Raw genomic sequence first — 288,358 nt, forward strand, 5'->3', positions numbered from 1 at the left:
GCACAAACAGATTGGAACCTATACAGCAAAGAGGTGGGTGGGGAAAAGGTGATGGTGTGGTGTGGAATCTGGGGGAAGTGCATTATTGGACCGTACTTCATCCACAGCACCCTGAGTGGTGAGAAATATCGTGAATTGCTCGAGGATGATGTGTTCCTTGCTCTCTTGAATGAGGACGGTGAATTTCCATCCTTTTTCCAGCAAGACGGGGCTCGACCTCACTATGCGTTATATTCACGCCAATGGCTTGATAAACAATTTCTGGGACATTGAATAGGGCGACGGAGACTGATAGAGTGGCCACCACGATTCCCAGGTCTTACGCCGCTAGACGACTTCCTCTGGGGCCATCTGAAGAACTTGGTTTGTCAAGAACCCATCCTTGATATCTACCATCTGATGCAGCGGGTTCTGCAATGTTGTGAAACAGTGAACTCGGACATGCTATTGCGAGTCCATGCGCATTGGCAGAGGCGCCTTGGAATGTGTCTTACTCAAGGACAGCACATAGAGCACATGCTGTAATGCCAAATTTTCACCCTTTATGACACATAACGGTGGGTAAAAATGGACTGCCCTAATGTTTTCCTGAGATCGAGTCCGTGTCAGATGATACGCCACATGCCCCCCTTCCCACGTAAAAATTCAAAGTTGGATCTAAGAGAGTCGCCATCGCAACCATGTCGTGCAATATGGTCCGTTATCCATCCGAACAAACATATACCATGAACGAAGTGTGAACGCCAAGCCATTCGTGTGCCACAGGGGTGTTAACCGACTTATGCCTCACCCTGTATATTGTTGTGAACGTAACATTGCATTAAGCAACAAAATAGGAGTTGAGTATTTTAAACAACGAATTGTGAGCTGCGTTCGGAAGTCTCGTTATTTTTTTCCTATTCTTCGAATAAGTTATTGTCAAACTTTCTTTTTTTAAGGGACTTGGAGAAATTCCCGTGCGCAATTATATTTTGAGGAGTGTACATTGGAACGTTTACTTTAAAAACTTCAGTTTGTTCTTACCAACAATTTCCAATTTCAATCCTATTTTAGATATACCACTTGACATTTCTCGCTAAATGTGGAATAAGTAATTCCACTTTGAATGGAAATTATTATTATTATTAATTCTTGACTATAGTTTGGGTCTCAATTCAACAATGAGACAGAACAAATACATCAAATTGATTCCTGTATATACAGTAACTCTGCAAGAAATGTAAAATTTCCCTTATTTTTTAAATAGACTTTCGGTTCGAATAGACCAATTTAAATAGTATTCTTTCACGTATTTCCCTGTAAGTTACAGAAAGTTGCACTGAAACTGGCTTATTTATTCCCAAATTGTTGATGAAAGAACAGATATTGATAAAGGTTGTGAATACCAAAGGGTCTTTCCTAATAAAATAGTGAAATCGGCCCTTGATCCAAATTGGGTCGCTATTGACCCAAAATGTTACCCTTGACCGAAAACTACATCAAAGGAAATTTTGACCCCCTACCCTTACCGAATTATTTTATCATACATGCTGAAAATTGAATATTTTTTTATTTTGGTGGGGGTAGTCGAAAAATTTTGAAACTTTCACAGATTGTAGATACTATTTAGACGTAAATGTGCATTTTTTTTCAAAACTATCGATGCGTATTTTCTTTTATTCTTTTGCGTGTTGAAAATTTCAAAAAATTGTAGAAAAAAATATTTGGAGGGGACACGTCGCTGATTTTTGGTTAAAAAAAAGTTATACCCTTAGGTACATATATTTTTTCGAGGCCTGAAAGTAAAATGAAATGAAATCTTTCAGTTTTACGTCCCACGGTTATGCCGGTTAGGCTAAAGGAGACGGTGATGGTGAGAGATGAGTGAAATGGTGGAATGAAGAAAGTGGGAGGAAACGGGAGAACCCCGAGAAAACCCACGAGCACGGTGTTTGTTCACCACAAAGTTCACTTGGCGGAGGCTGGGATCGAACCCGCGACCTCAAGCACCAGAGGTGAACGCTCTACCACTGAGCCACCGCGCCCCCGAGGCCTGAAAGTGATGGCAACATTGTCAAAGAGAAATAAAGCTGAAAACAACCGTATTTTTCGCAGTTTTTTCCACCACTTTAGGGCCATCAAGGTGAGGAGCCCTTCAAACAATCCTTTGCCACAGTTCACAAATGTCATATCTCTTGCGTCCCTTCCGCTTCTGTCGTTCTTCGGCTGCTTCGATTGTGTCCATTTCGGAATAGAAACACCAAATATATCTCCGTAACAGTGCTTCCACTTCAACCGTCTCTTGCACAACGAAGTTACACACACATCGCGACGGCTCCTTGTATCTATCAGTGCTTGCTTCACTGGCCGCACACAGTGGCGCTCTCTACTGCGAGCTGTGTAATTTTGTTGTGCAAGAGTTGGTTGAAGTGGAAGCACTGTGCGGTGAAGTGGAAGCACTACATGACGATGCAGTGAAAATTATTTTATAAATTCGGTTTTATTCTAGTATACTCTTGCACGTTCTTATTAATCTTCTATTGAGTAAATGACGGAGATTAAAATTAGCATAAAAAAAATCTACCCAAAATTATTTCGATACCAGATCATAAATTATTGAAGCAAAATGGACGTTACTGTTGTTTTCTTTTTTAAATTATGATCAATGATAATAAACCAGGGTTGGCAAAAACCATGTTTTTTATTGAAAAAACAAAAAGTTTTTTTTTTTTTTTTTGGGTTTAAACCAGGTTTTATTGGTTTAAATAATTTACTCTATGTATTTATATTAGATATGGACAGAAATTAGTTTGTTTCGCCTTGGTGTTATTATGCAACAACAAGGTTATGCTGGAAGGGGTCACATAAGTTTAAAGCGTAATCCAAATCGCTTCTCGGCTTCATCCAAGAAAAAATGTCAATCACGACACGAAACCGGGACTAATTAAAAACAAATGCGATTGCCGACTCACTCACGAAGGACTCCTGATAAAAATACATTGTACTGATCTTTACATAGGCGTATTGTTAATATAATTGTCAAAGAGTCATTTCAAAAGGACAAAAAGATACAGTTACACAAGTAGAATTATATATAAATCGGGAAACTCCCGCCTTAGCCATTGGGAAAATCCTGTTATTACTTTAAATGTATTTGTATGTAAAATTTTAAGGTCAACGTATCATAATCACTACGCTAAAACTGAGGTATTAAATTACAAACTTGGTATGTAGATATCATTCAATAAAATTAAAACAAAGTCAAATTCAAGCTGCTGATGGAAGCTGCGTAGGCAGTTGATAAATTTGGCCAATTTCTATCAATATATTTAAACAACGTTGGCTTCTTTATAAAACAACAGGCATTCAGGCAAGTAGAAATATATAATTTGGTTTCGTTTCGTATGTTTAGGCTTAACATCCTTATGAAATACCAAGGTTATCACGGAGAAGACTTTCGCTTAAAGGGACACCTCGAATCGCTACTTGGTTTACACTTGAAAGATGGGTTGTGGTTCGACCGAGAATTGAACATGGGACACCTTGATTAAAAGGTGAAAAGGAAATAAGACTAATGCAGATGATTTGATATGTGGAAACGTCACCATGTAGTTCACACGATTTAAAGCATTTTTCGTTCTTTTTTTGTTTGGTTTAAACAAGTTGGTTAAAAAAAAAAAAAAAAAAAAAAAAAAAAAACTCGTTTAAACCAGCCAACCCTGCAATAAACCAAGATTATTTAAGTACCCTGATTTATATTAAGGAATGGGTTTATAGTTTTTATGTAAAACGATTCGAAGATTTTAACTCAACGTAAAATTTACCGTACTAATTTTAGTTTGTTAAAATGTTTTGGTATGTACGGAACTGTTCTCTCTCGGAACTCTCTGCATTATTAAGACATTCCTTGATCTTTACATTAAGATTACGTTTCGTCATGCCTATGTACTTTCTAGATTGGACCTCATACACTTCATTGACATGTTATCATTGTCCATAAAATAGCACCACTTACGAGGTAAGTTGCACTGTTTCCCAACACACTGTGTCCTATTATAAATTTTAGGTGAAGATACTAAAAATACTTTTTTTTTTTTACACAAATTTTATTCTCTATCTATCATCATTTAAATTTTATACATCTACATTACTGATTGTTTTTCTTTAAAAAAATTAAATTAAATTACTCAGAGTATAAAATGAAGAAACCGTGAGGATCGTGATCTCGTTATGATGGAATGTAAAACTGTACAGCACAAAACTTATTTATCTTACCTCATTGACGTTTCATCTGGACAAGATTCTCCAGATAAAACTTTACATTTCATTCCTTACACAAAATAATCTCATCCAAATTGTTTTCTTTAAGTTTACTTCTCACTTAACGTACTACGTGAAACGTCTAGCACGGAAAATACTTATTCAGATCATACGTTCGCTTTCAAACCAATGTTTCAATTTATGAGATGACGTTAATGGAACGGTGGTACACTAGATCAACGATTTTTCTTTTAATAAACAGCAACACGACCAAAAAAAAAGAGAAAAGCACGAAACACCAAACAGCCACTTAGCACAAGTTTAGAAACGCTACGATCTGAAAACATTCTATTTTATTTTACGGAGACAATCAACGAAATCGGAAACGTGCAGCTTGTTTGTTTCTGTCTGTAAATTTGTAAAATTTTGTTTGATTTTCAGACAAGTCAGAACAGTATTTATTAATTAATTTGTTCACTTATCATTCACTTTCTTTTTCTTGCGTCCTTTGCCATCCGACAAAGCACCGCCTTCGCTTTTCCTCTTCTGTCCGCCTTTGCCAGGTGTTCCTCCAAGGCTTGTGCGTGGGCCTCGCTTTTTCTTTTCTTGCCGTTCTTTCTCCTCCAATTCTTGATTTTCTCTTTCAATCAATGTGATCAGAGTGTTACAACGTCGCTGAAGTTCCATTGCCGTCCTAGATTTGATAAACCAATCAAATCGAAATTGGGGCGCTGACCTAGAGAGAGAGAGAGAGAGAAAACGTAAAATTATCAGTTTTGCATATCAACTTTCTAGTCCTTAGTATTTTATTTACTTGTTTGATTATTGAACGTTTAGTGTTCCTTTTCAGCACCGAAGCTACACGAGACATGGACCTACGGTTTAAGGTGGAATTCCGACCACAGTACTATGAGTTCAAATTTCAATGCTCTAGCACTGGGAATTGAACCTGGACTTCCGTGCACATAATTTGATTTTTATATCCCACAATTTTGCAGTTTAAGCTGAAGGAGACGACGGGAAATGAAGATGGCGATGAATGCTAAATAACAATGCACTCGTATTATGAACGGGATTCGGACCTGCGTTAGATAAGTCTTGCAATCGCTAGCCTAATTTCGGTGGGGGAACTGCTCACAAGCACTTGGAAGGAGAGATGAGTACCTCTAGTTTAAGTTAGCATAAACATGCGAAAGTATTTCAAATCAGAATAACATATGAAACATTATTAATCCCTTGGATCAGAGTGTTTCATTCAATATAACACGTGATAATGAACCAGCAGAAAAACTTGGTTACTTCTCTAGTTCGAAAACCCAATGACTGCGGCGAAAAACAATATACAGAACATGATGAAGACCACTTTACGATTTTTTTCCTCATAGTAAAGGTATTAAGATATCATCATTAAAACAGATACTGCCTAGCATGAAACTTCTTTACTTCAATAGTATGGTGCAAAGAAATTTGTTATTTTATGATAATTTGAACAATTTAATTCTGTCTCTTTTTCTGTTATTTCATTTTCTGCAAATTCCTAAATAAGGAAATCCAATCTTTGATACGTAGTTTGGAGAGGAGTGTCATCATGAATGGCACGCTTTTCAATGTCCAGAATAGTTCTTATGCTTCCCCTCTAAAAAGTTGGACTCTGATTACAAAATATTTTTAACTCATCTCGAAACTTATTTTATAAAACTTTGAACATTTCGTATTGCCATTGAAAAAGAACACCGAAACTTGGCACAAAGAATGATTCAAGTAACAGAGAGAATGAAAGTTCATGTGAACTCACGTACCATAAATATCGTTCAGAAACTGCTGCTTAATTTATAATGCCAAAATAATTTAAAAATGAAAATAAACAATATTGTTTTAACGTATAAGACGCATCATCACTAACAAATTACAAATGTGCACCTATTTATGAAAAATGCTTAAACACAATCTACAAATATGTAACAATAAATATTACATTTTAAGCACAAAGTAGAAAGTACACTTTGGTATATGTAAAAGTATATACGGTTCAGGATATACGGTCCCTGGCCCAATGCATACATTGATGTGCAACTTTATCAGCAATTTTCACTAACTCGAGCAATTCAGAAATAAATCTCATTTCGAATGAAAATACATTACAATGAAAAATAAAAACAAACACTAGTTACTATATTTCAAAATCCCCTTATTTGTGATAAGCTACTTCACTTAATACAGGACGAGAAACTCCAATAAAAATAGAAACTAGTGGAAATGAAAGAAGACTGGAAATATGCATGCGTTGAAAATGAACCTACCACATTGTATCGTTAATCAAACTGCATTTTGTCCGAGATTCACTAATATGATATACCACTCACTGCTCAAGCGAAAACAGAAGATATTGCACACAGCTGCAGAACGTAAGATATCGATACATACCTTACGATACCTTACGTTCGTATGTTACATATCGATAGTGGATTTTTTTTTTTTTTTTTTTTTTAAGTTTGAAGTTGTTAAAAAAAAAAAAAATCAAATATTCAAACACATCTGAAAGAGTCTTAAAATTTTCATTTTAAAATGTCTAAAGTAAAATTCTTAGCAAATCGAAACTCCTTGTCATATTCCATCCAGTTTTCCGGGTTTGTCGCTACCCTTAAATAGGAAGTGATCAAGATTTGTTCTTTTTAACGGATTCCATTGCACGAAAAATTGAAGCATATTCTCTTACCTTACAGCTGCTCGTAATTCTTCGTATACGTTTTCTTTATCGAAGCCTAGCTTATGTAGCATGCACACGAGAAACCGGTCCTCCTCTTCTGTATAATTCTTCCCTTTATTTGTACCGTACGCTATTCTGAGCTGATGGAACGGAGCTCGGTAGCGTGCCATCTGAAACAGATTAAACTATTATTAGTACAAACTATAGTAACAATAAGTTTACGTGCTTCCCTGTAGTTTCTTTTCATCCCTACAAAATAATATAATTAACGAGAACAGTATTTTCAAACAAAATCCTCTCCCAACGATATTTCGTTCCTTTAACCCTTTTAGGATTTCCACTTTTTGTGGTAAATTTTAGACTTTCACTCAAACAGTTACTGCTTCCTTACTATTTATCGTAGGATCATGGTTCATACCTCGTTTTCTTCACGATAGGGCATTTCCAACAGTACCACTCGCTTGTCCGTATTATATACCAGAAACGGGAAAATCGTGAAAAACCGGGAGATTTTTGGAAAAGAAAACTTTTTGAAATTTTTGCGCCACTAAGGTCAGGAGAACTTTTGAAAGGCTGAAGGTGACTCATTTTTTCATATTTTATATATTTTCATATATGTACTTCAAAAATGTACTTCATCATTACTATGTGACCTCGGGTCATGGTTCAAACGCCATTTTCTCAGTATAACGAGCCCTTTCCAAATACACATGTCCGTATCATACATCTGAACTGAAAAATTCGAGAAAAACCCGGAATTTTTAAAATTTCCGCCAAAACACTTTTTCCCTCTGGCCCGGCCCTGGGTAGACGTAAAGACCTGATTTAAAAAAAAAAATAAAATAAAAAAAATAAAAACACGTTATTTTTTACATAATACGTGTGCAAAATTTCAATCTTGTACCTTGAAAAAAAGGGCGCAGAAAATTGTTGAAAGCGAATTTAGGCTATATATATAATAAAAAATTACTGCGTCATTACTATTTGGCCTAGAGTCATGGTTCAAACGTCATTTTCTTCAGTATAACGAACCCTTTCCACCTGTACCATTCACATGTCCGTATCATATACTTGAACCGGAAAAATCGGGGAAAAACAAATTCTGAAAAATCATCCCCTTGGATCACTTACGCCACTCGGCCTCGGCCCCGGTTTCACGTAAGGATCTCAAAAAAATAAATAAAATAAAATAAATAAATACCTAAAGGTACACACAATCAATTTGCAAACTTTCAATCTATTATCTTGAAAACTAAAGGAGTCAAAAATTTTTGAAATTTGCCTTAAGAAAGAAAGAAAGAAAGAAAAAAAAAAAAGTCATGCCCCTTCGTCACCACTTGGCGCCGCCAAGTTAACCATCCGGTTCCAAAACGCATCTGGGGTGTTCTTTGGTCCATCCTTGACTTGACACACACAAAAACTTATCAATACCTGTTATAGAACCTAAATACGCGGTCAAAGACGATACCACGGCATAGTATATACCACAAATTCTAGAAAGGTTAATAGAAAAAATTGAAGACTGGCATTGCAGCTCGTTAACTTGGGCGGGTAAATGACAAATGCTTCCTGGGAAAGGATCTATACATTTACCTACGATATTTTTACACAGAGGGCCATTTTTTTAGCTCTGTCACTTTTCTCTTAAAGCTACGATTTGTTATCTCTCAAAATTTACTGACTGGAAAATTACATAAGTTTGCCATAAAATAAGTAAGTATAATTTGACTTCCTGTAACCAGTTTACAGCATTTTCTCTGACCACTGACATCCTAATATAAAAAATTTCTTACGAGAAAGTAGTAAAAAATATAACAATACAAAAGCAAGTAGCCTTCTAGTAAGATAATTACTTATGGACAAATAAGAATATCTCAACTGTCCTCCACCTTCATAATCGCCCAATCACTACTTAAATTACTCAGTTCATGCAGTAAGTATGTGCAATATATAGTATATACGTTAGTTATAAATGTAAATATATCCTTATATCAAAATACTGTACTCTTTGTTCCAAGTAGACAGATGAGGGGGAATTTCTCCTTTATAAAGAAACAGAAGTACTGCTGGGAGATGCGATTTGATTTGATTTCCCGTTTAGCATCCCTTTCAGCAGTATGGTTATATGATACGTGACTTTACAGCTGAATGTGCATTCGAAACCAGGGTTGGCAAAAACCATGGTTTTTATTAAAAAAACCAAATAAACCGGTTTTTTTGGTTTAAACCAGGTTTTTTTGGTTTAAACCAGGTTTATTTGGTTTAAATAATTTGCTCTATATATTCATATCATATATGGACAGAAAAAAGTTTGTTTCGCCTTGATGTTATTATGCAACAACCGGGTTATCCTGGAAAGGGTCACATAAACTTAAAGCAGAATAAAAACCGCTTCTCGAGTTACATCCGAGAGAAATTGTCCTCCATTTGAACTCGGAACCAGGACTAATTAGCCACAAATGCTATACGTCTGCCGACTCACTCAAGAAGGAAACCTGATAAAAAATACGTTGTACTGATCTTTACATGCTTCTTAATATAACTGTCAAGAGTCATTTCAAAAGGACAAAAAGATAAACAGTTGCACAAGTGAAACCATTACACAGAATTACATATGAACAATTTCAAAGTACTACGGAGTACAGAAGAACTAATTTAGTTCAAGTTAGTTAACAACGACTTTTATTGGTCCAAATTAAAGAAATACACCGACTTAATCTGCATATCAATAAGAAAAGTGAATAAAGATACGAATTATTTGGGTCCACTTTGGCTCAGACTCATTTATACATAAATAGATACCAAAGATACTTATTTCACTAAATGCCTCTCGTGGGGTCTGTATGACCCCCCCCCACACACACACAAAAAGTACGGCATTTTCGATGTATTTTATCAATAGTAAACATTGAAACGAAACAATATTTAGAATTTTTCTTCGATTGCAATTACATAACGACAATAACAACTACAAAAAATCACAAAATAAACATTTATAAACTTATAACAAAAAAGTTGCTTTTGTATGTATAATCATTTTGAGTAATGAATGGGGAATTTAGGTCTGAATATAATATGAATAATATACGGGAGTGAAACGTGATAACCCACAAATGTGTGTTCATCAAGATTTTAGCAACACACACTTTTACGAACATTTTTTTGTTTTTTGGTTTAAACCAGTTGGTTTTTTTGAAAAAACCAGCTGGTTTAAACCTTGGTTTAAACCATGGTTTAAACCACCTTGGTTTAAACCAGCCAACCCTGTTCGAAACACACGAGTTTCCTCTGGGAATCGAACACAGGTCTTCCACACAAAGGTGCGTACGCTAGCCGCTCAGTTATCAGAGTGCTGGGATATATAAATATTCATATGGGTGTGTGCTGCAAAATACACTACATGTGAGGTAATTTTCTTCTAAGTATATATCATTGCCATGTAAAAATCCCTAAATCCGCATACTGGCTATACTGAACGCAAAAGTAACTTATTGAAAATGTCTAGAATTTCACAAGAAAGCAATTTATTGTAGTCAGAGAAAGGAATTTCAAGTATTGCTTTGAACTGTTCAGAATAACAAGGACATTTTGCAGGTAAGGGATTTTCGTCTATTGCAGCGTTATCGTTTTTTTTTTTTTTTTTTTTTTTTTTAAATAGTAGAAAATATTTTCTGTGCTAAACATGTTTGAACTGAGAATAATAGTGTCCGATATGAAAAAATTATTAAAATATTGAAGAGAAAAGACTGTGTTCGTAAAAGGGAGGGCAATGTCTCTTAATAATACATATAGTTTCGCCGCGACAAAAAATTCAGTCAGTATTACGGAGGTTTCACTGTATTCCTAACAGGGAATAAAGATCTTACTAATGATTTTTCACCAATAGCTTCGCAAAAAATCGAGCCATTTGGGCAGTTCTTAGAGGAAATCACATTGATTAGCCAATTCTCTTCAAAGTTACTGACCCAAGCCCTTCTAAATTTTTGACAACATTCTACACAAAACTGTAAGAATTACATAAGAACTTACTTTGGCATCAAGAGCTTTCTTAATACTGGCTCTTCGTTGGATTTTGGCTTCTCCTCTTTCGATCTGAGCCATAATACGATCTATGTCTTGAAGTTCGTGACATCGGTCCCAGAATACTCGGCTATACTGCATTACTTCTTCTGGTGTCTTTCCTAAAATGAAATGAAAGCACATATTGCTCAGCATTAGATTATCCTTTAGTTGCTTACTTTTTACTAGGATTATTCGTCTTTACTTTATTAACATACGGGGGATCTGTACATCTAGCTCACTTTTATTAAGAGAACGAGGTACAGTTACCTTCAATAGATTATGTCTGATAAAATATATATGCATACATAGAAAATAACATTCTAAAATTCACTAATGACAATAAAGTTTCTTGCCTTAATACGCAAAAGTTCAGCTTACAGGATTGCGCATACAATAAGAACGAAAAAGAACTTACATAAAGGTTTACAAAAATTATACACGAGTATAAACTGTGTATTGCGAAAACGCATACTTTTAAATATAGAATTATGTTAATTGAAACAGTTAACAATGATTCTGGAATAAATTTCCATAAAGATTCACTTATTAAATTACACTTTGAACAAGTTTTACCCTATTATTAACCAATAGGTTAACTTTTAGATAAAGATTATGCTATGACACTGCGTTAGTACAACAGAAAGTAAGCACTATTACATTAAAATAATTAGCATAATTTACCCTTACGGTAAAGTTGACTGCTTTCCGCAGTAAATTTCTAAGGTGTCGGTAGTTCTTGTTCAAGTTGGCACAACTGAGTTTTGACTGATAAAACTAGTGGTCAAGCATAGAAATAGCAACTGGACACACAAATTCCGAAGTGAGTACGTTGCCACAAATGAAACCCCAAACCGAAACATAATTACTAAATTCTTCTACATAAACATAATTCTCTGATGAGATAAGAAATACATAAGTAATTTGGATTGGTACTTGTAAGCCTTTCTTTCCCAATATTACAAAATATAACATTTATAAAGAATATTGGTACAAGGAATGTTTCGTCTATTCAAACGTCAATTGCACCTAGTATCCGACTTCTTACTAACAGTGTTGGTTATACAATATGAAGACTGGTATTTCCAAAATCAGATTATTCCTTTAAATAAATTGAATCAAAGATGAGCTTACCTTCAACCTCTTTCGCAATATAATCGATGTCATCTCGACCATACTTTTCGTTTGCCTTTATGAACTGGTTGAAGTCTCGTTTCGTCCAATTTGTGAATCCCTTAAGTGAAAAAATAAGAAAATCATTACAGAAACTATCAACATTTAGTCACGATAAAAGTGTGTATCCCCCCCTTCCCCTGTAACTCTTGATATACATATAATCTTCGTTTGTTAACTCTGAATTGATAGGACCGACCTAAAGTAAAACTTTCGCTCTTGGCGTCTCTGTTGTATTTTTTTTAAACATATATATTTCAAAATTTATTACTGTAACTGGAGGACAAATTGGTAACATTTTTTTACTGGATGAGTTATATGGCAGATACATTCAGCGATATATTAAATCTGTATATTTAAGAAATGCTTGTTTGACGACTGACTCAATTACCTTGGTAATATTTTGGTAACAAACTTCTATTTGGGAAGAGCGATTTAAAGTTTTTTTTGGTAAACATGACCTCGATCTGGAAAGGATAAACAGAGTACACGTATGTATTCCTCCACCTATCGATTAAAAAAAAAAAAAAAAAAAAAAAAAATCCTTTACAAAAGATGCGAATTTCAAGTATGTGTACGTTCTCTACACGAAGCATATTGTTTTGTACTATTTGTTAATTTGCGAAATATATCAGGTTAACAATTGATTCTATGATAATTCTGAGTGAGAATGTTTTCTTTGTACAATTAGAGTTACACCTCTTTTCCCCCGCTGTTTTCTATCGAACTTCCAAAAATTCTTCCCTAGTGGGATCTATGCCCTGTCCAAATTTCAAGTCTCTAGCTTCACAGTTTGGCCTGGGTGTAGATCAATCAACCAATCAGTCAGTCACAATTACTACTTTTATATAGAGAGATTACTTAAGAAACTTGAAACCTCTGTGGTTTGCCAATTAAGAAAAGGAACACCATTTAAATTTTATTCATTTTTTTTAAATCGAGTACAAGTGATTTAAATAAAAATAAAAAATTATTTTTTCACCCTTGGTTACAATTGCTTACCCTCAGGAGCAAAAACAGGCTTAAAATCAAATATGCAGTAAGTTTGTCACATGTTTTGTTGTAGCAACGTCAATGGAAATAATGAAATTATATAAACTTAATATATCAATACGAAGTGATAATTATGAGCTAACCATTACAGTGAGGGCATCGTACTCTTGTAAGACAGCCCTCAATTACATATCTATGTACAGAAGTGCGCTTACTAGTAACTGATACCCTACTTTTATTATTGTTATTATTATTTTCTTAATATTGCAGCTATTACAATGTCTTGTAACGTGGTCCATTTCCATAAACCACGTCATCTTAAAAAGCAATATGAAGTTCAATGTTGACATATCGTATTATCTGTATTCGTGTATTTAGTGATTTTTCGTACATATTCAAAATTTGTTCTAAAATGAAGCAATGTAAATTCGAAGTAATAATGTAATTATGCTTATAATAGTAACTAGCATATTTAGTAATGTTATCTCGTTTCAGTGTTATTCATATTGGTGTATTTACTATTTTTTCTGTGTACACAGTCGTAGCGGTCCTTTATTCCAATGGGCTAAATTAAAACAAAGCGTTGAAGTAAATATTTTTTTTTTGTTACTTGTTTTCCAGTAACAATCAAAAATTACTCAAAATAGCTACCCTTGGTTTTCGCACACTTCTTGAAACGTTCAGGCCACATGTCAATGGCACCACGGACCACATGTTGGGGAATAGAAGATACTGCTTTCACTAAATGGGCCTTGCGCGACTGATATTGTGATAAGCTTTGCTATGGGTCTTCTTTAAAATGTTTTACAGGTTATAATCCAGCGAATCAATCCTATGCGGCGTTGAAGTTAGGCAAACTACGACTGAAGATAGGTGGTGACTTCTTTGCACCTTGGGGAATATTTTCGGCAGCCTCTCGACAGCTGTAAGAATAAAAAACTGTCGTTTTGCATGTTGAATTTTTCTTCTACAGTGAATATTTTTCCATCAATGAAGAAGATCCGCTTGCGTTCCCCGTTCATGTGCCACTGAAGTAACGCCTTCGATTTTGTGGCTTGTATCTTCCTCAAAGCTAGTGTTACCTTCCACCCTGTGGTTCTTTTATAAGCCCAAAGCTTTAGATCCTCTTTTAGGATGGAGGACATGATTCTTGTAGGTATTTTCACCTTTCGTGTCACGATTTTCTGTTTGCGTAGAAAATTTCGGCAATTCATACCTGCTGCTGCCGTCCTCGAAGTGGCTATCTAGTTCTATTGTCGATAAAGGATATCTGATCAAACTATATAATGCACCAATAAACAAACTTCTAAGAAATTTTCAATGGCTTTAGCAGACTGAAAATCTCCAGTTATGATTTGTTGCACTTGTGTAGCGGTACAATTCTCCTTTATGTCCCACTTCATGTTAACTGCACGATTGAACGACCCAAACTGAAGAGTTTTGTGCAGTATAGCGCCAACACAATGTAATGTAAACAAAACCGTTTCCAGTAGTACTCTAGTTTGTCTCACGGATTCATTGATATAGGGACAGAATTTATGGCACGACTCGGTACACACAAAATCTGTACTAAACTTAAGTAATATTTGGTCTAGGAATTAATTCGTGCGGTTGGTACGCACACATTGAAGCTGTAGTACAAACACAAAATACATAAATACCTTAAGAAAAATATTGTCCATCGCTAGCCACCACTTTCGCCCATCTGTCAGGCAATGTACGGATTCCGTGGCGAAAGAAGTCCTCATCCTTGGAAGCGATCCAGTCAGAGACCCATGTTTCGATATCTTCTGAAGAAGTAAACCGCTGTCCAATCAAATCGTTGTTCATGCAATCGAACAAGTAGTAGTCCGAAGGAGCAACGTCTGGTGAATACGGCGGGTGGGGTAAAACTTCCCATCCGACATTTTCTAAATAGGTTTTGACCGGTTTTGCGACATGTGGGCGAGCGTTATCATGTTGAACAATAAGTTTATCATGTCTGTTCTCCCATTCTGGTCGTGTTCTGGCCAGAGCTTGCTTCAAACGCATTAATTGTCGTCGATAACGTTCTCCATTCATAGTTTCACCCGGTTGCAGCAGCTCATAGTACACCACACCTTTCATATCCCACCATATGCACAGCATAACCTTTGCACAGTGAATATCTCGTTTTGGTTGTGATGGACCTGGTTCACCTGGTTTCACCCAGGCCTTTTTTCGTTTAGGGCTCTCGTAATGGATCCACTTCTCATCACCCGTAATAATTCGATGCAGAAACCCCTTTCTGCTCTGTCGTTGAAGCAGCAATTCGCAAATGGTTTTTCGTCTTTCAACGTCTCTGTCTTTCAATTCATGTGGAACCCAATGTGACATCTTTTGAATCATTCCCATGGCTTTCAAGCGTTTGGAGACTGTTGTTTGATCAACGCCTAATGCTGCTGCAAGTTGTTCCTGCGTTTGACACGAATCCTGCTCGAGCAATGCTGTCAATTCTTCGTCTTGAAATTTTTTTGGCTGTCCAGCTCGCTCTTGGTCTGCCAAGCCGAAATCACCACTTCTAAACCGTGCAAACCACTTCTGACACGTTCGCTCAGCTAGAGCATGGTCACCATACACTTCCACCAAAATACGATGACTTTCAGTCGCACTTTTCTGCATGTTAAAGTAATGCAGCAGGACACCCCGCAAAAACACTTTATCAGGCACAAATTGCGCCATGTTCACTTAACTACAAACTGGTGTTGTTGACGCTTTAATCCACTGCCCTATACTACGAACGATACGCGATGACAGGGGTTTGCAACACATGTGTGGATACACGGAACTGTGGGACGCTCCGTTCGTTGCGCCATCTCTTGTCCACCCGCACGAATTAATTCCTAGACCAAATATAAATTCTGAGCAATCAAGTTACTGTGCTTATAATAGTAATTTAAAAGTTCAGAAATGGAGAAAAGAAAGAAATTGGACAACCAAATAGATTAAACAAATAAAGGGCTTCCTTTTCGTTATTCCCATTTTTCTTGTTTTGTGAATAATCGTTTAAAAAGTAATTTAAAAGTTAGCTTAAACCACCTAGGAATTAGGAAACAGCTCTATCCAACATAAAGAGTTATTTAATGAATATAATATATACATTCTTTAAGTGGCATTCATCAAATAACTTGATCACGTCAAGATTCGTATATACATAGGTATGAAGAAAGAAAAAAAATATTATCACTAGTTTGAAGGAGCACTTAAGGGAGTTTCGGGATGACAAGGAAGTCATTTCTGGTTTATCTAAGCATCTACAAATAATAACAAAACAGAGATATTACTGTTTTGGGCCGTGCTTCAGCTTTAACGAAAAGAAATGTTTTTGAGGAGTATTATATTGACAAAAAAGATCTAAAAATCAAGACTGAAGAAAATTTAGACAGAATGGGATAACATTATTTGTAATTTCACCAACAACAACTAAGCAAATTACTATTACAAGCATATTTTTGTTACTCCGAATTTACATTAATTCATTTGAGTACAAATTTTGTGTATATACGGAAAAATCACTTAAAGCACCAATACGGATAATAGTCATAGCAGCCCTCGCACATAATTCAATATTTCTCCTGGTGATGCTGCAACAAAGCATGTGATATTATTGCATAGTCTGATTTAGGCCTGTTTTTGCTTCACAGGATGGATACTCCATAAATGTATCTGAAATATCGACCTTTGAAACAATATTGGTCTACATAGGAATATTAAAAAAGTCAGTAATATTTTGGTAAATGGAGTTTCCGCTTGTGGTACGAGAACCAGGGTTGGAAAAAATACATTTTTTTTTTTAAAAAAAAAGAACAAAACATGTGTTTAAAACATGAAAAAGATGTTCAAAATGTTTTAAACATGTTTTTAAACACGAACGAAAAAAAAATGTTTTAAACATTTTGAACAGTTTAAAACATATTTCAAAATCGTGTAATAACTTATTTGTTAAGACTTTTTACTCTTTACTTGCAACCAGTATTACAGAATCATCCTGTATATACTGATTAGTGCAACATTGATAACAGAAATAAAATCGTTTGACTAAAAATGCCTTTTATATATTTTTTAATGGCTTTAATATATTTTTTTGAATTTTTATTGGCCACTTGTTCAAGATGATTTTCGAAAAAAAAAAAGATTAAATATTTTCGTAGTGGTAATGCACCTTAATATATCAAATTTTGTTTTTGTAGCACCAGCGGTTTTGGAAATGACTTTTGACTATCACTAATAACGCACTTTTTTTTTCTTTTTTACCTAATTTAATTTGAGTAACACCAGTGCTTTGGAAAATGACTTCGAATGATCATCGGATTTAATATGACATTTTTTTATGGTATTTGGTTCAAATAATTGTATTGTTATTGGAATTGTACACACATGTACATAATTTTTACTCAATTGATCACCTGGAGGTGGGTGAAATTTTAGTTGAAAAAAATTGATTGCTATTTCGGAATACTGATGCCAATAAAATTATTTTAAAATAATAAATTTTCCAAAAGTGATGTTTCAAGCACATTTCATGTTGTGTTAATTTTAGAATATTTTCTGCAAGCCTGTGTATTGGTTGTTGTTTAACTCAATAATTGTATTGAAGAAAAAACAATATTTGGAACATTCAGAACACAATGGATCCAAGTACATTTTCAATAATGTTCCGTTTTGCTCAGCAAATGAATGCTATTTCAAAACGTAATATTTTCGCAGTCAAGAGTACGAAATAAATGAAAATAAAACCACGTGAAAGGGCGTGGGCTAGTTTCATATGACAGCCACTAGACAGGGGTGTCAGTGGGGGCAGGAGGGCAGCCGCGCCCACTCCTACTCTGAATTTTAGATTTTGGGAGCAGTAAGGCAGATTTAGAAACTTTTTGATAAGCAAAGTCCAACAGAACACGTTTGAAGTCCTTACACCGAATAAATACGGAGGAAATATAGATGATCAAAACTGGAAAGTTGCTTAGGCACAATTTCCAGAATTTTAAGCAGGCCCGAAACTCGAAAGTAGAGCCACCTTTGGAATCCTTGGGTCAAAAAGAAAAGAAATATAGAAGAGCAATATAAGCCTATAGCTCCCTGTGGCCAATGGAAATGGATTTTAACTGATCAAACTCCGTATTTACTCGGTGTAAGGACTTCACTTTTTTTCTGTTGGACTTTGCTCAGCAAAAGGTTTCTAAATCTGCATTACTGTCCCAAAATTTGAAATTCAGGATAGGCGGTAGGAAGGCGGATGACCTTTAAACGAACGCCTCTCTAACGGTAATCATATAAAACTTGTCACGTAGTTTTCTTTCTTTCTTTTCGGATTCGTGGTTGCGAATATATGACGTTTTCCGTCGGTGTATTCTTTTTGACACACCCTGCATTTATTTAATGTAATTATGCATCATTGACAATGACATTTGGAGCTTGACTTGTTAATCTTTCTCACATTGCAGCGTACACAATATCTTAAATTTATGAGCAGGGAGGGGAAAATTAGCCCCCCTGTTTTCCTGTTCCAGAAACGCCCTTGTCTAGCGGTTGTCATATGAAACTCTACCCCACACTACACGTGGTTTTTGGTTCATTTATTTCGGACTCTTCGCTACGAAGATGCTACGTTTGCTGAGTAAAAATGAACCTTTTTGAAAATGGACTTGGATCCTTGTGCTCTGAACGACCCATTATCTAAAAAATATTTTTAAAAAACTCTAAGTTGGAGCCAAATTTATCCTACAACCCAAGTTTGTTCGAAACGTATAAAATTAGTTTCTTCGGTTTACTCGAAATGGTGTCCTTTTTCTTCCCGTAAAACTCATGTTAAACGATTTCAAGTTGTACGAAGACTGAGAACCAACATGTACTGCATGTATTAACGAATGCCTGCGATATTTTCGCAAAGAGCTGAATTCATTATTTTATCTCAGTGTAATACATGGCTCTATAACAACGAAACTAAAAGAAGTAAAGTTCTAGAACACTCCGCCCCCTTTTTCCAAGAGTCCAAATCAAGAAATTGCTCTTTTAAAAAATTACTTTTTTAAAAACATCCAAATAGGAAGACTCCGAACAATTGAGGAAATAGATGAAACTTTTCTCGCACGTAGGAAGTATAACAGAGGCCACAAATTAAATGGGGAAACAGTTATCATCTTCGACATGTATTGTACGGAAATCAAACGCGCCTCTATTTCAAAGTGACCAATAGACCAAAACGGTATTATAGCCATACCGAAAAAATATATAAAACGAGGAGTAGGAAAAGTCTTACTGACACTTTTGAAAATGTGTCAAGTATCTGTTAAATGGTGCTGAAAATGCCAGCGTGGTACCAACGGACCAATGAATGACAAAAAGGGCTGAATTTGATAATTGTACCAAGTGTTGCAACACTGTACGGGAAGAAAATAGCCTTCTGAACGAGATCACCGTTTGGTAATTTTCTTTCTCTGGCAGATTATTTTTTAACAAAAATTAAATAAAATAAACATATGTTTAAAACAAGCCTTAAAAAATACACGTGTTTAAAACGTATATAAAATTTGTTTTAAACAAAATCAATTGTTTAAAACAAGTTTTAATCATTTGTTTTAAACAATACAACCCTGACGAGAACTCGGTTTTGATTTCTGAGGGAAGGGCATACGGCTCGGGTACGTAAGTTTCACATAACTCCTGACTGAAAAAAGTAATAAAGCTATTTTGCAAAACAATCAAACGAGTAACAAAATTTAGCAATTACTTAAGTCACTCTAGAAGATTATCACAAGTTGAAAACTGTATTCTTGTACCTACAGACTAGAGTAAAGATGGGCTTTGACCATTATTTCTGAACATGACTAGAAATTAAGGAATGCTTAAAAATCCATTCCACCACACCATTGTTTTGATGGTTACAGATAATTTTGCGTTGACTGCGTTATTTCATGATTAATTTCGAAAAAGATACCCATGAAAGATACAACATGCAGTTTGTCTAGATGAAAACTTCTCTATAATAATATTCTATCCATGCCTACAGTCCAAGAAAGGATTTAAGCTTAAAGTTACTGTTATTATACCATTATAGAACAATTCATTACCTGAGTCAGCAATTTTTCTTTCTCCGCTTGCTCTTCTTCTGTTAGAGGTTGAGCTTCATCGATTTTTCGCTGCTCTTCTTTCTGAATTCTAGATGCATCTGCTCCCAACTCAGGATTCTTAGGGACCTGTAATGCAAATTTAGGTAACAGAAATATCTAAGCTGCTTTATTGGGAGTCCGCATGAAAGCATTAACTTCTATTCTGAAGGATTTTCAAATAAACAAATCAGAGAATTCCAAAGACTATTCCAGGTAAACGAAAAAATTACTTAAATAGGGAGCTACATATAGTAACAGAAAAAATACTTCCCACATTAGAAGTAATTACAAACGTCCTTTTTATTTAGATCTTCATTTGCCCTTGTTACGAGTAGTCCATTGTTTTAACCACATATGAATGTACAATAGTTTGTCTTCGATGTTCTACTTTGATATCATATTTACATAATTTTTGATCTGTTTGATTTATCACATTTCAGAAAGTGTAAAGAATACAATCCATTATTTAATTGAAACTGAGATTCTCCAATGGAGAATTTATTGGTAAGTAACCAATTTTTTGTTAATTTAAATTATCCTCTCACACGCCTACATAATAATTTTCATTATTTAATTGGTTGGAATTACTGGTAATATACTACAGTAACTTAGTGGTGTAGCTGTATTTACATTCCAATGGAAATTATCCATGTTCAAACTCTGTAGTTAGGTTTTTACTGTGTTAATTTTTGAGGAAAATAGTTACAACAAATGTTTGAATATTGCTACCAGAATTATGCTCCTATTGAATTATAGGAAGAACAGTTACATATTCGGACTTCTGGAAATTCTAGGAGGTTTACATTAAAGTATGAATTTATTGAATATTAATGTCAATTTCTACTTTGGACTCCATCCAGTAAGTCTACTAGTCTTTGAGACTGTCCCTTGCATAACAACTATTGTTTTCAATTACAACTTACGAACATATCTCGTGTTACATAAAACTTTCTAGACACAATAAAACACACAATTATTATCTTACAACAGATTAGTACAAACTAATGTAATTACCAGCACAGGATGTGTGCAGATACTGAAATTCGATTATTATTATTATTATTATTCCGTTTAAGCAGTTTCCTACGAAATAATATCAATAGTAACACTTACTTTATAGCCCACAGTTTTTCTGTAGTAATAAATCTCTTGATCCAATAACTCGAACAACCGGGGTGGGAAAAACTGGAAATCTTGTACAATTGGTTGCTTTGGTGGTCGAGGAGCCTACAAAAGAAATAAACAAACATGTTCAAAATTTAAGTTCTGAATTTTTCATGCTACGCTACGTATTTATCTCAAAGTCATTTATAACGTACGCAGTTAACTTGCAAATTCCATCCAGAACCAACACTTATGAGCTTTCTTGAGTTGAATTTTGAAAATAACTTTTATCGAAGTTATATATTTACTGTAGCCCTTATTCTAGAAATCTACTCAGTTGGTTACTTGAAAAGATGGACATTCGTTGTAGGACTCGTAGATAATATCAATATGTTTTACTGAGGAATTAAGACGATCATACGATACTCTATTGATAATGATATAGAATTTTCTGGATCTATGAATGCTAAAAATCCTTATAAATTCCTTGATTCGGAAAATGAAACACCACAATTCGAGCTTTAATGTCCTTCGCTCCAGAACTTGTTTCAGTTTACAAATTAAATAAATATCGTAAAGACTTATTATTTGTAATATCATTAAATAGTGTTAATACGGCTGTTTACTTTCTTCCTTTTTTTTCTCCTGAGGTAGGTACCTAATACTAAAAAAGAAATAATAAAGTGTGCTAGTAAATATTACGTGAAGTACTCACCTAAAAATTAATTACTAACAAATTGGCTTTCACTGAATTAAATGTTTTATTAACTCTGTACGTTACTTTGAAGTGTAAGACTCTTATTCTTGTTTACAAAGACACTATACATTTCTGCTTCAGGAGAAACTAGAATCATGTTTATACATACCTTCGGAGCTTTTGGTTCTGAAACACGCAGTGCTTCTCTAAAGTAGGCATCTACGGCATAATTTGCTTTTCTTTCTCTTTTAGGGGGCTCTATCCAGTTCCCGATGCCAAGTATCTTTTGCTTTTCTCTGAAATAAAGTGGAAACAAAATGCTCTTAACTTTCACAGTTGACAAAATTTACACATTTCGAGCTGAAACTCATTTGCTAATATTTTAGTAAATCATGAGCAGACAGACAGAGAAAAACTATATAGTTTCCAACAATGGTATCTGTTAGGTATGATTATCTCAGGTTAATTGAATTTTAGTTTAGCGGCACTTTTTTCATCGAGGTTATCTGAGACGTGGATCTACAAAAGTTATCTCTGAACTACATGAACTCTGACTACTTGTATAGTGCAGTCTGTTTCAACTGATAACCAATTACTCATTAAATGACTCCGTGATTTATCCAACGAAACACAGCATTTAAAACTAAGGTTACTCTAAAAGCTTGGCATTTAAATAGAGTGATCGAATACCAAAAGGCTACAATTGTTTCTCGGGCAAAGTGGGAGAGAAAAGTGACATATTACAAAATCGCATGTGAATATATCAAATAAAATTAAAATATCTAGTCTATGAACGTTCTCTTGTACTGTTAAGATAATGACAAGTGTGATTTAAAAACTTGAACCAGTTTGAATTCTAATGTTTTCTCGATTTTTAGGATTTAGATTTCTGAGCTTTCGGCATCTAAGGCCATTTAGCCCTTCACGATTTGAGGGATGACGTCTCTCGGTGAGCACACAATCCGGGGAAAGGGAAGGAAGAAAGCGGCCTGGGACCTATAAGTTAGGTACCACCCCGGCATTTGTCTGGTGCGAATGAGGAAACCCCCAAAAAAACTCATTCAGGATGGCTGGCCTGAAAAAGCGTGTTACACTTTTTCAACCGAGTGACCCCACCGGGATTTCTCGATGCTTGAACAAATACATAATAAAATATGAATTTTATATTTCCTAGTTCTGTTTGTAAAGAAATAAATACAATAAAAAATCTTACCTGTAATCCTCTCCTTCAAACTGATAAACGGATTCTGTTGGAGCATCCATCGTGAAATTTCGTAGTGACGATTCTCCCATTGCTGCAAGACGCTGAGCCATTTGTTCTGTCTAGAATCATTAGAAAATGGTGCTACAGTTAATACTCTTCGACAAGACATGACAAAGTATATACAACTTAGGGTATTATTGAATTATCGAAATATTATGCAAACCAAAAATAATATTACATAAAAAAATAAAAAAAATGGAGCCACGAAATCAAAAACTGCGTAAGCAAGAAACACATTACAGAAAACAAGATGCCGTAACACAAATTATAAATAGGTAGTGGTAATATCTTACCTTAGCTTCACCCTTTTCTAGGATGGTATCTATATCATCGTCTGTGATTTCTGATTCCTTAGACGCAAAGACATGATTTGCACCGTGTCGAATCATATTCAACATTTCATCCTTATTCAATGCGTTTGATTTAGCGTCCACAAGACGACCTGGAAATTTGAATATATTCATATTATACCAGACTAAACATTTAAACATATCTACAGCATTTGCCATATATTAAATATTTGGTTAACAAAACTAAGTTTTGTTACTTTGTGTTTACGTGATTATAGAGTTGTTCAATATTTCAACCACTTCGGCATTTTTCTGATACACTTTAAAATCAAAAGACTACAAGCCCGAAGAGTATTAATCAATAACTATTCTTTGTTTTAATGTGACACTATAGACAAGATCAAAACTGAATAACCACACAAACACAAAATAAAGTTTATTTATAATGTATAGTTTACGTAAAACGAAATCTGTTACAATTTATTTAGTTAACAGTTCATACTATACAAATTTAGAGCTCACTTTATAACTCTAGCTATGATGGTTCAATCATAATAGCATACAGACGATTGATTGGAAAAGTGTAAAATCATCCAAGTTTAACCTTTAATCCGAAAATTCAAGAAACTCTTCAACAGCTTCACGATGGAGGCTCATCTATGTCCCTAACCAGGAAATCAAATCTGGTATCATGATCTACAGACATGCACGCTAGCAGTAATAGTGAATTAGTACTAGACGGAAGATTACTACGTTGAGTTGAGTTGAGTTGAGTAACGTCCCGTTCAGCAGCGAGGCTATATGAGACGTAGACCTACTGATTAACGTGGAATCCGAACCACATGAGCTCCCGCTGGGAATCGAACCCGGGTCTCCCACGCCGGAAGATTACTACGCAAGCAAATTTTAAGCTTCAAAATTATTCTAATTTTGTTACTTTAAAATAATAGTCTCCTTAATCATTTCATACTCTTGCGGAAGATGAAGACTAAATTCTTAAAATTTTGTGATGCAGAACAATCATATCAAGTGCCTTTTTTTAAAAAAAATTAATCTTCTTAAAATAAATACTTTATACTTCCTGTTAGTTTTAAACACACACACACATTTAATAACATACTAAATCCCTAAATCATAGCATGTCCTACGGAAATATTTTGGCATTATTGATAAAATAATTCTTGACACAAGCCGCATACGTGCCAATATTATTTACATCATAGTTCTGAGATCCTTTTTCCTAACTGAGAAAACAGTTATGTTAAAATGCAGATTACAAAAACAAATCTTACTCATTCCTTAATAGTTTCAGAATTTAGAGATTCTTTAATTTTTCGTGTTTGTAAATCGCTGCTTCATACAATATAAAGTAAAATAATGGGCAATTGGTTAAAGGATCATAAAGCCATAAAATATACTTCTACATGGGTTGTATTCTGGTAAGAAACGGACATGAACGTGTCATCCGGACATCCGAATCAAACCTAACCTATTCGATAAACATAACAAAGGTATGTTCATGCACAAAAAATTAGGTGCTAGGTACAACGGATTAAGTCCCTGGGGCCATTAACCCTGCTAGTATAAAGAAAATCGTAGACTCGAAGTGAAATAGCTATGGCATCAACACTGTTCATTGGAAAGTCATGATTTATAGTTCATTCTCTTCGGCATGAAACAAACTTTCCAGAGGTGCTATATAGAATAAATATGAGGGAAAAAACTTGTATACCAATACACTCTTTCCCTTCATATCTGTTCCGTCTATCAATACAAAACTTTGTATACACACTTCTTATTCCCTATAGTATTTTTCGAGATAAATTTGGGTTGTGTGCTTTTACCCAGGGCTACTCCTGAGGGGTCCAAAGTTAATGGGAGGGACTTCCGGAGGGAATTTTCCCGACATTCTCCCAATTTTTCCCTGTTCAATACGTTATGGGCGCCAATACATAGCACCTCTGGAAAGCTTGTTTCATGCTGAACAGAATGAACTATAAACCATTACTTTCCAATGAACAGTGTTGATGCAATAGCTATTTCACTTCGAGTCTACAATTTTCTTTATACTAGCAGGGTTAATGGCGCTAGGGACTTACTCCGTTGTACCTGACACTTAATTTTTTGTGCATGAACATACCTTTGTTATGTTTATCGAATGGGCTAGGTTTGATTCGAATGTTCCGATGACAGTTTCATGTCCGTTCCTTGTGAGAAGTGATACTTTGACAGTTGATGAACTAACTGATACAGATACGTTTACTCAGTTTTTAAATTACTTTCGGTACATATGAGCCGTAAAATAGTTTGTTAATAGGCCAACTACTGTTTGTATCATGAATTGTTTTATATATTATTAGTTACGGACTAGATAAACTATACGGTTTCGTTGTTCTTTATACATTGGGTGATCCGAGGATAAGAAAAGTAGCGGCTTTCGAAACCATATCATTGGGATAAATGCATTAGCACTGAGAAGTTAGTTTTGCATTTCAAGTGCTTTTTCAGGTTATATCAAGATTGTGCCAATATAACTTTCGAAATATTAGAAATTTATAACACAATGTTTTAAATGATAAAACTTCTTTTACGCCGTTAATCCATTTACTACACTTTGAAAGAATAAAATACTAAATTTTACATTATTAACAGGTCAACCTCTAAAATAAAATATTTAAAGTCGAACATAATATCAATACTTCGGGTCAGTCATATACAAAATTCTGTTAACGGTAAAAGAGAATTACCTTGTTGAATAACAAGTTTATCCAACCGAAGTTTCACTTCAGCTCGTTCAACTATCTTTTCTTCGACTGTGTTTTCTGTAATAAACCTAAATACTTTTACTTGCTTTAGTTGACCTATCCTATGTGCTCGATCCTGTAATTAAAGAAAACATTATTTATTGTGGTTTCACTTTATTGTATCAAATATTGTTAATGGAAGGAAATTGTCATAGCTTCGTCAAAACATGATTTTTTTAAAAGAACCAAGTAGACTTGGTAAGGACCACTAAATTTATAACACAGACAGCGTTCTAATACTGTATTTACTGTCACATAAGACGGAAAATAAGTGAACTATGCGCACGATGACTCAGTAGTAGAGGGCGCATCCCTCGTGTAAGGGATCCCTAGTTTGATCCTGAACCAGATTAATAAGTAGTGGACATCGTCCTGTCCATGGATTCTCCCGCACCACCTACATTCTCATTCCATCAATTCTTTCTTAAAATATAATTCCCTTTATTAATTCGTTTCCTTCAGCTCAAGAGAGCTGGCTAATTCCGTGAAGTAAAAAAGGCGAATGAAAATGAGCATATATGTTTCAAGTAGCTACCAAGAAGCAATAGTAAGTTTGTGGCAAATACTAATTTCAAGTACTCTAAATATTGTAATGGATTTATGTAAAATTGCGGTTGCTTAGGTCTAAGAATGGCACCTGAATGATTCTGAAATGTAAATTTTTCGATAGAGCGAGTTGCAAGTTTAAGACGAAAACAATCCTCAACTCTATGGTTACTAATTTTGGAAGATTTACTTCCAAAAGTCTTTTTTCCATATCCTTGGAATCCTTTAGCTCTTTAAAGAAAACAATATTAGCCTTACATTCACTACATTTTTTGTTGCGTTTTATAACGAGCTATCGTGGATCCAATTTATTATCACTGTCACAGATACTCATATAATATGTAATCTTGATTCACGATCTTTAAACACGAATTTTTGTGAATAGGCCAAGGGATACAATCAGTCATATTCTAAAATCCAGCATTCTTAGCTCTTTGACCTAAATCTGAAGTTTAACCACTAATCAAACACTACTCTTCTGTGCATCATTATTTTACTAAATATGGACAAGATTACGTAATACTAAGATAAACTTAGTTATATCAAACTACTATGCTTATGAATGTTCGAATCACACTAATTACGTTACAATATAGAAGTGTGAAACTACATGAGGTGTTCCGAGTAGTAAGAGCGAAGTCTACAAAGGAATATTTCCTGAAAATGCATTCTGAACGGTCAAAATAATTCTCTTTTTTAATCTGTATTTTCTAAGGAAAAGAGGAACGCCTGTTAGAAACTATTCATATAGAAACGAGAACTAGCTGCCACAGAGCAGTTTGCTATTACTACTCGATTTTTTTTATTTTTTTATTTTTATTTTTTTTTAAGTTCGCTATTACTACACGGAACGCCTTAGATATTCCATTTGTAATAAAAGTAAAATATTACATTTTTTTTTATTTTTCCTAATTTATGGCCATTTTCGTAAAATTCTTATAATACCGTTTTGAAGTTTTACTTACCATAGCCTGTAAATCCATCTGTGGATTCCAATCTGAATCAAAAAGAATAACAACGTCTGCAGTGGCTAAGTTAATGCCTAAACCACCTGCTCGTGTTGACAACATGAAGAGGAATTTGTCACTATCAGGTGCGTTGTATTCATTAATCTGTCTTTGACGATCTTCATGTGGCGTCTGTCCATCAAGTCTACAATACTGCAAAGAATAGGTAACAGTGAATAAATCAATTTCAAATCAAACAATGATGGTTGCTGACAAAATATTATTATTATTATTATTACACCAAATAGTATATTTAGACTGTTGAAAAACTTTCATTCAGGTTTTAGATGTTCAGTTTTTTTCTTAAGCGACCATTTTGTATAGGCGCTTCAGCTATTCTCAACTTCAGAAACGTTTGCAGTAAATGCTGCAACTGTTGTTTTTCAAGATACTGACTTCAAACAAAAAGCACTTGAAAGAGAATTAAATGTAAAAACATTTATGTCTAGTGAACATTTAAGCCTATTATAAATACCCTTAAAAAATTGTTGAATGTTGCAGGCAGGATGTTGTTGAATGTTCTAAAAAATTGAAGTTTAGAAAACGCATGTTGTTATTTTTGAAATTAAAAATGTTAAAAAAAGGACACATCTTTTTTTTTTTTGTGTGTGTGTGTGTGTGTGTAGGCTTCGCGGTATACCACCTCTAAAAAGGTTTGATACCTAAGTGCCTCATCCTCTTTTTGTTGGGTCTTCAAACATTTCGATACTTCAAAAATACTCGTATTTAACCTGAAATATCTCAAAAGGGATAAACTCGAAAAAATCTCGAATCTTCATAAAACTATTGTTATTTGCTTAGTAACAAGTAGTTAAAATTTGATCATTGAGACCTGATTAGTTTTTAGGATATGGTTGATGTGGCGAAATTCGGTTTATTAGCAACTAAAGAACAACTGCACTGATGGTTCACACTGTGCCGCCCTCTACTTCAGCTGCATTCTATATATTCACGTCACGTCAGTGATGCACTCAAGATCGACTAAAACCTAATAGGAGATTGCAGTAAGTTGAAGACATGAGTGCCCTACAAAAGAAAGGTGATATGTTCAATTGTAAGTCTCTTGGCGGTTTGGACGCTCATAATAAACACACATTCTTTAATATGAAGCCTGATTGTACTATTTTGTTACTTAATTGTAGTCTTCTAATATTACAAGAACGACAATCACATAAGTTAAGATGTAAGGACAATACAGAAATAGGCAACACAACATCTATCGTATACGTAATCCAATTCACTCACAGAGCAATCGATTCAACAACATAGAAATGTATCTGACACCTTTTATCAGTCATTTCATCGAACTTAACAGCAATATTCATATAATTCATGCAATCAAATTAGGATTACATCAATCTGTTACTTTCATAGCTAGTTGGCAGAACACCTAACGTCAAGGTACACAGCTTAACATCCCACATTTACATAGTCAACTACTATGGAATCCGTTCTGTGAAACATGCCTACGCAAGAGCTTCTGATTTCAGATAAATAATTTTTAGACCAGTAGTTTTCAACCTAATTCCTATCACAACCCCCTTATAATTTCTGGTTAGTAATAAGCTTGCGTGGGATTTTAATGTATCTATTGCGGAGATCTCACAATAACCATCTATTTCTAAAATAGTAGAATCCATTTCTTGTATATAGTGGATGCAGTAACTTTCCTAAAGGTGAATGAATTAAAACGAAATTTGTCAGTTCATTCACATTACAAATATCGAATCCGATCCGTCATATTGTTTCAAAATGGAGGCCGTTTGAAAATTTCAAAACTTCATAACTCCCTTAATTTTCAGTCATATGATTAAAAAAAAAAAAAAAAAGTGATTTCTAACTTTCAGTTGAAAATGACTTGATAATGTGTGTCACGAAAATTGAACCGGACATTGCCGCACTAGTGAAATCACACCATGCTCAGGTATATCATAGATATATCATTAGTGTTCAATTTTAATTGTATTTCAATATGCAGATTTTGTTACATTTGTATTTTTCCGGTATATCAATATGCAGTTCTCATTAGTTTCATATGATACCCCTTTTATTTAAAGTGATTTTTAAACAATTCTGCACCTATTGAAAATGTTTAGATCTATTTTCTGTTGTTCTTAACAGTATGTATAAAAATAAAAAATATTCCTAGCAGAACAAAATTCAAAATAATATTTAAAATATTTTCCGGTATGAGATTCTATATTTTATTTATCTCTTCCGCTTATCTTTGCAACCCCCAGCTTGAGAAACCCTGTTTTAGACCAACTGTTTGATTCTCACGGAGTTTAGATCCTTAAAAGAGTTGGAAACTCATATTTATTTCTACAATTTCCAACTGACAATCAGACTAACACAGCATTTCTACAAAGATAAATAATTCCACTATTATATATAAAAACTGCATTATTATGGATTTGAAACTGTTCTTCAATTCTAGCAGAAAAATTACAAACGAAAACTCTTTCCGATAGTATTTTACATTTCAAAACACGAGAACATTGGAGTAAAGTATTATTTTAAACAAATAAGACTGTGTATATTATGATTAAAGACATTACATCCAAACTATTATTTTAGGAACTATTCAAAATTCCCTAAATTCGAAAGAATTGCTAACTCAATAAATAAATAATTACAATTTAAACAAGTAATGTTAAAACAAGAACCATGTACACACAAAACAGCACCAAAATAACAAGAAAATTTATATACCCGTAACGGATACGTAACGGTCTATTACAATTCTACAACTAAACTATGTGTGTTACGTATTAAAACGAATTGTTCGGTTTAATTTTGGATGTTTTATTACAACAATGTTTTACTAGGGAACACTAATTGTTAATCGTGTTTTGAAGGAAGTAATTATTAAAACATGAAGGTTGTTTTGTCTTACGTAGTTCCTTGAGCTTATCCAATTCATACAGCAGTGAATACCACTTTATAAAGTACTATTTATACTAACGAAAAGGAGAAAGCAACCTACTTTTAACACACTTAATATCACTCTTTGTATAATCAAGTCCTATTTACTTACTATTTAAGTAACCGCATCTCCCTCCTCCAGGCCCTAACCTGTGTTTTGGTGGTGTGTTGTTGCCATCACTTACGGCCTTTCAAAAATCTGGATATCTTATAAATTACCTATATATATATATATATCGTGTTTTCTAAAAATGGCACCCATGGACCACAGGGTACTATTCAACAATATATATATATATATCTGAATGTGTATGTATTCCAATTTCTTTCTCTGGCAGAACTAGGTAAGGGCCTCTAGACTCGTAAAGCAGAAATGAGGTGGGCAGATCTTTCTCTCAGAATTTAAGAGTATATCCATAATACATTTTTTGCTTAAATAGTAAGCTAAATAGGACCACCTATTAATTAAGTGCTACTTATGTCCTATTTAAACTGTTTAAGTCTTATTTATGCTCCTTTATGAATTGCATGAGCTTAGGAACTACACAAAACAACTTTTATATTTGAAACAATTGTTTCCTTCAAAAACGTGATTAACAGTTTGTTCGGACAAAATATTATTACACTAATACAACGTGCACAACTGAACTGAGCTACATATTTTCATACCTAATATATATACTTTAGTTGTAGAATGACCCAATAGTTTAGTCGTATATAAGATGTTAATAAGCCGAATTTTGCCACAAAATAAACAGCAACTTAAAAGCTAGTCAAGTTTAAGTGATCATATTTTACCTATTTGTTACTCCGCAAATAATAATAATTTTGTAAAGATTCGAGATTTTTCAAATGTGTCCTTTTAGAGATATTTCCAACTAAACACAGCCGATTAAAAAAAAAAAAAAAAAAAATCAATGTTTGAAGGAAAACAGAAAAAATACGAGACGTTCAGGTATAATTTTTTTAGTAGTAGTATACCACGAAGCTTACAGTGTATCTAGAAACAAAACTTTCAGTGAGTCTTACTTCTTTAATATTTTTAATTTCCGAAATGACAAATTAGCATTTTTCAAGCTTTAACTTTCAACTTTTTTAAAGGCATTTGTAGTAGTAGGCTTAAATGCGCACCAAACATAGAATGTTATATATTGAAATTATCTTTCAAATGTATTTTGCATGAAATGAAAATCTTCAAAAAATAACGGAGCCAGTGTTTACCGCAAACCTTTGTAAAGTGCAAAGGTTAAAGGACGGTATGAGAATCAATGGTGATAAGAATACATAACACCAATTTCCTGAGTGATTCAAACCACCAACAGGCAAGTCTTACGACCGCTAGCCCAATGCTGTGGGCAGAGTTGCATTTGAATAATTCTGTACAACATGAAAAACTGATGTATAAAGCTGCTCCCCAACTCTCCTCGTGCCTTTGTGCTATTTAATTTGAATCACGGTCATACAAGCACACACATCGAAATGCGGTTTTGGATGTCGGTTCCGGTGTGTGTGCACATGCCTAGAAGCTATACAGTTCAATGTTAAGCCATAGCTCAGACTAAATGTTAAGCATAAGTTTTTATTAAGATTCTCCGGGGAATTCCCCCCCCCCCCCCCCAATAAGGGTACTTTACTGATGGGTGAAAATATTATATGTAACTCCAACGATTTTAAGTTTCATAAGTTTCATAGATCAATTTTTCACTAACCAACCCAAAAATTTAATACAGTATAACATTTTCCTTGGAAGAAGCCAGGAGTGGTTTACATGTGGGATAACATTTTATTTTCAAGGGACAATTAGTAGTCTTGTAATAAAGAAAGACAAAGAAACTCAAATTTCCGAAGGGTTCACACGTTTCATGATCTCTACACGCCTTAAAAAGTGGTTTCTGGACTCTCCGTAGGTTTGTTCGTTCTTGTAGGTCTACAGAATATGTCGTTCAACATATCGAGACCAAAATGCTATTTTAAATGCTATTCTGACGAGTTTTCAAGAGGGTGTTTCGAAATTTCTAATTACATTAAAATATAGTAGTTTATTAGAAAAAAAAATAAAATTTCCCTCATATTTTAATAAGAACCCTATAACATAACAGAATTCGTTTTTCTACTTTAGAAATTACAGTTAAATGATGTGGTGCGATTTGTTGCCAAGATTATTTCCAATAGGACTCTGATTGGAATTTTGTGAATACGGATTTCATTATTAAATCTAGAATATAGGATAATATATTTTTTAGTATAGGATGTTCTAGAGTGAATTTTCTTCTTCAGATAAAGTATTCCGAAATCTCTTACTATAATTCTGTTTACATTTCGTAAGTATTTCAGTAGTAAGTCAGGATTACAAGATTTAAGGAATGGAAGCACATAAGTTTCGTGTGGTGACCCGTATTTTTTTTTTTCTTATTGCATATAGATTAATTTCTTTCAATTGACGTTCAGTTTTTCCATTCTTTGAAAACAATTTACATTATTTGGATGGATTCCAATTCCAGTTTAAACTAGCACATGGATTCCAACTCCTATTCCTCTTGACCATATAGATAAAAATATATTTACCTTTACTATCCTTAGAAGATTGCTCGAGAACAAACTAGCATCGTAAACCAGAAAGATGAAATTATATTTAAGAACAATGTTTACGATTATTAAGACCACCAGTTTCTATTTCCTATTTCTCTTTCTCTCTCCTTCCTGTAACTTGTTTTATTTATTTATTTATTATTATAGTTTTATGTCCCATGATTATGCACCAAGATTTACTTATTGTTAGCATATTATTTTTAGAAATGTGCCTTAGCATGGTACTGATTAGGAAGCTTTATGTCAACATTATGCTCCCTATGAAAGCTTTAGGCTGCGGTAAGAAATTCAGATTTTTTTTATTTTATAAATTTACTAGTAAAAATTGAAGCGTGTCAATGTTCTTACGCTTCTAGATATTATTATGCATATCTACACAAAATTTATTAGATTCGTTCTGAACGTCGAAGTGTTTAAATAAGTGTTTTAATTTCCCTTGCTATTCCTTTGTGGCTTTATCAGAACGTTTCACTACTGACTTGTCTTTACTGGAATTCTTATTTATCCTAACTTTACAAAAGATTATAAGAAAGAAAGAAACACACGAGTGGTTACTCACATTATAACACCTCCATAAACAGTAATCTTCCAAAATATCCAACATTCTTGTCATTTGGCTAAAAATTAAGACACGGGACCCTTGCTCTTTTAGCTTCGGTAACAACTTATCCAATATCACCATCTTACCACAGTTATAGACCTGAAAGAAAAAAATGACCAATAGTTAACGTGTTATACTGTAAGTGCATATTGAATTTGATCAAGACAGAATCATCACTGAATTGAATTTTGAACATGCAATTTTCCCCTTAAGTGATTATTGTAAAACTGTTTATTTCGAATATATTTCATAATATAAGACAGATGCCTTATTGGAATTCTATCCCCAAGCACATGAGAAAGAAAAGCTTAACATAATGTTATATTCAGTGAAATTATCTTAAAGAATTACGCATCATCTCAAAAAAACACCGAAGACAAGAAAAATTGTACATAGAATATACATACCAAATGCTCATCTGTAGTATATGGTGGACCTGGTTCAGCACCATCGAACAAGTAGGGATGATTACAACACTTCCTAAGTTGCATCAATATATTCTGAAGTCTCATTTTTTCGATCTTTCCCGCACCATTTACGATGTCGATATCCTTCATCAAAATCCTCGTATACCTGCATAAACAGAAAGTATTGTCATGTTACCTACTGTTCTAACTATGTATTTTATGTATCTGCATGCATGCCAGATAAAAGGACCGCCCACCGCACTGAAGTTTTTATCTCAAATTTCCCACTCTAAATCATATGTTGCAGTTATTACTGACACATTTATTTGTGGAATACAAACAAAATTATAGTTTCCAGAAAAATCTGTCCAAAAGTCGTGTTTGAGAAAAATGAAAATTGTGTATATTCATGAAAAGTAATTTACGCTATATGACACAGTTGTTAATGACATGTATATGAAATATGAATATAACTGCCTAAATTGTTTTTGATAATCATTTGAAAACAGAAACTTGAACCTTAAAAGTAAACTATCTTGTTAAAGTTTTTCAGAACAAATGAGTTGTACCATATTTATGAAGTATGAACAAAAACGACTGAACTGTGTTTGAAAAACCAGTCCAGAAAGAACTCGACCCTAAGAGTAAACTATCCTTTCTGGATTGTTCTAGAGAAATGACTTACACCACAGAATAAGGTTATTAATGAAATATAAACAAAATCGTTGTAATAGTATTCGAGAAAATTGCATTTTTTATTTTTATTTTTTTCAGGTAAGAAGAAAATTCGAGGATTTGTCCACCACAAAGTTTACTTGGTGCGAGCTGGGATCGAACCAGGGATCCCATGCTCCAGAGGTTAACGCTTTACCACTGAGCCACCGCGGCCCCGTTTGGCTACTAGTGTTCGAAGGAGCTCGGATGGTGGGTCGTTTACTAGCATTGGGCAGAGTGATCGAGAGAACTTGGACTTAATGTTACCACATTAGGGCGGCTGCAGAATGAGGAAGTTCATACGCGTTGATTTACGAATAAATACCAAAGCAACAAGAAATAAATCGCCCGTAATATTTTTCTGTATTTCAAGTCTTCACCTAGTGTCTTCTCCAAGCTGTTATCGAGTATCAACTTCCACCATGTATAGATCAAAGCTATACAAGTTATGTAACTTATTTATTAGGATTCAACTAGTCAATCAAAAGAGATTTAAAAAAAAAAAGACAAGAATAGTGTTTATAATGAACCGGTAAAGCACAATATTGTGTATCACCCTCTTCATTATATGCAGTTGCATCACTGAAATGCTGCTTTTTAATGTGTCAATTTACATGAATGCTCCTTCATTACACGTATGCTTTGAAATGTCATAAGCTGTAAATATTCATGAAGGCTAAGGGGCTTTCAGTCTTATACGCAACTTAAGATAATTTTATTATAAAGATCTGTAAATTAAATAAAAATGAAGGTACCCCCTCCAAATTTATATGTTGTGTTCGTAATTCGTTGTATTCCTACCGTATCTTTAAAAGATCCGCGTGAATCGGGGTGGTTAATGGTGGACCAACATCAAATTTTATGCTCGTACACAATATTCTGCGCCGTTCGTAAACTTATCCCACAGACAGAAGATGTGGCAACGCAGTGAACTCTATGCTGAACATCGACATTTTTTTGCTCGGCCTTGTTTCTAAAATAACCAACAATTTAAAGATAATCCTGCAAACCTGCCTGTAGCTCTTGGAACTTACTGCCATCTCTTTCATTATGAACTAAAAGAATCCTAACACTGCACGTCTTATTACAGGGATAAGGTGAAATAGTTACAATGATTGAACTTCGCACACTATAGTCACCTAATGAAGAATGACTGATAGGTTCTAGTGAGAAACAAGAAGGTGCGATTTCCTACTGTGCATTCAAATATCATTCCCCTTCCGAGCTGCTCTCGAGTCTAGTATTAGGTTGGTGTGAATAAAATGTCCCCTTTGACATATGGTGGGTAAGTCCTCACCTCAGCAACACAACACACAGATAGACTAAGATCACGAGTCTAACATTACAAACTTCCAGAACGGTTTGCGAACAGGCTGAAAATAATCAGTCAGAATGTAGTGCGTTGGGTAACAGGGTCGGATGAAAAGTACAGAAAGGAAACAATTGCGGGTGACTTTTCTTAACGAATTCAAATTGGAATTTTCTGTACAGCAAGCTAAAATTTCAAAATGAAATTTCGTGACCTTTCCTTTATCAAACCATAAAATTTCGGAACATTCTCAAGAGCGAAGTTGGATGCGAATTAGGCCGAATTTTCATGCATGCGATTTGGTAGCGTGTAAAGCCAACCATAGACATCTTTGGTGGTGAATTTTGATGTTTTGTAGAACAAAATTTCCCAGTCTGTACGTATATTTGTACAGATAAAAAAATTGTGACCCAAAAGCTAAATTTCTTGACTTTCACGACAGTTTTCTTATTTCGTAACATTCGTGACCGATAGACACCCTGTATTTGGACCAGAAATGACGAATGAACCGTTGATCTGTCTAATTTCGTTCTGATAACACTGCATTTCAAAATCAGTTTAGCTGGTATCAATCACCATCATATTTGGATGAGCTCTTCAGGAACACCGTCGCAGCAGACCCCCGGCAAAAGGTTTGTGCCACTGCAGAGGAGTCAGGCACACACTATACTACTGTCATTCGATTGCTCTGTAGAATTGGTAAAGTGAAAAAGTTGAATTCATGGATGTCAGATATGCTGACACCGGCCAACAAGAATCGCCATCTGGAGGTGTACAGTTCTCTGAGTGCAGGAATTAACGAGTTTTACATATTAGATTGTCACTTTTGATTAAAAATAAATCTGCTACAACAATCGTAAACGGTCGGTCGTAAACACCAGGGTGGTTTCCAAAACTCCTAGATGATGTTTCTGGTACGTTAATCTATGGTGAAGTTGATGAAATATCTCTCTAAAGTTCGAGTTCTGCGACTTTCCGGACAACCTGTACAGCAAAAACAGAACAATGGTAACTAGATGCCACACTAATGTTGCTATATACAAAACTAGTTCACACTCACATGGCATCGGATCGAATAAGGAATTACTTCGAATGAAAGGTCAGTTCTCTACAATTCAGCCTCACCCTATCCGCATTCCGATATTATCCCTTCAGATCTGATCATAACATAAAACTGTAAAATGGTATCTTTAAAAGGTAAGTGTAAATATACATACCATTCCCTTTGCATTTTGCTAAGACCGACGTATACTTTGACCTCTTTTTTAGGAGGCAGCTTCTTTTCGACATCTGATTTCAATCGACGGAGCAGAAACGGACGCAACACCTGAAAAATAAATCAAAAACTTATTCAAAGAAGTGTTGTGATGAAATAAAGTAGGATAACTGATTTTTTAAACTAATAAATCACAAACTTAATATCATTTACGAGGATATAGGAAACTTTTAATTATATCCCAAAAGTTATTGAGTGATTTTGATGTAACTTGACCTGAGCAGACAAAATTACATATATAATTTAGTGAAAATTATTCATGTATGTCATTTACTTTGGTCGTGCCCTCGAGTTATACAGTCGTGGAATCATCCTTACAGACTACCTTCAGAAGGGTGGTACTATCACTGGCACATACGAGACGCTACTGAAAAATTCGTAGAAGGAAAGCAGGAATAATGATGAAGTTGTAATTCTAAAGAACATAACTTTGTACAAATACTAAATTTTCAAGTTAATAACGAAATTCTTATTGTATTTATCAGGCCTCTGAAGTGATCATGTGTGTCCAACCAGCGAATTTCACGAACATCGAGTTCAGAGTTGTCATCAAATTTTTATTTCACCGAGAAAAGTTGAGTTGATTTTGAGTTTAACGTCCCTTTCAGCAGCGAGGCTATATGAGAGGGGACATATTGATTAACGTGGAATCCGAGCCACATGAGCTCCCACCGGGAATAGAATCCGGGTCTCTCATGCCAAAGACGCGAACGTGTTCCACGAAGGGAAGTCACCGAAGCAAATTCATGAGGAAATCAGTGAAACACTACGGGACTCTCTGTCTTATGCAGTTGTGAAGTAGTAGGTGGCACAGTTTAAATGTTGCGATTTCTCAACAAAAGTTGTTCCACGTGCAGGAAGACCAAAAACAGCGACTGGTTCCCAAATCGTGTGGTAGAGATTGTGGGGATTTCCCGGGGCAGGGTGTCTACTAAAATTCCAAAATGAAATTTCGTAACTTTTTCGTGACCTTCTCTTCACCAAATCATAAAATTTCCTAACATTTTCAAGAGCAAATTTGGGTGCGAATTAGGCCGAATTTTCATCCATGCGATAGAAACGTACTTTGCTTGCGATTTGGTAGCGTATAAAGCCGACCACAGACATTTTTGGTGGTGAATTTTGACGTTTTATAGAACGAAATTTTCCAATCTGTACTTACATTTGTACAGTTAAAAAAATCGTGACCCAAAAGCTAAATTTCGTGACTTTCATGACCGTTTTCTGATTTCGTTACTTTTTCGTGACATTCGTGACTTTCGTGACCGATAGACACCCTACGGGGACAAGTCGGCAGCATAATTCATAATGACCTGGGCACTCGCAAGCTCTTGGTAAAATTGGTTCCCAAAAATCTACCAGGAAATCAAAAGCGGGAAAGAGTGAGGGCATAAAGAGAAGTCATCTCCCATTTTGACCCTAATGCCGATCAATTTGTTACGAATAGTAACATGATTGTACAACTACAACCCTGAAACGAAACAACAGTCAATAGAGTGGCGGAACTCAGGTTCCCCTCACTTCAAGAAGTTCAAGAGTCGGATGGAAAAAAGTTCGAAACATTCTACTGGGATAGAGTCACACACACAGATTACCTACCCACGGGGCAGACATTTAATGCAGAGCTGAAAGACAAATTGAAAGTGCAACGCTGCGGGAAAATTAAAAAAAAAAAAAAAAAAAAAATGTTTCTTTAGAACAATCGAGCACTGCAAACACAACTGACACTGCATGATCTAGTCTTTCAATGTCTAGATCCCACTCCTCATTCCACAGATATAACGCCGTCACACTATTATTTATTCCCCAAATTTAAACAACACTTGAAAGGACGCCACTTTGGATCTTAAGATGCTCTGCAAAAATTGAAGCACGATGCAAAGAAACGTATTTTTTAATTTCGGGAGAATTATATAGGGTAACCGTTGAATTTCATCATTACATGTGCACTCCTGGGTTGGGCTACGTACTTTTCATTAGCCTCTCGTACTACTTACTACTCACTTCTGAGGAAGTTACACGATGCTGTTAAGCAAAAGTATCGCGGTATGCTCAAAGAAATCCATATCTTGCGGACAATGCACCCGCTCACGCATTCCAAGCAACGTCAGTGGAAGCTGCTAAATGTAGCTTTGGAAAATTTCCACATCTACCCTATTCTCCTGGTGAAAGAAATATGTAACTCTACACGGAGACTATGTAGATAAGTCTTTAAAAATGACAAAAACTCGACATTCTGTCTCTATTAGTTCATAGCAAATAGTGATAATTAAATCTTTCCGATACCTCTTGTACACATACATATACGGAAGATAATGAAGCAAAAACTTCCCTTTGTGTGAAATTTAACTATATACTTATGTTAACTATATAAACGTTAATCTAGTTTTATCTGTCTCTACCAAGCACAAGAGAAGCTTAAAACTACAATACAAAGAGTACTCAATAAGTGCTGCACAGAAGGCTATAACACTGTTATTGGTTGCTATATGATTAAATTTAGGTGAACATACTTTGATCATTTGGCTACAACACCATGCTGCTCGATGTAGCCTCTATCTGCTGTGATGCATCTCGTCCAACGTTCGTTCCATGCCTGGAAGGCACTTTGGTAAAATTCAGGTGGCTGATTTTTATACCATTGTTTCACACAAGAAATGAGAGCCTTGTCACTGCTGAATGTCTTTCCTCGAAGGTGGGCCTTCAGATGACCAAACAGGAAGAAATCTGAACGAGCCAAGTCGGGAGTATAAGGAAGCTGAGGGACGACCTCTCATCCCATTTTCATGATCTTTTGTTATATGAGGCTTGGCATTGTTATGATGGAGTCTGATGACCTTACCTTGCAGCTCCGGTCTCTTGGTCTGGACAGCACGTCGTGCCTTACACAGTGGCAATAATGCTTCTTGTTAATTGTGGAGCCATGTTCCAAGAAGTATATGAAAATAACACTGCGCTGATTCCAGAAAGAGGAGGCCATAATTTTCTGGCCTGGTCTGGAAAATCTACATTCTTTTAAAACCGCTGCAACCAACGTTGGATACTGGCGTGATCCCCATAAACAGGAAGCAATCTCCTACGAATTGATGTAGCTGATTCATCATCGGTTTTGAACAGGAATTCCATTACCGACCATTGTCGGGTCCTGATGTTTACTTCAGTGTCCGTTGAACAATTATTAAAATTTTGAATCAAATTTATTTTCACCTAAAATTTCATTTTTATATTGTAAGTAATAAAGATGTTACACTCATCTGTGCAAAACTTATTGAACGCTCTTTGCACATAAGTTATTATAACCGCTTCCCTGTCCTTTCTTTCTTTCTCTCTCACTATATATATATATATATAGCAATGATTTTGGTAGAGTCAATAATGGACCGAGATTTATCCCCTTCACCAATTATAAAATTTGATAAATACAAAAACGTCTTTGTTTACAAAGAGTACAATACTGTTTTCTCGTTAATGTCCAAGTGGAGGAGAATAGGTATTTTGCACGGTGCCCCTTCTCTCAAGGCAGTCTCTAAGGCAATTGCCGGTTCGGTGAGTCTGAAAGGATAGCCCCCTCAGCTCAAGGCAGCTTCGCGAGGCTTGGTTGTAGAAAGGATCCTTAGTCCAGTGCGACCTCGGGAAGGATAGGTGTACCCCTAGTCCAGTGCGAACTCAGGGCGGTGTAGGTGATTCGATCAGTTGGACGACTGATGCTGGGTCCTTTTATTTGTCCTCTTCGGGTCCGTCTTCTTTCGGTGTTCCTCGGTGTCTTTCGTGTCGGCTTGTCTGCTAGGTTGTTTATAATCATTAGCACGTGTTGAGCTGACACGTGCGTCTGTTGTGATGTGGGGATCCTTGCAATATATATATATATATATATATATTCTTTTTTTTTCCCGACTATTCAAGGCAACTTAAGGAAAGATCCATCTTAATATATTTTTGTGCTGTAAAGAAAAGAACTCTGATGAAAATCCAATTCTTTTTAGTCGTTGTAGTCAACAGAACAAAGCATCTTTTCATTGCAATTCTATTTTAGTCGCATCAGGTGTAGCCAAGATAGACAGATACCAGTTGACAATACTGCTAATCGGAATTTATTTGAACTAAAACATCCCATGTACGGTTTTTATGAATATTCAATGGGTTTTGGGGCACTTTTATGTAGAGAGTTAGTAACATTTTACATGCTTGAGAAACTATAATCAGCAGTCGTCTCACAACACGCAGTTTTGCGATAAGAAAATCAATGTTACTGAAACTGAATATTTTACTTAGTGCATCGTTTAATCCATATGTTTTATATACGCAATTGCATTTTCTCACCTTGAGTATTTAAACAAACCATTGTCAACTCTTTGGGAATTTCCCGGTTGGAAGAACAACTCATCGGCCACCCTGAGAAACTACTCTCTTAACTTTCAGTGTATGTACATATTCCAAATGAGTAACCAACTGGATTGTTCTCTTCTGTTGAATGTTGTGCTCGTCGAAAACTTTACCCTAGGTTTGGATTATAATACAATGGTTATTTAACTGTGATATACTATGAATTCGAAAGTCAATAGCATCTTAAGACATATGTGTTGCGACACATCTTCCCCAGGAGATAATCCCTTGGAGCTCTTGCCACCTTCCCCTTGGAGTATAGTATGAAAACGTGAAATGTTGTAAGTGAATCACCATAAAGAGGACATTTCGTAGGAAATCGTTAAATATGTTTATTATTATTATCGTGATGTGACCTATAAAACCTATAAGGTACATGAAAATTCTTGCGTTTTCTTTCTTTTGGAATTACCAATATATCTGCGTTGTCCAGGTATGGTATTTTTTCTTTGTATGATTGGGGGCGTTCCGTAGTCGTATTGTGTTGCATGTATACATTTCGGCATTCCGAACCACGGGTAAGAAACAAGTAGAAATTTAGCCACAATGTCATCCTTCGCGGGTTAAAACCCAGGACCAGTTCGAAACTAATCTGTCAGAATTAATGTCATTCAATACAGGGACTAGAAGCAAGTTTATAAGTAAGTGGTTAGTTTATACTCGAAGGTTTTTGAATGTAAAGAGCAAAATCAAAATACTCTTTTCTTATTATGACTACAGGAATACTACCGTATTTAAATAATGAGTGAATGATAATATGTAAATAAGAATTTCAGTACTTACAGCATGAAGTCGCTCCACCAAAGATATATCACCAAGAAAGCTATTAGTATTGAACCAAGCGTCGAAGTCCTGGAGGAAAAAAATATACAAAATCGGAATTAATAACCCTGCGATTTAAGTACAGAATTTACACCAGTTACACAAGAGAGGCAGGCATAAGATGGAGAAATAAAATTTCACTTGATAATAACGAAATATCTACTTAGCTGTTCATGAATGATACAAAATTAAATCTATAGTTTAGAAAAACTATGACATGTTGTGATGTATCTAAGTAGAAGGAAGTTAGTTATTTTTTTCTCTCTCTGAATATAACCGTGTTAAAATGCTTGCTATTACTTTTCTATGCAAAACTTAAGAACTAAACAGCGATTTTTCGTAAACCAATACAGAGTAATCGTGGGAATTCTTTTTTAAATGAAAACATTATTAATTATTTTGCAGAATATTTTGATGAAAGGTTAGCAAACCAACAAAAAATTTGTTAATATCATACTATATAAAAATATAAGAACATCTAATTAAATCTGTGTCTATAAATCTAATTACGGCTTAATATTATTTATCTTGGACATACAATGTAACAATTTGTATTACTGAACTTACATCGGAAGAGTTGAAGACATCTGGCAAAAGGAAGTTTAGTAGAGACCATAACTCGTGGAGGTTATTTTGTAGAGGAGTTCCTGTCAAGAGCAAACGATTGGTTGTTTTGAATTCTCGAACAATTTCTGACAGCTTCGACTTCTCGTTCTTAATTCTATGAGCTTCATCAATCACCATATACCTCCAGTTAAATTTCTTGAACACTCCCTTCTCCTTGATCACCATTTCGTATGACGTCACACATACATCCCATTCTCCTGGCATCAAAGTCTCTCGAATGAAATTGTTCTGAAAGAAAAATTAATATACAACTATTACATTCCTAAACTACACTGTGTGTGCCGGAAGTCTCACAAAAGACTGTCTGTCCGTCCGTAATCTGTCGACAGGTATCAGAGCAAAAACGATAGGAGATATCGGGATTTTATTTTATTTTATTTATTTATTTATTTTTATTTTTTATTTTTTTTTTTTTTTTTGCAATCGATTCAGCGTCCCAGGGATAGGTTCCATCTCCGTTAACTCTATTCAAATCGGAAAAGGTTCAAATTAGCCGTTTCCGATTTCCATGTTTATGACCATAGAACAAAAATAGTAAGATAGCAAGTCTTTTTTTGCAAACGATTCAATATTTCAACATATGACTATCTACAATATTACCGAAATCGGAAGTAGTTCAAATTTACTATTACTTTCGGTTTCAATGCTATCGCCATAAAGCAAAAATGGAAACAGACAATAAGAAAAGGATTTTTCCAAACAGTAAATGCTAAGAAGAAGCTATTTTTGGCAATCAATTCAGAGTCCATAGAATAGGTTCAATCTTCTTCGTTAATACTCTACTCAAATCAGACGTGATTCAAATTAGCAACTTCCGGTTTTAACGTTTATCGCCATAGAACAGAAACGGTAATAGATAGCGGTATGCAGCTTTTTAGCAAGCGATTCAGCGTATCAAGACAACAAAATACGACTATCGAAAACACACTACTACTAAAACAAAAAGTTGTTTAAATTTACTATTCTGCCGGTTTCAATACTGATTTCTGTAGAGCAAAAACGGTAAGAGATATCGAGATGTGGTTCTTTTCAATCGATTCAGCTTGTCAAGAATAAGTTCCATTTTTTCCGTTAACTGTTTGAAAAAAAAGTGGTTCAAATTGACCATTTCCAGTTTCAATATTTATCACCATAGAATAGAAATGGTTACATAGTGATAAACATATTTCTGTAATTGTTTCAAGAGAACATATAACCACAACCAGAACTGACTGAAATTTACTGTTACGTCTGCTTTCAATATTATTTATATAGAGCAAAAACAGAGAGAGATAACGAAATGCAATTTTTTGTAGTCGAATCAGCTTCCCAAACTATTTCCTGTTTCAAAATTTATTATTATAGAACAGAAATGGCAGTAGATAGTGATAAATAGTTTCTGTAATCGATATATTATCACAACCTGCAACATGATTTCGGAACCGAAAGTAGTTGAATTTACTAGTACTTCTGGTTTCACGATTTACAAAGACCAAAACTGTACGCGTCATCAAGAAGTGTTTTTGGCAAATCAATTCACCGTCCCATGAATAGGTTCCATCTGCTTCCTTAACTCTCTATTCGAACCGGAAATGGTTGAAATAAACGCTTTTTTTTTTTTTCCATAGAACAATAATAGTGGGACAGCGAGTAATGGCTTTTTGATATGGATTCAGCGTTCGAGGGTCAGGTTCTATCTTTGATCTTATTACTCTATTGCAATAAGTAATGTAGTACTTCACGTTTGCGTACAGAATTTACATAGTTTGGAAGTTTTAGTTTCACACTGTGAAACGATACTCACTTGTATAATTAAAAATTTCACTGCTTATATTTTCAAACACTTTTATCTAGGTACATATTTGTAATGCTACGGAAGAAACAAATTACATTCAACTTTTGCGTTCATCAAAGTTAATTTAATAACAACAAAAACCTGTAACTTAATCCACCTGCCTATCTTTGATTATTTTTATAAATTAAACTCCACGTAAGATATGCATTATTACTTACTATACTAGTCACAATATCCCCCTTGGAATTTCATTGCACTTGAGAAACTTACTGATGTTAAACTCATTTCTATATCTTGGCAGTTTGAAATGACGCTGTTGTAAATACATATGTGCCCACCAACATTGTCAGTGTACAAGATTAACATTTTCTTATCATTTCTTCGATAGATAACGAACTGCGCGCTCTAAAAACATCTTTCTTCAACGGTTCAATTGGGAAAAAAAAAAAAAAAGCTGCACCACCCAGCTTGATTTCTATCATTTTTTACTTAGGACACTAAGCTATAGAAACAAATCCTTAGAAACTACTCTAGGAGTAAGAATATATATATTTAAAAAAGGTTTATCACTCAATATTCCTCACTAGCTAAAATATATTAAGAGCGACGAATCACCAGGTAAATAATATGCTGAAAAGTTAATTCTGTAACATCAACAGGAAACATTAGGCTTTTTAGACTGAAAACATGAAAAGATCTTGATCTGGTACAGAAATTTATTTCAAACAATTTATGGGGTAAATCCACCAATAAATGGTAAGAAACGTTTTCTTTAATCTATGCAATATATTTAATACAAAACAATGTATTATTTCTTCTAAAAATTAAAGCTAAATAATAAATATGTACCATGTAGGCCATCATGCAGAATTTATTGTTGAGAGCTAAGTCTATCCACAAAACATGCACATACGAACATTCAATATATTTTTAGATCTTATGCGTTACTTATCACTCAAACCACCCATCCAACTTAGCAAATTATTAATCATTCTCTCAAATCATGCATCTGGGACATTCCATGTGAAATCAACCAATAAAATGGCAAAATCTGACTTGACGATCTCAGATGTTTGTAAAAATTGGTGGACAGTTTCATTACAGTGGGAGATGAAAAAAATCCCAAATATTATCCCTCCCCTCGTGTCCCCATACAGGGTGTTTAAAAATTTCAAGAAATGGCGTTTTTTCAGTTACAGTGATTATTAAAAATTGTCATAAAATGGTTATATGTGCACTCGAGACATGGAACAAACACCATTGGAAAGCTTAAAGATTGTTCTACAAGTTGCAGTATATTGAAAAAACCTATACAAAAAACTTCAAAATTCAAATTTGAATTTGAATTTCGCACAGAAATGTCCCTCTAAATTTGTTCAAAATTGTCCAGATTGTAGTTTTATGTGTGTATTAAACACCACCACAAAGTTGCATTTTGAGCACTCAATGGGATCCGATTCAAAATTCAACATAAACCAAACATTTCAAGATATTGACCATAGGAATATCTGGGTTCAGATCGATAACCACTTGCCTGTAGCTATTTATCTGCAGCATCAAAGGAATTTATATTCCTTGATGTATTTCTTGTTTCTTGATGTATTCATTTGAATTTACACAATTATCCACCTTTCGAGTTATTTAGATAGGTATTACGTTTCCGAACATTACTCAATAGAGGTCATTATTCTTGTTAGTCAGTATGGATGTTTCTAAATTTATATTGGCTACATCGATACATGTTATTTTCATTCCGTTGTTTCAGGATTGCTGTTACAGAACTTAATATGAAAGGGAGGGATATATTTTCTTCCCTTTGACAATATTTGTATCGAGTGTGTTATGAAACACAGGGACACTGTTCACAATCACTTCACACACTTTCAGCACAAACAATTAGTCAATAAATTCTTTTTCCTATTTCAATTATCCCCTTCATCATATCTGTGACAGCAATCCTGACATAACGGAATGAAAACCGCATGTATCAATGTAGCCAATATAAATTTAGAAACATCCATACTGACTAACAAGAATAATGACCTCTATTGAGTACTGTTCAGAAACGTAATACCTCTCTAAATAACTCGAAAGGTGGATAATTGTGTAAATTCAAATGAATACGTCAAGAAACAAATGAAGTTGAATATAAATTCCTCTGATGCTGTAGGTAAATAGCTACAGGCAAGCTACATCGATTTGAACCCAGATAATCACATGGTCAACATCTTGCAATGTTTGGTTTATGTTGAATTTTGAATCAGATCCCATTTAGTGCCCAAAATGCAACTTTGTGGTGCTTTAGTACACATATGAAACTACAATCTGGACAATTTTGAACGAATTCAGAGGGACATTTCTGTACGAAATTCAAAATTCAAATCTGAATTTGAATTTTTGAAGTGTTATTTTTTATTGTACAGTTTTTTTTCTATATACTACAACTTGTAGAGCAATCTTTTAAGCTTTCCGATGGTCTTTGTCTCATGTCTCTAGTCCACATATTAACCATTTTATGACAATTTTTAATAATCAATGTAACAAAAACTTGCTCTTTTCAGAAAGTTTTGAACACCCTGTATGGGGACACTTTCACAAGGGAGGGACAATATTTGGGAGCTTTTCATCTCCTACTGTAATACAGCTGTGCACCAATTTTTACAAAAATCTGAAATGGTCAAGTCTGATGACTTGTTAATTTGATATGGAAATGTCCCATGTACAACTGTCGGAAACGATAACCCAACACCAAAACATTACACATTTTGGTTTCGTGTAATACTCTCACGATATTTTAGAACCTTTCCTTTGATTCGATCAAAATACGTCAGCATGGCCAACTATTACGGCTGATATTAGGAAAATGTATTTTTAAGTGCCAACATTTTACACTGATAACTTACCCTAGTTTCCTGATCACCTATAAGGCACACAGCTCTTAACGATGGACACCATTTTTTGAATTCATTCATCCAGTTTGCCAACGTAGACTTCGGGACAATTACAATATGAGGCCCTGGGATGCTTCGATAGTGTTTCATGTACCTACACAAAAAACGAACACAGCAAGGGTTGGTAAATCTCTTTACAATATAAAATTTAACTACAACTTTCATGCTCACTTCTTATTATGGTTGTTAAAACTACGTAGTAAGTAAGAAATAAATATGTTAGGAGTGAAAATTACTATTAAAAAAAAAAAAAAAAAAAAAACCTTATTTAGTCAAAATAAACAAACACAGAACAGCATATAAATAACACACCTGATAATTATTGTAATGCAAGTTTCGGTAAATATTAAAATTTGTTTCTTCTTCTGCAGACATCCACGGTAGTAAGTCAGTTTAGGTTAAAAATCACAGGAAGTTGAATGACATGGAAATTCGTAAAGAACAAAAGAGTAAAGAAAAGTAAATACAAAACTTGTGTAAGAGTCTCACTTAACAATCAGGAATTGAAGAGTTTTCATTAATTTTCCTTGCAACATTGTCAAGACACGAAAAGAGACAGGAGGAATGGCAACTTATTACACATGTAAAAATAATGTACAGTGATGTTTTATTACATCTTATAAACATACTTTGAGGCTTTCAGTATTGTTTTCTCCCGCTAAGCCTTAAACTTTTATTTAGTTTTCTTCTGTAACTGGTAACGACGGTAAAAGTGTTCAATTCTGTCCATATTAGCAATGTCAAAGTTATAATTTTGATTTCTTCGTTCGAACGTACAAGGTCTCTTGTACTTCTATGGATGACAAGGGCGTCTTGATAATTTGTATTTTATGAATGTTGTGTTTTGCATCCTTCACGTCTTTTGAGACATCTGGTGCTGGCGTTTTGTTGTATTTGGCGTTATAGATAATATTCTTCGGCGTGGGAGACCCGGTTCGATTCCAGTGGAAGATTTTGTGGTTTGTATTTCATGTAAAGCTTAAGTTCATCAACTTCGTACAGTCTCGGTGCTGAAAGGGGACATCAAAACGCAACTAATTAAAAAACACTTTTTGTCGTATCTATGAAGTCTTGTAACAAGCATAAAACTTGATTGAAACGTACCACATTATTACATGGCTTCCACGCGTTTAATTTCTATTTATCTTATCCCTACTAACGATTACCCCTTTTTCTTACCTGTGCCTTGACAATGCTGCCAATGAAGGCAGCGGAAATTCGACGACATATTTTTTTTCAAGCCTCTAACACAGAAGGGAAAAGAACTCTGAGTATATTTTGAATATATACAGCACACTTTCAAGCGGCTTATATAACAGATATTGAGTTCTTTGTTAATTACATTATACATGTTTACATGAATTTCAAAAACTTTAAGTATACAGTACACTAAGATTTATCTATTTACTTTTCTTTAGCGCTCTTGTGTATCATTTATCAATTTCTGTTGCTTTCTTTCCAGTCATTTTTAACCTATACTCGTATTACTATAAACTGAAGGGAAAATGAACATATTACTATTGTCACGACTTTCATTTCGAGAATTATCAGACATGTTTTACATATTACACTGACTGTGAGGCTTTGCGTTATCTCACAAGAAACAAAAGAAATTTGTACAGTGTAAGGGAAAAACGCTCTTTTAGGCCTGTATATTAAAGACAGACACCTAAAGTAACGTCAAATTACGCAGCCAAATAAACATGATGTAAGGTAGAGATTTTTTAATAAGCAGAAAATGTAAATAATTGCTAAGTAATTATTTATACGGAAAAATTTATTTCATTAAGAAATTAAACAAAAATGTTTTTACCCTGAATGATAGTTCATCTAACACGCTAGATTTAAGGGAAATCCAAAACAATTTATTGTATTTCCGCTTAGCACTCATGTACAAATCTAAATATACGACGAACTGTGTTGTCAATGGTTTATCTAGAATCAAACTAAACATTATTACAGGGTAACCCAAGAGTAACAGAGATTATCCCAAGCTTGAGAATGATGTAGTATCCTCTGTGTCTGTAAATATTGTTTTAGTTATAGATATCAACATGCCCAGTTTAATTCATTTATACGTTTCCAGCGAATTATTATTATTTTTAAAAAACGCAGTAATTATACCTTGATATATTAACTTACCCTAAAAGCGAAATAGTTTGAAGGGTTTTTCCCAGACCCATCTCGTCGGCTAAAATACCATTAATTCCATTTTCGTATAATGAGATCATCCAATTGAGTCCTCTTACTTGGTAGTCTCGAAGTTCACCACCTTTGATATATGGTGGAGATACATCAAATCTCGTAATGGTGCGAGTATGGGCATTGGTCTCCGCTAACAATTCTTCATCTTCTTCTTGTTCTGTCTTCCTATGCCGGTGACTGTAATAAAATAGTAGAACTGGTAAGAGCGACCTTATATTTGCATTACACAGTACACAATTTATGTTACGGACTTTTGATTCTTTCTCACTCACGTAATTATGGCATGTGATTATGTCAAAACCGCTGCTACACGGTGGATACGAGAACTTGACGCGGATTTCTATACAAATGGTGCAGACAACTTTATCTGCGATTGTAATAAGCGGTTGAACAAAAGTTTTGGTTACATCGAGAACTAGTGTTCAGTGTCCTCTATCATCAAGTGTGTTGATCTTCCAGTTCTCTCTTATACATAAGCCATAATAGACTTTGTAACCTCTTTATATATATATATATCATCCCTCGTAGTAAGGAACGGACTAGACACATTTTCTGAGAGCCAATGTTAAAAGATGTGACCTACACTCTCAATTTTATATAGTATGTTAATATTTTGTTTCCTGAATGTACTTCAATATAAACATATATATATATATTTTTATTTAAATGCTTCTAGCAGTATGAAATTCTAATCTTACTGTTGTACTACTATATTTGCAACATTACATATATACTTATTCTATGTAAGTAATATATTTGAGCTATAAAAATATGTAAATTATTGTTCGGTTTATGACATTATTTATGTATAGTTGAAGTTAAACTGAAGTTACTGCTCCCACTAAAGTTTATTCAACGAACCTTCTGATCCTGATGTAAACATTGCAGAATGGTATTACTCCGCCAGTCATCGAATGATTGGCTATCGGTCAGCGCTTCTTTCAAGAAGCACGTGCTTGTAGCTAGCCAATGTTTTATATATATTCCCCGCACGCGGCCATATTGTAAACTGTGATTCGCGCGTAAGATGGGTTAAAGCCACTTTCTGCGCATGTGTATTCTCTTTTATTGCATTAATGCAATTTACTTCTTAGATACAGTGTTGTTTCTGTTATTTAACTGTAAGGAAATTGTATTTCTGGTAATGACCCTTATAAACAACAGAAACATTGACAAGCACCTTACTTACCAATGGACTATTTCCTTCTGCTGCATGGATGTTCCAAGGCTCTTTAACCAATAAAATGAAACAATCACCACGTGTATTTGTTTACGAGGTACTGTACGTTCCTTGAATAAACTATAGTTCTTGGCATTTAATTTATAGAGCAATTAACGTGAACATGTTGAAGAAATACTACTGTGCCCATTTCTTCCTAACTAACTAACTCTATGGCCTATGGAACCCGGAGGTTCAGTACCGCGTTCACAAAAGCTCTCCACTGACTTCTATCCTTAACTAATTGGATCCAGTTTCTACTTTGTATTCCTATCTCTGCGAGATCCATTTTAATATTATCCTCCCATCTGCGCCTAGGTCTTCCTAATGGTCGTTTCCCTATGGGTCTACCAGTCAAGTCTTTGAAAGCGTTTCTACTTTCTTCCATTCTAGCTACATGACCTGCCCATCTAAGCCTCCTAGACTTAACGACCCTAACAATGTTGGGTAAACCGTATAAACTATGTAGTTCCTCGTTATGAAGCTTCCGCCATTCCCCATTCTCGTTCCTCTTGGGTCCGAATATTCTTCTCAGGATCCTGTTCTCAAATACTTTCAGTCTATGTTCTTCCCTCAGAGTAAGCGACCATGTTTCGCAACCATACAGAACAACAGGCATGATTATCGTTTTATATATTTTAAGCTTCAAATTCCTCGACAGAATTCGCGACGACAAGAGATTTTGAACCGAATAGTAACACGAATTCCTTGCTTTTAGTCGACATTTAATTTCTTCGTGAATATGATTTTCGTCTGTTAATATTGATCCTAAATATTTGAAAGTATCCACTTTATCAAAAGTATTATTTAATATTTTAACGCCTCCACAATTTGCCGTATTACGGTCCCGACGCACTTCCATGTATTTAGTTTTCTCTGCATTTACTTCTAAACCCATGTTCCTAGTGTTCCAATTTTGAAACACTGCGATTCTGGCAAGCCACTTATGGAATTTGATTGAATACGACTTTTATCGTATAAATACGTGCTTCTCATTCCGAAAAACTCAAGCTTTCAAAAATTTTCGAAACTGAACAAATTCGGGCAAGAATGAATTAAGAATATCAGCTAACAAGCCTAAAACAATGATGCTAACTACCATGAAAAAAATCGTTAAATCAGGAGGAAAGTGAATACCAAATGAATAAATTAATCTTCCCACAATTTTTCAGCTAGATCTAGAATTACCAACTATATCTATACATATACACATTATATAAATGAAATCGACGTTGCCATTGTCACCAAGAGAAAACTGCAGAACAGTTTGATTTTTTTTTTCTCTTTCTTTCTTTCTTGCCAATACCTACTTTGAACTGATCCATATGAAAATGTTTCACTACTGGTTCTGTAACACCTGTATAATGTATGTTTGTGATTTTCGTGAAGTCTGTTTTTTATATGTTGCATGTAGTGTACCTGTTTACTGAAAAAAGCAAGTAAATCACAACCTCGAAATGCTTGTGTGTGTACCTGTATTAAACTGGACGTACAGTTGCTGTACATGCTATGTTTTTCACTGTTAAATGTCAAGAACGTACATGCAGTGTACAGGTTGCTAAAACAAGTACGGTACAGTGCATGTCAGAAAGTAATGAACATGTACGTAATCTGTTTAATGCACAGTTTATGTTACAAGAAAGAAAACATAACGGTACATGTGGCATGAGTGCAGGTATCGGTGATGGCTACAGTCATTGGCGTAAAGCTATCTTCAACTTTGGAAGGGGGTAATTTGCGGCTTATATTCTGGGGGGAAAATGCAATGAAATCTTTAAGTTTTACGTTCCACGGTTTTGCCGGTTAGGCTAAAGGAGACGGTGATGATGAGAGATGAGTGAAATGGTGGAATGAAAAAGTGGGAGGAAACGGGAGAGCCCCGAGAAAACCCACAAGCACAGTGTCTGTTCACCACAAAGTCCACACGGCGCGAACTGGGATCGAAACAGGGACCCCCAAGCACCGAAGGTGAACGCTCTACCACGCTCTACCACTGAGCCACCGCGCCCCCATATTCTGGAGGGGAGATGAGACTCATGCAGAAATAATCACACTTTTTCCCAGTGTTGAACCCATGGGTGCCCCGCTGGTATTTCCCCCCGGGATAAAAACTTCTTCCCCCAAAGATACGTAAGAAAATTACAAGTTATTAATATGGTACGACTTTCACCGACATACCCCCAACATATAATTATCCCCCCGCCCGGAGAAAGCTCCTGAATTCGACATTGCTTCTCGCCATATGATACTTTTGAAACGGGTAGTTTCCCTCAGTTCTAACTTTGGAGGAACATCCACCCCTCATCCCCCAGAGATTTGCGCCTGCGGCTACAGTACAGTATGTAGTTTATACACATGCAGAATATCTGTGGCATGTAAGCACACATCTGATTTTGGGCACCTGGTTTTGAAAACCATAAATGAAACTCTTTTAAAAAATATGTTACACTCTTCAAGAAATTAAAGAAAGGTGAAATAACTTTAATAAGTCTACTTAATAAAACTAAAGTAACATTTATAGCGTAAAAATGCATATCGAAAGCACACGACAAGATTTTCGAACATGCACTATACAGTTCATATACATCGATTATCATGTGATGTACAGAGTGTTTCCATTACAAGATCGATTTCTTTCTTCCTCTCTCTCTCTCTCTCTCTGTTTTACACCTGTTAAACACATGTTTGCAACTCTATATATACAATGTGTATGTGGAAAACAGTGTTCCAATTCCAAAGCATTAGAGGCGTCTGTAACACATAGCATGTACAGGTGCCTGTTTTTTCACCTGAGGAGTTTTGATCATGCCACTTTGAATAAAACACGTATCCTGAGGAAAAACAGACTTCAATTTATGCACACACACACACACACACAAAAAAAAAAAAAAAATCTCAGGAGCCCTTAAGTTAGGTAGATTAAAAAGAGTAAATTTCTCATTTGAAATAAGCGGACACGCGCACCAGAGTTTTCAATAAATTCTGTTTCTATGGATGGAGGGTGCCATTTCTATATTTTAACGTTGTTTCTCTCATTAGGAAAAATACGGCTTTTATTATGTCGCTTTTAACGTTGTTTCTCTCATTAGGAAAAATACGGCTTTTATTATGTCGCTTTAATTAAAATGCGTATCAAGGAGAGGAGTTCAAAATCTATGCTAAAACTAGTATCTAATGACTCCTTAAATTAGATAGAAGTAACTTGGTACCTAAATTTCTCATAATATAAGCTCACATGTATCCCAACGTTTTCAAAGATTTGCTTCTAAAGGGGTTTGAGGGACAATTTCTAACATACCTTAATTTTTCATTTAGTATTCATAAAATAAGGAATGTGAGGAAATGTCCGAATCTTTTAAAATTAAATTCTGAACATGGTTAGCACTTGAACTGACTTTGGTTTTTATGATTTCACTTTGACTGAAATGTGGATTCTAAGAGGAAGACGCGGATGCTTTGCAGACTAACGGATGGACTGTCTGAAATGCTCTTTACAACACAACTCTTGAGTTACGCAGAGTTTTTTAAGGAGGGTTCAAATATATCTTTTAAATATTTCCCGTACAACAGTTCTCGTGCGAAGAAAGGTATTTCAGCTATTCAGTAATAAAGAACGTAAATCCAATGTTTACAATAACAATAACTTAAGGTATGTCACATCCATCCATCTGAATTTCAATAACACCACACATACAGTATATTGTTCACATAACATTCTTCAGAAAACTAATCATGCTACCAAAATGTTCTACAAACTTCTATTAAATTAATGGATAATCTTTGCGAAAAAATCTAGGGGATGTTTTCACTTAATTCTCTTCTTAATAATGAATTAAAACAATTTATTGGATACATTAAAATATGAACTGAGCCGACTCCTCTACGGGGAAAGTACAGAGGTGGAGCCCCAACAGAATTTTTGCACTGGCTTTCAGTTTAGTCGAACTTCAGTGATAGACAAATTTGTTGGGATTATTTCATTGTGGGAGGTCAATTAAAAAAAAAAATGGTTTAGAGCGTTTATGGTTTACATTACTGTGCGAAAAAGGAAGTTAAAAAGGGAGGCGCGAGGACGTGCCAGCGAGAGAGAGACAGAAGGCCTCAAATATTTCTAATCTCTGAATACAATTAACTGACTTCGAGGAGGAACAAAGATTTGCAACTCTTTCACTATATTATAAAAAACTGATTTTTCAATAAAACTATATATTTACTGTTTGGTATTTTCGAAGTTTTTCGTCAATTTCTTTTCACGGCAGAAGAGAAAATATTCCGTTCTTGATAACAAGTGTCGGTACGCCGTACTGTTGAGTACCGCCACAAACAAAACACTATATATATATATATATATATATATATATATATATATATATATATGCGAAAACACTACACTACAATGCGAAAACACAGTTACATAATGTGCGTTACGAAAAGGATACAGAACCTTACATTTTTACAGCGCCGAAGGTAAATATACAAATTAACAGTAGTTCAACAATAGTTAATAATGGAATTAGTTCACGCTTCACTCACTAGATGGCTCTCAAAATTGAATTTAGAAATTTTAATACTACTTCTTACTTCGATTGTAAGGTACCAATTGTAAATTTTAGTTGTATCTGAAATTTCTTGCGAAAATATGAATTTACGAACTCGGGGATTGTCTATATTTAAATTACTTGCAGATAATAAATAAATAAATGTCAATCTGCAGAAAGTTCTTTTTTGGGAAGGTTATATGTTTCTCGGCTAAGCTATACTGTTCTAACAAATTGGGTATACGAGAATGGAAATACGGAAACTTCCAGAATAATCGATCTGGGTAACACTATGACTTCCATACACCAAAGGCTTAAGTTGTTTTTGATTTGGGTCGTACAACTTGAATCGAATCCACTTGAAAAGAACATGAATACAAGCAGTATTTAGACGATGTTTTAAATACAAACATTACAATATCGCTTATAATAATACTTACTCGCCAGATTCAGAGACTCTTGGTTGTTCCACGTTTATCTTCTTCGGCCTACCTGGTCTAATTTTTAATGGGCTAGATGGTGGTTTATCCCGCTGATTACCGGACATAAAATGAGTAAATATCTCTGTTTGTTGCAAAAGGTAATCAAACCTTTTGCTACGATCAGTTTCCTGTAAAAAGAAATATCAAATAATAATAATAATAATAATATGCACAAGAGAATATTAAAAAGATTAAAATGAATATTCATATGCATACATATATGTGTGTGTGAAATTAAAGAAAAACAGATTATTATGTTTATTATCCAAAATGAACAACGCATGGAAGGAGGGGTAATTTTAACACTTCTATTCTACACCGATGTTATATGATTTATGGACCTACAGTTTAATGTGAAATTCGAACTACATTAGCTCCCAACGAGTATTGACTCCCGCTCATAACGCTACCCATTTAGCCACAAAAGTGCTCAACTCTTGGAAGAGTTTAACTAAGAACGGATACACGAACGTCAATACAGAATAACCCGAGACACAATGATGCAATGTGCCCGAAGTTCAAGTCTACATGGTGATCAGGCCACCAGTTAATATGGATATATCTTTCAAGTGTCCGCGCCAAAGGACACGAAGCCAAAAGATGATTACTATCCACCTCTAATATCCACCGCCATCACAAATTATTCGTACGTCAGCTGGCTTCAGCGTTCGCTGCGGCTACAAGGCAGACTGTTTCAAGATCTAATGAGTCTACAGGGCTTCAGAAAGATCTCTCTTTGCAGGATCTGCAACCTATCATTGACCACAGCGCAGTGCAAAGATGACGCTACCTGAAGTAAAAATGAAATCTTTGAGTATTATGTCCCACGTTTATGCCGTGTGAGCTAAAGGAGGCTGTGGTGATGAGAAATGAATGAAATGGTGGAATGAAGAAAGAGGGAGAAAACGGGAGAACCCCGATAAAACCCATGCACACGGCGTCTGTCCACCCCACAGCCCACTGGCGCGAGCTGGGATCAAACCAGGGATCCCTTGACCAGAGGTGAACGCTCTACCGCTGAGCCACCGCAACCCCTCTACCCAAAGTAGTTTCGTTAACATTGTGACTGGATATAGGTTCAATGGTTGTACATTCTGTTTAGATATGAGGCTGAAACCTACAGGTCAATTCCCAAGGCACTTATTTGGCACGAGCTGCACTATAGGAACTGAAATTAAAAAAAAAACTAAGCATAATTCCGTAAGCGTACAACTAAGTGTAAGCGAAAGAACTTTTGCTGATAGTGATGTTATTTAATTATTAATTCTGATTTGTCAGGAAGGGGCAAATGGCTAACTATGAATATACTGTTAATTTTCCGGGTTTTTAGTCTAGAAATACGGGAGCCCTTACCACATTTGTAATGTATTTTTCATTGTATAGTAGAAGCCATGAGATGTGATTAAAATAGTTGTGCATATAATGTAAATAAGCAACAAACGATGCGGGATGCTATTGAAAATTTCAGCATTAATAAATATTTAGATATTTTTCAGTAAATAAATCGAATTTAATAATTATTTCTTCTTAAGAATAGGAATTATTCCTTTACAGTGGAAAATCTTTTCCAATTGTTAATCTTCGTTTCAAGACAACCAACTATTCTTTTAATATGGCCAATCATTGATTTACTATTTCTGGCCTTAATTTATTCAATATTGTACTTTTTCCTGTCACATTTCATAGTTCAAAAGAGACAGCGAAATTATATTTGACCGAAAGAAATTATTATCTGTATGTTAACTACCAGAACTGATGTCGCACTCTGTAACTGCTAATGGCAGAAAATAGTTTGTAATGTGAGATTTGGAAAAAGCATCTGATACCCTGGTTCCTATTGTCATGGATTATTATTATTAGAGCAACCCACATTACGCTTTATTTATTGTTTGTTTATATTTTATTGTTAATTTCAATGATTGTTTTACATTAACCGTATATAATACATTAAATATTGTAAATATCTTGCTTGATCTATTTATTAATGTTTTATGCAACCAGTTTCTTTCATATTAATGAACTTTCTACTAAATGCACTGTTGAGATATGCTTTACTCAAGTCAGTTTTTTTTATCACTTGTGTGCGCCTTAGAGGTGCATATATATATAAAAAGGGAAAGTAAAAGATGGCACCAAAAAGTGCAGAAAGTGCTGAAGTTCAAGAGGGACACATAACAATATAGTATGAAGTTCTTGTGTACTATTCATTGTTGGCGAAAAGTTTTTTCTTCTTTTCTTTTTTCTTTTCTCCACATCAAAGGATTACAACGAAATAAAAATAAGCTTTTCATTGTTGCATTGTTACATTCTCAATGATTTTGCGTTGTAAATATTGGTTTTAAAAAAAATATTAATACAGTATGATAAACTTGCAGTTAAACAGAATTTTTCAAGAATTGTGATATATATTTTAAATGATGCTTTATGCTTTATTTCCTAAAATTATGCTTTTAAAATTAGTTTATTCTGGACCCTTAGACAACCACAACCATGCTCAAGGTACCAACCATATGTGTGAATTGCTGTTTTGCTTTTGGGTTGCCCTAATTATTATATAGAACAAAGAGCGAACGTTAAGTTTTACTGTAAGTTAGAGAAATCGGCAACAAAACAAAGACTTATGAAATAACCATAAATGTTCACCATGAAATTGCTCTATCCAGTGATCATGTGTCTGGATGGTACGCTGAATTCCGTAATTACACTAAGAGTTTCTGAGATCCCAGAAGTGGACGACTATCAACCAGTCGTTCAGAGGAAAATGTAGAAGTGTTCGCGACCTGCTACAATCAGACCATCGTATGATCATCTACATGATGGAGGATATGCTGGAGAGCACAAACTTTAGACTACAGAGTGCTATACAGAGTTAATTACACAAGTCCAAGGAGTACGATCCATCACTGTTCGATCAGATCGTCACACGCAACGAAGGCTCATGTTATTAATATGAAGTTCATGATAATAAGAATCTATGAGGAGCGATGTTGAAAGGGCCCCATATGCCTCCTTTACCAAAACGTTTTCTTTTTTTTCTATCAGTAGCAATTACAGAGTACAAGCTTCAGAATAAACTTTACTGTCAAACCTTGTTTAAGCATACATTCAACGAGCGCAGAGTGTATTCTCGTGGATTATAGTCGATGAACCGAACATTACAAGAAAGAAAAACCAACACTGAGGTTTGAAAGAAAGGAATTTTTTTCCATCTCATTTTGCATAGTAAACTTCGAATATATTCAAGGACCAATCTCTAGCACACTGAAGGCACATGAAACAGGAAAATGACATAAGTATTTTTCCAAAAGCATCAGTATAAATAGTCAATATAGTCAAGACAATGGAAGGTAAGTAGTATACATTTCTTAGTATAATCAGATAGATGAACAGCTACTGCTCATTTAAGTTCTTATTTCTGCATAAACTTAAATGTTGAGTTTTAAAATTTTATTATTTTACACAAAATGTTCATTACAGTTGAGGCATTTGCACGTAATATCTTAATAAGCAGGATCTTGCAAATACGAAATATAAGATTCCAGTTAAATAATGTAGATTGATACAGATACGGCAAAAATATAATGTTAAAAAAACAATAAAAAACTAAGGTGGAGTTTAAATACAATGGAAATTTTATGTATGATTTATCAGCTTTACATGCTCTAGATTTTAGTCTTTCTTTTTAATTGTTAAGTATCTTAAAACTATTTTTTTTAACCACTTATAAACCTATTAGTAACTGCTTCACTCTCAGAAAAGAACTTCATTCCACATATTATTATGAATTTTGAAGTATTACTTACCAATTTTGCTTCAAAATCTTCAACTTTAGCTCTAACTCCTTCAGCGGGTGGTTCAGGTGGTGGTGTACTCTGTGAACGAAGGAACAAAACATTTAGATTGCCTTTCATGATAGCAATGTTGGAAATCTAAAGATCGTTACAGCTGCGAGATTACATTCACTGATTCTAGAAACTTACAATTCATTTTTAATTTGAAAACTATCAAAATATTTTTAAGAGCTATTATCTACGAAAAAAGATTTTTTTTTTTTAACATATATATAGGAGAATGGGGTTGGCTGATATTGAGCAGTTTGGTGTATTGTTTATATCCAATGTTGAGTTAGTCTTTATTACCTGAATGCCTGAAATATTCGATACTTTCAAGTATACATAATGAGGAAAGTTTGCAGGACACGAAGACTGTTGAGTTCGTCTTTGTTACTTGGAACGCGTTATACGATCTGTAAAATTCAACATTTTCAGCCACTTTTTTAAATGTGCCTCAGCAATTCGTATTTAATTAGGATTTATCTGTGCTCTCTAAGAGCAAGTAATATCGAAGAATTTAGTTGCTTCAATAGCACAATCAGGAAAACGATACTTTTGGGCTATTTACAAATTGCATAAATAACTATTTAACTGACTACCCCACAACATGGTATAAGAAACTTCTCATCAAAATTCCGCAACAAATAGCTTACTCAAAAGCTGATCGGAAGATTTTATTCATACTTAGAACATAAATGTCTCATTAACAATTCTACAATACAGCATGCCATTTTCCTTGGATTTACAGGTGTTTATTCTTACTTTCGAGGCATAATAGCAGTGAGGGTTTGTGGTCGTGAAATAAATAATATTTATACGTTTAATTACTTGTATCTACCTCATAAGTAGTTTTGGCACTCAGTTCGTTCCTATATGTATAAAAGTCACACTGTTTAACGTATCGAGACCAAATTTTAATAAGATATTGTTACAATAAGGTTCTCCACGGAAAGGTTCACTTTAAGCCTCGGTTTCATGGAAATTTACGTACAGTTTCAAGATAGGCTGCCTTCAGCCTCAAACTAACTTACATTGCTATAAGGATACATGAATCATCAGCTTTCTTTCCGAAATAATAGATCATGTAATCCTTACAGAAGCTTAAGTTACTTTCGGGCACACTAAGGACGAGTGCAGAGTGTCTGAAACTACAAATTTTCTGTGAAACTGAGACTTCAAGGGAGTTTGTCTTTAGTTATTAAATATGCTTCCTATTGTATTACTAAGCAATTTCACCGAGGAAGTTACTTCGAATCTTCCACCCACACCGAATATAAGGATAGTTTACTAGAGAATAAAAATCAGAAACAAGTGATTTTCTCGAAAATGATTCTAATGATTTTCTTGATATGGCAAAAAAAAAAAAAAAAATCGTTATTAAACATAGAATATGGATAATCAATTTCTTTCTGAACAACTCAGGAGAGTCATGAATTGCTTGACACGAACTTTCCTGAAAACTATTATAATTTTGCCCATATATTAGTAACAAGGTCTTGATTTAATTTTAAAAAATGAGATCGGGAAAGTTTAGTACAGTGAGCCACACTTATCACTACAATAATTTTTATGTTTAGGAAAATTAGGTATTTTATTAGAAATTGAGTACTCGTAGTTGTAAACTCAACGCACAACTTCCCGTTTTCATAGACAAGGATAGATCAGATAGTTTATATAATTACTGAAAGATCACAAACACATTCAATAATTTGAAACTTATCTACCATTCCTTTGAAGTACTTTTAAGCATTCTACTGATTATGTGTTTCTTGGATCTTTGACCAACAATAATAATCTATAAAATTTGCATTAACACAAAAGCTTCAGCAAAGGAATGTTTGTTTATATAATAAAACTATCATACCGCTTTGCTTTCCGACTCGTCATCCATGCCAGTCTTCCCTTTCGATGAATCCGTGTCTGAGGTAGAAGAATTCTGTAAAAAGCAAATAGCTCATGAAGTATTTGATGCTCAAACGCGGCAGAAATATCACTACTCATGTACACCTAGATAGATTTCTATACCTACAGAACTAATATGGTAATAAATTTTTGTAGCATCGTTATGTATTTTATTTTGAGGTAGTCCTGGAACTTGTACTGTGTATAGATTCCTTCCTTTCACGTATGGACTAAAACTTTTTATTTGTTTTATCTCCCTTCAGTAAACCTTTCAAACTCTGCAACCATCTACAATGTGACTGTATTTCGATATGCAACCTATACAATATATGGACCTTCTTTTTGATTACTTGACTACATGTATTATTATGATCAAAAGTGTGAGAATAAAATTTAAATATACAGTTCATAGCGTACATCACGGAGATCCTTGATGTAACTAAGGAGTAAAATTGCTTGGGTTAAATTGTTGCCATGTCCTGACGAAAATAATTCTGATGTGTTCCTGATTTAGATTAGAGACGATTATATCTTTTCGATACGTTAAGTTTTAATAATAGTTTATTAACACAATATCTAATAAGCCTACATTATTTTAGCTTACCTCCCCTTAAAAAAAAATGCTAACCATGATAAAACCATTACGGTATTGCTCAAATCGGAATGACTGTTAGGTACGTAGCCCACAGAACTCGAGTGAAAAACCTTTCAGTCCCACGTTCCACGAATACGTCGTATACGCTAAAAGGGGACGGTGATAAAAATGGGCGAAATGGTGGAACCAAGGGAGTGGGAGGAAACAGAAGACTCTCGAGAAAACACACGCGCACACAGCTTGTTTCGCCACTACAAAGCTCATCTGGAGCGAACTGGGAACGAATCAGAAGTGAACGCTCTACCACAGAGAAGGCCCCGACAACACCACCTTCAGTTCCCTGAAACTTTTAATTCTTTGCTGGTATGTGGGAGATATAAACTCAAGTTAGCCCATCCTGTTTTAGTGTTCTGGCTACAGGCTTCCAGTCAACACTCGAGATTAATTTCTTACGTCCTTGCGCAACAACAAGGTTTTTAAGGACAGGAACTACTATTTCTATGGGATCCGAACCACGACGAAGCTCGAATCCCGTTTTTAGCAGGTACGCACACCATCATGAAAGATTAACTCTCACTTGTATAGACCGTTCCCTTCCAAGAGAGCTGGACTACAGGACCACGTCAGCAATCACGGCCATACAGAAAGCGCGCACGCACGCATGCACACACAGACACACATAAAGAGTAAGATATTATTGGGTGCATCAACGGCGCGCTCTTTTTGCACTCATGCAAAAATAGAGCTTAATCATAAAAACATATCAAAGACAAAATCAATAATGAAACTAGGAATAAGTTAATTAAAATACAAGAAAAAAACATCCACACACGAGCTAAAATTAGATTGCATGCAAAATCTGAAGCTCTTCTAAAAATAGCGGTAATCTAGCGAGAAAACGAGTGTCGTCACCAAGAAGCAAGTGCAGATCTTCTGGATCTCGTTGTCGATGCCGAGCCAGGGCGGGGCAATCGACAAGATGATGAATTGATAAAAGGTTCCCACAAAAAACACATTCTGGAACTGCACCTCTATGTAAAAGATATGCATGCGTCAAATGATTGTGTCCAATACGCAGTCGACTTAAAGACAAGACTGTCGGCAACTAGAGGTCCAGACTCCTAAGTGTGGTTTAATGGCATGCAATTTGTTGGCATGTGCGCGATCCCATTCCGACTGCCATTGTTGGAGAAGACGAGATGTGAACACCGAGTAAAAATCAGTGCAAGGGAGGGGCGTCACGAGTTCGACACCATGAAGAGCTGCATCTTTTGCCACAGAATCCGCTTGCTCATTACCAGGAATGCCAACATGGCTAGGAATCCAACAAAAGTGGACAACTGAGCCGGCACCAAGTAGGGAATGTCATTTTAACTAAATACGTTGAACTAGATGAAACCTAGTGTAAACACTACTAAAGCTGGTATGAGCACTCTTGGAAGTCAGACAGGATCAGAATACGGACAAATTTATGGGACACAGCATAATCTAAGGTTTCAAGAATAGTAAGCAGCTCAGAACTGAAGATGGATGCAAACGAAGGGAGTCGGTAACCATAGCGGGTAGGGCCAAAGACAAACGCACGGCAAACATAGTCTTCTTGTTTCGAGCCATCTGTATAAAATTGTGAGAAGTTAGCATAGTTATGGGCAAGTCTTTACTTTGACTCCAACTGTGACTTTAATCGGTTCTTATAGGTTCAGTCACTTCCTGCAAGTGCTTGTGCGTGAGTCACTTGTTGGAACTGTTCGTGCCTTTGGTGTGACGTCTTAGTTCATATTTTTCCCACTAGGTGTTTGTGTAGTCATATGGTAGTTTGTTAGTGTGATGTCACGTTCTGTGTGCATGTATGTGTGTACTGCTGTTTGTGGCATGCGGGAAGCGCGTAATTGAATTGGTTGAATTGAGTTAGAGAAAACCTATCATGGTTGTGGTCTAAAGCTGAAGATATTTTCGACGTATGGTAAAAGTGGACGTTTATTGGTTTTTCTTGTTTGTAATAATAGCAAGTGTGCTCGGTTTAATAAAACGACGTGTGTGCGGAAAGGAACATTTTTCAGTAATGTTGAGTATTGTGCATGTGTTCTTGGTATCTTATTTTTTCGTGTGTGGAATCAGCAGTTATGAGTTCATTATTCATGAGTGTTGTTGTATGGCGAAATGGTGAGTGTTTTCTTTTTTTAATTCATATTATTTTTATTCTTGATTTGTTTTTGCATTTGAGTATTAGGCAAAGTATTTGGTTTGCTGCTGCTTGTCCTATTGTCTTGTTGAGATGTATTTTTTTTTCTTTGTCATGCACTGATTTATGATTAGAGACAAGTGTTTTTTTTTTAATTTTTTCCTTCTTATCTTAGCTTTATAGTAGTGGTGTGACTATTTATTATTATTTTGGATGTTTTTATGGTACTTGAGCGGGGTTTGGGGGGCGGTAGCCCCCCATTTAGATCTCAAAATTCATAGTCACCGCTTCACCTGAATTGATGTTTAGTAACATTGTGGCCCTTGTACTTATAGTATAATTCTTAACTTCGTATAGTAACATTGTGGCCCTTGTACTTATAGTATAATTCTTAACATCGTATAGTAACATTGTGGCCCTTGTACTTATAGTATAATTCTTAACATCGTACATTACTTTCACTGTGTTAGTAATTGTAATCGATTCATGTGATCCGGTTGAAGTCACAGTTGGAGTCAAAGTAAAAATTTGCCTAGTTATGTAACAGAGAGCGAAACTCTTGCTGATATTGGTAATCAGTCGTGGTAGACTTACTAAAATACACCAAGTGAAATTATATACGAGGACAATGAAGAGCCAGGGCGGAACGGGAAGAAAACCTAACAAATAAATATCCAGCAAAGCATGAGCTAATTCATCTAGAAGTTCTAATGTACGAATCTCAAAAGGTCGGCTGACACGAGGTCGTGCCGCATAGCGACGATAGCGATCTTCGCTTCAAGAACGAAAGAAGAGTAAGGAGTAAGTGCTTTAAGACGTGCAAAATAAGGGAGGATCCAACAACTCCTGCGATCATGGAGAGAAGGTTTATGTGAGTCAACATACAGGTAGGAATAGGACTAGTACGGAAAGCTGCAATATACATGTGAATAGCAAGATGATGGACTGTATCCAGCTGACGAAGAACAGATGGTCGAGCGGAGGAATAAACCATGCAACCATAATCCATTTTAGAACGGATCAGGGTAGTGTTTAAGTAATTCATCTTAGGGTAATAACTATATACAACACAGTGAAAGAGTTAAAGGAAAAAGGTAGAAATAATCACAGAAGTCAGCAGAGGAAAAAATAAAAAAGCACAAACTTACTAGTTACTAAGCGCACAGCGTTTCACAGTGTTATATACAGAAGATTATAGATATCAACTACGTATGAACATGTTTTTCGTGAGGCTGCAGTGCCTGTGATTGAGCGTTCATCTCGACTGTAGGGGTCAAAGTGTACACTCCTAATCATATATTCCATAAGGAAGCCATGATGAACTGAATTCGTATGTTAATGCAGTCTGAAATCCATGATCCCTAACGATAAAGCTATCTCATAAAGGAAATCAGTGTTAAATATTACTTTTAAGGCTTCAAACTAAGAGAAGAAGAGTTACCTAATGATAATAGCTGTTTGTAAGAATCAGTATATGAGTGAAACTACGGACGCAGCTGTTTGGAACCCGTAGTTTCTCTTTGCCCTGAGTCAATTGGATACAATTCGTTCATTTCAATGGCCAAATAGAACAGGTCTTTGTTATATTATTGTTTTCTCAGTATAGGTATGTCCGGACGCTGTCCATGAAGCTAAAGCACTATAAAAGTAAATCCGCACCCAGGAAAGCAACTCCTCCCGTAAGAAATAATTCATACGATACTAGGAGTGCATTTCTCCATAAATCATGAATTAATGTGCAGTTGTGAAAACTGAGACTGCACGCGTAGGTTTCCTCGGAATTCTCCCCCACTTTCATCATTCCAGAATTATTATCAATCTCATCATCACAAATTAGAAAAAAAAATGAAAAATAGTTGACTGTAGGAAATGTAATTCTCATTTTGCAAAGTATGTTAGAACTCCTTGTTCATTTCGTTGTCCCTTTTCAACATCAAGACTGTTTAAAATCTATAGCTAAACATGAAATACATCACACGGATACTCTCAAAATCCTTATTTGGCCCTGGGGCCGGTACTGTGATTTATAATAAGTCGTTGTAAAAGATCTCGTTTATGTATACCCATCATCGCTGACGTGTCTGCTTCTTACGGATACACCTCTTCGCTACCGTTCTCCCCCCTGCTGCGCTTTTGCCCTGACGCGGTTAGCAAAGTTGACGCGTTTCATGCACTGTAGTTTTGTGCTATACGTTCACACTCTACTTATACTAACTACAAACAACAAATCGTAATCACTACTTGAGCCGGAGTGACTACTAAGTGATTTGGGGAAGAAACTAACTACCCAAGCACACAATAACTCTCCCTATTAGTTTAGTGACTAGCGCGCGCTCCTTTGGGGTACGGGATCTCGGGCTTTCTGTTTAGCGTACCTTTCACCAGTGTGGCTATATGAGACGTGAAACTACAGCTTAACAAGGTATCCGAAACACATGAGCTCTCGCAAGGAACAGAACTCGTCTCCCACGCTAAAGGCGCGTATGCTAACCGCATAGGAACTCGAGTCGGATATAGTATACATGAAGCTGCATCAGTTCCCAAAGGAGCAGGACGCTCATACTTTTAGGGATTATTCATTGAGTATGTACGAACTTACAAAGGGGGTAACAAAGCGACTTTTATTTACTTATCAACTGATACGAAAATAAAAAAGAACGTACCTGTACTTTGTATCTGTATGAGTAGTGCCCTTGTAATTTATCTATGACTTTGTATGTGGCGGGGGGGGGGAATTTAACGCATATCGCATGTCTCGTGCACATGGATACTTCTTACTATTGCACTACGTAGGAAATTTATGGTATTTCATGTAAAGTGGTAATAGAACACAGAAGAAACGCAGATCAGGGGGTTCTCATGTATACTATTACCCTCGAGTCTCGGGTTCGATTCCTAGTAGTATTGAAATTGAACCCATACGGAAGTTCGAACACTTCTTTATACTGTAGGTTCACGTCTCATACAGCCTCGCTGCTGACAATGAACACTCAATTTTAAGAAACCAAACATCATAAAAATGTTTTTGAAAAATCAAACCTAGGTTTCTCTCCCATCAGACAGAAACGTTAACTACTTAATCATGATGGGGACTTACAATGGATTATTTAAAAATGGCAACAACCACTGTACGCTTGTTATTGGGTTATCTAAGTTTAGTAGGCACAAACATGACATATTCTGAACTGTCATTGTTAGCATATGACCACGATAGCTCCTGCAAAACTGTAATAAAAGTACAATAAAATTCATACTGATACATTATCTTAGTTTTATTAGAACAATCCTCTACTACTGGCACGAAGAAAAGCTCAATTTGCACTTACAAGCTAATAAACAACCTATATGAAGCAAATTGATTTTAAAAAATCCACGAAAGGAAACCGGTATGCATGTCTCTACGATACAATTTACACAATATTTTCTTGAAATTACTTCAGAATAATATACTTACGGAATTTTCTCCTGTATCTCCATCAGGAGCATCCATTGTAACAGGTTCATCAACTTCAGACATAATCAAAAGTTTTCAGTTTCCTCTTTCTCACAAAGAATTTAATTCACCTCCTTTTTGCTAGCTACTCTAGTCAATGTGACCAGAATGGCGGGTAGTCAGTTCCTTTTTCCATAGACTAAGAACTTGTTAGAGGGAGTTCAGAAGCAGAGCGTCGTATGGTAAGCGTTTTAATATGGACGCCAGATCAGAAATAACAATTTTTTCCTTCAAAGTCCCATTTAAATGGTAATATACGTGCGTACTTATAATATCCGTAGCATATCATAAGAAAATATATTTCAAAATTAATAATTTAAACAATTAAATGTTTATGAAAATATAGATCATGGCCGATTATAAACTAAGCAAGTGTTGCTGACTTACAATGCAACTTTACTGAATATACCACGATAGCGACAGCAGCTGTTGATAAAACAAAAGCCGGTGTTGTTTTGTTTTGTTTATCATCGGGAAGACTGACAGGAGAAAGGGGAGCATCTTACAGGTGTTTAAGAGTAATAACTTTTACTAATAATATAAAATAATTCACTTAAAATATTAAGTGAGTATCTTATATGTATTAAAGACATTTATAAACAATATCCATTTTTCTAATTTGACAAAAAGCACCATTAAGTCAAGTTTTCTGCTAGTCAATTTTAGTTGCGCATGGTTTTGCAGAACTTAATAGAAGAATGATTATTTCTCAATAAAGTAGACGTACCGAAGAAGGTACCTCAGAAAACGTCAAAATGAAATAATATGAAGACGTGTCTTTGGCAAATCTTTAGTTTAGGCAAGGCAGTGACAGGAACTGATTGCATTAAGTACAAGGGCAATATTGTAGTAAATTAAAGAACCCTTATTACTGCCTTTTTAAGGTCGTACATAGTCTATGAATAATCCCTAGCAACAGAAAGGAACCAATGAGACCTGTGATTAATACTAACAGTGACGGGATATCACTGCCTTGCCCAAAGTAAAGAGTTACCCGTGTCTTTAAATCAATTCTAACTAATGGTAGGTTCGTGCTCAGTGCCCTTGCTTCCCAATCGGCAGGCTTCAGGTTCTAGCCCCATGGCAGACGTCCTGATTGATTTGTCCTGTACCATTGGTTGATTGCTAGGATAGTACTTTTAAAGGGTAACTGCCGCAGACAAGTCCTGACCTATTTCGTTTAGTACTGTTCGTCGTTCAGTACTAAAGGAAATGTTCAGTGCATAATATTACGTATAAATATTTCAGATTGGAGTGTCTAAACTAAACTTGTACTGTTAGTACTCATAGGTATTGTCATTTTTGATGGTTCAAGGCCAATATAATGTATCAGAAAGATTGCTAAACAAGCAATTTTTCACTTTCATCTATAAAACATTAAAGTGTGCAGATTGAAAAAATCCTAGCTACAATATTATGGCTGATTATAGTTTTTAAAAAATCTCGGTGCTGTCCCAATTTAGGTAAATATAGATGTGTAAAATTTACAGAAGATATGTGCTATTTTATTTAAGAAGACCAATGTATAGGTAGTTAAAATATATCGGGAACTTATCTCACACGTGTATTATAAGGTAGAAATGCGAAATGTACTCTTCAGCACGTAATATTCCTTAACCAAGACATGATAAAGTGTTGTGTAAAGGCAGAGTACAAAGTGATCATGCGTAATCAGAGAAGTGTCACAATGCTGTGTTATGTAAGGCATGTGCTTTTATGCCATATGAAGTATTTTTCAACTATCCTCGTTTATGTGCATACCCATTGATGCTGAACGCCTGCATGACGGATGCACTACCACGCACTACCGTATGGGCTCTTCTATTGCGCTGCTGCCCTTACTCGATTACATAGCATTCATACTTTTTAGTTGATGTCTAGCACAGGTTTGTTCGCGTTTTTAGGTTAGTTCATGGGCATTTATTCCGAAGTTGGTCGTCCGCTTAGTTTTGGCTAAAAGCGTAATAATTGGTTCCTTTCTGTACCATTATTTAATTCACATAGTATTGCCGAGTAAGAGTTAGCGAGTGAAGATGGGTTAGAGCCCCGCAAAGGGCACGTTGTTTTGTGTCTTTATAACAGCTAAATGGGAAGGGGGAAATGTGTTCTAGAACCTTGCTTCCATGTTGGTTATTTCATTTACCGTTACATTGAAATGTAAATCTTTCTCCACGTTTCTTTATAGTTATTTGATTACCACATTTTCTACAATTTACTTTTTAGATTTATTAAGCCATGACTTTTACTTTTAATCGACTTTCCTGAATATCAATTTATTGTTACACAAACTGTAAGAACTTTACCTCATATCCAGAGCTGCGTGTCTATACCTGCAGTCATGATTACAAGACAAATGCTCATTACATTCCTACACTTCTGCCATGCTGTAACCTTGCGCCAAGTAGTTCCCTCCGCTTGCCAAATAGTTTCATGTTTAGAACCACTTATATAAGAAAATAAATACAACTTTCGCCCTCCTTATACATTATCAAGAACTCAAAAAAGCAGGTAATTCATTTCTTCCCGGTAACTTTTCAAAATTTTGCTAGAAACGGACGATCAATTTTGAAATTTTACCCCAGTTCATGTTTTATGGCATATATATTTATACACATGACGGTTAAGCGCTTCGAAAATGCAGGTCAAATGTTGCGCAGAAAGAAACTTTTTATTAACTTTCAATTTCGATACAATACATTTCCCTAGTTCATCCTGAAACATTTTCACTGGAATACATGACGTTTCACACACTACATCATACAAGTTAAATTAAGGATAGCCATCACTAGTTAAAGATTTGCTTTCATTACAGGACAACTTTCTGTGCTATCAAATTACCGTTATTCGAAAAATGATCCAAGTTTGGTAAATAAAATGATTTTTTTTTCGTTTAACGCCCCATGGTTATGCCCTTTAGACTAAAGGTGATGGATGATTAATGAAAATGAAAGATTGTGAAATTATTTTTTATGACTTTCCACCGGGAATCGAACTCGAGATCATGTGCGCCAAAGGCACTCGCGCTAGCTACTAGACTAATGGATAGGGCCATTCGAAGTTTCGTATCATGATTCTCTACTCGATACCGTACTAAGACATTTTCACACATGTTGGCTAAATTAGATCCATTTTGGTTGGTTTAACGTTGCGTAGCTTCTGTCTTACTTTGTACTTGTGACATATTTTTCCCCCTAAATTGAGTTCTACTACTAACGATATTCGAGAACTTGAGTTGTATTTTGCTTTTACAACAGATATACTGTAACTTTTTCAAGGTATCTCCGACACTTCCCTTCTTTAATAAGTGATAAATCTATATTGTATGTGTATAATTACGTTTCTCTTCATAATATAAGTTCAGGCCTGGCATAAATGAATTTGGTAATATATTAATTTAATTTATGTTATTTATGCACATAATTTAGTATTAAGGTTTTTATTTTATATGTTTAATGTAATATATTGTATATCCATTAGATATTCTCAGTATTAACTATATATTTTCCCTTTAAGCTCACTTTTAGAATCAGCTTATAACATTCTTTTTTAAGAATTTAGACCTGTTTACAAGCTAGGAAAATTAGTTTTCTTTTCTTTGTTTAGCGTTCCCTTGTCCATTTTTTTGGTTTTTAGCTTTGCTGAAGCTCTTTGTAATTTTTCGAGCGTTACTGTGCAAAAAAATTTTTGTAACTATTTCTTTTAAAGCAAATTCGAGAGTATAAAAAGAGAGCCTTCGGAAGTTTCGTTGTCTGTTGGAGGAGACTGAGGCAATAAGTTGGTCGCCTCTAAGGGTGGGGAACAGGCCAGTTTCTTGTAACCAATGACTTAAGAGAAGTCTGATTCAAGAATTCTCCCATAGAATTCTCATGGAATGCCTTTGGATATACAGGTCCGAAGCATGTTCAGTGTCCAGTAGAGATGAGTAAGCTCTAGCAGTAAGCCAGGCATTATCCCTGGATAGAATGGTAGGAAATAAAGAAATAATTTAGCATTACAGATCATACGTCTATGCAAAAGGCTAATATATCCTTTTTTAAGTTTAGAAAGGCAATTAGTTGTCTGCTTCTAGGGTCAACCAGGAACTGAGAGAACTCGGATTGTATCTAGTTCCTAGTGAAGAAATATCTTTGAATCCAGTTGCGATTGGGTTCCATTCCTATATATACGCCGTCAGCATGAGTAGATGCTTATTTAGAGTTTCCGCGCTGCAACTTCCATCTAGGCGAGTTCGAGAGTGCTGACTTTACGTATATCCACAGGATTCCCAAAAACTATAGGATCAAGTGGGGTAATTGTAAAACAGGGACAAAGTGTGGCTATTGTAAAACTCCCCCGTTTCTTCAAAACTCTGTGAATTTGAAGTCTGAAAAAAATATGGTTAGACAGTAAATTTATTTCCATACGTATCTGTTGCATATATTTAAAAAATCTAAAGTTTTACAATTTTTGAGAGAAAAAATATAATCTGAAAGCATTCATTTTTCAACGAAAGAAGTTTTATTTTTTCTTACAAAATTTTGTTATATCTCGTATATCAAATGCCTAACTAACTAACTAAATATATATTCTTGTAGATAATATTTTAGGCTTTACAGACATATAATTTATGTGTGAAATGAAGCATGGTGAAGGGGCAGCATGGGTTAAAATTTAAGAGGCTATTATGAAACACTGTGTGGGGTTATTATGAAACGTGATAACATTTAAATATATGAAGAACTGCATGCTAACTATGATGTTTCAGTGCCACTATAATGTTTTCTAGTAGAAACAAGTTTGATATCCCCAAATATGGACGGTACCTTCTTGAACGAGCCAAAAACACCGGTACAAATAGTCAGTCAGGAACAACGGATCATTCTACTGAGATTCCATTTCAAGTGCTGACACACCTTCAACATCTACGGCTGACAGTGTACTATCCTCTCTGGAGGCCGCCACTTCCACGACATCTTCAGAAATATCATTTGAACCACTTTTGCTGAACATAAAAAATCTGTGACTTCAAAGCGTACCAGGCGTAGGTTAGATGTAGCAGCGAAGGTAGTTACTTCAGAAGAATGAATTGATGCCAAAAAATCAGACAAGCAGAGAAAAAGTCCAGTGCGAAAAAAGCATCCTAGAATAAGCAATCGAAGGATCGTAGCTTTTCAAGCAGCGACGAAGAACGTCTTGCTGAAATTCTGACGATGGTAGTTTGGGTGACCCACAACCTGAGGATTTTTTCGAAATGGTGGACCCTAAAAAGAGTGTGTTAGACTAGGAAATTTTGTTCTCGCAAATTTTGAAGGAGGTTGCCGAAATAATATTATGTAGTGACAGTATTAAGAGTCTTACCTCATGATGTACTTGAAGTTACGTTCCTTAAATCAGATGTAAACAAGGAAACATTTAAACTTATCGAAACTGACATTTCATTCATTAAAGAAACGGATATCATTGGGATTTTTCCTACTCCAGCAGTGGTAACATCCGATAATAGATATAACTACCAACCAAATCAAACCACTTGGCGTAGCGGCCCGTTTGTGAGCCTAAGCCTGCTCCAGCACAAACACACACACACATACATTATATACCTTAGGTCGAATTGAGAACCACTTCCTTTTCTGAAGACGGCTGAAGAAAAGGGTATGACATCGGGCTGTAGAACTTCCTTGATGTAGTCATCATTGATGAGATTGTCCTTAATGCTTAGTAGCCGCGATATCGTCTTGTATCCAGTGGTGCTCTGATTGTTTAATAACGCATGGTAGAAGATTGCGCTCATTATAGCGTGAAACATGTATGGTTCATCACTGTAGGATATGTTGAAACTATCATCTACCTATCATCTACGGCGCTTACACGATCATTCTAACATGGAACGTTTGTGCTTCCGGGTCAGTAAAAGCCAACTAAAAGATACATTGGAAGTCTAGCATTCAGTAGATGCCACCGAGCCGTTTACCCAGACAAGTCTATACATATTATCATACTGCAGCGTCAAGTTAACACTGTAGATGTCGCTGTGCGGTACGTTAGGTCATGCAGATAAGTTATCTGTCATCTCATGGTTGGTCGCATTGCGGGGTCCAATGCTCCATCATTGCTGCTGCATACGATTCACTTCCGTCCATTGCTTCCACATGCGTGTCACTGTCGTAGGACCACATTTTCTGCGCGGACCTATTTCGCCGTTCTAGAAGCTATCTTCCAGAAGATCGACCGTACTGCACCGTTCGAACGCAGTCCTCTATTTATATTTCGCTTTTAGTCGTTGGCAAGCCTTAGTGACGCTTGCCTTCATGTTTCCTGTTTGTCTATAGACCCCCACTACCCACTGTGTAAACTAGCTACTCGTGGTACTAGTTCGTACACCAAACCGAGGTGGCTGTTAGTCCCAGACATGCACCATTGTCCTGAAGCTGTAAACGCTTGTACGTCATGTCCTGTCGTACAAAATATCTCTGAACTTCATTCAGTTCCGACATTCCTGGGATGTTGCATTTACATAAGCAGCAGTGAATATTAAGTATTTCTACACAATTACAAATAAATAATGATTTCCATGACAAAAGGTGTATTCTGTAACCAGAAACCATTGTATTTTGTAACATAGTTGAGCCTACAATTTATTCTGACAGTTCAGTTTATTGTGTTTAGTCTATTATTGCTTGGCTGTTTATTTAACAAGTATCTGTTTAATCAATTTCAGGAGTTTTGGAAGTCCGGTGTAAAATTAAAAGACATTAAAATGGTAAGCATACTTTTGTAACTAATAATATATTTTTAAGTTACTGTGTGTTCTGTTTTCGACATTGATTAGTGTTATCCTAAGTTACATTTGCAAACACCCAAATGAAAAGTCAGGAGCTTCGAGTTTGGTGAGACTGATATGGTAGCATAATGTGATTGTTTACGTATGAAGTGCATGATAACAATTTTGGCAACGAATGGGACACGTAAACTTTATGATGAACGAATACAGTATTATTCCTACTTTATTAATTTCTAAGTAATTTAATTTATTACAAGATGTTGACAAGATAATCTTTTACATCGCTCCACTGCAGAGAAAAAAAAAGCATATGAAAGATAGGGGTGAAAGCAAAATGGAGAGAGGGGTTTACCCGGCTCATTCAATTGGTACCACGCTCATGATCACCTGTATCTTCCCCGGGTTCCCGCCACAGAGGCTGGGTAAACTGCTGAGCCGTATTGGAACGGAGGTAGAAGAAATTATTTCGGCCCTCTTTGGAAGATAGACTTCTTAGCAATTACGTCATCACGGCTTTTTTTTTAAAGCATATATAATGAGTTATGTATTTTATAGCTTTTTAAAATTTCTCTTTAATGTTGTTTCTACTCGATTGATTATATAGGAGGCGCAGTGGCTCAGTGGTAGAGCGGTCACCTCCGGTGCTTGGGATCCCTGGTTCAATCCCAGCTCGTGCCGTGTGGACTTTGTGGTAGACAAACACCGTGCTCGTGAGTTTTCTAGGTGTTCTCCCGTTTCCTCCCACTTCCTTCATTCCACCATTTCTTTCATTTCTCATCATCATCGTCTCCTTTAGCCTAACCGGCAAAACTGTGGGACGTAAAACTAAAGATTTCATTTCATTCCATTTCGATTGATTATATATGCAGTTATAACTATTCACTTAGTATACAAACACTGTGGCACATATGTACAAAATTTCGAATCTTCTACCAGTTTGTACATTTTGTTCTAAATGTGTAGTATAAGATTTTAGTAAAGTTCGCGTGATGGTTTTAGGACATGCATTTATTTAAAAATTCAGCTTTCATGCATTTCTGGAAAATGATGAATTATATCATAAGAATATAATTATTTCCCTCGTTTTCAGTGTTTTAAATTTTTTCCTCAGGATTATTTTTAAAATAAAAACAAACTTTGTATTTCCGTTATTTTTTCGATGCGATAACTATCCTAATGAATGGATATCATTATCTATATTAGCTAAGACGTTAACAATGAAAGAACAAAATGTTCACCAAAAATCATGTCCGGCATTTTTGAGAATGAATAGTGGGAAAGAATTCTATAAACTAGACATGCAAGGAGAGCAAGTCTTTCGTCTATTTCAAGGTTAAAAAGAATGTACGTGAAAATGTGAGTATTGTTAGTTGATGTTGAGTTGAGATCATAGTTAGCGATATATTTGATATTTTCTACTTTAGTGTAGAGCTCCTTCGTGGCTAAGCGGTTAGCTTACTCACCTTTGGCGTGGGAGACCGGGTTCAATTCCCGGCGGGAGCTCATGTGGTTCGGGTTCCACGTTAATCAGTAGGTCCATCTCATATAGCCTCACTGCTGAAAGGGACGTTAAACTCAAAATGATCTCTATTTTAATGCGTTTTTGTACTTAAAATTAGCGTCGACTCCCAGCGTTAACTTAAATTTTATCAATACAATAGGTAAATTATAAAGGCGAACACATTATACTTCTTACTATAATTGCAGTGTTTGTACTCATGTTAATATTTATAGGCAATAAAACCTGTATATGAGGTTCCTATGCCATTAGACATCGGTAAGGTAAAAGCCGAAGAGGAAAATGTTATTTTTGTGTATAGAACTATGGAACAAATAGAGCCATTCCTTACGTTTGTTTTCTTTATCATGTTACGTTGTTTCAGTAAATTCGAGTTCAGGTAAGCATTTAAGTTATGGGCATATGATTAAGGTAAGTGGAATCCCCATCCATGAATTATTTGTTCGAAAGACTTAAGGACAAGAGGCCACGCGTTGTGTGACCTTAAAGTTCATTAATCCTTCAAATGGTTATTGGAGTAAACATTTACAGTTATATTTTTTTCTGTTAACGAAGTATAATAGTATTTTTTTCTTTCTTTTTCTTTTTTCTTTTCTTTTCTTTCTTTTTCTTTTTTCTTTTTTTTTTTTTTGAAAACAAAATTTACAATTACGTGAACCTACAAGTCGACCGAAATATTTCTTAACAACCTCATGTCGATGATGGGACAAGGAGTCATCGAAACGTGTGCGATTAAATTAAGAAAATAGGTATTTAGTACTTCGTTATAATAGTTAAAAAAAAAGCAAGATTAGATATGGTTCTATAGTATATTATGTGGTTCGTTTATTTCAACAAGGTTACATGAATATGGTATATATAAAAAAGGAAAAGCAAGAGAACAAAGAAATTGTAAAAATAAATAAATAAACAAAAATAATAAAGCTCATGGAAAAGATAATCGTAGAATCATGGAATTGTGATTATTTAACTGATAGATAAAACTACAATACTTTGATCTGATATACTTATTTGAGATTGTAAAATCATTTAATGTAATCGTATTATTATTATCAGTATTAACATTAAACCGTTATTTTGTACTGTGTGATTTTTTTTTTTATTTATTTATTCTTATTTTTTAGACTAGCTCTTTCAGAAAGAGCAATATTACAGGGGCGAGGAAAAAGTCTGGTGGCCCAAAATTTGAACTCACGGAAGAACAGAAAAACGACATTAAAGAAGCCTTTGAACTATTTGACACTGAAGGCACCGGCAAGATTGAAACCAAAGAACTAAAGGTAATTGTGAGTTTATTAATTAATTTTCAGTAAGTAAATTTAATACTAACTAGCGTTGATTACCCGCTTCGCTGGGTTGAAATAAAGCTGCATCGGAAGTGTCAATATTCGTCTCAGCGATCCCGAAAATTATAGATTCGAAAGTAATATCGGTAATTTTCGATCATTTATATATATAGTGAAACCTCCCTTAACAGACACCTCCATAATACGGACAGATTTTTTTGTCGCGGCAAAAATATATGTTCTCCTACGGAACGAAACCTTCCCTTTTACGGACACTCTTAGATACGGATGCTGACAGTCCTTTCCTCCCCCCCCCCCCCCCCCCCAAGAAAAAAAAAGTTTCAATAACCTCTTCATAACAGACAGGAATCATTCTCGGTTCTGGTATATATTACAGTAGACAGAAAAGTCTTTTCCCCACAAATGTATCTATCATGAGTCTAGACCTGGTGAACCATCAAACAGAACAGCTTCAAGCTAAACTTGAAATTATTCTTTTTTTCTACCCGCAATAACACTCATGCAGGGTCAGCCGTATGGCGAATAATTCTATGCGAAAGATCTTCCCTTCCCTTGTAAATTTAGTGATTTTTCCTCTGGGCCTTGCATCTTTCCTGACAATATCATAGATAACAAAACAAACATTGTTTGTTTTATAGTAACATTTTCAACGAGCAATGTTTCCTGTCTTACTCTTTTGTAAAAGCTTTATTTTTCTGTCACTTATGATACTGGAACAAGTCTGGGTTGGAGTTTCCTTGGCTTCTAGTTGCACTTTCTCTAAGAGGATACGTATTCTTTGTGATTGGGGCTGGATCAATAAATATATGCACTCCCAATAACTTTCCTTTTCATCCAGTCCACCAACGAAGATACCGCGCCAGTACACAAACACACTCACACGCATATATATATATATATATATATTTCTTCCGCAACCGAACTGAGGATTCTCAGAAGACTTTGCTAATGAGTTTTATTACCCTTGTAGAAGAAAAAGCATGCATTTTTCGCTAAACAAGAATTTAGCCGGTTGCAGTATACGAATATATTAACACATCTCCCCAGCAATAATATTATTTAACAGAAATGAATTTCTCCTTCATCCCTGTCAATAATTCAAATACGTACTAAACAGAGTATTTTCATATTGAATTATACGTATTTACGCTCATACATTATGTATTTACTGTGTACTACTGCATACAATTACCACTGTGAGAAATTAAATTACAGTAGAGCGTCGATTATCCGAACGTCGGTCAACCGAACGACCGCTTAACCGAACTGTGTACTCGCTCGCACCTGTTACTCTCCCACCCTACCGTCCATCATCCCCCTCACTCCCAAACCAACTTTCCCACAGTAGTCGCCGCACTGAGCCACCCCTGGCGGAGCATTGCTTCTAATGGGGTCTTCATAAGGCGCTGCTGACCGGCCAAGCCGCCAGTCGCTGTGTTTCAACAATCAGCACACTTCTTTTTATGAATAAATTTACTGTACAGTACTTCTTTTTGGCAAATAAACATGTACAGTTCGATTACCCGAACAAACCAGTTTTCCGAACACCCATGTCCCCCAATTACTTCGGATAATCGACGCTCTACTGTACTGTAACCTCTCTGTAATGGATACTTCTCACTAACGGACAATAATTCATGTCTTATTAGTGTCCGTTATTAAGAGGTTTCACTGTATATATCCACTCCCTCCTCTTCCCCAACTTTCGGGACTGAAATTGGATTTAAATGGCATTGGAAGTGTCACTATTCATTCCAGCGACCCCGAAAACTATGCATTCGACATTAATATCGGTCATTTCCGATCATTTCTAAGTCTCTCTCCGTCTCCCTTAAGTCGCACCGTCAAAGTAAAATGATAAAAACCAATCCAGACCCAAACCTCGTCAATGTTGAAAATTTGATCGAGATCGGTCGGGTGGTTCAAGAGTTATGAAGTCACAAACATAGTCACTTTCATTTTTATACATGTGAATTATGATTTTCTGTTGCAATATTTAAAAATGCTTTTAGATATGGAGTACGTAATTTATGCATTCTTTTTCAGTATATGCGTAAAATTATGACCTGAAGTTTTCTTTTTGTCTCTCTCTCTCTATTTTTTTCTTTTTTTTTCTTTCTTTCGTTTGTAAATAAGGGTAATGAATAAATATTCAATTTCATAATTGCCGTTTATATTTCGTAATTGCCCTTTATATTTTCGGCTACTTGCACAATAACATTCTACAAAACATTAATGAGTGTGGATTAGGGAATTTAGGAACTATAAATGGTCTTATGCAAAGTAAGGGAATCTTCTACCTTTGTGTAAAAATATCGTCTAAAATTAATTTAATTTCATTATGAATAATATATGTTCTTTCTCACGATTATTAGCGTAGCTATATTTAGAAAGTATTACTGCGCCATATCATTTATCGTACCTATTTTGCATCTCTTTTACTTTGATTGTAACTGTCTATTCTTTTTAGAGCGCGTTTGAACTTTCGTTTAATTTTTCAAAGATTCATAGTTGCCGGCCTAAATAGTGACATGAATTTAACTAAATAGAGAGAACGTAGTAGCTCAGTAATAAAGTCCTCACCTCTGATGGATACGATCGCTGAATTGCCCAAAGCTATGAACATTTATGAAACAGACGTTCTAAATCACATTTTTTTCATCTTTGACAAAAGAGTTGTTTCAGCTAATTACTTGATGTATTTTTACTCCCCTGTCGTTTTTAGTTATCGATTTTTCCCACGTGATGAAAAGAGGATCTTAAACAGCATTTTCAGATCTAGATTATGGTTTGCTTTTCTCAAAATTCGAAATTTAAATTTAGTACGTTCTTCTGTTCTAAGGACTCTGAATACAGAAGGTTATTCACTTTATATTCGACCATTTTTAACGGGTACTCACCTGAAGAGATACCAGGCCACCACCACTGATTCTAGGGCCTCCAGCATTGTGGATTATCACACGGCATCGCTGTTTCCCTTGCAGCAAGCTCCAGCGCAGGACAGGCATGGGACAGGTCCCACTCCTCCCTGCAAACTTTCCGGAGACCATCCAGGTTCTGCGGGCGGCGATGTTGAAGACATCGTTTCAACAGTCCAAATGCACAAAAATCCATTGAACTGGTATCTGGGCTTTTCATAGGAATGTCTTCAAACGGAATGGCGCGAATTCCTAATTTTTCTGCCATTTTCTGATAAAAACGTAGTGATGTTCTGGCGTGAGCCTTGTTCATACGGATCGTCACCTGGTTCGCGTCCATTCCATATAATTATTGGAATGTCTCTCCGGCAAGTAAGTGTCAGAATGGATTCTTGGAAGTATCTTGTATTCACCTTCACGTTTCTGTCCACCTTGTGCATCAGCACCATTGTATCCGAATCCCGTAACAATTATAAAGCCACGAGGGAAACTTTCCCTTCACTGACGGAAAAGTTGCTGCGTCCCTTGCCGTCAATGTTACGGTATATGATAGCCTGAATGTGACATACAGTTCCCTGTAGTTCATCTTATGTTCTTCAATGTGAGGTGCTTGCAAATTGTTTTGTTCACAGTTGACGGTGCGAGGTGGAACTGGTGGCCCATATCACATCGAGGAATTTTCTTGGCACGCCAATCGACGGATCCCCCTTGGCACTGGGAGTGGCAATTTGCTTGCAGCCCTTCTTCTGGTGCTTTTCGTGGGTGAATGTTTCAAAGGGGAGCCTATTGTGTGTAACGGGCTACAATAGTTTTCGCGGTCGTCACCCGAAGTGGTAATCCATTCTCCCGACACTGTTTCACAATGCGTACTTACGAAAACTTAGCATGAAAAAGGGTCATTACGTAACCCTCCTAATACCGGTTGATTTTCGACGACATTTGAAAAACACTCATTTCCAACTCTCACGCACCTACAAGTTCAGACAAAACACTGCTCCCGCCAGCAAACCCATACTTTCAGCACTATACGCCAGGTGGCAACGGTCGGATATACAGCGAACAACCTTTAGCATACAGAACATAACTATGGGACGTGAAAGGTTTTACTTCATTTTACAGCTGAATAAGTGTAGTAAGTATAGTACATAGCTGAATTTCTTAAATGTATGACAAAATGAAAACGATACAAGAAAAATTTCTAATTATACTGTAAAGCAAAGGAAGTTCCCTTCCATTAAATTAGGTTAATTGTTGATTGATTGAGTTGTATTTATGTCTTTTGTCAGCAGTGTTGTTATGTAGGATGTGTCCTACAGTTTAAAGTAGGCTTTGAAATGCTGTAGTGCGTTCGATCTTTTCTTCTCGGGAATCATATCTGGGACACCATGCACCTTTAGCCACTTGTCTGGAGGGCTGGGCTACGTTTAATTACTCTGCGACTAAAAAACTATTTGGTAGATACTAGAGTGAGTAAAGAAATCGAGATGTGTCGCAAACCAATAACACTGCGAAAATAGATAACAGTGAATACAAGAATCAAACTCTCGCATAACAGTCTCAGTGTTTACTACCAATACGGGCTTCCATGAATAGTTATAAATTTGCAACATTCTGTGAAGCTTTCTAGGTGGGTGGATGAACTTTTGTGTTTTCATATGTAGTGTGTTCGCTTCCGGTGTGCAACTTGCAGGTACAAACTCTGCTGGAAACAATACCTTGCATAAAAAGATGAGTAGTACGGCTGCTACTTTAACAGCACGTTCTTCATTACAGTGGTTTTGCATAAAGATATACGAGAATTCCAAGATTTTGGTAGGTGGGCTTTGTACCGAAAGTAAATGGATAGAAACAAACTTATCTTGTGATTTCAATAGTAACTTGTTGACCTTCGAGTATTTCGACTTCTTAGAATGCTAACATACACTTTGATGTTATCTGTTTGAATTGTAGTAAGGTAATCGAATTGAGTAAAGACTTGTCCATAGATTTGATATGTATTGCAATACTCTTTCTGTATCACGAGATTATTTCAGCGATTACATTCAACGACTCATTCTCTCTTGGGGTCTTGTTCGAATTTTCTCCTTGTTTTGTCGCCCTCTTCTGCTTCTTTCATGTGTAAGTCACCTCCCATTTTTACATAAGTTATTTTTAAAAATCTCACATTTAGTAAGTTTGTATCTCGTTCGTGGAATAAAGTCACTATAACACTATAAAATGTGTCTATTTTTGATTGGTTTAAATGCAACTTGAAAATAAGTCCATCAAACAAAGAAATGTTTTGAATATATATATACACTGGGTTTCCCAGATACGATAGAGATTATGATACAACCCATGTGGTCCGATTGGCTTAGCACCGACCTCAAGAGTGATATAATTTATGGCTATTCAAGGATCAGGCTGGCTAGCATAGTGGTTAACGCACCGGCACAGTAAGGCATCAACCAAGTTGCTATTCTTGATCCAGTCGTGAAATTTTTTCACACTTTGTACATTATTCAATTTATATATCTATAGAAGAATAGGTGTGGGACAAAATCAGCAATCTTCTCCATTTGCCTACTCAACGTTAGAAGTGTTTGGAATGTAGACAGTGATTTGCCCATTCACTACAAAAATTGTGGTACAGTCCATGTAGCCAGAGAGGCTGAGCACCGACCTCAAGTATGAAGGAGTGTATGGCTGCTAACAGAGCAGACTAGAGAGCATAGTATTTAACGCATTGGCACTGTAAGCCAAAGATCTGGGTTTAATTCTTGATCGAAATCAAAGTGGAATTTCAGTTTTGCGTCTCACGGTTATGCCGTGTAGGCTAAAGCAGGCGGTATCGAACCAGAGAACCTACGTTTTACCACTGAGCTACCGCGGCCCCGATTCCTGGTTCAGTCATTCATTTTTTGTTCAACTCTTATTTATCTAAATCTTCATGTTTATAGTTACGTGGTATCAAGTAAAAGTTATTTTTTATTTCTGTTTTTTAGGTTGCCATGAGAGCATTAGGATTTGAACCAAAGAAAGAAGAGATTAAGAAAATGATAGCCGAAGTGGACAAAGAAGGAACAGGTATTATAACATTATAGGATAATTTTAATGCCAAAATAATTTATTAAGATTTTAGTGAAGTCGTCCAAGGTAATCCTAGGTAAATAAGTGCAGAATAAAATATAAATTAGGCTTGGACCAATATCAGGAAAAAAGTCAATAACAGTTAAATTTTTGTTTCACAATTTTTATCTAGACAAGAGATGTTAAACCTTTATCTAAAAGTAAGTAACAAGAGCGATGAAAATATCTTAAAACATATTATACCTATCTTTAAAGTGTTAAAGTTTTAAGTTCAAGCAAGCAATTGAATAATGAACAAAAATACTGTTTCTGTATTTTAATGATTTCGAAAAAAAAAAAAAAAAAAAAATAGTTTATTGTTCGTATACATGTTAGCGTATTAGACGCATTTTTGTTTATTGAAAATAAGTCAAAAAAATGAGAGGCATCTTATACACCGATACAGAGATTTTGGTCATTTTAATTTCAATAAGATTTCTCGATTCTGAGTTGTTTGATGTTACCTTTACTTCCTTAGGGTGTACAATAGCATTTTGAGTTATGCACAGGTCAGTAACTCAGTAAATACAATTCAGATACTATCGTTCTATTTATATATATATATATATATATATATATACATTTTCCTGAAGGAGCATACGCTGTAAACATTCCCACCCGCACACGCTACGTTTAGATAAACATTGGAAATCTGTATATATTCCTCACTAAAAACTACTATTTTAAAAATAAAGGTATGGGCCATCACACTAAACTTTCTCACTCCAATTTCTTCAACTAAATCATGTTGTGCTGCAGTTATTAATGAAACATTTTCTTGTGAAATATGAACAAAATTCTAAGGCGTTTTCGGTAAACTTCACCAAAAGAAAACTCATCCCCAAAAGTAGACTATCCTTTTCCGATTTTTCCAGAAGAAATCTTATGCCAGATGTTATTTATGAAATATTTGTTTATAAAATAACAATAAAATGACATAAGGGCCGGCCCTAAGCCGATTGGACCGATTGCTCCCAATCGGGCCCCGCGCTAGTGAGGTCTACTGTACTGTCCAGTCTAATCTACTGTTCAGTGTCGTTTTAACAGCATATTAGGCCCAAGGGTAAACAAGTGTGTTGTAGTCCCTATGACTAAATTTTGCTCCTAATACATGCCATTCTGTACGTGGGTCCCCCAATGCTTGCGGGGCTCCTGACCAAGTGGTTATGGTACCATAAAGATGGCTCTGCTACTTTCTGTTGTCAGGTAGGGGCCGCGGTGGCTCAGTGGTAGAGCGTTCATCTCTGGTGCTTGGGGTCCCGGGTTCAATCCCGCCCCCCGCCAAGTGAACTTTGTGGTGGACAAACACCGTGTGCGTGGGTTTTCTCGGGCTTCTCCCGTTTCCTCTCATTTTCTTCAATCCACCATTTTATTCATTACTCATCATCACCGTCTCGTTTAGCCTGACCGGCATAACCGTGGAATGTAGAACTTTAAAGATTTCATTTCATTTTTTGTGTTGTCAAGTACACAGACAACATATTTCAATATAGGTACATCCATGGACTCCAAAAGGGAGGGTATGGCCTCTGCCTAACAAGTAAATGAATAGTATGTAGTAAGTTCCGGGCATGAGCAAATATTTTCTGAATTAAATGCTGCAGCAGTTTCTGTATGGTTGCGAAACATGGTCGCTTACTCTGAGGGAAGAACATAGACTGAAAGTATTTGAGAACAGGATCCTGAGAAGAATATTCGGACCCAAGAGGAACGAGAATGGGGAATGGCGGAAGCTTCATAACGAGGAACTACATAGTTTATACGGTTTACCCAACATTGTTAGGGTCGTCAAGTCTAGGAGGCTTAGGTGGGCAGGGCATGTAGCTAGAATGGAAGAAAGTAGAAACGCTTTCAAAGTCTTGACTGGTAGACCCATAGGAAAACGACCATTAGGAAGACCTAGGCGCAGATGGGAGGATAATATTAAGATGGATCTCGCAGAGATAGGAATACAAAGTAGAAACTGGATGCAATTAGCTAAGGATAGAAGTCAGTGGAGAGCTTTTGTGAACGCGGCACTGAACCTCCGGGTTCCATAGGCCATAGAGTTAGTTAGTTAGTTAGTTAGCAGTTTCTTTATTTTTTTACAACTTCTGTTGAGAAAATATATATGTCCAGGGAGTATTCTGCATACCCCAACACCTCTAACACTTGCCAAAATTTCCTTACATACATCCCTGGGCATAAAAGTATTGTTTTCTTTGAGTTTTGTAAAAATGTATATCATTATTCTGGTGCACACCCTCTTTTATTTTGAACACCCCACTAAGTAAAAGTTCCTGGCGTTCTTATTGATTATGTCATGTGATACTACCGTGAATACCGAGATGATATCAAATAAATTAGCCTTAGTGCGACTTCTTTGCATATCTTTTCTCTTGTTATAACTATTAAAAACACAAAACCAAAGGACAAACTTTGCCCTCTCCTGCGAAAAATCCCGTGGATGTATTTTTTAAAAAATCAAGTCAGGAAAACCGAATGTGGCTTTACCTTTGCGTACTGAATGGTGACTGCTTATGAAAGTTTGTCTTCTAACTCGAATAATCCAATGGAAAATATGTCATCCATGTTCCATCAGTTCCTTAAGGTTTGTGATCGTCTCATCACCATTTCATTTTGTCTGCAGTCGATAATGATTTCAAGCTGATTATACCTTTCATAAGTAGCTACCTACGATGTTCTCACTAGCATATATTAGGTTTTCCTGACTTGAATTCTTTTCAAAAAGATACAACTGTTAAGAAATCTTTGACACAACGAATTAAATGTGCATTTCATTATGTCTTACAAATATAAACTTATGGAAACATAGACTTCATCATTGTATTTCTCGTAAAATTCTAGCCCATTTGATTTATTATATGACCCCCTTCCTATTTAGAAAAGTCGAGCGAGATACAAGATGGCCGACTTCAAGATGGCGGCAATGATAAGCATACCCTCAAATAGATATCTACTTCCTCAAGGTGTCGGTTAATATGTTTTGTTTTTCATCCCTTTACCCGTTTGAAACACATTGTTATGGTTTATTCTGATCGATAGGATTTTTGGGCACTGCGGCCGTCTTTATAGACGGAAGCACTTGAAATTTTGTTTACGCTCGTTTTTGAAAAAATCGTCCGAAAGAAGACTCACTTCCAACAATAAACTACCCCTTCTCAAATTTCCCAGAGAAATAACGTATACCACAGTATGGAGTTGTTTTTAGAAAAATGATTTACGAAATATAAGCAAAATCATTGAAGCCGTTTTTGAGAAAATCACAACTTTTGATTTTTATACCCTTAAGTAAAGTACCCTTATGTTTTACAGGTAGGAAGAAAATTCGAAAAAAAAAAAAAAAATGGAAGAGGATCACATAACGTTAAGTTTAATATTTGGTTGCAATACATTAATCGGTATGGTCTCTAGGTGAGTGTACACCAAGACGAACAGACGGAGAGATTTCGAAAAATCACTCTTTCGGTATCTATGGTCCATGAAATGTGTAAATCCTGTGAAATCTCCAATTCGGTTTTTTTCACGATTTCTAAACTTTTTTCTGACCTTTCGTCGCCCGAAACTGAAAGTTAAAATAATAATAAGAAGAAAACCTTTATAATATGCAGTGAAATATATATCCGTTTTTTCGAGATACTTCCTTTTCGTTCCATTATCTTCATTTTACCAACTTTTTTGTCATCATTCGTTTTCATTTGTCGTTCGTCTTCTTTATTGTACAGGTCATACACGGAACAGTCAACTAAAGATTTCATATTTTTTGTTTCAAATGTATTGTATTTGTATAAAGAGATGCATTAATTTTGAAGATTAGTTACGTCTTCATTGTAGTGTATTGGTATGAAGTCTTTTGCGTAAGCTCTGATAGTTATCTTCCATATGCTAAAGAAGACGAATTATAATAGGAAGCAGACGCTAATAGAAAAGAAATTGTGAATGAAGAAAATGGGAAGAAACAACCCGTTAATCTTCACAGCACAGACCCACAGACACGTTATTCTTCACAACAAAGTCACATCGTCTGGAATCGAAGCAGGAGGGGCTCTTCGTACCCGAGTATCTATATATTTATATACACCAGGGTCATTTCGTAAATTATGGTGGCCCTGCTGTAACCGCCAAAAGGCTACAGAAATGGAAATCCACTATGTGCGTTTGAAGGTCATAGGAAATTGCTTCTCAATGCCGCCAATATGAATCGCCTGTGTACAGAAAGCAATGGAAAGATACGAACGTATGAAATCATTGTTCGCTTAGTCTCTAAGCACAAACGAACATAAAAGTACAAAGAAAAGTACGCATGTATCAAACAGTAAACACCCTTCAAATATTCCCTCACGTCTGCTACACTTTCCGTGCAGAATAGAGGGTGTGGAATACCATCGGTAGTGTTGCCAGCACCCAACGAGCAAGAAATTACTAAAATGGAAATGGTCAGAAATGGCTTAAAAAAAAAAAAAAAGTTTAAAGTTTTCTGCGCTGAGCCAAAGCTGAATAACTAATTGATGTCTATAATAACATACAATTAAAGCAAAACACGCCTAACGAAATAATGTCATCATCATCGTCTTCTGGTTGAACCTAGTTTAAAATGGTCTTTATGTAAGAAAGATATATATTATTTACCATGCGACTATACATATTGTGTAGCATTCTGTGGTATAGCAGTGATCATTATGTGGTGCTGGATTAAAATGAAATGTTAATTCTTGATTCTATGCCACAATTCTGTTTACTGTTTGGCCCAATGAATATCCACATAGTGTTACACAGTTGTGGTATTTGCAAGGTTTCCCCTTGGCCATAATTGACAATAGTATTGTAATGTCCTTGTAAGCTAGACGAGGCAACATAAAATGTGAAAACCATTTGTATATTTCATTTTAGTACAATCTAGCTAAGAGTGACTAAACTCTTAAACTTTTAGCCAAATATATAGCTAACTAATAACTAATAAAATGGTTGAAAGCAGAAAACTTATAACTAGAAAAGCCACCGGCAACTTTTTCGAAAATTTATGCTAGCGAGGTTCTTAAAATGGCCAGATCTATCCACGAAGTGGCTAAATTGGCAACCCCAATCATTGAGTATGTATGATCTGTCAATGTGTAATACCTGTCAACGCCTTTTCCATCGTTTGTGAAGATACGTGGACACCATGGGGAACTATTTAAAGGATGTTAACTGTTTGCTACGTACGTACTATACTTTCCTTTCTATCTTCGTACATTTGTGTTAAATCTTAATCTATCAATGAATTCATTCCTCCATATCTTTCGATTATCTCCAGTCGTTAGTTCCTGTACACAGATGCCATCTGTTGGTTGCAGTGAAAAGTACCTACCTATGGCCTTCAAACGCTTCCGTTGCTGCAACTTCTATTTTCGTCTATAGCACAGTTGCTAATCAGTTCTTGTTCTTCGTTATATTTATTATTTTTTATTTCATTTTTTAAAAGAAATATTAAAGAGCTGATTTTATGAGTGGCAAAAGAAGCTTTTATTTAATAAAGTGTTAATATAATTCATACAAGGGGGAAAACATTTTGCTAATTAATTGAGGGAGCTGAGATTTCATCCAGTTCACATTGCTAGTCGTCTTTCTTATTGGATGTGTACGGTGCATTTTTATTTCAATATCGAAAATTTGTCAATATTTTAAGCAATAGGATAACATTCTGTACTATAACAAGTGTTCTTAAAATTATTCTTTCATGCTATTTTAGGTGAACTGACATACGATGACTTCTTAACGTTAATGACAGTGAAAATGGCGGAAAAAGACACTAAAGAAGAAATTCTTAAAGCATTCAGATTATTTGATGATGATGAAACGGGAAAGATCTCGTTCAAAAATTTGAAACGGGTAGCCAAAGAGTTGGGCGAGAACCTAACAGATGAAGAGCTTGAGGTATGTGCAATAAAGTATTACGTTGGTGATGATATTATATTAAAGTATTAATCTTGAGATTCTAGTCCATTTTTTTACAAATATAACTAATATTTACAGTGCTAGGAATTGGTCTGTATCTGAAAAAAAAAAAAAAGATAGTTTCTATAAAAGTCACTACGTGCACAATCGGTCATGAAAGGCCAAAAAAAGATGAAGAAACCATGATATTCGTCACGGAAAAACCTTACTGAATCAGCGTGTCTACTGATACTGGAAATACTAGAAATACTTGAATTATACTGGAAATATTGGACTGGACAAATCATGAAACTGGTAATTTGTCAACAATACTTTTTGTAATTGTTTTAATAGTCTTAGAAACAATTTTGTATCCACTGAGATTGTAAATTTTTCCAAAGCAAGAGTTGTATACATTTTGTAATTAGACATTTAAAGCAGTGGGTGGAGTGGAGGCTGTGAGGGGAGTTGGGAGGCCCTTTAAAAATGTTTTAAAAAATCATTGTATTTGAGAAAAGCAAGGTTAACTAAATTTATTAAAAATAAAATATTCCTTTGATGGTAAAACAATTACAAACCTGAAATCAAGAGTGTGATTATTTCTAAAGAACTTTTAAAAAATCATTGTATTGGGTACAGGAATTTTGGTGATAGTTATACTGAATATACTGGAAATATACTGGAATTTTGAAAATGAAACTCAGTAGACACCCTGTAAATGCTTACGAACTTACTTCCAATGTTTTGGAAACCACTAGATCTTCAGCAGAAACGATGCCATACCTGTTCTTTCTTATATAAGAAATAGATTAAGAGTAACCAAGTGACAATGCATTTTTAATTAAAGAAATAATGTATGTAATTCTTTTTCAGTAATTTTACATTTCACTGATAGAGAATTTAAAGATAAAGATGAGTTTTTAATATTAGTTGCATATTCATTTTAGAAACAACTAAAATAGCTCTTCATATGCCTCTTATCTCACAGATGTGTTCCATGTTTTAAGTTTATTTTAGTTATTTGTAGCTAAAAAGTACCTTGTAGCACTGGCGTTATATAGAAAGTGGAGCTACAGCTTAACGTGGGATTTGAGTTTAACGTCCCGTTCAACAGCGAGGCTATATGAGACATGGACCTACCTATTAACGTGAAATCTGAACCATATAAACTTCCACCGGGAATCGAACCCACGCCACGCCAGATGCGTGTACGTCTCGAAGGAGCTCAACGTGGGATTTGAATACCAGGAATCAAATTCAGGTGTCTGTATTATCGGCCACAACTCTAACCACGTAACGACGTGGCAGCTTATCCACATTTTGAGGGTGGATATACAAGAAATATAAGCTTTTGCTAGTACTCATCCTCACTCCCATAAAATTTCAATACTTACGTCAAAGGAAGTCACGAGCATTTCTGAACTCTGAAAATATCCTGATTAACCCCTGTGTGGGCTATGGATTATTCTTTACAGAAATGATTCATATAGAATTTAGTCTTCCCAGTGGAACAGCAAATCACCTGTTTTCATTGTTGTTGTACTTTTGGAGCTAAAATTAAAAGTTCGAAAGAAGTAGATAATGTATTTAACACTGCATTAATTTGTTTATAACAATAAGAGTATAAAACACGTTGATCTTATTTACAAGGAGTATCAGTTTTTTTAATGTTCGTATTGAACTCAATTTTCGTGTTAAAGGGAATTTGATATTTTTATTTTTTAAAAAAATATTAACGTATGAATTATCGTGTTAAAAGTAATTATATTATACAATACCTTTTAAAATTACACCTTTACACTATCTGATACTTTTTAATAAGATTAACTAACACTCATCTGTGATATCATCTGAAATCCTACAATGATTGTTGTTTCTAATATGATTTTGATAACCAGTCCTGTTTCCTTAGACGGCTAGACAGTATGAAGAGCTTTGGCTTCACAAATATACAATATTTTGTACATTTTCTTCAACTTAGACCTATTTCCACACAAAACACTAATATCAGCAATAAGTTATTAAAATTGTAATGATTATTATAAACTTTATCTCACAGCTTAGCGGAACCAATATAAAAACAATCTACGATGTGACTCTTAAATGTTACGAGAGTTAAGAGTAACATCGTAGATTGTTTCTATATTGCAACTGGTAAGCTTTTAAATTAGTGTGTGTAGTAATCATTAAAATTTTTATAACTTATTGCAGATTTTAGTATTTTATGTGGTAAAAGAACTAAGTATAATAAAATATCAAAAATGTAAGATAACAAAGAAAAACGAGAACTTTGACCCCCTCCCCCCTAAAAAAGAAAAAATGAAAATAACATGAGAAATCATATAGAAGAACATATATTGACAAAAATTAAACCATTACACCTTTCCATTTCTGTTTCCCAATAATGTCAAGTTTTGGAAATTACGTCTTTTGGGTGGTATCTTTTCCTTTAGCTTTGTACTTGTAATCTGCCGTTGAGGTCCTTCCTAGCTCACTATAAAGTTTCACGTTTGATGTCTATAATGAATTCTTTGCTTCAGTTCATATCTTTTCTTTAAACGAGTCTTGTACGCTCGACTTCTTGTAGCCCCACAAGAAGAAATCACATACGAACGTCGTACATTAAGAACATATCTTAAGTCCGTTTGCGCAATTTGCAAACTATCATTGTTTTTATAAAACATTTTTATGGTGAAAGCCACTATGTTGACCGTTCCACTGATCCATGATTACTAAACGGCTGGATTGTCTGTTGCTTCGTTTACTGTTATACTGTTTTATGACTTTAAAATTAGAGCTGTTGGTTGCTCAAATGAATTCATTAATATATGAGCTCATGGCATAAATGATAAATGATGAAAAGTTCCGTTTCATACATCTTGTAGGCCATATTCATATCTGTATTTAGTTAACTTTTTTTTTTTTTTTTTTGTTTTTGTTTTTAATAGCAGAAATAAATGGAATCTAACTTGCATACTTTGTTGTTTTGTTTTTATTCGACGAAAGCTTGAAAAATTAATTGCAGGTGTGATATCCATAATAGAAGAGCCCTTTCAAATGAAACTTCCCCCTCACGTTCACACCCGACTGAAGCAAACAATCACTCGTGAATGTTCGGCGAATTGAAACAAAACAACAGAGAAACATTAAAAACTTAAAAAAAAATCAGGTCTTTGCATGTAAAATATCTGATGTTGAGATGACGTATGGTAAATATTCCGAAATGCCAACAGATAGTCGGAAATTGATGACTAGGCCTAAATATGCTTACACGTGAGCAAGAAATCAGTTGAGTGCCAACATGCCAATGTTTCTTTACGAGTTTAAACTTGCTACAGCGAGCAGAGGTAGCCAGAAACATGCGCACAGCATTTGGACCAAACATACTTAATAAATGACTTATTCAGCAGTAGTCCGAAAACATCCAATTCGTTGATTTGACTCTTGAAAGTGTCTTGCATCAGCAACAATGGGCAGTGATAAACTGCAAGCACTAATGGAGTTTGACCTATCCAAACTGTAAAGGGTAGAGCAAAGACAAGACTATGCCAGTCTTCCGGAGGAACTTGGAAAAGGCTGGAGCTCACTGAACAGCACATGGCGAGTCAGTCGCCTGCAAGTGCGTCTTCCTCTGCTCTTCGGGAATCAAAACACTTCATTTTTGTACAGAGTACTGACATGTAACGAAAAATAAATATTATTGTCATCACTCTACGCAATGGCTAGATGCTGATGAGGTTCCAAACACATACCAAAACTGACTCTTTATGTAGGATAGTAGTGACTGGTGGTGTGCTGCATATATTATTCACTGTTCGTTCTTAAAAATCGGTGAAAAACTAAATGCCGAGATGAATTGCTCCATCCATCCAAATGCAGTGGAAATAAATAAATAATAATAATGAGTGCAGCGACAGAACTTCATTTCTGTTTACCAATCAAGGTAAACAGAAATGAAATTTTGTCACTGCAAGAATAATAATATAAAATCGAAATCACGAGTACTTGCACTATGAGAATACGTTAAAAAAATAAAGAGTTGCCCAATGAAGCAGTTGTTAGAAACGCCTTTGAGCAGTTTCTTCATAATGTCAAACTGCGACGAAAGTGACATTAATACACATATATCTCGTCGCAAGAAGTATTGATCTAGTATCTAGCATGTAATGGTGCCTATTTTGAATAGTAAAAATTCGTTTCTATCAAGTTGCTATTGTTTGACGTTTCAAGTGATATGCCAAATACAAATCCGATATTTTATGTGCAAATCCTGACAAAAATAGATTACTTAGAATTTTTTGTGTAGGAAATGCTTTGATATATTTTCTCTATATAAACAGGAAATGATAAGGGAAGCTGATAGAGATGGCGATGGTGAAATTAATCAAGAGGAATTTCTTCGAATTATGAAGAAAACAAGTTTGTATTAATTATGTATTATTGTGAGTAATTGAGTCCCTTTAAGATGTAAAACAATAGGTGTTGAGATGTCTGAGTTCCAGTCATGTCTTTTAAAAGTGAAATACTTTGCACTATATTTTTGTACAATTATGCACATGGTATTATAAAGAATTGCATGTAAAATTTTGTATGTACGATCATGGTCGAAAAAGTTATTCTGCGCACTCTGCAGCAGCTACATTATCTGACTTTTATATGGGCGAAATATATGTACAGTTCATGATAACTGTATCTGAATCAAATGTTGAAATGTCCATTTCAAATTTGTATTAATAGTTAGAACAAAGGAACAAGTATTTTATTCAATGAACAAAGATTAGTCATAACCCATGTCCTGCAGACCATGGCATTTTTTCTTTTCTTATCATTTGTTAAGTTATTTTGTATATCATTTCGAAAAATGATATATATTGTATCAAATACCTCATTTGAAGAGAACTTGTAGTTTCGTTTTTCGTATGGAAATGATAATAGACTGGACGCGAAAAAGTATTATAGTTATTTCTTGTGACGAATGAGGAAGCAGTGCATGATTTTGTTGAAGTTGTTATCACTTACATTCCATTATATTATTCTAAATTGTTTGCCTAATATATTTTACAAACGACGTTGATACATTGAGATGCTTTAGGGTGTTTTCTTGCAAAATTTGATAATTAAAATGGAGAAAAAATTAGGAACGCTAGTGATTAAGGATATATTTAATTATATTGAGCTGTAAAAGACATGATATTTTTCTTAAGTATGAATTCAACTCAGATAAATAAATAGAAAAAATAAATTGATGGTTTCCTTTGTATATTTCGATTATCTGTTATATATATATATATATGTATATGTAGATGTAAGTAATAGTTGTAAGTTGTAGTTGTAAGAACAATGAGTTTATTTATTTGTTACTAGTATCGACATTTAATGTATTTTTCATCCTATTCTTTACTTTGTTTTGTTTCCCTCAATGTACTAAAACGTAACTATGTTTATATCATGTGTTGTATCGAAACTTGTTTATCTCCATGCTCTGAATAGATCTATTCTCGTACCTACCTAACTACATTTGATTTTATTTTGCATTATATTGACATACATTTTTTTTCCACTTTAGCTGCAGGACAGCATATGTATAATTAGTTTTGATTTTCACATGTGTTGATATGATATAATACAAAAACTGAAAATTTTGGAAAATTTTCTCATTTATGTTACAAATTGTTCATAAGAAGACTTTAAAAAATGCATATATAAATTAAAAAATAGTAATAATAATAATTTCAGTTAGATTTGATTTTTTTTGGTACAATTGTACCAAGTGTGGCAACACTGTTTCGTACTATAGTATCACACACGTTTCATATACCTCTGCAATAAAATTATCCTAACTCTTATTGATTATATCACAATTCTATTTTCGTTCAAAATAATGTGTTAGTTTAGAAGTCAATAATTTACAAAACTGTAAACTTCTTTTGTTTCGGAACAATCATATTGTTACACCATCTGTGAAATGGATTCGTCACTTTTGATTTTTTAAATTCTACAACTATGTATTCCATTTAGTTAACACGCGTAACTTTTTCGTCAGGCCACTTTGCTTTATATATTTTTAATTTGATGTAAAGAATATAAAGTAAGAATGTTTATTTGAAATTAACATCGCTTTATTGAGGATATATGAGGTGTGGACATATTCTGCAACGCGAGAGCCGAACGATTAAACCCCCGGTGGGAGTTCATGTGGTTAGGATCCCATGTTAACGTATTTGTCCACGATACCGAAAGTTTCGCTAAACTTAAATCAAGCAAGCAAGCAAAAGCCCCACTGGGAATCGAACTTGAATCTGCGACTACTGTAAAAATTTCCATGTTTTGTGAAAATACATTTCGGATTTGAGTTCGACGTAAACGCTCAGGAGATTATTCACAAAAGCAAGTAATAATAAGTGTATATGAAGAAAAAATTCAGTCCAGTTATTGGTTATTGAGCGTAGGGAACACATTAAACAAATAACATCTAACCTGAGTAATGTTTCTTTCTATGTATTTTTATCCAATGTTTCCAGAACTTCCCTCGAATACAAGGCTTTAACCTTACATAGTGTTGGAAAACATATGCAACAAAAGAAGATTGCAGGACTAGATACTAAAAAATATAGAATAGGTTTGGTTTTGGGTTAGTTCAGTAAGTAATATAATATATTGGAAAAAGTTTGTATATACAGTGGAGTCTCTTTAATTCGAAGTTCAATGGGACAAGAAAAAAATTAATTATCCAAAATTCGAATTAACCAAAAACTCATTTCAAAGTAAAATCAAGGGAACAAAATAACTGTACTGTATATGAAAAACTAATTAACATGCAATGCACCTTACCTATAAAGCACCACATTTTCGTAAGGAATTAGAATAGTCGCCGCGATTCGACATAGTGCATAATGCACGCCAATAGATCAGAAACGAATCTGCTTACCTTTCTGTCATTGTTTTAGTTCAGTTAAAAAGAATTGCACAAATATCTCGTTCTTGCAAGTCATTTGCTAGTGGAGGACAGGGTTCAAGATCATTGACATTTCAACAGAAGGGATGGACACTTCCAGGTTATTGAGGAGGTGGAGAGATGCGTACCAGCCATCTTCTGCCGGATTCTCTATAACGGGAGGGAGTCCAGCTGAGGTGATATCAACAAAATTTCTCTTTCCCATGGGCACTTCTGGATAAGGTAACATAAATAAAAACCAGTTGAAATGACATTGTTCTATTTGCAATTTGTCGAACACTGCAAATTTTTCCACTGCAAATACTTCGAATTATCCAAACAGGAGGTTAAAATGTTAGATTTACCCACGATTTTTTACCATTGCTTTTAATACAGTTTTCAAGGAGAATAAGCTTTTGTTCGAATTATCCAAGTTCGAATTAAAAAGAGTCCGCTGTATATTTATTTTGCACCACTGTTTGTTACAACGAAATTATGTGAAGACCAGCAGGAGGGTAATCTTAAGGCTTATAACCCGGACGAAGAATACCCAAGGAAAGCACTGGAAATATTGTCTAAAAATACATAAAAGGGAACATTATTCAGGTTTGTTGTTATATTAAATTAAGTTCTTAAGTTCAGACATCGTGGAAAAGGGAAAATTTCAGGTTACAGTTCGTTTGGATTGGTTTGCGAAGTTATATGAGACGGATCTTACTGTTAAAAGTGTGATCCTAACCCCTATTCTGATTTGTATCTGGGGCAATTACTCTAACCAGGAATCGACCCGAGGACCACGCAACAGTAAGCATGCGCGTTAGCCACTCGAAGGCACTGAAATTATGTAGAATATTTAGAGAAAACTAATATTATATTAAGGAACTCAAAACAGTTAACTCATAACATAGAGATGCTGTTTAAAGAAATATTTTGTTTTGGGGATAACTTTTCTGGACAGAATATTCAAGATTTCCTTCTGCCTTACAAATTTTAACTTCCTCTAAAATTTCTCGTTTTTCTAAAATCATTAATGTTTGTCTTCCAACTTATTTTCCAGAAACAGCCGATTTCTATTTTGCTTCAAATGTATTTTTCCTTTTATTATTTCATGGACAGCATGGTCTCCGAACATTATGATAAGGATTTTGGAATACACGCAAGAAATTCTGATTATATATATGCAGAAATTAACAATACATTCTGTATTAGCTTGTTCCTGTGTTCGCAGAGGGAAATGAAATTAAACTTGACCTGAATAGTATGTTTAGAAATTAGATTATCAAACTTATATCAAATAAAACAAAAAAATGTTCTAATAAACATGGGTTGAAAAAAAGAAAGAAAAAGAAAAACATTCGAAGTTAGAAACAGCCGAAAATGCGAAATATCACGTTTCAAAATGTCGTGGCATGGAAATTATGAGACCTATCGCAAGCAGTTCAAGGAATTACTCAAAAATTAATATGCACTCTATCTAAATATCCATATTTTACAATTGTTAAATACCGGTTAAAAAAGTTGTTTGAACGAACTTGGGATACAAGGGTTCACTTTTAAGTAATAATTGAGTATCCGTCTTGCAAGTACCGGAGGATTTAAAATTTGAATGTTTAGATAGAGTGCATACTAGCTACTTTGTGGCTCCTTGATCTGCTTGTGATAGGACCCATAGTTTTGAAGCTAGCGCGTTTTAAAACTTGATGTTTTGCATTTTCGGCAGTTTATGATTGGAAGGAAACTTTTTCGACTGATGTTTATTAGACTTTTTTTCTTTAATATCAGAAATACACGTACACACATATATATTTATATATATTGCTATAAACTTACCTTCCTCAATAATTCATTCATGTTATAACACTAAAGAAATACAGAAAGTTTTGTTTGTTTAATTTAAGTAAGCTGCATCACATTCGAATGAAAATAAGAGTACTATAATGTAAGTTACTTGAATAGCAGTTTTATAAATAAACTCAAAGGATGCATATCTTACTCTTGTGTATCCTGTTATAGAATAGTTAGTAGTTATTTTCTGCTAAAATACATTGACACACACTCATGTGAATTTATAGTGGTTATACGTGTAAATACAAATATAGCGAAACAAGAAATGATTTTTACGAAGTAGAAATAAATGGAGGGGAACATTAAATAGTTGGCCTAATATATTTTAGAAACGGCATTGATATATTGATATGCCTAGACAATCTAAATAAAATAATAATAATAATATACTTTCTTAATGGAGAATCTATCCCTGCTTGATAGAACTAAATAGAAGAAAGCTATAACTTATATCAGGGATGCAAATAGCCACTCGCCCGGGGCGAGTGGTTCATCGGTGCGGGCGAGTATTTAATATCATACCGAAGGTAAGTAAATAATTTCTATTGTGAGATGTGGGCTAGTAGCTTATTCCTTGGGCGAGTAAAATTTCGTTGCTTATTTGCATCCCTGACTTATATTGTTCTTGACTTCTTTATCGCAAATTTCAAGTAGCAAAACACTTTACGTACAAGTCTGAAAATATGAGCTTTAAAGGAACTGCAGTTTAGTTATTATTGTAAAACTTGAGTATAACATTAAGATTTATCTATTAGTAGTTTTTGACTAGAGATGGGAGACCCACCGACAATTTTATACACAGCAATATGCGAATTCGTTTAGACAACAGGGCAGTCTATGAATCTGGTAATAGTATGTTACGTTTACTTTATTGCCATAGCATGATCGTTTTGTTCCCTCTCTTTTAATATGAATTGACACTATTTGACACTCTGTTAATGAGGAGTCTCTAGCTATGAATCAGTAGTACATTTCTTAAAGATGGTGATAGGATAAAAAAAAAATAGGCTACCGTATGAGATATGTTTTTAAGATTTCCATTTCTAAATACTGTCCCTATTCTCTCTATATTCCATGTAAATAATACGTTAATTCTCGGTGTCTGTTTATAGACATACAGAATTGAACTACATAATTCATAAGATGTCAATTATGAGGTATATGTGGCGAGTGAATGAATTTGTACGTGGTAAAATTTTATGCTTTTCTTTTTAATTATAGAATACGATATAAGTGTATATACAGTAAAAGCTGAATATTAGAGATGTAGCTAATAATCCTAATTCGATTGAATCGTAATCCACGAGCGAGCTTCTGCTCCTGTGGCATTGAACTTCCGAGTTTCTTCAGGTATGAATTTGTATAATCAAATGTTCCAAGCATCAAAACTTTTTGTTAATATACCTGGCAAGGCTTTTCAAGGTACACTAAAAGCTTAAACTTTTCAGCAGTACAGCCCGAAAAGGGTTATCCGGCTGAACTGTTTATTTAGTTGAATACCGTGAAAATATTTGTAAAACGTAAACATCCTTATTTAAAACTACATATAATTTTTCGTTTCATTCTCTCTCTCTCTCGCTATTTATGATAATAGATAACATGTTTTATAATTATTATTATCGCCCTTTCGATAAATAGATCTATTGCATATGCTATTGTTGACAGCAGTCCTGTTCTAAATGCTTTAAGAAGTAAGAATTAAACTAAATATTTGAAGACACTTATTTCTTATATATATTCTATTTATAAAAGTAAACAAAGAAAAAACTAAATATTAACTTATCTGGCTCTTGCAAATTGAAAATAATTCAGTCTAACTAATTACAGTTATACTTTTTGTCACATTCTAGTCAAACTTAATGAGGCCTAGTATTCTTTTATATATATTGTGTATATTTTCGTTGTTTGTTGTAGAGTTCAAATTTGTCTCACGTGACTTGTTTATCAAAATATAATATGTAAAATAATGATATTTTGTGTGATATACTATAAAGTTGTTATTCTGTAGTAATAATGTACTCTGGTTACTTCTGTTTACTGAGACATGTGAGTATTACGAAATTGAATCTATGAAAGTGCTTTAAAAAGAAAATCCGCTGCTGCCATAATTAGAAAAGAAAGTTTTTTTTTTTTTTCGTGCAATTTCAATGGAGTAATTGGTATATGCATGTATACATCTTGAACGTGTCGTGTGAAAGTTTGTAGCTAAATCGCTTGCTAACTAGATAGTTATAAGGGAAGTGTTTATAAGAGAATTATTTTTTTTGTGATAATATCTCTGCTCTTGAAGAGATTTTTAAAAATCCGGAATGTACAAAAATATTATAATCTATTGCACAATTTTAATATTTCCAAGAGTGCTAATACAAAGTACAATTTATTTAAGTATATCTCAAACTTTCATCATAGGTTTACAGTATATCAGTCGGGTAGTGTTATAGAATCCCAGTAAAACAAGACTACAAGGCTCGTTTTCAAAGTAAGATTCGAACATTCATTATGAAGCAAACTTTGGTGATAAATACATATAATAATTATTTGAATGAGATGGATTAGGATTAATTAGTATCTTGTTGGTTTATTATCAGAATGTCTCAGGTTTAATGACTGACAATGATAGAAATTGTAACGCAGATAACCACTATGCTTTTCCGCTCCCAAAGCAGAACCATTGTTTAGCTGTCCGACGGGTATTTTTTATCCTCGGGGAATATTATACCACGATTTTAATACACAACAAATATTTTTGCATGTATGCATTGGGTCACTTCTTTAGTGTTCATCAGCTATATGATTTCATATACCCAGTTCTTTTAGTCGAAATTCCATAGATCATCATTGTAATAGAAGGAAAAAAGATTTATTATCTATTATTGGCTGTTATCTGTTATCTGTTATCTAGGGGTTAATTTGTTATCGAACTTTTTCTATTAATGAAAAAGCAGATGAATTACCTAAAACTGCGGCGATAAAGGGAATGCTTGAAGTTATAAAATTACTACTTTATAACTTCAAGCATTTCATCAAAGATAATTTTAAAATATCAAATCTTTCAATTTAATAGAAAAATTAGATCTGGTCTAGGCAACTAGGAAGAAACTTGGAGAAATCTATTACTCACATACATGGAAAGTCACCAAAAAATGGCCGAGATCCAAAATAGTCCTATACTACCGAATGATGCTCAGTACTGCCTTAACGCCTGTTAAACCTTATTTTGAAAAGAGAAAACAAACCTATGCTGGTGTACGGAAGAAGTTGGCTTAATGAACTTTCATAGTTTCCAATGCAATCTACAATCTCTTTAACTATAAAAGAATTAAACTTTTACAAAATATTATAAAAATATGAACGCAATACGGTTTCTGTGCACATGATACTAACTTCACAAAATCAAGAGCTACTAAGAAGGATACTTCAATAACTAACTAACTAAACTAACTCTATGGCCTATGGAACCCGGAGGTTCAGTGCCGCGTTCACAAAAGCTCTCCACTGACTTCTATCCTTAGCTAACTGCATCCAGTTTCTACTTTGTATTCCTATCTCTGCGAGATCCATCTTAATATTATCCTCCCATCTGCGCCTAGGTCTTCCTAATGGTCGTTTTCCTATGGGTCTACCAGTCAAGACTTTGAAAGCGTTTCTACTTTCTTCCATTCTAGCTACATGACCTGCCCACCTAAGCCTCCTAGACTTGATGACCCTAACAATGTTGGGTAAACCGTATAAACTATGTAGTTCGTCGTTATGAAGCTTCCGCCATTCCCCATTCTCGTTCCTCTTGGGTCCGAATATTCTTCTCAGGATCCTGTTCTCAAATACTTTCAGTCTATGTTCTTCCCTCAGAGTAAGCGACCATGTTTCGCAACCATACAGAACAACAGGCATGATTATCGTTTTATATATTTTAAGCTTCAAATTCCTCGACAGAATTCGCGACGACAAGAGATTTTGAACCGAATAGTAACACGAATTCCCTGCTTTTAGTCGACATTTAATTTCTTCGTGAATATGATTTTCGTCTGTTAATATTGATCCTAAATATTTGAAAGTATCCACTTTATGAAAAGTATTATTTAATATTTTAACGCCTCCACAATTTGCCGTATTACGGTCCCGACGCACTTCCATGTATTTAGTTTTCTCTGCATTTACTTCTAAACCCATGTCCCTGCAAGCGTTTAATAAGATCTCTGCATTTATTTCTACTGTTCTCCTATCATCCCCTATTAAATTTACATCGTCAGCATATGCCATAACCTGGTGAATGCCGTTCAACTCTAGGCCCTGGTTGCTATCTTTGATTTTCCTTATGGCGTATTCCAGCACAAAGTTAAATAATAATGGCGACAACGCATCTCCTTGTTTCAGGCCATTTTCGACGTGGAAGCTCGTGGACAAAAATTTTCCTACCCGGACTTTACTTTGGGATTCACTTAAACATATCTTAATTAATCTAATTAGCTTTCTCGGTATTCCAAGCTCTGTAAGAACGTTGTATAATGTTTCTCTCCTAACCGAGTCGTAAGCCTTTCTAAAATCAATAAATAGTTGATGTACCGGGGTATTGTATTCCCACTTCTTTTCGAGTATTTGGCGAATGGTAAATATTTGGTCGATAGTTGATCGATTTCGTCTAAATCCGCACTGATAATCTCCAATAATTTCATCTCCGTATGGGGTCAATCTTGCTAACAGAATATTTGAAAGGATTTTATAGGATGTTGACAGAAGAGAAATGCCTCGATAATTATTACAGTCAGTTTTGTCGCCTTTCTTGTGAATTGGAACAATGATTGACTCTTTCCACTCTTGTGGCAATTCTTCCTTGTTCCAGATAAGGAGAATGAGTTTGTGTATCTTGTTCCACAATTTTTCGCCTCCAGCTAAAATTAACTCAGCCGGAATTTCATCTACACCCGGAGATTTGTGTTTCTTTAATTTCTTTATAGCGGCTTCCACTTCTATTCGATTGGGTTCTGGAATATACGGTTCTGCGGTGTGTATCTCCTTTTCTCCACGCACATTAGTTTTTGGCTGCGTGTTCAGCAAATCGTCAAAGAAATCTTTCCATCTATTTAAGAGGCTATCCGTATCAGTGAGAACTGTTCCGTCAGATTTCTTTAATATATAAGCACGAGGTTGATAGCCTTTCTTAAATTCGCTGATCCCCTTATACATGTCCCGAATATTTTTATTTTTACTATTATCTTCAAGTTCCTTAATTTTAGCTTTCAAAAAATCCCGTTTCTTTGTTCTAAACGTTTTGGAAGTTTCCCGCCTGATATCTGCGAAATTTTGTGTAGTTATTTCATTCGGATTTTGTAGCCACCGTAATTTTGCCTGTTTTCTCTTCTCTACTAGTTTGATGCATTCTTGGTCGAACCATGGTTTGTTCCTACGTATTTCTGCGTGTCCCAATTTTTCTATTGCTGCACTTTTAATGCTATCTCTAATTTCAATCCAAGTATCCTCAACACTAGTGCACTCCGAGTCTTCTAAAACCGAGAATCTATTCGAAACTTCAATCTGGTATTCCTCTCTTACCTGGCTCTCTTCTAATTTCTTTAAATTAAATCTCTCCGTTTTCGGACATTGAGTATTACATTTATTCAACGATAATCTCTCCCGTATTATCGCTGCTACCAGGTAGTGATCAGTGTCACAATCAGCCCCTCTAAACGACCGGACGTCAATTATGCTAGATTGTCTTCTTCTATCTACTAAAACGTGATCAATTTGATTATGTGTTTTTCCGTCTGGTGATGTCCAAGTGTATTTATGAACGTCGCGATGTGGGAATTTTGTACTCTTCACGATTAGGTTTTTGGATGTTGCAAAGTTCACGAGTCTAACACCGTTGTCATTACTTTCCTTATGCAAACTTTCGTTCCCTATAATCGGTTTGAAAATATCCTCTCGTCCTACCTTCGCATTGAAATCCCCTAATAGAATCTTCATATGGTATCGCAAGAGTTGGTCAAATATCCGTTCCACTTCTTCGTAAAAACTATCTTTTATATCGTCACCCTTATCTTCAGTTGGAGCATGTACATTTAAAACAATAATATCACACCACCGTCCCTTAAGAGTAATAAACGAAAGTCTGTCAGTAACAAATTCAACCCGTTTAATTGCTGGTAATATTCTTTTGTGAACGAAAAACCCTGTTCCTAACTGGTGATTTTTATTTCCTTCCCCGTAAAAGAACGTAAAATTTCCGGAATTCTCAGATGCCTTTTTCCGAATTTCCGGAATCCTTATGCAAACTTTCTCAGGATACTTCAATACGTGAAAGAAAACAGTTTGAATTTATGAGGAAAAAAGAAAGATAACATACTAAAAAATGACCGATCAAACTTACCTATTTACTTTTTTTTCGGATTCTTTAGATGGAACACTGGAAAATATAGAAATAAAGGGAAATGGATTCTAACCTAATAAATAGCAGATGAAAAAAATATCAACTTTACTGTGAAAAAAGTAAAATAAAAAAAAGTCCAGTATTCATAAATACTATTACAAAAACAACAATCATTTTCTAACTTAAAAGTTTAATCACAATTTCAGGATAAAGACGACCGGGATGCATTGTCTGTGCCTATGAAGAAGATGCCTCATAAGAGGTCAAATAAAACGAAAGTGGATATTGATAATTACGATTAAGCGTGTTGATCTCTTAAATGCTTTTTATTATTGGAAAGTGTGATAAAAACGAGAGATTTCTGATAACAATATTATTACAGAAAATATCTAATTACTGGACTAGCGTCCAAAACTAAGAAAATACGAAGATCGACGAGGTATAAAGGGTTTTCTTTTCACTTCTTTTATCTGTATCTTGGGATCCTGTGTTCTTGTATTCCTTTGTGTAAGCATTTGTTATTATCTTGTGGGGTTGTGTACCCTAGTGGTTGGAAGGCGCATCGGCGCCGGGAATATGTTCTTCGACAGTTTTATGTCCAGCAATTTAGTAAGTTGCTCAGTTGCATTTTGTTTGTCTGTATGTATTAAAGCTAGTTGTTTCTGACCTTGTTGCAACAATAATATTTTTGTCTTTTACTGGATAGGATTCATGTCCATATAGGAAACCTTTGGTGCATGGATAGGATGTCCGTTGTTCCTTGACTCTTCAACTTTGAAGTGCAATATTCCTATGATTATGCCCTTTGCTAATTTGAGTAGGTTGATTTGAGAAGAGGCGCAGGAGAACTAACCTTTGTTGGGTGTAAATTCTAATAATGTTAGTAAAATTGACTTTTTTTTTTTTTTTTTTTTTTTTTTTTTTTGAGGTCTTCAGGTCTTCGCGTCTAAAGCAGAAAACTAGGAGACGATTGTTGATAGAAAGGCTGTACGGCCCTAACTACCTCAAACTATCTCGCTTCGTATTTAATAGAAAAGTTTCGAAGCAAATTACATACTAATCTTGATAGTCATTTCATTACGTATAAATATACATGAATTAAATAGAAGCGCCCTTTTTATGCTTAAGTAGTTTTTCTGGACAAAGAAAAAAAAATGGACCTTATATAAAACCATTGTATACTCTGTACATTAATTTCATTTCTATGTGAATCACCATTGAAAATTCGAAGCAAATATTGAAGTAATATAAGTGTTTTCTTTTGAGATTTCGCGGTCACCTTTTCCGCTGCAACCTTTAATTTCTACACTTGGTTGAACACAACGATCCAAGTTTAAGTCCATTCTTCTTAAATCAGATACATCATTGCTTGAATTTTACTGCTATTCATATTATATTGGGCCGTAGTATTTTTGTTTCTTCCCATCAAAAGTCGTACTCAGGACGGATCTCTTAACAGTGAGTTTCCCAGCGTCAAAGAGCTCTTTCGCCGAGAGTTTACTTGAAAGTCAATATGCGGTAGGATAGTTAAGACCTACAATGTGCGCAGAAACTTATTTTTAAAATGAGCCTTGTCTTCTTGGTTATCCATTTGAGAGACCACTTTATATATAAGCACAAAAGAAAGTTGTAGTGCTGATGGCAGTGGATACTAAAACTTTTCTTTTATAGCATAATCAGTGATGAGAAGTTTCAGTGTTTTAAGTAGTACAATGAGTGAAATCTTAAATAGTTGATTCCAAGTTGGCTATTGAATTCCATGCTTTTCTAAGAGAGGAATTTCTTGGAACATGAATGTAACGAAACTGTATACTAAGTAAGTACGTATTAATGGCTTTGTGAATATTTTTTCGTAATTGTTTGTATGTTGGTTCATCTAGGTGTACTATTTAAAGGAATGTATTGCCTTGTAACCGTTTCAAATCGTCAGTCAATAAATAAAGCCTGAAGATTTATGATTTTGTGTTTGTTTACTGATATACATATCTTGCGCATCATGCAGTTACCGGCAAAAGTCTATATCCGGTTACACATTATATTTCTCCAAAACTGCGAAGTTGGTAGTTCTGTTTGGATACAATGCGGTGTAACTAATGGCAAATTTACATTTAGATGTAAATTATGTTCCTATTACCGTATAAAAATATTCGTTCATATATTTCTACAAATTTCTAAGGAAAGAAAATAAGCTGTTTAGCGCTTATAAGTTGCTGGTAACTGTATATTAACATCTGTATTCATCATGTCCACTAGTTATACGAAGGATATGCCTGCCGCCGTTGTTGTTTTGGCTTATCTGGTAGCTAAGACAATCTAGAGATCTTCTCCGTTTAATGTTGTGTTGTTTTCACGTCATTTCGACAGTATATTTTCAGTACATTTGTTTGCATAGGAATGTTTCCTTCTGTGTTGTAATTTTTCTGCAATGATATTAAGATGCGAAAGTATCTCTCTTTCTCAGATATACATAAAATACGATTAGAACTCGATATTAAAATTAGTAACAATTATAGGCTAGACATTAACACTGAGGAAAGTTGTGCAAATTTTGGAGATACCAAGGACAACTCACACAACAGCCAGTAGCCAAAGAGTTTGGTGACGAAACTACCAGGCTGTCCCAAAAGTTCTGCACCACACAAGGAGAAAAATGAAACAAAAATATCAGAAACAAAGACAAACCTTTATTCAGTAAAGTGCAGGCCATCATGTTCGATTACCTTCACCCATCTTTGGGACAACAGTTCAGTTTGATGGCGATACCAGGTGGCAGGTTTAGAATTGAAATACTCGCGACAGGCAACATGCATCTCATCATATGAATTGAATTGCCAACCACACAAGAAATGTGAGAGAAAGCGAAACAAACAATAATCTGAAGGTGCAACGTCTGGACTATAGGCAGGATGAAGTAACAACTCAAACCCATCAATTGGAGACTGATTGCTCGGAGCATTGTCAATTTCCAGCAATAACCTCTTCCTCCGCGTTAATGTCGGATATTTCTCGTTCAAAATGCCATACACTCGGCGTAATTGTTCAGAGTACAGTTCACCGCTCGCTGGAACAAATTCAGAATGAATTATCCCGTCAATATTTCAACAAACACACAGCATGAGCTTTTTCCCAAATCTGTCCTGTTTCACATTGGCTAGGGCTTCCTGCCCCCCCCCCCCCCCCACACACACACTGTTTATATGTGTCAGGGTTTTTCAAAAGCACTAATTTCTCATCTGTGACATTTCTCCTCCAGAAAGAAGATCACGCGGGTTTTTTCTTCTTAGCAAAGCCTCGCAAATTGTCACTGCGTTGGGCCTGCTCTTCTGTCAGCTCATGGGGACTTTGTCGGGGCTGTTGATTGACGTAATCCATCTCATGCAATCGACGGTTTACTGTCGATTTGGATGCCCAATGACTCTTGCCAACACACTTGTACAGGTGATATCGATTGTGGTTCACCACCCTTGCAGAGGGTCATTAATGTCCATAGAAGGTCTACCCTTGCGGGGCTTGTCTGCGAGGCTTAAATCACTCGAAGTAAATTTTTTGAAGCAATGGGAAGCTGTCGATTGATCCAGTACTGCTTTGTTCTTTACACGACAGATTCCCTCCGCTGTAGCTTTTACAGTTTGTCCTTTTTTTTTTCATAAAAATCGTATCACAGCTCGAATTGCAACTTGGACCTCACTCATGTTGCCCTTTTTGACTTTACGGGAACACTTGCTACACGCACAGTACTTGCCTTTACTTGATTTCATGAACCTGTCCTCTATGTCTGCCAACAGTTTTCACTGGTGGCGCGCCACCTATGCTTCCAAAGTTTTACCTTATGCAGGTCAGTGTACTGATGGTGCAGGACTTCTTGGACAGCCTGGCATTTATTCAAAGGATTACCATACAATTTGTGCGGAGTTTAACGTTCCGTAACAGTACCGAGCCTATATGAGATGTAGATGTTCAGTTTAAACCTTTCGTTGAAATTAATAGCGCAATTTCAGATTTTTCAAAGTGCTGACAAAACCTATTGATGAAACCTATAAGTAAGTGTCAAGTTTTCTACTTTTAACAGGTTTATCATTTTAAGGTTTTAATGGCTTGGAAGTATTAAATTTAATTTTGCCGAATGCACTTCGTTTGTATAAAAGGCTTCTACGTTACAGCAATATATCGTTTGATAATTGTTACAGACAATTTTGTTATACATGAATTCCTCTACATACTTTGTTTTGTCACTTGAGTCATGCTTTTATGCATACCTTTGAGAAAAGTCAAGATTCGAATGTGGCAATTTTTACTTATTTTTCTTACCCTGGTAATTAGTAACAATGTAAAACTTTATTAAAACTATCAAGTTAAATTTTTTTTCCGATAGTGATTCATTTTAGAAAACCAGAGTGATTATAATAGAATGAATGTAGAAAGGAAGGTGTGATTCAGCTGTTCTGCACGATGTGGTGAAGATAATTATTAATGTGATAGATTAAATATGTTTATCAAGTGATTAATTAATCTACAAAGGACTATCAGAAATCTAAGACACTAATAAGTGCATTGATAATTTATTGCTGTCTTCAACTCTGAAGTTATTCACAGAATTCACCAAAAGAATTATTATCACCCACAGTGAGTAGTGCAATTCTAGAACATACGGGTGAGATCACTTTAATCACTTCCCTTTTCTATCTTTAAATATTTTTTGCATTTATTCATTTATTAATTTGTTTCATTTTGTGGTGTTATATAGTTCTTGTGTTATGTTAATTTGGTATTTAAAGTTTGCATAAGAATATGATGGAAGTAAAAGACAATACTTCCTCGATAGATACGCAAAAGTCAGAATGCATCACTATGGAAACAGAACAAACAGAGGTAGTTTTGACAACCTCAAATAGTCCAGAAAACAAAATCTCTAAAACAATTACGGAAAAGGAATCAAAGTTCAATGGAAATATGGATAATAAGTTTACAAACCTGGAAACTAATGCAACTTATATAGTTAAGAATAAGTATCAAGCACACCACCTAGCACCTTACTCAATCTTTCTTAAATCACGATCCGAAGACATAGGTAAAAAACACATAATGTCTATCAGTCGCAAGATATTTTACGCTGACATACCAGGTATTGAGCATATTGAAAAAATAGGTCGTAACTTGATAAAAATTAAATTTCGTTCGGGTGATGAAGTCAACAAATTCATGACACATCCCATCTTAACTAACAATCAATGGGAAGCCTTTATCCCTAACCATCTATTATACTCAACTGGCGTCATTTATGGTATAGATCCAGAGATAACCATGGACGAACTTTTATCAGACATACAGTGTGACGTTCAAGTCACCTCAGCGCGCAGAATCTTCCGTAGAAATGAAAACAGAGCTTCAACCAACGTCAACAGTTATCTTAACATTCGATGCACAGACACTTCCTACAGATATAAAATTATATTACATGAAACGAGATGTACATTTATATATACCAAGTATCAAACAATGCCTATCAGGTTGTTACAAATTTGGTCACACAAAAAATAGCTGTCGCGTAAAAAAACCACTTGTGTTAAGTGCGGCCAATGCCATCAATTAGACTCTTGCAATAACCCAGCTCATTGCTTAAATGCGGAGGCAATCATAGAGCGGACTACAATCAATGCGTAGAACGCATAAGACAATCCAAAATCATGGAACTAATGGTCAAAGAGAAAATATCTTTTAATGAAAGCAGCACAATTATAAAACGACCTTCAGCTCTAGATAACTCATCATTTCATTTTGAAATACACAGAGATACAACAGCACAAACTTCTCTGTCACCATTCTCTTCTAGAGTAAAACAGTTCACATACTCGGAAGCTATTTCAAACAAATCCACTCCATCAATCGAATCCCAGCGCGGAGAAGCACTCGGAAGTCCATCAGGGAAAAAAAAAGAAAAATATAGTGGAACATAAACTATGTTCCACTATCACTAGAACTATCACTAGAACTAAAATCCTCAAAAACTATGAGCGACAGTAACTTAAAAAAAAAAAAAACGGTTCAATTCAACATTGACCCTGAACCAAACTTTAAATATCAACAACCTGCTACATCTAAAACTTTCCTTCAAAATTCCTATAGCGTGAAGAAAGACAGTAGCAGAATTTATTCGGGTTCAAGAGAAGAAGTACCTGCTTTTAAAAGGAAAATACCTCTTCAACCACACACACAACACACCCTTTTGAACAACGCTCTTCTTCAAGGAAAAGACTTTCCTAATAGAAACAATTCAGAGAAAATACCATGTTCAATCTTAATGCCCACATGTGTGCACAAATTACGTAGATATTTTAGCATTTTTTAAGAGTTATCAGCTCATACCTTGTGCTCATCTTAATGTAATATATACAATTTTGTTCAGGCAATACTCTCCTACTGGATGCTGTTTTTGTTAATAGAAAGTAGACTTAGAAAATATTAGGTACGTGCTATAAACTGTGTTTCTGTTTCTTTTCCTTAAATATATAAATTAAATTAACTGCTAGAACTATGCCACAGATTTAACATCTCGCATTTAATAAAATATTCCGAATGCATTACCGAACATCCTGATCCTTTCTTTATGATGATATTTCATCATCTGGTATTACTTCAGTCGTGGGCTGCGGAGAAAAAAAATAATTCCCATGTACTTACAGAACGTTGCTTTGGATTTAGTTCTTCAGTTAAAGATTCAAAATCAAATGGATAACTTTACATATGAACAGTTAAAGAATAACTTGATCCTACGGCAGTTGTCCTAAGTTGCCGACCTACATGGCGGAATTCGAAATTTACCAAATACAACAGGCCGAAAATGAACCAATCATTTAAAAAAAAAAAAAACGAAAATTACGAGTAATAGGAAAAGTGAAGCCGCAAGCTACGGAGGATCAAAAAGTCTGTTATCTATCCTTAGGACTAAAGAAGATTTTTTTTGCTGGAAAATCTCATTAGAATCCTCCCAGATGAGGTAGTCATACAGGATTATTTTCACTCAATGGAAGTCACACGAGATCTTACGAAAAATATACCATATGGAATTGTCACAAGCAATTTATTCCTTTTATGGTCAACCTTCTAACACCATACTTATGCCTATTAGTGAATCAAATCCTATCAGTGATCTCTAATTTCTCTTTATCCATGTGTGGTCAACAATTAAATCCTACCGTCTATAATAATCCTCCAAATTGGTAAAATTCCCACAACCTACAAAATTACCAACACACGCAGCCTACGCAGATACTCCCTTCCTCACCTCCGTTACATAGTTTTCCCCAAAATCAAATACAACCTGCCACCAGCAAGTACAATCGTCACAATCTCCTTCCACCCCTAGCAATTCTAGACAATCTCCGGCAAATAATTCATATGACATTAGCAGAATTGCCAACTCTCTCTGTTAGTTCCACAGAATACCATAAGAGGCTGTCAATTTAGAAGAAGCAGAGCTGGACGGACTAATAGTTTATATTTTCACGTAACATTTAGCTTCGTTCCTCAAGCAGGGCATTAAATTCCCTCATATCTAAATGCTCCAACAACCACCATTAATTTTGCCGCCATCATTCTTTTTTAACAATTTACTTTGGCAATTTAGATTTGAATTCTCTTGACTACCTTTACTACATAACACTTTCTATTTTATTATGACCGAACTAAGGTTTTACAACATTGGAATTGTAAAAGTGTGCAATTTGGTGGTCACTTCACGTCAAGTTTTTCATTCCTTAATAAAGAGCGATGTGTTAGAGTAATGGGATAAGCATTGGTTTCGCATCCCAGTGGTCCTAGGTTCGATTCCCGCTGCGTAATTAAAGGTAATTTTTTTTATCATTTGTAACATTGGTACTTCAAATGTAAGATATCATGGAAAATGTTCAATTTCTCTCGGTCTTAGTTTTGAGGCGAGGGCCGCGGTGGCTGTGGTAGAGCGTTCACCTTTGGTGTTTGGGGTTCCTGTTTCGATCCCAGCCCTCGCGAAGTGAACTTTATGGTGGACAAACACCGTGTGCGTGTTTTTCTCAGGGTTCTCCCGTTTCCTCCCACTTTCTTCATTCTACCATTTCATTCATTACCCATCATCACCGTCTCCTTTAGCCTAACCGGCATAACCGTGGGACGTAAAACTCAAAGATTTCATTTTCATTTCAAGTCCTTTCGACTTATTCCAAACACGACAGGAACACGAACACAGAAGAATCGAGGACAGTTAAAATTCCGACCTTGCTTTTCAGAGTGATTCGAACCCCCAATGTGCTTCACCTCATAATTGTCAGTAATATGACACAAATTCCTCATACAAAGATAAGAAATTAAACTAGTAGTTACGAAAGATAGCAACAAAACTTTCTATATCTACACGTGTTGATAGAATTCCAAGAATGAGAAAATAATGTCTAACGTCTTTTCTTCTTTGAAAATTACAACTTAGAATGAGGAAGAATAGTACCGGTAATGTAAATCGGGACCATCGTTAAAAACGATGAGGTAGCCTCAACTTGAAGAAACGTTTTCGAATATTTTCTTCATTGACGAAGGTCTATATAACTTGATTTTGATTTAAAGAGGAAATCTCGAGTAAGTCATTGTGACAGTCATATAAGGAACGTATTCTTATAGGATCATTACCATCTTGTTTATAGTCTTACATGCAACGATTTTAACAAGCTAATAGTTTGGGTGAAAACTGAGGTAACGCAATAGGTAAGTGGTTAACGCATTGAACTTCTATTCGGCAGAACCGGGTTCAAATCCCCACCAGGTTCTAACTTCTTCAAATGTTTCAATTTCAATACACACTTAGTGTGACAAGCAAGATCTTTTCCTCTCCAGAAAGAAAAAGATCTTGAAATGAGGAGAATTGAAGAAGGTGTCGATGGAAATCAATGGAAACAATGATTTACAAATTTATTTCCAGCAGTTAATCTAGATTTGATATTTTCACTTTGAAGAATTTTCTGATTCATGCGTGGTCAGTGATTTTATTTCTTTCAACATACAGTATATAATGAAATAATACATTACACACAGAGCAATAATATATGTTGTTCTTTAGAAAACACACTCCGAACTAAAGAGATTCATCTTAGAATGGAGAACTGTTTCGTTAGTCATGTACTTGCAATTTTACTTGCAGAAAGATCTGTCTCAGTGCTACCAACTGCTGTCAATGCGGAGAAAAGTTACGTGTAAGTTGGGTTGCATCTGCCCAGGCGTTTTAGAAACTCCAAATTATCTGGACCCTAAGTAACGGAATTATAATACTTAGGGGGAGAGATACTTTTGCTGGTAGCTGTACAAGTATTTCAATGTGTGAAACAAATAAGGATGAAAGGAACATTGTAGTATGCAGTTCTTGTCACTGTTTCTTTATGACCACGTAAATGTTGTTTTGATTGAATATTTTGCTCAATATTTCTGCTGGTTTTGGGATCATCGACAAATATCTTCCATAACTAAAGTAATGAATAATGGCTGCAACATAGAAGCAAGAGTCATCTGTTCGCAATGACATTTTGTATGTGTTGCTTTACGTAGATCTTGAATACACTGTCGTTTTCAATATCTCGTCGTTATCTTTAACATACTGCATATTAATGTCACCTCTTTCATCTAACATTTCAGCCAAATAACATATTGCCTGTTTATATTGTAAGGATGCACAAAACAATCCTTTTAAATATTTTTGGTAATTGGAGAAATATCCTCAAGATCCTGTGAAGAAATAGATGTAAACGGAAGTTCTCTTGTTCGCAATTTCTTCTGTTCAATAAAGGCTGCAGAGCTGTTTTCGTTTCTTGAAGTTCTCGTAGATTTCATGATTGCTGTGATTACGGAGTGGTTATCATCTGGTGTCACACGTATGGAGAATTCTATAATATGGGCCGACACAAACTACATCCCATTGTCAAATTTTTCATTCAACGGACGATACTTTTCTTTCAGCATTCCATGCGTAGTTTCAGCTGCCCAACAAATTCTTGTAATAAACCTGGTACCATTTGCTTCTGCAGTGGATAATTGTGATATTTTTGTCTTCATATCCTTTGTCCGCAATATAAGTTTTACAGGGTCTATGTCAGATGACGCTTTCATCTGAAATAAGAAATAATATTAAATTACTAAGTTCTATTTTGTGAGCCATCTAGTGAGTGAGACAGGAACTACTGCTAATTTGTTGATTTTTTAAATACTTGTTAACGAAAATGGTTATGGTAAAAAAAAAAAAAACGTAAATTTCGAAGTGCGCAAAGCCCTTGAACGATCTATTTACATTAAGTGAGGGCTGGCTGTATATCAAAACATTTGTCCGTTATTCACCACTAAAACTTTTAATCAAAGTCTACTGACATCTTGTTAACATTGTAAACAAAGATTGAAATATATTCTTTAAAGTGTTACATTCCACGCGTATGCCCGCTAGGCTAAAGGAGACAGTGATGACTAGAAATGAATGAAATGGCAGAATGAAGAAAATTGAAGGAAACGGGAGAACCTCGAGAAACCCACCCACACGATTTTTATCCACCACAAAGTCCACTTGGCGTGAGCTGAGATCGAATCAATGATAACATGCACCAGAAGTGAACTCTGTACCACTGAGCCACCGCGGCCCCTAAAAAAGTTGAAAACCGTAGGTTGGGAACAATTGTTATACAATGGATTGATAAATTATTTGCCCCTTGTTTCTATAATTTCAAAAGCATTATGAATAATAAGTCAGGTTAACGCAACGTATGGTTTTTTTAATACTTTTTAAAATCCAAAATAAAAATGACAAATTTATCGCAGATTATTCCATCTAATATGGTTGCAGTTACGGAAAACAATTATTAATTTATTGCTTTCGTTTTTCGTTTGAATGTTTATCTGAACATACGAAAGAAAATAATATATGGTACTTTAATAAATATTTTAAATTATTTCTTAGTATGCTTTTCCATCTTCATTCTTGTCAACCCTGTAATGATCCTCGTATTTTCAACCAGTTCTCGTCGTATTCGCTCTCTTTCAGATACTTCTTCGAAATTCCGCTTTCTTTTCCAAAATTAATAACTTCCTTCATTGCAAGGGCATCCACATGGTTTACATCTCATCTGAACCATCTGTTTATGGATTTACAAAGTCTCCCTTAAATACATCGAACAATGATAGAAGTCGTAATACTTCTTTACACAACAATATTACATAGAAAAGCTGCTACACAATTAAAACTTAACAAAATGCATATGTTCCACATGTGGTAGCCTCATTCGTAAAGAAAGTTGTATTTCATTCAGCATCGGATATTCTGTTGATTCAATAATTTCAAAGAGAACTGTTGAATCCTGTCTCATCAAGTTAACTTCCTAGTCAAGTTCTTGTGCATACTGAGCTGTTATTAGTATTGTACAAGGAGCCGAAAAGTTTTGCAAATATTTTCCATTTCACCTAAAGTCCTTTGTATGAGCCAAGGCACGGCAGCTATATTCATAATTTTCTTCTTTTTTCATCTCCTAAAATTATTAACAGTGCAATCTGATCTTTGATGTAGGGGTTTCTATTATTATCGTTGTCAGCGTAGTTAAAATTTGCCAAAAGTCTCCCCTATTGGAGGCGTCTCTAGTTCTCCTGGACTGCTCCCATCGTATAGCAAACGTTTCCTTAACGACAACCACCACTACAGTAACACCACAGTCTTTTCCACCATGGTCTTCTTTTCCGGGGTGAACTTAAACTCTCTGTACTGGAATTGAAGATTATTCCATCAAATTCAGATTCTGGAATGTCGCTCAACAATTCGTCTTCTGATAGTTCGTTAATATGGTCATCTGAACCAATAGTAGTAAGGGAATTGTGTGTATGAATCCCTGCAAACACGAGCTTACAAAACTCAAAAATGTCAAATCTCTGTTCTTCTCCTTCATTATTTTCTATCTTCAAATTCCAACAGGAGCCACTCAGTGTGTCGCTCAAGGAGGTGGAAGACATATCAGATTCTATCCTCTGCATTGAAGGGTCCTTATGTAGCTCACGAAATGTACGAAGATCGGTTCTCACACTAACGTACGGAAGGATTCCCTTAAACTTCATGTCTTCAAGCGAGAACCAGAAAACAGCAAAACCAGTTACTGTATATATGAAGGATGGTCTTACAACTTCCTCATCGAAACGATATGTATATATTAAGTTGCCGTTGCTGTCATAGCTTTGGTATTCTCTACATCTTCGCTCGCAGCTGATTGTCAAGGGTGCGTCGTCAATATAAGGAAATAATTGCTCAAATTTTGCAAGGAAAGAAGTTTTCTTCCAGTCTTTCATATTTTCTTTTTAGAGCTGTGTCTGTATACGTGTTATTCAAAGATCATTGGGCGCTGCACTGAATTTTCAGGCTCTTAGTAACGCTAACAATGAGCACAAGAATAGAAACTCTAATTCTATCAACAATGATTTACAATATTCTATATTAGACATAACATAAAGAATAAACTAACAATATTTACATATTGAAGACAGATCAATAGAACATTGTGAATGTATATGTTTGTGTATGAGTCAGTAGCGTAGCCAGGATGTATGTTTGGGGGGCCCAAGTGCTGTTATAGGTACATAGGCCTATAGAAAAATTACAAAAAAAATATATATAAACATAAAAATATATAAAAAAATTACAAACATCAAAGTACCAAAGTACATTGTCGGACCCCTTTGGGGGGGCGGCCCCTCTGGCCCCCCTTCCCTACGCCACTGGTATGAGTGTTCTGCTCGAGGGAAAATTTTATAACATTTGCCGAGCGAGGTCTGGCTAGCCATTAAAGAATGGTTAGGGCCTCGGTGGCTTTGTGGTAGAACGTTCACCTGTAGGGGCGTGGGGTCGCAGGTTCGATTGCACCTCGCGCTAAGTGGGCTTTGTGGTGGACAAACACTACGTAGTTGGGTTTTCTCGTGTTCTCCCGTTTCCTCCCACTTTTATCATTCCATCATTTCATTCATCTCTCATCATCACCGTCTCCTCTAGCCCATATGGCATAATTGTGGGACGTAAAACCCAAAGATTTCATTTTTTTTAGAATGGCTAAATATAGCCTGTTTGTTTCTCAGTAATTTCATTCTGTGAGAAAGTAGAAGTTAGTAGTCAAGGGATAGCTTAGAAATTAGAATCAGGGATTCCACGTATTTAGAAACAGAAACAATGAGTATTTTTCTTTTAAATTCTTACTTGTGGAGGGAGGGAGGCATGTTGGCACAGTGGTAGAGGGTTCACCTCTAATGCAAGGACTGGAATGATTATTCAACTCCGTTCGAGTTTCTGTGTAAGCATCGTTATGCAACACCGGGATTATGAAGGACAGGATCCACTATTACCATGAACTCAGAACTACGACTTGGGATTGAATCCAGTCCATCACCTAAGATCAACGCTTACCGTAGTGCTCTCAAACGGGTCGGGTCAGCTCGAGTCGGGTTACGGGTCGGGTCAACTCGGGTTGGGTTGTCGGGTCAGTGCGGGTCAGGTTTCGGATCAGGCTACTCGGATCGGGTCAATCGGGTCAGCTCGAGTCGGGTTGTCGGGTTGTCGGGTCGGGTCACTCGGGTCAGTTCACTTTGGTCAACTGAGTTTAGGTTGAGTTTAAACTCGGCTGGAGTCGAAAGCTGCTGTTTTTCACCAGCTGCCTAATTAAAAATAGCAATTTTCAATTGATTTTATAGAAACCATAAATCTATTTTGAACACTTGCAGGTAGTGTTTTTATGGTAAATGCTTGTTTTTGTACTTGTGTGTGCTTTAATTTTTAAATGTGGAAGATTGATTTTACCAATCGACTGTAATATTAATATCTACGCCAATGTGGAGTCTGGATTTAGAACAAAACTAGAAGTTGTTTAAGCAAGGCCAAAAGAAAGATTGGATATGGACGACCAAGCCCAAGCGGGGCCGCGGTGGATAAGTGGTAGAGAATTCATCTCTGGTGCATGGTGTCCATGGTTCGATCCCAGCTTATGCTAAGTAGGCTTTGTGGTGGAGAAACGCCATGTAGTGGGTTTTCCCGGGGTTCTCCTGTTTCCTCCTACTTTCTTCATTCCGTCATTTAATTCATTTCTCATGGTCACCATCTCCCGTAGCCTCGGTACAGAATCGAGGGACCTTAAACTGAATATTTCATTTCATTTCACCAAGCCCAAGAACATCGATACAAGAACAAGATTGGATATGCAAGACGAAGTGCATAGTAATCTTGCTCTTGGCCTTGTTTTGGTGATCACCAAGTAGCGATGAGCATATTTTCTTTCTTTCCGTATTGTATGAAAGACCATAATCAAAATCACACTTGGTCTTCATTTGTACCGATGAGGCTAGCATTCTTGGCTCTTGTATAGCATGAAAGACCAACAGGACTATGAAATGCAGGACCAAGACTTGACTGTGCAAGACAAAGAATAAGACGCAGTATTGATGACCAAGACCCAGGATGCGAATTGTTTGAATTTCATTTGTTGGGCTAAAAGTGATGAAATAAAATTATTACTTAATAATTAATTATCATACTGTATTTTTAAATTTTAAATTACAAAATTCATATTATGTATCTTCTTACTTGCAACTATATATACTGTAAAATACGTTTTAATTACCGAGAAAGAAAAATGAAAGTGGCGCGGGTCCGGGAATCATAAGAACCTATTTTGGAATGAAAGTTGAAGGGTTAAAAAAAAAAACCAGGTGTGCTCCCGTTTCCTCAACCCTTATCATTGTAGCTAAACGATTTCCTTTTGTCTCCGTCAAGAGACTCTTGCTACTGCCTTCCGATCGATTTCTTCCTATTTTACCTATTCATGTTTCGCCTACTAGCCTCCCAGCAATATTTATCAACATTTCTAAGTTATCAAGATTGTAGTCGAAACAGGAATACCTGTTTTGCCTATTCCTGTTCCGCCTACTGTAAAGACAAAGGAAAATTTTTGAGTTGGGGATATCAGCTTTATATGAATCTGGGATATTGATTTAATGCTAGTCATCAAAAGGAAGGAAAAACGTTTTAGCACGAAATAAAAGTAAGTGATGAAGTTGAAAAGAAAAGAAAAAATAGAGAAGAGCTATTTTATTGTACATGTTCATTTATTTGTACTTCTTTTGTCTGTCGTACACTCATTCTCAGTTTTCCAAACATATGCAATAGGATACAGTATCAATGTAATCCATTAAATCTATACCTTTAGATTTTAATCTCTCCTTCAAAGTATTAATTCGCTGATCTAAGCGTTTGTGCTTCAATTTCTGCACTTTTGACCGGTTCTCTACCTCCAGTAACAACATTATATTTTCATTCTCATCCTGTTCTTGCTTCAATAACTCCAACAATGTATATAAATATATTGGGATGCTCATGAGACAATTTTCTCTTCAGTTTTGACTGCCATTCCTGAACACTGTTAGTTATTCTTGTCCATTTGTTACATTTTTAATATACCATACAATCCAATAAAAATAAATGAGGACTATGGTGACTATTAAATTTTCTTCACTCTTCCACTTGGCTATTCTATTGTTCATTGGTGAAATCTGACAAACCAACTCTGTGCTCATTATACTACGAAAGTCTGTGACTTGCACTATGATAGCAATAATACCCCCCGAAATAATAATAATAATAATAATAATAATAATAATAATAATAATAATAATAATAATAACTAATAGTTACTGTGCTGAGCCTTAGAACAAAGAAATGAACGTACTTGTAAATCTTTGGAAGTGGTCGAATTGAATCCTCGATTACCCTCCCTGTTCGTTATTTCATCCACAAAAGTTCTGACTTTCCTTGCGGCTCTTGCGAATCTATAGGCCTAGCTGACGATTTTATGGGCTCATCCCCAAGAAGAACAACAGTGGTTTTGCATCCGAGCGTACATATCATGTAAGTTTTCTCACTATTACGCTTGTTAATCCGATATAAATAATCTTTATATTCAAATTGTTTGCTTCCACACTTAGTGTTAACAAAGTTCGACGTATTTGTGAGGTTAAAGACACTTGTTTTAAAAATATTATCACAAAACACTCAGAAGACAATTCTATCTATAATTTTAAAAGCTGTGCGGCACGGGCCCAGGAAAAAGCTCAGGAAATTTCTGAGCTTTTATGCATTCATTGGTTACATATCTAAATGTATGCTGTCCAAAAAAGGTTAAGAGAATTACCATTAGGAAGTAAATATACTGAAACAGTTTTTAATAGGTATACGGGACATCTTAAATCACAACGGGATAGACTAATCATGTTTCATACTACAAACACTACAGGATTACCTACTGATCCGTAAACGAATTTAATGAATATTTTGGGAATAGTATGACACAATTAAATGATAAATCAAAAGATGAAAACTGTTTCTCCTAAAATCAAAATTTTGACTTTAGAAGTTTATTAGCACAGCAAAATGTAAGTAACATTGAGTCAATTTTTCATGGACTGCAATTAATACCAGAACAGATTTATCAGTCGTTAGTAAACTGAAACCTTCAAACTGAGGATTCCTATGGATTTTCTAACAATTTGTTAAAAAAAATGTAATTGATGTTATAATTGAATCTCTAGTTTACCTATTTAACTGAGTGCTTCTCGAGAGAATCTTCCCTGACTGCCTTAAATTGACACTCACTGTAGCCATACATAAGAAAAACGACAAAAGTAAACCTAATGACAATCATCCGATATCCTTAGTGCTAATTACACCCAAAGTTTTTGAGTAATGTATTAAATATCTCACACGTTAGACTAAATACAACCCAAAGAATCTATAAATATACAAGCATGAAACTATACAATGTATTACCACTATACTGTATATTTGAAGGACGTGTAATGTCGATTTCGAAAATCAATGTCAAACATTTCTTGTAATGTTATTTGTAGTATTAATGAACTTGAAGAAAAATGTAAATTACAGTAATCTGAATTTTGTATATTATTGACGCTGTCTATTGCAATATTCATTGTTTAGTGAAAATAAAAAAATATATCTATACTATTCTACTCTATTATATGACACACAAAGTTCAACACAAGACTAGCAAACAGTTATATTCCCGGTGCCTCATTAAAAGTTTCGATTCAAAGCTAGACGTATTCTGAGATTCTGATTTGTTCTGTCCCCAATGAAACGCCAATCAGAGCCCAATATTTTTTCGACTAGCTAAGATAATTTTTGGTAAAAGTGAAAGTACATCTACTTCCTCCATTTGTTGTTCATATTATAGTTGTTTTCAAAATCGCGACTATTGATAAAGTTTCGTTTATATTAAATTATGTTACGGAATAACTGAATTCACATACATTAGAAATAAAGTTCCCAAGGAAAATCCCAGACTCAAAAGTATCCCCTCATCTTAACAGTAGGCAAAACAGGAATTCCAGTTTCGCCTACAATCTTGATAATGAAGAAATCTTGATAAATATTGCTTTGAGGCTAGTAAACAGAACAGGAATAGGCGAAACAGGAAGACACCTTCCGAGCAGGTGAGAACACTGACCTTGAAGAAAAATTTCGTCGCATAGGACTAAAGCAAGAAAAAATAAATAAATTTCTGCCACATCGGACATTGGTATCAGTTATAGAAAGAAATAACCAAACCTCAAAAGTGCCAAACATTCCCTAAGATGCATATACAAGTCCCCCGCTTGATCTAGCTAGTGGTTAACGTGTAAGACTTCGGTACACGTGGTCCGGGTTTAATTCCCAATGGGAGTGCATTTTGGCGTTTACCCAGTGTCGTGACCGTAGTGCTCTCAAACGGATCGGGTTGACCCGTGACCCGACTCGCGTCGGATCAGCTCGGGTCGGATTACAGGTCGGGTCGGGTCAATTTGGGTCGGGTTGTCGGGTCAGGTTACTTGGGTCGTGTCGGGTCAGGCAATTCGGGTCACGGGTCGGATCGGGTCGGGTTGGTCTTCAACCCGATCCGTTGAGAGCACTAGTTATCAAAGCTCTTATGGACGTCAATCAAGTTTGGAGACTCCGTATTAAATAACTAAAATTTTTGTTCGGCCGTTCCTCATTCCTATACAGAAATAAATGTCCATAATTATTGTTTCTATTCATTGGTGTGGCACGTGGCTTCGTGATTACATTACAGAGCAGCCCCTGGATCTTAAGGTCTGTCTTCAAAACTTCCAACAGACAGTTCGATTTGATTTAGTTTTAATAAGCTCGAAGTTACTAAAGGCAAAATCTAAAACTTAATGTGAATCCTGAACCACGAGATCATGAGGTGTTGAAAACCTCACATGGTCCGAGTAAGAATTTAACCTGACGTTCGAAGTGAGCGCGCTACCAGCAGCAGCACTACTTTACCGCAACACGAAGTCCGAGAGCTATATGTTTTCGAACACACATTTCATACGTTTTTAAACATACCTGAATATTCACAATATAATAGTTTGTTGGTTTGTACATGTTTTCCCTTTTATAAACTTTACGTCTCTAATTTCTGCTTCCGTAGTCACCAAAGAAAAAGAAAATGTGCCGTTTGCTAGTTTTTTGAAAATGAAATTGAAGAAAGGATTTTTTTTTTAACTTTCGAAATGGTTAAATGAATTGTACAATTCATTTCTGCAGCGTTCTCCCACTCAACTGAGGGTCATTTGAAATGTTTGGTAGGGAGCAGCGCTATTCAAGCCATACCCTTAACGTGCCATTAATTCGCTTCACCCTACTTTGGATAGAACCTTGAAATTTTATAGAAACGTTTCCCTTGTATTCTAGGTTGTAGATTGCCCCGGATTTTTGCGAAATACATATCCTAAGGAGAGATAGCGGAGCTTAAATGATTTTTGCCGTTCGCCGGGGACCGAACCAGAAATCCCACGCACCAGAGGTTTGTTTACGATTTTTTGCTTCATTTTTATTTCTGTTTATATCTCAGATATCATTCAAAATCGGCCCATATTTATAAACTTTTTGCTTAGAAGCAACCATATTACAATTTGACAATCTCTCTCTCTCTCTCTCTCTCTCTCTCTCTCTCTCTCTATATATATATATATATATATATATATATATATATATAGATAGATATAGATATAGATATAGATAGATAGATAGATAGATAGATAGATAGATAGATAGATAGATAGATAGAGAGAGAGAGAGAGAGAGAGAGAGACTTAGACCCCTATCAATTTAATAGAAACAACTAGGATATCTGGTGGTTAGGTGGTGACCACAAGCACCGAGTTGTAGGTGACGTGTTAGGACAAACTCCGTACTGCGTGAGAAGAAGTAGAATGGCAGTGTGCATTGAATTGAGTAGACGGGTAATGTAAAAAAGATTGGTGTTCGGTTATGTGGTAAGTGTGTTGAGTATGTCGCCAGGGATAGTGTCTACGGTGATGGCGTCGGAAACAGTTATCGGAAGAAAACCCTCAGTAACAGGTACCGATGAGTATTAAAGTGGATTGTCACTCAGAAACGTTGTGCGACCGCGGGTGCAAGTGACGAAGGAATTCAAGCAGCTTCTGCCACATCCTATGCCAACTATCACATTAAGCTGTAAGTTACATTATATGAAGATACTAGGTTAGGTTGCAAAAGTGAATCCATTCATAAGTGACCACAACGCTCTCGCACGACACCAATTGTACCGCGAACATGTAATATTGACCGCTGATTACTGGACAGTGTGATATGGTCAGATGAATCATCATTTACCTTATTTAAATCCAAACAAACGTATGATTCGCAGTATTTTCGCCGAACCGCGCAACATGGTAGCAGCTATGTGATGTGGGTTGCAATATGCTGGTTTTCTGTGTATCCTGTGCTAACGCTTACCACTCACGTCACTGTCCGTGACTATGTTACCAATTTAGGAGAGCATGTGGTTCCTGTGGCCTGACGTTGTTCCCGAGCAATGACACATATTCCAGAATGATAAGTATGCCCATTCATATAGCTGGAGATGTTGCGGCTGACTTGAAGAACAATGGGAGTAAGTTAACATCTCCCCTGGCCCGTGAAATCTCCGGATCTGAACATAGTTGAAAATCTGTAACCCGATTCGGAGACACGAATCCGGTACAGATTTCTGCCTCCACCCTCTCTCTCACGGAACTGAGTGATGCAGTACGCGTTGAAGGTGTGATATTCCACATAATATCATTCACAGCCTCTAAGCCTGCTTTCACATCGCATTAGAACTGTTCTGAACGCGAAAGCTGCTCCTATTCTAAAATAATCTGGTAAGTTGCAGATTTTCCAGGTGATTCTATTAAATTGGTAAGTATATTTATATATCGCCCACACCATACGGAACACAGGCAAATCCACGCTCTACGAAACTTTGTGGTGGCTCGCTTGGTATTGACAGCCAATTCTTAAGAAAAGATACGACTGGTCATTTTGAATTAAGTTCCATAATATCTGTTTTTTCTTAATCTACAGTATTAATGATGAGGCAAAGCACACTCATCTACAATGGAAAGAACTAATACTTATTATAGGATTCAATAACTAGTTGATATGCATGAGACAAGCTTCTTTTAATACGATGCTAAAAGAAAACTTGTTTCCACCTTTAACTATAAGAAACTTGTTTATCATAAACACAAGACACCTAGCTTTCATATCAAAACCATGATAGAGCAGTGTTCGTTACTACACTCCGAGAACTGAGTTCTTTACATCATGATTTATAAACATAATATGCAAATAGAGGGGCATATTACTAAATTTAAGTAATATCATCATGAATCTGGTTCCAACAATCAATAATTATTTTAAATAGCATTTTTCGTGTATTGCAATTTTGAATATACTTTGTGCCCGTTATGGTTGTCGTGTGCAAATGCACGTGTTGCATATACGGTAGTCACACTGTATATTAATAAAAATGGAACACCTGCGGAAAAGTTTCAGTACTTCATAAAAGCCTATATGTTGCTATTAACAAAGGAAATCGAATCTGCACATGAAATCTGTGCACACCTATCTTTCCGGAAATGTGACTGACGTTCAACGATGATTCAACCGGTAAACGGAATACAACTTCCCTTTCTTTTCTTCACTACAGGAAGCCATGTGTTTGGTCAAACTTACTTGATTTTGAAGTTATAAAGCACTGTTACAATATCCTGTTTTCTTGCTTACGAAGTGTCAAGAGGCTTTGTGTTATGTTAGATGAAGGTAAAAAAGAGTAAAAGAAAGAAAACAAAAACTTACGTACTCGGCACATTAGCAACCTACGTACAGAGTGACTAAAACTACTTGTGTGTATATCCATATACTAATGAATAATTTTGGATCAAAATGGTGAGCTTAGTGTATATTATTTTAACTGTGGTGTTGGTTGTAAATTCGGGTGATAGTGGAGAATTACGGAAGTGTGAGGACCTTTTGGGAATCTATCAGGACTTACGATCTAGTCGAAGTTTCTGTACTGCTAATCAGGACAAAACAAAAGCAGTATGTTCGGTACATGGCTATACAACAAAACTCAAAGATCAAAGGGACGAGAGAGCAATTTATGTAGATTTTTATTATCACTTGAAATTGGAGAATATGGCCGTTAGCCATAATAGTGTACAGAATCAAACAGCAAAGAAGACACGGATGTGTATGAAATTGGTTCATCTAGGTTTTAGAGGAACAATCAATGATAGAAATATTAAAACCAGGAGAAAATTAACAATTCCCAACCATTTGTATTACACTTTGGGGAATTCAGATGAAATTGGATTTGATGAAAAGATGCCTGAGCAAAATGCCATTGGTATTTACGAATTAAGTGATGACTGTATGGCAACTCAGAGGTGAGTAGAAACTAAGTTTATTATTATTATTTTATTAGTATATATATCGTTTATTCTATTAGCAATAAGCAATGCCCATTTCCAAATCAAACAGAGATAACAGAAATTCCCGGGAAAGTTTTTTTATGCATATACTTCAGAGTGTTATATCGAGACCCTGACCACTTGACGCATCCAGCTTCGTTACACACCCTAAAACAATGATGTTAAAATACAGTAACTAAAGAAAGTCACTGATTGCGGAATGAATACCACTTTAACGTGTTATTTGAACACCAAGAGTCTGATGATGTGGTTAACACAGGCCTGGTATTACCGATTTGACATAAATACGGGTTAAGCGTTGTGAAAATAAAACCATGGCGATGCTACAGAATGAACGGAGGAACGTGCAAATAGAAACAACGCCACGGTGATCTTTATGTACATATTATGCGTTGTTATTAATACCCCAACTAGTATGGTGGACGCACGTTATTGACACACTTACACTAATAACTAGGTTAATCATCAGCGAAACCTTTTTTTGCTAACAACAATGACCATGCAAAGTTATCACAGTCTTTAATATCCTGTGTATCAAATAGATGTACCTACACTGTACTTTTAAGCGTGCACATTGTCTTCCAAAGATATCATAAATATATAGTAATTGACGTTGAGAATTTATATTACTTTGTTTTTTACTTTTTTGCTATAAACAAAGCTTTATGCGGTTTATTTCACATTTATACCAAGTAACAAACAAATTATTATATTCACTGTAATCTTTTACGAAAATATATTTCGTGAGTGCATTTGAAATTCTAATTTTCTAACATTTACATGAGTTAAAATGCTGCCATCTGTTGTTCCTGATATTTATTGTATTCCTTTTTGTTAAATTAACGCAGCCATTTTTTTACTGTATATGAATGCATTTCTCCCATCTGTTTTCCAGTATTAAATACACTCTGAAAGAATACGATACTTTGAGTAAAAACAAATGTTCACTGTTGATTTGAATCAGGAGCTGAATTGAATTGTTTGCCCCAAAGATGTCTCTTAAGATTTCCAAACAACACAAATCATATGGGACTAAGTCAGACAGTATGATAAGTGAGATATGACAGTTCACCCTAACGTAGCAGTTTTGGATCTGTGAGATGAGCAAACTGAGGCTTGGCATTAACGGTGTTTATTTAAACATTTTATCATTTATTTCGTATTTCACCACTTTATCAGTCTGTCCAATATCTTATAATACCCTTCCGTGTTTACTGTTGAACCTTCCATCTTGTAACCTATAAGAACCTCGCTATTTTAGTCCCAAAACACGTTCAGCATAAGTTTTGCTCTTAATCTGGAACACCAGGAGTTTTTGTTGTTAGGAATAATTTCTGACGTCATTCCGAACTTGTACAACGCAGGTGGAGTTAGAAGAACCTATTAGAAAACGTACGGTTATTTCCTCAATTGTCCAAAATAGTGTCATTTCCTACGGTAGTTATCTTTCTTCTTGATCTGTTACCAAAAGAAGAAGGACAGCTGCTGCTGGTTCTTAAGAGTACCAGAAAGTAAAGGCATTATTTCACTGCAAGGATTTGAGCTAAAACAGTGTTATATTGTATCAAATGAAATCCTACTTTATTGAAAATATTTGTAAATAATATTGCATGTTTGATAATAAAACTGAAAATGGAGCATAAACTAAAGCTATACAATAAGAAAAACCTGGTTTACAATCAATCCACTGGCCTGTTCTTTAAAAACAAATCTCAAGGAGTAGTTACTACACTGATTCATATATCCTTAAAATCTAAAAGTGTACGTGTCTTCTTAGTAGGAGACCTGGGCTCATTCCCGGTGGGAGATCGTGTGATTTCGAACCCAAGTTAAGCGGAAAGGACACATCACATACAGCCTCGATCGGCAGACGTGTCATATAGCCTTGATGCGGAAAGGGCCACTCAATTTCAAATCAAGCGACTTCAAATCACTTGTTCCTAAAAAAAAAAAAAAAAAAAAAAAAAAAAAAAAAAAAAAAAGTCGAATAAGTCAGTTTGTATTGTTATTATTAATTTGAAAGAAGAATTCCGTTTTAATTCAGCGGTTAACTCGTTCAAAATCTTTGTCGTCAGTTATTCAGTTCAAAATATTTTATTTTCGTCGAGATTCTATCGAAGAATTTGAAGTTTAAAATATATGAAACGACAATCATGTCTCTTGTGCTGTGTGGTTACGAAACATGGTCGCTTACTCTGAAGGAAGAACACAAACTGAGGGTGTTCGAGAATACAATTCTGAGATGAACATTCGGTGTCAACAGGAACGGGAGTTGGCAATAGCGGAAACTTCATAACGAGGAACTGCATACAGTGGATGTAAAAAGTATTCATACACCTTGGAAAATGGTAACATGTAACATATCACGGTGAACAAACACCAGTTTAATTGAAAATTTATATTTAATTTTTTCAAGTGTAGGAAATATAACACAAAAATATACTGATATGAAACAAATTGGGACTGTAGGAAACAAAGAAGCTACTATTCGTGCAGAAATTTTAAAAAGGTTGTGAAAAGAAAGAAATATCAATCAACAAAAAGTATTCATACACTTCACTTAGTGCCTTTGTTTTCGTCATATTGGGCTATTTTAGTAGTTTATAGGATATCCTTTTGCTGCTATAATAGCTTTAATACGCTTTGGCTTTGACGCTACCAAATCTTTGGTCTTTGATGAGGGATTTTTCTGCCATTCCTTTTGCAGAGCATTTTGCAAGTCTTGCTTATTGGAAATCGGTCGTTTTCTAATATGTTTTGTCAACTTGGTCCAATAGATACTCAATTGGATAAATGTTGAGGGATTGGGGAGGTGTTGGCATCTACTTTGGCGCATTGCACAAGATCCGAAGGCGTGTTTAAAGTGGAATGCTTTGGATCATTGTTCTGCATTAATATGAAGTTATGTCTAAAGCCCATTTGTTCAGCAGATAAATGGGGTTCGATTTTAAAATGTCAATGTAGTGATGATGGTTCATCGTACCATCTACAAAATACAAGGACCCTACACCTGAGGCACTCATACACCCCCCCAAACCATAATAGAACCACCACAACGTTTCACTGTGAGTTTCAGGTTTTGTTTTTAAAACTCTGGATTCTTTCGCCTCCACGCAATGGTTCGTCCATCCGATGCAAATATGTTGAATTTGCTTTCATCCGTAAATATCACACAGTTCCAGAATTCTTATGGTATATTTCAGTGCGCTTTGGCTAATGTTAACGTTTTTCTCCTATTGACTTCATTCACAAAAATTTTCTTTGAGCTACCCGACATGAAAGAAGCGCTTTCTCACGTAATTGCGAATGATAGAATGTGAGACATGCACTTTAAGTTCATTATAAAGCTCACTTGTAAGCTCTGGCACACTCAAACGTGGATGCTTTTTTTTTTTTTTTTTTTTTTTTCGAACCATCAATGACTGCCAATGCGTATTTAATTTCACTGACGACCTGTTCTAGGTGCGTTTTTCAACGTTTTTCTCTGTCCCGTTCTATTAGTAACACTTTGAATAGTTCCTCTAGGACTACCAACAATGCTTGCAATTTATGAAAGTAATTTACACTAATTATGCAGACGAATTATAATTCATCGTTCCTCTTCTGCAATTTTAGGACCTTTATGCCCCATACTGCCGCACTCTCAAACTCCGCGGTAACGTTGTAACCTGAATGCATTGCACGGGAATGTAGAGCAAACTAGAGTGCCTTCACATGCCCGTCATTCGTTTCTGTACACGGAGAGTGAAGTATTCATGTGAGAGTTCTGGTACTGTATGAATACTTTCTGAGCATGGATTATCATACCTTTTTCATTTTTGTCTCTGTAAACCAAGATCGGAATAGTATTTGTTGTTTATACTCCCCCCAAGTTTTCCTTTCGGAACACCTTTTCTTAATCACCCAGTGAGTTGGACCTACATATCATAGAAGCGGAATAAAACCTCATTCTTTAAAAAATATTGCCTGTATGAATACTTTTTACACTCACTGTAAATTTACAGCGTTTACCAAGCATTGTTAGGGTCATCAAGTCTAGGAGGCTCAGGTGGGTAGATCATGTAGTCCGAATGGAAGAAAGTAGGAACGTTTTCAAAGTTTTAACTGGAAATCTAATAGGAAAACGCGCATTAGGAAGATCTAGGCGCATATGGAGGGACAATATTAAGATGGATATGGCAGAAATGGGAATACAAAGTAGAAACTGGATCCAATTGGCTAAGTTAAGAAGTGAATGGAGAGTGTTTGTCGGCACAGCATTGAACCTCCTGGCTCCATAGGAATAGAGTTAGTTAGTTGGTTCGCTGGCCAAACTTTCTGTTATTAGCCTTACGTAGTTGACATAATTGTTACCAGTAGTTTTATCAAATATTATTTTCATTCATAATTAAAAAGAACTAGGTTTAAAGATTGCGAGATAAATAGATTGCGCTGCTTCTTCCAGTTGTGAGATCCTTGAGCTCAAATTGCGAGTCCGTACATCCTGATTAGGTCAATGCATGTTTTTCAGTCGTACAGGTTAATGAAAGATGGTACTTTTAATATATACTTTCAAGGTAGTACTTTCCTGGTCATATTTCTTCCAAATTTTACTTTACTTGTTAATCTTTCGTACTAAAAATACTTTTCCCCTGTATTTGAAACAAAGTAAAAAAATAGTTTGCTTGATTACTTACAACATAGTTTCTCTAATCACTACACAGTAAAAAATGGTTGTGTTAATTCAACTCAATTTTCACACAAGGCAGTGGTTCCAGCGTGACTACCACTATGCGGTGTTAGTTCAACACATACCCCGCGGTGTTGGCGTTTAACACAGGGGGTGTGTTACGTCTTTAACACACAACCGGTGTAAGCGTTAATGAACCACAAAATTACTTCCTCAAAATCTGTTAAATCACCTATATGAGTAATGTGTTTACATTATGCTGAGTAAAAAAAAAAACACACTTTAAACAAGTAAGAGAACACTCCAGTGGCGAGGGAGGGCACGAACCACCAACCTTTCGATTACTAGCCGCGTGATCTTCCGACTTGGCTATGGAGGCAATGAAGAAAACGTCGCTTGTAGAGGGATAAATTGTTGAGGTCTTTTGAATTTGGCTAATCAGAGTGCTCCTTTACGCCGCGTATATTCGACGATAACCGTTCGGGATAAGATAACATCTGTTCGCCATGTAATTTTATAACAAAATGACGACTGTCTATTTACTGTATTTTATAGTTCTTCCATATTCACTTTCAAATGATCGGCGACAGTTGCCATCTAATAAAGTTGATGCGTTTGTTGCTTCTAGTACACATTCGCTTAGATAAAGAAGCAATAAATACATCAAATGTGGGGGATGAAATTTTGCGTATACCTGGATTTGTTTAAGTATTTCTTTCTACTGTGTTTGTCTATAGCTTCAATTGATAAGCCTTTATAATTAGATGCCCAACATATTTGGCAATCACGCAGAAAACAACACCGAAGATTCTACACTTATGTTAATTTAACACACAGATTGTGTGTCATTTCAACTACCGGCATTTGACACAACTCCAAATGGAGAGTGAGTTGTTATAACCACTTGTTTGTGTTATATTTGAACACAATCGTGTTAACACATAGGCATGTCGTTGAAATAACACAACGATTTTTTACAGTGTAGTTTGAAGCATACTTGAAGCTGTAAATGTGGGGAACATACAGTTGTCTTTTACCTTAAAATAAATCCCATAATACCTGTAATTATTTACTTAAATTTACTTTCATTCTTTGACATCGTGGCAAATTCGAATGATACAAACAATTTCAATTTATAGCTATTAGGCACTCTAAATAACAGTAAGTGTGGTCAATGCTCCATATTAACAGTATAGATTGAAAGTTTACAATAGCTAATACCGGTTTTTTAAAAATAACTGTTAGGCTATTTTTTATGACAGTATAATGCTCCACGACGAGTAGACACTTTTTGTAACTGTGGCTGTTCCCCAAACTGGTTAGGTGCCATTCAGTTATAACTAAGTACCTGGTTCGATCTTTGGGCACCTAACTTGACGGAACACACAGCCTGGACGCTGACGTCCCTATGATTTCGCCAATCAATCAATCAATCAACTTTGGACACCTAACTTGTCTCATGTACTTTATCCTTGGAACCGAGCGTCTTTTTTTCTGTATGGTTTCAGGTTCAATTCGTTGATTTTTAATCAGAGAAAGAAAACTTGAAATGCGAATGTTTCACTTTACCTCCAACAAGGTAACACCAAGCTCAAATGACTTGGGCTCCAGTTCCAAATATGGTGTTCTGTGATTACAGTAAAACCAAGTATTATACATAAGTCGATCTAGGCTCAAACGATAGATCATAATAGTGTACAGTCGTTTAAATCAACATAATCAATCATCATGACAGTGAAGAGATGGCTTTGACCACTTACGAATAGGCAATATAATAACAAAACACTGTTATTATAATTTAACTTATACTAAACATGCATAGCTATAATTTATAGGACTTTACTAAAAGTACCACTTTAAATTATTTTCAAGGGTGCAACGCTGACTAACTGATAGAGCCCTTACCTCTAGTGTGTAGGGTCCTTGGCTCGATTCTCGGCCAAGTAAGTTTGTGTCCTTGGGTTTTCTCGGGTGCTCCCGTTTCATCCCACAATCTCATTCCCCCAATTCTTCCATCATCATTCACTTCTTTTAATCATCGTCTCCCTTAGTCATAATAATCATCATCATCATCATCATCATCATAGTTATTCTGCCATTATTGGCAGAAACTCCAAAGTTATTTTTTTTCAGGATGTATTTTCTCATAGTGTGTTGTTGAGAAGGTTTTAAAATACGGAAACCACCATTTTCTTACAACACTGACAGTTATAACAAGATAACATATTTAAATAACTGTGTTCAACTTACAAGTAAGTGCTGTCAGTGTCTAAGGTGGGAACAGTAAAAGGAAAGCTTATAAACTCAACCAGACTTTCTTCCAGATAATTAGGTCCGGGTTGATAAAATCAAAGTGTGAGCTAGCTGCAAATGGATACTATTCGCTCAAGGGCGTGTTCTACACAAGAGTGGTATGTAATCTCAATCTAATGGATCTTAGCTCTGAGACCAAAACCATATCCACGAAGGGTTCGATCCCAGCCCCCGCCAAGTGAATTTTGTGGTGGACGAACACGGTGTGCGTGGGTTTCCTCGGGGTTCTCCCGTTTCTTCCCACCTTCTTCATTCTACCATTTGATTCATTACTCATTATCACCGTCTCCTTTAGCCTAACCGGCATAACCGTGGGACGTAAAACTCAAAGATTTCATTTCATTTTCATATCCACGAAGTAATAAACTCTGGACTAAAAATGGGGAATTCGTGTTATTATTTGGTCAAAGCTCTTTTTTCTCTTCGCGAATTTTGTTGAAGAATTTGAAGTTTAAAACATAAAAAACCATAATTATGTCTATTGTGCTCTATGATTATAAAACATGAACACTTGTTTCGAAAAGGAACGCAACTGAAACCATTTGAAAATAAAATCCTGGCGCGAAAGTAAAGAATACCGTACTCTGAGCATCAAAATTATAATGGACTTACTACGCCAGGCCGTATTAGGTTTCAACTCGAGACATTACAAAAGACACTTTATCCTGTAACAATAGTTGTTACTCAACATGGTTGGTGTACTTGCTTGTCAGTGATCCTAGTGGAGTGGTTTGAGATGGTGGCTGCAGATGAGGCTACGCTTTCAGCTGTTGGTTCGAGTCCCACTAAAAGACAAGTTTTATAACTTCTCTCGAAGTTTCTGTTGTATCCCTGTCAGATTCGATTAAGTAGAATTTGAAATAGAGATGAATTAAGGGGCAAAAAGAAAGAGAGACCCGTTTGGCCACCTTTTTTAAATTGAAAACAAATATAATTACATTTGATTTGTTAAACTAAGAACAAGTCGTAGTCGAATTGATGCAGCATTTATTTACATGGCTGAAATGCTCATTTATGTGCGAATTTAATCCACTGACGAGATTTTAATTACAGAAATCAATGTATACATCACTAAATAGTAAAACTATTACCAAATCCTAACTTACATATACTTGATATTACTTTTTTAAAGGGCCCTATCATGGCAAAATTAAAATACCACTAATTTTACAGTAATCATGTGATATCTTCAAATAATAAAAGATAATCGAAAAGTGGAACAAGAGCGCACTAGAAAGTATTATTTTGCATGAGATACCTTTATCATGACTCACTTACCTGCTTTCGATTTTCAGCCATTTAGAAAATCGTCATTTATTTTCGCGTTTATAAATGGCTGCAAACGGAAAGCTATAGGTGACTCGTGATAACGGTACCTCATGCAAAATAATATTGTCTTGCGCACTCTTGTTTCACATTTCGATTATCTTTTATCTATTTGAAGATATCACATAATTATTGTGAAATTACTGTTATTTTAATTTCGCAGTGATTAGGCCTCTTAACGGCGTACTGCCTCATATTTGTAACGATGTTAGGTTCATCGATCGACTAACTCATTGGAATTTGTATCTTTCCAGCATCAGCTTTATGTAAGGGGGAACTTATTTTAAAGTGCAATCTCAGACAGTACTCGAGTTTTAATCTGAGGTAAGCACCTCACCGAAAATAAGTATATATAGTAATATTTACATTATATCTATTATATTTTTTATTCAGTTACGCAAAAATAATGATTTTACGATTTTTAAATTATCACAAGACATGAATGAAAATTTGCCAAGAAAAAATATTTATTTGCCAAAGAAAAATTACTAAATGATTTTATGTTACAAATCAAAGATAATAAACTGAACATTCTTGATGTTTCATTTGCAGCTATGACATTTTACATTCCTAATTTCTATAATATTCTCTCCTAATAAAATTTGGAAGAAGGAAGTCACAAAAGTAGTATTCATGCTTAGTTGCACCAGTCAAGGATTAAGATAAGATAAGGTTATCCGTTGATTATTTTTATCTTTCGATAAGAATCTTATATCGATAAGAACCAACAGTTTATGAGAAAGGATTAACTTAGTCATCGGAAGTTACATAAAAGTACAACATTTAGGACATGACGTCATTTAATATCGTGCGTTTGATTGTCTACAGAATGTGTGTGTATTAATTCACTAGCATGTGGTAACGCTTGTTACTTGTAATGGAAAGGAAGCCAGCGAAGAACTTTATTCCTCGGGAAGGCGAATATGTCCTAATCCTGGTGAACAAATACAAAGATATCATCGTTGAAAAGAAAGAAAATAGGTGCACTATTAAATATTGATAAAAGTAACTGTATTTATGATTATTATAAAAGTATATTATTATAAAACGATCACAAACACTAGTAAGTAATAAATTGACATAATTTTCATAGCTTTTATATTTTCCAGTAAAAGTTGTGAAGGCAAATTTCTATTTGTGAAGAACACCAGTGAAGCTAATAGCTTGGAAGACTTTGATGGAATCCGCTTAAAATATATAGCCTACAAACATTTATTTACAAAATCACGTTATCCTGATTATACCAACTCAGGTGCAAGAATTATGAGGAGTTTCGATGGAGAAAATATCACGAAGTTTTACTTGAGAAATAATCCATGTTTGACTCGTCTTAGCATGGAAAGCCTTCCTGCCAATATGAATAATGTAAAGCATCTAGAAATTTCTGGAACAAGGTTAACGAAATTTGATAAAGGTAAGAATTTTACATTAAAATGATACACCGGTGTATATGGTATAGTATGGTCATATGGTAACTTGGGTATTAATATGTATTAAGCGAAATATATGTTTAGTACTGAGTTCTCGGAAGTAAAAAAAATATGTTTAATGCAAGAAATATAAATGATGAGGAAAATTCTACAAATTTCTTCATAAAAACACTCGGAAAACAAGCATCCAACTTAAGAATTTGTTTGAGAACCTCTGACAAATATTGACAAAAGCACATGGGTTGAAGTAATGATTCTTTCATTTATCTTTTAGGCTAATTATACTCACAAATTCTTCCAAACACAAAATATTCAGTCGAAAAGAAAATAAACTGTTGTTCGCATTACAGCGATAACAACGTAATATGTTGGCTTAGTATTTTTTCAGAATTTACCAGCACGCTGTTATCATTTTACGTACATGAACTACGCTCATTTGCCCCCTATGAGAATTCATTTGTTCTCGTTTCGTTGTTAGGATAAGGTTGTAATCGTCAATTGCATGGGCGTCTCTGGAAAGGGGGACGTGTCCCTCCAATATTTTGTTGAGGAAATGAAATTGACCAATGCTGATTTATATAGAAGAAGTGCGGAGAGGCAGAACAAATAAATTTAAATGTGTTGTTAAATATTACGTTGCTGTGATTGAAATGTCCATTTGACGTGTGCCATTTTCAAGGAATACAGCTACATTTTCTGATTAGTCAAAGAAGTCTCGCCTTCAGTCACACAATTTGTCATTGCTTAGCCAGCAACGGTTGGGTTTCATGACGAACGAAGACCAGAGAAAGGAAAAATGTAAAGAAAGTTGATCTGCTATTTTAAAAAATGAAATTGCAAAGACAGAGGAATACACAATAGAAGTAAAGGTGACAAGAGGAATTAAAAATGATAGAAAAATTTTAATAATGTATATGTAGATAAATTTCATGAAAACAGAAGGTAGCAACGGAAAAGCACTATGACAATATAACAACGAAAGATAGAAATGAACTTTTAATGAGAGAATTGCAGCTTGTGAAAGATGGAAAGAATACATTGAGGAATCGGATGATAACAAAAATAAAATTTATATCTTATGTATTAAAACTGAAAACGATGTAAATAAGGATGAGAAAGGAATTGGGAAGTTAAGGGACAAGTTCAGAACCATATAATGAAATTTAGGACGGAAAGGTAGATAACCACTTCATTAAGAATACAGATTAACATTTTACCACTACTACACTACACCTAAGTACAAGGATCTAAAACTCACATTTTCGATTCCAAACAATGTGTCTGGTACGTACAGAAAGCATAGGCTGGTAGATGTTCCACTTTGTTTTCATGCAAATAAGTTTCCCTCCCTTACTTATCTTTGATCTATTTGAACTTCAAAGTTCACTCTTTCAGAAAATTAATTCTCTTTTTCATTATAATATTTATAGGTCAATGTAAAATATAATCATTATAAGTTCCATATGCAGCTCACGACGTTGGAACCCATAGGAAACAAATGAACAACAAATACTTGGCGGAAATACGTCATGCTTAACTATCGGTTGTATTGGAAAAGGTAGTATGAGGATCTAGTTAGCGTTTTATTATTCAAGTAAATTACCATTTACTCGTAATTTTGACTTAAATTCAGTTGGGGTATAGTAACATTCTAGTCGTCCCCGTCCCCCCAATTTTAACTTGCCAGAAACGCCCATTTTCAATTGTGTAATTATCACGAAATTACCCAAGTCATGAAATTGCCCGAATGCACGCCGAATGTCCGAATGCCGAGTCCCCCCCCCCCCAAGTGTGTCATTTCCAAAAGAAAGAAAAACTACAATTCGTGTTTAATCAAAATGGCGCTGTTTACAACCATATTATTGCCTTAGCTCAATCGAGAATTGAGTTCCGCAGGAAAAGGAGTCTGGAGTTTGAGATGTGAAGATGTCCTCAACCGCACCTTCACCACCCGATCATCAGGGATGTTCTCCTCTCCTAGGAAGTGCTTGAAATGCCGAAATGCCGAGTTGGTGGGCGAGATGTCAAGATAATACGGAAGGGTTTCATGCTGCAACTCATGGAGAGAGCAATGTCCTTTGAGGAACATTTACGTGTGCATTATCTTATGACATGAAATGTTTTCAACATGTTTCTATGCTTACAGGGAAAGTTGGGGTGCGTTTCATGGGGCTCACTGCTATAATGATCCCTAATGATAGTTTTGCCTCGACGAGGAAAGACATGACGGATCAACCCAACTATAGATCATCACACAAGCAACAACATCTAGGGATTTTGTAAGCCATCCTGTACTTTGATCAAGATCCAAAGAGATAAGCCGATGCAGAAAACTTTCCCAATTATCATTTACACTCAGAGCACTGTACAACTTCAAAGGGCGATTCGTGTTTGCTGGTGTCATTTTATGTGACGCCCATGAATTCAAGTTTTGCACTTACTGATCGCATGGAGTCACCGAACGACAGTGGTATGTTGTATTCCTAACTCGTATATAATGGCACGAACCTCTTCCGAGGGTCCACTTCCATACTGTTCCTGAAGAGTATATTCGAAATCATGATGGTCAGTGCCTACGGGTTTAATTTTGCATTGTTTTATAATGGGAACGAAATTTGACAAACCAATGACGAATGGTGAGTTAATTTTCCACTTTTAACGTGATTTGTTTTCGATTTGCTATGAAGAAAGACCCAGTTTGATTTTATACAGAAAAACTACTCGCAATTGTGTGTTCTCTATGATACATTTTCATGTGAAACTGTTTAACGACACAGTGTCTCCTGTCGGGGTATCCCAGCTACCCCAACCTGTTTGCTGGATGCGTACAGTGTTTCTGATGTTAGTTACGTGAACTTAGTCTAACCTTATGTTGAGTTGCTGAGTTGAGTTTACTACCAAATGTCAAATTGGACATTTCAAACCAACCTATTAAATGCCATATCAGTTTTCAGTTCCTACTATTAACATGGACTCCGAACCACACCTGAGGCTTGAATCCGGTACAGTTAGCAGATGCACAGACTATCATGGAAAATCAACCGTCACAATATACGGTAGGCTGTTCTCCACTACCTCACTCGACTCGAAGAGAGCATGATGATTACAAAATCATATCATCGGCTACTACAGGCTCCCGTAGGACATCCCAAATATGTTGTAAATGCGTTCAAAATTATTCAGCCACCTCAATAGCATACAACCAGCTCAGCGGTCACAAGCAGCTGTTCGTGCTGGTAGCTGTCGTACAGATACTGATTGTCTGTCCGCAAAGTGGTATTTTCAGACTTGGTAGATCTTGGAGTAACTGGGCGATACTCATTGGAAAAGTCCGGTTGGTTTTCAAGTCCGTTCCGTATAGCGTTGCCACCTGTCCAAAATTAGGCGGAATATCCTAAATTTTAAGAAAATTTCAGCGTCCCAAATTATACCTAAGAGAGACACATTAATATGGTGGAACGCTAAATACTTACAAAATATCCACAGAAATTCTAGATGATATTTGTAAATTTCAACACACAATGTATACCTACCTACCTATTGAGATATCGATATGGTTCTATCTCTAAACTTTTTCATGTTAATAGTAATTAAGTTACTGCCAATGATGTTATTCTTTGTATTTATTTAATGGTTCGTAACTTCTGTTGAACTTATCATCAACAAGCTGATGCTAGGAGTGTTCTATTTCGTGTGTTCTTGATTTAAGGTTTCATTACAATTTTATTTCATGAATATATATATATATATATATATATATATATATATATCGGGTGTTGCAAAATAAGTGTTACAACTCTTGGGAGGTGAATCCTGCCACTGAGACAAGAAAAAAAGTTCTCTTGAACTTTCGGCTATCGGACATAGTTTCAGATCTACAAGGTGCCGAAAGCGTGGGAAAATGATTTTCGGACGCCAATAGTTCGGAAACTATCCAACGTAAAGAGGGCGGGTAAAAAACTCACTGAAGAAGTCGTACCTGCTGTATTGAATTTTGCATGTTTCACAATCCTACCATGCACGCGCAAGGGATTCCCCAAAGGAACGTAGGGAGTCCCGGATAATCTGCTAAATGAAAGTTGCTCTAAATGGATATGAATTGATGGGGTTTCTACCAGGTAACAATAATTCGTTTGTATTAAGTCGATATCTAGAACAAATACAAAATGGCGGACACTTTCATGGCCGTTGTGTGTGGTTGCATAATCGCCAGGTACGGATGCTGGCCAACGGTGAAGTTCTGAGAATTAAGTGTAGCGTATTTGTACTCAGATGCTGTAAAAAGATATCTGGAGTGTCGGTAGAGCACAACAGATGGAGCAGGGTGATTCACAACGAAAAATGCCCAGAAATGAACTCATACTCAATAAACGTGAGTTCAAAGCGTCGGAAATGAAATGAAATGAAATTTTGAGTTTTACGTCCCACGGTTATGCCGGTTAGGCTAAAGGAGACGGTGATAATGAGTAATGAATGAAATGGTGGAATGAAGAAAGTGGGAGGAAACGGGAGAACCCCGAGAAAACCCACGCACACGGTGTTTGTCCACCACAAAGCTCACTTGACGGGAGCAGGGTTTGAACCCGAGACCCCTATCACCAGAGGTGAACGCTCTACCACTGAGCCACCGCGGCCCTCAAAGCGTCGGAAATGTAAGGATTAGTGTCAAGAATATGAAAGTCAATTCACCAATAATATTCCCTCAAACCGACGCAATATGATGTGCACGGTTGCATACCAATAAGGATGCAACATATGAGGCCAAGTTGAAATTGTGCAAGGGGACTCACTAAGAAACTGGGTAAAACTAAATGAATGTCTCTAGTGGGATCGCATGATCGATATTGAAATTTGGCCAATGCGTATGTTGATATCGACATGTAGCTAATGGACAAATGTCAACATGTCCCACTACTGCTGGGACACCGTCTCACATGCGAAAACTAGGAAAATAACGTTGTACATTCTGCTATTACATCTGGTGCACTTTTTGGTAGAACGTAACTAGAACCAGATTGTAGAGCGTGAAAATAACAAACGTGTACCATGTCTCACGTCTTCTCGGATTTATGACGTACTCGATATCAAAATACCTCCAGAAATATGTATCTTACACACAGTATACATGCCAAGACAAAGACGAAAATGAACCAATTTGGCACATGTAACACTACAGCTGGAACACCATACATATGGAAAATAAAACGACATGAGAAATAGGAAGAAACGTCTTAAAGCTCTGATTGTTTACAACTGTGCAGCAGGAGGAACAAAATGTAACACACAAGCATGTCGGTAGGCTGTACAAGAGCGCTTGGCAAACAAAGTGGGCTCGCTTTCGCTCGCGCGGTCGCAGTTTCCAATCTTACTGGGAGCCCACGGCATCAGATTCAGAACCCGAGTAGTTATTTTCCTATTTTTCCCACGTGGGACGGTGTCCCAGCAGTAGTGGCACCTGTTCACATTTGTCCATTAGCTACATGTCGATATCAACACACACATTGGCCGCATTTCAATATCGATCATGTGATCCCACTAGAGACATTCATTTAGTTTCCCTAGTTTCTTAGTGAGTCCCCTTGCACAATTTCAACTTGGCCTCAGTTGCTGCATCCTTATTGGTATGCAACCGTGCACATCATAATGCGTCGGTTTGAGGGAATTTTATTGGTGAATTGACTTTCATATTCTTGACGCTAATCCTTACATTTCCGACGCTTTGAACTCACGTTTACTGAGTATGAGTTCATTTCTGGGCATTTTTCGTTGTGAATCACCCTGCTCCATCTGTTGTGCTCTACCGACACTCCAGATATCTTTCTACAGCATCTGAGTACAAATACGTTACACTTAATACTCAGAACTTCACCGTTGGCCAGCATCCGTACCTGGCGATTATGCAACCACACACAACGGCCATGAAAGTGTCCGCCATTTTGTATTTGTTCTAGATATCGACTTAATACAAACGAATTATTGTTACCTGGTAGAAACCCCATCAATTCATATCCATTTAGAGCAACTTTCATTTAGCAGATTATCCGGGACTCCCTACGTTCCTTTGGGGAATCCCTTGCGCGTGCATGGTAGGATTGTGAAACATGCAAAATTCAATACAGCAGGTACGACTTCTTCAGTGAGTTTTTCACCCGCCCTCTTTACGTTGGATAGTTTCCGAACTATTGGCGTCCGAAAGTCATTTTCCCACGCTTTCGGCACCTTGTAGATCTGAAACTATGTCCGATAGCCGAAAGTTCAAGAGAACTTTTTTTCTTGTCTCAGTGGCAGGATTCACCTCCCAAGAGTTGTAACACTTATTTTGCAACACCCGATATATATATATATATATATATATATATATATATATATATATATATATATATATATATATATATATATAATTCTTAATAAGTTGTTCAAAATCTGTATGTGGGGAATCTGCGAACTGCATATGTTCGATAAGAGTGCCCATCTTTAGGCTTAACAAATGGTGACAACTCTAGCTTTACCCTGTCATACACATGGTCGATAGAGCTTAGATCCATAGATTTAGCAGGCCATAGAGGAAGGCGTATGACGAGTAGAACGCGCTAGCGTTACTTCACGGTATTGCAACTTACACACTGAGAAAAAATATATGTGGCGTAGGTAAAATCGTATGTTACATTTGTGAATCCTGTAGTTCTTGGACTTTACGTACAGGAAACGTACGTACAACTGAAAACGCATGTTTTATAATACTTTCTGTAAAAGTGTTCCGTTGTACGTACTTTCCATATGAAACGATATAGGCGGTCAGGGTCTCACATACAAATGGACGTATATAACATATAGCTGACGAAAGTAACATACATATATGTATGTAATATAAGGAAGACTGTTAGATATCAGACATCTTGCAACGGCATGATGTATCATCTAAGGGCAGTGCCTATGTAGCATACGGATAACGTATGCTCCGTACTGATTTCTGTAGTAAGCAAGAGGATTCCGTATATTCGTACAATATATCGCTATCCGGAGAACGGATTTTTCTCAGTGCGGTCTTTTGGACGCACCAATCCGTGCTTTGTTGCTTCGCATACTATTCATTACTCACCTATAACAGAGCTATTGCTCCTTTCGCAATAGGCAATACAATATATGAGGGTGAAATTAAAAGCCATAATACATAAAAAACATACATACATATAATTGTTATTATTTCAAACTAAAAAGTATAGTAAAGAAGTATGGAAAATGAAAAAGAAAGAAAAAAGAATAAAAAAGAGAAAAGTAAAATACGATAAAAACGTAGAAAGGTAGCACTATACACTGTACAGTATATATACACATGGTTGATACCTATATTAGTAATTAAGAAAACAAATTACAAAATTGTGAGACGTTCGTTTTCGTGCTGATTATGTATCATCCAATATGTTTTTATTTGAGATATGAATTCAGTACATGACAGAGAAATCAATGTTTGTATTATTTCCATTTACGAGGTTGTCTTGTAATTCTCATAAGTGGTGAGTTGATATAATATTATATTAAATTTTCTTAACAATAAAATGTTTATCTCATTCATAAATTATTATTCTTACCTTAGTATTAAAGTATAATTGCTGTAAAAGCTCTGCAATTTCAAATATGCCATTAACTAATTTATATACAAATATATGGCTTGCAATATGTCTTCTGACAATTTGTACTAAACTTAAATTCTTGTAATAGTCTTATGCATTAAATATTTTCTTTTTATGAGAATTTCTTATATTTCTTACAGTATAGATATCGTAATAATATTATGTTTTTCTCTCAATTGTCTTAATGTAACATTCGTAATAAGGATTCAACACTATCAAGACATAGTCTAGGTTAGCTCCTAATAAAATTATTAAATAATGTTATTAAAGTTGAGTTATTTACAAGTTCTATAGAATTTCGCAATGATAAAAACAAGAGCTCTGTATGCTTCATTAACACATTTTTCGATATGTTGATGATAAATAAGTCTACTGTCTAAAATTATACCTAGATCTTACATACTAGTAGTTCTCTTAATTAAGCTGTCATTCAATTTATATTCAAAGTTCAGAGAAGCATATTGCCTAGAATATGTAATTGCAAAATACTTGCTTAGATTAAACTTGTTATACAGCGACCATTCAAAATATTCATTTAAATCATTCTGTAACTAAACGTTCTGTAAAATTATTATTTTCTTATATATTTAAATTTCATCAGCAAATAAAAGACATTTTGGAAGTTCTATGCCTCCTGGAGGATAGTTTATATTATCACTCAACATTATGCTAACAAAAGGAAGTTGCAGTACACCAATATTTAGTTTTAGTAACTCATAAATATTACGTGTTTTAGTACACAAACGTTTCAATTATTTTGATATATACACAAAGAAAAATATTTTTCTCAAGCAACAAAGAAACTACATCGTGAAGATGTCAATCTCATATTACTTTTTATGAGTCCCCTGTAAAGTCTGCTGATATATTCTCCCAAGAAAGTATTACTTTCAGCTTACTTAATGAGTTTGAGTTCCAAATATTTTCTTCCTGAAGTAAGACTTTAGTCAAAATGTGTTTTTCTAAAATAAATTACATATATTTTGCACATATCGGTTGCTTTTAACTGACACACCCTTTAAATATGTCAACATATTTCAGCTTTATTTTTTATCCATTCTCCTAATTATTTATTATGAACCCTTATAAACATTAAGACCGATCAAGACTTCAGATAAGAGAGTCATTTTTAAGCTTTGAGGTGATTTTTTTAGGTATAATAAAACAAAAAAAAAATTGTTTTTATAATGCTAGAATAGAAACACATATTCAAGATGTCTGTCACATGATAACATAATTAATTTATAGAGAGAAATACTTTACTGATAACAATAAAACAAATAACCTTCTTTTTACAATGCTATAATAGAGGCACACGTATTAAACACGATTGTCATAAGTGTACACTAACGTGTAATGTGTAAATATTTAGCATTTAATTCATATTTGGAAAACTTTTATTTTCTAAGGGCTTGTAAATATGAGATTTTTGACGGAATTTCTTTTACTAGATTCAAAGAAAACAGTTTCCAATATGCTGAAAATATATCTACTGTAAAACTTTGTATATTACTGTTTCTACTTTGACATTATGTACAAAATATCCATTATTTTCTAGTTTCAAAATGAAACAAAGTAATTGATCTGCATGTTAAAAATTAAAGTTACCAATCAATATATTTCTCTCAATTCTTATCAAAGTATGGCTGGGCTTGAAATGTAAGAGACAATGCATCCTAACCATGCCATAATATAAGAAGCTATTCTCTTAACCACACTCCAACATAACCTATGCATGTTTCTGCACCTGATAACACTCTCACTTCTCCACCCATGATCACTCTCCACTTTATAAATATCAACTTCCAACTTTTTTCCAACATATAACACATCAACCACTATTTTTCGGCCTGGACGAAATAGCACATGCTAGGCGTCCTTCTCTGTATTCTCTGTCACATAAGTTTATGTATGTTTTCCGCCGGATAGTACCTTCTGCCCCTTACTATGAGAATGAAATCGGTACACATTCCTTGCTACCACCTAGTGATTTAATTAAATGTTTTAAAGGTTTTATAAAGCTCAATCCCTAACCAAATCGATAACCGCATGATCTCTCTCTTTGCAGTTCATACGAGACACTATAGAAATATCGTAAAACTTAACAAAAAGAAAAGAAAAACGTTCTTTCACAGCGTGAAGATTACGGTTATCGCTATATATTTATAGAGCAGAAGTCTAGTGTGTCTTGTCCCGTAGCTCATTGGATCCGTGCAGAATTTCTATTCCCGCGACCCGCGTTCGAATCTTCCTTCTACTTTTTATTATTATTTTTTCATTGATCAGGTAGAACTCCAGTAAAAAGAAATATATGGTTACAGTTTAAGGTGTGATTTGATATTCTCTAATACAATTATTTATGTATTTTTTTGTCAAGCGAACAAGATGAAGTAGAATTTTACAAGCGTAAAACAGTTCTAGATTTGACTTTAAAAAAGACTATGAATACGTTTATAGCTCCAAAATAAATGAATTCTCTTCAATTGTAGTCCATAATTAGCTATGGTCAAGCAGATGGATTTCAGTTGTTTTATGTGTGGTCAGAACATTGGCATCCATAATCTTTATTTCTGGAACTAAATATAACTAATTTTATTTTTCGTTTAGATATAAAATACTCATCTTTAGTTCTTAACGAAACAGATAGCATATGCATTTCGTTATATAAAGAAATGATAAATGATACATTTATACGTGAAAATGTCAAAGATAATATGACAAATATTATGAACAATTCTATAATAGAATTAAACAATGGTTTATAATAAAATAAACTGCAGTGAAATGCAGGGTATTTGAAGTTAGCAAAAATATTTGCCCTTATGTGCTGAAATACAAGTTTATTGGATAGATAGGGAAACTTCACCTTGGAATTATAACAAAATACTTTGGTTTGTGTAATATTTACCTGTACCTTGGGCAGAAAGTACTCATACATATGCACTATACTTAGTAGAATGTTCATTTCTTATTAACAAAAGAAGAATGTTTTTAATATATGTAAGTGATTATTATGGGATAGTTGTTGATATGGACATGTTTTATGGTTACCTAGTCAGTGAATTTGTGTACTTAACAGTTTTAAGAAAAGGATACTATAAATTATATCAAATAATAAACCAGTTTAACATCGTTTATAGACGTTGTCAGTTTTATTAAAAAGGTGAGATTAATGGTATTTAAAGATCGAAGTTAATATTTTTAATGTCAAAGAATTACTACCACTTCGGATTTTTATCTCAGCAAACGAACCAGGTTTACGACTATCTTTTTGATAAGTCGTTATAGAATATACACCACGAATTTGACTCTCGATAAAAACTGAAATATGTTGAGAACTATAAAGCTTGAAGAACGCAACACAAGTTGGAGGTCCCATGGTTATAATATTGTCGTTACAAACTGACTAAAATCTAGCGATAAATACAGGGAGCAGTTCACTAAATCAGCTCCTGTTTTCTGATTTTTATATAAATTAACGTATTTAACACCGGATTTTTGGTCAAAAGATATTATTTTCCTTTGCATACATTTCAGGGAGAACATGTAACGTCAACATTTCATTAGCAAATGTAGCAACTGATCAAATTGAGTAATGCCAAAAATAGCCTACTTTACTTAGTAGAACCTATTTTTGATGGAAGTTCCTACATTATTTTTTAAGTGTGAATACTTCGGAATGCTTGTTAATATATATATATATATATATATATATATATATATATATATATATATATATATATATATATATATATATATATATATATATATATATATATATGTTTGTTCTGTTTGGTACGAAAAAAAATATTATCAAGAAAATGGTCTGCAGAGCTCTTTCTAGAATGTCTGTTATTAGTTGTAGTAGTTGATTTGATTTTAGCGTCCCATTCAGCAGCAAGACTTTATGAGACATGGACTTACAGCTTAACGTGGGATCCGAAATACATGAGCTCCCGCCGAGAATCGAACTCTGCTTTTAGAAAAAAGTATCTTACCACAGTCAGTTCTTACACGTTGGGGTTGGAACAGACCCTATTATTCTACTAGTATTGGGAAGCAGTGATAAAACTGGTTAAGAATTTCGAGACCTGGAAGCAGTCACACTCGTGTCCCGGTATGACCGAAACAGACCTGGAGACGACAAAACGTCATCATACACACGGAAAATAGATATAACACTACCCCTGTTTTCTGCTGGTCTAGTGGCTAGAGCGTGCGCTTTTGGAACTTGTAGTCTCGTGTTCGATTCCCTTTAAGAGTCAATTAAAATTTTAATTTAACTAGAATTTATTTTCATTGATCATCCGTCTCTTTTAGCCTAAACGACTTAAACGTTGAGAAAAGTATATGGAAAAATGTTAAAGACTATACATGCAAAAGTCAGGTGCCAGTGTTTAGTAAGCTATTGACAAAATAATAGAAAGACAGGAAAGAAAATCTCTTGAGAACTGAAACTGAACAATGTTTTAGTATTCATGCTTAGTTTGCTACTAGCGTGACACATTAAATTCAATATAATTTAAATATTAGACACAAAATTCGCTACTTGGCAGTTGATAACATGAAAAATGATAGATATTGTTAAACATTAAACATAACACCTCAATTTAATATTAATTAATAACTTAAATAAATAAATAACAAGACAGTAACAATACTATTAATCTACATCTACATAGTATATAAATGAAAAATACGTTGTCTATCATAAGAATATCTAACATTTATGAAATAAAACTTGATATATAAAAACCTTCTTTAAAACGAGTGTGCACGTGTTCGACCGTGTTTAGAACTTTCGGTATTAAGTGGAGAACATTGGTAATTTGAATCATTTTTGATCAATATTTAAGAATGATGACATCGACGTTGTGTCTTGTCATCATAGCAAAGCGGATGAAGCACTTGAAATTATCTTTTTAATATATTGTATTTAGCATTTGGTCCAGTCAGGTTTCTGTAATTCATTAACGCGTATATCATAAAAGGAAGAGATGATCATAAATACCTTATTTTCAAATATGTGAGCTCATTCGTTGTCCTTAAAATTCCGCTTTTGAGGGGAAAAGGGGACAGCTTTAAATACACGGTCAATATGTAAATGTGACATCGTGATTGTCTGTCCGATCATCACGGCAAATCGAATGAACCGTTTGAAATGAAAATTTGAATACATTTAGTACTTGGAAGACAATGATTAGCTGACGTCTACTGGAAACTTGGCAAAACTTCACAAAAATATGATGAATTAATATTTTACTCGTAGTTAAAATGGCTACTTTATTGGTTAAAGGAAAAACAAAAAAACTTAAGCAGGAATCGAACCCAGGAACTTATTTGAGAGACAACACATATGTAGATAAAATTTTTGTTGTTATTTAGCCAGTTAGTTAAACAGTAGCAGTGTTCAATAAAGAGAAAAGACAAGTTTTACAAATAATGTATTGGAACTTTTTTCGTTCTTAAGTTGAATTATTTACCCGTCACACTTGACTGATTTAACCCTTTTAGGATTTTTGGTAACTTCTGTTACCATGGCGTAGTATCGTTTTTCACCGCTTGTTTAGATTCTATAATAGGTATTTAAGCCGGACCTTTTTATTAGTCAAGTCAAAGATGGACAAAATAACACCTCAGATGCGTTTTGGGACCGGATGCTCAACCGGTGGAGGGGCGTAACTTTTTTTATTTTTTTAAAGGCAAATTTCAAAAAAATTTCACGCCTTTAGTTTTCACGATATCAGTTTGGAACTTTGCATAGGGATTGTATGTCCTTTTGGGTATTTCTCAATTTTTTCTTAGATCCCTACGTGAAACCGGGGTTAGGCCCGATGAGCGCAAGTTTCCCGAGGGGATGATTTTTTAGACAAATTCCGGTTTTTCCCCGATTTTTCCTTTTCAGGTATATGATACGGACATATGAATAGTACCGTTGGAAAGGGATCGTTATAATAATGAAAACGGCGTTAGAACCATGAGTGTATTCCAAATAGTAATGACGCAGTAAATTTATATATATATACACACAGAGAGAGAGAAAAAAAACTAAATTCAGACTTTCAACAATTTTTCCGCCTTTTGTTTTCAAGATACAAGATTGAAATTTTGCACACATATTAGGTGCATAGCAACGTATTTATAAAAAACAAAAATCAGATCCCTACATCAACCCAGGCTTGGGCCACAGGGGCAAAGTGTTTCCGTGGGATTTGAAAAACAAATTCCGGGGTTTTCTCTAATTTTCCGGTTTAGGTGTATGATACAGACATATGAATGGTACCGTTGGAAAGGGCACATTATACTGAAGAAAATGGTGTTTGAACCATGACTTTAGATCAAATAGAAATGACGCAGTACATTTGTAAAATATTTTTATAGATGTATATACATATATGAAGAAATGGATCACCTTCAGACTTTCAAAAATTTCTCCCGACCTCAATTTTCAAGATACAAGAACGAAATTTTGCACATATATTATGTACATAACAACGTATGCTTTTAAAAGTTCAGATCGCTACGTGAACCCAGGACCTAGCCAGATGGTACAAAAATTTCGATTTTTTTTTTAAAAAATCTCCCGATTTTTTCGATTTTCCCATTTCTAGTATATAATATGGACAAGCGAGTAGTACTGTTGGACAATACGATCTATCTTGAAAGAAACGAGGTATGTACCATGATCCTACGATAAATAGTAAGGAAGCAGTAGCTGTTTGAGTGAAAGTTTAGATTTAGTTCAAAAAGTGGAAATCCTAAAAGGGTTAAACCCGAAAGAAGGGAAATAACCATTAAGCTTGGAGGAAAATGTAGGCTGTTTATAATAAAAATTAGAGAATTGGTCTCATCTTAAATTACAAAACTTTGTCTTGTTTCCTGTAAGTTTTGGTATGTCAAATTGGCTTCGTTTCGACTTGTAAAGGGGTTTCTCGATCTGTGTGCCATTTCTAATTCAAAATACAGCTTCTAATCAAAGAAATAACCAATTCAATATAGCAGTCTTTGAAGATGCTTATAAAAATTAAGAAGTTCGAGGGAAGACGAAGGTAAGCGCCAATTCCGGTAAAATTGAGTTTTAAGTGGGATTGGTTGCGATCGGACCACAGAAGAGTATGTAGGTAGTTTAATTTCGGAAATCTACCTGGAGATGGCAAGGAAAGATTGTTTGGTGTGTGTCAGTGAATTGCATTGCATGGAAATGTTGAAATTTCTTTTCCAGTTTATTCGAAAGTAAGAAAATGTGACTTACCATTGTCTTCCCCCGAGCTGCTCTAGGGTCTAGGATCTCTGGAAGACTACATTAGCGCGAGTCAATTCATTAAAAATAATCTTTGACGACTTTCAAGCAGATAGCTTAAATATTAAGTAACAAAACTTTAAAACAGATTTTCTGATAAAGCACCTGACAAAATTTTTTTTAAAAATGATACAATTTTTGTTATCTTAAACATGACGGAAAATTGCAAAGTGAAGAAGCTAATTTTTTTTAAAGGATATGGTCAGAAAATACACGCCAAAGGCATTTTCCAGTTAATGTCGTTATGTTTTTAATTATGTTCAGGATGTTATTTTGAAACACTCTATTGGCACAGGTCAAAATAGCAGCATTAGAAATTAATATAATTAATCCTTGATTAGAGCTCTTTATACATTTTCCCCCTGGTTGTGAAGGTAATTGATCAAACACAATTCAACACTCAATATTTTGTGAATTTTTTTTTTTTTACAATAAGTATGTAAATGTGATTTTGCAAATGTCAATAATTACACATTTATTCTTTTTTCATAGGGTTTGGAAACATATTTAAGGATTTAGAAGTATTGAAACTGACTCAAAATAAACTTAAGAAAATTCCAGATTTTGCTACTACGCAAAGGAAAGTACGAATTTTCGATTTCAGTGGTAACGACGATCCACCTATTGAAGAAATAAAAGAAGACACGAAGGAGATGACACAATTGGAAGAATTATTTTTATCGAAGGCCAACATTGGGTCTTTCCAAAGACACACTTTAAATCCACTCCTAAAACTTAAGCTATTAAATATCTCAGACACTAGCATCATTACCATCGATTCTGGTTGCTTCGAAGGATTTCCAAATCTGGAAATTCTTGACATTTCCCAAAACAGACTGAAAACTATACCATCAGATGTGTTCACATCACTTAAATCTTTAACAGTTATTGACTTAAGTAGTAATCTTATAGTAGACGGCCAGAAGCTAATCATCAATACGCATTTACGTTCGTTGGATCTAACTCGAAATGTACTTCGATCGGCGAAAAATATAATCGATACTAACTACAGTCAAGGGTCAATCGAATATCTAAGTCTAACTTGTAATGGTTTGTCATCACTTGAAGGTATCATTGTATATAAATCAGAAAATCAAAGGTGGATTAAAATCTTGAACTTATCCTACAATAGAATTCCCGCTTTCACGTATGGTGTAGCCAAAGAATTGCTTTACCTAGATAAGGTAGACTTAACTGATAACCCTTTCGACTGCAATCATTGTGATATTTTGGGACTGCAATACTTTTTAAATATAACTAAGAAAATGATTAATCAAACTTGTATTACACCTGCTTCTAAGGTGAATGAATCGATTGTACATGTTGCACCGCCTGAATCGTGTAAGCGCCCTGAATATTTATCTGTTATAAGTTTGTCAGTATTATCAACAACTATAACTGTAATTTGCCTTGGTTTAGTTGCATATATGTGTAGAAGACTTTATCAACGACACAGATTTTTCATTTCCTATGCAATATATCTTGCTAAGATCAAGCAGGAAGTACAAAACACTGGAAAACCATATGAACAGTGCATCTACGACTGCTTCATATCTTACAGGTAATTTCAAATTTCTACATTTTATAATGTTTTCATTTTACATTGAGGCTATGCTATAAAACTAAGATAAGCTAATGATAGGTGAACACATTGAGATAATATAAAGAACCAGAGATACCCTTCCCTATGTCGCAGTGTTGATTCGAGTGTGCTCTCGATTGTAGCGTTCGATTCGAGATATCCTCCCCCAAGATGGCGTATTCCACAAGTTTCAGTCAGCGTGTGAGGACCATGCGTATAAATAATAGTGGGGATCCCCCAGTTGGAAGCTCTCTAATTTGTAATACGAAACTATAGGCAACGCTGTATGTGAGAAGTGCGTAACAGGTTAAGTGCCACCTATATCGCATTTATCATTTTAGGTAATTTTGTAGTATTGGTACTATGTAATATTGATACTTTCTTGTGATGATACGTTAGTCTCACGCAGCCCAAATAGACCGACGCCTGGAATAGGCTTATTGGCCAAATGAGATCATGTCGTCATATAAATTTTTAGCCGATTGTGTCAGAATTTTCCCGGGAAAATGAGAAAGAATGATTAATTACGAGTCTAATATAGCGGCAACTTCTGCCTTTGTTGACTTTCCTCCACATGATTGTTGTGTTGCCTCAGTTTTGAGTGATTTGAATAATACATTAATCTTTGAGTAATGTAGAAAGCACGATCTATTTTTGCCACTTTGGCAAGAGCCATGTGAGACCACGTTGGACTCATAATTCCACATGCCAAGGCTCTTTCGCATACTGCCAGACCTATTACTATAAACTGCAATAGCTTTTAATGAGAAAAGTGAGATTAGTGAGTCAGCACAGGCCATAAGATAACTAGAGGTTGTGTGAGATCAACCTGGCACCACGTGGCCGTAAGGAAATATTTTATGTGAAACCAATGTGGTCTCACGCGGCACTTAACGTGTTAAACTTTACAATAACCCTGCGAAACTTGCTAGTTAGTAACCTTTTGGTCCTTGTACCTTTTAGAAAATACTACATTTACTAATGGTTCACATATAGTGGGCTAGTTTCTACACCTCTGCCATATATTGTATTATTTGTCATGTTTTTCAGCGCTCTGTTTTTGTGGTATTTAGCTAAGCTTAATCTCTCTAATGGTGCAGATGTAAGCGAAATGGAAGTTAAGAAAATTTGTTTAAGACAAACTTGGAACAAGTGCCTAAAATTACCGTAGATTTTGAACAATACCAAATGGTACAACCCTTTACGTTATCCGCTCTACGCTTTACGACATTAAATCGGAAATTATTATCTTTAAAGATAAATCGTAGCGTCTGTGATTTTTAACTAAAAATTCCACCAAAACAAAAATAATTATATACTATATACGAAATATAAATTTTCAATTTTGTAGAACCGTCGGCTAAAGTGAACGTGAATCAATTTACAAATATATTTTTGTTTGTACAGAGTGTCGATAAATAACACGCAACTTGCATAAGAGACAGGCTTATTGTTCCTTTTAACAGTGAATGAGGATTATTTTATGCAATAACTACCATTAGGCCTACTATCTCCACAACCAAACAGTTGCCTCGCCAAGGTATCACAGAACACTTGTACGTTACATAATTTTGGCAAAATTTCCAACAACTCATAAACATATACTTCAATAAATAAGCAAACTTAATAATATTTTGACAATTCTCTAGGTAGTAGTCTTTACGAATCTTTTAACAGTGTAAATACAATGCATATGCCTATTCGCCCAATGTTATTACAAGTACACAACCACATTATATTATTGACAGTTACAAGGTAAAAGAAGAAAGAAAATGACTTACCTTTTACATATTACGAAATTCCAAAGAACGTGTATTTTTTCCGTCGTACAATTTTTCCTAGGGGCACAGACAATCAACAATAAAGCAAACATAAATTACTATCGGGCTTGGAGTCGCGGTGGCTCAAGACCGTTCATCTCTGGTGCATGGGGTCCTGGGTTCAAACCCTGCTCTCGCCAAGTGAACTTTGTGGTGGACAAACACCGTGTGCGTGGGATTTCTCGGGGTTCTCCCGTTTCCTTCCACTTTCTTCATTCCACCATTTCATTCATTACTTATCATCACCGTCTCCTTTAGCCTAGCCGGCATAATCGTGAGACGTAAAACTCAAAAATTTCATTTCATTTTTTTTTTTTTTTTACTATCGGACTTTACGTGAAAACACCTCTCTATCCTCTTTCAATATGGCAGATCGATTCGATATAATCGAGTTCAATACCATCAAATATCTTGCAACAGAATATATCTAGTTCTTTATATTATCTCAATAAGTAGAAGTATTGAAGTTTCTGAATTAAAAAAAAAAAAAATGAACTATAGAATGAACACTGGTTACCAACATCATAAATAATTAGATGTATTTTTGAAAATACTTCTCTAAAAGTGTTTCCTACCAAAAGTAACTAACATGATTGTTTGCACAAGGTATTCCAAAATACGCTGTTTAATAATAACGTTTCTACAAATATACACAAGGGACTCTAAAATGAAATCTTCACATTAAACTTTAAAGGTTACTAGTAATGCTGACAGTGACATTTGCAATTAAAACTAATATTCTTTAGAAGAAATCATTGTCGATTTAAAGAATTGTAAACAGTGTTTGTCTGCCACTGGAATTTGACTGCCTGAGATAATACTAGCGACTTGTTTACCAAGAGTTAGTAATATACAAATGATGTAACAAACTTCTGTAATCAAATTTTCATTCACTTTCAACACCGCATCATAACTTACAAAAGGTACAATGACCGGTTTTGCGTTTTGTTTGCCCCACTGATTGACGCAGTAAACTGCGAAAATGAGAAGAGTTATTGGCAAAGGAATTTGATAGCCCGATCGTTTTAGATGTACTGGTCTATTTTCCATCTCTGTGTGACTATTGCCCTGCAACTTTAGAATATGAATAGCTATTGAAAAACGGCCTTTAGGCTCAGGAGAAGCTACATAAATTCTCAGGTCATTTTCAACATGATCTGGAGCTCTCCCTAATGGCAAAGAGATTAGCGTACGCGGTTTGGCATGGGAGATCCGGGTTCGTTTTCTAGCAGGAGCTCATGTGGTTTGGATCCCATGTTAAGCTGTAGGTCTACGTCTCGATATAGGCTCGCTGCTGAAACAGACGTTAAAATCAAAATCAAATCAAATCACATCAAATCACATCAATGTCATCTTTTTGTTTCTGTATGTGCGACTACTCTTTTGTGAATAAGTAATAACTTCTATCTCACAATGAGAGCTATCTACAAAGTGAGTTGATATTCAAAATCAGCATCCTCAATTTATCTGGTCGTTTTTTAATGTCCTGAAGATGATCTATTGATTGTACCTCTGTGTTCTTTTTGCCTATTAGATTATATATGTAGCTATGTATCTAATGTCCTGTGTTTGGAGAATAGTAAGAATTATCAACAAAAAGGCTCCAGATTCTGCAGAAATCAGCTTCAATTTATTTTCGTTCTTAAAAATAATATGTTACTTGGGGTATACACAATTTTTTTTTTTCTAAAGATAGGTATATGGGAGCATTTATAAGTGTTTTGAAATTGTGATATCAGGAATTTATTACAGGTTTACGAGAAATTACATTTTCCACACAAATTAAAATTTACGGATACATGGAAAAACTTTGTATTTCGAAAAAAAAATCTGAATGGCTAGGTCAGAATGACCAGATTGAATCATAAGTAGTTTATCAATGACCTAGCCACGGTGCACTCATAAAAAAATGTGACATACATAAAAATGTAGATTACATGTATAAATCCTGTAGTTTTTGGACTTCACGTACAGCAAACGTATAACTGAAAAAGTATATTTTATACGTACTTTCCGTGCAAGGTGTTCCGAATAAACGTACTTTCCGTAATAACGAAGGAACTGTATACAGGCGGTCAGGATTTCACATACAGATAAACGTATATAACATACAGTTGACATATGCATCATATATATATGTATGTAATATACGGAAGACTGATATGTCATACATCCTGCAATGGCATGATGTAACATCTAATCAGGAGAAGTGTGTATGTAGCATATGGATAACATATGCTTTGTACTGACTTCCGTAGTAAACATAAGACTTAAGTATATTTGTACAACATACCACTGTCCGGATAACGGATTTTTCTCCGTGTGAAACCAAGTGTACATAATGAACAAACTAACAAAAACGCTTTAGATATTCTTTGTTCTTTCGCATGCTGGCTTCCAACCTATTGATCCGTAACATAACACAGAAAAAAAAGCACTATATTCACACTGAGTAATATATTGATTTTTATCATAAATTATCAATAGTACTAAATTATCTATAGTACATAATCTCTTTTATTAGATGCCGCTCTCAAATTCTAGTCACCAGGCCAACGATAATTGAAATGTTCGCAGCCCAATGATTCAGTCACACTTAAGCATTGTTCAAAACTACAAGCTTAAATCTTCTTATCAAATACTTATCAGCGCTAATTTGTACTATGAGAACGTCCGTCCATGATAATATTGCTATACTTAGATTTTGGGCATACCTTCAACAGTTATTAATATCTTACACATTGTACTTTCATCAAGGTGACCAGACGTCCCGTTTTAGCCGGGACAGTCCCTTATTTTCAACCGTTGTCCCGTTTTTTCTGATTCTCAAACGGGACACTTCAATGTCCCGTTTTTAAGCAAACATGACCCAGGTGTCCCGTAATTATTATTCAAAATATGAATGGTCTATGTTAGTTCTACACTCTTCCGTACTAACACTCATTGGGAAGGTTCAACCGTGCCTAGAACTTCTGAATATTCAAATGAGAATTGAGTATTCTGTGGTTCAAGAGGGAATCGAGTGGTAATTCTGAGTATTGAAGTAGTTAAAAGTATTTTTGAGTAGTACGTAAGTTAGAAACGCTGTGTTATCATTCTTACCTGTGTATTTTGTAAATTGAAAACACTGCTGAGTCCCAAAATGCAATGTGGAAGTCAGCTTCCCCCCCCCCCTCCGTCGCCGATTCGTATGCGTCCCGTTTTTAAAAGTAAAAGTTCTGGTCACTTTGACTTTCATTATGTTTTATAAGCCAACTAACTGAAATACCTGTCCTTTGTACGGGAAGTATATGTATTTATGTAAAATAGTTGAAGCCTCCTTAGGGAACATACAGTGAAAGTCATAAGTATTCGTACACCCGCTGCAAGCTATGAATAAATGCCTGTAGCTAGGACCTTGTTGAAGATAGAGCATTGGAACAAACGGTACTGCATTCTCCATTAAGTTCTTCATTATTTACAAAACTAACTTTCCATGAGTGCAAAAACATCGACAAATAATGGCAAAAGAAACGAAAATAAACATGGTTTTGATCTGTCAAAAGTATTCGTACACTGAAATAAACGACAAAAACGTCCAGCTGTTCGAGCTGTTGTTGACATAGAACGCCCTCTGGAGGTTTGCAAAGTTAAATACAACTACAGGCAAGTGAATATAATTGAAGTTCAAAGAGTTATTCAAGACGGAAGACGTAATGGGTCAAAAAGGGACGGAGACAACAGATGCAGAAAGTAAAATAGTTATAAGGCTTCATAACGATCTACCATTGGCTGCAAATTCGTACGGGAGATATAAGATGTTATCGGACGACCACATTCGACCATGCAGTCAATCATAGATAGCTTCTGCGAAACAAACATAGTCAAAAACATGCCGCGAAGTGGACGTCCACGGAGGATCTTTGGACAATGTGAGCGCATACTGCTGAATGAAATTAAGAAGAACCCAAGAATCAGTGCTCCACAGATGCTGGCGGAAGCAACCAAATCAGGTATGTTAGTTTCGGAAAGTACTGTGCGTCGTGCGTGAAACAAACAAGGCTATAATGGGCGCGTTGCTTGAAAGAATTTTTTTGCTTTCGAGATGAATAGGAAGAAACGGCTCCGGTTTGCAAAAGCTTACGTGAACAAAGATGTAGCTTTCTGGGAAAAAGTGATATTCTCAGATGATAGTAAATTTAATATGTTTGGTTCCGACGGTAGAAAAATAATGTGGCGGGAGCCAAATACAGAGATGAACCCGAAATATCTGCAGCAAACCGTCAAGCATTGAGGTGGAGAAGTGCTAGTTTGGGAGCGCATGCGTGCTTCGGAAATGCGAAAGTTGACAATAATCGACGGTATTATATACCAGCATATATATACTGATATCTTGAAGAAAAATCTACGTCCTAGTGCTGATCAAATGGGCATGTACGACCACTTTATACTTCAACAGGATAATGATTTCAAACATACGGCACACAATACAAGGCTCTGGTTACTATACAATGTGGCAAAGCAACTGGCCACTCCTCATCAATCGCCTGACCTCAATCCGATTGAGTATTATGGTACTGATTCGAAAAGGAACTCCGCAACCGCAGCATTACGAGTAAACGTTCTTTGCAAGCTGCACTTAACGAGGAATGAGTTTCTATAACAGTCGAAGATTCTCGACATTTGGCGCACTCGAATGCGAAGCTCCTTCTAGCTGTAATTAGGGAAAAAGGGTACCCATCCAAGTTTGGAATCGTGCACAATCATTTTCTTTCTGGACGTTTCGTACGTGTACGAATACTTTTGACACATGAAAACCATGTCCACTTTTGTTTCTTTTGCTATTATTTATCTATGTTTCCACATTCACGGAACGTTTGTTTTGTAAATACTAAAGAACTTAATGCAGAATACAATGCCGTTTGTTTCAATGCTCTATCTCCAAGGAAATCAGAGTTACAGGCATGTATTCATAGTTTGCAGTCGGTGTACGAATACTTATGACTTCCACTGTATTTGAATCAAAATGAAATAAAATTCCAGTGCAAACTATTTTCAAAAATTCATTTCAAATAGTTAAGGCGTTTTCCGGTAATGATGAAACAGACAATGTCAATGATATTTTTATATCTGTGCAACATTAAGAAAAATGTAGCAATTGACATCAGAGTTAGAGGATAAGTTGAAAGACGTAATAGCAATTAGTGATTAAATTTGCAAAGAGTTGGAAGATACGTATGTCCAGTAGCGTCCGTTCTTATATTAGCGTCGTGCCCACGCTTGTTGTTTTGTTACGCCGCTTTCAGTCATGAAGGAGCCATCAAAATAAGTAGAAACATAAAGGAAATGCTAGTAACCCTTACCGACGTCGAAAGGCGCAATACGAGCAAGTGAGTACGTTCAAACAGGGCAGAACTGTTGGTCTCCGAGAAACGGGTAGGTTATACTGTAATATTTCGGCTTGAACAGTTCATGCTGCTGCAACAATGATGCGTGTGTGGAAACAGTGGATAGAAGAGCGTTTTATGCATTGGAGAGTCGCTCCTGGGCCATGTAATGTAACTACAGCATGGATGACCGCTATCTTATCTGTATGCTCATAACGGACCGTGCAGCTTCGTTCGTAGTGTTAACACGAAACTGATGTACTATTTTTGGGTGTGACTTGTCTGTGTCAACGGTTCGATGCCCTCCGCTGGGAACTGAGCTGGCGGCATGCATGCCAGTGCGTCGGCTAGCGTTAATTAACAACCACAAATGCCTCAGATTGCAATAGGCACGTGAACACCGTTGCTGGAGTATTGAGTGGCAAAATGTAGTGTTTCTGAACGAGTTCCGCTTCAACCACTATATTTTTCCACTCAGCACGTCAACGACGTAGTTCACGTGCCCATTACATTGTGCGGCGTTTGTGGTTGCTTATTAATGACAACTGACGTAATAACATGCGTGCCACGAGTCCAGCCTTTAACAGACGGCGTGTAACCATTGACGCTCACAAGTCCTCTCCCGTTCCAGTGATCTAGCGTTGACCCAAAACTGTGGAATAAGCTGAAAGATTTGTTACGGCTTTGCACACAAAATGGCTACTATCCTGTACTGTGGTCGCATTGGGTGGCCCAGTACACGCTTGTCACTGCATACGACGTGTTCTATGCATTGTTTGCACATATGCATCAGGGTTGTAGCAGCATGTTCTGTACGAGCCGAAATTTCACGGTATGACATATTTGTTTTCCAGAGACTGATTATTCTACCACGTCCGAACGCACTCACGTGATGATATTGTGCCTTTTGACGTCGATGAGTTTTATTGACATTTTCTCTCATGTTTCCATTTCGTTTGACGGTTCTTCAATGACTCAGCGTGGTATAACATTTCCAGAAACGAGGATGCAACGTTAACACAACAGCAGGTGCTGGTGGGCTTATATGTCCGCCATCTCTTTGCAATCTTATTGACTTGTTGCTGATATATTGCCGCCAGTACATTGTTCCACACACTCTCTAAGATTGGTACCATTTGGGCCATTCTTTCTGAGTTTTGCAATTTTTATAAACTGTAGTGTGTTAAGAAAAATGTTGAAATGTCCCTTTATCCCTTACAAGCAGAATTTCCAAAAATGCTGATGCACTTGTTCACTTGTTTTTAATGAGTTTAAATACCAAGTTTAATCTCCGTAGCATAATGAGCTAGTGAGATAATCTGACTTTGACGACATTGTAAACCTTCTCCTTCCCCTTGAAATCAAATGATAAAAACCTAGCTCGAGCTATGTTCAAAACTTCATTTCAAATGGTTTAGCCGTTTTCCCATGATGATGAAAAAGAAAACTGATTTCATTTTCATCACACACACACACACACACACACACACATATATATATATATATATATATATATATATATATATATATATATATATATATATATATATATATATATTAAATCGTAGTTGAAATTCCTCTTCTTCCTACGGGGGAAATAGATTTATGCAAAATGTTTGAACCTCTTCTCCCCCGTAGAACACACATTTCAACAAAACCTTAATAGAAAACAACATAAGATACTGTGTTGTTGGCATAAAAATATCTTCTTCCTTCGTAGGATACGTCCTTTAATCAAATTGGGATGATAAAAATCAAGATAAGGATATAGAAACTATGTTTCAAAATTGGTTTAAAATGGGCAGCCGTTTTTTCGTGATATGATCACAAAAAACAGAAATCAATTTCAATGTGATGGAGAAGTATAAAAATGCCCCCTCCAACCTTAAAACTGGAATTTGAGAAAAACACTAAGACATGCTTATTTTTAATGAAGAGTTTATACACCAGGTTTCATCACCCTAATTCGAGGGACTCATTAGCTGATACTCTATATTTAGTGTTAATTTTGAAACCCCTACTTCTTTAGGATAAACCCTTTTAGTGGCTCGTCCTTGACAAGCTTTTGCGTACGCCATTACAAACTTTAATGAAATTATATATGGTGAAAATTAACTAGATATAGGTACTAATTATGTTCTAAAATTAATTTCAAACAGGTCAACCATTTTCCCGCTTGAGATCACTAATAAGATTACTTTCATTTTTGCATATACTCACACAAAGTAAATTTGATCTAAAATTACGTTTTATTTACTGGTCATAAAGTTGATCCACGGTGTTTATGAGTGATATGTGCGATTAATAAATTTATGTTTCACTATATTTCAGCGCAAGAGATAGAGATTGGGTATTGACAAATCTCCAACCAATGTTGGAGGAATCTGAAGAAAGATATAGACTATGCCTGCATGAAAGAGATTTTCGTTTAGGATCTATAATTACTCATAATATTGTTCAAGCTATTGATAAAAGTCGTTGCACTGTGCTAATCCTCAGCAGAAATTTTGTAAAGAGCCAGGTAAATGATTATACTTTTTTTTATATAAAAATAACTGGGGAAAATGATGCTGACTTTATATAACAAAAAGAGCTAGTTTTGACACAATCATACAAAATTTGAAAAAATTAGGCATTCTAATATTGTGGCCAACTTTAGTGTGTAAAATAAAGTCGTAAATTTCCACTCCTAGGGGTGCTTAATTTGCTTAAATTGTTAGAAAATTGTACTTAAAATTATTTACTGGTCCTACATGTAGGATTTACATAAGTTATTCAATTAATCTAATTATTTAGGAGTAAGAGAGTAACATTTTACAACAGAACTACGCAGTAATGAAATAACACTAATAGTACTAATAGCATCAGCGCAATGGAAAATATATAATGTATTAAAAATATACACATTGATTTTCAAGACATGAATGCCTGGAAATGCATAGAAGCAGTCTCGGACTGGGGGGTATAGGGCCCCGGCAGGATATTCTTTTCCCATGTAGCATGTAAGAGCCTCACGATGCGATGGGGGGAGGGGGGGATTGGATTTTCTTCAGAAAGCTATCAGTTTCATTTAGGCGTGATAGTGGGACTCCTGCTTCTTTATAATGTCGCAATAACTTGTCAAATGACTAACAGAGGGCCCAGCAGGACTTTCTCATTTCGGCATTCATGGGGACTCAATACACATTTAGGGAATATGATGCTGTTCTTCGTATTGTTGAAATACATTCTTACTAGGCCACGAACAAAGAGCCTCAAACAGAACTTTATAATACTGTTAGTTTCATGGGACCCCCAAGGCTACATTCAATGCTGGGGGCCACCAAACTCAGAACGGAACAAACTACAACGAGTAACTGTGCTCCAACTTATCTTACTTTTATCTTACTTTCCATGTTATTCAATATTTATTGTGCATATATTCAAAGAGGGAGATCCCTGCCCTCCTGCCCTGGCCAGTCCGGGCCTGCATAGAAGGTAGTAGAAATCATAATCAAGATGGTAGAAATTTCTGGTACATAAAGAAAGTGCTTATTGATAATGGAAATACAGTAAACTTCATTTCCTGAAGAAGGTGAATTATTGAAGGTTTATGGATAAAAACAACACATGTATCTAGTATAATATTAATTCAATTTAAAACTACGTTTTCGATTAATATATTTTATCTCTACAAATATCTAATATGTAGCACATTATGAATTTCATATGTCATCTGTAACTCTCTAGAGAACAATGAAACATCATATATATTTAAGGACCCAAATTGAACTTTATTGTGCCTGATTCAAATTTCTAAAATTTCATGTTACGTGTGTAAAAGAATTAGTGTTGTCTAAATGTTATAGTATATGTATCTGAAATTAAATATGAGTAGAGAATCTCAATAATATATTTGTTAAGAAAAATTTCTTACAAAATATATACAGCATATTTGCAGCTCTAACGCATTCATTGCTGTTTTCAGTTTTACAACTTTTAAGTTGTAATTTTATATCTTCTTATTTGATTAAGACATAGAAAATTACATGGAAACCAATATTTGGAGGTTGATTAAAAAAAAAAATGTAAAACATGCTACTGTTTTGATTTTCAAAGAATTAATTTCTAAGAAACACAAGTTGAATAACGCTAAAAGTATTATTATCGATAATAATAATAATAATAATAATAATAATAATAATAATAATAATAATAATAATAATAATAATATAATATCAATTTCATTTCTCAAGTTTTGAAACTATATATTTCATTCCAGAGTACGTGAGAAAGAACATGATATCTGTAGCTACGTTCGAATTCTCTACTGCTTATTAATTAGTAGAGTACTTTCCGGAGCTGCTCAGATTATTTCTCACAATATCTTATATATTTCTAAATAAGTATCTGATATAATTCTTCTGATTAACTTGTTTCCCTTTTACTTTTTTAACGATAACTAGCTGAACCTGTGCTGTCTACTCAGCGTACCGTTCTGTTATGACAATAAATCTCCTTCCCACTGTGCATGTCGCGTGTCGCCTTACTCACAGAAGAAAAGGATAGGAGACTCACAAAGGAAGGGAATTGCTATGTATAGATGCTGAAGTGAGTTTGCAGCAAATTTGTAGAAGTAACACGATATCAAGTGGAAATATTTTTTCTAATAAATCCATATCCGTCCGAGTACTCCTCGTTGCGTCTCTTGCCTTTGAAGTTGCTAGCATGCAATAGGTTTTGTCACTCAGATTTGAAGCGTCTGCTATGTCCGTCAACCCGCCATAGTAACTTCTCTACTGGTTGCCTAACACTGTAGTTTCGGCCTGCAACATTGTTAATCTTATGGGCTCAGAACGACCCCTAAAATGTTGAATAGAACAATAACAACACGTTTTTGAAACTTTGAATGAGTACTGGACAATCTACACAAAATTTGGAATCGCCCAGTGAAAACGGCACGTTTTTAGCACTTGTGGTTTCCGAGATCTCATTGTTGAATGGATTGCGGACAAACATATAAACCTAGCATTTTAATATATAGATATAGGGCCTTATGCAGAGTCGTTTTGAAACGTGATTAGTGATATAGTAAAGAGTTCAACTAACATAAGTCTCCTGCAGTAGTCGGTTGTTTAGTATGACGCTAATCATACGTCGAAACGACTCTGCATAAGGCGGATAATGTCTTAACTTGTTTGTTCACATGAAACAATACTTCCATGTGTATCGTAGCTATTCAAATTTAAAAAGTGAATGCACAGGATGTATTTCCGTTATTAATAGCGTCAGATGTTAAGAGATTAAAACAATATTTGTATGTTATTCATACTATGAATTAACAGGATGTGGTCTCGGTGACAAAAATAAAACTTCAATAAAAGACTAAATAAATCCCTCTTTTTAGTTACGACTAACATTGTTCTGTTCACTATATCTAATACACGAAGTTTAAAATATTTGATTTATCAAACAAGAAATTAGGGAGCGTACTTCAATAATTAAATATGGCCAAAGTTCTATTACATTTATTTTGGTAACCATAATGATTTAAGTATCGTAAGGATTTAAATAACTGATATGTCCGAAAAGAATTACCTTATAGCATTATCGGTTATGTTATACATACATCCTGGCTTATACTTACCTTTAATTTTCATTACCCGTACATCCTTTAGTATTCAACTGGGGCGCTTTCATGTCAGCGAAATGGACTAATGCCATCTAAGTCACTTCTTTACATAGGCACATTTTAAAAAAGAAATTGTAAATAGTAAATTATTAATGCATAAACCACATAATTATCAATACCAATATAACAGAATTATGAATATTCCGTGAAGTGCTAAACTTGAAATTTCTCTCCTGAAAAACTTCAATTTTGAACTAAGGCCACTTGGCATCCAATCAACCAATTGACACAACTACTTGGATAAATTGAATCCTTCTTTCCTTCTTGAAACAATCTTGGTTCGTATCTAAGATTTGAATATTCTAACTACCGTAAATGTAAAACAACTATACTGAGTGAGCACTTCCCGCCGGAGATTGTTGATTTATTCAAGATCACATTAACTTCCACATATTTCCTCTTCGATAGACAGTACTATGAACAAACGGACTGCGTTGCCATGGGATCACCTCTTTGACCAGCAGTGGCAAACTTTTTCATGGAAAGCTTCGAGCAGAAAGCACTAGAATCAGCACTATTTAAGACATTGTATTTCTATAGATATGTTGATGATACTTTGTCATCTGGTCTCATGGAAGAAATGCACTGCAATCGTTCCTTGAATTTCTCAACAATAAACACAGCAACATCAAGTTTACCATGGAAATAGAAACAGAAAGCTGCATACCATTTCTAGACATCCTCATTCGTTGCAAACCTGATGGAAGTCTGGGCCACAGTGTTTACAGAAAACGTACCCACACTGACCTTTATCTTAATGGATACAATTTTCACCAAAAATCACAGCACAATAGTCATCAGCACGCTTGCGCTTAGAGTAAGAGCCATTTCGGACCAAGAAAGCTTCTCCAGTGAACTTGTACATCTCAAGAAGACCGTACTGGAGAATGGATACAAGGAATATGACCTTTTCAAGTAAAAACACCATCACAGAATCTGAAGATCCAGTCAACATCGCAGTCCTGACCTACACTAGGAAACTATGTAGAAAAATTGCAAGAATCATGAAAAGACAAAAAATCAAAACCATACACAGACCGCCATTAAATATCAGAAACCTACTCCGTCCAGTTAAAGACAATTTGGGTCTCAAAACACCAGGAGTATACTGCATTCCTTGGGAATGCGGAAAAACTTTCATAGGACAAACAGAACGAACATTAGAACATCGGTGCAAGGAGCATGAGAGATACATCAAGCTGTTTTATCCGGAGAAATCAGCCCTGGTGGAACATATTATAACAGAAGGACATAGAATTTAATTTCCAGACACTAAAATTATTTCAAAGAGCTCAAACCACTGGGATAGGATAATTGAAGAATCTCTTGCTATGCTACAAGAACCCAACAATATAAACAGGGATACAGGATTTCAACTCAGTCAGGCATGAATACCAGTCATAAAGAAAGCATATATGAATACGACCAATCAGCGTCAAGCTATAGACCATCCAATCAAAGACACGGATTCTAAACTCCCCTTACCTCTTCTATATGTAGTATAGAACTGGACTCAGCATAATCGCGCTGAAGACGAGAACGATGTCAGTTCTTGAAACGTCGTCTCTATCGTCGGACTTCACTTGGATGATATCCCGAGAACATCTCTATAACTAATTAACATTCTACCACTTGACGTAACGGCCCATTTTGTGGGCCTACGCCTGCTCCTGCGCCATCCGCTAGCGACCAGCGGTGAACACGTGGTCAGTGCGCTGCGACGCCCTGTCCCTAACAGGCGCATCAGAAGTTTTCTATACCTGATGGCCGTCACGTCTTGTTTTCACATAGCCTAACAGTTTGCCTCATGACGCCGGGTGGACGCCGAAAATTGGGAAGCATCGGCTGAGAATCGAACTCGGGAGCGGACGTGAGTCAACGCTCTAACCACTAGACTAGGGTGTCCCCTAATTCTATCACAAATCATTAAACACCAACATGACTGTAACATTGATATAAATGTGCTATATAGAGAGTTTTATTATGGAGAAAATCCAAATCAATAAGACTTATTTTCTACAATGTTATAACGACTTTCTAAGCATAACTTTTCTACTAATGTTATTTTTCTTTTGCAGTGGTGTAGATGGGAAATGGAAATGGCTAACCATCGCATATTCTATGACAGAAACAATTTTCTGATTTTAATAGAGTTAGAGCGTTTGAATCGTAAAGATCTTCCCAGACACTTGAAGTATCTGATGGACACGAGAACTTATCTGGAATGGCCTGGAGAAAACGAAGATCAAAGTCACTTTTGGAGACGATTGAGTGAAGCTTTAGGAGAAAGCATTTACACTAGGAGTAAGCAGGAGAAGATTGTGGATATCACACCTTCCACTGATTCATCTTTAAAAATGCGATCTAATTTGTGTTTGATTTAATCTTGTTTCTTTCCTTCTTGCTTAATTTTTAGTAAGATTTTGACGTACTATTACAGGTACGGTTAGTTCTATGGAACTGGTTAGGTGTTCCATCATTATTTAGAAAATAGGAACCTTTAGTTTTATTAAGGATGTATTATGCAGAAGGCTTCAAGTTGACACAATTATCAAGAACTATTGAATGATTTTTCGTTGACCATAAACATACACTTACCTTGTGGAAGTACCATAGAAAATCACCAAACTTTATCATAAATAAATTAGCAACAACTTAGGAAATAAAGGCAATGTTAGGCACGGAATATATAAATGAATAACTTGGTTTAGATTATCTTACATTACGATAAGAATTGTGAGATGACACCAATATGGAAAATATGAAGTGAAATTATTCGGTTTAACGTCTAACGATTATGTTCTTTAGTCTAAGGGCGACGGATGATTAAGGCAAGTGAATGACGATCGTAGAATTGATGGAATGAGATTGTGGCAGGAAATGTGAATATCCCGAGAAAACCCATGGACGCGATGTTGTCCAAGGCAAATTTTCTTGGCCGGGGGATCGAATCAGGGACCACACGCACCAAGGGTAAGCGCTCTACTACTGACACAACCAATATGGAATTACAGCAATTATTAGAAACTTTAATCTTTAATAAACTTTATTTTACCTAAAGAACTTTGGGTGTTCTGTACAAACTCATTTACCCTCGCCTACTTAACATACCTTAGAGTGCTCTAACGTAGTCTCTTAAGGCCAAATTATTGCAATTAATTGTTCTGTATTGCCCTTATCTGTGAATTTTCTGTTTTGCTAATATCATTCATAAAACTAGAGGTATTGATAGTAAATTTTTTGGACATTACTAAATATATCTTAGTATGTTATAACATGTTGTAATTACTGGAGTATAGAATACGATTGCAACACAGTATGCTTCTCATCTGTATATTAATAATTCCTGAATTAGAAAATTGTACGAAAAGAATTACATTAATCATACAGGAAATAATACTAGAATTTCATGTATTAGGAGGTATTGATGGTTGGTTAAAACTTAGTTTTGTTGGTATTCTTTTCCACTATAGACTTAACTGATAGCGTCATTGTAACCTTACTATATTATATCCTACTACTAGCTACACCTAGAAACTATTATGTGACAAATATGTAATCAAATAAAAACTTATAGTGATAATGTTTTAATAAGAATGTGTTGACTATAAATTAAATGTGTTTATTTTCATTACACCTGAACAAACTGTTTTATAGTTGAGTTATTAAATAGTTGCTTCTATTGAAACTTAAGATCATTTTGCGCACAAAAACCATGGTGCTTCAGCTCATAATTGACTAAAAGAAGGTGACGCATATTTTTCTGACAAAGTATTTATCCAATTGTGGACTAGAGTGCGATACTGGTCTAACCAATATCCTCATCTCCAGGTCCACAGCATGAAAAAAGTCCTAACTGCAATATAAAACAGAAATTCTAATACAAATATACAGTGCAGCATAGAAGTTGAGAGTTTCGTCACGTTAGTTGCCAAAGCTCTGTAAAATAATTTTCAGAAGAAAATGGAGAACTTTAAGCCTCTATTTCTCAGATTAAAATTATTGTTGGTTAGACCACTATTGCACCCAGGTCCACAATTACCGAAAATTGTATTTTAGGATCAATAGTTTGTATCACCAAAGGTTATCACGTGTTCAAACATTTTAAAATTTGTAGTTCAGCTGGTGATATATAAAATATATTAATTCTTCCAACTGTTATGAGATCATTAATTAATGTTTTGTCGTATTGAAATGTTCAACCATGGTTATAAATATTGTCTGTAAACATAATGGATTCTATATAAATCCAAGCAAATTATACATTTCAATCTATGAAAAATACAGATATGAAAGAATTTACTTCTAATTTATAAATCAAAGTAAGGATTGTGTAGTCTACTTATTCTTATTTTTTTTAGCATAAATAGAAATCAAGAGAAAACATTCAAGTAATCAAAAAGAGAATCAAGTTATCAAATGGGATCCTAAAATTAAGTGAGGATAGTGTACATAAAACAGAAAGGCAAAAGTGATAGAATATTTAATTAGTAACTCTATTACGGTAGTATAGTTTTAGATACTGTATGATACATGTATAAAGAGAAAATTAGTTATGGAATGAAACAATTAGGAATACTACTAGTGGCTTCTATACATTTGCTATAATTTCATGAAAAAACAACTACTTGCACTGATTTTGAGAACTTTGTTTCGTAAATTCACGCGTTTTCTTCATTAGTTTCTTGACAGTACGCAAACATTATATAAATAAGCAATTTTATTACCTTTACTAAATTTGGAATAAAGAGGAACACATAAACGAGAATGATGCTACAATAATGGCATTACTATACCTTAATATTATGCAATAATTTGAAAAGAAAATAGATCAAGAAAAATGTCAAATTTTAATATGGCATTTAAATATTTTTAGGAACAACAGTAAAATATATTTTAAAAACTTTTACAGAACATAACATTAGCAACATATACTTGGTATGTGTCAGTTGGTATCTTTTATTTTTTTTTATTTGTAAGCATCTGTGTTCTAAGGGCTACTCATTTGCATAATATTACAACCTAAGTCAAACTCAAAACCTTATTTTTAATACCAAATAATTTCAGCTAAAAATAATAACATCCGAAGATAATTGACTTGATAAGATATTCTACTCAGTTAAGGGATAAAAGTGTTTTGCAAGCAAATCTCATTGCTGCAATGGATAACTTTAATGACTGAGAAAATTTTTATTCGGCTATAATGCTTGATTTGATTTTAGTCGCAAACAACGAAAATCAGTTAGTAGGCCCTCATACATTATTGGACTCTTTTATTCGCCTTTTCGAGTGTTGTCAACTCAAGTCAAGAAAATTACGTACAACTGTAGTTGCATCATAAGTATATTCGACCTATGAAATATCTACATTCATACCGTGATTTTACAACAACTATCTCTCACAGAAATTATTATCGATGAAACCTCTCCTGCAACATAAAGTCACTTGTATTAAGGGGTAGAATTTCACCAAATAATTCGGTTTTGGTGACACATAAAAGAATAGAGCTTGGCTGAACGGGAGAAAGGATCATCAATGCGCATGGAAGTGGTTTCTGGTTTCCAGGTGCCTTTCCTTGAAGGGGGAAGATGCTCAAGATCACTACATTTGATTTTCAAATGCTAATAGGGGGAGTCCTATTTTCAGGAAGATTCCACAGAAATTGTTTGTTTATCCTTGTTTTGTGCTTCAGGTTCACAGAACGTTCACCATTCGACGGACAATTAACGAATTATTTGAAAAAACAATTTATTTCTTACCAAAGACAACGGTCACAGGACAGCCTGAATTAGAAGTGGTCCTTTGGAACAGTATTTGAAATGCTTCTCACTACTCGAAGTTTTTACATACTAAAGACTAAAAAATTTAATTGATCATTTAATTGATCTTTTTCAATACTTTGAAAATATTTTGAAAATACTTTTCTCCTAAATTAGTTGACTGGGACTCCAATTTGAATCCAATGGAAAATCAATGGAGAGCTGTTAGTGAAACTCTACAGGAAAATTCGCTTAACAATCCACCAAGGAGAGCTGACGAGCTATTGGAGCTAGTTGTTAATGCGTCGGAGGAAGTGGCACAGCGACACTTATATGTCGCCAGCTTAGTTAACTCCATACCAAGGCGAATAAGAGCCGTACTAGAAGACTAATAGGGACTACACAAGATACTAATCTTCAATAAGTCAAAGCCAACACAATCTTTACTGTGCAGTCTAATTGCATCCATTTCTCTGTAACTTGATTTCAATTGAGAATTACAATTTCCCAGCTTACTTCTACAAAATATAACGATTATTACTAGTAATTCACTTAATGTTTCTCGTGGGCAAGTGGTTAGTGTTCTTGCTTTCAAAGCAATAGATCTAGGTTCGATCTACGGTGGAATACTTTATTGCTTCACTAACGAGTAACATATTCACTTATTGTGTGGAATATATCAAATGACAAAATAACAACGAATAAAGAGAGAAATCATCGGTCACTGTCGCTTAGAGAAAAGACATTGATATCCATAACATCAATAAAAATAAATATAATATTAACGAAAAGAAAAAGAAACGCAAATCGATAAACAATAATAAAAGTGAGGGGAACTAAATACCAATACACAAAATAATGATGCTAATAAGCACAAAGTTGTGAAGAAAAACGTCTACTTCATATAACGAGAACAAAGAACCTCCATTCGTTCATTGCTATAATGAGAACAAAGAAGACGCCATATTTTTTTTTTTTCAGTGACATATTTGTCAGTCACTTGAAAAGCTGTTTCGTCTAGGAAATTCTTCCAAGTGCAATCGAAAAGGTATTATAAATTATATAATAAATCATTGATATGAAATATCACCAGCATAGATACGTATTTCTTAATAGTAAGACTATTCATGGCTTTGGATTGATTGTTTTAACAAAAGAGACACTGACCAAAATTACAACTCTTTATAATGTATACATTTGACTAGAAACCAATATATATAGAAAAACTAGCTGAAATCTCTGTTCTTTGCGCGAGAAAAATTGATTTATGCAAAATATTTGAAAGGTATAATTGAACACCTTTTCTCCCCCTTAGAATAAGAATTTCAATTGAAATAAAATTTTAGAATCTCAGCTCGGTCCAAGTCTAACTACTTTCCAAAATTCATTTAAAACAGTTCAAATCCTTTCCCGTGATAATGAAGAGAGACAACGTGGATATCGTTTATATATATTGAGAAAAAATATAGAAATGTCTCCTTCCCTTATGACAGTTCGTGAGATACTCTATTTTGGATACGCAGAGTACCACAAACTTTTCAGCTTGGTCCTCATCGGCTCTGCTCGTCTCCAACCAACCGCCTTACACGTAACTCCTAGAACTTTTCTTCGTATCTTATAAGTATTTAAAGTCCCATCGCTTTAAAATTGAAATAGACCAACAACTGCTTTTTGGTTATTTGAATCAGTGGAATGAATTTTACGGGGAATTGTTGTAAATGATCTAGAATAATAATAATAATAATAATAATAAAACCAAAGCCATTGCCTTATAGTGAGACTTCGGTTAGAGTAGACCATATCCTTCAAATAACTCATAGGAAAAATTATCGCATAATGATAAATCAGGAGAGAGATTCAACGCCATTCAACGTCTCCGAAACGAGAGATTCTTCATAAAAAACAATAAAATACATGCTTCAGTGTTTTCGAAACTTCGCTTCTAAGGAGGGAAGCGGTATTGTTTAACTAATATTCAAATTTATCTTTCTTTATTCAGAAAATCCTGAACATAATGATTCGCTTAAGTTGGAGGTGTGTAACTTGACATATAGGCTTTTAATTAAAAATAATGAAATATGTTTCAGCGTTTCAAAAACTTCCGCTTCTAAGGGGGATATTTCTATATTCAAATTTCCCTTTTTTTTTTTTTTTTGAAAATGAATGTAAGGATTCGTTTAATACGGAGTTCTGGAATTTAATTTAAAAAATAATTAAAAATAAGGAAATATGTGTTTCAGTGTTTCTAAAAATTCCGCTTCTAAAGAGGGAAAGTAACGAACGCCTTTCTATAATATCCAAATTCCATTTTCTTTATTCAGAAAATTACTATTTAAGCATGCTCAACTTGGAGTGGTAAAATTCGATATATAATCTCTCAATTAAAGGTAAGGTAATGCTTTCTTGTAACCCCTCTGTAAGGAAGAAATGGGGGAAATTTATAAAATATTATAATTTCTCTTTCTTTATTCCGAAAGTGCTGAATATTGAGATTTGCTTAGGTTGGAGGTGTGCTTTGCGATACACAATCCATCCATTAAAATGATTCAGCATTAAAAATGATCTATATTTGAAGGGGAAAAGGAAGACAATTTCTACAATATTCGAATTTCCGATTTAATATTTATTACATCTACCTATACGCAGAAAGGACACTTTTGTTAGAATTGATAAAATTTAGCGACAATTTATTTTCTTACACAATGATTCCTCTTGCTCGCAATAGTCATTTCAGATTTTGCTTGGGGACTGCAAGACTCCTATATACATAGTTTCACATTTTTCATTACTATATTGTTATAGTATTGATTATAATGCACATACACCTCAAAATAGAGATGCAAAGGCTCGGAAAAAACCCGGCTTTTTTGAAAAAAAAAAAAAAACTCGGTTTTTTCTGCTTCGCTTTTTTGCTTGGGAAATTTTGGGCTTTTTTGAAAATTTTGCATTAAACTGATAAAGCAGACTTTGTTTCGCTTCTCTACAACAAAAAACTCATTTAAGTAGCGGTTGATGCAGATAATAATATGAAACTTCGAAAATAAACCATGAATTTCAAAAAGATTTTTTTTTAATTCTTAACATATTTACATTATGAACTCCAAAGGATTAACCAATATATGTAATAATATTTTAACCTCTTATATAATAAGTACTTTAAAAATGATACACAAATAACTGGCAAAATTGTATGTAGTATTTTTACTTCAAAATACCACATACTCTCTTTTTGAAGCAAAATAAGGAAAAACATAAGAGAGATTTGTACATCAAGAGCTTCGTTTAGGGTGGTTCTGTAGATTCTTGAAATTTTTCAGTTAAGTTTTAACTTTCATATACATTGTATGATTATTTCGAACAATTTTTTTACTGATTGGTCACATACGTAATAATCTGTTACCACCTATCAGGTGCTTCGGATCTGCAAAATCGGTAAAGCTCCAAACTGTAATGCACTGACTGTTCCTTAAGCTTGTTCAGAATCGGGAAAGTATCGAATTTTCTGTTCATGGTTCATATACGTAATAGACGGTTCATCTGAGCGTATGGTTTCCTAGGCTGTAGGTAGAATATATAACCACCATCACGGTTTACCCAGTCCTGAAGGTTTCTAAATTTTTAACTAGAAAATTCAACATATCGTTACGAAACTTTTTTTTTTACAAAAAAATAAAGAATACATTTAAAAAGAGTGGAAGAATCAATCATTGTTTCAATTCACAAGAAAGACAAAATTGATTGTATTAATTATAGAGGCATTTCTCTTAACAGTCTATTAATAAGATTGAGCCCATACGCAGATCAAACTATTGGAGATTATCAGTGTGGATTTAGTCGAAATCGACCAGATATTTACCATTCGACAAATACTCGAAAAGAAATCGGAATATATTACCCAGTATATCAACTGTTTATTGATTTTAGAAATGCTTACAACTCCGTTAGGAGGGAAACATTGTACAACATTCTTACAGAATTTGAAATACCGAAAAAGCTATATTTATTAAGTGTTTAAAAGAATCTCAGAGTAAAGTCCGAGTGGAAAAATGCGAGCTTCCACGTTGAGAGTGGCCTGAAACAAGCATATGCGTTATCGCCGTTATTATTCAGCTTTGTTCCGGAGTACGCTATAAGAAAAATCAAAGATAGGAACCAGGGCCTAGAGTTGAATGGTATTCACCAGGTTATGGTGTATGCTGATGATGTAAATCTGATAGGAGAACAATCGAAAGAAATGCAGAGGCCTTATTAAACGCTTGCAGAGACATAAGTAAATGCAGCGAAATCTAAATACAAGGAATTTCACAAGGATCGTAATACAGCAAATTATGAATGCGTTAAAATATCAATTAATACTTTCGACACAGTGGATACTTTCAAATATCTTGGATCAGTATTATCAGACCAAAATCATACCCACAAAGAAATTAAATGTCGACTGAAATCAGGAAATTCTTGTTATTATTCAGTTAAAAAATATTTTGTCGTCGCGAATTCTGTCAAAGAATTTAAAGCTTAAAATATATAAAATAATAATCATGCCTATTATGCTTTATCGTTGTGAAACATGGTCGCTTACTCTGAGGGAAGAACGCAGACTGAAATCATTTGAGAATAAAATTCTGAGACGAATACTTGGACCCAAGAGGAACGGCAATGGGGAATGGCGGAAACTTCATAAGGAAGAACTACATAATTTATACGGTTTACCAAACATCGTTAGAATCAAGTCTAGGAGGCTCAGGTGGGCAAGTCATGTAGCCAGAATGGAAGAAAGTAGGAACGTTTTCAAAGTTTTAACTGGAAATCCAATTGGGAAACGTCCATTAGGAAAACCTAGGCCCAGATGGGAGGACAATATTAAGATGGATCTAGCAGAAATAGGAATACAGAATAGAAACTGGATTGAATTGGATAAGGACAGAAGTCAATGCAGAGCTTTTATGGCCATAGAGGAAGAGAGAGAGAGAATAGATTTAAGTTAAGCACAACTGCACAACAAAGATGAGTGAGTGGTTAGCTTTCGCGCTTCCATTGTGAAGTCCAGGATTCAACCCCGCATTCGACCATTTTGACAAAAGTTTTTCTTAATTCCATCTGTGAATGTAGAGATAGTGCGTATACTGTGAGTCCTGGTCGACTTCCTTTCTAATCGCTTTTAAATCTTTGTTATTACTAATTACCAGCAGTGATGGATTTGCGAAAGGGGTTATGGTGGTGATGTCTTTCGGATTGAAGCCTCTAGCCCGAAATTACGGAATTTCTAAAACAAACTAAATATTAGGTTTGCCTGTACTCATAAACTTCAAGCTGTCCTCAAATAAAAAGTTAGGAATTTTTAGAAAAACTAAGCATTAATAAGAAAAGCCCCTCCCAAAATACTTTTCTAAATCCGCCACTGATTATCAGTATAAAATGGTCTTCAAGGTTGTATCTGGAAGATTATAGCTGAATATACAAACGAAACGAAATATTTGTTAAGCCTGTACTCATAAACTTAAGCTCCCCTTAAATAAAAGTTAGGAATTTTCAGAAAAAACAAACATTATTCAGAAAAACCCCTTCCAAATATGTTTCTAAATCCAATACTGATTATTTCTATCAAATGGTATTCAAGGTTGTGCCCGGAAGATTATTATTAAATCATTGTACAGCTACAGTATAACGGAAATGTGGAAGTACGCTCTGACAGATATATTGAAAAACGAACGCTTTGATGGATATATTGAAAAGCATAAGTTTATGTGCTAGAAGCTAGAGTACTAAGCTCTAAGAAGTGAAACACGGAAGACTAAAAAGAAATGACCTAGAGAAGAAAAAATGTCGATAATTCAGAAGTTAAAATAAAGTTAAATAGCTTCTAAAATTGCCCTCAAATACTACGTACTTTATGTTTACTTTAATTCATAAACCATGTGCTCCATCCATTATGATGGTGAATTCCAGAGCGAAATATGGCATGTAGGTCATGGAATCTTACTTAACTTTAGAGTATACTATAAGAAAGCTATTTAAACAGAAAAATCATGAAAATGAAAAAGCCAAAATTTCCAAAATTCTCGTTATTTTCCCAAAAAAACCCGGCTTTTTATGTGCAAAAAACCATCGATTCAAAAAAGCCGGGTTTTTTTTTGCATCTCTACCTCAAAATCAGGAGATAATTGCAACCCAGAAATGGCGTCTCTACTTGCACAAATCACTAAAGGATTAGTTCTTGAGATTAACATCTTTCCATATTGCTTTCTGTTAAAGAAAAAAACAGTCGACTGATTCTGTATTGGAGTTTAGCATTCTTTTCAACACTGAGGTTAAATAAGACTTGGACATGTTGTTTGACGTGGAACCCGAACAACATGAGCTGCTGCTCGGAATCGAATGCAGAGACAAGGGGAAAAGGAGTTCTTTTTAAAGTGTTCTTTTTAAAATTTTGAACCAAGTGGGGTCTCAGGAGGGTGTTTACCAGGACATGTAAAAGTAGTAGAAAATGACCAATATTAGTGTCGAATTCGTAGTTTTCCCGGTCACTGAGATCAATAGTAAAACTCCGATCGCATTAACTTCCTAATTCAATACATTCGACTGCAGACCGGGGGTCACTGGGGGGAGGATACCGAGACATGTAAAAATAAAAAAAAAAAATACCGATATTAGTGTCAAATCCATAGTTTTCGAGGTCGCTGAAATCAATGAGGAGACATCCATTAGCGATGACTCATGAGCTACGAGCGAGCCGGGGTCACCTGTGAGGGAAGAGGTTACCGATAGGTAAAAATAATCCAAAATGACCGATATTAGTGTCAAAGTCATAATTTTAGCGGTCGCTGAGATGAATGGTGATACTTCCACAGGAGTTGACTTCCAAATACAGCTCCCATGCGAAGAATGGGTATTTCAGCTAGTTCATTCAAGAATGGGTATATAATGTACTATATTACATAACTGTCATATATACAATTATAAACATGAATGCTTTTTGTCAGTAAAGCGGAGATTCTTTGTTAACAAGAAAAAAGCTTGCCTCACCGGGATTCGAACCCATGTTGAAAATAAACATTAGCACACGAATCCATTACGTTATCTACTAGATACAAAGGCGCATAATCTAGGATATTAAGCTTTTCCATTTGTTTCCATTACTGTTCTGTTGACGATGTAGCTTCACAGACTTTAATTTCGTATCATCTAGTATACCAGTTTTTACTATTATCTTCACCTTTTTGTCATATTTTATGATTCTTTTGTATATACAATCAAACGTGGGCGTATCGAGCTAAATAATGGTTAATTTGTGGAGTGGAAAGTATGTCTGGGAAGCAGAGTTGTACATGGGTGGCCCGGAAAGGTAAATTTGGGAAGAATATTGGCAAATTTGGGAGGAGAATGATAAATTTGGAAGATGTTGTTTTAGTTTTTGTTAAATTGGCACCCCCTGTCTGAGATTCTGAAATTATAGGAAGTTACAAAGTAACACATCGCTCTTTTGCCATGTATTTGCAATAGCTAATTGATAATAAACTGTTTCTAGCTATTACTTTCCTCATTTGGCTTTGTGACAGATTGTTGCGTTACATTTAGTTATAATTCTACTACAATCCGTTATCCGGACAGCGGTATATTGTACACATATACGGAATCCTCTTGCTTACTACAGAAATCAGTACGGAGCATACGTTATCCATATGCTACATACTCTACTTTTAAAACATATTTATGGCTTCTCCCCACTTCCTAAAAATTACAATGAGCAAAGATAGGTAGAGGGACGGCGTGAAGTCATGCTTCCTCTACGTTTTCAGATCCACTTTTACCCTGGGAATGGGTAACCATTAGTTCATCCATTAATTACACTAGCTGTTTTTCCTAAGTCTTTGATTCGTCTCCAAAATTGCCTGCACCCTAGCAACATATCTTGGCATTAGGAAGGAGTCAGAGCAGCTAAGGACAATTATTAATCTGATTATGAACTAGTAGGAGCGTGACTGAGCCATCTTGGTTTAATAATAAGAATATTTAACACGAATTACTAAACTAAAGAAATAATACTTCATACACCAGAAGCCTTGATATAGGTATAGTGTTAGAAGCTGATTTATTAAAAAGATCGTATCAATGTTTCAGAAAAGGTGTTTTGTGCAGGGGCACTCAACTTTACCCATCATATGATGAGGTTTTAAGAGCCAAACACAATTGTTATCCTGATAATGAAGCCGTCTATGTGAGTGGCACAGAGGTAGAAGTAAAGCGTCAGGCACTTCTTAAATATAATGTAGGTAAGAATAGTTGAACTAGAACGGGAAAGAATACTAAGGTTGTTGGGAGATAACTCAGGCAAAGTAAGTTAAATATCAAAATGGGGCTGCGATAGTAGCGGTGGTCCAGCGAAAGTGAGATATACTTATCAACTTTAAATTTGTTTATGACTAGTTTGGTTCAACTGCAACTGTACGCAGAAAACGATAATGGTCGCATTGTTATATGACAAAATCCCTGTCCATTCTCTACAAGATATTGTAAGTAAATTATATTTGAGTTTGCTGAAAACCAAACCACCAGAAACCATTATGAAGCTAAAACGCAATATAGATGATCAAGTCTCAAACCTTCAATGCACATTTATAGATAATGTTTTTCTTACCCTTTTGCATGTAGAACACAAACTGTCTCATGACGATTGAAGGGAAAACCTGCAACATTTTAACAAATACTGGTTCCTTTCAAGCGTGGAATATATGCGGGGCAACTCCCAAAGAAATGAACAATTTAGAGGAGGTTGTAAACAAAGGTCGTGAACGAGAATGTGAATGAGTTCGGATCATCCAATCTTCATGTATACATAAGATTTTTTGAGTGTCTGTGTCATGCGTCAATTAGAATTTATGTCAAAATTTCGCGTGTTAAGAATTAAGAAGAAACGAAAACAGAATTTCGTTCGAAGACTGGCTTATTAGTCGCTGTTGTTCTGCAAGGAAAGGCTATCACCCTTGATGATATCGCAGCGTGTTTCTTGAAAACCCCAAGGTCACTTCAGAAATTACCTGTAACAAGAAAGAACTTACAGTATTTCACGCTGTAACATTATGTCAAAGATTTTTTTACTGGTTTTGAAGTCAATGCAGAGGTTCCAAACATATGCTCGGAAACTGCACTTTTATATATTAAAGAATATGGGTGCTACCCAAGTCTGCTGCTGTTCATAAAATCTTTGTTCACGGAGGACTTGCAATATGCGGAGCTCCTCTCCCTATAAGGTTTATGAGTCTCGAAACAAAAAAAGAAAATAAAGATAGAAACCTGGACTCGCGACTTTTTTATCATCGTCTGACCCAATAATTTTCTCGTTTAGATCCAGTATGCCACAAAAGCAAATCCATTATGCCCCCACTTAAAAGTTGTAACGAAATGTTTGCAACTTTAAATAGCCATCGCCAATCTCATATTTGAGTACCAAAGAATATTGAAATTAATTAATTTCACAATCAAATTTTGTTTTTGTGACTTTTATTATGCCCTACTTGATTGGACAATCCTCACGTTTTTATTTCCAAATATGCGTATTGCGAGATAGGTTTTGTTCTTGTAAACACTTCTTACGTGGACTAACATTAGGTTAACTTCATCGTGTTTATATGTAATTTTTCGTTGCTTGCAAAAGCATGTTGATTTTGTTTATAATGACATCTTTACTCCGTATCTTAATACGAATACTATTACCACAAATTTTGAGTTAGTAGTATTTTCTCATAACTACCCACGATGGTGTTTTGTAAACCAAATTTTGAAAGCTTATCGACTAAAATGTTGACATTTTTCGCCGCCTACATAGGTAACCCGCACCACTATCCATAAACAATAGATTATTATTGACATTACGGCGGCAGAATAATCTACAATAGCCTAGTGTGTCTTTTAAACCTTTCGTGGGTCACTTTTCTCTAGAAGCGATAAGACGATACTTCTTCCATGTTACGGAATACACTCTTAAAACAACAACAAATTCTTTTTCGAGTGCAATTCCCTTTTCCCTAGTGAAAAAGTCCCGTGGCTGTAATGGGAACAACGTTTTCCAGTGGAACAAATAAGAGCATGTTTAGGCTCCTTTGGCGGGAAGTGTAGTTCCAATTGACCACGAAAGGGTTAAACAATGCCATGTCGACAAAAAACATGCTTTCAATACGCCCGCAAATAGTTTTCGCCTCGTTTTCTCATCATTCCGACCACGGTCCGGCGCTCTTAATGTTGGATATTTTTCGACAGCGCACAAGTTAGAGGATAGGTATACGAAGTATAAAATTATATAGAATAATATAAATTTTCAGCACTTAATACTACAAATAATAAACGTGATTTGTTTTGCTTTTGTTGGTACGGTAGCTTTTATATCTGATATAATATAATAATTCTAATGTGATGCTAAATAGCTGAACTTAGAAAAAAGCTTTATTGGGCGATCTCTCTGTGGGTCCAACAGTGTATTTGGTGGAGACATTTACCAAAAAACCAAACTCCATTTAGCAGAAAATGAGCTTTGCGATTATTTTTATAAGATCTGGTATTTTCGATCTTCATAACAACATACATCCGGCTGGCCTTGACAAGTTACCATGTGATTCGTATTAGTTCCAGGAAAAAGATGCTTTGGCCAGAAGCAATGAATGAAGTGAGACTGTAAAATAAAGTAAATAACCACATCCATGTATTTATAACGCGGCGTTCTTTTCCATCTCGTAAACCGCTTTAGATATTAATTCAACATGATAATTTTAGTTTATATTCTAACTTTAGTGTTGTTTGTAGATTTGGGCTATAGTGGTGAACCACTAACGTGTGAGGATGCATTGGAAAAATATAATGAGTTACGATATAGTCGAAGCATTTGTAATGCTAATCAGGAAAGGACCAAAGCGGTGTGTGAGGTACATGGCTACACAAAAAACCCAAAAAGTTACGGTGGTGGTATTCAGTCTACGGACGAAAGAATAGTTTTCATTGACTTTTATTATCACTTGAAACTGGAGCCTGTTAGCAACAATAGTACAGTAAATAAGACGAACGTGATGTGCATGAAGTTGGTGCAAGTAGATTTCAGAAGCACTATCGATGACGGGAATATTACAAACAGGAGAAAATTAGATATTCCTAGTAGTCTGTACTTCATTGTGGGGAATTCCCATGAAATGGGGTTTGACGCTGTGATACCTCAGCAGAAAGTGATTGGTGTTTATGAACCAATAAGTGAATGTAACTTATCATCCAAGTAAGTTTAATTTAATATTTCGTTTATTAGTGTAACATAGGTGTATCCTTTCTCGCTTGGAGGTTATTAGCGACTATGGTACATTAAATAAAACGAACAACACTGTAATATGTATTAAGTAGGTGCAAGTAGATTTCAGAAGCACTATCGATGACGGAAATATTAAAAATAGGAGAAAATTAGATATTCCTAGTAGTCTGTACTTCATTGTGGGGAATTCCCATGAAATGGGGTTTGACGCCGTGATACCTGAGCAGGTTTTTATGAACCACGTGATAATTGCATGATATCTCACAAGTAAGTTATTGACAATACGTATACATATTAGTGGTATTACATACATTATTACATATGTACTACCATTATTACATAGTGGTAATACATATGTATTACATACATATTACTGTAACATACATATATTCTCTTACCGCATTATACTTAATACAGAAGTGATGAGATATCCTCCCGTGGACATGTAACATTATATTTCTCTGTTGAGAAGAAAGAATTATTGGGAAAATACTTTAGAATCTTTAATTTGTGTTATTATATCGCACAAGTATACACATGCATATAACTCATACAAAGTGTTTTGTTAAGAAGTAGACCTAGTCTGTCTTACAATTCTTAGTACAAGAAAGTGCATTACTTCACTTCAAGAAACATAAGGCACGTTCTCTGCACAAGGGGGTCAAGTCTACTTTTTTACATTTTGGATATATTTCACTTTTAAAAATCTCTATCTTAAGTTCCTTTCATACACAAAATATATATAAAACAATGTAATCTTTTCCACATACCTAAACAGTTCCATCTCTTTTTCTCACAACTTTGGTAGTGTTACTTGATTCCCTTGTGCTCTTAGGGCCGCAGTGGCTCAGTGGTAGAGCGTTCACCTCTGGTGCTTGGGGTCCCGGGTTCGATCCCATCCCCCGCCAAGTGAACTTTGTGGTGGACAAACACCGTGTGCGTGGGTTTCCTCGGGGTTCTCCCGTTTCCTCTCACTTTCTTCATTTCATTCATTACTCATTATCACCGTCTCCTTTAGCCTAACCGGCATAACCGTGGGACGTAAAACTCAAAGATTTCATTTTCCCTTGTGCTCTTAGTCTCATATATAAGCTTATACGAAATAAGTTTTTCTGGGTTATTGAATTACACCTAATATCAAATATGAATACTCACGATAATATGTAGTTAATAAATATAATTAAAAATATATTTATTTATATTAGATTCTTTTAAAATATACTAAATTAATATTAGAAAAGAAGTTGACACTACTAATAAAACTTGGAATATCACTCAAACTTCTTCATTCTCATTAAATTAGAAACACACTTCTGAAAACTTGTAAATATAATAAGGACATGTATGTTTTACATGAGTGGTTCCCAACCTGAGGGGCTTAAACAGTGAACAGAAGGGCATGTTGCATGACAAGTAAACTGTGAAGTTATGAACAAAGCACTTCTTCTAAAATGATCATTTAAAATTTAGCTCTTGTAAACTTCCACAGACGCTACGTGTTTGGAATTTTGCCTTTTCTATTCTTATTCAAGATTTCTACCTGATTGAGAACTGAGCAAATGAGTTTCGTTTCATAGTGTTAAACTATGGTAACTTCCAAACTATACGAATTCAAAACTCAATAGATTAATAAGATCAAAGATAGAACATGTTCCTCAGACGCTGAATTCATATCGGAAAGCCATTACTCCTTATTTTTTTTACTGTTTTTATTCCTTGGTGATAAAGGTAGTTGAAACCGGATATCGTTAATTTGAACCACTTCCAGGTTGAATAGAGAGTTAAGGGAGGAACATTAAGCGTGTTGTATTGTTATTCTTAAATAAATAAATAAATAGAATCTCTTCCTGGGAAGCTGGATTGATTTAAGAAGAAACACATCTTAACATTTCTTACAATTTCTGCTCTACGAAATCACTGTTGAAACGGGAAGTAATAGTAAATTTAATCACTTTCGGTTTTGGTAGAGTTGTAAGTCATGATGGTATGTTCTATTGAGATCCTGCATCGACTGTAGGAAACCGTTTTTAGCTATTTGTTACCATTTTTGTTCTACGGCGATAAAGATTGAAATCGAAAATGTTTATTTTGATCACATATGGTTTGGATGAAGCATTAACGGAGAAGATTTATTCTACTCTTGAGACAGTTAATCTATAGCAAAAAGCGTATCTTAATATCACTTACCGTTTTGGCTATGTGGAACTTGATATTGAAACCGGAAGTAATAGTAAATTTGAATTATGTCTTGTTTTGGTATAGTGTTGCGGATAGTTATGGTACGTTATATTGAGACCCTGAATCGCTTGCAAGAAACAGCTTCTCCCATTTTGTTCAATTTTCGTTCTATGGTGATACACATTGAAACGGGAAACGGTTAATTTGAACCACTTCCGTTTTGAATAGAATATTAACGGGGAAGATGGAACCTATTCTTAGGACCCTGAATCGATTGCAAAAATCCGCTTCTTGAAATATCTTACTGTTTTTCCTCTGATACCTGTCGACAGAGGGATGGATGGAATCGGATGTTCTATATAAGTCTTAAGACATACTATAGTTTGGAAGAAGTCTAATAATTAATCAAATTAAAACTCTGTACAAAATTATCAGAAATGAGTACAAAATGCTACTTCAGTGTACATCACGGACTACAACAACTTATCAAGTGAGAACGGCTATGTCCGTCCGTCCGTCTATCCACAGTTCAACGTTACAAGAAAATGTCCATTTTCTCCGTTAACCTTTTATTAAAACCGAAAGTTGATCAAATTAGCCACGTCCAGTTTTAACATTGATCACTATAGAACAAAATCGGTAATACATAGCATCAACTTTTTCCTGCAATTGATTCAGGGTCTCAAGGGAACATAGTATCACAATCTGCAACACTCTACCAAAATTGAAGGTGTTTGAAATTTCCAAAAAACGTCAGGTTTTAATATTGATTTTCACACAGCAAAAGCGGTAAGATACAATATACCGAGATAGTGTTTTGTAATCGATTCAGCGTCAAATGAATAGCTTTCATACTCTCCGTTAACGCTGTATCCAAGCCAGAAGTCATTGAAATTAATGACTTCCTGATTCAAGATTTCTCGCCATAGAACAGAAATGATAATAGACAGTGATAAGCGATTTTCTGCTATCGATTGAGGGTTTTGAAGAAAACATGTTATCCAACCTGCAACCCTGTACTAAGACCGGAAGTGGCTCACATTTAATACTACTTCAGGTTTCAATATTGCTTTCCATAGAGCAAAAATGGTAATAGTTACTGTGATTTTTTTTTTTTTTTTTTTTTTTGCAATCCATTCAGCTACCCAAGTATAGGTTCCATCTCCTCCATTAACCCTCTATTCAAACCAGAAATGGTTCAAATTTAAAAATTCCGTCTTAAGCGTTTATCGCCATAGAACAAAAGCGGAAACAGATACCGAAAAGTTTTATTTATTTTTGCAAACAATTCAGATTCTCAAGGCAACAGTAACATCACTATTCGCAACACTCTACGAAAACGTGACGTGGTTCAAATTTATTATTGCTTTAGGTTTCAATCTGATTTTCAAGAGCGAAAACGGTAACATGCACTGAGATGTGGTTTTTTGAAATCAATACATTGTCTCAAGAATTGATTTCATCTTCTCCATTAATTATCTATTCAATCCGAAAGTTGTTCCAATTAACCATTTCCGGTTTCAACTTTCATCACCAGAATAAAATTTGTAATAGATACCGAGAATCGGTTTTCAGCAACCGATACAGTGTCTCATGAGTATGTAGCCCATTTCATCACAACTCGCAACAATATCAAAACCGAAAGGGGTTGGATTTACTAGTACTTACAGTTTCAATACTAATATACATAGAAAAAAAAAACACTTTAAGAGATATCGAGAGCAGATTTTTTTGCAATGGATTCAGAGTCCCAGGGATGGATTCTGTTTCCTCCCTCGACCTTCTACGCAAACCGGAAGTGGTTCAAATTAACGATGTCAAGTTTCAACCATTATCACCATACAACGAAGGAAGTAAGGAAGTAAGTCCAAAATACATGTCTCCTATTTTGGTCTCCCGTAACACATATCCGGACCTCAGTCAAATCGGTTGTTTACACTTAAGACCGTTTCCTCGTAAGCTTTTTTCCGGCAGTACGTATCAAGCACGTTAAAATAGTAAATAAAAGGGTGAAGAAAAGAAAAGAATAAAAATTCTCTTCTTTCTTCTATCTGTAAAGGAGATTCAATCAATCAATCAATACCATAGAACAATTATTTATTTATTTATTTATTTATTTATTTATTTATTTATTTATTGTTCCTCAGATTCAGAGCGTAAGATCAATTTACACTACAGTCATAAGCAATTAATAATAATAATAACAGTGGCGAACAAAATTGGCAAAACCCTATACTTAACAATACCATTAAGACATTTGGTTCGAGGAACTGAGGAAAAACCGTGTCAGGATGGCCAGCCAGGAATCCGGTACCTCTTGATTGTGAACGGAGAAGTCTATGCTACGCTCGTTCACAAATTTATAAACGAAAAGTCATGCACTATTACACATTGAATATCGGATGATCTAATTTTCTTAAATAATGAAAACATATACAACACATATCCTTGAACTTCAGGTGTAAATTCCAAACAATATATTACAGGTATTTATCTAATAAATTTAAATGTATGTCTATTTTACAGTGATAATTGCGGTGGAAGTTTTCTTTTCGTGAAGGCCACTAATAAGGAGGACAGCTTGCAAGATCTGGATGGAATTAGTTTTACATTTACAGCCTTCAATTATTCATTTCCGAAGCTGCTTGATCCTGATTACATCAACGTAGGAGAACGAATTTTGAGAAGTTTCGATGGAGCAAATATTACAAATTTTCAGTTGAGAAGTTATCAGTCACGGATGACTCCTATTAGCATGGATAATATTCCTGCTAACCTGACGAACATATCACATCTGGAAATTTCAGGATTCCCGAACAAAAAGTTTCCTGAAGGTAAGAAATTAATTTAATCTCAGGAAAAAAACAATAGAGCGATGATGTAAAAATGCATTTAGCGTTGCTATTAAATCTGCTATCAGGGATATACTTAGGATTTTCTTTTGGGGAAATAATTTGCATTATTATTATTATTATTATTATTATTATTATTATTATTATTATTATTATTATTATTATTATTATTATTATTATTATTATTATTATTGGCTCATCAGGAAGAATTTGCTGAAATTTTCTGGGAAACATATACCGTAATATCTTATGTGTTACGTCTATTGACTGTGTCCGCGATACCAATATTGGGAATTCATTTACATTTCGTACACATGTCTTCCTTTTCAAAAATAAGTAAAATGAAATATTTCAGTTTAACGTCCCACGGTTATGCCCTTTAGGCTAAGGGAGATGATGATTATGGCAAATGACTGATGATGATGGAAGAATTGGTAGAATGAGAAAATGGGCCGAAACAGGAGTACTCCGAGAAAACCCACGGACACGGTGTTGTCTACCACAATCTTACTTGACCGGTTATCGAACCAGGGAACTCACGGACCAGAAGTAAGCGCTCTACTACTGAGCCACCGTACCCTTCTCTTCCTTTTTAATGTGCAAAATCTTATCATTGTACTTACCGCTTAGGGCCAGTGTGTGAATTAAGTTATTGATATTCGGAGGCTAATTTGAGGCACAAACGAACAAAGCGGTCTGAAGGTGCAATAATCCAAAATGAAATAATGACGCTACATCCCTAACACTCCCTAACACGCACGCGATTAATGTCTAACAACAGTAGTAAAGAAGAAATATACTAAGTCAATAAACTTACTGACAAAAACTAAAAAATAAGCTGTATGTTGCCTGAGATCCAATAGAGTATCCAGCAAGTTTTTCAGGGGGCAGACTTTTCATACTACAAACAAACCGAAAGTTCTGTTTCAGAATGAAAATAATTAATAACAAATTAATAACTTATCATGCATAGCCTGCATATCGTCCCTCTCGAGACAAAGGGGCGTATCTCATTTGTTTTTCATTTTTTCTAGGAGACAAGTTTAAAGATTTTTTCACCATTTATTCTATTGTGTTCTGCAAAAATTTAACTTGATCTCGTAAGTTATATACCTGAACCGAATGATGTTATACTACATTTTAAAAGAAGACGATAGAAAAGATAATGACAAAAGGTTTAAAAATGTCTCCTGGAAAAATTAAGAAAATGAAATACGCCCTTTTGTCTGGAGAGGGGCGACATATAGTACATAACAGTTGAAAGGGACTTTGGTACTAACTAAAATTAGAATCACAGGATATATATAAAAAAAAATGTGTAAATAAAGTACTCATAGGAAAAGAACAATTATTTTAGATAAGGGCACATTGATTTTTGATGTCAAAAGTGAAAGTTTGATTCTTTTAGATGTAATAAGAGTATATTAAAATACTTGATTTATCCTATCACGATAACCCTTTAATCAGGCATCTTATTTAATTATTATTAATAATGGTATATGAGGATTTAAAAAGATCAAGATTATAGTAAGTTAATTAAATTTAGGAATATCATATATAATCCATTTGTTTGACTTCACCTTTATGTGTATAAATAAAAGGTACGGACCACCACACTCAATTTTCTCGCTCTAATCTCTTAAAGTAAATCATGTTATGCTGTAGTTTCTACTGAAAGATTTATTTATAAAATACAAACAAATTTTTTTTTCGGAAAACGTCGTTCGAAGAAAATTCAACCTCACAAGTAAACTACCGTTTGTGGACTTTTTAGTGACAAATTATTATCATGCATTAAGGTTATTTATGAAACATTTGTTTAAGAAGTAGTAGCATCAATTACCCGCTTCGGTAGGTTAAATATAAAAAAATAGTAATGTGTTCCATTAGTTAATCAGCTTTTACTATTACTAAAGTGCTCTCTGATATCGGTCATTTTCCATTATTTTTATATTTCTCTCTCTCCTCATCCCTATGTTACGTGACTGAATTTGGAATTAAACCGCATCAGAAGTATCACTGTTCATCTCAGTTATCCTGAAAACTATGTACTCGGTACTAATATCGGTTATTTTTTATGATTTTAAGTATCCCCCTCCCCCATGTTGCGAGACACGGCATCGTAAGTGTCACTATTCATCTCAGTGACCCCGAAAACTATGGATTCGACAATGATGTTGATCATTTTCGATCATTTCTATGTATATTTTCCCTCTCCCTCCCCCAAGTTGCAGGGCTGAATTCGGATGTAAACGGAATCGGAAGTGTCACTGTTCATCTCAGCGAGCCCGAAAACTATAGACCCGACATTAATATCGGTCAATTTAAACCGTTTTTAAATAACTTCTCTCCTCTTCCTCCCCTTAGTTGAACCGTCAAAGTGATATCATAAAAAGCATGCCAGATGTGAAGTTCATCTATGTGGAAAATTTGATCGAGATCGGTCAGGTGATTTAAGAGTGATAAAGTCACAAAGGCAGTCACTTTTATTTTCATTTTTTAATATATATCCCCCCTCCCCCTTTCCTAAATTGCAACGTCAAAATGAAATGACGAAAATATCCTAGACCTTAACCTTATCTATGTTGACAGTTTGATCGAGATCGGTCGGATGGCTCAAGAGTTATTAAGTGTTATTCATTTTTATATTTCCCCCTCCTCCCTCCCCCTCCCCTAAGTTCTATCGTCAAAGTGAAATGCTAAAAGAAACTTCCCATGTTCGAACCTAATCTATGTTGAAAATTTAATTGAGATCGGTCGGGTGTTTCAAGAGTTATTAACTTACGAACATGGTCACTTTTATTTTTATATTTATTGATTTTTATATATCTCCTCCTCTCCTACGTTACTCCTTCTAAATGAAACGATAAATAACATCCCAGGCACGGACCTCATCTATGTTGAAAATTTGTTCGAGATTGGTCGTTTGGTTCAAGAGTTATTAAGTTTTATTCATTTTTTATATCTCCTTGCCTCCAACTCCCCTAAGCTCTACCGTTAAAGTGAATAGATAAAATCATCCCCAGGCCAGAACCTCATGAATGTTGAAAATTTGATCGAGATATGTCGGGTGCTTCAGGAGATTAAGAGTCACAAACATAGTCACTTTCAATTTTATAATATAGATTAACAATAGCCGTGCTTTATAGCAGAGGTTCTTTCAGGCATAAACTTCGCATTTTCCCAACTTGAAATGAAACTGTCCACGGACGTCTCTGGTTGATCAGACTTATTGCAAAGAATTGCAATCTTATTAATTAAAAATCAAAACACAGGAAGACCATAGGCTGCACTGGTGGATATGAGTTTAAGAACATCGAATAGGAATTGACGGACTTAGCTCAAACTTGTACACAAGGGGAAAGTGATCGTAGATGGCTTTGTTTCGAACATGGTACCCATGGAATATCTTGAACATATTATACAGACTGTTCAAAAACACAGAGTACTCTCCTTAATAGCACATGCAACTACTCTGAGTAAGCACGCAAAAGCATTTTCACACACATGCTGTATGACTTTTGGGGGATGGTCGTTCCCGAGTCTGGCTAGTAGTCATGTACTTAGATCCGAAGGCCTAATAGGCCAGAGCAGAAGGCGTATTCCGGGTAGAGGATAGTGAGTTCACCTGGCGGTATAGGGACGCGTACTCTGCTCCTGAAGATACCAGTAAGTATCTGCATAAGCTCGGAGAATACGATTGACTATACCACGAAAGCTCGACGTACTAGTGCTATTCTCCTGAATGAAGGCGAATATGAAACTTAATTTAATGTCCCCTCTCTTACTGAATACCACAAAGTCAAGTGTGGGATGCGAAGGGCAGGGTTAAACGAAGATAATTGTATGCAAAAATATGGAGATAACCCTGCCCGCAGGCATGTTTAATCTCATATGTATAAATTATTGAATTTTCTCTTAATACTTTAGAAATGTCACCTAGCCAAATGTAAAATAATGAATTGTTAATTTAGATTCAATTGTTTGCTTAGTAGACAATCCTGTATGCGTGGGTTCAATTTTTATAGTCTGATTGCCCTTTCCAGACTTTCTTTGATATGTGGAATTACGCACATGGTACTTTGCCACTTTAACTTCAAAGAGAACTTTAGTACCAACAATGTATTTACTCTCGCGAAGTATCTGGCAAGAACTTGCAGAGATTATAAACTTCCTGAAAGAAACAAACAACATACAGTTTTTGTAGTCACTACCAAACGCATTGCAAGTCTAGGATGAGAACTTTCTTTACTAGATACGCAAATACCTTTATTGTTCACCACTCTTTTCTTGATATACACTTCTCTCTCTCTCTCTCTCTCTCTCTCTCTCTCTCTCTCTCTCTATATATATATATATATATATATATATATATATATATATATATATATATATATATATATATATATATATATATTTAAATGAATATATCACAATTAGTGCTCTCAAACGGGTTGGGTCACTCGGGTCAGCTCGGGTCGGGTCGGGTTGTGGGGTCAGACTGCTCGGGTCGGGTTACGGTTCGGGTCGGATCAGGTCAACTCCGGTTGGGTTGTCGGGTCAGACTACTCGGATCGGGTTGTGGGGTCGGGTCAGTCGGGTCGGGTTATTCTGGTCGGGTCAACCGGGTCAGCTCGGGTCGGGTTGTCGAGTCAGACTACTCGGGTCGGGTTGTGGGGTAGGGTCAGCTCGGGTCGGGTTACGGTTCGGGTCAGATCAACTCCGGTCGGATTGTCGGGTCGGGTCACTTGGGTCAGCTTTGGTCGGGTTGTCGGGTCAGACTACTCGGGTCGGGTTGTCGGTTCAGGCTACTCGGGTCGGTTTGTGGGGCCGGGTCAATCGGGTCGGGTTATTCGCGTCGGGTCAGCTTGGGTCGGGTCAGCTCGGGTCGGGTTAGGGTTCGGGTCGGGTTATTCGAGTCGGGTCAATCAGGTCAGCTCGGGTCGGGTTGTCGGGTCAGCTTGGGTAGGGTCGGGTCAATTGGGTCAGCTCGGGTCGGGTCAGTTCACTTGGTCAACTGAGTTTAGGTTGAGCTTAAACTCGGCTTGAGTCGAAAGCTGCTGTTTTTCACTAGCTGCCTAATTAAAAATAGCAATTTTCAATTGATTTTATACAAGCCATAAATCTATTTTGAACACTTGCAGCTAGTGTTTTTATGGTAAATGCTTATTTTTGTACTTGTGTGTACTTTCATTTGTACATGTGGAAGATTGATTTTACCAATCGACTGTAATATTAATATCTACGCCAATATGGAGTCTGGATTTAGAACAAAACTAGAAGTTGTTTAAGCAAGGCCAAAAGAAAGATTGGATATGGACGACCAAGCCCAAGCAGGGCTGCGGTGGCTCACTGCTAGAGAATTCATCTCTGGTGCATGTGTCCATGGTTCGATCCCAGCTTGTGCTAAGTAGGCTTTGTGGTGGAGAAACGCCGTGTAGTGGGTTTTCTCGGGGTTCTCCTGTTTCCTACCACTTTCTTCATTCCACCATTTCATTCATTTCTCATGGTCACCGTATCCCTTAGCCTCGGTGCAGAATCGAGGGACCTTAAACTGAATATTTCATTTTATTTCACCAAGCCCAAGGACATCGATACAAGAACAAGATAAAGATTGGATATGCAAGACGAATTGCATAGTAATCTTTCTCTTGGTCTTGTTTTGGTGATCACCAAGTAGCGATGAGCATATTTTCTTGCTTTCCGTATAGTATGAAAGACCATAATCAAAATCACACTTAGTCTCCATTTGTACCGATGAAGCGAGCATTCTTGGCTCTTGTATAGCATGAAAGACCACCAAGACTATGAAATGCAGGACCAAGACTTGACTGCAAGACAAAGAATAAGACGCAGTATTGATGACCAAGAACCAGAGAGCGAATTGTTTGAATTTCATTTGTTGGGTTGAAAGTGATGAAATAAAATTAGTACTTTATAATTAAATATCATACTGTATTTTTAAATTTTAAATTGCAAAATTCATATTATGTATCTTCTTACTTGCAACTATATATACTGTAAAATACATTTTAATTACCAAGAAAGAAAAATCAAAGTGTCACGGGTCCCGGAATCATAAGAACCTATTTTGGAATGAAAGTTGAAGGGTTGGAAAAAAACACAGGTGTTCTCCTGTTTCCTCAACCCTTATCATTGTAGTTAAACGATTTCCTTTTGTCTCCGCCAAGAGACTCTTGCTACTGCCTTCCGAGAAGACCCCTTGCCGTCCAAGCAGGTGAGAACACTGACCTTGAATAAAAATTTCGTCACATAGAACTAAAGCAAGAAAAAAAATTCTTCCACGTCGGACATTGGTATCAGTTATAAAAAGAAATAACCAAACCTCAAAAGTGCCAAATATTCATTAAGATGCATATACAAATCCACCGCTTGATCTAGCTAGTGGTTAAAGTGTAAGACTTCGGTACACGTGGTCCGGGTTTAATTCCCAATGGGAGTGCATTTTGGCGTTCACCCAGTGTCGTGACCATAGTGCTCTCAAACGGATCGGGTTGACCCGACCCGACTATAACTATACCAATGTCCAGAGAATAATAAAAAAATATCAGATTGTATTAGCTTTAGATTTTCCTAACTGTCCCTAACCTTTAAAATGTATCATACATTTATATTTATCAGAAATGAAATTATTATTTACTAGGGCTAATCTAACCTAACAAAATTCATAATAGAATATTCGATTCATATGCGCAACGGAAGATATCAAAAGATTTCAAGTTCTTGCTTCAGCGGCAAAACCAAGAGTGAAAATTTTAACGCTGTTTTCACTCTATGTTAAAAAAAAGATTATACTACATGTGTATATTTAGAGCTGTATGGACTTGAATCTAAGAGCAGTTATTCGAAATTATAAAACCAGATTATTGTAACTATTTATTCTTGCCAATCAATAAATAATTACACAATAACAAATATTAACCTTTTGAAAAAGGTAGCAAGAATATCTGTTTAACAGAGGACATTCGAAATAATGAAGTTTGCACTTACAATCAGTCCAGAGCTGAATGACACGAATTGTATTTCTTCATTTTTCTTTATGCAAAAGTCAAACTTTAGTTAGAAATAAAATTTTGCATTCGAATTTCTATTCAGCAATCAATAAATATATATATAGTTAATATCAAAGTCATTGTTATTCCGAATATTTGCTTATGTTGCAGTATTTCAAGTATATATTTTATGTGATTATGCTGTTACATTATTATAGCACAAGATTCTTGTCTAAATTCTCAAAATTTCAGCACTCTTCATTAGTACACGTTAAATCATGATAAATCAAGGAAAGAAAAAAAAACACAGACATACCAGTGGTCCATTCTCTCTACTTCTTTACAAAATTATTATTATATTGACGTTCGTTCGGTTTAACCGATAACTACTCCTGTCATTCATATTTTGAATATAACAACAGACATAAGCACGTACCACTACTATTATACTTTCAATTCGAATGTAAGTAAGTAGCATATACTAATCTACTCTTGCCTATGCATCAATTAAGCAACACATCTACTATTACCAGCACTACTATTAATGGAGCAAAGATGAAATATTTACAAATGATCAAAAAAAAAGAAAAGAAAAGAAAAGAAAAGAAAAGAAAAAGAAAGAAAAACCTACATCTATGTGACAGGGTCTACATATCGTCGATGATACCAGAACGTCATTCTCAAAACTTTTAACATTTCAGGTTCACAATTCGTTATCAGAAGTGATGGATCCACATAACGAACAACAGTCTATCTAGTTTTGGTTGAAGAGTGGCAAGTTGAGTTACATTAGATTAACCTATATTAACCTATGACACGACAAATATGCGTTAATACGATCGAAATAAAATTCACGACAAATTAATCTAACCCACGAAATATGTGAGTAACCGAATTGACCTAACCTAACACAAGACACAATTTACAGTATTATAACCAAATAGAAGCACTCAGAATTACTGTTTGAATATTACCCTGGATCGACTTAACCTATTACAATACACATAAGCACGTAAGAATTAAATTAATGCCGCATATGAGTTGGTTATCCCCTATTCAAAACATATTCCGTAACACGAATAGAAAATTTTATACCAAACTAACATATTCATAGGCATGGTCAGGGTAAAACTGTACCTAAACTACAACGAAACAAAACATATTCGATGACATGGTCAAAGTAAAATTATACCTAAACTACAGTGAGATAAAACATATTCATAGGTACGGTCAAAGTAAAATTCTACTAAGTCAGCCTAATCTACGACATAATAAAAACACACACTTTCACAAGACAATTTTATCAAATAGACGTATTAAAAGTAGCACGTTTAATAATTCGATCACATTTCGATTTTATCAAATATATTTAGGAGTGGACAAAATGTGGTGAGCTATGAAGACGCGTGACGCACCCTTACTTATTTGCACATATTGGTTGCGAAGATTTTCATTCCATAAGTTACCATACTGTCTAGAATTAGAAAGGAAATTTTGATATTACCAGTTCTCCAAAGCTTTTCGCTAGAAATTTACACAAACTGGCTCCCTCAATCTTGGATCACGTAGGAGAGGCTATGATTCGTCCAACCTGCGAATTGAAACATCGAATTCCCTTTCTTCAGGCCACCAGTTCGAAGTTCTATGATTTATAAAAAGTAGCTCTCGTAGTCCGAAGCAACGGATTTCGACAACTACACCTCTTGCCCCATTACTTTATAATTATAGTAATGGCGGAGGTGATATTCGGTGGCCTTCTGCCGAAAGAAGATTATCTACTAATTTTAAGTCAGGCTCCTCTCTTCTTTCCAAAACAATAAACTAGGTTGAGTCTAAACAATAATTTCACCACTGTTATAATGCGAAATAAACGTTTTGTTACGAAATTTCTAACATTTTTGGAGCACTAACACGGCCACCGTCTAACCACACTAGTACATAAGAATTAACTGCGTCTTCCCTCTCTCGGAACCAGGCCTCGATAAACGCGTTTTCAATATCATATACTCGACTATAAACTAAAACAGTTTTATAACAATTATCGCAGTACAGGAACCTAGCCGCCTAAGCAGTAATTTCAATTTAATTTTCTAATTACTGAAAATAACGTATAACATAAAATTTAGAACTCACCTACTTTCTCCTTGTCGATGTTGACTTGTTGCCGGAGCAACAAGAAATTTCATCAACCTCTTAGACGCTATTTTACAAAAACCAGCATTACGTATGCACCAAATAGCAATTCAAACGCTCTCTTGCTGTAATAGCAAGAACTACCCCTCTACTAATAACAAAAGAATGGCACATACTGTAACGAAGCGGAAGTTTTCACTGAAAGCAGAAGTTGTATTTCATTTTTCATCGTTTTCCGAATTAGGTTGATAAACAAGGTAATATAAATTTTAAATAATTAGGTTTAATTAGAAATTAAGCTTGTTTTAAGAATATCGTATATGATAGGAATAAAAACTCTTACGCATCACGCCGTAACTTGAACTAAATCTATAGTAACCGACTTTAGAGAAATATTCGCTTTTGGATTAAAATTTTTGGTATGTGTTTCATATCATAAATTAGGTTGAATAGATATATCGCATCTGTACCAATATTACGGACATGCCTCCATACCAGCAACAAAGAAAACGAATTATAATTACCAAAGAATATGACAGACATAAAACAAGAATAATAGAACAACATGACTGGTACAGTAGCACTATACGGGGACCAACATTATCATCAACAGCACCAATGTAAACAACCGGTAAAAACGGGTTGTTACACGACCCGTGACCCGACCCGATCCGACTCGGATTGGGTCAGCTCGGGTCGGGTCGGGTCAGCTCGGGTCAACTCGGGTCGGGTTGTCGGGTCAGGTTACTCGGGTCGGGTTGTCGGGTCAGCTCAGGTCGAGTTGTCGGGTCGGGTCAACCGGGTCAGCTCGGGTCGGGTTGTCGGGTCAGGTCAATCAGGTCGGATCACGGTTCGGGTGAGTCGGGTCGGCTCGGCTCATCGGGTCGGGTCAGTCAATTCGGGTCACGGGTCGGGTCGGGTCGGTCTTCAACCCGACCCGACCCGACCCGTTGAGAGCACTAAACAATTAATAAATAAAGACGATTTCAGTTCAAACGTTTTGAAACCATAAAAGTTAGTATTCAAAAATATATTAAAGAAAATCAATAGAATACCATCTCTTCATTAATTCTGATATTCTAACAAACACCATTTCACTTGAAGATATGTCCATTAGTCCACTTGGATTCTACTGAAAGGTATAACATCAAACTCATAGCTCTGATTGTTGAGTGCTATCTCCCCACTTCTACTAGTTATAGAGTGCATGATGTGATGAACACTCTCGATTGAAGAACAACCCGATGAGCATTGAGGCAATTTCAAACAAATTCAAAATGCTTTAATGCATTCCTAATTGTCAATCTTAATTCAGAAATCTAGGAAGGTTTTTATAGTAACCGATGGAAATACCAGAGATTACAGTGTAAAAACTCTGTTGGCTTTCTCTTAAAATGTCTCCTACTTTTCACAGTAACCATTCAGCTTAAAACAACTTCCAAACAAGGTGTAATTCTCTATTATCTTTCTCGTACGGAAATAAGTTAATACGTATGATGTTGATACAAGAATTTTCTTTCTGGCATATAAAGCAAAGATTGTAACGACAGTAATTTCTGGTTTAATAATTTGATGTGTAGTAACACTTGTTACAGATGATATATCAGCTTGAGAGTTTATGCTGTAATCGTTGTAGGAAGACAGTCCTTATTTGTGTTTGAAGACTCGGTTGATCTCGAGTGTGTTTTAACTGCTAAGGTGTGCCGGATTAAACGTTGGTCAATTTTTGAACTATTATTATTTATTGTTTAACTTTATTGTGAGTATTGCCTGATTAGTTTTCTGTTTGAAGAGAGAATTGAATTAATTCACTCATAATATATTTAGACCAAACTAACAGTAGTAGTTCTTAACTCTCACAGAAAATAATAAATATTTTATGAAAACAATTGTTCTTTTTCTTAAATGATCACATGTGTAGTACCTAGGGGATATAGGTGTGCGATTAACAGTGGCGCTTCGAAATTAGTAGTCTCTGAGTTTAAATTAAATATGACATATTTTGAGGACATTCTCTAGTCTCATTAGCAAAGTTCGGGATAAATTTATACATAGGCTTTGACCGACTTAATAACAATTCAGTTCTTTTCTTCTTCTTCTTGTTGTTGTTGTTTCTTGTATCTGATTTTTTTGGTCTCAAATTTAACTTAAATATTTTGTGATGTCCTTTCTTTCGCCATTCTGGATTGCCGCAGGTAACCTCATAATGAGTGTAAAACGCGCTCACTTCGGCGCATTTATTTAAACTAAACAATTCTGGCTATTTTAGCCACCCTTTTTAAAATATACTCAAAACTTTTAATTTACGATTTTAAAGTCTAAATTGTTTTAAGCGCAACGGTTATTTATCCAAATTTATAAATAAGTATTTTCCAGGAACTTGCAGCAGTGCCACTCCGAACAAGAAACCTCAGCGTATCTTACATACTATACTATTAAGTGAAAAAAATGCTTATATGTATATATATTATTATATCTAGCTTATATTATTATTCGTTTAAATTGAAATAAAGCATATCTCTGAAAATCTATAGCTTTTGGCGTTTATTATCTTCAGATGTATGATGCAGCTCATAACAACGAACTTAATTAGCAAATTTATTACAAAATTATGAATAATTTGTACCCAGGTCGAAGATTACAAGATTGCATTAAACAGATTTATTATGAGTCATGTTAACATAATTTATCTAAGTTTCCAGTCATGTAGCCAATCTGTTCAATAAAACGCCTTTCTTGCCTTCATTGCATGCTTATTCATTTATTTGTATGTTTATATTGTGACGATGTGCAGACTCTTTTTAAATATTTAGCTCGTTTTATTCCACCATAATATAGAGATCTGCTCACGCTAATTCTGTAGCGGATGTCACAAAGAAATATACTTGAATTACACCATGATTTTCATGGGAAAAGTGGTTTAATCTAGGGGAATGACAACATTATTTATAAAAAGTAAGTTTATTACATAACTAAAATGGTAATATATAACAACATTTGATTTAGTGATTCAACAAAAGTAATGGAATATCTGATAGTTCATTTGATAGATTGATACCTTAACTTATATATATATATATTGATTGACAGGCTAGAGATTGAAATATTAAGTTAGAAGAAACGGAAGATGAAATACAAGTATGTGACAACAGTTCGTAATCTTGAAAGTTTTATGGTAGGTATACAATTCATTTTGAAGTACCGCATGACATCTCTAAACTTGAATTTTATGATGCAACAAGAGATTATACATACCTTATGGTAGTATTCTTGTAACTCTTAGAAACTTTGACGATGATTCTGTCCGGTCACAACCGACGTCTCGAACCTCTGCACCTTTGCACCGGAACAAGTGATCAACCGTTTGAGACCTTGAGGTTCTTTTATATTATTCTCGAGGGTCACACCCAAGCCTCACATCCGTCAGTACATCCGTTTTATCATCTCCACAAATATGGAAACTTATTGCTCTTTTGCATTTTGATTGGCTCTTAGAGACTGCCGCACCCAAAATACGTGGCGTGACACACATGTACATACGTGTACTGTCACAGCCGGAAGAATTCAATAGCGTGATCTCTAGACTTATCTATAGATTCATATCTATATAACCAATTTCAACATATTAATGCGGTGTCACGTTGCCAAAATCATGATTATGTATCCTGTAGGATGACTATGAGTAACCTTTGACATGTAAACTTCCTACAAAATTGCGCAGCAAAAGCAACATTAGTCACCTTCAGAAGGGTTTACGTATTTCCTTTTTCTGTTGCTAGCCTGTAGCAAGTCAAGAGAGAAAAATGTCTTTTAAAATGCATATGAATCAAAATTATATTTTTCAATTCCTTCAATAAAGAGCAATGTAACCATATTTTTGAACTCAGCGTCACATTCCCACTGCTTCATAATTTTCGACCTCGAAAATCATCAAGATGCGAGCGGTGAAGCTGGAATACAGATATCCTTACTTTTCGAGTGACCCTCGTAAAAAAAAAAATTATATTGAAAAAAAAAAGTTTTCGCGAAGTGAAGAAAGCATAGGTTATGTATACTTATGAGTCTGTTGTCAGCATAGTCTCATTTCATCTTTTCTTAACAATAATACAGAGAACGTTTATAACAAAATGGTGTCTCTGTTCCTTCACATAACACAACTAAAATGGAAATACAGGTGATTATGAATGAGTTACATCAACTAACAAGAATATTTTAGTGATTATGAATGAGTAACATCAACTAACAAAATATTTTAGTTTGACACATCATATAACATTACCGATGTACTATATCAAAGTAAAGATGAACAACATTTCAATGTGCTAAAATTTGCAAGAAGTCACTTGAATGAAATATTACACTAAAGTTGAAAAGTCAATGACATATTGAACATGCTACATTAAGAGAAAAAGTGAATTTTCTCAATTATCATAAATGCTACGATTGCAAGAATGCAACAGGAGAACAACCTACATAATGTTCATTAACAACTAACAGTCCTCAGTTCTAAAGATTCATTATTTAAAAAAAATCTTGCATAAAAACCTTAATGACAAATATCCACATTTTATTGGAATTGTAATATATGCAAAAAGGACAGAGAATAAAGTAATGACAGAGAGTGAATTAGACTACTGGACAATAACAGAGAACCGTTCGGTTTATCATTCTAACGGTGATTTTGTAATGTTCAGCACACTATCTTAGGTTCAATTCAGTTTCTTTAGTACAGTAGATTCACTAATGGCAAATTCTGAACTTTAATGAAAGTAAGTATTAATATACAGTTACGTACGTTAAATACTACAATCTAGTGAGATGTGTCCCATCTCATACTCAACGAAATAGGGTTCCATTAGAAATTTAACGCTACACAAGTAAGAAGTAGTATTGTTATAATTAGTAACAATGTAATATACTCAGGAGCAAAATAGTTTGCATTATTTCATTACATTACACACATATTTTAATTTCAATATTGTGCTTATGAAGTGATTGAATGAAATAAGAGAACATAAACCATTGATGAAGAGATTGGCACCTAAGATGAATGGAAAAGAAGATATGCCAATACATAAATTGTGGTAATTACATAGCAAGACAACCTTGTTTCGTTGTTTACAAAGATAAATGAATGATTACAATTTAGTCACCCCAAGTAATTGGTAATGAGTAATGAGTAAACGTCAACTATTAATGGGGTTTAAATAGAGATCTCTACGGTTACATAGCTCGTAGAGATTTGGTTACATAAGGATTCGAGATATCAACAAGGGTTGAATTACTATTATTGACTACCATTGATTTGTTAATTTATTATAATGAATTTCCAATATTTAAGTTCATGTAGATTCAAGGGGTAACTACCGTCAAACTGTTGATATTATGATCTTAAATTTTAATTTATCTCTTTACTATAGGTTATATTATTTTAAGCGTGACAAAACAAACAAATAATAGTTCAATATTGAATTTACTCGTAGCCGTTGCCTTGAGTCTACATGTCATGAATTTAAAATTTATTGGAACCCTGTTTCGTTTTAAGTAATCCTCCAAAATATTGAATAATCCTCTCTTTCCCTTCTCCTCTTTTGTGCGTTTTAAAAGTTTACAGGTGTATTCAAAAGGAGCGAGGAGGGAAAAGGATCCCTTGTTGTTTATTAGTCGGGGACTTCGGAGAATCGAACCAATACTTAGTTAGATTTGGAACCTCCACACCTAGTGGTTCTTGCTTCCGCTAGAGGTTGTGGGCGTTTATCAGGTATACCGAATTTAGCCAATTAGAGAATTTTAATCATTCACATTTTACTAACTTCTCGCTGGCATTAAAGTATATTGCCACAGGCGATTATTCGCAATCTTAGATTAGGTAAAACCGCAGGCATTTCCTGTTTACTGTCTACAATTTGCATAGACAGGAAGCGTGTGCCAATTCAGCTAGGAAAACGTTTACAAAATTTCCAACTGAATAAGAAGTAATGCTATATTTCTTTTTGTTTTTACTGTTGGAACCCACAAGAATCAGGGGCTTAATTGTGAGTGTTATTGAGTGTTCATAATTCACAAATAAAGTGTCGAGTTGGATACTCCTTATTCGAGTTAATGTTCTAAGGATGACACCATACATCATATAAGGAAAGTAATAGGTGTCTCAATTCTTTTTGGTCTATTAATTATTTCCAATAGCGGATGGGTGGATGCCGGATATTTTGTATTATGCAAAGCTTGTGACCACGTAGTCAAACGTTGGTAATTCGCGGATTGACATGCACATCGTAGTTACTCTTATTCTTGAGAGTCGCGAAGTGATCGTAGTGTTGGTGTTTGTGTGAGTGTTGTTTAAGTAAGAAATGCATATTGAATGCAAGTACAACAATTCTTACTAAAATATAAAAGTGCGTTTAATACTACGGGTAGTTCGGGACTTAAATCATTTTGGAAATATTATAATCGAGTCGGCGTGATTTACTTCAGCATCCTACCTATGGATTACCATGGGAAAAGTGTCCAGTGGTAAGTAGAAACTTAGAAACTATATTCTGACATAGTATAATACTCTAACACTTGAATGTAATGCCACGTTTTGAATTAATTACACCACTATACACCATTAAAGACAATTACTTCCTGAAGTTGTAGTCTGATGTCCGAAGTACAGTAAGGATTTCCAAATTATTTCCAATTTTACAAATTACAAATTTTACTCTTCTTAGGCATTCTTCCATTTTTCAAGGAACAGAACTCACACTCAGAAGTCAATTAGATCCATGAAAATAGAATAGAACACGATTAATTTATAATTTACCATTTTCAATTAAAAGATTTAAATAACTAATAAATAAATAATAAGGTAATTCTTCAGTTAACTAAAAGACTGATATGATACACCATAGTATAAGCAGAATTTCTTAACGCAATGTTGATAAAAATTTATATAGATATAGCAAGTAGTAAAAAAAATGAACTTATAGTAAGGAAACAAAATTAAAAGAAAAAAGTATTTGGAGCAAAGAAAATAAAATTCTTTGCAATAGTAAATGGTAGTTACAATGAGTAGAAAGTCTCACTAATACAAGGAGGGAGCGTATCCAATATTGGGCGCACAAGAAATACGCACATGAAGCTATGCAAGTAGTCACAATGGAAGTAGTGGTATTAGAAGAAGGTATTCAAATAATATTTGTTATAGGAAGTAATACTTGTTTTATACAATAATTGTTATAGGAAGAGTAATGAGGGATATTGTTATGTAACATGTATATTCTTCAATTAAATGTAACGAATTTAAGTAAGTGGGGATCGATGGTAATTTAGACGGGGAATCGAAAAGTGAATAGCTTATATATACTCATTAGTATTACTATTTAACTTAGATGACAGTACAAATCATATGTATTTTATCACTGTTATTATTATTATTATTATTAGTATTAGCATTATTAGTATTGCATGAAAACTTATGGGTAAGGTTGCTGCTATTCAACTTGACCTAATTCCAATAGTAGAACTAAGAGTGTGTGCTGATAACAGTTGAGTAAGGAAGTAGATAACTTACTTCCGGAATGCAGAAACTATGCAAAAGAACATTATTACATAATAGCAGATAATACTGTCATGAAGTAAGATCGTTGAGAAAAGAAACAATATTTGATTTAACAAATATGAAGTATATAACAATATTTTATTTAATAAATATGAAATACATAACAAAACATATACTTGATTGGAGAGGGAGACCTTTAAAAAGGGTACAGAACGTTGCAGGATCAGGCCGGAAATAGACCGGAAAAAAAGTAAAGGGGAAAGAAGTCGTCCTAGCTTCGTAACAGAATACTATACCTACATTCATGCCAATGAAAAAAATAAAGAGGGGGTACACAGGTATTTCGGGGCTACCTATAGTGCTTACGCAAACGGTGAATTGTGAATCGTCATCCATCTGCAATATTTGTAATACAATAATGTATGTAACTATAATACTTTATATAGAATATACTATAATGTTGCATTGCAATAATACAAACAAAACAAGACGTAATTACTTACGACCAATGGCAATTAATAGAGACTTTTATCTGTAAAAGGAAGCAAAACATGATTATACAAAATTAAGATTGTTGTCGCTCGTGTTCTTTTCTTGTCTTTGTTTTTGTTTTCAAATGACAACTACGTTCTCACTGCTTCATTATATAATGTTCTAGAGTAAAATAATACTAATATAATTATGGAATTGATTACTAATAGAATACTAATAATGAATTGCATCTGCTTATAAAGGTAGTAGGCTACTACTTGAATAAGATAGGTAGTCAGTGTATATGAAATTTATAACCTATATTTGCGCATATCATAAAAATGAGAGTTCCTAATATAACTAAGGAACAACTTATACTAAGCTAACGAAAACTAATAAGGGTACATACAATGCCATGCAATAATATTATATACATAATATTCTATTCCTTTATTGAATTTATACTGACTTCATTTACTTTTGAAGAACATAAGAACACTTAAAGCGAATAAGTACGCAAAAAAATCTTATTTCCTGTCGCATAAAATAGAAAAGAGAGAGAACAACTTAGCTAATCTCGCATAGTTGAGATAGAGACATATGGTATAATAAGGAAGTGCGTTTCTAATTTACAAGCAATTAATATTTACCGTTGTAACAGATAACATTAACATATTAATTCCAATATATAGTTCTATACTCTAACAACGGGTGTCTATAAATAACACATTGTCGAGTTGAGTCTGCACAGTAGGTGCACAGGCTAAATGATGACAATGATTTACGTATAGTAAATGTATATTGACATATACATACATTTATTTACAGCAAGCCTACTATATACATAGTGAAGACTATACTGTTGCCACTTGAATTAATCATAATTGAATTAAACATTCGCATTGCACTAGCTTTTGTGCACGGATGTCTTTTGAATAGTACTCTCGAATCATACATTCCAGATTCTGTTATAGATTGGTGGCGGGAAGTAATATCCCGTAATCGAAGGCAACTTAACCTAACTTATGAACTTATTCATGCTTCTTCATATATTCTAAATGAATATAATATATGTTTTGTGTTGTTTTGTTTTCGTGTGCATTGTTTTTCAGATTATGGATCGAATTCCTTCTAAAGATATGTCCTGCGTGAATTTTATTTACAAAATTCAAATTTGTCGAATTCTTGAAAGCGAGGGGAGGGGGTACCAATACGCACTTGAGATTTGGGCATTATTAGGAATTTCTACATTTTAAGTTCTACCTACATTATTGTTCTGTCTCTCCCTATTAAGGTGTCTTTTAGAATGTCGTCCCTCTATTATGCGGCTGACCTCTATTATTATAATAACCTCTTTTACCACGACCCTTATTATTATAGTATCATTGTTCTCCACGATTTATCAATACACTCTGTCGATTGATTTTAACTTTGGTTGACTACATTCCACATTATGGAGCTCCAAGGGAGCATCAGAGAGGGCACGTAAACCTGCTTGAACCTTAGCATATTCATACAATTTAAGTAGTCTCTTAACTTCATTTACACACGACCTGGCTCACGAGTAAAGATAATTTCCAAAGCACGGGGGTTCAAACCATTTTTAATATGTAATGTGTACTCATAATTAACTCTAGTTTGTTACATGCTCTTAGAACTGCATACTTAATTCGAAAACGTTCATTCCGTCTTGCCAATAAGGCAATGGTTTACTAAGCTCAGATGAGGTTGCGTGGGCAAAAGCCTATCTGGACCTACAAAGTACAAAGGCGTATCCTGTTTTTAATTATTATTCTCTCCTTGTATTAAAATATCCTTTTTTTAAAATTATATTCTCATCAATGCGATTTTCAATCCTTCTAACGGAAGTTTTACCTTTAGCAAATAAAAATAACTTTTGTTTCTCTAACCACTTCTCTTTTTTCTTTCTCTTGGTGTTTTTCTTTTTGTTTGTCTGTCTGTCTGTCTGGCCATCGGTCTGTCTGTCAACACCAGGAATATAATACCTACGCAAGGAATCAAGTTGGTTCCTTAGTTGTATATATATATATATATATATATATATATATATATATATATATTCTTATTATTCTCTTTTCTCTCCTTTTTTTTCGCAGGGTTTCCGACCATATATGGATTTAAAACCATTTTATACTTCTCTAAACTACTCTTTTCTCTATTTATTCTTCTATACATATAAATATTTGATTGGGTACCCATTTACTTACTTAATTATTTATTTAGGTATTAATATAACATTTCTTTCAGAAAGCCTGCATCAACATTGAATTTCACGTTAGAAGTTCCTACGCCTATCGCGATAACTTATTAAAATAACATTTTTAATTTGACTATGCAGTGTGGGATGATCTAACAAAATCGATCAGGTTTGGAACTAGAGAACTTAGATAATATAATTTCATTCGTTCAACATTAACTTTCTTTGGCTGATCTTCCTCGTTTACATTTAAGAAATAACCCCGGCTTAGTTGCCAAATTTCTAATGAAGACTAAATCATTTTCCTTTTACGTATGGGCTTCCCTACACTTATCTTTTTTTTTGCTTTTGTTTTTACTGCTGACTAATTAAGGTCTTTTGAGCTAGTTTTCTTATACGACTAAGATTCTTTTTCACGAGTTTCCCATACAGGGTTCGACATGGTGTCTCGACTTCGATACCTAATACAGCCTTTCTACCAAACACCAATTCAAAAGGAGAATAAGGATGGTGTTCGTGTCTCGCAGTATTATAAGCGTAACAAGCAGTTCTAACAAATAGAGGCCAACCTTCGGGAGAAGTAGACACATATTTCTTCAATTAGTTTGCCAAATTATGATCATATTTCTCGACTATGGTCTGCTATTCATCAAGGAATCTAGTAATAGATTCTTTAGGACTTCCTTTAAATTTCGGCAATTTCAATACCGGTACACTGGCTACTCGATCTCCATTTTCTTCTCTTGCACTTGATTCATCAAGGTTTTGTCTATTTTCTACTTGGGGTTCTTTCGGAGGGGGTGAATTAACTTCTATTGCCTTATTCTCGTCCAAGGGTAATGAATCCTCTGAGGGAGTTTTACTTCATGATTATTTGAAACTTTCTTGCCTAATATTATTATATAACAAAAATTCAAGTGCGTTATCGACAGTGGGGGAATATTTCATTTGAGGAGGGTGAGAAGCAACTTGCGGATATGTAGGAAAACTTAGATTCTCAATACAAGGTTCTTCATTTATAAACTCTAAGTTCTTCGCCTGAGTCATGAGAAAGGACTCGGTGTTAGTACGTCACGTGCAGTCTTTTCCTGGTAGAGCTCCTTCTTTGCCAATTGTTTAATTTCGTCTTCTGAATCATATTTACTTGATTCAGGTGGTGAACTTTCTGGGAGTTTACTTTTCAAGGGTTCGCCCACATGAGGTGGTATGTCAAATGGAAAATAATCCCTGACCGCTTTCGGAGCAATTATATGCTGCTATTCTTCTTTCTTTAAAGGTGTTGACGCCAACCTAGGATCAAACTCAAAATCACTCGTCATAATACCAGGGGATTCTTCGGAAGAACTAACTGCATCTTCATTAGAAGGGTTAGTCAGTTGTTCTGGCTTAAGAAAAATTGTCCGTTTCGCGACCACTGGTTTATATTGTGTACTGTCCAAAGGAGTCAAGGATGACATTTTATTACAAGTTTCTTCAAACTTAGCTAAATTTTTCTTATAACATTGCGTTTTCGTTATCGGTTGCCTATCCACAGGATCTGGTAAACTATATTGCTGTGGATGATTTATCCGCGGTTCAAGAGAAGTAGGCGAATTAGCTACTGGCAAACTAGCCTGCTGCACTGGCAAATCGGTTGCTTCTTTTGCCATGGGACATAACTCGGAACGCAAAGTCTTCGTGAGCGCAGTTTTCTGAGCAAGAGATTTTCTGCAATATTTGCAACTTGCTTCCCCCGATTTTACAATATAACAAACATGAAATTTTGGTGCAGATTTCTTAGGTTTGAAAAAGGGGAACCAATGGAAAGACATTTTGAATTACTGTTTTCACTATTTTTTTTTGTTTTCTCTAATCAGAAAAATTTAATGGGGGGGGGGGGTATTTCACTATGAGCAATATAATCAGATCACTAATTGACATTAGAATCCACAATAACACAATTGCAGTAATGCGACAACTTACATAATTCACTTAAATAATCATGCACTATGAACAAAATACCAAAACATAAACATAAGACACAGAATAGAAAAGGAAAGATGTCATAACAGCACCACAAAATTTTTCGTCCCGAAAAATGAAACAGAAAGAAGAAAAGCTTTGGACGAGCCCCCATTTTGTGACGATGTGCAGACTCTTTTTAAATATTTAGCTCGTTTTATTCCACCATAATATAGAGATCTGCTCACGCTAATTCTGTAGCGGATGTCACAAAGAAATATACTTGAATTACACCATGATTTTCATGGGAAAAGTGGTTTAATCTAGGGGAATGACAACATTATTTATAAAAAGTAAGTTTATTACATAACTAAAATGGTAATATATAACAACATTTGATTTAGTGATTCAACAAAAGTAATGGAATATCTGATAGTTCATTTGATAGATTGATACCTTAACTTATATATATATATATATTGATTGACAGGCTAGAGATTGAAATATTAAGTTAGAAGAAACGGAAGATGAAATACAAGTATGTGACAACAGTTCGTAATCTTGAAAGTTTTATGGTAGGTATACAATTCATTTTGAAGTACCGCATGACATCTCTAAACTTGAATTTTATGATGCAACAAGAGATTATACATACCTTATGGTAGTATTCTTGTAACTCTTAGAAACTTTGACGATGATTCTGTCCGGTCACAACCGACGTCTCGAACCTCTGCACCTTTGCACCGGAACAAGTGATCAACCGTTTGAGACCTTGAGGTTCTTTTATATTATTCTCGAGGGTCACACCCAAGCCTCACATCCGTCAGTACATCCGTTTTATCATCTCCACAAATATGGAAACGTATTGCTCTTTTGCATTTTGATTGGCTCTTAGAGACTGCCGCACCCAAAATACGTGGCGTGACACACATGTACATACGTGTACTGTCACAGCCGGAAGAATTCAATAGCGTGATCTCTAGACTTATCTATAGATTCATATCTATATAACCAATTTCAACATATTAATGCGGTGTCACGTTGCCAAAATCATGATTATGTATCCTGTAGGATGACTATGAGTAACCTTTGACATGTAAACTTCCTACAAAATTGCGCAGCAAAAGCAACATTAGTCACCTTCAGAAGGGTTTACGTATTTCCTTTTTCTGTTGCTAGCCTGTAGCAAGTCAAGAGAGAAAAATGTCTTTTAAAATGCATATGAATCAAAATTATATTTTTCAATTCCTTCAATAAAGAGCAATGTAACCATATTTTTGAACTCAGCGTCACAATATATCCTATGTTGGAATCTATGCCTGGCTTTCTGCATTCAGTTAAATTTCTGAATCGAACAATAAGAAGCATCCCTTGCTAATTGATAACAACAACTTAATACGCCTTTCACATTACTTTCTTTATGAATTATAAAGATTTTAAAATAGTGAGCTCGATAACACAGAAATGTCTGTTTTTAGCTAGGAACAATTAATTCATATTCGTTCTAACATAAACAGAATCATTAACATTATTTTTATACATTTTTCTCTTTCTAAGGAGCAATATATTCATATTTACTTTCAAGCATTACAAATCTTTTTTTTTCACTTTAGTTATGTCTACATAACAATAGTACAGTTAATAATAATAACGTACCTAACCTAATATACTATACCTAACCTAAATAACTTAACCTATCTAACTTAACCTATTCTTTTGTTATAAAACAAATAGATTCGGATCTATCACTTTTACATACAATAATCAAATGCTGCTCTTTGTATTGGTTTTTATACCTTTATCACAGTTAAGACCGGTCCTTAGCAAACAATTATTGATTGCATAACCAGTGCATAGATCACAGGCATCATGCATAGATAGCATAAAAGGGCAAATAAGAAAAGGTGATATTGCTGCGCTGACTTTTAATACTCAACTTTTCTTTGTCTTAATTCCTGATCAATGGAAACTACTCTATTGAGAACGAGCTGCAAATGTGAAATATCAATTCGACCTACAATGATCCGGCAAGAATCGTTACCCTACTTCAATAGTTTCGTTGTGTAGTCTCTTGTGTGCCATTGTAATTTCTTTTCTCGCTGGATTATATATACACACAATTTTGAACATGTCCCCCTTATAGTCTGATCAGATATGTGCGACCGCGAATGTAGCTTAATTAGCCATAGTAGCACCACATACTTCCTTTAAACTTGCAAAGGAACACATATAATGAAGAATATATATTGAAGAATTTCTAGTTCACTTTTATGAAATTAAAATTTATAAGAAACAGGTTCTTTCAGAAACATTACCAAAGACGACGATCTTCATTTCTTATGACAAATCTAAATTTATATTACCTTCATCATTCACTTGACCCTTTTTAAAATGTCCAAAACACTGTTAATATCGAAATTAACTTTTATCAGGTTGAGTTCAAATCCAAATATATTCTTTTTGAGGAAAAAGAATTAGATTTTCTGGGCCAGACGACGAACTATGTACGTTAATTTATATTCTTCATAACTGCACTTCTTCTATTGTCACAAACAGTATAATTATGGTAATACGAAATCTCATGGAGTATAAATGGAGTATAAATAAATTCATTCAGTTGAAGCTATGGACTATTTACTCGAATTACATTATAAAATGTATATCAAATTTGTGTACATTCGCTTGAACATGTTAGCACTATACTTAGAATTTACTTTCTATGGCCACACAAAATAGCTTTATATATATTTGTATTTTTTATAGAATGCAACGGATATCTATGTATAATGTATACATACGTACGACACAGGTCAACATTAATGGCACACAAGTAAACATATTTTTGGTTAGCACAGGTCAACATTATACACACACCAAATAAATAACATAGGTCAACATTATACACACACCAAATAAATAACATTAAGTGCAGGTCAAAATTAAACACGCCAAAATAAACGAACTCATACCTAACAATAAGCATATTTAAACTCATACCTAACAATAAGCATATTTAAGATTGATTTCAATGATACGATTTGCTTTTACCAAAAGCAGATCGTAACAAGTGTTCTTTATCAAACCTCGTTGATCCGAGCTTGTAAGTACAATACATCCAAAGATTGATGGTCTAATTCCCAGCATGTAAATCCAACCTTATTCAGCATTTAATAGCAATATTCATGAACAAAGAGAGATGTGTTAACCTCTCTACTGTCCACCTACTATATCAGCGAATAGACGTTATGTGAAAGATCAGCTAGAAATATGTCGATATATGCTCGGTCAACACTATTACGTTGGACTTCTGACTACCGGTAAGTTGCCACGTAAATAATGGCATAAGTACAATACTAACAATAACTAATAAACTTTTGCTGCCGGTAAAGACAAAGAATAAGGGCATATCCTATCGTTTTCCAAAATTCCGCTTTAAATGTGGGGAAAGGGAATGTCTGAAATTGTTTTATTCACATTCAAATTCTCGTAATCTATCTCGTCATCATGGGTAACCTTTTGAAAGTAATTTTTTTGAACATAATTAGCACTGTCCTCAAGCCAGGACTTTTTCATGTTAATTTCGTTAAAATGAATAGAAGAAGAGGATTCAAAATTTGTCAAAAATAAAGTACCTCAGGAAACCTTTAAGCTAGGGGCATGAAACATGGTAGATTCGTAATTTAATATAAGTAGACATGTATTCTATCGTTCTAAAATCCTGCTTTTAAGGAGGATGAGTCAATTTCGACAATGATTTTTTTCCCATTCGAGTCAAAAACAGTCTCATCATAACTGATAAACTATGAACCGTTTAAAATTATTTTTGGAGCATGGTAAGCATTTAGCTTAAACAGGGATTCTATCACGTTACTTTCATTAAACTGTATATCGAGTGGCGGGATAATGGGCTTAAACTTTAAGCCAAAGAATTGAATATTTCACGAGCACCCAACGCTAGGACGATGAAGTCTGGTACATAAACTCCTTCTTAGTAGCTCAAGTAGTAGAGCGTTGGCTTCGCATTCGGGAGGTCGTGGGTTCGATTTCCGCTGCACCCCACCCTAAAATAGTGTCGTCATTATTCGATTAAAAAAGAATCAACAAAGTTTTTTACTTCGGGTGCTTTTAGTTTGTTCAACTCTAGAGGTATTGTAGAACACGTTACGTATGGTTTCACGCCTTTCTGCGTCGAGACATAGAAGGTGGTGACGTCATAACTTAAAAAAAATATTTAGGCCAATTTTTGTTTTATTATTATTATTATTATTATTATTATTATTATTATTATTATTATTATTATTATTATTATTATTTTGGTGACCTTACTTTTTTCACCTAGAAGACTGAATTTTTGCAGAAACATTCAGTCCATCGAGTAGTATTTATCATATCTTTTTCAAATGTCTGCGATAGCACAGGGAGGCAAAACAGAGGGGCAAAAAGGTAAAGAAAAGGGATATTTTTTTAATCAAAAAATTCCTTTTTGTGGTTTTTACGCCTCAGATACATGATGGAGACATGTGAATGGTACCGTTTGAAAAGTTGTTCTATTCTAAAGAGAATGATGGACGAACCATGATCCTAGGATGAATAGGGATATCTCAGGAAATTTTGACCTGAGATCCTGTTTTATACGGGAACCTGGGGTATTGTGAGTATATTATTTTTTGGCGGGCTTACTTTTGCACCTAGAAGATTGAAAGTTTGCACAAATATTCAGTTCACCAAGAAGTACTTATCAGATTTTTTCAAATCTCTACGTTAACGCAGGGGGCGTCCTAGGGGCAAAAATGGAAAGAAAAGGGATATTTTAACCCCCCCTCCAAAAAATGTGATTTTTCCACCTCACATACATGATAGAGACAAGTGAATGATACCGTTTGAAAGGCTGTTTTATTTTGAAGAGGATTAAGTATAAAACATGACACTAGAATAAATAGGGATGTCTCAGGATTTTTTTTTTTTTACCTGAGATCAGGATCTTTTGCGGTAATCTGGAGCATTGTAACGATCATTGGTGAATATTTTCCCCGCCTTTACTATTCATAGAAGATTGAAATTTGTATACACATTTAGTGCACCTTTTAGTATTTTTCAGTTGATTTTCATATCTCTGCGTTAACACAGAGGGGTCCAGAGGGGTTCAAATTTTTTTTTAAAAAATCAGAGAAAAATCCCGATTTCTCTCAAAATTTCCCGGCTGAGGGACATGATAGGGAAATGTGAATGGTATCGTTTTAAAGGTTGCTCTATTGTAAAAAAAAAAAAAAAAAAAAAAAAGTGAGGCATGAACCATGATCCTACGATAAACAAGGAAGATGCTGTAGCCGTTTGACTGAAACTCTATAATTTACCTTTAAAAAGCCGGAATTTTAAAGCGTTAAGTAATGCCTAGTTATTCAATAACCCACAGAAAAATCACTTTACGACCATCCCAGTATAAGTAGAAGGAAGCATGCCTTTTTTGTGATACGGCATTCAGCCAGACGATTTGGGCGTTCAGAGCACAAGGGAATCAAGTAATATTACCAAAGTTAACACTGTTTTCTTTCTCCTTAGAAGTTAGTCGCATGAATCTTTTAATCTAAGATAGGAGATTCAAGTAGAGATCTTAAAGGCGAAATATGTCCTAAACACCAAAAGTAGACTTGATTTCCTTATGCACTAAGTGCGCCAATCCCCAGTATTCTTGCTTCCGCCACCAATCAAAATTGGATGATAGGAAATTCGTCTGTAGTGAATGACACGTGATAAATATGACTTTTTAAAAGACATTCACTTATAATTGCTTTGTGTGGTAGACCTCACGTAGGAACGAAAAATTTGCTTTATTGCTGAAGACTACAATGCCAAGCAAGCTAAAGTGGTAAGCATGGAAGAACATATAGGGACGGCAAGTTGCCTGGAACTGACCAGAGGCTGCCACCCACGAACATCTTGAAGGAGAAACAGGTTGTCTTAGTAATAGATGGAGGATTGCCACAAATAAGCGTAGAATCTTTGAAAAAAACAGAGAAACATCACATTCAAATTAGCGCCAATTGCGACACGCCACTTGTATTCACATGATTGTACTTATATAGCACGATCGGAGCAATTGATGACTGAGACGATGAAATTATAGGAAATTATTGAAATGAAAAGAAATTATGCCGGTTTAACGTTCCATGGTTATGCTCTTAAGACTAAAGGAGACCAAAATTAATGAAAGTAATGAAGAACTAATTAAATTTTTGTGCTTTTACATTGGGAAATGAACCCGAAGTCACATGAACTAAAGGCACATGCAATAGTCATTTGATCAACGGGATGGTCATGGAAGTTAATATTTTATCTGAGGGTACAATACTGTATTCACATTTATTTCCAACAGTTTGCTTAAAGCAAATAACTTCTAACCACTCTCTTTATTTACATGCATATTGGTTCATAATAGTACTTTTAACTTCAGTTTGATAAATTCTTAATCAGTTATTAAACTTTGGTGATTTTATTGTACATAATATGTTTTCTTATTAATTTATTTACTAAAAATATTTTAGATGCAGCCAAAAGGCCATGTTACACTAAAACTTTAACAACAAAACAGCAAACTTCTAAAGAAAGTTTGGAAAGGCTTATGTATTAAAGATATCCCGGAATTCGCCTAATGGAACTGAAAAATCACTATTCATAATGATTGTTATCGAAATTCAAACCTGGAGACTAACAATGAGGGTATACGAAGAAGGACCAATGCTAACCACCAACCTAAATTCGCTCAGTAAATATTACCTAATTATTTTCCTGGAATTATTTTTATAAAATGTTTATTACGTTCATGAAGCAAAGAATGAATTTTCTATTTCAATTGAGAACTATCTCTACTATATCTTTAATTGACAACCAGTGGTTTACGTTCATTATTTCTGTCCATTTTCTATAATACATATTACTTGTAAACACTATTTGGAGTAGACGTTTTATTTAGTAATGTTTCATTAGAGTATGATCATATGTTAATTAAAGTTTCAAATATTTAAGTTTTCCTTTCCGATTACGACAATTACTAAAAATGAAGATTCCTCATTTTATAAAATTCTTGATAATTTTAACATTTTTAAAACACAATTTTGAATTATTTGCAAGTATTGAAATAAAGTAGAATGAATCTAGTAACTATGAACACTTTTGAAACAAAAGATTTTTCTTGATCGAAAAGACAGAAACAATAAAAAAGTTTACTATGGGACTTTAACTTGTGATCATGGAAAAAGTAGTACATTTGGGTGTTACACGCTAATCAACTATTTCACGAAGATGAGTTAAAGTTTGCTTTCTTGGTAAATATATGTAAGGAAATCACTAACACAAAATGCCGGATTATTTCTCAAATTTTCTGGCTTATTTCTATTTAGTCTTTTGTTTACGTGTCAAATGTTTAATACCTATGCTTATTAGGATTGTGGTGTGTATAAAGTAAGTAACACTATAAGAGGTTTACGTTGTATTTCTAATAGAGTATAAAATACCCTTCGTAAACTCGCCACATTTACGAAAAAGGAATCTAGAATTTGGCAATGAAAGTTTCGGAGATTCCATTTTTTGCACTTCTAACTTGTTTATCTTTTATTTCTTTTTCGAAATATCTGTCTGGGAGCACGTGTTTCTTTCTCCTACACATTTCCAAGAAGACATACAAACTTTTCTTTCATAAAAAAGAGAAATATTTCTATTTATGTAATTCTATTTCTAAAAACATGAGACCAAATTTTGGACACAAGCGTACATGTATAAACTTGCAACATGGAGTAGATTTAACCCCCTTTCCCTTGTATTACATGGATAGGGTTATATCTGCAAGTGAAAGAAAAGGACATACCAAGTATCATAAAAATCGGGCAAGTTTCGCGACAGTTTCCGTGGAACAGACAGACGGACACACAAATACCAGTCAATTTGAATAGAAGCTTTGTCAACGCGCGCTTTAATTAAATGACGACAACAGGATTAAACGATACGCAACCTGGGAGGGGTAATTGTTTAATGTTTTCCAGACAATTCTGTCGTGTGGAAAAATAATTCTTTTAGGATGTGTTTGCTCTAACGCAGTGCAAAAGCGAGAAATATTTACCTCTTGACTAAAGAAAATCATTACTCCTTTGAAGAGTTGGAAGGAACCGCACCCTATGTGAAGATTTGGACTGAGATGTCTGCAACATCCTTGTTTTCCCCAAATTTATTTCGCGGTTCTGTTAGCCATGTAAATAGTTAAGCGTGTTACCAGACTAGTTTCTGCCTCAACTGCAAGTTTGAACACTCGTCGATCGAATTTCAATAAGATAAAGCATCAGAATATTATTTGCTTGCATTGAGAAAACACCTAACTAAAGTGTTTCCCAACCGGGGTTCTCCAAAGTTTCCAAAACCTTATGTCTGATCTCAAAGAAGTCACAAACTGATAGCGCATTGTGGGTTTTATCGAACAAAGAGTTGTAAGTACTTATTACCACACAAGTGACGAATTTAAAGAAATCGTTCGAAATGCATTTACAATTAGTCCAGTGTTACTGTGGAGAATTTTGCACCATATCTGGAGGGTTATTAATTCTGTTATGAAAATAATGGTGTATATACAGATATCTCGAATGGAAGTATAGTCTATAAGCTTTTCAGATAATATGTATTTTCTGTTATGTTTACGTCGGACCCAACAACATTCAGAGCCGAAACATACATGATGGAATTTTCGGTTCATTTTGTTCTTGAAACACATATGATCTTTAGATTATTTAGCACTCGTACACAAAATATTAATCAAAAAATCAATGTATTTCACTCTAATATCTTATTATAAAGAGTAGAATCAAAACAATATCGTGTTCGGTTACTTTGTATATACTTTTCATAATTAAGTAATACTTGTAAAATAGAAAAAATGAATTTACATAACAGTAAATAACATATAGGAAAGTTCATTTGATAGTTAATCTAATATATCTTGATCTATTTTTCTGTATCCTATGTTCTTGCTCCTTGTCATTATATATTTCCCTTGTGGGTTTGATTACTTGCCCTAATATATAGAGTATTTTCTTATTATAAGGAAACTGATGGTGCCCTTAAATACTATACTATTCCACAATATACTGCCAGTGTTACCCCATTTTGTCCAAGATCGTCACATCGATTTTATTGGTATGTGTATTCATATTATTAGAGTATATGGCCATTTTGTTGTTCTGTGTAGAAAATCTAAAATCAAATTGCATTTACCACATGTCCGATTTAAAATGAACATATATATATATTATGTAATTAATTATTTCACTTTCATCACAGGTTTTATGAATCACCTCAAAGACATCGAGATATTAAAGTTGGCTCGAAATAAACTTAAGAGGCTACCAGATTTTGCTATCAACCAAAGGAAACTACGAATATTTGATTTCAGTGGTAATGATGATCCACCTATTCAAGATATAAAGGAAGACATGAAGAATATGAGACTTCTGGAAGAACTATATTTATCAAAGGCCAAGATTGAGTATTTCCAAAGGAACACTTTAAATCCGCTCAAACATCTTACAATATTAAATCTCACAGATACTGCCATTATTACCATTTATTCTGGTTCTTTTGAAGGATTTCCGAAACTGCAAATTCTTGATATTTCCCACAACAGACTGAGAACTATGTCATCAGATGTGTTTCAACCACTAATTTTTTTGAAGTTTCTTGACTTAAGTTATAATTTCATAGCTGATGTCCAGAAGTTAATTATAAACGCAGAATTACGTTTGTTGGATTTGGCCCACAATAGACTACGATCATCACAAAATTTAATTGATACTCTTTACAGTAAAGGTTCAATCGATTTTTTAAATCTAACAGACAATGGCATGACAGAACTAAAAGATATAACCGTGTATAAATCAAGTAGCAAACGCTGGATTAATCATTTGATTTTATCACATAATCAAATCCCTGCTTTCTCATACGCTGTAGCTGAAGAATTGCTTTATCTAAAATCGCTGGACATGAAAGATAACCCTTTCGATTGCAACAACTGTCAACTTTTGGAACTACAATACTTTTTGAATAACACAAACACGGAACAATTTATTCAAGGTCCGAACCTAACATGTGTTGAGCCTGCTAGTAAGAGGAATGATTGGATAAGAAACTCTACCTTAATTGACGCTTGTAAGGGAGCCGATTATTCTTTTGTTATAGTTTTGACAGTTATATGCACCACTATAACTGTAATATGTCTTGGTTTACTTGTATATTCATGTAGAAGATTTATTCAACGATATACATTTTTTATTTCCTACGCAGTATATCTAGCAAAGATCAAACAAGAAATACAGAATACTGGTAAACCCTATGAACAGTGCATCTACGACTGCTTCATATCTTACAGGTAATTTCAAATTCCTACATCTATCTTCTATATATATAAAAGAGAACGTACAAATCCTTTGTTAGCTCATCACGCTAATACGGCTGAACCAATTTCTTTCATTTTTGGGGGGTTATTAAGATTTGGACCCTAGATGGTTTTTATCATATCACTTTAATTTTCAATTACCAGTGTCTTGAGATAATTGACCATTCAAGTGTCCATAACGTACAAATCCTTTGTTAGCTCATCATAGCTAAATCTAACCGTATTTATATGCAACCCACATGACCGTGTCACTCGGCGGGTTAACATAAATGACAGGCGATATAATGTTAACATTTACTCCAATCTTCTATGGTTTTTATCATATCACTTGAAAGCGAAAAAGTAAAAATTATCTAAGTAACAAAGTTTATTGCGTTCCGGGGTGACCCCAGCGAAGCGGGGTGAACGCTGCTAGTTTTATGATATTTTAATTTTACTTTGAGGCTATGTCATAAAATTCTACAGCCTTATTACTGTTTAATGAATACGTGTCCAAAGATGATAAATAAACCTACCGATATATCTTATTCACTTAAACAAAATGATAAGCGCGAGTATATAATCTCGTGCGCGGTTTTCGAGAAAATAAAGAAACACAAATTTCTTTGTAAAAACTAAAAGTTGACTGAAGGAGAGCTATGCTATTTATTAAAGTAAAACCGATACCGATATATACGCACATTAAGATGTATTTCATATGACATTTCGTATTTCATCATTCAGTACGACTGTACTTTGTAGTAACCCGAATCGCACGACATTTTTTGATTATTTTTACAGCTTTCGTTAATTTGTAATGATACAGGGTGACGCATGGAAACGGCAAATTTTGAAGTAACGTCATTTAAGGAATAAACGCAGGAAAAACATATTTTATTGACGAAGGGGTATGCCATTTATGTATTCATTATAAAATGTGTCAAAGTATATCTTTACTTCTTAAAGATGACATAGGGAAAAATGCTCCATTTCGGCGTTCACATTAAAAAAGCATGTTGTGGAAACCTCGGAATGCTCGGTGTTTGCATGTCTCTATAATAGGACTGGCAATGGTTTCTTTTTCAATCTTCTGTTTCAGTTCATGGATAGTCGCAGGGACGGGTGGGCACATCTTAAATGTCTCTATAGGAAGAAACCGCACACACTAAGATCAGGGGACCTCGCAGACTACTATCCTACTGGAACCATATATTTTCAATGTTAAGATTAAGATTATCGGTGTAAAGAATATTTCAAGCTTATCAATATACCGAGCGGATGTTACTGTAATTGCAATGCCATCTTCATTATTATTTATTTTTAATAACTCTATGTTAAAACTATTTTGTTTATTACAAACTAAGTACAACTATTATTTTAAAAAATAACATGATACGTAACCAAATGCAGTTCAGTTCGTTTTTCTAGTCGCCGCCTTAACTTTGATTTTGGGAGAATTGTTATTCTGGCAACACTGTATTTTTTATGGATGGCAACACTAAAAATTCTTCAGGTTCATATTTTCTGTTATAGAATAGCAATATCTCCTTTCACTTATGAATAAACAAGCAAAAAATGGTAATTTTTTTATTATTTTTAGTAAGGCAGGCTCTTAATGTAACCTAACGAAAATATTTCGTAATATGAATTGGCTACTATGTAGAACTATAACAGATATATTAACTAAAGAAGGAAATACAAGGATGGACGAATTAATGGCCAAGTTTAATACTATTTCGTACTGTGTCTTGAGGTGTATGAATGAATAATAATATAAAATAAAATAATGAATAAACAAGTATAAAAGATAAATGAAAAATGAAATGTGAATATTATGTAATTACATTATTTTATATGAGGCCCATTGGGAAAATTTTGTACTTTATAGCAAATTTTAGTAATAATCTTATTTTAGTCCAGGGTCCTTTGTTAATTTTTACGATGTCAATCAAATTACATTATTGCAAGTCTTATTGCATTTAGGATATCAGACAAATTGATTTCAATAATTATTATTAAGAGTTCTGCTTTTTGACACGTCCTGGGAATAATGAGTTTTTTCTTAGATTCGGACCTCGAAATTTTTCTTTCGCGTTTCTCGATCTTCTGCTTTCTCTTTTAACTTCCAGTATTTTATTTTATTTTATCGATCAATTGAGTTTTTCTTCTTCCTACTTTTCGTTTTCCTTCTATCTTTTGTTCTATGGCGGTATGAAGAAGACAATTTCTTCACAAGATTTGTCCAATAAATTGGCTTTCATACGGAAGATAAAGGCTAACATTCTCCTCTTTTCTCCTATCCGTTTCAAAACATATTCGTTTGTTATTCTTTCTGTTCATTTTATCTTCTTCATCTTCCTCCAACACTACATTTCGAATCTCTCCAAATATTTCTTCTCCAACTTCTGAAGTGTCCAAGTCTCTGAGTCATGTAGTCCAGAAATTGATCAACTTCTTCCTTAGTTCAATTAAGACTGCTAGTTAGAAGTGATATTTTCTTCTTGAATGTTTCTTTGACTTTGACAATTCCTTTTGATGCAGTAAGGTCTCTCATCAAAACACTTCCTAGATACTTGAAATGATCGATCTCATCAAGTTCTCTTTGTTCTACCCTAGCCCGTAAGGGCGCGTTTCCATCGAACTTTCGATTTTTCAACATTGATTTCCATTCCATATGGTTTTCTAGTGTCAACTATTTTGTCAATCATCCGCTATAGTCATTCTTCGGTGCTAGCTATAGTACCCGTATCATCTGCGTACCTGATCTTGTCAGTGATTTGCCCGTCAATCTTAAAATCTCCAATTCCCGTTAATGTTTCTTCATTAGCCATTCCCTGTAAATGTTGAATAATACATAAAGAATAATCTATCAGAAATAATTGCTCCATATAAATTACCGATATACATTCTCGTGGTAAGTTAAGACAGAATAAATATGCAACCGACTTTTAGGTACGTTAAGCAGTAATATTTCTAGACAAAGAGATACAAACATTGTTATTATTATTATTAGTTCAGTAATTTTAGAATTTACTAACTTTCAGTAGTAATTTTTTATCTTTCAATTGTAGATCAATAAATTTAGAAGCAGTTTTGTAACTTCCAGTAGATGTTTTTGTAATGTTAATAGTAGTTTCGTACATTTTAGTAGTGATAGTACTTTTAAGTTAGGAATGAAAACTGCGACTTTGGATGGTCCTCCAGGTTGGAGTTTGACGTATGGTTGGCGCCAGTTGTCAAAACAATTGCCAAATCAAATCTGGATCGAAAGAGTAATGTGAGTGAGAAAAATGCTAGGAGTACCCACAGAAGCGATTCTTTGACCTATTGCCTTAAAGCTGTGAGAAGTGAGCAACCACTACCCTTAAAAATTGACGGAAGGCGTCAAAGAAGCAAGTCTACAAATAGTAGATCAGAACGTGGAACCTTGACAAGTAGGGTCCACAAACAATCGACAATGCTGGCAAGTGTAAGCTAAGCATTTATCCACGAGGCGAAAGGGAGGAGTTTAAGATTAAAAGAAATAAGAAATAGATATAATCTAATATACACAGGGAGCAATAACAAAGAGAATGGCATTGATATTGTCTTGGATAAGAATATAAAGGAAAAATTGGTGGACATGAAGAGAATAAGTGACAAAATTAGGATAGTGAAGCTTGTGCTAGATGTAAGAGAAACTTTTAATACAGTCAGCGTCTATGCCCCACAAGTTGGATGTGATGAGAAAGCAATACAAGAATTTTGGATGGAGTTACATCAGAAACATATCCTAGCAGGAAATCTAAATGGGCATATAAGACGATGAAGGTCAAGACATGAAATAATACATTAAGGATATTGTAGGAATTTCGATTAGAGATTAGTGTTGTATAATAATAGATAGACTGTTGGATTTGCAGAAAGAAAAGTGGTTGTTATATATGCTGCATGTTTGTGTTAAAAAATAGGTCGATTTTGCATAGCCTTTTCGCATATTAAGTAGAATTGTTTGGAATGTAAATGTTATTGAAGTATAGAAGATTAAGTCTCAAGTAAGTACATTTTTAATCATAGTTTAATTACTATAAGTTTAGTCCGCTGCATAAAGTCTTAAAATGGCGCAGACATTGTTTTCGATTCTGCATCCTAGCATGTTATTGATGGTAACACAACAGTATACATTAGTTTGATGTGTGATGAACATATAATCAAATATTTGGTTGATTCCACAGCACTAATTTCAACTATTGGGTACAATCATATGGCAAAATGTTGGCGAATAAACAACTTATGGCATTTCGCAATACCTATATGGCGGTTCTGCAGACCGTTCTGTTATGAGACGTAACAGATAAAATATTGGTGGAAGTAACTTTTGAAAATAAAAAATTTTCATTGCTGCTTATTATTATGGCCCAAAGAGCACAAATACTACTTGCGGAGGGACTGGATGGAAAATAGATTAACTTTTTATGCGAACAGTAGATGCATGTACACTCATGTCCAAAATGATTGTCGCATATCTATAACTGTTCTTCTTGTAAGAATATAATTTGATAATGATTTTGCAGGGTACTTTTAATACTGATACTATGTGTATAATCGGGAAATGTGTATTTATGGTAAATATCACAGGAAAAGAATAATAAATACGAAAATTAGAGTGAGTAAAACAAAATGTTGCTAAATGGACAAGAAAGTTTTATTTTTCGTTTTATTGTTCTTATTTACTGCTCTTTTAACATGAAATTTGCCACATACATGTCTTTGCCGATTATACACATACTAACATTATAAGAAATACCGGGCGAATTCGTTATCAAATTATACTCCTACAACAACATATTTATAGACATGCGACAATAATTTTGGACATGAGTGTACATGCTAACAGTAGGAACAATGAAATACAAATGCCTAATACGTGCTTCTAGATTTAACAATGTTTAAATAAAAAGGGATATAAGCTATCTTTTAAGCAAATAGAAGAAATAATTTACCATTATATCTTTCAAAAGTGTGTTGATTAGAGGATATAACGTTAGTATCCCTTTAAGACAAAACAGTGCATATACTTTTACCAAATTTCATATGACTAAAGAGATAAGGACAAATTACAGCTGGATAAGTTATGTGGAATGCAAGCCCTAAAACCTATTACTTACTACGACTGGTCTATACATTAATAATTATCAGAAAGAAGAATAGCACCTTGGATTAATGTATGGATTTTAAGAATGTCATTAACCAAGTGACAGATAGAGTACCATAACCACTACCTAGAATAGACTACATCATTAATTTATTATCAGTTACACAATATTACTATCTGCTCGATCTAAGAAATGCATACTTGCAATTAGAGGTTAAATAAAACTATAAGATATATTTAGTTTTAAATACTCTTTGGGGTTTGTACGAACAGTATCGTTTGCCTTGTGATTTGGAGTGTTCGGCACAGTTATATCAGCGTTTTATGGTGCACGTATTTTCCAATTAGCAAAGCGTGAAGTGTTATATAGATGGCGGATGAGAATCTATATGAGGATCTATATTACAACAAAATTTTGACAGGATAATGACGGCGTCAACAAACTTCACACAACTTAACATCCTCGTAAATTTTGAAAAATGTATTTTCTTTGTACCTCTTTTTAAAAGCAAAGCAGATATGCAAGAATGTGGCCACTAAGGGATTAATATTTGTGAGCTTTGCAATGAAGCTGTGTGTGTGAGAGAGTGACAGAACCAAACTGAAAGAAGAGATAGAAATATAACAGTACCAATTTGGTTACACACTAAGACGATCGGCAACGGATGCAATATCTGCACCTGGAATACTAACGAAAAAATATTGAGAATACCAGATCCTTCACTTGATTTACATCGGCCTAACTTGGAGGAAAATTATAACAGAGTACCATGAGATCTTATTTGCTGGGCACTAAAGACTCCGAACACTATCTTATTTGCTGGGCTCCGAACACTTAAAAATATGAATGACAGATATAGGACAGCACTGAAGATCACGGATGGAATAAAAGAAGAATTCACACATAATGTGGAACTTCATCAGGAATATAGTCTTAGCTCATATCTTCTTCTAGTTGTGATGGACGCGCTTACGCAGGATATCCAAGAGTTAGCACCTTAGAGTACGCTACTTGTGGATGATATCGTTGTTGCGAGTGAGACAAAGGCAGCAATGGAAGAGAAATTAGATATCTGGAAAGAAGAATTGTAGAGTAACGGGCACAGAATCAATAAAACTAAGAAATAATATTTACAATTGCATGCTATAGAACTAAAGTATATGAATAAACAGAGCGATAAATAATAAAATAATAGAAATAAACATTTATTAATTAATAATTGTATAATATATGTACAAAATAACGTTCACAATACGATATGTTCATGATTGTAAATGGCAATATGTATATGTGGTGAAAATCACTGTTGTCTCCGAGCAATTCTCCCTTTCTTGAACTATTATGTAATCTGAAATACAAATAAATAATCAAATCATATCAAAATCTGTATAACATAGCAAGACAAGACACTACCAGTACGTCCATATGATTACATACAATGATAACATCTTAACTATATGTATGTTATTAACTACTCTAATAAATGTTAGTTAAGATAACTAATTCTATGGCCTATGGAACCCGAAGGTTCAATGTCGTTTTTGCAAAAACACTCCACTGACTTCTATCCTTAGCTAATTGGACCAAGTTTCTACTTTCTATCTCTATTTCTGCGAGATTCATCTTAATATTGTCCTCCCATCTGCGGCTACGTCTTTCTAATGGTGGTTTTCCGATTGGTCTTCCACTTAAAACTTTGAATCGTTCCTACTTTCTTCCATCCTGGCTACATGACCTGCCCACCTGAGCCTCCTAGATTTAATGAACCTAACAATGTTTGGTAAACCGTATAAATTATACAGTTCCTCGGTATGAAGTTTCCACCATTCCCCATTCCCGTTCATCTTTGGTCCGAATATTCGTCTCAGGATCTCGTTCTCAAATACTTTCAGTCTGCATTCTTTCCTCAGCGTAAGCGAACATCTTTCGTAACCATACGGAACAACAGACAGATTATGTTTTATATCCTTTAAGCTTCAAATTTCTCGACAGAATTTGAAACGACAAGAGATTTTGAACTGAATAATAACACGAATTTCCTGATTTTAAGCGAGATTTAATTTCTTCGTGAATATGATTCTATTGATCCTAGATATTTGAAGGTATCCACTTTGTCAAAAGTGTTATTTGATCTTTTAACGCACTCATAATTTGCCGTAATACGATCCCGACGAACTTCCAAGTATTTAGTTTTCTCTGCGTTCACTTCTAAACCCATGTCCCTGCAAGTTTTTAATAAGACCTCTGCATTCCTCTCTATTATTCCACTATCATCCCCTATTAAATTTACATCATCAGCATTCGATATAACTTCGTGATAGCGTACCCCAGGACAAAGTTTAATAATAATGGCGACAACGCAACTCCTTGTTTCAGGCCATTCTCGACGTGAAAGCTCGTGGACAAAACCCATCCTACCATTACTTTGGAATTCATATAAACATATCCTTATTAATCTAATTAGCTTTTGCAGTATTCCAAATTCTGTAATTTTTCTGTCTTAATCGAGTCATAAGCCTTTCTAAAATCAATAAATAATTCATGTATATTGACCGGGGTATTATATTCCCAGTTCTTTTCGATTATTTGTGGAATGGTAAATATTTGGTCGAGAGTTGATCGATTTCGTCTAAATCCGCACTGATAATCTCCAATAAATACTCCTGCGTATAGGGTTAATCTTGCTAATAGAATGTTTGAGAGGAGCTTATAGGATGTTAACAGCAGAGAAATGCCTCGGTCGCCTTTCTTGTGAATTGGAACAATGATTGATTCTTTCCACTCTTGTGTCAATTCCTTCTTATAACAGATAAGGAGAATAATTTTGTGTATCTTGCTCCACAATTTATCGCCTCCAGCTAAAATTAACTCAGCCGGAATTTCGTCTACATCCAGAGATTTGTGTTTCTTTAATTTCTTTATAGCAATTTCTAATTCTATTCGGTTAGGTTTTGGAATATATGGTTCTACGTTGTGTATTTCCCTTTCTCCACACACATTAGTTTTCGTCTGCGTGTTAAACAAATCGTCAAAGATAACTTTCCATCTATTTAAGATGATATCTGTATCAGTGAGAACTGTTCTGTTGGCTCTTTTTAATATATAATCACCTTTCTTAAATTCATTGAGTCCTTATACATGTTCTGAATGCTTCTGATTTTACTATTATCTTTAAGTTCATTACTTTTAGAATTCAAAAATCGAGTTTTTTTGTTCTAAAAGTTTTGGAAGTTTTCTGTCTGATGTCTACGAAATTTTGTGTAATTTTTTCATTCGAATTTTGAGGTAAGGTGATTTTGAGTTTAACGTCCCGTTGAGCAGCGAAGCTATATGAGACGTGGACCTACTGATTAAGGTGGAATCCGAACCACATGAGCTCCCGCCGGGAATCGAATCCGGGTCTCCCAACATTCGGATTTTGTAACCAACGTAATGTTGCCTGCTTTCTCTTCTCTGCTAGTTTAATGCATTCCTAGTCGAACCATAGTTTGTTCCTACGTATTTCTGCGTGTTCCAATTTTTCTTTTGCTGAAATTTTAATGCTATCTCTGATTTTAATTTAAGTATCCTGAACACTAGTGCACTCCGAATCTTCTAAAACCGAGAATATATTTGAAACTTCAATATAGTATTCCACTCTGGCTTTCTTCCCTGGCTCTCTTCTCATTTCTTTAAATTAAATCTTTCCGTTTTCGGACATTGAATATTTCCCTTATTCAATGATAATCACTTTCTTGTTGTCGTTGCTACCAAATAGTGATCAGTGTCACAATCAGCTCCTCTAAACGACAGAACATCAGTTATGCTAGAATGTCTTCTTCTATCTACTAAAACATGATCAATTTGATTACGTGTTTTTTCGTCTGGTGAGGTCTAAGTATATTTATGAACATCGCGATGTGGGAATTTTGTACTCTTCACAATAAAGTTTTTGGATGTTGCAAAGTTCACGAGTCTAACACCGTTGTCATTACTTTCCTTATGCAGACTTTCGTTCCCTATAATTAATTTGAAAATATCCTCTCGTCCTACCTTCATATTCAAACCACATAATAGAATTGCCATATGAGATCACGAGAGTTGGTCAAATATCCTTTCCATTTCTTCGTAAAAATTGTCTTTTATATCGTCAACCTTATCTTCTGTTGGGGCATGTATATTTAAAATAATATCACACCACCGACCCTTAAGAGTAATAAAAGAAAGCCTATCATGAAGTAATTCAACCTGCTTAATTGCAGTTATTATTATTTGTTCGTGAACTAAAAGCCCTTTTCCTAATTATTGATTTTATTAACTTCCCCGTAGAGCAAAATTTCCGGACTCCACAGTTCCATTTCCTTCCCACCTAACTTCCTAAACTCCTGCTAGGTCAATTACGTATTTCTCTAAATCACTCTAATACGAACTATTTATAACGACGGCTATAGTAAAGTCTACTGTACTATTATCTACTCAAGATTACACTACTTTCTACTTAGAGTTAGTATAACATTGGTACTTACCTGTGGGACAAACCATGTACCCTGTCTTCACTGGAGCGACTGCAAGACATTGTAAAACCAAATCTGGAAAGAAAATAAGAAGTTTGATTAATAAGAAACTTGACAAAATTGTTAAAATGGTAGTTGTTTAATCAATATTATCGTTTCCTCTTAAAAAACTAATAATATCGCAATTTTACATTCTAAATGGTATCCTAATGGTGCTTTTGGTAATTCTAAGGAATATTTTCTTTCATCATATGATTTTGAATACATTTGGTGATAATTACCGAGGTAAACATTCTCATGAGTAATTCCTGGTTACTTGATTCCAGCTCCAATTTGTAACCGATTTGAAAGTGTTATCCATTCGCAATTACTTCTAAAGAGTTTTCTTAGATGGCGATGACGGTCCTAGTGTCTTTAAACATCGCGGAGGTCACCTTATATACCGAAGTGTACAAGGCCCAAATAAAGTGAAATGCCCCTGTTTACTGCCTTTCATCTTCTCACGAAGAGAGAGCTGTGGTTTACATTAAAAGATATATTATCTGCTGTCTGCTTCAGCAGAATAGAAAGTTTCAATTATTATTGAAACGAACGATGCACTTTTAAGTGACATTTTGTTTTCCATAAACTTGATAGATATCATGTCTTATCTTTTGGACAATTCTTAGACAAAAATTGAAGTTTAATAATTCTCCATTTTCTCAAGAACTATGAATGACAATTTACGCTATTTTAATCATGCTATTTATCGCGATGAGATTTGTCGACCGGTGTCTACATATAGGAAATCAAATATTTCAGTTTTATATTCCACGGTTATGCCGTGCTGGCTAGAGAAGACCTTGATGATGAGAATGAATGAAATGGTGGAATGAAGAAAGTGGAAGGAAATCGAAGGATCCCGAGCAAACCCACGCACACGGTGTTTGTTATAACTTAGTCAACTTGGGATACGAGCTGCGATAGAAGCAGGGATCCCATGCACCAGAGGAGAACCCTCTACTATATATATATATATATATATATATATATATATATATATATATATATAAAATTTATTTTATACATTGTTGTGACACGTTTCCAATATCATATAATTAAAGATACACAAAAAATTACATTTTCTTGTACACCAAAATTTACAGATACGTCTTGTAATACTATTTTTTGTAAAACCTGTCTGGTCTTAATCATATTTAATTCGTTAATGATTCGATCATGATCAAACGAAGTGTGTTATTTGTGGAATATAGAGCAAAATAACAGCCATAGTATAAACGGACTGACAAAAACACTTTAAATATCATTTCCAGTTGCGTATTAGCTTGTGAATTACTTCTTTAAATATTAAATATGACTGTACTGGTTCTAGCTGTTAGGACAACGACGATTGGAGTGCTCTCATCTCTATACTGAGATTATAGAATATATCGAATATCTCATTGAGAGCGACGAATTCCAAGCAAGCATTCTTAGACCTTTCTATCAAATTCTTGTAAGATGTATAAGGTATAGTGGCGTTATCTTCAAAGGTCAGTCCTGATTAGCATTATGCTTCTGAGATATTGAGCATACTTTTAAAACAACTATTGATATTTCCTGCATTATGCTTTTATTATATTTTTTATCAGTTTGATTTTTTTTTAAAAAAAAAGTGTTCTTTTCCACGAATTATCATATTAGCTTGTCAAATTTATTGATGTTATTTGCAAACTGCAGATTTCTTTTTCATTATATTTCAGCGCTAAAGATAGGGATTGGGTATTAACAAATCTTCAGCCAATGTTGGAGGAATCAGAAGAGAGATATAGACTTTGTTTGCATGAAAGAGATTTTCGTTTGGGATCTATAATAACCCATAATATTGTTCAGGCCATCGATAAAAGTCGTTGTACAGTGCTAATACTCACCAGAAATTTCATACAGAGTCAAGTAAGTGGCTATATTCTTTTGGTTAAAATAAACGGTAAATATGATACTGACTTACTTTAACAGTAAATCTCAGTTTTTAACAGAAACAAAATGTAAGTCGTAATAGATCTAATAATGTAGCCAATTGTAGTGTGTAAAATAAAAGTGGTTAGCTTTCACTTCTAGATACGCTTATTTGCTTATATTGCTAAAATAAATACTAGAAGTCTTTACTAATCTCTCGTGTAGGATTTACATGGCCTGTTTATATAAATATTAAAATATTTCATTTTACATGATAACGTGGTAATGATATAACATTAACAGAACTAATAGTAATAAATAATGTGTTTAAAATATGCATGGACATCAATACATGAATGCAAATTAATATTATAACGTCGTAGAAATTCACAGGAAACAAAGGAAGCATTATCATGATTATAAAAATAAAATAAGATTCATTTCCTGAAGGAGATGAATTATTGAAAGATTATAAAGAGAAACATATTTAAAGTTAACGTTTATTATCAACATACACTTTCTTTTCAAATAACATGCACATCATAATATATTACCACAAAATTTACATAGACCAGAAGAATCACATGTGACTTTGTGGAGAAGAAGAAATTATAAATAATTTCAGGCTACAATTAAAGTTCTTTATATCAGTTTTAATTTTCTAAAATTTCGTATTACATGGCAATTAGAATGAAAGCAAAATAATTATTGGCTATTATGTATTAAGTGAGAATTATAACGCAATATAGTACATGATAAATAACAAAAGTGTTCCATAACGAGAAAGTGAAAATATATATTACTATCTATGGTCTTTAACGATATAATTCATGAAATTGTGTTTACTGTAATTGGAAACTGAGACTAGAAAATTTTGCCATCACTATAATGTCTTCTTCACAAGATATATAGGCCTATACATATTTCGAAATGTGAATAAAGAATACAGCGATACAGTTTTAACATATTCAATACTTTGCTTTCATTTTAAAAGATTTCAACTACAATTTTTATAATTCTTTCTATCAATATTCTAAGAAAAGGTAAGGAAAAACTAAATGTAGAATGAATCTACTCCTTATTTGGTGTTTGATAATGGACAATATAAAATCTACCACTGTTATGATCTTCAAAACTTTAGTTTCTAAGAAACACAAGATAAATAACGCTAAAAGAAAATTAAACATGAGAAGGAAACAGAAAATATCAGTTTAGTTTCATATCTCAGGTTTTAAAATTGTGAGTATCGTTCAGGAAATGTCTTGGAAGCACATGAAAAAGAGAATGATACCAGTGGCTAAATTGTTGAATAGTATACTATTGTCCACAACGGCACAGAATATTTATGACAATATATCAAGTATTTTTTACTTTATTTTTCCCCTTTATTTTCAGATACTATAATATTTGTAAGGCTAATAGTATGTTTCAACTTATCTTTCAGTTGAAATACTCTAATACATATCATAATTACTCAAATAAGACAGATATAGCGCATGAGACACACTTGTATTAAAAATAGCCTAAGATGTTTCATAGTTAGGAGAATGGAACAACATGATGTGTATGGGTGTATATAATATTTACTGCTATATAGTGAATTACAAATCAATTAATGGTCTTGGTAGCAAAATCAAAACTTGAATAAAAAACGAAACAAATCAGTCTGTTTTTATTACGATTTCTGAATGTATGCACCAAGTTGCGTACACTTGGTTTTCAAACAAGTAATAAGCCAGTGTATTTACTTTAGTAATTCTAATTATATATAACCAAAGTCGTTTACATTTATTTTGTTAACCCTAAATATTTTAGTATTAAAAATATGCATTATTAAATAAAGTAATATGTTCTAAAGGAATTACCATAGCATTGTCGGTTATGTTTTACATACTGAACATCCTTGCTTATACTATCTTTGACATTGCAAGTACATCCTTTAATTACAATTGAAACAGTTTTGATTGTGCAAACGATATTTTCCTTTTCCTTTTGAGACATTTTCGGTCCATATCCAAAATAAGAATAATCCTAAATACCTTAAAGGGACTCTATTAATAATTAACTAGCACAGACTTCCAACACGGAGCATATAACACCAACTTCACAATGAGATTGAAGTAAATTTGCTGTCAAAACTTATATACATTAAGGTGAAAATGCATAGCACATGTTATCTACAAAGTTACGATTATTTTTTAATTATGTATTAAGCATTTGTGCTAATGCTATCTTTACTTTGCAGTGGTGTAGATGGGAAATGGAAATGGCTAACCATCGCATATTCTATGACAAAAACAGCTTTCTGATTTTGGTCGAGTTAGAGCGTCTGAATCGTACAGATCTTCCCAGACACTTGAAGTATCTTATGGATACCAGAACTTATCTGGAATGGCCAGGAGAAAACGAGGATCAAAGTCACTTTTGGAGACGTTTGAGTGAAGCTTTAGGAGAAAGTATTTACACGAGAAGTAAACAGGAGAAAATTGTGAACGTCACAACTACCACTGATTCGTCTGTAAGAATGCGATCTAATGTATGTTCAACTTCACTCTAGTGGTCCCTCGTTTTATTCTTCTTGATTAATATTGCATATTAGTATATTTTACGTTCTATTACAAGATTTGGTTCGTATAGAACTGTTTAGTTGTTCTACCATTATTTCACAAAAGAAGAACGATTAGTTATATTAGAGTTGTATGTAGATATCTTTAAGCAAATGCAATTATCAAGGGCCATTGGATGATTTTTCAATGGTCACGAACAGACCGAAACATTGTGAACATTTCACACAAAAATTCCAACTTACATTATAAATTTTTAAAACGTGTGAATACTTTATTACCAAAAATTTAGAAAATAAAGGTAATGTTATAATGCCTGTAATTTAATAACTTGGCTTAAATTATTTTAAGGCATGGTAGAGTATGAAGGATTATTAGGTTATATCAGCATAGAGTTACAGCAATTTTATGAACTTGAGTCCTTAAAAAAATCTACTTTTCTTAAAAGCCTTAGGTATTATGTACAAACACACTACGCGATCCCTTCTAACCTTCCGTACACTATTCTAACTATATTATAATTACTGTAATTAATTGTTCCATATCACATTTATTCTTGTATTTTCTGTTTTGCTGATAACATGTCTAAAACGACATAAAAAAGTAGACTTATTGATTTTCTGGACACTGTTACATTCTATAGTGCTATATTACTAGCTTTAAACTGAAAATTAGTTGTCTAAGAACGAGGCATATACCATTTGGTAGTTCTGATAGAGTTGAACAAGACATTCATAAGTTTGAAACCCCATGGTATGGCTTGATAAAACGGAGAAAAATATTTGAAAAGCTGAAAATTGATGCTCTGGGAAAACCATCCTACTTATTGAAATGACACTGATACTGAAATATATGTCCATCATGATCGTTATTATAATACTAGCAAGACAGTAATATAATTTATGGTTAATGAGATATTGACTAAATATAGTCGAAAGATAAGACAAATATGACTCGATAGATCACATCAACTTGAACATAGAAACATGTTGAACAAAATAACTCTCATGTGTAGTTTTCGAGGAAAAAACGCATTATTGTACGTAAAAATATGATGCAATTGATAGCTTTTATTTAGTTATAATATATACTTTTTAATTAATTCATGTACAGTATATGAAAAATTTAATACAGCATTAACTTTGTAAATAGTAGATCATATTTATTGTCGTAACACTGAGCACATACTCTTTATCAATGCTATACATATTCCTAAGAGTGACGCAGACAATCCAAAAAGTAAAGCACATACTACATGTAAACATTGCATCTGCCATACTCCCCGGACATTTCACCGTCCGATTATTACCTGTTCCATCCCTTGGACAATCACCTTAGGATACGCCCAGTTCAAATCCCTAGTAGAGGTGCAAAATGCACTTGATACCTTCTTCGGTTCACGGCCCACCAAGTTCTACCGCGATGGAATCCATGGCATTCCAGAACGTTGGCAGAAGGTCGTCGATGCTGATGGGGAGTATTTTTGATCTTCCAGGTACGTCTTAGGTGACATATCAATGTTCGAAGGTGGTGGGTGAAAAAGCGACAAAACTTTCTTGGTTAAATTTACAGTTTTAAGACAAATAGTTTTCCCTTGTTTTTCTTAACTCATAAAATTAAGTAAATGCGTTTGTTCCGAACACAAAGGTAAAATTATAATAGAAGACTCTCCAGAACGAATAGAAACATGAACATCTTACATAAACTGTCACAAAATCAGATTAGCACGTCCTACTATTATAGGCAGAGAAAAAAGACAAAATAATTAAGAAAACTCTATTTTGATTTAGCGGTTATTAGTCTCAAAATGGTAATGACACTATTACAATATATAAGTAATTAATAGTGCTTAGAAGAACGATCACTAAAATTCTTACTTTTTAAGAAATATCTTATAGGGAATATTTTTATCCGCCACCTTTATAGGAACTAAAAATGTATCCGCAAAAAGCTATAATAATGCGGATAACCGCGGATACATCCGCGCAGATCTCTCTCAATTGAAGATTCTATTGTATTATGTAAAGACTCTATGCAATACTGAGCATTATTGCTGTCGCTAGAATCTTCGACTAGTACGGTACGTTTCAAAATTCATTTTAACTGATTATTCATTGCTTCATAATTTTTATATTCTAAAATTTCATGACACTCTTTATGGGACTGTGCTACACACCAGTGTGTCACACCTCGCGACCCACCGGATGGAAACACTGTTGAAGGGGACGTTAAGTTCCAAACCAACCAACAAATCTATCTCGGCACCTGAATATCCCCTGTAAATGATATTTCAAGTTGTATATCGATCTTGCATTGTGTGGCCTAATCATCGTTTTGCCTAATAAATGAGGTCCGCCATATTAAGTGAAATTGCTTAATCCTTCTTCACTTAAAGTGTTGGTCAATAAAAAAAAATTTTGGAAGTGAGGGATATTACAATCTTTTTGACTTTCTCAATTTTAATTTGGATTTTATCCAACCAATATATATATATATATATATATATATATATATATATATATATATATATATATATATATATATATATATATATATATATAAACAGGATAACAAACAAAGTGATAGTGGAATTTTACGTGGAATACACGATTATCCAAGCATCTTACAATCGTATATACAGATTTATTGAAGAAATGAAACACGAGCAAGCACAAAGAAACTGTTATGAGTGTGTTCAGTCTGGGCAGTCTAGTTCACCAGAAAGTGTCCTGGAGAAAACACCTACAGATATATTGTGGTCGCTAGGAAATTTCAAGATTTGAAGGTAGATTGATCAAATGTGGATTATGATAGATTATTAAAGAATAGTTTCAGTTAAGGTGGTACGTGTATAGAAAAGTGATGGGTCATGTTTGGGCTCTTCGTAACTGGGTATAAAGTGGAAAAAGTTGGAAAATTTTACTATTCGAACTCAATATACATTCAGGGTGTAACAGTGGGATCCTAGGGTACCATTGGGTAGGGGAAACTACAATTATTGCGCTTAGTGGAACATTTCTTACCACAATTAAAAGAGAAAGTATAGTTAGTTAATCTAGTGAAAATCTGACTTTAGTATTGCAACCAGTTCTTGAGATAAAGCGACATATATATATATTTTGTTGTGACGTCATCAATTCCTGCATCATTTGGACTCCTGGAGATTGGGTATAAAGATGTGTAGACTGGAAAATTTAACTGTTGGAACTCATTATACAGCCCAAAAGAAATTTTATGAAAAATTCAGTGGTACCACGGTGATGTTCTAGAATTCCGTAGGGTAAGGAAAACTACAATAAATATATCCAATGAAAAGATTTTCATTTCGTGTGAAAGGGTATATGAAGTTGGATAGCATAGTGAATATTCGATGTTATATTCCAAATAGTTACTGAAAATATACCATTATACATATTGTTGAACGGCATCATTGTGTGCATGACTTGGACTCCAGAGATTCGGCATAAGGAGGTAAAAACTGGAAAATCTAATTATTGAACCCCATTGCATGTTGAATTTTATGTAAAAAATCAAGGGATATTATATTAGGTACTTGAGTGAGGTAAGGAAATTTACAATTAATAGACTCAGAAAAGAAACCTTGCCTCGTGTAATAAGGTGTCCCGACAAAACTACCAGCGACAAAACGTACCACTTGAATTTTCGCGACAAAACGCACCACTTTTGACGACCTGTCATAAATGACAACCTTTCATGGATTAATTAAAGCATTTCTGATATTTATTCCACGACAAAACGTACCACTTATATAAATTACAACCTGTCATGGACTAATTAAAACATTTCGCATATTTAATCCGCGACAAAACGTACTACTTCATGTTAAGAAACTACTGCCTCATGAGCAGGTAAAACAACGGCAGTATAAGGTTGAGAAGAACAGACAGGTAATGTTGAGAAGAACAGACAGGTATTGTAGAACATTACCCAATGACAAACTGGGAGAAAATCTGGGCAAACATTCATACTCCGGTATTATCTCCTGCCATGCAATCTCTTTGGTACAGTGTTGTTCATAATATATATTCTACTAACGGGAGACTATGAATTGGGTATCTGTAATATTTCTTTCTGTGGTACTTGTTATGTTCTCGATACTCTCCAACACCGGCTCGAAAGTTGCTCACGAAACACAGCTATATGGTTTCATTATCAAAAAATCATTGCCCGTATGTAATGTATCGAGTTGTCAAAGTGCAGAAACTCATTGGTAAAAGAGGGCTTATTTACAGAGGAAATGTAGCAGCCTATAAACTAAAAGACACAGCTATAGATCATGGAAACTTTTTGGATATTATTTCTTTCTTAAACAAATTTGATCTTTCGCTTAAAAGTAATTTAAATAAAGTCACCGAGAAGAGTCATATACGAGGAAGTAAAGAGGATAGTGGTCCTATAATTTTTACAAAACACGGTGAATTATGTTTTGACTGCTATCATCACACTTATCAGAGAAGATATTTCGAAAGAAGTCTCTCAAGCTTCAATATTTTCTGTTCTATTAGACACTACTCAAGATATAGTACTTTCAGGCCAGTGCTCTGTTGTTTTACGGTATGTTGTTAAAATGGTTGTTAAACAAAGTATTGTTGTCATTATAAAATGCATATCTACCACAGGCCAGTGTCTTTGTGGTTTACTGCTGGAAATTCTGCAGAAGTTGAACCTTTATATTAAGAAGTGTATTTGAAATTCAACCGATGGCTCAAGTAACATGCAAGAACAATATTCGGATTTTTTCAATTCACCTATGATCAGTTACACGTGTGATTCAGTTGATTTTGAGTTTAAGGGCCCTTTTAGCAGCGAGGCTATATGAGACAGGACATACTGATTTACGGGAAATCCGAAGCACATGAGCTCCCGCCGGGAATCGAACCCAGGTCTCCCACGACAAAGGCGCATACGATAACCGCTTAACTACTAAGAAACTCAGTTACACGTGTGGTGTTACGCTCATATACTCAATCATGTCATATGTGATCTGACAAAAAATTGCATTGATTCTGTGTCATTGTTCTGCTGAATGACTGTGCGATACTTATGCGTGAGTCTTATCAGCGAATGTACATTTGGAAGATCAAATGTTAACAAAGGCTTCTTAAAGTTATTGCGGAAACAAGATGGTAGAAAACACACTGTTTTTTAGAAAAAGTTTGGTCATTTTTCGAACTCAAAAAGTGCTTTGTATATAGAGTTGACAACAATTAAGAAAATTGCTTCTACAGAAAATATCAAATCAAAAGCTAGGTGTAAAGCGAAAGGATATATAAAAGATCTTCTCAAGTTCAAAACAATTCAGACAGCAGAAATGTTCCTTAAGATATTTCAAGTGACGACCTGTCTGTCAAACTATCTTCAAATAGAGGGTGCTGCTACTGTAATCCTATCGGATGGTGCAGACTACTCTGTTCCAACTGAAAGAGTAGAGAGATGATTTTGAATCCGTTAAGAATGCAGCATTAAGCTTTGCAGAATGGGCCAATAAGAAATTTGAAGACTTAGAACGTGATTTCTTTTTTTCTATTGACCTATCGACAATTCGCCTTCAGAGATGGACAAAGATTTCTCCTGTGAATATGAAGATAAAGCTTCTTCTATCCAATGGCCAGCTACTACCAGGTACTGCATCGAAGTATTCAACACAATATTGGACATGGTAGTTTTGAGTATTTCTTCAAGATTCAAGAAGCAATGTACTTTATGGATTATTTGGACCCTAGCCACTTCAACCAAGTAACAGAACTTCCAGACGTGCCTTTCGATAAACTTACATATTTTCTAAAAAAACTTCAGTTAAGAAGTTTCCAAGGATACTATAAATGTATTCTCTTGGACTTTTGAAGGATGTGGATATCCTTGAAAGTCAGTCTTGATGACGAGCACAACCGAGGAAAAATGACTGTGCTGATGGTGCAAGTGATTCAGGATTAGGAGAAAATACATTTGTTTACAAGGAAAGCGAATGCAAAACGTATTGCAAAATTGTCCAATGTGCTGCTTTTTAATTTTGCAGACTTGTAATTTGTGCAGTAATACTTATCCAGGTTTCCAGCATACAAATTTTTATTGACTTTGACCGTAACTCAGGTAACATGTGAAAGAATTTTTTTTCAAAATTGAAATAAACTGAAATACATTAAAAATAGGCTAAAGAGTACCATGTCTCAGGAACATTTGAAAACATTTTGTTGATGTCTATTGAAAAAGATTTATTTAAAAAATATTTCGAATGCAAAAGAGATAGAAATCTTTGAGTTTTACGTCCCACGATTATGCCGGTTAGGCTAAAGGAGACGGTGATGATTAGAAATGAATGAAATGGTGGAATGAAGAAAATGGGAGGAAAGGGGAGAACCCCGAGAAAACCCAGGCACACGGTGTTTGTCCACTACAAAGTTCACTTGGTGGGTATTGGGGTCGAACCCGGGACCCCAAGCACCAGAGGCGAACGCTCTACCTTTTTTTTAAAATACTTTATTGTACTCTTATTAGCCAATTACATCAGAAAAGATTAACAAACAAAATTGTACTGTGAGCATCCAATTATACAAAAAAAAAAGTACAATAGACACATCAATAAATTGCTGCTAGAAAATTAGCAAACTTTTGTTTACGAATTGAAAGTGTTAGAGTTTGCATACGGAACAACAGTTGGTTGACATACAAAGTCACATTACTATTAAAATCATTTCATAAAAGAATATCGATAGTTTGGGACGTGATCCATAAAATTACGTTATGTTTAGTGCTGGGATAAAATTGATAACCCGGAAGCAGCATGAATGGCGTACAGTGAATATTAGAAGGTGTTGTTCTGCAGATACGGGCAATGATTTTTTGATAATGAAACCATATAGCTGTGTTTCGTGAGCAACTTTCGAGCCGGTGTTGGAGAGTATCGAGAACATAACAAGTACCACAGAAAGAAATATTACAGATACCCAATTCATAGTCTCCCGTTAGTAGGATATATATTATGAACAACACTGTACCAAAGAGATTGCATGGCAGGAGATAATACCGGAGTATGAATGTTTGCCCAGATTTTCTCCCAGTTTGTCATTGGGTAATGTTCTACAATACGGGGAACCGACATTGTGGTGTCATGATAACGATTATATAATTGTCTAACAGAAAGATCTTCAAGGTGACTCCGTGCGATAAGCGAGTAACTAATATCAAGAAATACGTCCTTGAGGTATGGCACAAGGGAAATCCAAGGTTGTATATGCAGGGGAGCTTGTAACTCAATATGACGGAGTGATACACATAACGCCTTGCTGGAAAAGGACTCTGAGTAGGAGCATAACGTTTGGCAGACGCGATGTATCAGCAGCGAGTAGCTCTGAAGTTTAATGTCTTTAAGGCCAAGGCCATCATCACGTTTTGATAAACACGCAGTCTCGTGACTTATCCGTAGGCAGTGATTATGCCACAGCAGTTGCCCTGAGTGTTTTCGTATGATACTTAGGTATTTCGTCGGCAAGGAAAATAATTGACAGAAACCAAAGACGACTAAAAATAAAAACATTTAAAAGGTACACTCTGCCTGCAAGACTTACCTGCCGGACTTTACTTTGGTGTATGAGTGCAACCAAAGTACAGATTGTGGTATGAAAATTGTAGTCTATAGTATTTGCTATGCGACGTTGCCAAGTTACGCCTAAGATTTTGATGCGATCAGTAAAGGGGATCGTAGACATATACACGTGTTGATCAGCCGTATTTATACACATCAGGCGTGACTTTTGTTTATTGAGAATAGCACCTGAAACGCTCTCATAGTTCGATATGAGAAGTTCAACACGTGACAGTTCCTGTGGACTGTTAATAAAACAATGTATATCGTCTATAAATGCTTGTAATTTTAAGGATGTTGCACCAATCTGTATACCTTGAATTTGTTGTTCCAGTGTTAAAAGAAAGGGAACAAGAACCAAGGTATATAGAATGGAAGACAGGAGGCAGTCTTGTGCAATACCTCGACGTACCTTGATAGGATATGTAAGTGCACCATTAACCTTTAATCTTACATATCGTTGAGTATAAAGAAATTCAATCAAATTAAGAAAACTGTCTCCGAAACCATAGTTTTCAAGTACCTTAAACATGTAATCATGTGACAATCTGTCAAATGCCTTATGAAAATCAAGAGCCAATAAAGCGACCTGCGGAGAACTTGTTTTCTGACACCAATGAATACCTTCTCTTATATTACTTAATGCTAAAAACATACTGATCATTGTGTAAGACTTGATTTAAAAACGGTTCTAAACGAGAGGCAAGGCAACGAGATAAAATTTTCTGGTCAACATTAAGGAGGGTAATCGGTCTAAAATTATCAAAGTCATGCGCACCTGCATGTTTAGGTACAAGTACCATAATGCCAGCGGTAAAAGAAGAGATGCACGTGGGAGTGAGTCGGATTTCGTTATACATTTCTGTGAGAAAAGGCGTAAGAATGCTGGCGGTAAAATTCTAGTGTAAGACCATCGGGTCTCGGAGATTTATTTAATTTCCCCGCAAAAATAGCGTGCTTGACTTCTCTTTCTGTAAAGGGCGCATTGAAAATGTTACGAGCCTCTGGGGTGAAAGTACCGGTCGGACGCTCGAAGCAAGGGTCAGAAGATTGGGTTGGAGCTGGGGAATATAGGTTCTGGTATGCATTGTACAAAGCTGGGATTACCTGATCATGCTCGTGAACTACACCGTTAGGAAAAGAGACCTTGGAAATAAGGTTTTGTTTACCTCTGCGCCTTTCACAGATAACTGTATGTAAAGAGGGAACTTCATGCTGAAGCATCGTTGTTTTGCCTCTCGTGAAAAAACCTTGATTTTTTTTACGATGTAAAGTGAGTAGCAGTGCCTTGATTTCCTTAATACGAGGGAGTACGTCTACTCCTTGAGCAAGTTCTTTATAGTAGTCACATAATAAGTGATGGTAATAATTATATTGCTCTTTAAGAAGAGAGGTCCTGTCTTTGCAGTGCTGTTTACAGATAGAGCGAAAGGACGGTTTAATGTGATGTAACCACCATGAAAACAAACTTTTCTTGTGAGATTTAAAGTGCATTAAATAGTTCCACCTATTGGTAATTAGCAACTGTAGATCCTCGTCAGTTAAAATGCTGTTATTGAGTGACCAAACAAAGGATGGCTTTAAGTACTTACTGATAGGTAGATCAATGGTACAAACCACAGCACAGTGATCAGAAAAGCATACCGGTTGAACGTTTATGGAGCGCACAAAATTAATTAAAGTGGTACTGACATAGATCCTATCCAAACGTGACGATCCATTTCGTCGAAAAAAAGTGTGCCCTGGGGCCTTACCTTTATAATGACGCCAGACGTCAACTAACTTAAAGTCTTGAATCAATTTACGTAATGTAGGAGAAGTATTGTAACCAAAACTTGAGTCTATAGGATCTAACACTGCGTTGTAGTCTCCTACACAAATCAAATCTCTGGCACCAGAATGTAACTCCGTTGGAACGTCGGTGAGATAGAAGGAGTTTCGCTCAGCACGTTTGTTATTCCCGGACGGTGAATATAAATTACAAAAGTGTATGCTTTCATAATTGGCTGTGATAATACGACCTGACGGAAATTTTGAAAAGGCGGTTAATGAGATATCTTTGCGATATATAATAGCTGTTCCAGAACCAGTTTCGGAAGGATTGACTTCCCACAAATGATTAAAAAGAAAGGAGAAATTGTCAATGTTGCATTCTTGAAGGAAAATTATATCCAGAGACGATGTGTTGATGTAATCGGCTAGCGCTTTTTGCTTGGTGAGACTAGAAATGCCGTTGACATTAAGAGTGGCTATACGCGTGGCATACATATTTAATGGCCACAGAAAAATAAAAAGACGCCAAAAAAGCACGACATAAGGAAATGACACAATACACTTGAAAAAACAAAGACGGGGGCAACACTTGCACACATTCTCGTTCTATACTGGAAGGTGATATGATCACTTGTCCGAAGAGGCAGCACTATCATTTGCCTTAGTACTTGCTTCACTATGATGGGGATCTACTCGTGACCTCGTGAAACCAGACACACAATTGTTGTTTACAGGGGGAACACTCTTAGTTTTCTGAAGTTTATTGGCTCTACTGGATGCATCACGAGGGGAAGACTGAGATCGACCTTTGCGACGCCTCTTCTCGGGTAGAGAGGGAAACTGGGATGCTTCTGTAGATACTGAATCTCTATCGAAAGAATCACTCACTTCCTGGTGAGAGTCATCAATGCCCACTAACGGTGAAGTACTTACCGTGGTTTCAGGGAGCGTATCCATCTCCGATGCGGAAGATGCTGAAACAGTAATACTCTGTTGTGGAATATCCGAACTATTAGGCGCTATGGTAGTGGAACTGGATGAGTCACCCTGCGTTGTATTGGAAGCTAGGGTCTCTTGGGAGGCAATATCAGGAGAACTGATGTGAGATGCAGCTGTAGAACTTGGGGGAACATCAAGCGGACAAGTGGATTCAGTTTCATGGAGTTCCTTAACGAAAGTATTTGCAGAAGTTGCAGTTGGAGGTGGAAGGTTCTCCTGTAAAGTTGGAGGACGTTTCTCACTTAACACAGGAAAACTAGTAAACGAATGAACGTTCGGTAGAGAATCCACTTTATTCAAATTGCCGGGCATGGGCGGGGCTCTTGATGGTGAGACACTGGATACTGAAGCTGGTACGGTTGGAGGAATACGGCGCTATGTACATTCCATCAGAAAATGATTTGGTGAGTCACAAATGGCGCAGGTTTTAACTTGACCTCCATACGTTAACCACAAACGTAAACCACAGATAGTCACATAAGAAGGTATGGGACGCTTAATGCTCATACGTATTTATCTTTCTCCCAGTCCTTACTTCATAGATGTGTCCAGTAGAATACATTTCGTCTGCAATTGACTTAATTTCACCGTACTGAGAAAGCACACGAGAAATATGATGATCTTCCAACTCGGTGGGTACCAAATGTAAACGCGCAGTCATAATATTGGAACTGGCAGAATCGATTAAAATGTTATAAGTACCAAGGTCATCTGAATAACTAACCTTTCCATTCGCTCGAAACAAGATTTGTTCACAAAGCACTTGCGAGATTAACTTAACATATAACTGTTTGCGACTATAATCAAACTCAATACTAACAACTTGATCAGGAAGCAGATGAAAAGTATTGCGGATCCATTCATGCAAGACTAATGTGTTAGGCTTGTTCACAACATCTTGAAATGAAAAACGTAAAGTGTTCACTCGGATAACTAATGCACTTAGTAGGTAAACCTGTACTTCACACTAGACAATATGATGAAAAGAGTAAATAGAACCCGAACTACTTGGTAGTAGAAAATACTCCACTTGACAATGCAGGTTGAGTTGAAGCAAGTTAACACACTCACTACTTCCACTCGAACACCTACCGGAACAACGAGGTGAACGGTACGGCGTCTGCCGAGCAACTGACCACTGAGCCACCACGGCCCCGCAAAAGTGATAGATACAGTAGCATCAAAAACTAGTACACTAAATCATCTGCTAATTTTGTAATATAGTATACGTTCTCCTTGAACTTCATATAATATTTTGAACAATTCAGAATAATATACTGACGAAAGAATATCAGGTTTTAATTGTCAATTGTTAATACTATTGACTTACTGTAGGAAGAAAACTGCAATTGATTTGTGACATTGAGATGCTGGTGGCCCTTGTGGGAGAAAGCGCCCGCGCCCCTCTAATAATGCCTATCCGTCTCGGGTCCAAAAGCCTGGATAAAGTGTGATAGAAATAAGCAAATATTCAAATATTGTATATGCAAGATTCTTGCTGGACTTGGTCTGGCGAGAATCTTGTAGGTATGGTCTTGGTGTTGCGAGAATCTTGCAGGCATGGTCTTGGTCTTGCATCGGTACTTTTCTCAGCACCAATCTGTTCAACTTTTAACCTTATTTTGGCCGATATATATAGATATATATATATATACTTATATACCATCCTATCAAGTGGTACGTTTTGTCGCCTGACATTATTTGATGGCTGATTGGAAAACTCTTTGCAAGAAGCCCTCCAGGCAAGTGGTACGTTTTGTCGCTTGTCATTATTTAAAGTGTTGTTAGAAAACCCTTCACAAGTAGCCCTCAGGGTAAGTGGTACGTTTTGTCGGTGGTACGTTTTGTCGCGTATTCGTGTAATAAAGGAGGTAAAGTTGGTTAATTTACTGAAAACCGGATGTTAATATTACAAACCGGTTACTGAGTTCCACCGTTTTATATATTCTTGTGATGCCATCATTGCTTCGTTTGGGGTCTCGGGTAAAAGGAGGTGAAAATTTAAAGATCTAATCATTGGATCTACCAAAATAAATTTTATGTAGTACAACCAATACACTGGATGTCGTGCCCTCCTTGCTGGTCTAGTGGCTAGCAAATATGCCTTTCGTACACATGGTCCGAAGTTCGATTTGGCCAGTTTTTTTTTACACAAACTGTACAATGTTTTTCTCTACAAAGAAACATTAACAATTTAACTTGTACTTTTCTAACTTCAATATATATATATATATATATATATATATATATATATATATATATATATATATATATATATATATATATTGTGAGCTGTTATTTGTAACTCGTTGATTTCCATAGTTTTTTCTTATTCAGTTAGTTTGTATGTTACTGAGAAAAAGGAGAATCCTGCCTTACATTGGTACTTACAGAGAGAGAAGCAATTCTTTTGAAAACAAAAATAACAGACATAATTCTTCTTGGGAAACTACTGCTACCTCCATGTACAGAGATCGCTATGCACGTTCCTATCCAAACATAAGGCGGTTTCCAAGTTGTTTTTCCATTACTAGTTCTCCTGCGCTCAGCCGATAAAGGAAATATTGCTACTGGGTCTCTTTCCCAATCTCACAAGAATATCTCGACCCCATATTCGGTTCAGCTGAATGTTTTAAGGAAGAAATAGAGAAGAAAGAAATGAAAAGCAAAACGATATGGAATCTGAAAGGTCACGAAGAAGGGGGATGTTTCATGGGGGAAAGGGTGAACACGAATGGAAAACTTTTGAGCAAACTTCAAAATATTGAGATAACCCAAGATTCTTCTATGTACAGCAAGTTAGACTTCCTTTTTTTCTTCTTCACCATTACTTTCAATTCGTTCGTATTACAGCAAGTTAACATAAGCCTATCTTATTAGACAAACAAGTTTTATTATTATTATTATTATTATTATTATTATTATTATTATTATTATTATTATTATTATTATTATTATTATTATTATTATTATTATTATTATTATTATTATTATTATTTTAGTTAACATATTTACGATTGTATAAACACAATAAGTTCAAACCCTGCAATAAACATTTTGAGAGAGCGAAATCTATAAATAAAAATTAGTTTCTATATCTGTTCTTTCATTCAGATTAGAAGGCAAATTGCATTTATATTTCCTGGTTCTTAACTAAGCTAATCTTCAAAATAATTCACACGTTTAATCGTATTATTAACTGATTTTTAATACTCAACCATGAGAAGCGTACATAACAAGATGTCTATCTCTACACACAACTATTTATCATCTATCCATAGCAACAACTCTCTTTTTCTAATTTCAATCGTCAAAAGAATAATCTCTTGATATCTTTATGTATCTTTCTTTTCTTTTTACATAATACTGTTCCACTAATTCGCCTCTGATCACCTTTTTATAAGCTGGCACAGATTGCCAATACTACAGGGTGCGGCACGTAAAACCGGCCCGTAAAGTGAACACATAAAATGAAATGTAATGTATTGAATATGACTACTCACCTTCACAGCAGCCTTCACAGCAGGTGCTGAAAGTGTCCTCCGCCCACTTCAACACACATGTGAGCACGATTGAGGAGATTCATATATACCCTTGTCAGTTCTTGTGTTGTAATGCTATTGGTGACATCCTGGATGCTGGTCTTGAGTTCTTCAATTGTGTGTGGATTTGTTTCGTATACTCTTCTCTTTAACAGTCCCCATAAGTAAAAGTCACACGTGGATAAGTCTGGTGACCGAGGAGGCCACAAGCCTTTGCTGATTGTCCTCTCTGGTGTAAACATCTCATGCACAAGGGACAATGATGGAGCTGATGTGTGGCATGTTGCACCGTCCTGCTGAAATTAACATAACTGACGCTCCTCTTCGGTCAAGTGTGTATAAAACTCCTCCAGGATTCCCATATACACGTCACTGTTCACTGTCGTCTCAAAGAATATGGGCCCAATAACGCATGTGGCTGAAATGGCACACCAAACACCAATCTTCTCATCATGCAAGGGTACCTGGTGGATTGCGTGTGGATTTTCTGTCGACCAATACCGGTTGTTTTGGGAATTTACGTACCCAGACAGGTGGAACCACGCCTCGTCTCTCATGATGAGCATTAGTGGATCCAAGAAATCACTGGTAACATTGCTCAACAGCCATGAACAGGAATGCACCCTCTTCTGCAGGTCAGGCTCCTTCAGTTCTTGCACAACACTTATCCGGTACGGTTTTAACTTCAGTCCCCTTAAAACACGTCTGCAACTTCTCTCACTCGCATGAGCCTGTTGACTCAATCTCCTGGTTGACTTTCGAGGACTTCTTGTCATTATCTCCTCCACCTGCATCTTTAATTCAGGTGTGCAGACAGATGGTCGTCTGTTCCTGGGAGCATTTTGAACAGATCCTGTACGCCGCCATTTTTCAATCAATTCCTGAATGGTGCTTTTTGCTGGCACAGAACGTCCTGGAAATTTCTCCCGAAACAAATTCTTTGTTTTCACAAAAGATCCAGTGAGAATGAACCCTTCAACAATGGCAACATGCTCGGGTATCGAATACGGCATTATCACACACTGACACTCACCCGGATTAACACAACGAGGCCTTTTTCTCAACTGGTTTCGACAAGTTTCACTAGCTGCGGCTGCACGTGACTGCTGCAGGTCACGTAAGTCGACCCGACCTCGACACGCCATCTCTTGGTAGGAAGGTAGATTATTTAAGTGTTGCCAAAAACACAATATACCAGAATATTACGACGGGCCGGTTTTACGTGCCGCACCCTGTATATACAACAATATAACAACGTTATCGTTGTAAGATATTCATTGCCAAAACTATTTAAGTTTATCAAGTCTAACCTAGTCTAATATCTATATATTAATCAGCGATGAGAAATGCTTCTAGCTGTTAGATATCTTCTTCATTACAACGTATTGCTTGTTAGCGTTAGATTTTATTTTCGTTAGCAACTACACAGAAGGACTCCACAGTGTCTGACTACAAGCAGAAGAGCACGATCATTGTGTTCATGTATGAGTAGGGTGCGTTAGTAATGACTTTTTTTTTTAATGTTATGTAATATGGTAAAGTTATGTGTTAGAAATAGGGCTTTGAGATGAGGTGGAAAGTGGGTTAGTGTTACGAGTTAATGAGATAATGTTGGGATTCTTTATTTTAAATTTTGATCATGGTTAGGATAGCTCATGTTGGTGATGATTTCCGAAGAGTCAGATTGGGTTAGATCTTCTTCATTTTAGACGAGCAACCAGAAATCTCTTGGGAGGGATCCAAACTTTGGGGGAGGAGGTCCAATACTGCAAGACACTATTATGTAGTATTGAACCGGTATTAAAGCGATAAGTAACTGTTGAGTACTGCCATCTATATTATTTTTATTAAAAAAGAACTAGTTTCAAATAAGAAAATAAAGAGTACAGATGAAGTGTAAAATCAAATCTTTAGGCTATAACAATTTGTCTGCTAAACAAGTATAGTTTTATTTAGAATGTATATAAATGTGTATCAAGTTGAGGAGTTTTGTGTAGGGGGTCTTGATTCAGTGAACCCACCAGTTTTTGAGAATATTCTGTTTTTTTAGACTTTTTTGTATTTGAGAATTAGAATTTAGTTTATTTTGGTTTGATCATATATATTTTTTTATGTTGATATCCTGTAACCATTGTGTATTTTTCTTATCCAATATATTTCAGTTACTGCTATTGATTGCACGTTGTTGATATAGTAGAATATCTATATATTAAAATCTAGGTTTATATGTTTGAGGTCAAGAAAAGTTTACATGTTTGTGGACGTTTATATGTTTGTGGCCACTTCTTTTGACAATGATATCTCGAAACCAAAAGCTCTAGAAAGATGTCGTTTTCACTGATCGATTGCAAATTTTGTATAGACTGTTCAGTTCTAATTGAATATTTTAAAAAGGCCGTTATTTCCTTATTACATTTTTTAGGGGTACACTGGAAGTGTTGAAATTTTTTTAAAAAAGGCTTCATATCCTACGAATTATACCTTCCAGAATCAAAATTTTATATAGGTGTTAGTGTATCTCCCCGGCATTTATTTCATGGGAAAATGATGAAAAACGAAGAATTACTATATCTCTAGTCTAAGATAAATTTTTATTGTTTAAAGTGTTTTGTCCAATGACGTTATAATTAATTGTGTGTGTAATATATTTGCTTATCACATACTGCACGCAAGAATAAACAAAATACTGATCATACATGAATTAAAAACTTCAACAGGTAGTAGGCTCAAATCTTTCAAACGGTGAGAGATATTGAAAAATTAATCGTAAAAAAATCTCCCCTTTATGGTATCCCTTGCCGATTGTTATCAAGACGTCTTTCACTCACTTATGTTTGCAAAGGGACATGTGCAGATGTGAGAAATGGCAAGGATATTCACGTTCATATATGAATGATGCGCTGTGTAGAGAGCGCAGGTTCAGCTAGAAAATATATTAGAATGCTAGGTTTATATGTTTGTGGTCAGGAAAAATTTATATGTTCATGGTCAATTCCGTTTATATGTTTCTGTCCAATTCTTTTTTGACAATGGGATCTCGGAAACCACAAGCCTTAGAAACGTGCTGTTTTCACTGGTCTATTTCAAATTTCCTATACATCTGCCAGTTTTAATTCAAAATTTTAAAAAATGCCGTTATTGTTCTATTCAACATTTTATGGATCGTTTTGAGCCCATAAGATTAACATTGCCGCTGAGACGAAGCTAGGGTTCATATCCTTGTGTTAGGCAAGGCGAGTTGACGAACTTTGCTAGCGCTTTGCTTTAACGTATTGCATGGAGAAAAAGCCTATTGCATGCTGGCAACTTCAAAGACCTCAAAAACCGCAATCAGACGTCCTCGGATGGAAATGAATTTGCAAGGACATCATCTGTCACTTCTAGAAGTTCGCCACAAACTCAACCCAACGCATATACATTAAAATTCTACGTTTATATGTTTGTCTATAGCAATGGAATCCCTTTTGTGAGTCGTCTTGTCCTTCTTTAATTGTGTGTCTAAACTGATATGAACAGCTAAAGTGAGGACGTGGGAAGGAAACCCACGTTTATATTCAGTGGCGTATTTAGGGGGGGTTCCGGGCTTAAGCCCCCCCGAAATCTTATTACTATTGTAAAGTATATGAAATATATTGCAGAATTTTCACATTTTCAGGCAAAGCCCCCCCGCCCCGAAAGTTAGCAAAGCCCTCCCCGAAATAAAATCGTAAATACGCCACTGGTCATATTAGAATGACGCTCTGAGTAGACAGCGCAGGTTCAGCTAGTATATCTATATAATAGGATTGAACGTTTCATTGTTTTATGTAGATAGCAGTAACCTTGCAGAAAAAAGTCAAGGAGAAGCTGTCATAACAATAGCTAATATATATTACTGCATTACATGAAAAAACTCTATTAATTAATTGTTAAAAATTAAATGTTCCTTTCATGTTATTTGTTAATATTTAAAATCAACGGACCAATTAAAGGGCTCGAGAGCTAGGTAGTTTTCGCTGTTGGATAAGCACGATTGCAACATGAAACAAGTTAGTAATCTGTTTGTTTCTTGTGGTCTACAAATAATATACACAATAAAATATATTTATTAATAAGTAATAAAGCTAAAGGGAAATAGACAATTGTGTCAAAAGTGCTATCTTTTTCCTTGCATAGACATTTTCTTTCAGTTCTGTGATAAAACATAAAACAAAAATAAATGAAATCTAAGTCTCACTACCCTCATTTATTCCTTGTTTAATGCTACAGGGAATAATAACAATTTTCTTGACGAACCTAGTTTTCATTTCCTGTAAAACATCACTATTGATATTCTTGTTCGAATGTTACCAAATTTTTTTCTTTGACGTAAAATTTCCTGCCTGCTCCTTATACAGAGAAGAGAAGCGAAAGCTGTGACGCATTCACTTGGATTCGATTGATCCAACTGGTAGGCAAATATAATAAAAAGTAGGCTTCGACATAATGTAGAGAACGTGCATATACAGTCTTAAGGACTCAATTGTGCAGATGATTCCCGATGGAAGCTAGAGTGGTTCGGATAGTGACAGATTTAGGTTAGGGATGACAACAAAGTTCCGGTTCCGCGAGGAACCGGTTCTCGGAGATCCGGTTTTCAGAATCGGTTCTGGAACCTGTTCTGGACTTTGATCCGAAAACCCGATTCCAGAATCGGATCTTAGGAACCGGTTCCAGACCTGGATCCGAAAAACCGGTTCCGGGACCGGATCTTCTAGAACCGGATCCGTTCAGACCCGAAAACCGGTTCCACCAGGAACCGGTTCTGGCCATCCCAAATTTAGGTATCTTGTGGCCCTAGGTAATTTATGGCTGGATGTTCCTCATCCCTCAATATCGAACGTGTTCACTCTTCTGTCAGATGTAGGGGACGTTGGGTAAGCAGTATAGTAGATGACGTCAGACAACACTTTCTGACTATTATTAAGTGGGAGCTATGAAACCGTTTTGACAAATTTTAAGTTTGTTATTTTAGAATAATAATGAAAGGTGTTAACCCAAATAAAACTTAAAACATCACACAATAAGAAATAAAAAGAAATAATTGATTCAGATTTTAAATTTTTTAAAGGCCTTTCTATGTTCTATGACAATTTGGTGCGTTTGAACAGTCGAAAATGCAACGCTGCTTGGATAGCATGTTAAACTGTAGCTTCATATCTCATGGAGCCTTGATGTTGGAAAGAGATATTTAACTACAAACCATCGAAGTATCAATTCGTGGCCGACATCGTGGCCGTGGGTTTTCTCGGGTGATCTTTCCATCATCATTCGCTTCCTATTATCCGTCTCCCTCAGCCTAAAGGGCCATAATCGTGGAACGTTAAACTTAAATATTTCATTTTCATTTTCTTTGTGACCAAATGTTTCCTGTGAGTGTGGCCCGATATTCGATTAGCGGTAGGGCCACTTGAAACGGATACAGAAAACGAGTAGTGGTTCAAATTCCACTGTTGCATATACCCTCAATGCTGGTAAGGAGCGTTAAACACCAATCAATCAACCAATCCAAAACAAAGGATAGTGGCGCATCTAGCCCGGAGCCGTGGGCCCAGGCCCCCTAGGTTTTAAGTGACAAAAATAACTTAAGAACGTGGTTCGTAAAGTAGGGTCCGCGGACTCCTGGGGGTCCGCGACGCCTAAAAATTGAAATATGTTGTAATAAAATGGAACTCACAGCTGTTAAGCAAGAAGTATTCTTAAGATTAAGAAACTGCAGGTGTGGGCAGTACGAGTGCGAAACAATAACTATTCATAATTTCCAGTGCTCAAGGATTTCATTGATTCTTCAGGTGAAAAACTCTCTGCTGAAATGCATAAAACACTTGTAGGACATTTGAAAGCATTAGTTGCAAGTTTCCGAGAATACTTTCCTGTCCAACAACTTCTTAATAGTTGGATTGAAAATCCTTTCACTAATGTACAAATCCATCACATACAAGGTATGAATCTCTCTAACACAGAACAGGAACAGCTATTGCAACTATCCTGCGATGCTTCATGGAAAAACGTTTCCCATGAAAATGAACTTTGTAGCTTTTGGTTGTGTGTGTGTGTGCTGTGAGTATGAAGAATTGCCTAAAAGGACATTGCAACATTTGATTCCTTTCGCTACCACTCACTTATGTGAGCAGAGTTCTTCTGCTCTTTGCAATATTAAAAATTTAAAACGAAATTGTCTTAATGTGAAATCGGACCTAAGATTGATGGTGACAAAATTTATTCTAGATTTCAATGCAATTACGGAAATACACAAAGAATATCATTCCTCACATTAGTGACCCTACATTTGAGAACATTGTTTATAAAGCGGATTTCCTTTTAAAGAAAAGAAAATTTATTTTCAGTCTTAAAAGTTACTGTACAGGTATTTTCAACTAAAATTTCGTTCACTACGAAACAATCATTTATCTTTAAAATAAATTACTTATTGCATTATTTTTCTTAATCTTTTTCTTGTCAGTGGTAATTCTAATTAGTATATTTTTAATACCATGTGAAATTTCAGATAGCATTGCAAGGGGGTCCGCAGATCACTTTCCGAATAAACAGAGGGTCCGCGTTATCTGAAAGTTTGAAAAGCACTGATTTTAGCTTTATACATTTTTCAAAGTTTATGGTAAACTCATGATATACCTATCACAGTTTGGGTTCTGGCTGCCCCCTTTTTAACTTCTAGATCCGCCTCTGCATAGGAACTAACATTGGAATCGAAAAGATTATAATTTGTGACATTTTGACTCAACAGCGAATCAATAAGGGTCATTTGGGGGGAGCAGATTGCCTCCTGGACGATTAAGGTAGACTTCAAACACGGAGTTTTACATCAAACTAGAAAAAAGTAGTAAAATATTTTTATATAGACCTATGATTTGGTTGGGTTTTAAGTTTAACGTCCCTTTCAGCAGTGAGGCTATATGAGAAGTGAACCTACAGCTTAGCGAGGAATTCGAACCACATGAGCTTCCGCTGGGAATCGATCCCAGGTCTCTCACACCTAAGGCATGTACGCTAACCACTTAATCAAATATAGACCCATTTGAAAGTAGTTCTTACTGGAGGGTTGCCTCCAACCACCGTTCACGTGAATCCTCCAGTGGACTGATTTGAGATAAATATCTGAATTGGCCAAAAAATGCTTTAATTACATAATGGATGGTTCTATTAATACAATTCTTTTCAACGAGAACATGAATGGCTTTTTTTTTTTTAATACACTGCTGCACGTATATTTCTTAAAGTTCTCAAGATTATGTTTAGATGCTAAAGGAAACGGTGACGATGGTAATGTGAACGAAGTAGAGAAATGGAGAAATTCGAAGGAAACTGGGGAACCCCGAGAAATCCCACGATCACGATGTTTGTCCACCACAAAGTTCTGTTACCGAGAGCTGGAATCGCATCAGAGATCTCACACATCAGAAGTGAGAACCCTACGACCCAGGCACCAAGATCCGGCCCCCTACATACATTGAAGATAAATGTGTGATACAGCTCAGCAAAATTCTCATCGAAACAGAAGAAAACACAAAGAACTTTTCACGTTATAAAAATGACACTCTTATCTATTACCACTTCACAAAGTACTATTTTACATTAATGAAACTCAGGTTTGGAGATTATCCTTGTTTGAAACCCACGTGTTCGAATTTCCCGAACTGTAATGAATAACTTTTATAGAGAACGCAATTAATGTAATTGCTTAAGCCTTATAGGTAAAGAATAGCAGGATTGTATAGCCTATATCTTGTCAACACCTGATTCTGTATTTATATATATGCATATCGGGAGTGTTTTAGTGAATTGCTCTTCGAGTCCATCCCCTTTGTTTACTTTGACTACTGACTGTTCGTGGGAATGTTATGATAGCCGAGCAGCTCATCGCTTGATTAAATGGATTGCACTCCACAGATCATGTGTGCTTGAGAACGAAGACAACGTTGAACGAACGATATCTACTCTATAAATATCTTTGAATCAGAATTCTCTTTCTCTTTTTCTTTGGGATTAAAAATCTTTTGTATCATTCCTGAAGCAATGCATTGTATTAACTGTATCCAGAATCCGAAAGAACAACGAAGACTTGTTACGTTTTTAAATAAATGTTCTTTCTTCTACAATCAAGAACATCATGTTTTTGTGAGGTCATATATTAAGTTTTTATGTGATCCCAGATTGCAAATATGTGTACCAGGGCCGGCACTAGGCAATTTGCCCCGTGTTATGGCATCATTTTTGGCTCCCTCCTTTCTCCAGAAAGAGCAAATCTTAAAAGCAACGATTTAAGTATGCTACCTCATCATGAACAACGAAGGGAAGGGAAAGTGCACTTGCACTGAGAAAGGCCCCAAAACTACAAATACAATTTCGTTGTGTATGTTTTTTTTTTTTAATAATATTATATTATGCAAAGTGAAAGATAAGCGAAACACACACACTTGCAGAGGAAATATGGTAATCCTATTTTTAGAATTCAATATCGAGCTTCAATCTCAATATATCAGTTTGCAATTCCAGTACAACTAGCTCTTTTATCTTTATATCTTGATTTTCCTTCTATATCTGTTAAAAAAATAAAAAAAAAATAACTTGTTTACACTTTCAACGATAAGGAAATTGTTTGTGACAAAGACAAAACTAGTTTTCATATGAAAACTGTGATAGTTAACTAAATGGGACAAGTGTTCGCTATTGTTCGAGAATTGAGTTCTTGTATTTGACAACAATCAATCAATTCATGTTGGGATTTGACAATTTGCTTTAGCATTATCCATGTGACCTTAAACTAATGAGACCTAAACATGATTTATGAATGTAGTATTCAACGAGAAGGTGTGCTTAGTAAATTTAACTGCCATCATTATGAAGTCTGTTTCCAACAAAAAAATATTTGTTTTAAATAATGTAGTTATGACAGATTTTGCCCTCCCGTGCAAATGCACGTGTTGCATATGGTAGAGCCGGTCCTGATATCTACCTAAGAAATTCAACTAATCAATCAGAGCTAAGAACAGTATTAATATTAAACTGTCAGACGAGAACAGAGAATATTTTAATAATTCGAACAGTTTCTTTTATTTTTATTTTTTATTTTATTTATTTATTTATTTATTTTTATAAAAGAATAGATACAAGAAATCAAGTTTTCGGTACAGCAATGTGCCAAGAACATATTGCTTATGTTATACTGTAACTGACATTTTCTCGAAAATACCTCAATCTTAATTATAAATTTGATAATTTTGAAGATTTCAAGAGGAGGAAGATTTACTGACAGATATATTTTCAGTATTAATACAAAATAATAAAATAAATCTCGAAATAACTAAATAAGGGCAAAGTCTCTTCCATTGGCAATACTGTGAAAGAGAACACCCTACAAGAGCTGCATCGAATTTTACTATTCAACACTGTCCATTGGACGTTGAACACTTAGAAGAAAAATGTATTGTTTATCCAGGTCTACATTCGATACATTGTAGGGGTCCGTAGTTCGATCCCCGGTCAAGTAAGTTTGTGGTGGACAACATTCTGTCCGTGGGTTTTCTCGGGTTACCCCCGTTTACTCCCACATATCATTCCACCAATTTTTCCATCATCATTTATTTACCTTAATCATCGTCTCTCTTATTCTAACGAGCATAATGGTGAAACGTTAAACTAAATTATTTCATTTAATTTTCGATATATTCTATACTTATTTTCCGTCAAAATTGTGATCTAGCTCCCAGCAAACGAGTTTTCACTAAATTTCACGTAAGTCTGTTTAACACCTGTATCGAATTTATAATTAAGGTGTTGTCTTAAATTTTCGTATAGATGCTATTAACTAAATATTTATTCTATTAACTAAATAATACAAAGATAACTAAATCACTTTCTCGTACCCGAAAACCGAGTAGACGTAGTGTAATAGTCAATCTGCAGCTCTCGGATTCGAATCCGGTGAACAGTCATTGTGATAGTTGTTTCCTGTAGTTTTCCTCAGTTCTATCGGACCAATTTTAAGAATTGTACAGTCTTGCTGAAAAGGAACCTCGCCACCCTCTTTTCTTTCTAAAAACCTAGTTTACTTGGTGGTTTACTGTAGAACGTTAACCTCTGTGCATGGGGTCCCTGGTTCCCAGACTGTCCGAAAAAGATTATAACCTTTTCGCTACTTTTTTCTAGGTGCCCAGTACGTGGGGAGAGGTGTCAATGACAATGACTGCTATTAAATTTTCCAAGTTTTGACTGAAATACGTGCCGTTCCCAAGACCACAACTTTAGTAGACTTGAAGCTATAAGTCGCAGACAATAGATTTTATTGCCCCCTTAATTGCTTTATTACCTAACGACTTTCGATGTCAATATGGCCGTGTCGGCCTTGGGGAGACCGGCCCCGGGCTTGGGGGAAGTTTCTGGGGGAAGTGGTTTTATTAGTTGTGCAATAGAGGTTGTTTGGAAAAGTGGAATGACCTTCTTTCTTGTTGAAACACGCTCCTATACGATTCTTGAATCGAAATTATAATCAAATTAGAATTAAAACTACGATTTAGATAATTAGAGCATTGGTATACGGCTTTGAATGCGATCCAACACGATTTTTGATTGAGGATACGGTTTTGAACGCTGTTCCTAGCTTCAAACATGATTTAATACGTTTATTGAATCGAAATTATAATCAAATTAGAATTAAAACTACGATTTAGATAATTAGAGCAACGGTATACGTCATTGAACGCAATCCCTAGCTTCAAACGCGATCCAACACGGTTTTTGATTGAGGATACGGCTTTGAATGCTGTTCCTTTTGATTGAGGATACGGCTTTGAATGCTGTTCCTAGCTTTAAACATGATTTAATACGTTTATTGAATCGAAATTATAATTAAATTAGAATTAAAACTACGATTTAGATAATTAGAGCAATGGTATACGTTATTGAACGCGTTCCTTAGCTCCCACAAGGTTTTTTCCCCATTAATTTAATTATGATCTGACTTGTAAAGCTCGTAACTAATTGAACACTCTTATTTGAACTAGAAAATTATGAATAATGAATATGATTACACCCTTTAAGCTCCAATGTTTAGCAATGATTTTTAATGGTGCGTTGTTTTACGGAGTAAAGTATTAAGATGGGAGGGAAAAAGGAAGGAAAGGAAGAAATATTTATTTATTTTCATCTATTTTTTCTTGTTGCGAACTGCACTTCTTTCGTTTAGCTTGCTTGGCTCTTAAATGACAGACTTAACTCTGCTATTTTTCAGCGTTGCTCAGTACGAAATTCGCAGATACGCAAGGTTCTGTGTTCTCTCCAAGCGCCATTGCAATACTGAGGGTGAAGATTGAAGTTCAGTTTCTCACACCCTATGCAAACAACCTTGCGATATGATTGGCCATGAAAAACCAGTTTGCTCCGCCTGCAATGTTTAACCATGGGGGCCAATCACTCCCTCTAGTTTGAGTGAACGGGAGAACCAACCCTTCCCCCCCCACCTCTCTTTCCATCATCAATGTCTTGTGTGAACAAGTTTCTACCCGCTCCCCACCCTTCCCCCGCATCTCTTGACCGCATTCTGTGTGATCAGGTTTCTACCCTGCGACAAGTGACACACATTTTTTCCCCACCCCTCACTGCCACTCTTTGGCTGCATCCTGTGTGAACATGCTTATACCTTCTCTCCCCCCAACGGCGATAACTGACACATTTTTCCTCACAAAGGGTGTTTTTCAAACCAGTTCTGGTGGATGGTTTGCGGACAACAACCTCTTCCCCGCCCACTAACCTGTTGGACAAACAAGTAGGATGTCCTTGTACTCATTGCCAATAACCTGATGAATAAATGGTTGTCCTTCATTTTGACTACTGCAAAACAACACACACACAAAAAAGAACCTGTAGAATTACAACATACAATAATTGTCCTGTTCTTTTCGGCAAGATACAGGTTATTGAAACAGTTGTTGAAATGATAGCTATCTAGCTTACTGAATAAAGCCGGAATTTTAAAATTTAGGAACATTGTCGGCTGAACCCAACTAACGAATTTTATTGCTTGGTAAACAACTATTTGCTGTGAAAAATACGACAATTTGGCGTCTTTAAGGTATGAATTGAGACATGCTGGCGATGTTTTTCAAACTTTAGGCATTGTGTGAAAATTCCTTGGTATTACCTCTATAGAAAAGAAATATTTCCTTCGATTCGGCAAGAGACCGACAAAGGAATTCTTTTCTGATTCTTTGCAGAGCGAGGCAATTCTGTATTACAAGGCAAATTCATTTACTTTATTTTTCTCCCCCTATTCCATTCCCCTTATGTTAATGAATAAATAAAAAATATATTATATAAATGGAGTACACATTTCCTGTATTAACAATTTTGCTCGTGAAGGCTTCTGCCTTGCTTCTGCCTTGCTTCTTTAAAGTGATTTTCTGGATTTTTTTTTGTGTTTTGTTCAAAGAAGAAGATAATATATTCAAGTAAGTTTTATGTCATTATAATTGATTAGATATATTTGCATAAGTATCGAATGGTGGGACTCTTCCTAGAAAATTAACACATATTGTTTTTTCTTATGAAAATAATTAACACGGTGTAGAAACGAGCTATGAGTTTGCCAATATGTTTTAACTTGTGGGGAGCATAACGCCCCGAACCTTAGGGATTTGCGTCTGACTTATATTCCCTTACGTGTTTACCGAAAATCGGGGGAGCTGTGCATGAGGGATAGTCCCCCAAACAGGAAAACTGCGTTTGACTTATAACGCCTTATGTGTTTACCGAAAACCGGTGGGGAAGCATACATGGGGGCATAGTCCCCCCAAACCTGAGGGAACCGCGTTTGACTTATAACGCCTTACGTGTTTACCGAAAATCGGGGGAGCTGTGCATGAGGGATAGTCCCCCCCCAAACCTGTGGGAACCGCGTTTGACTTATAACGCCTTATGTGTTTACCGAAAACCGATGGGGAAGCATACATGGGGGCATAGCCCCCCAAACCTGAGGGAACCGCGTTTGACTTATATTGCCTTTTGTGTTTGCCAAACAGTGGGTTTACCAACACCGGAAAAGCTAGCTTCCTGAACGGTCAGCACGAAGGAACGAAATATTTGTTTTTTTATTTTTTTTTTTTAAATGTTTGAATACTATGTTTGAGTTTTGATTCCGTTTTGGTTGCGTTTTTGGACAAGTTAACCACAGGAAAGAGTGAAGAATGGAATTAGCATTATTATCATAGTTAAGAATATGTGGGGACACGAAAAATATCTTGGCAGTGTTAATCTTTTTAGAGAAAAAATGCATGGTGACATCCCTTAAGAATCGCCAATGACAGATGGACTTATAGTTTTAGAAATGCGTGGTGACGTTCCTTAAGAACCGTCAATGAGATACTTTATAGTTTTAGAAATGCGTGGTGACGTCCCTTAAGAACTGTCAATGAGATACTTTATAGTTTTAGAAATGCGTGGTGACATCCCTTAAGAACCGCAACTGATGGACTTTACGGCAAAAATCAAGTGTGAAATTTCTTTGAATCTTTATAACTGAAATTGTGATTAAACTGAATTGCGTACTGTCCAATATTTTTGATGGTAGATTTTATATAAATACATTGTGTCTGAATGATTTGTCATGAATCTGTATTCATATTGGATTGTCTTTTCGGAAAATAAGCAATTTACACATAAAGAACACTTTTAGAACACATACATATTCAATATTTACTACAGATAATGTTCAAAATATATTGTTTAGTGTAAAATAATTAAGTTCAACAGAAAAGATAGACATTTGTCTTGCTTGTATCCCCAATATTTAGAAAATCAGTCAGTATTAAGTGCACAGATGTATTCACAAAGTGTTCAGAACTGAACAAAAAAGTGTTTAGATCCGCGAAAAAGTGTTTTAATGTGTTTTCATACTGAAAAATGTACTTATATAAAGAGTTCTTAGTTTTAGTGGATGCAATTTTCCAAGATACATGCGAATATTGCAATTTTACGTAAATGTGTAGACTTTTCTTTCCCACAGTTAGACTCCAAAGAAAAGAACTACGTTTATTGATTCATTTTGGATCATAGCAGTGGACTTTTCCCTTTGAATTCGTGTTAGAATAGCTTGTTTATCACGAAATGTAGTGAATACTCAAATGTTTCTCTTTTCCAAGACATGACAAATGAAAGAATGTAATTAAGTGAGAGAAATTTAAGCTAGATGTTCTTTTATTTCTGAATAAGTCTTGGGAATATATTTGAAAAATATATAAAATATGAACTTGCGTATTTAAACATGTGATACAGTATTCAGAATCTTAATCATATGGTAGTCACATGGTTTTTGTACATACTAACTCTATATTAAGCAAGGTAATGAGTGAGAAAAATGAAATGAAATACGAAATATTTGTTAGGGATGCAGAAAGAGAATCCAATGCAGTGTGAACGCGCTCTTTTGCGTGGAGGAAAAGGGGGGCTATACCCGGAGTGAATTTCCCCTCATAACTTTTCCAAATAGTGAACGCGCTCTGTTGCGTGGAGAAGAGGGGGTATACCAGTTTTTAAGAGTAATGCCTCCCATTACTGAACGTTACTTGTTTTATATATGGATTTCGCAGTGAGGCACTAGGATTTCAATGTAAATGTATGCAGCAGTACTAGTAGAGGGGAACCCTCCCTGAAAGACTGGGGCTTCATACCCCAGAAATGATGTGGTACTGCACCACTTAAGTAAATATTTGCTCTGTCACTGAAAGACATGGGTTTATATTCCTTATTTAACCCAATAGTTTTACTTATACTTGCTTGATCTTCAATACTTTGATAGAATATTAAGACCAACAGAATATACAAGCATGTGCTATGGTTTATTACACATTGAAAACATATATACTATACTCACCTGAGAAAATATATGGAGCTTTGTCGCACACGCGTTAGCACTGCGGGACTTTCAACGCACAACTAATCTTTAATTATGACTTTTGCCGATAGGTGTCACTACTAGTTCTATTAAAATAGTATTAAATTACTATTGCTAATGTACTGGTTCTGATTTTTTTCTTGGAAACATAATGGTAGTATTAGTATATAAAAAAGGATAGGGAATCCGCAGACATAGTGTTTGTTCAGTTGGCATGAGCTAGGATTGAACTACAGACCCCCTAAACATATGAAGTGAACACCTTACCACTTTTTAAATAAATAAATAAATTTGTATGAATTCCGTTTTATAACATGTTGTTGGAGTGGAGTTATATAAGTTTTTTATCGGGATTGAGATATAGGATTTTACAAGTGCAAGAGTTTTTGCGGGTGAATTAGATTTATCTTTTATACGATGATGAAAGATTGATTTGATTTTATATTTCCGATTTTTAAACATTTTATCCTGTGAGATCAGACAATTTTCAGCAAGCATACTATTCGGGAAAAGAGGGAAATTAGGTATCACGCAAGACATTTTGTTTGGTGTAAATGAGAAAATCATTATTATTATTATTATTTTTGACTGAATGCCACGTCGGTAATTGGACCAGAACCGTTTGCTTTGAATGCGTTTTCGGGTACGTCCGCGTCGCGACACCTTTATACCGGGAATCGGGCCCGGGGCCGCTCACAATGAACGCAAAAGCGAAAGCAAGTACGCTACGCGGAACCACCCGCATTAAAGCCAAAACGTGTTAGCGACTACGCTGTGAGGGGAACACTAGTTCCCCTACCGGGAATTGAACCCGGTGGTGTTCGCACTGAATGCAAGAACGTTACCGATTATATTGTGAGGGAACACTAGATTTGATCTTAAGTTATTGGTACGTTCAGCTTTGGGTTTTACACAGCACAGATAGTTTGCTTGTACAGATTTATTGAGAATTCGAAAATGTATAAAGTACTTTGCCAGAATTCTACATAGCTTTTGCAAACTATAGGCTAAAAGAAACTGATTTTGTACGTGGATAGAATAACAGAATTTTTATTTCTATTAAGTATAATTTGCACTATTTTGGTAAAATTATGTTGTACTAATAACATTTTTTTTTATTATTATTTTCCAGAAGAAATGGAGTCCCAACACCAACCATCAACATCATCATCCGCTTCTTCCTCCTCCCTTAACCATATCGAGTGGTTTGAAAAAATACATAATTTATTAGATGTAGCAGAGGGAAAGAAAAGGAGAAGAGATGAGGGGACATCACAAAGGACGAAAAAGACGCGCTACTCACCAGTGGTAGAAGTGGTTCAAAAAAGAAAAGAAACTACACCAGTGGAAGAAGTAACAGTGCCACTAACTCAAGAAAGAAAAGAACTTCGACCAGTGGAAGAAGTAGCAGTGGAAATAGTGGGGGAGCGGGGTAATAGCGGGGCAACGAATGAAGCTGATATATATTTGAACGATGGGGAAGATTGGGTTATAGTGAAGGCAGGGGAAAAGTGGGATCGATTAGAGAAGGCAAGAAAATTGAAAGAAAAATTTTTGAAATAAATAAGTTGTATATATATTTGTAAATAAATTGTGTGTTTTTGTTGAATGGGTGCTGGGAAATTTGTGTTTTCTTTCCTCTGAATTTTTAAAACCTTTCCAACTTTTTAACAGTACTGAGGTATTTTGATAATAGTCTCAATAACTAATGTGCAAACATATAAGGTTTCTTCTTCCTTTATATATACTTGAAATTAATGTAGGTTCTATTTTGATGAATGGTTGAATTTTGAGTTTATTTTTGAGCAAGAAGTCTCTATTTTTTCTAAATTCTTAGAACATTCCTTGTAAGAATTAATCTGTTGTCACATGACCTATCTTCGGGATTCGAATCCTCGACGAGTGATATTAGAAAATGTTTTCGTACAAATAAAAGTATTAAATGTCCAACACTGATGTACTATTCAGTTAGCCAAGACGATCATACTAACCACTTAGCCATGAAACAATTTTAGTTGGTACAGTAGAAAACAAACTGTACACGGAACTATACTGTACAAACCTTGAAGATTTCAAAACAATTGAAAAGAGAGAAAGAAAATTGCTTATTTGATTTTTCACCAGTAATATTTCTCTTTGTCTTGTGGTAAACTAATCAAAGTTTAAACTTGGATAGGCTAAAGGAGACAGTAATTATGAGAAATGAATGAATGATTTAATGTTGTTTCGTCTTGAAAAACTCCAAGAGAGTTCACTACATGTCTAACTGCTGGTACTACCACTGACCCAGTGCTGTCTTATATTGAAATTTGAAATCAGATTCTTTACTAATTAAATAAATAATTAGTGGTCTCTCTTCGCTATGTATTGAAATGATTTCCCCTTGACTGTGTATTAAAATGAAATGTGATACCTCACAATTATTTTGTCTAGGATAAAGCAATTGGTAAAATGAAGAAACTCTGAGGGGAACGCTTGGAAAATGCTCAAGAAAAAAGTTACAGACACAATATGTTTAGCCATAATTTTAGTTGGTCAACCCGGAATCTCAACCATCTAAGGTGAAGTTTGGTTCCACAATTAGTTTGAAAATATGTATTCGTGAAGATAGAACAGTAAGCAAGTGTATGTCAAGTCTCATTTTAACATTTAATTGGTGTAAACCTCCCTTGGTTTTGAATTTGTGAGCGTAATGTGAAAACAATCTTATTTTATTTGACATCACATTTGCGTGGTAGGATTAAGGAAAACTTTACGTAAGATAGTTATGATACGTATGAATTTGTTTGGAGTTCACCATCATCAAAGCTATTTTCTTTGTAATCCTTAGACAGTAAACTGATAGACTTTGAAGTTCTTTTAAACATTCTACTTGGGAATCAATCCTCTTATTACTTATTCTTTTGAGTATTTCTTTTATTGGATTATCGGCTTTGCGGTATGTATTTTGACTTACCAATTACATTTTTAACGAATCGCTTGTTCAAGCTCTGCTTTTGTGTTATTTCGTTTTTATTAAAACTCAGCTTTTGAATTCTTTCGTGTTATTTATAATAACACTAAAGTCTATGAACATATTAAGAGCTACTTGTGAAATAAATGGAAAATGATATTAGAAAACTATAAGTACGAATAAAGTTTAGATGTCAAAGACATGTACGCTATCCGCTTAACCATACAAACTTTTGTTTCTTCTCGTTTCATCTCATAGGCAAGATAGAACAAAGAGAAAAACTATTCTTATTACTTTTAGTAGTGAGGTTATATGAGACATGAAATCGATACATTGATCATTTAGTGTAATCTCCTTTCCTTATGCTCTGTAAGCTAAGAGAAATGAATAATGCTGACAATCAAAACAAAACAAAATGTACATTTAGAGGAAGAGAGAGAGAGGTCCAGAGATGGAGGGAGAGAGAGGAAGAGAAGGATAGAGAGAGAGAAGTTCAGAGAGAGGTCCAGAGATGTAGGGAGAGAGATGAAGGGAGAGAGAGATGAATAGAGAAAGGTATATATATGGAGGGAAAGAGAGAGAGAAGTTCAGAGATAGGTCCACAGAGGAAGAGAGGGAGAGAGAGAAGTTCAGAGAGAGAAGTACAGAGGGAGAGAGAGATGAAGAGAAAGATAGAGAGAGGTACAGAGATGGAGATAGGAAGAGAAATAGGATGTACACTACAAGAACTTTGTATTCAATAATCTTCATGGTTTTGCGGAATATGTTCCTATCTTTCTTCCCAACATTACGATCTTCAGAGTCAACTGAATTCCTCATAAGCAATACGAAGCTAGAACTAACCTAATGATGGATTTGTCAACAATTTCATAGTTCTCACTGTAATTTTTCGTATTATTTTAGAGAACATATGCGTAGCAGACTCCTTGTTAAAAATGTTTGAACACTAAATAATGATAAGTAAGCACTTCAAAATTAGACCTGATATATAGCTGAAGCTATTAAATACCAACAAGTTGAATGGGCTCAAGTCAGAAAGTATACTTGAACTGAAATCTTTATTTCTAGTGGGTATGAAGAACACCTCTTAAGACATGTGGGTGAATAAATGAAGGAAAACATGGGTGATGGGAATCGAATCACAAACTACCACATCAGAGATGTGTACCCTATTACATATAAAGCTATTTGATTGTACAACAGATAAATAAATAGGCGATATACTACACTTTATCCGTAAAATAAATTCCAAATTCATGAAAACGTAAGAAGGAAAGGGGGCAGAGGCTGATGTTGGAAACTTTTATAATTTGCTCAGTTTACTATAAATATTATTAGGAATTAGATTTTTTTCTTTCTTTGTTTGAGCTTATCAGTATTTAAGGACATGTTAGCTATGAAGGTCTCAGTATCTATTTATCTATAAAAAGTGTACTGCACTGTAATCAATATCGTCACTCGGAGATTTATCAACTGAATATGAGAATTTGTATAAGTTTGTAGCAAAATAGCTGATTTGGACAGCGAGTACATCTGCAACATATATTCGCAACCTACACTAAACAATGCTGACAAACATTCTCGTTCTCCTTAAACAATGAAATCTTTGAGTATTACGTACCACATTTATGCCGGTTAGGCTAAAGGAAATGACGAAATGAATAAAACTATGAGGGAAAACGGGGAAAATTCCCAAGAAAAGTTACGAACAAAATATTGTCCGGCACAAAGTTCACTTCTCAGATCCTTAAACAATTTATTACTCCCATTTGATCTTTCCTATGACCAGTATTATTTTAGGTAATCTTTTGTTGTACTTATCTGTCCACATACTTTTCTGCATTAGTAGAGCAACTACCCACATCCGGTTGACAACTCTGATGAATTTTACGCTGGAACCAAGTCAAAAGCAATACCAAAAGCAAATAGAAATGGGGAGTAAACCGCTAAGGCTTCAATGGGTAATAGGATAGGACAACTGTGGACAAAGTAGGAAACTCAGCATGAGAGAGAGAGACTGGTCAAAAGTAAGAAAATGATAATTAGATACAGCTTAAGAAAATTAGATACAGCTTAAGATAATCAATATTGGAAAATAACAAGAGCAAAGGACTACTTAAGAATCGGAAAATCTAGTAAACATTGTTAAAATCTTCCCTTTAACTTTTAAAGGGATTATTTATGGATCAAATCAAACTGTCACATTGCGTTGGAATCCAATACTCTAATTAAAACAAATACATGCAAAGGATCTATTGGTGTTCAGGTATCGTGATTTCTAATTATTAATCTAAATGTCAGTATATAGAAATTCAAGCAAGCGCGGGTAAACGGTATGGGTGACTTTGTCAGTTATAAGAAAACTGTTGCAAAAATGTGATATTCAAGCAAGCGCGGGTAAATGGCATGGGTGACTTTATCTGTTTTAAAAAACTGTTGCAAAGATGAAATATTCAAGTTAATTTGAATATAAGAATCACTTCATAATCATAAAAGAATAGCAGTTAAAACTAATGGGGGTGGAAACTATGAGTTTCAGGTCTACCTTAAACTTGTTCAAACCTGTTTTCATTGGTTAATCCAGATAATACAATACATCCTACGGCGAAACGTATAAATACCAGAGTTAACAAAGGTACATATATTAATCTTGTGCCGTTGTAGTCGATGAAAAAGATTTCTTCTCCGTATGGTGGGCAGTGAAAATATTTGTGCCTAGTGTTTTAGAAATACATAAAAACAATATTTTCAAACTGTTGAAAATTTGAACTGAAAAATGTCTAATGCTGAAAACGTATGGTTTTGTTTCTGCGATAACATTCGCATAACCACGCAGTGCTTAATAAATGCGTTTCAAGTGTGGGAATCTAAAAGAAGAAGTATGCTTCTTTGCAGTGGATGTGCACGCGGATTAAAAGACGCAATAAACCATGACTGTATTCTGTTAGATAAAAATATATTGAAAACAAAAGTACTAAGCATTGTTATGGATATTGATACACAGGATGAAATTTGGCATGAGTTTCAAAAGATGCACGGCAATACTTTTAATAAATTAGAACAGTTTTTTCATATATATGATGATGCCATTCATAATGATACATTTCTTAATCAACTGATAGAAATATTCTTGCAGAAAGATTTTAAGAAATTCTTAATTTGGAATAAAAACCATAGTGATAGTGATAGTGTTTGTGATTGAAAAATATGAAGAAATATAAAGAAATAATAGACGTATGGATGAAAATGTTACTCCTCTGTAGACGTATTACACATACAAAGTGTAAAAAAGGATTTGGTATGACTTGATTTCTTCTGTGAACGTAAAAACAGATAACAAATGAATCTAACTGCTGTAATTCTCTAAGAAACTTGACAATAGTTACTGCATAGTTCGGTATAGTGCGATAATTTTAAACATATGTTTGATAATGATGAAAAGAATGTGGTAAATGCTGCAAAGAACTGATTAACACCAATACAAATGAAAACTATGTACAAGTCAATTTAAAAATAATGAAAGATACGCTTCTGCTAGAATTATTTGGGAAATAAGTAATAGTAAGATATTCACTATAATACATGTAAGATCCTACAAACAATAACCACAAAAAACATTGGGTTACAAACGTTTATGTATGTTAGTTATCAATTGGTTCTCATACAAGGTGTAAATTTTGTTTGCCATCTTTAATTCACGGGTATATTATACTCTTAACTCATTTGTTCTTCTCATAAATAATAATTATCTGGTGTTCAGAGGCTAGATTGTTTTCGAACTTCTTCGCATCTGCATTAGTACAACCATGTTAATGGTCAATACTAACATTGGGATCAATGCACAAATCCTTAGTCTGTTTTAATACTAGCTCAGGATAATTCTTTAGTTTGTACATGCAGTTACGACGTTGATCAGTCTTACCCATTCCGAGGATGACAATATACATTGTTTCTTCATTGGGATGTAACACTTTTCCAAAGCGTTACATAATCTTCATATTTGGCTGAACCATGGGTTCGACCCTTTCCCTTGCGTGGATCTCCCTTCTTTCCAAATGTTCATTAGTATTTAAAACATTTTCAACTATATGGAACGATATATCGGGATTCAATTCCTTTTTAGGATGTCATGTCATGTACATCGTTTGTTTAATTTTGACGCGAACTTTCAATAGTAATACCGATAAAAATATCATCATCATTGACGTCATTTAGTGTATGTTCTTGTACAAATTCGAATAATGAACGAACATATGTTTGCGGTTCTTCGATACCACTAGTGTGCATACATTCAATGGTAACTTCCTTTCCACGCAGACCAAAATAAGGATATTGCATAGTTTTACTATTAACAATGCGAAAGTATTCCCGACTGCCTGTACCATACAATGTAGAACATATACTATGTTCTGGTGCAAAACTCGTGCTAACCTCCCGAAAAAACACCCATTAACTCGTCGGAATCATCGGTAGTTAAGACCGTAGTCTTCCCTACAGACACAAATTCACTAATTTTTTCACACGTAGCTTTCAGCATATTGTCTTGACGAAAGAAGCCTACACAGTACAGATCAATAATATCTTTTGCGGACTTGCAACTTTTCAACATAATAGTCGGTACACAGCCAAAATGCAGGAATGCTGCCTGCAGTAAGTTTACATATGTTTACCCTCAGACCCGTAGCATAGCGTTGCGTTAACACCAAGTAAAACAAAATCTTTTGTTTTGCAATAAGTGTGATCGTTATGTCCATTTTCCGTGCAATGAAGTGTAGATTGTTTCATGCATGGGTTCATCCTAATGTTATCTTCCATTAATTCTATTCCTTCATATACATGATACTCTTTCATGTATTTTTCTTTGTCTCCTTTGATTTGACATAAGGTAAAATCTTAAAGCTTCCTGATATATTTAAATGACTAAGCTCAGAACCAACAGTTCATAATTCCCATACTTCAATAATTTGCAGAATTTTATATCCAGTCTTTAACGCTTTATGAAGTTCTGGGGTACAATATGTATCTGTTAAGACATGTTGAGTGTCACAATGTGTGCATTCAATGATACCTTCTTCCTTACATGTGCAACATAAGCCAAACATAAGTCAACCGTTACACGTATATGTCCACTGTTACATGCATATTTCTTTACTTTGTGTATATGTTCTGTATCATGAAACATTACAAGTGGATATAGTACTGTAACATTCAAATACTGAATTGTCATCCATTAAATCTGTATGAATAAAATCATACTTTCTCACACTATATTTTCATAAGATCATGTATATAATTAATGTTATTCTTAAGTTAATATTCAATCAAAATAAAAGTGGAGTTAGTCTGACGTATCAAATTAAATATTTTTTGATATTTAAAATACACAAAATCTAATTCAATACGTAAACAAATATTGTAATGGGGAAAAACTTTTAAAATATTCATACTTATTTTCTGCGCATTTGTTTCGCGCATCCCCTACCTTTGCACTATAAATCCTGCGCATGCGTGTACTTGTACTAACACAAATAAAGTGGATGATACGTTGTTAAGATGTATAGTCAAAAGGTAGATGTTTCAGCAGTTGCAAAGCGAGAAATAAATAAAGACCTGCATAATGTTAAACAATTAAGAACATATTCTTCTTTTCATAATAAGAAAAGGAAAGGTGAAATTGAAACCAATCTTTCCTTATCGCAAAGTAAACATGTAAAGTACATTTCACCACGTGAAAAACGTTTTGAACTTGAAAAACAAAAGAAAATTATTGTTGTACATCCAAATGATCCTGACATTCCTGAAGAAGACGCTGAAAAATATAGGATTATTTATCCAACACAAGAAATTAGCATAGACGATAGTGTGTATAGACGAAATTTCAAATACCCAAATGAAATACCGTTTGAAGGGGAAGTAGTAGTGCTAGATCAAAATACAATTTCTAATGACATTCTGATATTCAATGATGTGAAGTGTGGTTGTACTCCTAATGAAGTAAATGAAGTTTGTGTAAAACAGTTACTAGAAAAATATAAACTTTCTGAACCATTACTTTGTGAAAGTTGTGCAATTCATAGTGAGAAAGAAACTGAGCATAAATGTGTAAGTGAAAGTGATGAAGAATTAAATACTACTGTGTGGAATTTCCTAATTAAGAAATCAACACGCGAGGAAATATTAAAACAATATCTAAAAATTCATGTGAAATATATAGACGTAAACATTATTCCGCATCTTATAAACAAATTTAACTATACATATCAGGAGATTACATTCAATGATTATCACATTTCTGATTTAAGAGAAACATATCTTGAACACGATAAAAATGTGTATCAACAATCCATACTGTGAATACCAATGTCGTTTCCTAAATACATACAATTATTGTGAATATCGGTGTTCTTCTTTTTCTATAGATGAACAGTGTTTGTTATTATGTATTGACCGTTGGAAACCACAGCGAGAACTTTTGTGTTACGGGTGTTTTCAAAATCGCGCAAATTTAAATGAACATGAGTGTATTACTTTAGACTATGATATGTTATGCTATAATGCATGGCGTAGAATGGTAAGCACACAAAGTTTTGATGACTTATATAAAGATTTTGCAACAGTACATTGTGATACTGAAATTGATGATTGGACATTTACATATACATTATATAACATTTTGTTAAACAAAGATAACATTCAGTTAATTACAGAGTTATTCTTACAAAAAGATTTACATTATAATATGCACAAAAAGTAATAATGGAAAATAAAAACTTTTCTGCTAATCAATTACAAAATAATAATAATAACAATGTGTATAAATTAACAAAAAGAAGTGATAAAAGACTTTCAGCAAAAAATTGGCCAATATGTAATTGTACATATACTAATATAAATATAGATTGTATTAAACAATATATCAAGGAATGTTAAAATCACAAATGTATCTGTATGTAAACTATGTATATCTATATCTTATTGTAATTTGTAAATAAAATTTTATCACTGTATATTACTTGTTTTCATTTATATTATTTCCTTAGATGTATGATTTTAAAACTTTCTTTTGTGTAAATGCGTTTTACATTATCGTACTTAAAATTATTTCATGCAACTAAAAACTTTAACATGTGCATATGAAACTTTAACATATGCATATAACAAAAATCCGTATGTTATGATCCACGTGCCTAAAATTTGTTTGTACACTTTTATATTGCATGCATGTGAAAAACTTCACATTTTCATTTTGACAAGTTGTATTTTCATTTTGACAAGTTGCATTTTTATTTTGACAAGTTGCATTTTAGTTTTGACAACTTGCATTTTTATTTTGACAAGTTGCATTTTAGTTTTGACAACTTGCATTTTCATTTTGACAAGTTGCATTTTTATTTTGACAAGTTGCATTTTTTAATTTTAATTTTGTTCAATCACTTCATATTTTTACGGATCGTATGTTATACATACTCTGAACAAATTTATTTGTGAACGTTTTAAAATTGGTGTTAATTATTTGTTTTTGAAAAACACTTTTCGACATTTATACCACATGTATGTGAAAAACTTTTTGCATGTTATGATTTGCGTTTGTAAAAAAAAAACATTTTCTGCATGTTATGATGCTTGTATGAAAAACACTTTCTGCATGTTATGATTCGCGTTTGTAAAAACACTTTCTGCATGTTGTGATTCACTTTGTAAAAACATTTTCTGCATGTTATGATTCGCGTTTGTAAAACACTTTCTGCATGTTGTGATTCACTTTGTAAAAACATTTTCTGCATGTTATGATTCGCGTTTGTAAAACGCTTTCTGCATGTTGTGATTCACTTTGTAAAAAACATTTTCTGCATGTTATGATTCGCGTTTGTAAAACATTTTCTGCATGTTATGATGTTTGTATGTAAAACATTTTCTGCATGTTATGATTCGCATTTGTAAAACAATTTCTGCATGTCATGATTCGCATTTGTAAAAACATTTTCTGCATGTTATGATTCGCGTTTGTAAAACACTTTCTGCATGTTGTGATTCACTTTGTAAAAAACATTTTCTGCATGTTATGATTCGCGTTTGTAAAACATTTTCTGCATGTTATGATGTTTGTATGTAAAACATTTTCTGCATGTTATGATTCGCATTTGTAAAACAATTTCTGCATGTCATGATTCGCATTTGTAAAAACATTTTCTGCATGTTATGATGTTTGTATGTAAAACATTTTCTGCATGTTGTGATTCACTTTGTAAAAAACATTTTCTGCATGTTATGATTCGCGTTTGTAAAACACTTTCTGCATGTTGTGATTCACTTTGTAAAAAAACATTTTCTGCATGTTATGATTCGCGTTTGTAAAACATTTTCTGCATGTTATGATGTTTGTATGTAAAACATTTTCTGCATGTTATGATTCGCATTTGTAAAACAATTTCTGCATGTCATGATTCGCATTTGTAAAAACATTTTCTGCATGTTATGATTCGCATTTGTAAAACACTTTCTGCATGTTATGAATCGCGTTTGTAAAATTAGTTTCTGCATTTTTATATTACATGTATGTATGTAAAAAGTTGTTGCATTTTTAATCATACTATAATATTACTTCATAGTATGCATATTTAAATTCATTATTAGATCAGTTTCTGTTTTTATATGTATTCTTTTTTCCCATTGCAAAGTCGGTGTTAATTTTTTTGTTGTTGTTGTTGTATTATTTAATATCTCGTAATTATTTAATCGAACACTTTGTGTGAACGTATTAAGAATGCGATGAACAATCTTCTTATTTCGTTTTACTTACCGTAATACTCTTACATCAACATAGTTATGTAGTGTTAAATAATTACTATGTAAAATACTAAGGACACTTAAGTGTGAACTTAAAAAATCCTTTCTCATTGCAAAGTCAGTGTTAATTTTTTTTATTGTAAATATATTAAAAAGTTTCTGTGGAACTCTGAACAATCTATGATTGTGAATATAATAAAAATTCTTGCAGAAACTCTGCTTACTTTTCTTAACACAATACTCATAAAGTGTAATTCATCAAATATTTGTTGCACAAATTCGTTCTTATTTATTTATGTGGATCTTTCGTTACATAAACTCTTCTTATTCAGGGTATGTTTTGTTTGTTACACAAACTTTGAGGATCTATGTTTCAAATCGCAAACTTGTAAAATACTCATCAAACTTTTAAATACTTCAAAGTATTAGTAAAATCAAGAAAAATATAAAACACTCATCAAATACCAATTTTAAACGATAGAAACCGTAAATGAGTTTCACTTTGTAAAATGCCAATGATAGCTTTTATTTAGGAAAGTTTCTTTTATTAAATAAAAATCAAGAAATGAAATTCGTATATATTTATTTGGAGATAAAGATATATACAAGCAAACAAGTATAGAAAATAATATACATGTACAAACACACACACACACACACACACACACACACAGAAATAATATATACAGATTATATTACATACAAAAAAAGAAATCACTTTGTTGCGTTTCTATCTTTTTCTAATAAAATGTTCACTAGTCCTTCAATATAATTTGGGTTCTTTAATAAGTTGTCATAGGTTTCATGAAATAAATGTTCACTTCTTTTGTTAGCAGAATGCGATTTCACATAATTTGAATACACATTGTCTCTCACATTTTTGCTTGCCATAATTTTCCATGCTTCTGCTTCGAGAGTTAATATATTCACAAGAAGGCACCTGTGCCCGAACTGGTTGAAAAAATTTAGGGTACAACCAGGGCATAGTAAAACTGTATCTGGTTCCCACTTTAAAATACTATCTTTAACACAGGTTTCACTTACAAAGTCACTATTACACTCGCACTGGTACTGCACACGCAAATCCAATGGAACCTTTTGGGGTGAAGATGGATAGTCCAACGGTGAAACACTTGGTGATGGCGTGGTGGGTTTGCACTCTTCTATCTCGTTGAATAACTTACAAATTTCTTCCTCCTCTTCCTCATTAAATAAATCAGGAGATGTTGATCTTCCTTCTTGTTCTTCTTCTGCAAGTGTCCACTTTATCGCTGGAACTTGAAACTTTTGCTCCGGTGTTCCTGTTACTGGTACTGGTGAAGTTGTTCTTGATCCAACGGGCGAAGTTGGAATTAATATTGGCTCTTCTCTTAAATCAACGATTTCTTCCTCTATAATAACATCTGGAGAAGCCGGTGAGCAAGTTTCTTCCTCTATAATGACATCTGGAGAAGCCGGTGAGCAAGTTTCTTCCTCTATAATGACATCTGGAGAAGCCGGTGAGCAAGTTTCTTCCTCTATAATGACATCTGGAGAAGCCGGTGAGCAAGTTTCTTCCTCTATAATGACATCTGGAGAAGCGGGTGAAAAATAGCAAGTTTCTTCATCAATAAACAAGTCCGGAGATTCTCTATGCAATTTAAACTTTTTGTTGGGAGATTCAACATAGTCAAATGTAGAATCCCAATCTACTTCGTTGCAAAGTTGAATTTCTCGCTGTACTATAATGGCAGACGAATCCATGATGATACTATGTCAGTCTTCTCATCATACCCAGTATATAAGGAAAACTTATGTCGACGTCATATCACGTGGTACTTTAAAACACGCCCATTACATCATTTAAAATATTTTCAAATGTACTTCCCCAATTCTCTATACAACTTTCAATAGGTATAAGGGACGGAGAAAACATATACTTACATTGCATTTATGTTCTCATGTATCATTTATTGATCAAACATTCTTTTGAAACAACATTGTCAATATTATTTACATTGTGTTACGATCATTCACATCTTACAACGGTATTCCCTCAATAATGTTATTCATATCCTGTACTAATCACTTAAAATGTTATCTACGTACAAAGAAAAGTGTCAACACAATTCATACTGCAAAACTTCTTTTGTGTTTTCATTCGGTATCATATCAATGTAACAATCTTCTATTGCATTCAGTACCCCTTCATGTTTCAACAGGATCAACACTTCTTTTGTATTTCCGTTCGGTGTCGCGTCATGTACCACAATTCGTGGTGCCAAACTTCTTTTGTATTCTTCGTCAACAATGTTTTATTACTGTGTTATTATCTACCGTAACCTTAATCTTCTTTGTATTCACCATCAACATTGTTTTGTGTTCACCTAACGCATTACCAAACTTCTTTTTATTACTCTGTTGGCACTCTGTGATGTTTACCTGTCACGACCTCAATCCTCTTTGTATTCTTCGCCGACAATGTTTTTTATTGTCATTTCACATACCAATAAACTTGTTTTTATTACTCTGTCGGTATTCTGTGATGTTTATCTACCGCAACCTTATTCTCCTTTGTATTCACCATCGACATTGTTTTGTGTTCAACTACCCTGACGCCAAACTTCTTTTCTATTACTCTGTCGGCACTCTGTGATGTTTACCTGCCACGACCTTAATCTTCTTTGTATTCGCCGTCAACAATATCTTGTGTTCAACTACCATGACGCCAAACTTGTTTTTATTACCAATTAGCATAGGGGCATGATTCAACATGTTTACCTGCCACGATCTCAATCTTCTTTGTATTCGCCGTCAACAATATCTTGTGTTCAACTACCCTGACGCCAAACTTGTTTTTATTACCAATTAGCATACAGGTATAATTCAACATGTTTACCTGCCACGACCTCAATCTTCTTTGTATTCGCCGTCAACAATATCTTGTGTTCAGCTACCCTGACGCCAAACTTCTTTTATTACTCTGTCGGCACTCTGTGATGTGTACTAAACGTGTCGTCGGTTTTCCTTTGTATTTGTCTTCATGTTTTAACACGCACCTGTTACCCAACAACGCCATCTTTCCCTGTTGCACAACCAGTTTCCAAAAAGCGCGCGAAAAGTTCAGTTCATGTCTTAAGTTCACCAGCGAAAGACGTACGAAAACAACGCTCTGTATATGTACCAGCAATGCATATCGTACCGCAGTATACATATTCTATACACGAAATTTCTAGTATGCTCACACAGTGTTCGAGAAAATAAAGATACGATCCGTCAAATTAAAAAGTCCCGCATGAACAAAGTTTATTCCCTCCAATTTATAACAACGAGTATTATTATAAATAATACGAAAGAACAAAAAAATACAAGTTGCTATGCAAATGGTCAAATTAATTAATATATAATCACAATCAAATTTAACAACAACAAGCGTTTCTAGTATGCTCACATATTGTTCGAACATAATATTTTTATAATGAGCTTCTAATGAAGCGATCCAATAAATAAGGAGCTTGCTTAGCAAGCGAACCAATACAAATTGTTCCAATTAATTTACTAAAAGAATTAATTAATATAATCACAATCAGAGATTGTTCTATGGAGTATGCTTTAGCATACGATCCAATAAATAAGGAGTTTGCACAGCAAACGATCCAATAAATAAGCAGAGTATGCTTTAGCATACAATCCAATAAATAAGGAGCTTGCTTAGCAAGCGAACCAGTACAAATTGTTCCGACTAATTTATTAAGAAAATACAAATAAAAGAATAATTAATTTGATCATAGCATAGCTGTTAGAAACAACCCTATCAAAATCATGTCCTTCATCCTCTTTTCTAGAAACTACTCCATCCATCCTAACACTCAACCTTTTCCAGGAACCCGTCTAACCACCTAACAAACAGGGTAATAAAACCACCTCCCCCTAAAACCTCCCCAAGGCCGACACGGCCATATTGACATCGAAAGTCGTTAGGTAATAAAGCAATTAAGGGGGCAATAAAATCTATTGTCTGCGACTTATAGCTTCAAGTCTACTAACTTTTTTCAAGATGGCGTCCACACAATAACAGAATGTATTTTATAGGGATGGCCAGATCCGGATCCACTGGTCCGGATATCCGGTATCCGGACACTAGATCCGGATCCGAAATTTCGGATATTGGATCCGGATCCGAGAATCGGGATCCAAAATTCCGTGTCAGAAAATTAGGTGTTCCGAATCAGCAAATTTTTCGAAATCATTGACAAAATCATTTTCAATCCCATGCTTAAGATTTTAAGTCACTTATGGCATGTGATCATATTACGGCCTTGCGCTCTCTTCATTCTGTCAATATTTGGTTTCTGTGCCGTAATATGTCTCAGGTATCCAAATTTGATTGAGAGCTCCTTCTTGGCTAAGCGGTTAGCGTACGCACCTTTGGCGTGGGAGACCTGGGTTCTATTTCTGGTGGGAGCTCATGTGGTTCGGATTCCACGTTAATCCGTAGGTCTACGTCTCTCATAGCCTCGCTGCTGAACGTTATTAAACTCAAAATCAACTCAACCCAAATTTAATTGACTAACACTGTCGACTTTAGTGATAATAATCTCACTGTCAGATTCGATTCTAGTGGAAACATTCAATCAAGAAGGTAGTAAATCTTTTTTAAAGCGTTCGTCTTGATTGAAGTTTGTTCTTTGTTTTCTGTAGAACTAGTGAAATGCTGGGATGAAACCCTAGTCGCAAGCCCAAGTTTCATTAAACTTAGGCTGCTTCTTTTCTTAATCCTTTCTGAGTTATTCTGGTCATTGAATGACCCGTTTTCTAGTCGTGATGGACTAGGCCACAGCTAAATAGAACAGCCCATAAAATATAGATCAAATCAAATGAAGGAGCAACTTTTTTTCTTGCTCTTGATGAGTTTTTTTTCCTTTCTTTAAAAATACGTTACTCTGTGATAGTACCACCCCAGTTAGTATCAAGAATTTTAATAGAGATAACGTTCTAATATCAATTAATGTATGAAAATTAATGTATTAATGTATCTCCATGCGTGTACAAAATACCATATGCAGCCTCGAGCAGTAATACGTATCTTTATAATTAGTAATCCACCACTATTAAGTGTGAATAGGTTGTATAAGGAGCTTTATCATTCACACAAATACATAGACGGATCCAGGGGGAGGGTGAAAGGTCGTTCGGCCTTACCCCAGCGGCACCATTAAGAGTGTACTTCAGTAGTAATTTGTGGCAATTTCAGATCTAAGTAATCTTTCACTGCTAGCATCCCCAACCGTCCCGTAAGAGTCCATCCGCCCCTCCAGGTGTCCGTCCTGGATCCGCCCCTGCTCAAACATCATATACAACTCATTCAAGAGTAGACTACATTTTGTTGGCATTTTCAAATTTTTATTTTAAAGGGCATTTCTCGTGGCTACTTATGCAATTTTGTCCAAAGGTATACGAGCAATTTCCAGTCATTACGCAAATACATTCAAATACATACTAGCCTGCGGTTAGTTGGGGCTTCGCCACCAGACTCCCGTTAATGCTAGGCCTACGACCTCGCACCACAAAAGCTTATAATCATACTCAATTTAAAAAGAAATGTTTGGGGGATTCATCGTCAAACCCTCTGATATCTCATTTGACAGGCTTAAGGCCTCGCACCTCGTAAACCTACAACCATATCAAATCTCAGTTCAAACATCAAGCTGTATGTAGTAACATTCCGATATCCCGTTGAAATACATATCAAATTATTTTAAGTGAGGAGTCCAAATGTCATATTCCATGTTTCTAACCCATTAAGTTTCCGAGATATCGGCATATTATTACACTAATTGAAATAATTGCAATTCCCACTCCCTTTTTTTACTTTCTACCTCTTTCCTGACCCTCTTTTTTAAATATCAAATATTATCAACATACATTTTCTTTTCAAATAACATGTACATTATAATATATTACCACGAAATTTACATAGACCAGAAGAATCACATGTGACTTTGTGGAGAACAAGAAATTATAAATAATTCCAGGCTACAATTGAAGTTCTTTATATCAGTTTTAATTTTCTAAAATTACGTATTACGTGGCAATTAGAATGAAAGCAAAATAATTATTGGCTATTATATATATTCGTCCGTCCTGGAGCCGCCCCTGCGCAAACATCATATACAACTCATTCAAGAGTAGACTACATTTTGTTGGCATTTTCAAATTTTTATTTTAAAGGGCATTTCTCGTGGCTACTTATGCAATTTTGTCCACAGGTATACGTGCAATTTCCAGTCATTACGCAAATACATACTAGCCTGCGGTTAGTTGGGGCTTCGCCACCAGACCCCCGTTAATGCTAGGCCTACGACCTCGCACCACAAAAGCTTCTAATCATACTCAATTTAAAAAGAAATGTTTGGGGGATTCATCGTCAAACCCTCTGATATCTCATTTGACAGGCTTAAGGCCTCGCACCTCGTAAACCTACAACCATATCAAATCTCAGTTCAAACATCAAGCTGTATGTAGTAACATTCCCATATCCCGTTGAAATACGTATCAAATTATTTTAAGTGAGGAGTCCAAATGTCATATTCCATGTTTCTAACCCATTAAGTTTCCGAGATATCGGCATATTATTACACTAATTGCAATAATTGCAATTCCCACTCCCTTTTTTTACTTTCTACCTCTTTCCTGACCCTCTTTTTTAAATATCAAAAAATACTTAAGTGTCAAATTATTTTCAATGAGAAATCCAAATACCAATTTTGAAATATCTAACGTCAAGGATATCGGAGATACAGCCATTTTATTGATTTCCCACCCCATTTCCCCCTTCTCCGTCGAATTTCCCAAAAATCCTTCCTTAGTGGTATTCTACGTCACAAATCCTATATTATTATAGATCTCACAAACAATCAAGTTTTAATCCTAACTCGGTTAATATATAACAAAAGGCAGATCTATACTACTACTGACTTGAGATGAAAGTGACTCTACTCGTAGTACGTTTAAAGATATACTAAAGACCATATGATGGTGTGTGCGCAACAGTGGTCTAACCCCGAAAAATGTAAAAATGAGATTTTGACGTTCTCTTGTCATTTAAATTGAATTGTCTTCCCACTATCTGAGTTAGACAAAATTGCTCATCTACGGGGAGTAACACTTCAGGCGCGTCGTCCTTTAATGTGTTTCTACAACGCACTGGTACTTCCTTTATTTCGTATTTCAATTCTGCAATATTTGCAGGTGGCAGTTCCTTTTGATTTTTCACTTTGAAAGTGTTCCCAAATAGCACTCTTGCTCAACCTGGATTTACCTCTATCGTAGAACACAACCACACAGCACCAGTACGTAAAATAAAATGCCCTCGAATATGTTCAGTTTAGCGTTGCCATTGTTAATCCAGACAGTCAAATGGAAAACCACAGGGGAGCACAAGATAAGCAAATGACGATTAAGTACAGATCAGCTTTGCATTACCATTGCTACCAATAGAAAGTTCAAATTTCGGTTACGTTCGACCCATGTAGTTTTATAGAAATGGGAAAGTACCTACTGTGTATTTCTTCTAAGCTTAGTAAACATTTTCTTGACATGATGTAAGTCGAATGCCACAAAGCAATAAGTTACGAAACAAGAGTGGCCAACCCAAGGAGCGCACAACGCCGACAAACAAAAATTTAATAATTACTCATAGTTCCCGTAAACTCTTATGTAATTTAATACACATAAAAAAAATGCGAAAATTGTCAACGAATAGTATTGCACCCGAAACGAGACGAGACATCCACAAAATGATGGAATTTAATACATCTTTAGAATTTAGAAACTACTCACGTCACTATTTTTTAAAAAAATAAACGTGATATTATTTTCTCACCGACCCACGTTTAAGAATACTCTTTTCTTCAATGATTTTAATTAGTACTTTCTTGAATGGATTGTAGGATGTCATTCACGTTAGTTCGTTACTTATACATGCTTAAATGTTTTTGATAAGAGATGTACTATTGTTCGAAGATTTTAAGGCACTTCTCTCCAGGGGTGTACATTTCATTAAGTTCATTATCAGTTAAGAGCAGACATACAACAGAAGCAACGGATAATTACCATGAATAAGGAACACAGGACAACGCGATCTAATAAACATTGTTTTTAAGCAAATGGTCAGATCTGCAACGGTTTATTTTATACATATGGATATTTTAGTTCTGGGTCTGAATCTAAGGCCTAAAATATTCAAAACAGGAGTCCGAATCCGAACATCAAAATTTCGGATCTGTATCCAGGAACCAGATATCCGGATCCAGATCCAAGATCCGAATTTTCGGATCCGAATCTAAGATCCGAAATTCCGGATCCGGATCCAGAAACCAGATATCCGGATCGGGATCCAAAATCCGAAATTTCGTATCCGGATCCAAGATCCGGATTTTCGGATCCAGATCCAAGATCCGAAATTTCGGATCCGGATCGGGATCCAAAATCCGAAATTTCGTATCCGGATTTTCGTATTTAGATTTAAGATCCTAAATTTCGAATTCGGATCCAGGAACCGGATCTCATAGGATCCAGATCCGTCTGGCTTTCCCTAATATTTTATGCTGTAGAATACGCAAAGACAACATCCGTTATCACAGTTCAACGTAACTTTCGGTGACAATTGAGGTCGATCCATCTGACAAGAACTCCATTAAGCATTGACATGCACAACTCATGGAGATAGGTTGCCTATGCAAAGGAAAAACAATGTCGTAAACAGTGAATAGAGTTCAGCAATCCTTCCAACGTAACGAAGTGTGTTCGGAAAGCGGACCGTGAGTTAACATTGAAATTTTTAACAGTCTGCTATATTCTTTGTAAGTGTTTGAAGATATACTCGTACAAGCTGCAACTTGTGCAGGCACTGATGATTATTTTAAAACAAAACAAACAAACAAAAAAAAAACAACAAAGAAACATCTCACTGTTTCAGCGAACACATGTTGGAATTCCTGAAAAAATCATGATTTTAGGGACAGGGTAGTATTCCGTGATTCAGAGTAGGGGCAGTCAGTGTCTTTTCATAACAACGGCAAAGTCAATGGGCACAACGTTCGAATATGAAATTCAAAACACTCTTGGTAAATCACTCTTGGTATGTCAGAAATTCTAGAAAGTTGAACGTCTTTGCTGCTATGTGCAGAACTAAGCTTAATGACTCATTTTTCTTTGCAGAAAGACTGTAATGGGACATACAACATACGTGATTGATATCACAACTTGAAAAGAACCCTCGAGATTTCATTTTCCAGCAGGATGGAGCTCCAACCCACTTCCATCTTGACTTGAGAGGGTATCGAATGAACACCTAACACAGCGTTGGACAGGGCTAGCTGGTCCTGGTGATGATGCATGGTTGAAGTGGTCTCGAGGTCTCCAGACATGACACCATTTCTTTTTACGGGGTTTTGTCAAAGATCGCGTCTTTGTCCCACCATTGCCGCAAGATCTAACAGAGTTCCGAGATCGGATCACAGAAGCCTTTACTGCCGTTACAAGAGACATATTGATTCGAGTATGGGAGGAAATGGACTATCAACTAGATATCTGTCGTGTCACTAAAGGCTCCCATGTTGAATCTTTTTAAGGTAGGTGAATAAACTTTATTATTAGGGATGCGCACGAGTCGAGTCGAGTCGAGATTTAAGCCTGTCTCGACTCGACTCGAGAAAATGTTGTCTCGACTCGTGTCTCGACTCGAAAATATGTTTCTGTCTCGACTCGTGTCTCGACTCGACAGTCTCTGTCTCGACTCGACTCGAATTCGAGTCGAGACGTCTCGAAATTCGAGTCGAGACAAAATATACGAGTTAAAATATACGCACACATCAGCAAGAATATTATGACTATCAACCTAATTGTCCGTATGTCCATCTTTGGCACGGATAACAACGGCGAATGTTCTTGGCATGGAAGTAATGATCCTTTGTAGGTCGCTGGAGGGAGTTGGCACCACATGTGCACACACAGGTCACCTAATTCCCGTAAATTCCGGGGAGGGAGGCGATGCTCACGTTCACGTTCAATCACATCCCAGATGTGTTCAATTGGGTACAGATCCGGCGAGTTGGGGCCAATACATCACTTGGAACTCGCCCCTGTGTTCCTCGAACCACTCTATCACACTCCTGGTCTTGTGACATGGTGCATTGTCGAAAGATGCCACTAACGTTGGGAAACATGGTCGTCATGAATGGGTGTACGTAGTCTGCAAGCAGTGTGCTTGGAGTTCATGGTGCTTTATTCGAGCTCCACTAGACAAATGGATGCATAAGGGTAACCTTGTCCCATATCGTTGGGGGTGGGGCAAAACATTCGTGCACAAACACACACAAACACAGACACACACACATTTATATATATATATATATATATATATATATATATATATATATATATATATATATATATATATATATATATATATATATATATATATAACCTTTGTCGACCCACTTCTGAATTGAAGGTCTCTCAAATTCTTTTTACACTATCTATTTTCGGCAGTCCGTTTCCACGTTACTCCACACTGCTTCCTAACTTCGTCACACCATAATGTCTTACAACGTTTTCTGGATCCTTTTGTTCCCTTAGGATCCAATCAAGGATTGATTTTGTCACCTATCGTCAGTTCTTCTTGCAATATGACCAGCTCCCTGACACTTGAGTCCTTTTATTTTCGCGATGATATCGACCACTCCTGTCATCTTCCTGATCCATGTATTTCTTTTTCTATCTCTTCGGGTTATTCCAAGCATACATCTCTCCATGCTTCTTTGAGTTGTATATGCTCTCTCCCTATGGAAGTTTAAGAAAGAGCATTATACATTAACAACTGATCACAAAAAATTGTGAATTCAACCAGGCGTAGATTTTAATTCCTACTTTAGATTGGAAGCAGCAACATATGTCAAATTATTGCCTTTGATATAAAAAATCGATTATAAATTTTGAATTTGCGGTGGCAAGCTACATGGCATGAGCGTGAACTGCGATTCTTCTTTTCTTTCATTATTAAAAGACAACAATTCCTGAGTGTAAGATTCACAAGCTGTAACTAGAAGTATATAATATACATTGTTCACTTATGCACGTGTAAACTTCTCTTTGTTTCGAAAACAATATATTCTCAAATTTCCACTTGGGCAGGTAGTCTTCGACCTTAAATTGTCACTTCTTGAAACCAACCATACATTTGCTTCTAATGTTTTAGCCAAATATTTAGCATCGTAGTTTTGAGAAACCCTCTCTGATTTTGGATCATCGTTATGTAGTTGGAGTGTGGGAATGATATAAATACTACTCAGGCAGATATCCAGCCTAACTTTATGTCAGTTTTTGCGGATGAGACCTAAAATTAAGTCATTGCCTCTGTGCTAAAAATTGTTTTAGTCAATAGCTGGAACTCCTTTCCCTAGAGTAATTTCGCGGAACACAATGACGCGGAACGAAAAGTTCTAGATTAGTTCTTTGTCGTGCTTTAATAGGATATTAATCTGCTTAAAATATGACAATAATAAACTGAAAAGATACAAATTTGGAGCGAGACAAGTACAGCACAGGAACTGAATTCGGACACCACATTGACTTACTGGAATGAAGAACTGGTGCGTTCCGGCCCATTTAAGGCCCCGCTTAGCCAATCTTTCCCTGATCTTTGCCCAATCCCTCATATTGAAGTGTGCCTTAAATGTTGTTAAGGAATTACCTGGAACAACCCATCAGCACAATATCCACATATTCGTTTACCCCAGCTCATTAATAGTTTCTTTCAGAAAAAATCCCCAAACAGGGTATTTTGAAAGTAAAGAGGGGAATTATAGTTAAACATATGTTTCTTGATATCCTGATTTTCCATTCTCTGAAAATTTGCCTGAAGGGTATTTTGCACTTGACTGTGTGTGTATGGAGGGGAAAGCCTCGGCTCACCCACTGAAAGAAATACTGCTTATCAATAACACAAGGAAATCACAATATTAAGGAATCCAAACAGTAGCCAGTAAATATTACATTTATAATTTTGATTTAATAAGTTAATATTTCACTTACCGCTAAATGTAATGATATGGAAACTGGACTTCAACTGTTAATGGGGCTGGAGCCGCCTTTCTCGAAGTGTTGCTTCTGAATCAAATTTGTCGATAATCTGAGAAACGTTAATGTCGTAAGACCTTTCTGTGCACAACACAGCTAAACTACGAAATTTTCCTTAACCCATAGCGCTACGAACGTATGTTTTTATTGTGCTGCCAAAATGTCTTGAGCCGTGGCAAAAATGCGAACTAAAGCTCACACCCTCACACACCCACGCGTTGAGCCAATAAGGGTTCAGCTGTTGCTAAGCGAGAGAAAGCGAGTGGAATTCCTTCAGCCGATAGCAGCGCTTGCAACGGAAGACTAGAGATCAAGTCAATATGGCATATCTATAGCCGTCTCAGGCACGAAAAGGAACGTTCACTGGTTGCGGAACTGACAGCCACGGTTAGAAAAATCTTATAAACTTAGTTCAAGTTTGGGAAGCATTCGTAAAGATTCAATTTTTAAAATAAATTTAGAAGCGATGAAAATAATTTTCAGTCTGTCTCTGCACACAAATAGGAGAAAACTGTTAACTCTGATGTCAGCTCAACTTTGGGGTTCGTGTAGGTGTTGCTGACAATTGTGAAACTTTCTGCTGGTGGCTTGTGTTGATTCAACACGTCGTGGAGGGAATGAAGAACCTACATATCATTTTCTTTGAACTTTTATTGCTAATATATGCCACAAGGATGTCAATAACGGAATAATACACTTCGCGTCTGTAATATTCAGCTGCTGTCTCACACTCGAAGAAGTATCACCATCATCCAATGCTCGTGGGATTCGTCTTCTTCGTGGAACGTTCGGTGCAGTGCATCCCATGGTTTCTGCAGTTTCTTCTGTTTTTGTCCACAGCGTTTTGAAACTTTTCTCACTCCGTAAGGACTGAAGGCTGCAGATATTGGCTTACGACAAATTTTTCACAGTAGAAAAATTGGCACGTGTATTCTGTATGTGCATGGATAGTTGATTCATGTATTCAAGAACACGTCTCATCAGTTTAAGACTAAACAAAAATAAAAAGTCATGAACGTTTCTTAACAGGGAATGCGCATCTGGGCCGTAAATTTGATAGTGATCTATTTCCTCTAAAGTTTCAACTACAGATCCAAAATGTTCTAAAACTGCACGATAAGCTTCCAATTTACAGTTCCATCTAGTGTCGCTCAAAGATTTTAATGTTACCAAATGCTTTAAGTTTTCTCCTTGACGTTGAATATTTTCAAAAATAGCGTGCTTTTTTGACGACGCTTCTATGAAGGAATGCAA

General features: G+C 35.1%; 4 protein-coding genes across 8 annotated transcripts; 3 read left to right on the forward strand and 1 right to left on the reverse strand.

The window, feature by feature from the left end:
• Positions 1-4,064: 4,064 nt before the first annotated feature.
• On the reverse strand, positions 4,065-69,172 carry Iswi (nucleosome-remodeling ATPase imitation SWI). The gene is made up of 22 exons (XM_081751743.1): positions 68,796-69,172; positions 62,527-62,598; positions 60,633-60,701; positions 56,788-56,957; positions 50,528-50,767; positions 48,338-48,479; positions 43,601-43,888; positions 42,995-43,063; positions 37,770-37,879; positions 34,530-34,695; positions 34,081-34,221; positions 27,966-28,160; positions 26,398-26,530; positions 23,654-23,802; positions 23,310-23,419; positions 22,266-22,392; positions 21,409-21,522; positions 20,257-20,382; positions 12,140-12,239; positions 10,976-11,127; positions 6,956-7,116; positions 4,065-4,975 (listed from the first exon to the last, which is right to left on the reverse strand). Exons 1-22 carry the CDS (start codon positions 68,856-68,858, stop codon positions 4,714-4,716), a joined length of 3,159 nt encoding a protein of 1,052 aa, XP_081607869.1. The 5' UTR covers positions 68,859-69,172; the 3' UTR covers positions 4,065-4,713.
• Positions 69,017-98,156, forward strand: LOC145680760 (uncharacterized). 5 transcript variants are annotated; one of them, XM_081751744.1, is made up of 6 exons: positions 69,017-69,083; positions 75,532-75,573; positions 78,238-78,393; positions 84,323-84,404; positions 90,175-90,359; positions 94,700-98,156. In XM_081751744.1, the coding sequence occupies exons 1-6, from the start codon at positions 69,081-69,083 to the stop codon at positions 94,787-94,789; spliced, it is 558 nt and encodes a 185-aa protein (XP_081607870.1). In that variant the 5' UTR covers positions 69,017-69,080; the 3' UTR covers positions 94,790-98,156. The 5 variants fall into 5 exon arrangements, with proteins under 5 accessions (XP_081607870.1, XP_081607871.1, XP_081607872.1 ...); XM_081751745.1 differs by lacking the exon at positions 69,017-69,083 and adding an exon at positions 69,237-69,352; XM_081751746.1 differs by lacking the exon at positions 69,017-69,083 and adding an exon at positions 69,243-69,342.
• Positions 98,157-126,815: 28,659 nt separating this feature from the next.
• Positions 126,816-169,640, forward strand: LOC145681958 (uncharacterized). Its single transcript, XM_081753560.1, has 5 exons — positions 126,816-127,318; positions 136,781-137,085; positions 152,525-153,593; positions 163,132-163,321; positions 168,550-169,640. Exons 1-5 carry the CDS (start codon positions 126,816-126,818, stop codon positions 168,853-168,855), a joined length of 2,373 nt encoding a protein of 790 aa, XP_081609686.1. The 3' UTR covers positions 168,856-169,640.
• A 43,864-nt stretch (positions 169,641-213,504) lies between these two features.
• LOC145681513 (toll-like receptor 2 type-2) lies at positions 213,505-235,479 on the forward strand. Its single transcript, XM_081753159.1, has 4 exons — positions 213,505-213,696; positions 219,185-220,268; positions 231,645-231,834; positions 234,083-235,479. The coding sequence occupies exons 1-4, from the start codon at positions 213,666-213,668 to the stop codon at positions 234,392-234,394; spliced, it is 1,617 nt and encodes a 538-aa protein (XP_081609285.1). The 5' UTR covers positions 213,505-213,665; the 3' UTR covers positions 234,395-235,479.
• Positions 235,480-288,358: the final 52,879 nt, after the last annotated feature.

This window comes from Thermobia domestica, chromosome 3, assembly GCF_964235325.1.
Source record: "Thermobia domestica chromosome 3, izTheDome1.hap1.1, whole genome shotgun sequence".
In the NCBI taxonomy this organism is placed as follows: Eukaryota; Metazoa; Arthropoda; class Insecta; order Zygentoma; family Lepismatidae; genus Thermobia; species Thermobia domestica.

Bases quoted from the DNA above. Each gene is read 5' to 3' on its own strand.
- Iswi (XM_081751743.1), bottom strand. From the start codon at position 68,858: ATGTCTGAAGTTGATGAACCTGTTACAATGGATGCTCCTGATGGAGAT. The intron at 43,889-48,337 runs GTAAGTTATCAG...TTTTTCTTTCAG, and splicing joins TAGGTGATCAGGAAACTAGG to AACAATTTCATTCGAGAGAC. The intron at 11,128-12,139 runs GTAAGCTCATCT...ATTTCATTTTAG, and splicing joins TATTGCGAAAGAGGTTGAAG to GAAAGACACCAGAAGAAGTA.
- LOC145680760 (XM_081751744.1), top strand. The intron at 75,574-78,237 runs GTAAGCATACTT...CTTATTTTTTAG, and splicing joins AATTAAAAGACATTAAAATG to ACTAGCTCTTTCAGAAAGAG. The intron at 90,360-94,699 runs GTATGTGCAATA...CTATATAAACAG, and splicing joins TAACAGATGAAGAGCTTGAG to GAAATGATAAGGGAAGCTGA.
- LOC145681958 (XM_081753560.1), top strand. From the start codon at position 126,816: ATGGTGAGCTTAGTGTATATTATTTTAACTGTGGTGTTGGTTGTAAAT. The intron at 153,594-163,131 runs GTAATTTCAAAT...ACTATATTTCAG, and splicing joins GACTGCTTCATATCTTACAG to CGCAAGAGATAGAGATTGGG. The intron at 163,322-168,549 runs GTAAATGATTAT...TTTCTTTTGCAG, and splicing joins GAAATTTTGTAAAGAGCCAG to TGGTGTAGATGGGAAATGGA.
- LOC145681513 (XM_081753159.1), top strand. From the start codon at position 213,666: ATGAACCGTTTAAAATTATTTTTGGAGCATG. The intron at 213,697-219,184 runs GTAAGCATTTAG...CTTTCATCACAG, and splicing joins AAAATTATTTTTGGAGCATG to GTTTTATGAATCACCTCAAA. The intron at 220,269-231,644 runs GTAATTTCAAAT...ATTATATTTCAG, and splicing joins GACTGCTTCATATCTTACAG to CGCTAAAGATAGGGATTGGG.